General features: G+C 44.3%; 1 protein-coding gene across 2 annotated transcripts; it reads right to left on the bottom strand.

Annotated features, from left to right (window-relative positions):
• Window positions 1–83244: 83244 nt before the first annotated feature.
• COL2A1 (collagen type II alpha 1 chain) lies at window positions 83245–205569 on the bottom strand. 2 transcript variants are annotated; one of them, XM_078686574.1, is made up of 54 exons: window positions 205299–205569; window positions 196854–197063; window positions 195204–195220; window positions 192029–192061; window positions 191481–191513; window positions 191270–191323; window positions 191020–191112; window positions 187785–187862; window positions 187097–187141; window positions 184596–184649; window positions 180559–180612; window positions 180211–180264; window positions 174550–174603; window positions 174381–174434; window positions 170959–171003; window positions 170630–170683; window positions 168709–168753; window positions 168268–168321; window positions 156350–156448; window positions 154801–154845; window positions 154429–154527; window positions 152343–152396; window positions 149062–149169; window positions 148550–148603; window positions 146298–146396; window positions 139236–139289; window positions 138692–138790; window positions 136019–136072; window positions 135336–135389; window positions 134546–134599; window positions 133969–134022; window positions 133224–133268; window positions 132611–132709; window positions 131401–131508; window positions 127943–127996; window positions 127179–127232; window positions 124857–124910; window positions 121432–121485; window positions 120964–121071; window positions 115854–115907; window positions 114426–114479; window positions 113455–113616; window positions 107018–107125; window positions 104405–104512; window positions 103598–103651; window positions 101966–102073; window positions 100259–100312; window positions 99726–99833; window positions 97963–98016; window positions 97450–97557; window positions 92389–92677; window positions 88254–88441; window positions 87848–88090; window positions 83245–84735 (listed from the first exon to the last, which is right to left on the bottom strand). In XM_078686574.1, exons 1-54 carry the CDS (start codon window positions 205390–205392, stop codon window positions 84589–84591), a joined length of 4467 nt encoding a protein of 1488 aa, XP_078542700.1. In that variant the 5' UTR covers window positions 205393–205569; the 3' UTR covers window positions 83245–84588. The 2 variants fall into 2 exon arrangements, with proteins under 2 accessions (XP_078542700.1, XP_078542708.1); XM_078686582.1 differs by lacking the exon at window positions 196854–197063.
• Window positions 205570–288358: the final 82789 nt, after the last annotated feature.

Here is a 288358-nt window from a genome sequence, read left to right on the forward strand (position 1 = left end):
GGGGCCCGGGGAGGCTCTCCCCGGCCTGGCTAAGGTTCGGGAGGTGGGACCGGGCCCGGGGCTTGAGCTCCGTCCGGCCGGCCCTGGGGTGCGCGAGCCCCCCGTCCCGCAAGCCAGCAGAGGGTCTGGGCGCTGGGGACGGGGCTCCACCGGGGCCCCGGGAGGCTCTCCCTGGCCTGGCTAGGGTTCAGAAGGTGGGACCGGGCCCGGGGACCAGGTGTGGCTGGCTTCATCCACTATGCTGTTAGAGCGGAGTTTTCTGCCCACCCCTATGTAGGGCTGGGCGTAGTTTGCGTAGTGCCACTACGCACACTATGCAAAATTTTGGAAAAAACTATTTTGGAAAATGGGGGCGCGTCCTGAGGGTCCGTGCGCCCGGCACAGGGGTCCCTCGTGCCTGGGCAGACTCCCTGATCTCCCCGGCCTGGTTGGAGCCCTGCAGCCCCCGGGGCCCTGCAGCTCCCGAGCCCCGGAGCCCCGGAGGCCTGTAGCCCCGGAGCCCTGCAGTCCCCAGAGCCCTGCAGTCCCCGGAGCCCTGCAGCCCCCGTAGCCCTGCAGTCCCCGAGCCCCGGAGCCCTGCAACCCTGCAGCCCCGGAGCCCTGCAGTCCAGAGCCCCGGAGCCCCCAAGCCCTGCAGGCCCGGAGCCCTGCAAGGGCAGGCTGGAGCCCTCCCGCAGAGGCTCGGGGCAGGCAGATTGGCGTCATTTCGGTCCCGGCCATCTGGTCGCCCCTCTCGCCTCGGCCATCTGGTCGCGACCAATGCTTTCCTATAGGGTGACCAGATGGCCGGGCTTCCCTGGAAGTCCCGATGAGGTGCCGTTCGCCTTCCAGATCCCAGGCAGGGCTCCAGGAGGTCGGGCACGTTTGCGCCCTGGGTCCCCTCTGTCACCTTGAGTGCACAGATTACAAGAAAGGGGGGTAATTTTCCTCCGGATTACTAGGGGCAAGGGTATGCCCGGACACCCTCCCAGGAGGGTGGTTCCCTGCCGGGGACCAGATGGGCTGTGTTCCCGGGTAACACCTCCCAGGCGTCCGGGGCTCCCTCCTCCGGCCCGCGGCGTGGGAAAGTACCCGGGAAGGGCTCCATGGGTCCTTGGCCATGCAACCCCGGAGCCCTGCAGCCCTGCAGCCCCCGAGCCCTGGAGTCCTGGAGCCCTGGAGCCCTGGAACCCTGGAGCCCTGGAGCCTCAGAGCCCTGCAGCCCCCGAGCCCTGGAGCCCTGGAGCCCTGGAGCCCTGGAGCCCTGGAGCCCTGGAGCCTCGGAGCCCTCCCGCAGAGGCTCGGGGCAGGCAGATTGGCGTCATTTCGGTCCCGGCCATCTGGTCGCCGCTCTCCCCTCGGCCATCTGGTCACCCGCAATGCTTTCCTATGGGGCGACCAGATGGCCGGGCTTTCCTGGAAGTCCCGATGAGGTGCCATTCGCCTCCCGGATCCCAGCCAGGGCTCCAGGAGGTCGGGCACGTTCGCGCCTAGGGTCCCCTGAGCCGTGCGGTGCGCACTTGTTCCCAGAAAGAGGGGTAGCCTTCCTCCGGATTACTAGGGACAAGGTACTCTGGGACCCCTCCTGGGCTGGCGGTTCCCTGCCGGGGACCAGATGGGCTGTGTTCCCGGGCAACACCTCCCAGGCGTCCGAGGCTCCCTCCTCCAGCCCGCGGCATGGGAAAGTACCTAGGAAGGGCTCCATGGCTCCTGGGCCCTGCCACCCCGGAGCCCCGCAGCAATCGGAGCCCTGCAGCCCCCGGAGCCCTGCAGCCCCCGAGCCCTGGAGTCCTGGCGCCCTAGAGCCCTGGAGCCCTGGAGCCCTGGAGCCCTGCAGCCCCCGAGCCCTGGAGTCCTGGCGCCCTGGAGCCCTGGAGCCCTCCCGCGGAGGCTCAGGCAGGCAGATTGGCGTCATTTCGGTCCCGGCCATCTGGTCGCCGCTCTCCCCTCGGCCATCTGGTTGCCCGCAATGCTTTCTTATGGGGCGACCAGATGGCCGGGCTTACCTGGAAGTCCCGATGAGGTGCCATTCGCCTCCCGGATCCCAGCCAGGGCTCCAGGAGGTCGGGCACGTTTGCGCCTAGGGTCCCCTGAGCTGTGCGGTGTGCACTTTTTCCCAGAAAGAGGGGTAGCCTTCCTCCGGATTACTAGGGACAAGGTACTCTGGGACCCCTCCCGGGCTGGCGGTTCCTTGCCGGGGACCAGATGGGCTGTGTTCCCGGGCAACACCTCCCAGGCGTCCGAGGCTCCCTCCTCCGGCCCGCGGCGTGGGAAAGTACCCAGGAAGGGCTCCATGGGTCCTGGGCCCTGCAACCCTGGAGCCCCACAGCAATCGGAGCCCTGCAGCCCCCGGAGCCCTGCAGCCCCCGAGCCCTGGAGTCCTGGCGCCCTAGAGCCCTGGAGCCCTGAAGCCCTGGAGCCCTGGAGCCCTGGAGCCCTAGAGCCCTGGAGCCCTGGAGCCTCAGAGCCCTGCAGCCCCGGAGCCCTCCCACGGAGGCTCGGGGCAGGCAGATTGGCGTCATTTCTGTCCCGGCCATCTGGTCGCCCCTCTCCCCTCGGCCATCTGGTCGCCCGCAATGCTTTCCTATGGGGCGACCAGATGGCCGGGCTTTCCTGGAAGTCCCGATGTGGTGCCATTTGCCTTCCGGATCCCAGCGAGGGCTCCAGGAGGTCGGGTACTTTCACGCCTTGGGTCTCCTCTGTCACCTCGCGTGCACAGATCACAAGAAAGGGGGGTAATTTTCCTCCGGATTACTAGGGACAGGGTATGCCCAGACACCCCTCCAAGGCTGGTGGTTCTCTGCCAGGGGGACCAGATGGGCTATGCCTGGGTAACACCTCCCTAGGCCACCCGGGGCTTCCTTCCTCCAGGCCAACGGCATGTCAAATTGCCCAGGACGGGCTCCATGGCTCTTGGGCAGTCGTCCCCCGGGCGTCCTGTGGAAAAGTAAATTTTGCCATGTTATATGTGCCTACGTGTTCCCCATCTTATGCTATATGTGCATGACCGATATGCATGTATTCCCTTCTGATCGATTAAAGACGCAATTACAGTTGTGTCCATCTCTAGTATGCCAGTTTCCAGTCTTCGTGAATACAACGAATATTAGGCCTATGTAAAGCTACGTTGCCACGTTTTACAGTGTGCACGTTAATTCATTGAATTATCCCCGTTTCTAGGCCTCAAAAGGGCCCGGACTCAGATTCAGCTCCTGTTTCCTGAACCCTCTCCGAGGAGCGATACAGCCCACACCTGTATCCCTGACCCTTCACTTACTTTCATGCTACGCAGTGCCCGGCCCGGCCTGGCTCTGCCTCCCAGTCTGCCAAGAGTATGTTATGTTTCTAGTTATCAGTCCAGCCCTCCTTCTCTGCATTCCTAAGCTACTGAATCACATCAATAGTTTCCGTCATGGTCTAGCCTTTATGTCTCCATGTAAGAGAAATACTGTATTAATATTCATAGAATATTCCTCGCACACACACTACATGTAGAATTATGCATGCACCAGTCTTAGTGTCTGTTAGCCTTTACTCTGATAACTCTTGGATTCTATCAACATGTTCTCTAAACACGAGATACTAGATAGGCTTTAGGTACATGTCGCTCTGACACTCCAGACTTTCGTCTCCTCTTCTAGCGCAGAAGTCATAGCCCCCCAGTTCTCCCTAGTAACACGTCATTGCCAGTTTGTGCGCACCACTAGGTTAGAGGTCCCAGCTGCTCAGGTAGCCCCCTCCATGTTTCCGCCCCATTTATGACATATTCTGTTACGTTTGCATCACATGTCTATGTATACGCCCTGTACACACCTCTTGTTACACCCACTTTATGCCTTATCTTTCGCGACTGCTACAAACTCCGCCTACTGCTACGCCTACTGTATTGAATGCCATGTATTTTGTTTAACTATATAAACCAATGTACTGTTATTAAAAGTTATGCGCATCATTCCCAGATCCTGCCCCGGCAGCTGTCGGGCCCTGCCATCCCATCCCCGTACAGGCTGTCCTGTTCCAGTCCTTTATGCTTAATTAAAGCCTGTCAACTCTAGCTACCTCGTATCTTGACTCTTATTTATTGAGCTATCTGTTTATATTGTATCCAGTCAAAAATAGAACCGGTAATTAATTATTTATTTACCACATAATGGCGCCCGAATAGGGACTTGCCCTTTCCCCACGCGCCGGAGAAGCCACGCAGGCCCCCTGATCCTCTGCAGCCGTGACGGAGATATTTCTGCTTCAAGTATCCCTCAGGCCCACGGAGGAGACGGAGGTTGCGGTCCAGCATCCAGACGAGGCGGTGGAGGAACGCGGCGAGTCCCGACCAGAGCCCAAGCCGAGAGTCCAAGGTCCGAGGTATCCGGAGGCCCACCTGTAACTGAAGTCCGAAGTTCGTCCGTCCGTCGTCGTAGCAGTCCAGTCCAGTCCGAGGCCTTCCGTTCTTGCTGCCCGGTGAGTACCGTTGCTGGGGTAGTATCTAGACAGGGTCAATTAATTTGTCTCTGGTCCGTGGGTTTGGGTACACAGATCCAACACGAAGTGTCCACCTAGGTGGATGCGGGTCCTGACGTGTCTCTTTATGAGACCGGTAAGTTTCGTACTGTTTTAGCAGTGCATCTAGTCTGTTCTAGTAAGTTCTGTTCTCGAGAAATTCATGTGTTCTGTTCACAGTATTCCAGGTAGTATTCTGTCCGAACTGTTATTTTAAATGTTATTTCATGTGTTTTCAATGTCGTGGTATGAGTGATTTGTTTTCTTAAAGTTATTATTGTGTTTATCGTGTATTGTACTGTGTCCAGACTCTAGCCTAGTTATGCCTCTGTTCTCAAAGTTACGTCAGTTAAAAACTAGAAAAGGTCTGCTCGAAGAAGCAGTTCCTGTCCCGCCTAGGGACAGTCCAGGTCATTTTATGTATCACAAGCATGGCATAAGTGCCATATTATATCTAGATTTATGGGTCGAGTATACTAAAGATCTAGAAGAGAAATATAGATGGCCTGTATCAGGTACATGGGATGCCGAGTGCATCATGCGAGTAGAAGAAGCATTATGGAAAAAGAAAGCCAGACAGTCCCAGAAAGATGCCATCGAGTTATGGCGCAAAGAATCTCATAAAAGAACAGAAAAAGAAATCAGAAAATCAGAATTAAGTAGGGAATCCTCAGAAAGAGCCCAAGAAAGGGAATTGATCGAAATAGGTGAACGAGTTAAAGCCGAACAGTCAGACAGACAGAGAAATGCCCTCATTAAGGGTATGTATCCTCTTCTTGCCGAGGGCTTGCCAAAAGCAACCCCGGAAGCACCATGTAATTTTCCGCCGCCATTAGTTCCGATTAAGCTACGTCACAAACCGACCGCAGCTGATATTTTTCTCTCGTCCTATTTGGACGACACAGTCCCAGAATATGCGAATCCTGCTCCGCCAGCTCCTGTAAATAATGTAATTCCTGTTCTCCCAGCCACCGGGGCACCTGTTACAGCACCTGTTACGGTACCCCCGGTCCAGCCCATAGTACAAATTCCCGCTACATCGGTCACTCTGCCAGCACGAAGAGTATCAGTCGACGATTCCAGTTTAGGGGCCGCGGGGGGAGGTCCTCCTGGTACCCCGCCGCCACACAAACGTGTAACATTAGTCGAGTTACATGAACGTGCGTTACAGCGTACGCCCAAATATCAGTCCGTCGCAGATATCAGACGAGCTCTTACCGAATGCCGTTATGATCCAGTCCCAGGCGATGATAATATGGTTATATATTCATTGCGTGTAAGACGGGTGACCGAGTATTTGGACACCCTACCGAATATGAAAGAAGATCTAGACAGAATATATCGTTTCATCCGTACAGGAGACGATTCAGAAAGTATTGGCGAAATCATGTCTCTAAGGAAAGCTGAGACTCAGCTCATGCTATTAAAGTTTTTAATCAATTGTTTAATAAGGGAACAAGATTGTCCGACTAAAGATCCGACCGAAATGAAAGTCCTGACAAGGTGGAGTGATAATATAGCCGAGGGTAGACACAGGACCCTTAGTAGTATAGAAAGTATGTACAAGAAAATTCGTAAGGAAATAATAAGGTTACACGAGAAACGCAAAGCAGCACAAGTAAGCGAGAAGGAAAACGACTCTTCTACTGAAGAGGTAGAAGACGAGAATACCGCCAGAATAGCGTATGTAAGTAAATCTAGACTTCTAAACCGACATTCACGCCTAGAACACAAGAAAGTTTTTCCTCCTCCAGCACTAGAACAAGTTTCTCTAGAACAAGTATTTCAAGCTACCGATCACATTCTGAAATCACGAATCGGTTATAGTGAACTTAGTACCATGCATGAACAAGAACTAGCCCGATCAGCAGTCCGATGGACTACTGATTCTACCACTTTTCCAGACGAAATAGTGGCACAAATGTTTCTGAAATTGCCCCCAGCCGAACAGCGACTGGTGGGTATGTATATGATCCAGCACCTCATTACACTGTATGAGGGACAACATTCTGATCCAGGTCCGTTACATGATGTTCTGAACGAGTTACTCCAGTATAGATGGAAAGGTTTAGGTACCGATTTAATTAGTATCATTCTAGAACAGCGCCACAAATATAGAACGTTTCTGAATCCACATTTTGTTCACGTCTCACCCCCAGAAAATAAACCATTTTATATAGATAGACAGCATCCGTTACGAGAAGTACACCCAGTTAGGACACCGGATGGTGAAATGCAACGAGTATTTGTTTACACCCCTATTACAAAGATGGAACTCTTAGAGATGAAAAAGCTAATTCCCTGTCACGACAAAGACCCAGCAGGGTTCCATCGAGAATTAAAAGACATGCTCCGTATGGGAGAATACACGTATCCTGATATTATTAAAATGTTAAAGGTCCTGTTGCCCGCAGGGGTATATGAAAAACTCAAGGAAAAAGAATGGGAGGTGGGAGAGAAAAAGATTGATTGGACAGCTCTAGAAGCTGAAGATAATGCACGTGTACCAGGTACCGGTCTTGGAGATAAATGTAAATAATTGCCCGAGTTATTGATTCAAGTTTTGCCAAGATTACTAGCCACGAAAAAGGAAGACTGGGATGCAATCTCAGCATGTAAACAGAAACTAGACGAAGACACTAGTGATTTCTATTCTAGATTTGAAAAATGTTTTATAATTAACAGTGGTCTGAAGACGAGTAGCGAGTCGTACCCTCATCTTTTTGTTACTAAATTAGTCGAGAATTCAAGTCCACAAGTTAAAAATCGAGTTTTGAAAGTCGAAAGTACCTGGCAAGCTAATACCCCGTCACAAATGCTCCAGATGCTCCAGTATCACCAGAACAGAATCAGGGAAGAACAAGAACACGAAAGGAGACGTATGAAAGACACGAAAATGAAAGTATTAGTTGCACAATCTGTTCCACAAGACAGTCAGAAGAGGGGTCCGAATCAAGCCAGTCATCCAGCAGCTCCCGTTAAAGGGACTTGCAATTATTGTAAACAGCCAGGTCATTTTATAAACGAGTGTGCAGTTCTGAAACACAACATAGCCACTGGTAAGACTAAAGAAAGACCACGTCCGCCTAGACAAGAACAAGTTTCACAGACTTCACCGTCATCACAGAATGCACAACAGACAGTTCCAGCATCGCAGCCCATCGCTGCAACACAGCATGTTACACAGCAGATGTACCAGTATGCCCAGACAGAGTATCCAGAGTATCAACAGTATTCATGAAACAGCCTAGAGAGGGAGGTAGGCTTGCCTCTCATCGAGATACCTGTAGATCAAGAGGGTCCCTATGTACACAGTCAAGTATTAGGGAAAGACAGAAAGTTTTTGATTGATACAGGGGCAAGTAGGACTACTATCAGTCATGACGAGGTTCCAGGGGCTCCGCTCTCAGGCTCTAAAAATGTTTCCCTTGGATTTTCAGGAAAGCCTATTGTAAACGAGATTTCAAAACCAGTTTCTCTAGAAGTTGGTCCATTGTCCCGAACTACTGATTTGTTACTTACGAAGTCATGTCCAGAAAATGTGTTGGGCATTAAAACATTGAAAGAATTAGGAGCAGTTATTTGCTGCTCCCTAGAAGGAATCCGATTGTTTTTAAGAGACTTTAAAGGTCACTATGTATTACGAGATTTTGATCCAAGATTGTCAAATGTACCCCAGCATTTATGGGCGCAAGGTCCAACTGATGTAGGTTGTATGCAAATCACACCCCATCGTGTGACTCTCAAGCAAGGTATAGTCCTGCCACGAATCAGACAGTACAGATTGCCACCTGAGGCTGTAGCAGCCTTATCCAAAATTATTGACGAGCTCATTGCTCAAGGAGTGGTTGTAGAAACTGACTCCAATGTATGTAATTCTCCTATCATTCCAGTCATGAAACGTACTGATCCAAATGCACCTCCAGTATATCGATTAGTGATTGACCTTCGAGAACTTAATAAATGTATCATACCTCAGTATCCAGTAGTCCCAGATATTTCATCCCTATTAACAGCTATTGATTCTGAAGCCATATTTTTTACGGTAATAGACCTCAAGAATGCATTTTTCAGTGTTCCGATTCATCTAGATAGCCAGTACCTTTTCGGTTTTTGTTTAAATGGAAGGAGCTATAAATTCACACGAGCTCCTCAAGGTTTCTCAGAAAGTCCTAGTATTTACAGTCAAGCACTTAAAAGACAACTAGACAATATTCACATGCCAACTGACACTGCCCTGCTCCAGTATGTCGATGATCTACTGATCACAGCCCGTTCTGAGCGTGATTGCGAGCGAGCATCACTTACCGTTCTGTATTTCCTAGCCGAGATGGGGCACAAGGTGTCCCCTTCGAAGCTTCAGTTCTGTGTCCAGCAAGTGATCTACTTAGGCCACTTACTGTCCAAGTGGGGTAGGCAGTTGACACCAGACCGTATCCAGTTGATAGCGAGTCTTCCACAGCCCAAGACACAGAAGGAGGTACGTGCTTTTATTGGCCTCACTTCTTATTGCAGACAATGGATTCCTCAGTATGCATTTCTAGCAAAGCCACTGATACAGTTAACGACACAGGAGGCAGCCGTATCGACTGTCCTCCCTTGGACATCTGAACATACACTTAGTTTTAATGAATTAAAGAAAGCCTTATGCCAAGCACCTGTTCTAGCAACACCGAACTACAGTAAGCCTTTTACACTTTTTGTCACAGAACGTGAAGGTACAGCATTATCTGTTCTCACACAAGATCAAGCAGGACAGTACAAGCCTTGTGCTTATTTTTCTAGCACATTAGATCCAGTAGCCCAGGCTTTGCCTGCGTGCCTCAAGTCAGTTGCAGCCACAGCTCTAGCAATCAGACAAAGTGATTCCATAGTATTAGGACACTCCCTGACAGTACAAGTTCCACACTCCGTGGAAGTTCTTTTGAACCGAACACAGACACAGCACTTGACAATTGCACGTTTAACAGGTTATGAATTGACACTGTTCCAGCCACACATAGAAATCAGACGCTGCAACATTCTAAATCCTGCTACACTGTTACCGTCAGTTACTTCGAATCCTGCCACACATGACTGTGTGGAAGTCATTAACACTATGACTAAGCCAAGACAAGACCTGACAGACATTGCATTACCTAATCCCGACCTGACACTTTATGTGGATGGTTCATGTATGAGAACTAGTACAGGAGAACTAGTAGCCGCGTATGCAGTGACTACTGAAACCGAAGTTATTGAAACACACCGTATTGACACCCTGTCTGCTCAAGCAGCAGAGCTAGTTGCTCTGACCCAAGCCTGCATACGTGCCAAGAACCTGAAAGTAAACATATATACAGATTCACGTTACGCATTCGGAGTTGTACACGACTTCGGAGTGCTCTGGCAGGAGAGAGGTTTCATGACTTCTCATGGAACCAAGATTCAGCATGGTCTCCTCATTCAAGCTCTGTTAGATGCAATACATTTACCGACAGCTATCGCTATCATGAAGTGCAAGGCACATACGAAAGTTACTGACATCATTTCCCAAGGTAATGATCTAGCAGATCGAACAGCCAAGCTTACAGCTCAGACACCAGACATTCCAGTTAACAAGACACAGACATTCATTCCAGAACAGACTACATGTATGACAGTTAAGGACCCTACACAAGATGTCATAGACATACAGTTACATGCTACTCCCGAAGAAATCAAGAAATGGTCCGAACAAGGAGGGGTCCAGACAGATCAGGGATGGGTGACGAAGGGAAAAGCCACATGGTTTCTCCCCGACTCTATGGTTCAAGTCATTATCAATACCGCACATAGTCTAGCACATCTAGGAGAAAAAGCCATGTTAGACAGTATACAGAACCTCTGGTTCAACAAGCACTTACGAGCTGCAGCCAAGCAGAAAGTCCGTACCTGTATGATATGTTGCCAGTTCAATCCAGGTAAAAGTGTCCCGGTGGAACAAGGTGGATTCCAACCCCCTGACCACCCTTTTGAATTCCTCCAGATGGATTATATTCAGATGGAGCGATGTCGAGGTTTCAAGTATGTTCTTGTAGTTGTATGCGCTTTGTCCAGGTGGACAGAAGCATATCCAGTTCCAGATTACACAGCAGCGACCACTGCTAAGCAGTTGGTTCGTGAATTCTTCCCCCGTTATGGACTCCCTAGGGTCGTGTATTCTGATAACGGCCAGCCATTCTCATCTGAGCTCATGAAACATGTTTCCCTTTTGTTAGGGTACCAGTGGAAGTTCCATTGTGTGCGCCATCCAGAAGCAGCCGGTCTCGTAGAGAGACATAATCAGACCCTGAAAATCCGTATTGCTAAGACATGTAAAGAGAAAGGGGTAGACTGGCTAGTTGCCCTGCCAGTTGCTTTATTCTTTATGCGCATGGTCGCACATTCCAGATCAGGTCTGTCCCCTTATGAGGTCGTATTCGGCCGCCCCCCAAACATGTGGGGTACACCTAGACCTCGCAGTATTACAGATGTTTCCAGTAATATGCTGACAGATTACCTAGCTTCCTTGATGTCTGCCCTACACTCTTGTCGTTCACAGGTTGCCGCTGCATTTCCAGATAATACCGAAGTGAAACCGCATGAAATCGTTCCAGGAAGCCTAGTACTGGTCAGGAACTTTGATCGTTCAAGTCCGCTGGAGCCTCGCTGGAAGGAGCCGAGACTAGTCCTTCTGACCACCCGTACGGCCGTGAAGTTGGAAGGCCGCAAGGGTTGGGTCCATCTGTCGCATGTCAAGAAATTTCATGGACTCCGAAACAAGACTTTTAATGACATTTCTACAGACATTTCCATTTCCAAAGACTGCCTGAAACCAGACTCTAATCCTGACATTAAGTCAAATCCAGAACTGAATGTTCCTCTGTTAGAGAAAACTCCGCAGCAGGAATATAAATTGAAACTCCGGTCTAGTAAAATAAGTGAGCCAGTTTAATTGTCTAAGTCCCTCTCGGGTGAAACGGTTAGACAGGTATCTGACATGTATGAGATAGACCCCCATAGTGAGAGAGTTAGTCAAAACTCTATCAGATGTATCGTTTTTCTAAGTTTTCTATTGTTTCTAAGTTTGATGGTTACCTGCACAAGTTATGCATTGCATTTATGTTTTCCAATTTCTCATGTAAATAAGTCTTCTAATGTTACAGTAGAGCACACATTTAGTGATCTGCCTCCTCACGAGTTATCCTATCGTCTTGCTATGCGTAATAACACGTTCATCAGAATGTTACACTATTCACACCAGACCAGCAATGCTACTAATTGTTGGGTGTGTGGTCGACTCCCCCCTTTCCAGACACCGAAGGGAGTTCTGCCACTCTTTCCTTATCCGTTTTCACATAATGGTTCGTGTGGAGCATGGTCCACGTTAACGTCATCTTCAAATGATATGTCCCTTCTGAATAGAACATGTTTTCCAGACAAGCAAGGTCTCCCCCATAGAACAGGGTTAGATCTAGAAAATGAAGTTTATAATTTAGGTAATTATTCTTCGAATTTTATGGTCCTGAATGTTCAGTCTGATACTACTCCAGACTTACCTGCTATTTCAGTACTACCAGTCAAAGGCGAATTATGTGTCAGAAAGAATGGTTCCGCACATGTAGGACATAGTGATTGTACTACTACTGTCGAGTATAGTGACAGTGGGAAATCTATTTTCAAAGCTTCACGTCATTCTTATTTTGTTTGTGGTCAGACCGCATATGTTCGTCTGCCCCTCGATTGGGATGGAACATGTTATATTGCCTTCCTACTGCCACCAGTTTTCCTAGCCCCATCTGATTATCATAGAAACACACATCTAGTACACGTCAGACATAGAAGGGAGATTGAGTCCCCAATTGTCGATCAAACTGAAACTGCTCTAGAACAATATCAAGATTTCAATAAAGGTTTCTTCTTCTTTATAGGACCTGTCCAGAATAGTAAGTTAATACGTAGGTTAACCAGAACCCTCGAAGCAGTAGTGAATGAGACCACTTCTGCTCTAGGTAATTTAACCGAAGAGCAATCTGCTATGAGATTTGTCGTGCTCCAAAATCGTCTCGTTCTTGACGTCATACTGGCCGATAGAGGAGGAGCATGTAGAGTCATCGGATCTAGTTGCTGCATTTTCATTCCTAATAACGCGCCGTCTGTTTATTCAGCTATAACCAGACTTCATAAAATTGCCCATCAGTTACACCAGAATCCAGGCACCTGGACATGGTCCGGTTGGCTCTGGAGTATCATATCTGCCTGGGGATGGAAAGTATTGTCATTTCTAGGTATTGCAGTAATGATCATTTTCAGTTGCTGCCTCTGTATACAATGTGGCCCTGCGATTTGCGGCATTTGTGCTACCTCTTGTATTCCTAGTCCTAAATCCCGTCCCAAGACAATTCGAGACGAGCAAATGATGCTATATGAAGTGATAGATGGTATCATGAATATTGATGTTTCCTGATGGAAACGTAGGGCACAAGGAGGGAATGTGGAAAAGTAAATTTTGCCATGTTATATGTGCCTACGTGTTCCCCATCTTATGCTATATGTGCATGACCGATATGCATGTATTCCCTTCTGATCGATTAAAGACGCAATTACAGTTGTGTCCATCTCTAGTATGCCAGTTTCCAGTCTTCGTGAATACAACGAATATTAGGCCTATGTAAAGCTACGTTGCCACGTTTTACAGTGTGCACGTTAATTCATTGAATTATCCCCGTTTCTAGGCCTCAAAAGGGCCCGGACTCAGATTCAGCTCCTGTTTCCTGAACCCTCTCCGAGGAGCGATACAGCCCCCACCTGTATCCCTGACCCTTCACTTACTTTCATGCTACGCAGTGCCCGGCCCGGCCTGGCTCTGCCTCCCAGTCTGCCAAGAGTATGTTATGTTTCTAGTTATCAGTCCAGCCCTCCTTCTCTGCATTCCTAAGCTACTGAATCACATCAATAGTTTCCGTCATGGTCTAGCCTTTATGTCTCCATGTAAGAGAAATACTGTATTAATATTCATAGAATATTCCTCGCACACACACTACATGTAGAATTATGCATGCACCAGTCTTAGTGTCTGTTAGCCTTTACTCTGATAACTCTTGGATTCTATCAACATGTTCTCTAAACACGAGATACTAGATAGGCTTTAGGTACATGTCGCTCTGACACTCCAGACTTTCGTCTCCTCTTCTAGCGCAGAAGTCATAGCCCCCCAGTTCTCCCTAGTAACACGTCATTGCCAGTTTGTGCGCACCACTAGGTTAGAGGTCCCAGCTGCTCAGGTAGCCCCCTCCATGTTTCCGCCCCATTTATGACATATTCTGTTACGTTTGCATCACATGTCTATGTATACGCCCTGTACACACCTCTTGTTACACCCACTTTATGCCTTATCTTTCGCGACTGCTACAAACTCCGCCTACTGCTACGCCTACTGTATTGAATGCCATGTATTTTGTTTAACTATATAAACCAATGTACTGTTATTAAAAGTTATGCGCATCATTCCCAGATCCTGCCCCGCAGCTGTCGGGCACTGCCATCCCATCCCCGTACAGGCTGTCCTGTTCCAGTCCTTTATGCTTAATTAAAGCCTGTCAACTCTAGCTACCTCGTATCTTGACTCTTATTTATTGAGCTATCTGTTTATATTGTATCCAGTCAAAAATAGAACCGGTAATTAATTATTTATTTACCACAGTCCGGGGCTCCATCCAGGCCGACGGCATGGCACATTGCCCGGGACGTGCTCCATGCGTCCCGGGCATTCGACCCCCGGGCATCCGGGGCTCCATCCAGGCTGACGGCATGGCAGAGTGCCCGGGTCGGGCTCCATGGTTTTCACGGTGGTCCTCCCCTGGGTGTCGGGGCGCTCCAGGCCGACGGCATGGAAAAGTGCCCAGGATGGGCTCCATGCGTCCCGGGCATTCATCCCCCGGGCGTCCGGGGCTCCATCCAGGCTGACGGCATGGCAGAGTGCCCGGGTCGGGCTCCATGGTTTTCACGGTGATCCTCCCCTGGGTGTCGGGGCGCTCCAGGCCGACGGCATGAAAAAGTGTCCAGGACGGGCTCCATGTGTCCCGGGCATTCGTCCCCCGGGCGTCCGGGGCTCCATCCAGGCTGACGGTATGGCAGAATGCACGGGTCGGGCTCTATGGTTTTCACAGTGGTCCTCCCCTGGGTGTCGGGGTGCTCCAGGCCGACGGCATGGAAAAGTGCCCAGGACGGGCTCCATGCGTCCTGGGCATTTGTCCCCCCCCCGGCATCCGGGCCTGAGAGCTCCAGTGGTCCTCACTGTGCCTGAGTCCCAGCCGGGGTCCCCGAGCCCTGCCCGGCGTTGGCAGGCAGAAGCCCTACCACGAAGGCTCGGGTGGGAAGCAGGGAGTCCTTTCTGTCCCAGCCATCTGGTCACCCGCAACGCTTTCCTATAGGGCGACCAGATGGCCGGGCTTTCCTGGAAGTCCCGATGAGGTGCCATTTGCCTCCCGGATCCCAGCAAGGGCTCCAGGAGGTCGGGTACTTTCACGCCTTGGGTCCCCTCAGTCACCTCGCGTGCACAGATCACAAGAAAGGGGGGTAATTTTCCTCCGGATTACTAGGGACAGGGTTCGCCCGGACACCCCTCCAAGGCTGGTGGTTCTCTGCCAGGGGGGCCAGATGGGCTATGCCCGGTAACACCTCCCTAGGCCACCCGGGGCTTCCTTCCTCCAGGCCAACGGCATGTCAAATTGCCCAGGACGGGCTCCATGGCTCTTGGGCAGTCGTCCCCCGGGCGTCCGGGGCTCCATCCAGGCCGACGGCATGGCACAGTGCCCGGGACGTGCTCCATGCGTCCCGGGCATTCGACCCCCGGGCGTCCGGGGCTCCATCCAGGCTGATGGCATGGCAGAGTGCCAAGGTCGGGCTCCATGGTTTTCACGGGGGTCCTCCCCTGGGTGTCGGGGCGCTCCAGGCCGACGGCATGAAAAAGTGTCCAGGACGGGCTCCATGCGTCCCGGGCATTCGTCCCCCGGGCGTCCGGGGCTCCATCCAGGCTGACGGCATGGCAGAGTGCACGGTTCGGGCTTCATGGTTTTCACGGTGGTCCTCCCCTGGGTGTCGGGGCGCTCCAGGCCGACGGCATGGAAAAGTGCCCAGGACGGGCTCCATGCGTCCTGGGCATTCGTCCCCCCCCCCTGGCGTCCGGGCCTGAGAGCTCCAGTGGTCCTCACTGTGCCTGAGTCCCAGCCGGGGTCCCCGAGCCCTGCCCGGCGTGGGCAGGCAGAAGCCCTACCGCGAATGCTCGGGTGGGAAGCAGGGAGTCCTTTCGGTCCCAACCCTGGTCGGCCGCAACGCTTTCCTATGGGGCGACCAGATGGCCGGGCTTTCCTGGAAGTCCCGATGAGGTGCCATTTGCCTCCCGGATCCCAGCGAGGGCTCCAGGAGGTCGGGTACTTTCACGCCTTGGGTCCCCTCTGTCACCTCGCGTGCACAGATCACAAGAAAGGGGGGTAATTTTCCTCCGGATTTGTTAGACCTGAAAGTTAATATAAAAAAATCACATGTCATGGTGATGGGTAAACTCCGTAACAGATTTAAATCTAAATCCTTCTTTTGTAAGGGAGAGGAGGTGTCAAGGGTTGCCGTTTTCTCTTATTTGGGGGTTCTCTTTGACGACAAAGGCTCTTGGGGCACCCAAATAAAGCTCAAAAGTATTTGTATGGCGAGGTCTACCTCAGCACTTATGGGCTTCACGAAACGGTTGGGGCCCCGACCAATGGAGGCCCTGTTGAAAGTCCATAACTCAAAATGCTTGTCCATTGCTATGTATGGTTCCTCACTGTGGGGTTGAGTTTCTCAGGATAAGATTCAATTAGTTGAGAACAGATTTTTGAGATACCGTCTGACTGTGCGCCAGTCTACCCCCACTTTTTCTACACACTGTGAGGTAGGGCTGGATTATGTCACAGATAAATTGAAGATGGCCCCACTGATTTGTTGGGCTAAAAACTAAACCAGGAAATCACCCTGAACCATGCGATTCTTGGCGATATGGTAGCAACGGATAATGCTAAAAGGGTTCCCTGGCTGGAGTATTTGAGAATGATGTTTACACGACTAGGGCGCCCGAGCTTTATTCATCCCCGGGTTGCATTATAAAAGAGGATGTAAATTGGATTAAGACTCACTTTTCGGATATGGCAAGTTTGGAACGTGAGGAGTGTGAACTAAAAAAATCATCAGTAAGAGCCAATCTTGTGTTACTAACATCTCCCTCACTTGAGCCGTATCTGAGGATTGTTTCTGATACGTATCACAGATTTCTATTGATTAGATTCAGATTTAATTTAATCCACTATTCTCTGGGCACCTACCTATCCTGGAGCAAACCAGATTGCTGTAAGCCTTGTACTTGTGATAATTTTTCTAGCCAAGATACAATGCATTTTATTATGTTTTGCGGGTTCTACTCTGATTTAAGGAAAAAATATCTGCTACCTATTTTAGGCCCAGATCCTTTTACTGGGGTGAATGTATGACATTGTTCTACATTCTGTCCATCAACTGTGTTTTTTGCAATTTTCACCCCGAGTGTGCTGGGTATGCTCAGACGTGAGTCCCAGGCTCTCCACACCACTGGAGTCAAGCTATCCAGGCTGATGAAGGCTGATAGCCAGAAACCGGTCCTTGGATGCTTGATTCCGGTCTGGGAAAGACATGGCTTGGTAGTTCAGACTGGACTGTTCCCATGAGGCACAGGGTCAGAGCTGATTTGCATATAGCCAGTGTCTAACCCAGGGTGGTGTGCGTGTGAGTAGAATGTAAAGTGGGAAACCCCTGGGTGGGCGACTCTCCAGAGGTCCACTAGACCCCGCTCCTGTAACCAGGTCTTGCCCTCAGCAGAGAGGGCACCTGTGTCCCCATATCTATGCCCGGACCTGTCCATGGCCGTGTCCATCACTAGGTTAAGGTCCCCCCCGAGCAGCAGAAGGGAGTGAGAAGCTTGAAGTGTCTCTGAGATGGAATTTTTCAGAAAGGGTTCTTGCCCTGTGTTTGGGTTGTATAAAGAGCCGATTGTCAGATGTTGGCCCCCCACCAGGAAGCTATCGGTGAGAAGCCGACCTCTGATTTCCCCTGTTTTGTCCCCCACCCAGCCCTGGAAGCGTCTGGACACTAGGATGGCAACCCTGCTTTTTTTGCCGGGAGAGAGGAGAAAAACTGCTGAGGGAAGGCGCGAGAGCGCATCCTATGCCAGTCTTTTGCGAGCAAGTGGATCTCTTGGAGTAAACAAATCTCGGCCCCTTAGTTCTCCATGTAGGAAATCGCAGCCCTCCGTTTGATGGGGTTATTCAAACCCTTTACATTAAGAGTCAACACCTTCAGAACTGGATTAGACATCCCAAGTCAAGCGGAGTAGAGTCGCAGTGCAGGAATGAGAATGCCATCGTGTGAGATGTGTGTGGAGATGATGAAACCGCTGTTAAAAAAAAAAATCTTGGCCCACTGGTCCCTCTCGCCCCCCCTATTTCCCCAAGCCCCACCCCAACTGAGGGTCCTCCCCTCCCCGGTCCCTCTTCCAAATCCCAACTCCCGCAACCCGTCCCTCCCATCCCGAACACCCAGCCCCCCCTTCCCAACCCCAACCAAGTAACCCCGTGAACGAACCATAGTCCCAGGTCTATTAGCACCTAGTCCAGACCTGCGGAAATCCAACATGGAGGAGTGTGACGACAGCAGCCTCTTCGGCTCCCCCGCCCGTCCCCAAACCTCAGTGTTTCAATGTGGAACTGTAGTGTCTCTGACCACCTCCTGGACAGCCGCCGCTTGTTCCTGGGCCATAGTCTCTGAGTCAGGTTTAAGGTGCACTTTGGGGGGGCAGCATCTCCGCACTCGCTGCAACCCCTCCATCAGTGGCTGTGAGAGTCTTTCCTGCTATCGCCGTGGTGAAGTGTCCCCGGGTAGGTCCTCTCCCGGTAAGTCGATACCCAGCAGGGTGCAGGTGTCACGGAGTCAGCGCATCTGATGTAAGGTTCCCTGCCATTTAAAGATCAGTCGGAATGGATGTCCCCAGGAGTATGGCACCTCTTTATCTCGGAGAAAGGTAGTGACCAGACGGAAAGCCTTCCTTTTCTGAAGGGTAATGGCGGATAGGTCCTGAAATAGGGCCACCGGGTGGCCCTGGAAGTGGAGAGGCTGCCGTCGGCGGGCCTCCCCAGGATCCGCTCTTTTAAGGGGAAGTCAGGGAGATAGGCCAGGATGTCCGGTGGGGGCGCTGGAGCACGTCGCGCCAGGCCCACTCTGTGTGCGCGATCAATGCGGACCTCAAAGTCAGCTGGCTCTCCGAGAATTTCCCTGAAGAGTTCCTGCAGATAGCATGTGACGCTGTTCCCCTCGGCTTTCAAAGGCACTCCCCGAACGCGTATGTTATTTCTCCGGGAGCGGTTTTCGAGGTCTTCCACGTGTGCTTGGAGGTCCACCTGCTGCTCCCGAAGCTGGATGACCTCCTGTCTCATAAGTTCGAGTTCCTCGCTTCGAGTGTGGTCCGCTTCTTCCACGGCAGCCACCCTTTCGCCCAGGCCGTCCACATCGCGACGCAGTTCCCGTTGTTCTCCCGCCAGATCTTGTTTCAAGGCCATGAAGTCGTCGCGCAGGGTGTTGAAGAGCGACTCCAGGAAGTACTTCGTGATGGGGGACCCACCGTCCTCCCGCGTGGGGGTGCAAGCCAGAGCTGTAGGTGAAGGAGGGATTTGGGACTTTTCTTGTGTCTTTTCCCCTTTCGCGGCGCCCTTGGCCAGCATATCATGTATGGTGCGGCCCGCTCTACGCCCCATGTTGGACATGTCTTGTCTGCCACTCCTTGCCAGACAAGGGAGGTCAAGAGTTGTGTTGGGCTAGATGGGTGGGTGGCTGGACGCTCTTCCGGAGTTTAGACAGGCAGGCGGGGTCCGAGCAGCCCCAGCAGGGTGGGTTCCGCCAGAAGAGGTCCCACGTTGTGAGGCAGTTCCCCCCCCGGGCTCGTGGTGCGTGGCGTTACAGGGCGCCGCTCTGCAGGATAGTTGTGGGGCCCCTCCGCTACCAGCGCGCCCCTCCTCACCTAGAATGTAGTGGCGTGGGGTCAGAGCGATCGGGGCCGGTGGGCAAGCGGCGAGGTCAGGCCTGTGTGTCGCCGAGCGTGGGCCACAGGGGGGTAGCCACCCGGCCCACCCCCGGGGTCAGGCCGTCAATTGTCTGGTTCGGCGCTGGGCACCTGCACTCCCCGCGTGCCCCTCCTTACTTGCCGGCCAGGTGTGCAGTAGCCAGGTCAGCGATCAAGGGATTTCTGCTCCATCAAGCTCTGGGTGCCTGCCGCCTTCTCCTCCTGGGTGATCGGATTTGGCTAGGCCCCACACCGGGGCCTCGAGTTACGGGGCAGGGCCGCTCCGCTGTTTCCCACGCCGGCCTCCCAGGGGGCCAGTGCGCCGCTGGATGCGGCGCTCACATGCCTAGGGAGATGCACGCTTCAGTACCCAGTGTGGGGGTACCATCCCGGACCAGGCGCACTGTCAGGCCTCTCCTCCCCATGTGTGGTAGGCCTGGAGCCGGGGCCTTGATTCTCGCGGTCGCCTGTCAAGGCTCCCCAGGGCACTGCCACATCCGCCACACGCCGGATCACTGTCCACAGCAGCGCCACCTATCCACGTTCGGCCCCTGCAGATGCGGACCCCCGGCAGAGCCTTCGGCAATGGGAGAGCTGGCGCCGGTCCCGGTGCCGATGTCACAGGTGCTGCGCCAGGCCGCTGGAGCTCGCGGCCGCCATTACACTCATCCCCCGGGTCGGCGCCTCGGGAAGGTGAACTCGATCCAGGCGACTCTCTGCAGGAGTCGAAAGTCAGCCCAACGGGTGCAGTTGAGGAGATGAGCCCAACGGGGTGAAGTGCTAGCAATTTAGGGGATTTGCCAGCGTTAGGAAGGGCGAATTGGGGTTCAGGGCCGGGGAGCCGAGTGAAACACGTCCTATCTTGCCCACGCCCCCATCAAATGCCTTTTGACAGCTTACTGTCAACTGAAATTTCTTTGGCATTTTCTTGGAAGTTAAGTCATTAAGGGGTGTCACTATGGAACCATACCCCTTGACAAATTTCCTGTAGTACCCAGTCAGGCCCAAGAAAGCTCTGACCTGTGTCTGGGTGGTGGGAGCAGTCCAGTCCTTTATGGTCTGGATCTTGCTCTCCAATGGCTGAACCTGCCCTCCACCTATAAGGTGGCACAGGTATACAACCTTACTCTGCCCTATCTGGCACTTGGTGGCCTTGATAGTTAGGCCTGCTTTTTGCATGGCCTCCAAAACATTCTTCAGGTGGATCAGGTGATCTTCCCAAGTGGAGCTAAAGACAGCAATATCATCTAGATAAGCGGCACAGTAGTCATCCAGACTTGAGAGGACTTGGTTCACCAACCTATGGAATGTGGCAGGTGGATTTTTCAGACCAAAGGGCATTACCACAAATTGATAATGTCCTCCTGGGGTTGAAAATGCTGTATTTTGCATCATCAGCTAGTCTGATCCGCCAGCAGCCAGCTGTCAAGTCAAATGTACTCAAAAACTTGGCAGATGCCAATCTGTCAGTGAGTTAATCTGCCCTTGGTATTGGGTGGGCGGATCACTGACATAATATAGAATGACAAAATATAGACTTACCAAAATATAGTCACCAAAATATAGAATGCCAAAATATCGAATTCCTATCTACAAACAGGTAAGTACAAAAATATCGAATCCAAAATATAGTCTGTAAAAAATATAGTCAGTCAAAATATTGAATTTTTTTAAATGTCTTAAAAGTAATTTAAAATTAATGAAATAATAAATATAATTAACTAAAACATACTTAAAAATACTCAAATAACCTTAAAATTAAGATATAATTAATTTAAGTTATTAATAAAAAATGTACAATATTTTACCGTAGGATAGCATGAGGGTAACATTTAATATTACCACTCCAGTGAGTGCAACAGTAGGGAAAGCGTTGGATAGCGTAGGGGTAAAAAATACTATTCCCACTCCAGTGAGTGCAACAGTAGGGAAAGCGTTGGATAGCGTAGGGGTAAAAAATACTATTCCCACTCCAGAGAGTGCAACAGTAGGGAAAGCGTTGGATAGCGTAGGGGTAAAAATTACTATTCCCACTCCAGAGAGTGCAACAGTAGGGAAAGCGTTGGATAGCGTAAGGGTAAAAATTACTATTCCCACTCCAGAGAGTGCAACAGTAGGGAAAGCGTTGGATAGCGGGAGGGTAAAAAATACTATTCCCACTCCAGTGAGTGCAACAGTAGGAAAAGCGTTGGATAGCGTAGGGGTAAAAAATACTATTCCCACTCCAGAGAGTGCAACAGTAGGGAAAGCGTTGGATAGCGTAGGGGTAAAAATTACTATTCCTACTCCAGTGAGTGCAACAGTAGGGAAAGCGTTGGATAGCATAAGGGTAAGAATTACTATGCCCACTCCAGAGAGTGCAACAGTAGGGAAAGCGTTGGATAGCGGGAGGGTAAAAATTACTATTCCAACTCCAGAGCGTGCAACAGTAGGGAAAGCGTTGGATAGCGTAGGGGTAAAAATTACTATTCCCACTCCAGAGAGTGCAACAGTAGGGAAAGCGTTGGATATTGGAAGGGTAAAAATTACTATTTCCACTCCAGAGAGTACAACAGTAGGGAAAGCATTGGATATCGTAGGGGTAAAAATTACTATTCCCACTCCAGAGAGTGCAACAGTAGGGAAAGCGTTGGATAGCGTAGGGGTAAAAAATACTATTCCCACTCCAGAGAGTGCAACAGTAGGGAAAGCGTTGGATAGCGGGAGTGTGAACATTACTATTCCCACTCCAGATAGTGCAACAGTAGGGAAAGCTTTGGATAGCGTAGGGGTAAAAATTACTATTCCCACTCCAGAGAGTGCAACAGTAGGGAAAGCTTTGGATAGCGTAGGGGTAAAAAATACTATTCCCACTCCAGAGAGTGCAACAGTAGGGAAAGCGTTGGATAGCGGGAGGGTGAAAATTACTATTCCCACTCCAGTGAGTTTAACAGTAGGGAAAGCAATGATTTGATATATTATTAAAAATAAATTAAATATCAAGACCAATAAAACATTAATTGAAATTAATAACCAATTTAATATTATGTAATAATTAATTAGAAATACAACTACATATTAGTTATTAAAAATTAATAACCTATTCATAATTATTTAACAACAAAGTAATTTTCAATAACAAAAACTAATTAATAATGAAAATTAATACCAATTAAAAATAACAGTAAATTAATTATCAATACACAAAAAGTATTTTTAATATGTAATTACTTACAATTACATTACTTCCCACCCTATTCCCCTATAAACCCACATCCCACTACAGAAAATACATTAATACAATTATCATAATTATCAAATATTTAATTAATACAAAATAATTACCAATTAATAAAAATTCATTGCCAATTAATAGAAATTAATTACCAATTAAAAATTAATTAACAATAAATTTAAAATTAATACCAATAAATGAAAAAAATGATTTACTTAATTACAATTAAATTACTTCCCACCCTATTCCCCTATAAACCCACAACCCGCTACAGAAAATAAATTTAGAAAATTAACATAATTAACAATTAATCAATTAATACAAATTTATTGGCAATTAATAACAATTAATTACCAATTAAAAAATAACAGTAAATTCAAAATGAATACCAATAAATAAATAAAAATATTTAATTAATTACAATTAAATTACTTCCCACCCTATTCCCCTATAAACCCACAACCCACTACAGAACTAAAAAGCAAAATTTAATTAAAAATTAATATTAATTGCTAAAAATGAATATTTTATTTATTATAATTAAATTACTTCCCACCCTATTCCCCTATAAATCCACACCCCGCAACAGAATTAAATTACGCAAAAATTAAATAACATAAAATTAATTACTTAAAATACATTAAACATACATTACAAAAATTAATATACACTTTTCACACATATACTAACATACAAAACACTTAAAAAAATTGATATCATTAAAAAATCTATATATTTAATGCCTATATTGTATACTTCGATATTTTGACTTCTATATTTTGAAAATCGGTATTACTTACCTTAAATTCGATATTTTTAACCACTATATTGTGTCCATTCGATATTTTGTCCATTCTATATTTTTACTTCGATATTATGTTCATTCTATATTTTGGAATCGATATTATGACTGTTTACCTGGGTGGGCATCTGTCCTAGTGACAGCATTGAGGCCTCTGTAATCCACGCAAAACCTCATCTCTCTCTTACCATCTTGGGTGTGAGGTTTAGGTACCAGGACTACTGGACTTTCCCAAGGGCTTTCTGAGTGCTCAATGACTCCCAATTGCAACATCTTTTGGACCTCTGTCCTGATACAGTCCCTGACATGATCAGGATGCCTGTAAATCTTACTTTTAACAGGCAGACTGTCTCCAGTGTCCACTTCATGAATGCACCAGGTAGTCTGACTTGGAGTCAGAGAAAACATATGTCTGTAGGACTGTAGAACTTGTCTGCAGTCCTGCTGCTGCTGTTGGTCAGTGAGGCTGCCTGCCAAGGCTACACCATCAACTGAACTATCATCAGGGTTCTGAGAAAGCAGATCTGGGAGAGGGTCACTCTCTTCCTCCTGTCCCTCATCTGTAGCCATGAGCAAGCCCATGTCTGCCCTGTCAACATATGGTTTCAATCTGTTGACATGAAGCACACAGTGGGGGTTCGTGGGAGTTCCAAGGTCAACCAAATAGGTGACTTCTCCCTTCTGCTCAACAATAGTGTGGGGTCCACTCCACTTGTCTTAGATATCTGCTGGGGCCACTGGCTCCAACACCCACACTTTCTGTCCTGGCTGGTAAACAGTCAGCACAGCCTTTTGGTCATGCCAGGCCTTTTGCAATTCCTGACTAGATTCAAGGTTTTTGGATGCCTTTTTCATGTACTCAGTCATCCTGGAGCGGAGACAAGTACAAAGTCCACAATGTCTTGTTTGGGAGGCTTGAGAGGTAACTCCCATCCCTCCTTCACCAGACAAAAGGGTCCTCTTACAGGATGCCCAAACAAAAGTTCAAAAGGGCTGTAGCCAACCCCCTTCTGTGGGACCTCTCTGTAAGCAAACAAAAGGCAGGGCAGCAGGATGTCCCATCTCCGCTTAAGCTTTTCAGGGAGACCCTTAATCATGCCCTTTAAGATCTTGTTGAATCTCTCAATTAGATCATTGCATTGTGGATGATAGGGTGTGGTGAACTTGTAGTTCAGTCCACACTCCTTCCACATAGCAGTCAGATATCCAGACATAATGTTTGCACCTCTGTCTGAGACAACCTCCTTCGGAAAACCCACTCTTGAGAAAACTCCCAGGAGAGCTCTTGCCACAACAGGTGCTGTTGTGATCCTTAGGGGAATAGCTTCTGGGTATCTGGTGGCATGATCCACTACCACCAGAATAAACCTGTGCCCAGAGGCTTTTTGGTATCCATTGGTCCAACAATGTCAATCCCTACTCTTTCGAAGGGAAACCCCACCACAGGTAGTGGTATTAGGGGGGCCTTTGTGGTGCCACCTGATTTGCCACTGGCTTGACAGGTGACACAGGAGTGACAAAACTCCTTGGTATCCTCTGACATATGAGGCCAGTGAAAGTGAGGGACAAGCCTGTCCCAAGTCTTGTTCTGGCCAAGATTTCCTGCAAGGGGAATATCATGGGCTAGTGTTAGAAGGAAGCCCCTGAATGCCAAAGGTATGACCAACCTCCTGGAAGCACCAGGCTTGGGGTCTCTAATCTCTGAATACAGGAGCCCATCATCCCTATAGACTTTGTAGGTCTCACTAGCATTCCCAGCATCCTCAGCAGCAGCTTGCTTTCTGAGGGATTCAAGAAAAGGGCAGTCCAACTGTGCCTGCCTCAGATCTGCCCTGGAGGGTCCCCCTGTCCCAAGAAACTCAACCTGATCAGGCTCAAGCTCTTCTAGGACAGTTTCCTCCTGGGTCTCACAATCAGCTTCCTGAGAAGGCTGATCCTCATTCAGAGGCAAGGGGGAAGGCTCTTCCTCAACCCTACTGCTTCTCCTCCCGGTAGGCAACTGATCCATTGTTCCAGAATGCAGTGCCTGTTCAGTGTTGCTATTTCTGACCTGTGACCTGGTCACAGCAAGGACATGTGCTGATATTCCTAACATTTCTGCATGGGTCCTATACTCCACTTCAGCCCAAGCTGAAGTCACCAGGTCATTTCCAAGCAAACATTCCCCAGGGAGGTCTGAGCTAACCACAACCTTTTTCAGGGCAGTTCCCCTCCCCAAGAGAAATTAACAATTGCCATACTGTGAGTGGTAGTGACATTGCTAGCATTGGTCACCAGGTAATTTTCACCTAGTATTATCTGTCCAGGGTCCACAAAGCCAGGCGTCACCATGGTGACACTAGCACATGTGTCCCTGTAGGCCTGAGCCACTTTATCATAAATTAAAGGAGTCTGTCGGTACTTGCCTAAGTTACTGGGACTCACAGTAGAGGACATAGCCATGTCCACATTACAGACAAGAACAGTTTGAGTTGGTATTCTGACTAGGCCAGAATCCATCTCAGTTCCCAGGGTTAACCCTACTACACCCTTCTGTTGAGAACCACCACTATTAGCTGTACTAGGGGGAACAGTTGCCTTAGGGGCAATGGTGGCTGGAGCTGCCTCCTTCTTGGTGCAATCACTGGTCCAGTGAGTATTTACCTTACATACTTTGCACCATGGTTTCTTAGGACCTTTTTTCTTTTTTGCAGGTTGGGAACCCCCATCATTAGTACCTTTTGGGGGACCTTGAGAAGACGTCTGGTCTTTTGCTTTCTCCCCACCCTTTTGGTCTTGCTTCTTCTGATCACCACCTTGGTTCTGTACCTTCTGCTTCATCCTGGTTCTGACCCATTTGTCTGCCTTCTTTCCCAATTCTTGGGTAGAGGTCAGATCAGAGTCAACCAGGTGCTTATGCAATAACTGGTTCTGACAGTTGTTAAGAATTTGTTCTCTCATAATAAAATTATACAATTCATTGATTGACCTTACTGCCCAGTAACAATCCTTCTCTGAACAGCAACCTGTACTTCTAAGTGGTTACACCAAACCCATCTATCAGAGCACTCTTCAGGACATTGTAGTTGCCAGCATCCAGTTCACTAACTGTCAGGAGCTTATCTTTACCTTTGTCTGCAAAAGAGAGCCACATATTTGCTGCCCACTGCCTCTGGGGTACCTGCTGTACTTTGCAGACCCTCTCTGGAGCAGTTATCCAATTGTGGATGTCATCCCCACTCTTGTAGGGAGGGACAATTTTGTTCAGGTTTTTATGGCCATGAGACCTTTCCCTATCTCTAGGAATTATGCTTCGACCAGTGGGTACTAACCCACTCAACTTATTCTCTCTCTCAAGAGCTAGGGTCTCTTTTGCAAGGGCAAATTCTTGCCTCTTGATCCTAAGCCTGGCTTCTCTCATCCTAGCTTCATGCTCCCTCCTCTGAGGTGAAGGCATTCTCCTCAGGGCTGAGGCATTGGACCCCGCCGATGAATCAGAATGGTCAAATGCACTGGAAAGTGATATGGGTCTTATGTACTCACCCTTAGGCCTACTTGGGGGTTAGGATTGGATCCTTTCATCTCCAGTCCCATGTAGTCCTAGGTCAACCTGGTTCAGTTCCCTGACTTCTACCTGGTTAGCATCCACATCATCATCAGACTCCCCTTGGTTCTCACCAGTGGGATCTTCTGTTGAGGGCTGGCCCCCCTCTGTACTACCTGGGTGATCTGGGTTGGATGCCTTTTCTGCATCATACTCCACTAAAATATCTACCAGGTGGTTAAAGGTTGGACTCTGTCCTTGTCTCAGTCTTCTGACTGAACACAAACTTCTCAGTTCCTGAAAAGTAAATGTGTCATACTTAGAAGGTACCCTAGGAGGGTCTTCTGCCAGGGATCCACTAGGACCTGCTGTAAGGACATTTTCTAGTGAGGTGTGGTGTGTGCACCTACCTACACTAAATATTTTCCTACTAAACCCTCTCTAGGAGTTGTAGTCAGGGTGTGCTAGGCCCTTCCCACCTACAACTGCTAAGTTCAGTAGAACTTCTGTATTATAAGAACTTGATTTATATGTACCTACAGGTACCTTAATGTGATCTTTCAAATGATATCTCAAGATTATATGGTAAAACAACAGCAAGCTCTTATCCCATGTCCACTAGTTCTAGTGGGCACCTTCACCAGTCTAATCAACCCTTATTAATGGTGGTTGTAAAGTCAACCTTATAGAAAGCTATCCTAGTGGTAGCATGGACCAGCAGTCTTAGGCTAAGACTTCAGAGAGCATGTGAAGCAAGCTGTTTTACCAATTATAATCCCTTGAATACCAAATGAAAGGACACCACACAAGGTATATATCAAATATATATGTATTTATTCTGAAAACAACCCCTCTGCACTCTTTATGAGGTCAGAGATCGAAGTACATCATAAGTTACTCAATTAGCATACGATAAGTTGCACAAATACAGTTATGCCCTAGGGGCCTCAAAAACCATATACTAAAGAAGGGGCATAAGAACCACGTGAGAGTTAGTCAGCAGGCTTAAGGCCTGTAGAATCACTGGGACTACACTAAACAACCAAAGTTTAGAAAGTAGGAGGCCCACGGGAGACGCGTACAGTGTCTAAACACAGTCGCGAGTTACCATTGACTTATAATGGGAAACAAAGAAGTTACAAAGTTACTGTTTAAGGACACTTCCGAATGAACTAGGATGAAACCCCTTTAGAGTAGGACACTTCGAGAGTCAAGACCCACGGGAGCACCGGAGTACTCGTGTTACCTCACCCAGGGAAGCCGGGTGCCGAGGTGCCTTTTGGTGTCGGGTTTCGTCGTCGTTCTCTATGGAGATCTGCAAAGAAGTGCTGCAGGCGACCAGAGGAAAAGTGTCGGAGTGGATCCAAGGGTGGATCGGTGATGTGAAGAACCTGAAAGCTGAGGGTACAGAGTCTGGGTCACTAGCCAGTGACCAGGAAGGAACCAGGAAGGAACCGGGCGATGTCGCGTGCTTGAAGGTGAGTTTGTCTCTTCAGCAACGAGGTCCAGTAGGCATCAATGATGACCAGGAGCTGGATACAATCTGTCCCACAATGGATCTAGTTGACTGCGGAGTCGGTATCCATATTGGACCCAACAAGCCATGGTAACGGCAACCCATGCAGGATGTCAAGATTGGCTCTGTTGCAGACCAGCAAGGTCTGTGGCACTTCTCTTTTGAAGGGAAGCTGCAGCAAGCCTGGAACAACCAGGCAAGCAGTTTAGTTGAAAAAGAAAGTCTTCAGGGGGCTCACTAGCCAATAGGCAAGGAACTGGGAAGATACATCGAGCTGAAATGCAAGAGCATGAACAACGAAACAATTGCCAATACTGCTCAATAATTTTCTCAAAGATACAAAACAGCTGAGCAATGCGTTCTCAACTTAATAGACCACTCTTTCAGTCTTGAAGTATATCTCAAAAGTCTCTTTTATTAATTTTAGAGAGTATTTTTGTTTTTCTTTTAAATTTTTAACATCCGACTTCAATATATCGAAAATATCAAAATTGAGGTGAATCTACCTATTTACACTAATTGCGAAGAAAACGGGGGGGAGGAGAAACTCCAATGGTTAAGACAAAATTGTGAATCTATACATGGGGGTGTCAAAAGGAGAGTTCGACCAATGCCAGAATAACGTACAACTCATTCATCAAAATCATACGACGTCATTTTTTCAACATACATACAAATTGAAACACGCAAGTGAGGGTTAGTGTGAGAAAGGGGGACTCAATGGTGAATAAGAGTAATATGAAATGAATTGGAATGACGTGTTTCGAATCCCTTTAATTCATGGGATTCTCTTCAGGACCGTAACAGATTTATCTTAAAAACATGAAAATCAAAGGGACATTCAGTCAGTTGCAGCATCCAAATAACTCTCAACTTAACATTCAGACCAGTACACACTCATGCAGTACCTGTAGGGCTTTCTTGAGTTCATTTGTCTGGTCTGTAATTAAACTGTGGGCATAAAGACGGGTGAAACTCTGTCAGAATAGGAATCTATGATTTTTGTTCTACACAGCGCAGTTATATTAGATCTTACTCACTTTTGTGGGACAAATGTACTGTTTATCCTGTCACTCAATCCAAATTCCAAGCTCTATTAAGTTGAGAACGCATTGCTCAGCTGTTTTGTATCTTTGAGAAAATGATTGAGCAGTATTGGCAATTGTTTCGTTGTTCATGTTTGTGGCGTAGCCTTACTGCGCTTAAGCCAAACCCTTTTTTGTTCAAGATTAATGAGAAATGCAAGAGCAGGCCTCATGCAGCACTTGTGGAGTGTGGAGGGCTGAGCTTCAGAGCAAATGGTGCTCGGGTCTGGGGATTCTCATACCCCAATGCACAACTGCGAGGGTATCTTGGTCGTAGAGCAGTTAGCAAAATGCAGGATGTGCAGGGTATCCGGTCCCACTTCTCTCGTGTCCGCGACGGGTCTCAGCTTTGCTGTGGTTGTGGGTCGCGGTTGGACAAGTCTGAAAGTCCAGTTCCTGTGTCGCTGAGTCTTCGGGTTCCAGCGGGAGCGTCGACAAAGCAGACCGGCAAGTTACTGGTGGTGCCTGTTTGCACAGGGTGGTCACTCCTTGACCACAAGGGAGATGTCTCCCATCTTCTAGTCAGAATAGAATGTCGAAGGCCCAATAATTCTGTATCAAAGTTTCTTTCCAGGATAATCTAAAGTCCTGGGGACACAGCTCCTATACTTATACTAAGCTAAGGGGCTGGATTACCTGCCTAGGTCCCTCCTATGGGTGGACCTGACAAGGGGGTGGTTACAGCCCTTTCCCTTTGTCCAGTTTCACGCCAGAGCTGGGGCTGGAGTGCCCCAGCAACTGGTTTGAAGCGGGCTATGCATGGAGCACCTTGTGTGCCCCAGGCAATGTCTAGGGGGGGGCACGTACAGAGCCCCGGTGCTCCGGTGCTCATGACGATCTGAGATCGTCATGACCACGCCCGTTCCAATGGAACACTCAGCACAGCAGGGGAATCAGCCCAGCATGCGAGCGTTCCAAGTAACGGGCGCGGTCATGACGAGCTCAGCTCGTCATGAGCACCGGAGAACCGTGGCTCATGACGAGCTGACCTCATCATGAGCACCCAAGGAGTTAACCACGAGGATTATAATGCACTTAAGAGGGAAACATCCTTTACAACGCAACTTTTACCACGCAGTGCCTTTACGACGCAACTTTTACAACACAAACCATTACAACGCATTGCACTGGGGGGCGCTCTAGGATAGGGAATACGTTTAATTTACTATCCAACACCTTCCCTAGTGTCCACGGGGACTGGAGTTGGAATAGTAAATTAAACTATTCACTATCCAGCACCCCAAAGCGCTATGCGTTGTAAAGGTTTGCGTTGTAGAAACCGCGTTGTAAAGACATGCGATGTAAAAACATGCGTTGTAATGTCATACATCCCACTTAAGAGTATATGGTATGGCTATATCATATAACAGCTATAAGGAGATGGTTCCGAAAGCGGCAGAGGCGCTCAGCTCATGCTAGGGCACCCTCTCACATAAAACCAAGCACTCTGCCTCCAGGATTGTGGAGGCCTACCATAGGAATGACTTATAGGTGTATATGTGTCTATATGTAAAGGTAGATATAGGCATACTATATCTAAGTAAAGGATGATTACACCACCTTGCCCAAGCTGAGTGATCAGCCTGTGGTGTCAGTTTGGAGGGTCAGCCAGGGGTGGCATAATACATGCTGCAGCCCCTGGTAGGCCTTGGATGCACCTATGCCCTGGGTACCTACGGTACAATATACAGGGGCTCACAAAGGTGACCCAATACCCAATCTAGTATGTACCTAAAGTACATGGAGTCCATTTTTTAGGGAGAGCAGATAGCCTGGGGCCCGGAATAGCAGGAACCCAGGCCAACTAAGTTGAAAACCAGCAAAACACTAGGCAAAAAGTTGGGGTAACCATTTAGTCAGATGTCCATCTTCCTACACAACCCCCCCAAACAAAAGGAGATAAGGCTATCTGTTAGATTTTGGGGGTCTCTGGTTGGCACAGGTAGGTACTTGTGACAAGCAGGGACCCTCTCCTCTAGTCAGGACAAGGGGATTACACTCTCCAAATAACCCCTGCTTACCCTCTAGATAGCTTGGCGCGAGCAGTCAAGGCTTATTTCAGAGGCGTTGTAGGTTAAGCATTTATGACCACAGACAGTAACTTAGTGACAACACCACAAATGGACACCACACTGGTATTATATAAAAAATAGTTAACTTTTATACAAAGGCTTAGCACATGACCAAATAACGACAAAATTAGCCACAATATTATTAGCAATAAAGAGTTCTTGTTAGAAATGCTTAGTTCAGAGTTATGTGCACTTCGCACTCTTTGTCTGGTTCTCACTGTGATGAAAATAACCAAAAAGAGTCTAACCAATGCAGCCGACGCTCCAGTCCAATGCGTACACAAATGCAGTGCGAGTCGTACACAGTATCTTAGTTTGATGTGTCCGGCACGGACGGGGCGATGCAAAAAAAAAGCGTTGTACGCGGCGATGTCTTCTTGTCACGGTACGAGCTACGGCTCGTAGACATCCTCAGTGCGGGTTGTTTGAGCTCAGGGCCACATTGTTTGAGGGGACGGTGCCTGGTGCGGTGCGATCTATTTACGTTGCAGCGTACGAGCCGTACCTTGGGAGCCGGCGCCATTCAGTCTTTATGCCCGGTGCGAGGCGGCAGTACGACGCGGATTTGCGAAGCATACCCAACCTCTAGGCGCGATTGCAGATTTGACGTCAGCGGCAGGGTGCGCGTTGATCAGTGCGGCTCGAAGGGGTGAAGCGAGATGCGGTGCGTGGTCCCCCTGTCACGATACGAGCTTCGTCTCGTTGACTTTGTTGCTACGAGTCGTTGGGTGCGGAGTCACGTTGCTTGAGGCGGACGGCTTGGCACGGGGCTCCACAGAGTACGAGTTGATCCTATGAGGCGCACACAGCACCCTGCCTCGTCGCTACGGGAAAAACAGCGTTTCCAGCAGCTCTGCTCAAGGCGGGTGAAGTCCACTGGTCCTGGGACTTCGTTCAAGGGGCAAGCTCACTTCCAAGCCCTTGGAGATCTTTGGCACAAGTTAAAAATAAAGTCTTTGAGTCTTTCTCCTCTCCTTCAGCAGCAAGGCAACCACTGCAGGCCAATCCCCCAGGTCAGGGACAGTATTCCTCCTTCAGCTTTCCCAGTTCCTTCTTTTCAGGGAGAGGTTTCTTCTTGGCAAATCTAGATCTAATTTCTTGAGAGCGGGGTCCCAATACTCATACCCCTAAATCCTTTGTTCATCTGGGATAGAGGGGCCTTTGCTCAGCCAAAACCAGTTCTTGAGCACTTTGTGGACATGACTCTGACTTTTCATTCAGGTAGCAGGCTAGGGACATCAGCACTCCACAGGAGGTGGGGCCAGCATTGTGGTGGAGAGCCACAGTCCTATTCAGAGCCCAGGTGCACTCCTCCCACCCATCTGGATGTAAATCTCTCTATTCACCACCAGGCTTCCTAGCCCTACCCTCGGGAATTCCCCAGCCCTGTCACTCACAGAAACCAGACAGCAGATACACATCCTAGCAGAGGCGGGCTGAAATGGTTAGGCAAGCAAATACCTACTTTCTAAAAGTGGTATTTGCAAACACAGAATATTAAAATAAACTTTACTAAAAGATGTATTTTATTATTCTGAGTTCAGGCATACTAAACTCGAATTTCTTCCATGTTCCCTGAGTCTGTTAGGATTATGGAATGTAACAATTCTACAGCCCATTCTGGCCTATGAGAACAGGTAGCCTTGCAATAGTGAAAAACGAAAATGACTGTAATTCACTATTAGGACATGCGACACACATCAGGGCTTGTCCTACCTTATACTTACAATGCACCCTGCCCTTGGGCCTACCATAGGGGTGACTAACATGAAGGTAAGGGAAGGTTTAGGGACTGGCAAGTGGGTACACTTGCCCAGTCAGCATGACAGCACCAGACTGCATGCAGGCTCTGCAATGGCAGACCTTAGACACATTTTACAGGGAGGCTTCTGTGGGGGCACAACCAGTGCTGCAAGCCCACCAGCAGCATTTAGATTTACAAGCCTTGGGCATTCCTGGTGCACTGTACTAGGGTCTGACAGTAAACCAAATAAGCCAATCATGGAATCCAATCAATACAGCAATTTACAAAGGGAGCATTTGCACTGTGGCACTGGTTGGCAGTGGCACAGTGCTCTGCTCTGAGCATCTAACACCAGCAAAGACATATGAGGCAACAGCAACAAAAATAGAAGGGAGACCCACGCTAATGGTGCCAGGTCTAACATGTGTCCCCTCCAGCTGAAATGTGGGGAGAACTACCCTACCCCAGGGAGTTCTCATCACTAAGGCGGAAAAATCTGGACAGACCGTCTGAATTGGCGTGGTCTGAACCAGGGCGATGTTCCACCGTGAAATCCATACCCTGTAGGATAATGGGCCACCTCAACAGCTTTGGATTTTCACCCCTCATCTGCATCAGCCATCTGAGGGGCCTGTGGTCTGTCTGAACCCGGAAGTGAGTCCCAAACAGGTATGGTCTCAACTTCTTCAGTGCCCAGACCACAGCAAATGTCTCACGCTCAATGGCACTCCACCTCTGTTCCCGTGGAAGTAACCACCTACTGATGAAGGCTACAGGTTGGTCAAAGACCTCCTGAGTAATCTGTGAGAGAACAGCCCCTACACCATGCTTTGAAGCGTCTGTCTGAACGATGAACTCTTTGGAGAAGTTAGGGGCCAGGAGCACGGGTGCCGTGCACATGGCAGTTTTCAGGGCCTCAAAAGCTTTCTGGCAGGTGTCAGTCCAAATCACTTTCCTGGGCTGCGTCTTGGAAGTCAGCTCTGTCAAGGGTGCAACAATGTTGCCATACCCCTTGACAAACCTCCTGTAGTACCCGGTGAGTCCTAAAAAGCCTCTCACCTCTGTTTTTGTTTTAGGGGGTTCCCAAGCCAGGATGGTTTCAATTTTGGATTGTAGGGCCGCCACCTGGCCGCTCCCAACTTGGTGTCCCAAGTACACCACAGAACCCTGCCCAATCTGGCACTTACTTGCCTTGATCATGAGGCCTGCCTTCCGCAGTGCCAACAACACTTCCCAGAGGTGGCGCAGATTTTCTTCCCATGTGACACTGAACACAACAATGTCATCCAGGTATGCGGCACTGAACTCATCCAGTCCAACCAACACCTGGTTGACCAACCTCTGAAAGGTGGCAGGGGCATTCTTCATCCCAAAGGGAATAAACCGGAACTGGAAATGCCCATCTGGTGTGGAGAATGCTGACCTCTCTTTGGCCCCATCAGTCAAGGCGATCTGCCAGTACCCAGACGTCAAGTCAAACGTGCTGAGGTACTGTGCAGCCCCTAACTGATCAATGAGCTCATCAGCTCTGGGGATGGGGTGTGCGTTGGTCTTCGTGACCGAATTGAGCCCTCGGTAGTCCACACAGAACCGGAGTTCGGGTGTGGCACCCGGCGCTGCAGCCTTCGGGACCAAGACCACTGGGCTGGCCCAAGCACTGCTGGTAGACTCAATCACTCCAAGTGCAAGCATCTTTGAGATCTCTTTGATTCAAGCCCTCACCCTGTCAGTTACCCTGTAAGCCTTGTGCTTCACAGGTAAGCTGTCTCCTGTATCCACATCATGGACGCCCCAATCTGTGATACTAGGAACCAGGGAGAACAGATCAGAAAACTGTCCCAGCAACTGGCGGCAGTCATTCTGTTGCTCAGGGGTCAGGGTGAGAGAGAGGTTCACACCACCCACTGACCCATCTTGCTCTGAGTCTGACAGGAGGTCAGGAAGAGGCTCAGTCTCCTCCTCCATCCCAGCATCTGTTGCCAAGAGCTTGCTCAGTTCAGACCTCTCCAAGTGGGGCTTAAGGCGGTTGACATGAAGGACCCTCAAGGGGTTCCTGGGAGACTGCAGGTCCACCAAATAGGTAACAAAACTCTTGCGCTCCACAACCTCAAAGGGGCCGGTCCACTTATGCTGGAGCGCACAAGGCTCCACTGGGGCCAAGACCCACACCTTCTGACCAGGCTGAAGCTCTACCAGAGTGGCATTCTGGTCGTACCACCGCTTCATCTCCTCCTGGCTGGCTTCCAGATTTGCCTCAGCAAGTGCTATGAAACGCCTAGTCTGGTTCCTGAAGGCCAGCATGTAGCTATATACATTCTGGGGAGGTTTCTTTGGAGATTGCTCCCAGCCTTCTTTGACCAGACTTAGAGGTCCTCTCACTGGGTGGCCATACAGGAGTGCAAAGGGGCTAAACCCTAGGGACTTCTGTGGCACCTCACGGTAAGCAAAGAGTAGGCACAGTAAGAGCACGTCCCACATATGCCTCATGGGTTCCTCAAGACCCATTATCATGCCTTTTAGGGCGGTTGAATCTCTCAACCAACCCATTTCCTTGGGGGTGGTAGGGTGTGGTAAACTTGTAGGTTACATCACACTCTTGCCAAAGGGACTTCATATACTTGGATATGAAATTGGTACCCCGGTTAGACACCACCTCTAGAGGGAATCCCACTCTGGAGAATATTCCCATCAGTGCACGTCCCACCACGGGGGCCGTCACTGTCCTCAGATGGATGGCTTCCGGGTACCGGGTGGCATGGTCCACCAGGACCAGGATTAACCTGTTGCCCATGGCTTTCCTGGCGTCCAGTGGCCCCACAATGTCAATCCCCACTCGCTCAAAGGGGGTACTGACCACAGGGAATGGCAGGAGAGGAGCCATCTGCTTCCTCCCACTCTTTGCACTTGCCTGGCAAGTCCGACAGGTCCTGCAGTGAGTGTCTGAACTCCTACACATTTGTGGCCAGTAAAAGTGGGTGACAAGCCTTTCAAAGGTCTTGTCCTATCCCAAATGCCCTGCCAATGGCACATCATGAGCCAGCCCCAATAGGAAGGCTCTGAAGCTCTGGGGTACCACCAGCGCACGGGCTGACCCAAGCTCAGCAACCTTAGGCTCTGAATACAGGAGGACGTTCTCCCAGTAAATGAAATGTGTTCCAGACTGATCACCATTGGCCTGGTCTGCAGCCTGCTGCCGCAGACCCACGAAAGAAGGACATTCTTTCTGCCCTCTGCAGAATTCCTCCCTGGAGGGGCCTCCTTCCTGCTGCCAATGGGTCAGCTCAGGCAGGTCCCCCAGTTCAGTTATCTGTTCCCCTGTAGGCTCCAGGGCATCCCCCTCAAGGTCTGCTTCCTCCTGGACCGCGGAAATGACAGGGGCCGGTTTCCCGCGCCCCCTGCCTCTTCTCTTTAAGGCCGGTTCCTGGGCCTTCCTCTCAGGCCCCAGGACCTCTTGAGCACCCCTACTGGCTGCCATTGACCGAATGGTCACGCACACCCAGTCTGGCAGACCCACCATCCTCAGGCGAGTACTCTTCGCCACCATTTCCCAAGGTGAGCTCTCAAAATCGTTCCCCAACAAACAGTCAACAGGCATGGTGGTTCTCACAGCTACTTGAAGAGTACCAGAGACCCCCCCACTCAAAGGAAACCAGAGCCATTGGACACTGACTCTCAGTGTTGTCGGCGTTCACAACTCAGCAGAATGCATGTGGGACAACCTGTTCTCGAGACACCAGGTGACACTTGACCGCTGTCACACTGGCTTCTGTATCTCTAACAGCCCCCACCTTTTGGCCATTGATGGTCACCCACTGCCCATATTTCTTAGTGTTATTAAGCAGTTGGTTCTCAGGGAACACCTCGCAGTCTCCAAAGAGACAAGGGACATTTCTGCGGAACCCCACCCACCTTGGACTTCCACCTCCTCCCCAAAGGCTAATGTAGAGTTAATGTAACTATAACATGTTATGAATACATTATACAGTGATTCGTTTGTGACCTGGAATGTCCAGGCAGGGAATGGAATGTATTGTCCCAGAGGTTCTGGAAATAACATTACTGTTGGGCAGCGCTGAAAAAGAGACTGCTGTGCTGAGGAACTCCCTATATCCAGAATAAACAACTTCTAATCTTCAATCTGGAGGTGTGATTTTTACATAGTTGGCGACGAGGATGGGATCCGAACCCACGTGTGCAAAGCACAATGGATTAGCAATCCATTGTATTGTTAGTATTGTTATGAAACAGAATACATTTTTCACAAGAGCACAACAACATGATGAAGATATAGATACATATGTGGGGGCTCCACGTGGGTTGTCTTTAACCTGTAAATTTGAAAACTTGAGTGATTCTCTCATTAGAGATCAGATTGTAAGATGTACTAATGACAAAAGAGTAAGGGAAAAGTTGTTGACAAAATATCTTGACCTTGAGGCGACCATTCAAGTAGTAAAGGGAATGGAAAAGCTTCGAAATGGTTAAAAGAAATTGATACTTCATCGAAAACTGAAACAAAGTCTACGAGTGCCAGCAATGAAGTATCTCCTATTTGCCTTGTGCATAAGTCTCCTTCTAATGATACCATAAAGAAAGACTCTGAGGGAGTGAAGAAAACTTTTAGTAGATGACGGCAAAAGGAAGGATACCAGGGAGAAAAGTGTTTTCGTTGTGGTGCTCCAGGACATATTGCTACAAGTTTTAAATGTGCGGCCAGAGGCGTCATCTGTCGTAATTGTGGGAGAAAAGGACACTTTTCTAAAATGTGCAGGTCAAGATATACTCAAAGTGGTGTTAAGTGTATAAGTGAAGCACCATGCGAAGATGTAACTGAAGTAGTTGTACCTATTGATGGAGAAGAATGTACTTGTATTTGTAAGGTTGAGTTGAAAAAAAAGGGATGGCAGAAGGGGCAAAAATGGAAAGTGATGAAAAACTTGAAAAACCACATTGTATTATCTATCTAACCAATTATGGATCCAATCTTTTAGGTTGGCGCCCCCAAAAAGATCTTGGGATAAAATTAGACCCAAATGCAAAAAATCCTATTATTGTGTCGATACCTGAAAATCGCAATGTGAATTCTGTGGATACATTTGAAGAATGCATTGCTAAATAGTTTCCACGAGTTCTTAATGATGAGTTAGGTTTATTAAAAGGATTTTGTCACAAGATAATTTAAAAAAAGAATGCTGTGCCAATTGTTAACAAAGTATGGAATGTACCCCTTATGATGAGAGAATCTTAGCAAAAAGAATTAGACAAGCTTTTGAGTCAAAGTATAATTGAGCCGATAGAATCATCTGAGTGGTTAGCTCCAATTGTTGTGGCTCCCAAGGAAGGAGGGAAAATTAGATTATGCATTGATTTAAGAGATTTGAACCGAAATATTTGGGGTGACAGACAACCACTCCCCAATATTTCAGAAATGATATCAGCGATGACTGGTGGGAAAGTTTTTTCGGTTGTGGATATGACATCAGCTTATCATCAGATTAATCTTCACAGGGATTTTAGGCATTTGACTTCCTTCGTCACTCCCTTAGGGGCATTTTGTTATTTGAGGATGCCTTTTGGCTTAGCATCTGCTGCTGCAGTCTTTCAGAGGGTAATGACAAAAGTATTTGAAGGTCTGGAAAATGTCTGGTATTTTTAAGATGACATTATGATAGCAGGGAAGGATGAAAATCATCATGATGATCTATTGGACAAAGTGATGAAGCGTTTAGAAGATTATGGGTTGACTGTCAAACGTGAAAAATGCCAATTTAGGAAAGATTCTGTAGCATACCTGGGTCATACCATTTCAAGGGATGGAATAAAACCTCAACAGAGCATTGTTCAAGGTATGAAGGAAGCACCACAACCAGAAAGTAAGGATCAGTTGAAGTCCTTCCTTGGGTTGGCTGAGTATTGTTCGACGTTTGTAAAGAACTTTACTGAAATTGTAGAACTTTTGAGGTTACAAATGAAGAAGGATGTGACATTTGAATGGAATGAGATGTGTGAGAATGCATTTGAGCAAGTTAAAGATTGTATCATGAAAGCTCCTTTTTTGGGACATTTTGAAATTAATTGGAAGACTTATCTGACCACTGATGCGAGTGGTGTAGGATTAGGAGCAGTACTATCTCAAATTGTAGAAGGAAAGGAAAGGATTATTGGATTTGCCTCCAGGAGTATGCAAGGTGCTGAAAAAAGTTACACGACAATTAAGAGAGAAGCCCTTGCATGTTGTTGGGGAATCAGACATTTTAAATATTTTCTTTGGGGTTTGCCGTTCAAGGTTAGGACAGATCACAAACCGCTAACACATTTATTCAAGGGAGGAAGAGGTCTAGAAGGTGGAGTTACTCCTAGAATTTCGAGATGGTTGTTGTCTGTCTTAGAATATGACTTTGATCAGAATATTTAAAAGGACTAAAAAATGTAGTAGCAGATTGTCTATCCTGTCTCCCTACGAGAAATGAGATTACATAAATTAATGATTTTGAAACCAATGAGAATAAAGAAAGCAAAATTCATGAATGTGTAGCATTGAGGAAAGAAATATGAGATGTTGCAATGGAGAGTGATCTGGTCCTAGTGAAGATAAAAGAATACATTAGGAATGGATGGTGAACCTATGTAAGTTGTGATGGGGATATAAAAGAGTACTGGAATATCAAAGAGGAGTTGAGTATAAATGATAACAAAATAATGAGAAGAGATCGTATTGTATCTCCAGTAAGTCTTTGGAGTCAAATCATTGAATTAGCCCATGAAGGACATCCCGGTAGGAGCATGACGAAAAGAAGAATTAGACAAACATATTGGTGGCCAAAATTGGATAGCATGGTTGAAGAAGTGATTAAACATTGTTATGCATGTGCGAACAGTGATAAAGTGAAAACATTAAGAGAACCACCACTTAAGTGTGTTGAGTTACCGGTCAGACCTTGGGAAAAGTTAGCAATGGATTTTTTGGGGCTATAAACAAATTAGGTGGTGCAAATATATTTATCTTTGTTCTTGCAGATTATCATACAAAGTGGTTTGTGTATAAAACAACAAATGCAATTAACACAAAAACTGTAACAGAATTTTTAGAAGAGACTTTTCTAGAAGAAGGTGTTCCAAAAACCATTGTGTCAGACAATGGTGTACAATTTGTATCAAGAGAAATGAAGGAGTTCATGGTAAGATGGGGAGTTACTCATGAAAAAGTAGCTTTATATAGACCACAAGCTAATGGAATGGTAGAGAGAATAAATCGTCTTATAATGGATAACATTTGATTATCATTAGCGAATGGATTGTCTTGGAAGGAGCAGTTAAAGAAATTGGTGTGGGCTCATAGAACTACTCCTCATGTTATTACGGGTGTTTTTCCTTTTGTATCTCTCAAAGGGAGAGAGCCAGGTGGGAAATACAATCCCAATTGGTTGGTTGCTAAAGATCGTTTATGGGTAGATCACCATGCCATTAAAGCAACTGTTTCTGAAAAACAAAAAGATGTTGAAAAGTATTACAATTTGAGGAAAGGAGTGAAAATACCGAATATTAGAGTTGGAGATTGGGTTGTTACAAAAAAAAGTGGTGTGATCATAAAAGAGGACAGTAAGTTATCTGTTCCCTTAAAGGTAATTGAAGTAAAGAGAAATGTGGTGGTGTTAGAGAATGGCACAGCTTGGAGTATCGGAAATGTTTGCAAAGTTTCCAATGTACAATAATACAAATTTATGTATTGATTGTTCTAATGTCATCATTGACTTTTTTCTGTTTTAGTTTATGTTATGATCCTCAAAACTTTTTATTTCTTTAATTTTTCATAAGGGGGAAAACATGTAGAGTTAATGTAACTATAACATGTTATGAATACATTATACAGTGATTAGTTTGTGAACTGGAATGTCCAGGCAGGGAATGGAATGTATTGTCCCAGAGGCTCTGGAAATAACATTACTGTTGGGCAGCGCTGAAGAAGAGACTGTGCTGAGGATCTCCCTATATCGAGAATAAACAACTTCTAATCTTCAATCTGGAGGTGTGATTTTTACAGCTACGCTAGCCATCTGCGGAACGGAGCACAAGTGGGTGCTGGTTTACCAAACAGGCGACACTTGGGATCGGAGGCAAAATGACCAAGGTCACCACACTTGTAACACCTTGGGGGCCTTCATTGAACAGGGGGACCTGTCGGGCCCCGGTTGCTTTCTGGGGTGGGGGAGGCTGAGAACCTTTCCCTTGGTTCCCTTGGGGATTACTTTGGGGCCTTCTTTGGAACTCCCTCTGTTTTCCCTTGTCCCCCCCACTTTTCTGCTGGGTACCCTGCCCACCCATGGAGGAATCTCCCATGTGACCCCGGTGGACCCTGGTACCGACCAAGCGGTCCGCCTCCTCACCAAGCTTCCTAGTTAGTCAGCTTGCTATTAATCAGGTGCTGGCGTAGCTCAGGAAAACAGTTACTGCACAAGTGCTCCCATGCAACTAAATCAAGCAGCCCTTGAAAATCATTAACTTTGCTACCCTTCACACAACCATCCAGTGCTCTGCAGAAAAAAGTTACATACTCAACATACGCACTGTTAGGAATCTTTGTGCAACCCCTGAACCTTTGTCTATACAACTCAGTAGTTAACCCATACCTGGCCATCAAAGCATCCTTCATGTGTGGATAAGATTTATGAACATCTGAGGGCAAATCCAGCAGTGTGTCCCGCCCCTAACTCAGGAACCGTCCCCACAACCCCGCTCCCCAATCTTTCTCAGGGACCCGGTGGGAAGACATGGCTACCTCATAGGCCTTGAACCACTGCTCTATGTCATCATTTAAAATACATTCTTTAACCACCTCCTTTGGTATGTACACCCTTGATTCTACCTGCATTGGCGGTGTGCTGCCACCAGAGGGAGTAAGCTCTAAACTTTTAGCCTTTAGCTCCAATTCACTCAAAGCCATGTCATGCTCCATTTGGATTCTTCTCTCTTCCAGAGCCAGCTTTTTGCTGTCCAGCTCCAGTTGCCCATTCAATTTGAGCTTTGCCATCTCCATTTCATGCACCCTGGTTTCCTTCCTGTCTGCAAACTCTTCTGGCGAAAGGCCTCTGCCAAAGCCATTGATGCCCTCTGCCTGCTCAGTTTCGACCAAATCCTCAGGGTCTTTCCTTGACTCAATCCAGGCCCTCAGCGCCTTGTGTAGATCTGACTTGATCTTGCATCCAGCATGGGGAACTTTGAACTTTTTGCAGAAGCCCTTCAGCTGGGCCTTGGTGTAGCTCTCTAGTCTCACTTCTTCGCATTCTACTTCTTCGCTTTCAGAGACTACAGATGCTGCTCTTTCTATAATGAGTAAACCAGGCATGATTTTCAAAAATGGAGATCTCTAAGCAAAAACAAGAATCAAAAAAGTACGTAGTTGCGTTATGGTCTGCACTCACTAGGTAGTGTTCGCCAATTACTGTACATGAATCACAAATGCAAGTCCAGAATCCTCACCGCTGACCACCAATGTTAGATTTGGGGGTCTCTGGTTGGCACAGGTAGGTACTTGTGACAAGCAGAGACCCTCTCCTCTAGACAGGACAAGGGGATTACACTCTCAAAATAACCCCTGCTCCCCCTCTAGGTAGCTTGGCACGAGCAGTCAAGGCTATTTTCAGAGGCGTTGTAGGTTAAGCATTTATGACCACAGACAGTAACTTAGTGACAACACCACAAATGGACACCACACTGGTATTATATCAAAAATAGTTAACTTTTATATAAATACTTAGCACAAGACCAAATAACGACAAAATGAGCCACAATACTATCAGCAATAAAGAGTTCTTGTTAGAAATGCTTAGTTCAGAGTTCTGTGCGCTTCGCACTCTTTGTCCGGTTCTCACTGTGATGAAAATACCCAAAAAGAGTCTAACCAACGCAGCGGACGCTCCGGTCCGATGCGTACACAAATGCAGTGCGAGTCGTACACAGTACCTTAGTTTGATGAGTCCGGCACGACGGGGCGATGCAAAAGAAAGCGTTGTATGCGGTGATGTCCTCCTGTCACGGTGCGAGCTACGGCTCGTAGACGTCGTCAGTGTGGGTCATTTCAGCTCAGGGCTGCGTTGTTTGAGGGGACGGTGCCTTGTGCGGTGCGATCTATTTACGTTGCGGCGTACGAGCCGTACCTTGGGAGCCGGCGCCTTTCAGTCTTTAAGCGCGGTGCGAGGCGGCAGTATGACGCGGATGTGCAAAGCGTACACAACCTCTAGGCGCGATTGCAGATTTGACGGCAGAGTGCGCGTTGATCAGTGCGGCTCGAAAGTGTGAAGCGAGATGCGCTGCGTGGTCCCCTGTCACGGTGCGAGCTTCGGCTCGTTGACTTCGTTGCTACGAGTCGTTGGGCGTGGAGTCGCGTTGCTTGAGGCGGATTGCTTGGCACGGGGCTCCACAGAGTACGAGTTGATCCTACGACCTTTGGCTACCTTTAGTTGGAGGTTGGGTCCCTTTGGTTGGACCACTGGAGGGACAGGTCAGGTTTGGGACCACTGAGTCCCAGGTTTGCCTGTGTCCAACAGAGTCCATCTAGGGGAGTTTCTTACACAAGGATAAGGGAGATCTCTCGGAGTGTTGAGGAATTTTCACTTGGCTAGGGCTACTAGACTGGGTGCCCCTAATCTGCTGATGGGGGTTCCTCTGGACAGGGGGCCCTTGGGGGTCCACTGACCTCCCTGACCTCTACAGCCCTTGGCTAGCTGAGGCAGGGTAGAGAGGGGCAGGTTACCTGCTCCAGACTGGGTCCCACCTTGGAAGGGTCCACTGACATCAGGGGCTCTGCCAGGCTAGGCCTGACTACCTCTGGGGCAGTTCCTTCACAAGGGGTAGGGTCAGTTCCCAGAGGAAGATGACCCTCACCTAATGTCAGGTGGGAGGGAGACTTTTCTTCCTCCCCAATGCTCTCTGTGTGAGTGGAGTGATCCATAGTTTCAGGCTGCACAACACAAAATTCTGTTTGAGTTTGGGCTGTGACCATCACAGCCCTACCAACCTTTTCAGGAAGGCCTACCATTTTGGAATGGGTTTCTTTTTCTATCTCAGCCCAGGCTGAGATCTCAAGATCAGGGCCAGTAAACAATCTACAGGCAAGTTTGTAGACACTGCCACTCTCTTTGGACCAGTGACACCTCCCCAGCTGAGATTTACTACTGCCATGGCATGATCTTTCTGCACTCCATCAATATTGGTCACCTGGTATGTGAACCCAGGTAAAATCTGTTCTAAGAGGGCTAGTCTCTAAGTCGCCTTAGTGATGCTAGCCCCTGTGTCCCTATATGCCTCAGCTTTCTGACCATTGATGTGGGGCTCCTGTCTGTACTTGCCCAAGGTATTGGGACAAGCTGTGAAGTTGGCAAACCCCATGCCATTCTCACAGACTGGAGAGCTGTAGTAGGGGACCTGGTTAGGCCAGAGTCCACCTGAGTTCCCCAAGTAAACCCAGACAAAGTTTTGGGTCACTCCCATCACCTGGGGGATTACAACTAGTAGTAACAGGAGGTGTTGGAGTATTACTTGGAGGAATATTTTCCTTATTGCTGGCTTTTGGGCAACTGCTGTCAGTTTTCCAGTGGCCAGGTTGTCCACATACATGGCAATAAGGTTTCTTAACATTAGACTAAGGAGTTTGGGACCCACCCCCCTCAGAGGATCTTTGGGGCCCTGTAGTGGATTTGTCATTATATTTATCCCCACCTTTCTCTAGAGGTTTGGTAGAAACTTTCTTCTGGTCACCACCCTGATTTTTAGGCCTCACCCTGGTTCTGACCCATTTGTCTGCCTTCTTTCCCAATTCTTGGGGAGAGGTCAGATCAGAGTCCACCAGGTGCTGATGTAGAAGCTGGTTTTGACAATTATTAAGGATCTGCTCCTTCATAATCAAATTATACAATCCTGTATAGTCTTGTACTTTGCTGCCCAGTAACCAGCCCTTCAGAGCCTTAGTAGCACAATCTACAAAATCAGTCCAGTCCTGAGTCCGTGTCTTCTGGGTGTCTCTGAACAGCGACCTGTACTGCTCTGTGGTTAAGCCAAACCCATCTATCAGAGCACTCTTCAGAACCGTATAGTTGTCAGCATCCTGTTCACTATGTTAGGAGCTTATCTCTGCCTTTATCTGAAAAGGAGAGCCACAAGATTGCTGCCCACTGCTCCTTGGGGACCTTCTGCACCTTGCAGGCCCTTTCCAAAGCAATGTTCCACTTGTGGATGTCATCCCCAACCTGATAGGGAGGGACAATATTGTTCGGGTTTCTATGGTCATTAGACCTTTCCCTATCTCTAGATACTGTGCTGCCACCAGTGGGATCTAGCCCACATAACTTTTTCTCTCTTTCAAGAGCCAGGGTCTCTTTTGCAAGGGCAACTTCTTGCCTCTTGATCCTACACTTGACTTCCTTCATCCTAGCTTTGTGCTCTCTCCTCTGAGGGGAAGTCATCCTCCTCACAGCAGAGGCACTGGACCCTACTGAGGAATCAGAATGATCAGAACTGCTGGAGTGGGATCTGTGCCTTCTGTTTCCTGTGTTAGGCCTACTGAGGTGAGGGGAAGGGGGCCTCCCTTGGCCCTCTCCGCCTCCAGATAGTCCTAGGTTGCCGAGGGGAGCTTCATCAGCTCCATCCTGGTCATCATCCTCATCAGAGACCAATGGATCATCTCCAGTGGTATTTCCCTCTGCTGAAAGATGGACCCCCTCTCTACTACCTTGGTTACCTGGGTCTGATGCATTATCTACATCATGAGTCACTAAGATAACTAGTAGTACCAGGTGGTTAAAGGTTGGACTCTGTCCTTGTCTCAACTTTCTGACTGCACACAGGCTTTTCAATTCATGAAAAGTGAATGAGTCATACTTAGAAGGCAACCTCTAGGTTTCTTCTTGAAGAGGTCCACTAGGGCCTGCTTCCAAGGACATTTTTTAATGAGGTGTGGTGTGTGTGCACCTACCTACACTAATTGGTTTCCTACTAGAACCTCTCTAGGAGTTGTAGTCAGGGTGTGCTAGGCCCTTACCACCTACAACTGCTAAGTTCAGTAGAACGTATGCATTATAAGAACTTGATTTATATGTACCTATAGGTACCTTAATGTGATCTTTCAAATGATATCTCAAGATGATATGGTAAAACAACAGCAAGCTCTTATCCCATCCGCTGCACACCAATGTGAGAAGTTAGCCTGGCATATGATGTCCACTATTCTAGTCTGCACCTTGCACCAGTCTAATCGACCCTTATTGATGGTGGTTGTAAAGTCAACCTTATTGACAAGCTATCCTAGTGGTAGCATGGGCCAGCAGTCTTAGGCTAAGACTTCAGAGAGCATGTGAAGCAAGCTGTTTTACCAATTATAATCCCTTGAATACCAAATGAAAGGACACCACACAAGGTATATATCAAATATATATGTATTTATTCTAAACACAACCCCTCTGCACTCTTTATGAGGTCAGACATCGAAGTACATCACAAGTTACTCAATTAGCATACGATAAGTTGCACAAATACAGTTATGCCCTAGGGGCCACACAAACCATATACTAAAGAAGTGGTATAAGAACCAGAGTTAGTCAGCAGGCATAGGGCCTGTAGAATCGCTTGGAAAACACTAAACAGCCAAAGGTTAGGAAGTAGGAGGCCCATGGGAGACGCGTGCAGTGTCTAAACACAGTGGCGAGTTATCATTGACTTATAATGGGAAACGAAGAAGTTACAAAGTTACTGTTTAAGGACACGTCCGAATGGACTAGGATGAAGCCCCTTTAGACTAGGACACTTCGAGAGTCAAGACCCATGGGAGCACCGGAGTACTCGTGTTACCTCACCCAGGGAAGCCGGGTGCATAGGTGCTTTTTGGTGTCGGGTTTCGTCGTCGTTTTCTATGGAGATCTGCAAAGAAGTGCTGCAGGTGACCAGAGGAAAAGTGTCTGGGTGGATCCAAGGGTGGATCGGTGATGTGAAGAACTTGAAAGCAGAGGGGACAGAGTCTGGGTCACTAGCCAGTGACCAGGAAGGTACCAGGAAGGAACCAGGCGATGTTGCGTGCTTGAAGGTGAAGAAGGTGAGTTTGTCTCTTCAGCCACGAGGACCAGGAGGCATCGACGATGACCGAGAGCTGGATACCAATTGTCCCACAATGGATCTAGCTGACTGCAGAGTCGGTATCCGGATCGGACCCAACAAGCCATGGCAACTGCAACCCATGCAGGATGTCAAGATTGGCTCTGTTGTAGACCAGGTCTGTGTCGCTTCTCCTTTTAAGGGAAGCTGTAGCAAGCATGGAGCAACCAGGCAAGCAGTTTAGTTTAAAAAGAAAGTCTTCAGGGGGCTCACTAGCCAATGGGCAAGGAACGGGGAAGACACATCAAGCTGAAATGCAACATCAGGCTCCACGCGGCACTCGTGGAGTGTGAAGGGCTGAGCTTCGGTGCAAATAGCGCTCGGGTCTGGGGCTTCTTGTACCCTAATGCACAACTGTGAGGGTACCTCGGTAGTCAAGCAGTTAGCAAAATGCAGGATGTTCAGGGTGTCGGGTCCCATGTCTCTCGTGTCGGCCACGGGTCTCAGCTTTGCTGTGGATGTGGGTCGGAGTTGGAGAAGTCTGAGAGTCCAGTTCCTGTATCACTGAGTCTTCGGAAACCGGCGGGAACATCGACAAAGCAGACCGGCAAGTTACTGGTGGTGCCTGTTTGCACAGGGTGGTCACTCCTTGACCACAAGGGAGATGTCTTCCGTCTTCTAGTCAGAATAGAATGTCGAATGTCCAAGAGTTCTGTATCAAAGTTTCTTTCCAGGATAATCTAAAGTCCTGGGGACACAGCTCCAATACTTATACTAAGCTAAGGGTCTGGATTACCTGCCTAGGTCCCTCCTATGGGTGGACCTGAGAAGGGGTGGTTACACCCCTTTCCCTTTATCCAGTTTCACGCCGGAGCTGGGGGTGGAGTGCCCCAGCAACTGGTTTGAACCGGGCTATGCATGGAGCACCTTGTGTGCCCCAGGCAATGTCTAGATGCATTCACTGAATGCAGCCCTCCCTGCCCCAATACACATAATGGGGAGGTGCTGGATACCTATTGTCCAGGCCGCCCTTGCTGGAGTTTCTCCCAGCACCAGGTGGTCAGACTCGTGTCTGTGGCAGCAGCATCCATTTTGTGATGCTGAGGCTCTGTTTAACTTTAACCAGGTAAAGCAGTAACATACATGTCTTTTCCCTCTAGAAGGGTGGAATGCTACCCCCACTGCCAGAATTGGCGGGGGGGGTAGTATTCCAAAGTGTTTGACACCTTACACGACATGTAAAGCCAAACCAAAGTTAGCATTAACCGCAAGGATTATAATGCACGCAAGAGTATATGGTATGGCTATATCATAGAACAGCTACAAGGAGTTGGTTCCGAAAGCTGCAGAGGGGCTCAGCTCATGCTAGGGCACCCTCTCACATAAAACCAAGCACTCTGCCTCCAGGATTGTCGAGGCCTACCATAGGAGTGACTTATAGGTGTATATGTGTCTATTTTTTAAAAAACTTTATTTATTGTTTTTCAATAGAATACATAACACCAGAAACAAAATATATCAAGTTGTGGAAACAAAATTAGTACATACATAAATCTAAATCCAAAAAGAAAAAATTTAACAACCTTTGACTTGCGGAGAAATTTGAAATTAACGTCAGTGGAGAGAATACAAAACATTAAATTAATACTCACAAAAAAATAAAATAGCAAAAAGGAAAAAAGAGGAAAAGTAAAACAGGGGACCGAGATATCAGAAATAAAGATGGCAGCAGATAGTTTAGAGCGAAGACCACTGCTCTAAAGGGGTCCAGATCTTAGAGGCCAGTTGGCGCCTCCTTCTTCCCCTTCACAAATACACCGAAGACTCCAGATTATACCAGGCTAGCATCCTAACTCTCCAATTACAAAAAGTAGGTGCCTCCAAACTTAACCACTGTGAAGATATACTTAACCGTATCATTGCCATAGCAATAAACAAAAATGCTCGAGTATACCTTGTTCTTTTAATAGCTCCTGAATGTTCACAACCCAATATTATTAACTCTGGGAAGATATTAACCGGAATTTTGAGCACCTGATTTATAAAGACCTCAATATCCTTGAGGAAAAACCTCAATTTTGGGCACGAATAAAACATATGAATTGCATCCGCTGCATGGAATCTACACCTAGAGCAGTAATCACCCTTAGCCCCTCCCATCTAGCAATCTTGGCCGGGGTATGATATAGATCGAAAACAGCCATGTAACTTTGCGTGCATAGAGTACCCGAAACTAAAACATAGCTGGCTAGTTCCAAAGGCTGTTTCAAGTCCAGTGTTGGGGTACCAAATTTCGCCGCCCATTTAATATTCTGGAGATCCAAGTCATCAGGAAGATCTGATAAAAGACATTGGTAAACAGCTCCTATTCTGGCCCTCTTTTTAACAAGTTCCACTAGAGCAATCTTGTTGTACAGATTGGGAGTGCTGCGGCAGTGCCTATCCAAAAAGCTCCTAATCTAGATATATTTAAAAAAATCATTGGAATGTAAATGAAACTGATCCCTTAAAAAGGAAAAAGAAGCCAACTGGCCGTCAAGACCCAAATTGCCAACATCTCTTAAACACAGCGACTGCCATTTAAAGGTGATGCTATCCTGAAATATGGATGGTAGCACACCCATGACGTTGAAGGGAATATAAAAATTCATCTTCGGGATGGCTACCCTATGAAGAATTTTCTGCCAGATTGAGAACAGAGCCCAACTACCCTTAAATTTCATTTTTTTAAAGAGCTCAGCTCTAATACACGTGTTAAAACGCCCTTAGCAGCATCACCGAGAGCTATGTCGTATATGGATGGCCTAGTACATAAAGGGACATAAGCCCTATCACCCAACAATGGTGGACCAAAGTATTGTAGCATGGCAGGCCAATAATAGCATAATAGGTTAGGGACGGCCCACCCCTCCCCCGTTCCCTGGGAAGGCAGGTCCATTTTGCGGCTCTCCTTACCCGACGGTAGCCCCACAAGAACCGCTGGCAAATTCTCTCAGCCCTGACCAAGGTTATCTGCGGAATCAAAAGGGGAATTGTCCTAAAAAAGAACTAAAACTTTGGAAGGATTAGCATTTTCAAAACACTACATCGTCCATAGAGTGACAGGTGGAGCTGGTCTAACCTCTCCAACTTGGTATGGAGAGAGTCAATAGCAGGTAGATAATTCAAATCCGGTATTTGAGCAACCACAGGGGAGATTTGAACCCCAAGATAAGTAGCTTCTGTTACAACTGGTACATCAGAGAGGGGCATGCTTTCTGACTGGATGACCTGGGTTTTTGTGATGTTCAACTTATAGCCTGACATGACACCGAATTGAGCAGCCAAAGTCTCTAGGGCCGAAAAAGCGGATCCAACATCATTGGTTAGAACCACAATATCATCAGCATAAGCCAATGCCTTATACTCTACCCCCTGTACCCTGACTGGGAAGATATCCTGGCTCGCTTCAATCATGCTAAGAAAAGGTTCAATATTATTATTATTATTATTATTATTATGCGTTCTTATATAGCGCTCGATTACCCGGAGGCATCTCGGCGCTTGCCTTGGGAACCCGTCCTGGCTTTTTTCCCTGTGAGATACTCGTACTGGGCATCCCCAAGGTGAAAGCCAGGCATCCCGCCGCGGGGGGGCCGTAGTGGAGATTAAGCAAGCTAATGCCCAGAGCTGCAGAGTGTGAACCCGTGATTCGAGTAGGCACCAAAACAAGAATTATCGAGTCCGTGGATATTTGGGCTCAAGACCCTGCCGCGTCGGGAATTGAACCCTGGTCCCGGGTCTGACCTCTGCTTCAGGGTCTGCCTCCTCTAACCAGTGAGCCACACTTCTCCAATATACAGGGCAAAGAGCAGGGGCGAGCAGGGGCAACCTTGCCTGGTACCCCTGCTGATGTTAAAGCACCCTGACTCTTGCCCTGAGATACGAATAGTAGCAACTGGAGAAATATATAATGCCTGTAGAGCCTGAATGAACTCAGAGCCAAACCTTTTCCAGTGCAGCACAGACCACAGGAACCCCTAGGAGACCCTGTCGAACGCCTTCTCGGCGTCCAACAGGATCACACCAAGGGGGGAACCAGTGGCCTGTGCCCAATCCAAGAGTGCAATAACGCGCCCATCATGGTCAGTTGTGTCCCTGCCCGGGATAAACCCATGCTGACGTAATGAAACCAGGGGCACAATAAATCGCGCGAGTCTAATAGAGAGGATCCTAGAATAGATTTTCCTATCGGTGTTGATAAGTGATATTGGCCGATAAGAAGAGGGATTCAACTCAGATTTGCATTTCTTTTTAACCCCTTCGATGCTGATGACGAGCTCAGCTCGTCATCAGCTACGGCGCTCGTACGCTGATGACGAGCTGAGCTCGTCATGTAACGTGGCTTTTTTTAAAACGCAGCGCACAGCGGGAAAACCGCTAGCGCGCATGCGGTTAAATAATACCACCGTAGTCTGTCGCCAGGAATCAGGAATAACACCAGCCTGTGCAGCCCTAAACACTGGTAACATATCCTCGCTTACCAGAGCAGAAAAGGTCTTATAAGTTCTAGAGGAATAAGGTCGGGCCCAGCAGCCTTACCATTGGCCAAAGATGTAATTGCCAGTTCGGCCTCTTCCCAAGTAATGGGGGCAGATAGTACCTCATTCTGTTCTATTGTAATCTTCGTGGTATCTATAGTCTGAAGGAAATCATCCACCATATCCTGACTTTGAGTGACACTAGATTCCTCGGTATATAAAGAAGCAGAACATTTCTTAAGAACATCCATTATACCCTGTGAAGTATCCTGAATACAGCCCTGCTGGTCCGAAACTCGAACAATACGATTTGCCACATTCTTTTGCTGAAGTCTCTTGGCAAGGAACCTATCAGAGTTTTCACCAAATTCATACATTAATGTTCGGAATTGAAAGTATTTAGCCTCCAGATCTTGGCCAAAGAACTCCAGCAGTTTGGATTTTAATATGACAACCACCCTCTGACTTTGAGCAATCTCATGACCGAGGCATATATTAGTTACTAACTCCAGTTCCGCCGTCCGCAGCTCCTCTAACCAATTTTTTGTCTGCGCCTGCATACTCTTCCAGCGATGGGTGGCAAAGCTTTTCGTTTCTCCGCGTAGCGCAGCTTTAAAGGTATCCCAAACTACACAGTCAGATGCTATCCCTCTACTGATATTCATAAACTCTACGATCCATCGTTCCATGTGATCCTGATATGATTGATCTAAAAGGAGTTTCCTCTCGAATGTCCAAGATCTAAGATATTTAATGGAGCGCTCCCAGGGACACTCAACCACTAAGGCATTGTGATATGATAGGATCCTTGGCAAAACTTCAATAGTGGCCATCCCTGCATACTGATCGGAGAGAAAAGCATAATCTAAACAGACCATTTTATTATGTGGGGCAGAGTAGTATGTATACACGTCCTTATCTTGATGATGAGAGTGCCAAACATCTATCAAGCCATGCTCAAAGATTAAGGTTTGCAGGGCCTTAAACACCCGAGATTTCCTTCCCACATAACTTCGGTCATTTACTAAATTGAATTGACTAGACAGATTAATATTAAAATCCCCACAGAAGATCATTGGGTGTGGCCATGCTGCTAATTCAATATTGAGACATCTAAAAACTTCAGGGTCATCTAAGTTAGGTCCATAGATTGAACAGACTGATAGGGGGTGATTATTTATGGCCATTACAGCAATCACCCACCTGCCTGCCTTGTCCTCTTTGACTCTCTTACAACAGCCTGTTCCTTTCTTCACCAGAATGGCCACACCTCTAATCATAGAAGTCTGGCGGGAGCAAGCCACAAGCTCGTATGCAGGAATTCTTAAGGATCCCCGGCTACCCCATGGTATATGAGTCTCCTGAATGCATAGTATGTCCACCTGCATCATTTGAAGAATCTTATAGAACAGTCCACGCTTTTTCCTATCATTTAATCCACAAATGTCCCATGAGCTAAGTCGCAATCTATTCTGCCCCATTCATTAAGAAATTTATGCCCCACTCTCCACAGACAAGAAACACATTTTCAATCATCACGATAATCATCATAATTGTCAAAAACATAACAAAAAAAGTTTTGCTTTTAGTAGCAGCGCACACATTCCCACAACTCGACCTTATAGCCAGTAACAAACAGCTTTGGGGCAAGCTGTCCTGACATCGATAGAGAAGAGCCCGGGTTGCTGCTCAATACTGCCCGCCCGCATATTTTAGGCTTAATAACCTTACGAACAGTGCTAACATCACCAAATTCAACCTCGTCTTTAGATTCTTCACTCAGACGCCAGTCACCAGACTCACTGTCATAGTCCGACCATTCTAACTCTGCCTCATCATCCACCGAGGAGACAGTGTGATCCGATAAAGAATAACACTTATCCGTGGCTTCAGTTCCCTCAGACTCCTTTGAATCAGCCATGACTTCTGTTGAAGGGTCTAGCAGACTATCCTGGATTTTATCATTTGCTTAATGTTGGGGTGGAGTTTGGGAGTTTGATTGAACTACTGTTCCCAGAACGCATTGATCGGGAGTAACAGAACCAACATAGCTCCAATTACTCATTATTAGTGGAAGGGTGTCCCAGGCCCCCCAACTGTAAATTGCCACCAGTCACTGACGCATCTCTCATAGTGACAAGACTTGGCAGGATCGTTAAAGCAGATGTTAATAGATCCGGCGGGGTAGTTAACTCACTGCTGCCCTCGTCGTGACTGAGGGCTAAGACTGGGACTTGTGGTGAACATGAAAGTACTCCCTCACACTCCTTCGCAAGTCGATATTTGATTACTTTCAGTGGAGCAGCCTGCTTCTCTCCCACTCCGCCACCACTGACCTCGGAAGGCACTTTCCCTTTCAGAGACCGCTGACGAAACAGCTCTGGAACAGTCTGCTTTCCTTTTGACATGGCCGCGGGAGCTGGCTTTGACATGCCGACAGATAGCACGACCTCCTCCGCACCCCCGCTGGCAGCCGACAGCTCATTTCCCTCTGAATCACCGATGCACGTAGCACCGCGGGTCTTCACTGCTGCCAGCGCAGTCTTAGAGGCTATCTTCGGGGACATATCGGCAGCAGTAGCAGGGCAGAGTATGAGGTCAATCCGCCCAAGGGAGCAGGAGCCGGAGACGGAGCGCACCCAGACCCAGAGCAGCTTGGCGGTAAGCCTTGCTTGCACCTGATTGAGTCTATGGATCATGGCCATGCACCTATATTGTAATGAGGCATCTGAGGCAGTAGCTGGCAAAAAGTCTAGTCAGCCCGTGTTCAATATTATAGCAATTTGAAAAACCGGACCATCGCGTGGGCAAAAGGAGCGGGGGTCGAGGTAGAGAAACAATAGGGGGGTAATTCACCAGGGGAGTACTAACACCAGCCTATTCAGCCGAATGCGCGGCCGCCATCTTGCCTTCAACCCAGCTCCTATAGTTATACTAAGCTAAGGGGCTGGATTACCTGCCTAGGTCCCTCCTATGGGTAGACCTGAGAAGGGGGTGGTTACACCCCTTTCCCTTTGTCCAGTTTTGTGCCAGAGCTGGGGCTGGAGTGCCCCAGCAACTGGTTTGAAACGGGCTATGCATGGAGCACCTTGTATGCCCCAGGCAATGTCTAGATGCATTCACTGAATGCAGCCCTCCCTGCCCCAATACACATAACCCCTGTCTGGGGAGGTGCTGGCACCTCCCTGGACAGGAAACCTATTGTCCAGGCCGCCCTTGCTGGAGTTTCCCCCAGCACCAGGTAGTCAGACTCGTGTCTGTGGCAGCAGCATACATTTTGTGATGCTGAGGCTCTGTTTAACTTTAACCGGGTAAAGCAGTAACATACATGTCTTTTCCCTCTAGAAGGGTGGAATGCTACCCCCGCTGCCAGAATTGGCGGGGGGGCGTAGTATTCCAAAGTGTTTGACACCTTACACGACATGTTTTGATAAAGCAAACCAAAGTTAGCATTCACCGCGAGGATTATAATGCACTTAAGAGTATATGGTATGGCTATATCATAGAACAGCTATAAGGAGATGGTTCCGAAAGCTGCAGAGGAGCTCAGCTCATGCTAGGGCACCCTCTCACATAAAACCAAGCACTCTGCCTCCAGGATTGTCGAGGCCTACCAAAGGAGTGACTTATAGGTGTATATGTGTCTATATGTAAAGGTAGATATAGGTATACTATATCTAAGTAAGGGGTGATTACACCACCTTACCCAAGCTGAGTGATCAGCCTGTGGTGTCAGTTTGGAGGGCCAGCGGAGGGTGGCATAATACATGCTGCAGCCCCTGGCAGGCCTTGGATGCACCTATGCCCTGGGTACCTATGGTACACCATACAGGGGCTCACAAAGGTGACCCAATACCCAATCTGGTATGTACCTAAAGTACATGGAGTCCATTTTATAGGGAGAGCAGATAGCCTGGGGCCTTCAATAGCAAGATCCCAGGCCAACTAAGTCAAAAAAACACTAGGCAAAAAGTTGGGGTAACCATACAGTCAGATATCCACCTTCCTACAATAGTGTTAAAAGGAAGCCCCTGAATGCCAAATGTATGACCAACCTCTTGGAAGCTCCAGGTCTGGGGACTCTACCCTCTGAATACAGGAGCCCTTCATCCCAATACATGTTATGGGTTCCACTAGCATTCCCTGCAGCCTCAGCAGCTGCTAGCTGTCTGAGGGGTTCAAGAGAAGGGCATTCCAACTGCGCCTGCCTCAGATCTGCCCTGGAAGGTCCCCGTGTCCCAAAAAACTCAACCAGATCAGGTTCAAGCTCTTCTAGGACAGTTCCTTCTTCAGGCTCACAATCATCTTCCTCAGAAGGCTGATCCTCATCCTGAGGCAAGGGGGAAGGCAAAGCCTCAACCCTACTGCTCCTTGTCCTGGTAGGCAACTGGTCCATTATTTTAGAATCCATTGCCTGTTCAGTGTTGCAATTTTTGACCTCTGACCTAGTCACAGCAAGTACATGTGCTGAGATGCCTAACATTTCTGCATGGGTCCTATACTCCACTTCAGCCCAGGCTGAAGTCTCTAGGTCATTGCCAAGCAAACATTCTACAGGGAAGTCTGAGCTAACAACAACCTTCTTTAGGCCAGTTATCCCTCCAAAGGAGAAATTAACAACTGCCATACTGTGTGTGGTAGTGACATTGCTAGCATTGGTCACTAGGTAATTTTCACCTAGTATGATCTGTCCAGGGTCCACAAAGTCAGGTGTCACCATGGTGACACTGACACATGTGTCCCTGTAGGCCTGAGCCGCCACTTTTCCATTAATTAAAGGAGTTTTTCTGTACTTGCCCAAGTTATTGGGACTCATAGTAGAAGACATGGCTATGTCCCCATCACAGATCAAAACAGCTTGAGTTGGTATTCTGACTAGGCCAGAATCCATTTCAGTTCCCAGGGTTAACCCTACTACACCAATCTGTTGAGAACCACCACTTGGAGCTGAACTAGGGGGAACAGTTGCCTTAGGGGCAATGGTGGCTGGAGCTGTCTCCTTCTTGGTGCACTCACTGGTCCAGTGAGAATTTACTTTACAAACGTTGCACCATGGTTTCCTAGGACTTTCTTTCTTTTTGGATTGTTAGGAACCACCACCATTAGAAGCTTTTTGGGGACCTTGAGAAGACTTCTGGCCTTTTGCTTTCTCCCCACCCTTTTGGTCTTGCTTCTTCTGATCACCACCTTGGTTCTGTACCTTCTGCTTCACCCTGGTTCTGACCCATTTGTCCGCCTTCTTACCCAATTCTTGGGGAGAGGTCAGATCAGAGTCAACCAAGTGCTGATGCAATAACTGGTTCTGACAATTATTAAGAATCTGTTCTCATTATAAGGATATACAATCCTGTATAGTCACTTACTTTACTGCCCAATAACCAGCCTTCTAGAGCCTTAGTAGCACAATCTACAAAGTCAGCCAGTGCTTTTTGGGTGTCTCCGACCAGCAACCTGTACTGCTCAGTGGTTAGGCCAAACCCATCTATTAGTGCACTCTTCAGGACATAGTAGTTGTCGGCATCCTCTTCATTAACTGTGAGGAGCTTGTCTCTACCTTTGTCTGCAAAGGAGAGCCACAAAATTGCTGCCCACTGACTTTGGGGTACTTGCTGTACTTTGGAGGCCCTCTCCAAAGCAGTTATCGACTTATGGGCGGCATCCCCAATCTGATATTGAGGGACATTTTTGTTTTCAGGTTTGTATGGTCATGAGACTTCTCCCTACCACTAGGGATTATGCTGCCACCAGTGGGTTCTAGCCCACACAATTTCTTCTCTCTTTCAAGAGCTAGGGTTTCTTTTGCAAGGGCAATTTCTTGCCTCTTGATCCTAAGATTTACTTCTTTCATTCTAGCTTTATGCTCTCTTCTCTGAGGGGAAGTCATTCTCCTTAGAGCTGAGGCATTGGACCCTACTGATGAGTCAGAATGTTCAGATCCACTTGAAAGAGATCTGGGTCTTCTGTTCCCACCATTAGGTCTACTTGGAGGTCTGGAGGGAAGCCTTCCTAGGCCATCTCCTCCTCCAGATAGTCCTGTGTCTCCCAGGTTAGGATCATTCTCCTCATTCCGGTCTGCAGCCTCTTCTTCTTCAGAATCCAGTGGGCCTGGCCCGGTAGGATCCTCTTCTGTAGAAGGTTGGCCCCCCTCCCTGCTACCCTGTGCATATGGGTTTGATGCCTTTTCTAGGTCATCTGCCACTAAAAGATTTACTAGGTGCTGGGTGGTTGGACTCTGTCATTGTCTTAACTTTCTGACCACACATAAGCTTCTCAAATCTTGGAAACTAAAGGTATCATACTTAGTGTTCTGCACATGGCTGACATCTGGCAGAGAGGTACTACCTCCTGCTCTTAAAGACATGGTTAGTGAGGTGTGGTGTGTCCACCTACCTACACTACTTGTTTTCCTACTAGAACCTCTCTAGGAGTTGTAGTCAGGGTGTGCTAAGCCCTTACCACCTACAATTGCTAAGTACAGTAGAACTTATGTATTATAAGACTTGATTCATATGTACCTACAGGTACCTTGATGTGATTTTTCAAATGATATCTCAAGATTATTTAGTAAAACAATGCAAACTCTTATCCCATCCGCTTCACACCAATGTGAGAAGTTAGCCTGGCATATGATGTCCACTAGTTCTAGTGGGCACCTTGCACCAGTCTAATTGACTCTAATTGATGGGGGTTGTAAAGTCAACCTTATAAAAAAAGCTATCCTAGTCGTAGCATGGACCAGCAGTCATCAGGCTGAGGCTTCAGAGAGTGCATTAAGCAAGTTGTTTTATCATTTATAATCCTTTGAATACCAAATGAAAGTACACCACACAAGGTATATATCAAATATATATGTATTTCCCCTATGCACTCTTTATGAGGTCAGAGGTAAAAGTACAATACAAGAATCTTAATTGGCATACGATAAGTTGCACAGTATACGTTTTGCCCTAGGGGCCTCACAAACCATAAACTAAAATAGTGGTATAAGAACCAAGTCTGAGATCGAAAGCAGACCTGGGGCATGGGGAATCGCTGGGGCTACTCTAAACAACCAAAGGTTAGGAAGTAGGAGGCCCACGGGAGACGCGTGCAGTGTCTAAACACAGCCGCAAGTTACCATTGACTTTCTATGGGAAACAAACAAGTTACAAAGTTACAATTAAATGACACTTCTAATAGAAATATGATGGAACCCTTTTAGACTTAGACACTAGAAGGGCCAATACCCTAGAGACTATCAGAGTTCTCGTGTTACCTCACCCACGGAAGCTGGGTGCATAGGTGTCTTTTGGTGTCGGGTTTCGACATCGATTTCAGAGGAAAAGTGTCCGGGTGGATCCAAGGGTGGATCGAAGATCTGAAAAACCTGAGAGCAGAAGGGACAGAGTCTGGGTCATTTGCCAGTGACCAGGAAGGAACCAGGAAGGAACCAGGCAATGTTGGTTGATTTCAGGTGAAAAGGTGAAGCTTGTCTCTTCAGCCACGAGGACCAGGAGGCGTCGACGATGACCAGGAGCAGGATTCCAGCTGTCCCACAAAGGATCTAGTTGACTGCAGTGTCCGTATCCAGATTAGACCCAACAAGCCTTGGCAAACGCAATCCATGCAAGATATCAAGATTGGCTTCGGTGCAGACCAGCAAGGTCTGTGGTGCTTCTCCTTTGTAGGGAAGCTGGAGAAAGCCTGGAGAAATCAGGAAAGCAAGTTATATTTAAAAGGAAGTCTTCAGGAGGCTCACTAGCCAATGGACTAGGAACTGGGAAGACACATTGAGCTGAAATGCAGGAGCGGCCCCACGGGACACTCATGGAGTGTGAAGGCTTGAGCTTCGGTGCAAATGGTGCTCGGGTGTGGGGCTTCTCCTATCCCAATGCACAACTGCGAATTACCTCAGGAGTCAATGCAGTTAGCAAAATGCAGGATGTCCAGGAGTTCAAGTACCACATCTCTTGTGTCCGCAACGGGTCTCAGCTTTGCTGGGATTGTCGAGCAGCATCAAAGAAGTCTGGAAGTCTATGTCCTGTGTTGCAGGGTCTTTGGGATCTGGCAGGAGCCTCAACAATGCAGACTGGCAAAGTTGCTGTTGGTGCCTGTTTGCACAGGGTGGTCACTCCTTGACCACAAGGGAGATGTCTTCCAGTCAAAATGGAATGTCGAAGGTCCTAGATATATGTTTCAGAGTATCGTCCCGGGTAATCTAAAGTCCTAAGGACTGGGATCCTATACTTATACTAAGTTTAGGGGCTGGACTAGGTTTAAGGTCCCTCCTATGAGTGGACTGGAGGAGGAGGTGGTTACACCCCTTCCCCTTTGTCCAGTTTCGCGCCAGAGCTGGGGCAGCATGCCCCAGCAACCAGTTCAAACTGGGAAATGCATGGAGCACCTTGTGTGCCCCAGGCAGTGTCTGGAAAGCATTCACTGAATGCAGCCCACCCTGCCCAAATACACTAAAGTCCTGTCTGGGGAGGTGCTAGCACCTCCCTGGGCAGAAAACCTAGTGTCCAGGCCTCCCATGCCGAAGTTTCATCCAGCAGCAGGAGGGCAGACTCGTGTCTGTGGCAGCAGCATCCAGTTTGTGATGCTACGGCTCTGTTTAACTTTAACCGGGTGTACCAGTAACTACATGTTTTCTCCCTCTGGAAGGGTGGAATGCTACTCCCGCCGCCAGGACTGGCGGGGGGAGGAGGGGGGGTAGTATTCCAAAGTGTTTGACACCTTACACGACATGTTTTGATAAAGCCAAACCAAAGTTAGCATTAACCCAGAGGACTATAATGCACTTTAGAGTATATGGTATGGCTATATCATAGAACAGCTATAAGGAGAAGGTTCCGAAAGCTGCAGAGGTGCTCAGCTCATGCTCGGGCGCCCTCTCACATAAAACCAAGCACTCTGCCTTCAGGATTGTTAAGGCCTGCCATAGGAGTGACTTATAGGTTACTATGTGTCTATATATAAGGTAGATATAGATATACTATATCTAAGTAAGGGGTGATTACACCACCTTACCCAGGCTGTGTGAACAGACCTGTGGTGTCAGTTTGGAAGGCAAACCAGGGGTGGCACAATACATGCCGCAGCCCCTGGTAGGCCTAGGGTGCACCTATGCCCTGGGTACCTAGTGTACACTATACAGGGGCTCACAAGGGTGACCCAGTAACCAATCTGGTATGTACCTTAAGTACATGGTATCAATTTAGAGAGAGAACAGCTAGGCTGTGGGCCTGATTAGCAGGGCCACAGCCAGACTAAAGTCGAAAAACTAGAGAATCACATCAAAAAGTGGGAGTAACCATAACAAGCAGACCCTACTCTCCTACACGCACCTTCTCTGAACAAGTTCTCGGCTTTGGCAAAAGCAGCCGCTTGTTTATAACTGCATCGCCCTTTCACCTTAAGTGTAAGCGCGATGCAAAAATAAAAACGAGGCTGACTTTGTCAAAGGCAAATGATAACAAAAAAGTCCAACCACCAATGATATCTTTATTTCGGGCAAAGACCATAAAAGTGCAGATAAAATACATACAAGGCACGGTAGTTAAAACAATAAATATAAGCAATTAGTATTTAGACATAAAACGTTGATTAAACAGAAAGTTATCAAGAGACAAATCAGATAAGATTATTTTTAAAAAGAAAAAATTGATCTAGATTGTTAACATTAACTTTAAACAAAGCCTTTCCTTCGGCACCACATGCCATGTAAAAAACGGGAATCAGCATAGACAATAGGAGGCCAGGTGTCATACATTAAAACTCTACACGCCTGCGCACATTGCCTGAAGCCCAAGTTTCTACATAGTGGGATCAGCCAATATTTTCTTATTGTGATATACGCTGGGCAGAAGAACATAACATGGGCGACATCTTCTCGGATGTAATTACATGCCGGGCAGGTTCCATTTTCTGTTTTAGCCCATTTCGAGGTAAATGCCCTGATTGGCAGGCAGCCATGCCTCAATTGAGTATATAATTTCCTCGCAAGAGGGGTTGAACTACAACTAGGAATTCCTCCCGCCGAGGTTCAGATTTTACTAAGAGGAACTCAACAGACACCCTGCCCTGGGTTGTTGAACGCTGCAGTGCAAGTACATTTTGCAGCCTCACCAGGGTTAGCAACTGTGCCCTTGGTGTCCTCGGGCAGCTCAATTCCGGGGTCTCCCATAGCTGGGGCAAGCCTACATAGGTGGTGAGGGCCTTGATATGAGATAGCCAAGGAATATTTTTATTTTTATTTGTCCCCAGACCTCCGAAAATTCGGCTCTATAGGATGCCAGTTCCGGTGCTGACCAGAACCTCCTCCAATAGAGCAAGGGACGGCCGGCTACCAATTCCTCTATGGACTTCAGGCCCAAATCCAATCGCAAGGGGTCAAGTGGTGTGCTTTGTGGTAAGCCCACCAGGTTCCTCATAAAGGACTGCTCAACCCTCAGGAGTCTGGATGTATTCTTATGTTCCCAGAGTTCAGCGCCGTACATAGCTGCTGTCCTGGCCTGGAGTCCATAGATCTCAAGGACAGGAGCAACCGGTTTGAAGTCTGATTTTCTATGGAGCTTACTAATACCCCCTGCTATTTGCGAAAGTCTAAGGGCAGATTTAGTGATTTGGTGACCCCAACCAAAATCTTCTGTCAGAGTGAAGCCAAGATAGACAAAAGTTTTGACCCATTCCAGAGGAATACTGTTCATGACAGGGTTTGGGCGGGTGTGCCTCGGGGGATTGAAGATCATAAACTTGGTTTTATCCAAGATAACCTCCAATACCCGCGAGGCACGGAATGTTACAAACCCGTCCAGAACACGCTGGATGCCCGATGATGTTTTGGATAGCAACAGAGTGTCATCCGCAAACATCAGAGCGGGCACCCGACCAGTAGCCAACCAGGGAGCGTTGTTGTCTTTTACACCATTCAGGGCGTCCACAAGGCCATTAATGAAAAGGCTAAACAGCGTGGGGGCCAGAACGCACCCCTGTCGCACACCCCTAGATACAGGAAAACGGGCTGAAAGATCCCCATGTCTCCCACACCTGACCTGAGCATAATTGCCAGCATGCAATCTAGACAGGGTGTTCTGTAGATAAGGCGGGAGACCCAGATCTGCCAGTACTTTCCACAACTTTTCCCTGGGGACAAGATCGAAAGCGGCCCGCAGGTCCACAAAGACAAGGTAGAGGCTGCCACCCTCTACTCTTGCTGTTTTCCAAAATAGGACCTGGAGCCGAAAAATTTGATCCAGGGTTGAAATGCCAGATCTAAATCCGGCCTAGAGAGTAGTCAATATTTCATAATACTCCATCAACCCTTGTATCCTGTCCAATATGATCCTACCCATTACTTTTTGTGTTGTATCTATAAGGCTAATGGGCCTATAGTTTGATGGGGTTAGAGGACAACCCTTCTTGTAAATGGGGACGATCTCAGCTCCCAAACAGGTGTCCGGTGGATCAAACCCCATGAGAACCGCATTAAACAGATAACCAGGTATGGTACCCATATTTTAGGCTGAGATCGAAACAGGTCCCCAGGCAATTTGTCAAGGCCAGGAGCTTTGTTGGGGAGCAGCCTTTCTATGGCAGATTCTACCTCCTTTAGGGTGATAATCTCTGGCATTACAGGGAGCTACACCTCCGGAGCGTCCAGGTGATCCAACCGCGACCCCGCGCCCGAGGCCCCCACCAGTCGATACTCGTGGTGGGGGTCTGGGACGGGGGATGGCGGGAGGGCCACAGCTCCTTACAGGGACAGATTAGTCGTCCCTGCCATTCTATACTATTGGGCAGGTTTGGAGCCTAGGCAAGGAACAGCGTCACGCTCCAAATTTGTATATAGTGCTCCGAAATGTGCTTCCCACACTGAGGGCGCAATATTCGGGGAAACGGCCTCCCCTCCCCCTTTTACACCTGAGCTAACAATGGCCCAGAATGACTGGAGGGGGTGGGGGCCGGTTTTCAAAAAGGGGGGGCCGGTTTTGTGGCTGGGGGCCGATTTTCAGGCCGCCCGTCACAGCCTGTGACGGTCGGACTGAAAATCGGCCCCCAGCAGCGTCACGTCACTCACCTAAGAAGAAGCCACAAGACTCTCTCTCAGTCAGACTTCCAAGTTAGGTAAAGACAGTTCCGATGCAGGCCTGCCTGCCCCGGCCCCCGAATAGTAGCGCCGCCGGCGGCGCCAGCAAGCCTGATTGACCGGTGCATGTGTGCACTGTACTCAATGTACAACCTAACCTAACTTAAACAAACAGAGCGAGGAGGAGGAGGTGCCTGTGCGCAGCGCGCAGAATTCCATTTCCGGCCCCTGCATAATTTTATTTCTACAGTGGCTACTGGCTGGGTAGCGCCGCCGCCTACATCCCCACCCCACCCCCCTGTGTCTGCCATAGTGCCAGTGCCACCCCGTCCCGTGACCCCACCAACAGCAGGCTTCAAGACGGCAAACGCGGTATAAAACCTAACGCTCCAAGACCAGAGGCCCGAAAACCAGCAAGGTAAATGTCCGGTTGGACGTTAAGACTTTCATAATGGCAGAGTCACTATAGGGTGGAAAAGCAGTGTATGAATTACCTGATTGCTGCCAGTGCATAAGGGCTGGAAGAGAACGAGTACTCCACCAGCTTGCTTTTTCATGAGCTGGGAAGTGTTGGGACTGAAGCTCTTCGGTTAGGCTGGGGAGGGGGGCCACGGACTGCAGCAGCAAATGGCAGTTTAAGGATGACCCAAGTGTCTGAATATAATTTGGACAGATATGAGTCACAGGCAGCTCCTCGACCAGAGCTCCGCAGCCGGCAGCAGGGAAACTAATTATTTGAATAATTCCTACGTGAGATAGTCACATCGCAATTTAAAATTGTGATGTGACTTGTTGAAAGAAATTATTTAAATATTTTAGCACCTCTGCTGCCAGCCAACCCGCTTCCAGTGTTTACAGGCTCCCCATGCATGTCAGAGGTTTCTTGGGGTGGAAATCTGCTCCTGTGATCCTTTCGCCAAGATGCCGCCCACGCCAGCAAAAGACCCCAACTTCCATAACTCACAACTTAGCCGCCTGACCGTGCTAGATGGGAAGCAGCTAGACGTGCGTGTCAGAGGGGGCACTGGCTGGGGCCGCAGAGGGAGCACAGTTTGTTTTTGTGGGGAATGTAAAATAATGTATTATACTGTGCCGATCCACGACACCATAACAACGAGTCGGTGTGAATAGATTTAGCGCTGTGCTCCAGTTTTGTTTTTCTGAGCGACACATTAGCCCCAAAGCATGTCAGAGTGCTCTCTATGCGTGGCAATACAGTTTCATGCAGTGATGTCGACACCAACATCAAAATGCAATTTGTCTAATTCCTGATGTGTGGTACTTGTTAGAGTTGTGTGATGATGTACTTGACTATTTATTGTCTGTCGCAAATTAAAGGTGTGCATTAACATTTACAGGAGGTGTGGTGCAGCCGCCACGGCGACAGGACGCTAGGGACCACGGTTCGATCCCCGGCTCCGGTAGGGATCTGCCCCGCACCATGTGACTCTGGGCAATAGCAGTCGCTTAATCTTCCCAACGACCCCCAGCGCCTTGACACCTTCGAGTAATGGTTCGCGCTTTACAAATACTGGACATGGACACATAGCTGCCAAGTTTTCAGGTTGCTTATGTGTGACATTTCCGTGGTTTCAGTGTACCTATGAGAGGCATTCTACAACCAACAATTCTCGCCAGTAGAATGAAATAACAAAGCCCATATAAAGTGCTAAATACAGACATTACCAACCTTTCTGCAATGAGAAGCACTAGCCTGACTATATATGGTCCATTCTAGCCCCATTAACACACGTTGGAATTAGCCTTAACAATCCCAGTCCATTCTAAAACTCCATTAACGCTCATCAGAGTGTTTGAGTTTTAAGTATGCATTGAGAGGAGCTTTACGTGAGTTTCCTTTATTTGTGTGCCAACCAGAGTATTCAAGTACTGGTCAGGCAGGTAAAAAAATCACAGCCATGTTGCAACCCTGTGGTAATACTCGATAGATATGGGGCTAGAATGGTGTGAGCTGGTATTTGAACACACGGGGTGGGGATGACTGTCTTAGATGGGAATGGGGCTTCTAGTGGGGACTGGACAGGACCACACTAATTTGTATAAAAGAATTTTAGTAAGAACAACATTGTATGAGTATAGATAATCCGTTTCACAACTGTTTCTTTGACGAAATATATTTTATGTTTTCTCCTAGTTTTAATTCATTTATTTGTCCTGAAGAATGTGGGATAAAGCTCAAGGTTCCACTGAAACACTGCGTCTACACAATAACTTTTTTTTGTGTTTTTATTGTAAACAGTTGTTTTCTAAGTTATTTTTGGACCACATATTTTTGATAATGTATTTGGTCCAATGCATGATGAACTATATTAACAAATGTCACTAGTATTTTATGTGTATTTTGGGAGAATTCTTGGTTATTTTTTTACTTTGAAGTTCTGTTCTTCTTATGTTGATAAGCATCCACATAGCAAAAATCTGGATTTTAACAAGTCCAGGGGAAAAAACATTTGTATTGGTTTAGCTGAATCCTATCCCTTGTGCCTTTATAAAATGGGGTTCTCTCTAAATTGTTGATAAAGAGTTGTATGTCGGCCATACCCATCACCCCCATTGTGCACTGAGAGGCGACATTTATCCATACCAATGCGAGGCTGTTGGCCTGCACAGAGAAAGGAGTGGATCCTAAACTTTAGGTTTTTTTAAACCATGTGCTGGGTATCATCAGTGTGAAGATTTGGAGTACATATAGGAATCGCAGGAGTATCATCATTTTAATAAGGACTACTCAGCCAAGTATGTTCAGCAGCTGGAGTGCCCTTCGCTGGAGAATTCTTTTCGTTTTTGCCCGGAGGAGAATAAGGTTGAGGCTCCATATAAGGCCTGGTCCCCAAGATGTAGCGAGGCCCAGGTATTGGAAGATAATGCACCTAATAGGAATCGAGGAATGCCATTCAAGATCTTGCTGTTCCCCTGAGTGGGGACCAGCAGGGATTTACTTTTGTTCACTTTGAGGCGAGAGGCCTTCTTGTAGAGTTATAAGAGGGAAAGGCAGTGGGGTCTGGACGCCATTTGTGTATAGCACGATTCTGTCCTCATCCCCACCCTTCCATTGGCAGTCATGATTTTGAGCATCACAGCCTACCAGTCTGGTCAGGGATGATGGCTTGCACCAAAAGGAGTGGGGAGAGCAGGCATCCTTGTCAGGTACCACAACAAATAGGAAAAGAGGCCAACAACACACCATTTATTTGCACCCGTTCAAGGGTTGGAAATAGAGTAGTTTAGCATACCTACCAAAACATGGGCCTAAGGCTATACGTTCGAGAACCCCACTCAAAAAAAGCTGCAGTCTATTCAATGAAACTCCTTCTCAAAGTCAACTAGAAGAAGGGCACACGGGTCTTGACATTTCTGTAGTCCGGCCAGCGCTATATGCACCGCTGAATACAGTAGCAGATTCTAGGGCCAGGCATAAAGCTGCATTGATCCGGGTAGACAAGATCGGGCAGAATCTATTTAAGCCTTTTTGCAAAGATTTTGAGCTCAGTGTTTATTACGGAAATGGAGCGACATGCCGTGCAATGGTGGCGACTTAGGGATGACGGCAATTGTGGCCAAATCCAGGTCCACCAGTAAGGCTCCAGTCACGAACGCTTCTTAATAAAGGGCAAGTAAATGAAGGGAGAGGATATCACGGAATCTATGGTAATTCTCAATTAGGAAGCCACTGGGTCAGGTGTCTTACTGTGTTCATCCAGAGGACTGTGTGCTCTATGTCTTCAACAGCGAGGGGTGCATCTAGGTCAAATCTAGATGCTATGGAGAGTACAGGGAGTGGGATCATTGAGAGCAAGGATTGGTGGTGTTCACAGGATGGCCTTGGGTGATATGCAAAAAGGTTACAGTAGTGGTTGAAAAGGACTGCTACTATTTCGGTGGAGTGACTAGTGGTGTCGCCCGCAAAGTCTCAGATCGCAGGGATAAATCTGAAGGTCAGATGCCTTGTGACCAGTCTGTATAATAGTTTGCCAGTCTTGTCCCTGTTTTCATATACCTTATTTGTTGAGGATCTCTAACACTGCTGGGCCTAGTCATTAGCGATTTGGCGCAGGGAGATTCTTGCAAGTTCTAGCCAGCAGTGAAGGTTTTCTGTTTCGCCCTCTTGACACTGAGGTTTCAGCTGTAATATTTGAATTTTGTGGGTGGTAATGTGGTATAATCTGTCGCTCTCTTGGTGCCAGATGTACCCTTACACAACACCTCTCATGGTGGCTTTACCTGCCACCTATAGTTTATTAGGAGAGGTGACTGTGCCCAGGTTATCTGCTGATTCTCCTCCTGAATGTTCAAATTGGTAGATATTTGGAATACAGGCTCTGTTCACTGTGGCCTTTCCGAATCTTGCCACCACTTTCCCCAATACCCTTGTCAAAAACATTTGATAAGGCACAATCCCACAGCTACTTCGGTCTCAATTTATACTAGCCTATTATTAGTATGATTGCACTTTCCCTGGCTTCAAGAGCAAAGGGAAACTCCCTACTTTTCTGGAGTGCCTGTCAACTATTCCCCTTGTAATTTGACCACCCAATTTGAATATGTGATGAAAATGTGCTGTAAAATTCACCATTTTGGTCTGTCGTTTTCCAAAACCCCCTAGTAATAGTCGGGCTCGCTCGCTGCGCTCGCTCGCTACGCGCCGGACGGGGGCTGGATAGCTACGTGCCAGATGGAGGCTGGTCTGACAAAATTTGCCAGGGCTGCTTTCAGTTCCCAGTCCGGCCCTGCCTCCCACCTCGTTTCCTCCCAATCCTTCTTGCCTCTAATAATTGCCTTTTTATAAAGCAGTCTAGATAGCCTAATTCCTACACTATCTTTGGATTTAATTGCCGTAAGGAGATCCCTTTTTGCTTTCCTGCAGGTGTCATCATACCAGGGGTGTGTCTTAGCCCCACGCCGTGTATTCCCACTTACTGGGCAAAACACATCCCCCAGTGCGAGAGCCAACTGCCTATGGATTTCTACGGCTTGACCGTTGGAGGCCGAATCACCCATCTCGATAATCCGAGGTACAGCAATCTGGTATATTTCGGCAAGCCTGCTAGGGGAGTCCTGAAAGTGGGGCCATTTAACCCTGCGCCTATGGTTGGCTACCATAAGGGGCAAGATCTCAGTATTGGGTTCGGCATCAGGGTTTGTCAGCCCGAAGCTCTCTGGCTTAAGTGTTAAGACAAGGGCATTGTGGTCGCTATCTTGCCTCGGTAAGACCCTAAATTCCATCAATCTATCCTAGTGTTTTGCTTCCATCATTATATAATCAATGATGGAAGTTTGTTCTGCCCTATTAAACGTGGCTGACCCCGGACGGTCAGGGTCTAGCCTCCCATTGCACGCCCGCAGAGACGTTGCAAGGGAAAATGATTTAATTTACAGGACCAACGGGGTCCATGCCCTGACAGAGGGGATCTTAGGGTCAGGGATACGCCAAAACGAGCCTTCATCATCCTGTTTGCCCAACTCGGGGCTGACCAAAGGCTCGAATTGGCAATTGAAATCGCCACCAAGGACTATAGCGATTGAGGGGTCAAGTGCCTGGATAAAAAGATCCAATACATTGATTGTATTTGATTCCTGCCCATTCCTGACTGGCCTTGAATAAATATGTATTATGGCTACTTTGGGCATGTTTTGGGGTGTCAATAGCACACATTGGACATCTGGGGAATTTGTTGGTATTTGGGTTGCCTGGACGCCCAAATGCTTACCTATCCAGATCGATAAACCACCCGATGGTCGACCTCTACCCCTAGTTGTTGCCAGGATATCGAAGGTTGCATAACCTGGGCTAACACTCTCCTCCAATGCCCAGGTTTCCTGCATCAGGCAGGTGTCATGTGATGCCATGAAAGGACCCCACTCAGGCGTGAGTAATTTGTTTTTTAACCCAGCTACATTCCACGAGAGGACATTGGCTTGTGGTTTCCCTATTCCTATGGCTGGGGAGCTATCACTAGCGGTGGTCCCTAACTGAATTATATCTTCCCTCGTTTCCATACGAGGTACAGCCTCCATGGGAGTACAAACTCCCAACTGGTACTCCATTACCCCCTTTTCTCTCCTTCCCTCCCTGATCAGGGGATGAGGTACTGTATCTTCTCCGGGGGTAGTAGTTATATCATTTCCCTCCGATGCAATTGCAAGGGTAGGTGTTCCACTGGCAATGTTTAGTGGAGAATTCTCATTCACAGGGCGCCAATCCACCTGTTCCAACACACTGAACCTGTTTCTTGGAGGTAACAGTGAGAGTGGAGGAATATATGAATGAGTGTCCTCCCAGGTTGTTGCCCCCTGTTGCATTCTATATGGGCGACTACACTACTATGGCTCTCCCATAGTGGACACTTTTACAATGGCCAGACCTCAAGTGAGGGGTGGGATAGAAGTATGACAAATGGAGGGGGAGGATTTGGGTATTTGATCTACTGGGGGATATACTACGGATGTATTCAACAGCGCTGATATCCCTGAAACTTATTACTACGCTGTTTCCTGCAATAGTTTTAGGTCCCCTCCCAATCCATTCTATTCTTCTCACAGAAAGTATTTCCCCTGAAACATTTTGAGGTAGAGGCCTGTTGGCATTGAGCCATTGTATACACTTATTTTTTAGGTCTGTATGGTCTTCACTTTTTCCCTGGCTTAAGGGCGGTACCCCCGTTAGTACTACGACATAGGGTAGAGATTCTGGGGGGAGATCGATGGTCGGCAACTCCACTGAGGTACCTTTAGGTAATGCCTTTCCGTTGGTTGGATTCCGATGGTCAGGAGCCCCCCTCACCATTCTGTTGTTTTCACTTCCTATTTTCCCATCCCTAGGCATGGGTTTTGTTTTACCAGAAATGAGAGTAGGGTTTCTAATTACCTGGGAATTTTCAGCAGGTGTATTACTGCTGGGTGAGGGGCTAACATAATCAGGGACAGACTCAGTGATATTCAAAACTAGTCTTGTACCCTGATTCCCAATAGCATTATTTTTGGGCGAAGCGGTTCTGCCATGGGGAATAGTCTTTGGAATACCACCGACCTCACTAGAGGCAGGCTTCCCCAATGGACTGGTAGACTCTGTTCTCCTTAGACCCATATTATTAAGGGTAGAAACTAATCTATCAATCCTAGATACCAAGGGTTTAATGTATGTGCCAATAGTCTGCTCCATCAGAGCCTGAAAATCGGCAACAAGGTTGGTAACCCAGACTGGTGCACCCACAGTCGATAGGGAAGAGCCAGCAGTAGCTGTTACATGGTCATGTTTGGGCATGGTCCTTTTAATTAGTTTTTTTGGTAATCTAACTTTCTTACTTCTGGTGCGCGGTTTGTTTGCTACAGTGATTGCGGGGGGGAGGGGGGTACTAGGAGCATGACAGCTGACTTCTACATCTATGGGAACCTGAGCACAAGGCAACTCAGCAAAGGACGATGTGAGGAAGGAACTTGAATCGGGGGGGGGGGGGTTCATTGCAATTGCTGAGTAGTCCCCCACTTGCTGTGACGGAGGGGCAGCAGGAGTAGTTGATAATCTTCTCTCTGTGTTTTCTATTGCAGTCACCACTACCCCAATAGTTTTTTGAAGCATCTTGTCAATAGCCGTTAGGGTAGGAAGGGATTGTGTTGTCGCCACCTGCTGCCTAGTCAGGGGGCGAGAAGCAGCAGGCTTTTGGATTTTACCTATATCACTCATTTTTACAAGTAAAGGGGGACTAATCCTTGCCTAGTCAACGCTCCCTCCTAGTACCAGGAAGAGGGATTGGAAACAAGGGTAACCACATATTGATAGTTTCAAATAACAGTACCTTTTAGTATTTGTCCACTCTTCGTGGTTGTCCTTTGGGGATGTTAAGGGAGTGGCCCGTCCCGGCCTCCTCTGGCCCCGGACGGCCTCAGACGGTCCAGCCCTTGTCCCGGGCTTCTCCCGGCACTGCCGGCGCACGTCCCGCGGGACGGGAGGTGTTCCTTGAACTTAAAGTGCCTCCGGGCGCGTTGATGGCGTCACTTGTGCGCCGGACCCTAGGGCAGCTGGGAGATGTAGTCTCCGCTGCTCAGAGTGGGTCTGGCGTGATGTTGATGCAGCCGTTGCCCTCACGGCGTGGAGGACCCAGAGTGGAGTGCCGTTCCCCTCACGGCGGTGGAGGAGCCAGGTAGGCGGTAAGCGAAAGCCATTGCCCTCACGGCTGCTGGAAAAGCAGTAGCAGAGTGCCCCGAGCGCGTTCGGTGCTCCTTGAACTTAAAGGGCCTCCGGGCGCGTTGATGGCGTCACTTGTGCGCCGTACCCCAGGGCAGCTGGGAGATGTAGTCTCCGCTGCTCAGAGTGGGTCCGGCATGATGTCGATGCAGCCGTTGCCCTCACGGCGTGGAGGACCCAGAGTGGAGTGCCGTTCCCCTCACGGCGGTGGAGGAGCCAGGTAGGCGGTAAGCGAAAGCCGTTGCCCTCACGGCTGCTGGAAAAGCAGTAGCAGAGTGCCCCAAGCGCGTTCCGCGCTCCTTGAACTTAAAGCGCCTCCGGGCGCGTTGATGGCGTCACTTGTGCGCCGGACCCCGGGGCAGCTGGGAGATGTAGTCTCCGCTGCTCAGAGTGGGTCCGGCGTGATGTCGATGCAGTCGTTGCCCTCACGGCGTGGAGGACCCAGAGTGGAGTGCCGTTCCCCTCATGGCGGTGCAGGAGCCAGGTAGGTGGTAACCGAAAAGCCGTTGCCCTCACGGCTGCTGGAAAAGCAGTAGCAGAGTGCCCCAAAACAAAAAAGTGATTAGCGGTTAATTAGGAGACACTGTCTCCTGCCACCAGTAATAGATCCAATCCCACTGGGCGTGGATAAAAGGGGACATAGTGGCAACAATGAGGGACTGACATTCCTTCGATGCAATCATTGCACTGCCTTTGGCATAATTTGTGACGCCAAACGACGCGCACAAATCAAAGCTGAAGGCCAAGCTGGGACGCGGCTTCTAAAATCGTATCAATTCCAAGAAACCTCGTATGACGTGAGCAGCTCATGCGCTGCTTATGTCAGACCGAGACCTAACAAGAAGCCTTGTATGACGAGAGCAGCGCATGCGCTGCTTACGTCAAACCGAGACCTAAAAAGAGAGAGATCAGCAGTCAGCACTCACGAGACCTGTCCAGTCATCGCAGTAAAGTCAAGGGTCACCATATAACTGCCATCTGGATAACCGTTTCGAGTCACTGACTTCCTTGTTAGAAACAACTGCATTTCGAGAACATTAACAGATGTTGCGTTTACTTTAATTAGTTTGCCAAACATGCGCTATCCGTGTGGACAACCCCTTTAGCACCTCACAACGGGGTAGTAAGCGCTATACAACTGCTATAATACAAAACATTACCCCTAAACAAGGAATTCTCATAGGAATGCCCACGACTGTAAGTGTCCTGGTGACACCAAGTCATCTGGCAAACCTAATGGTGATGCTGGCCCAGACGTCACCTTTCCAGGCTGCCAGATATCAGCATCCAAGCGCAACTAGCCACCCCAACTCCACCTTAGCAACAAGCATCATCAAACCCATGTGTGCCCAGTCACCAGTGGGTTCTCCGTCCAGACATCACCGTTCAACTCTGCTATACACTGCCAGCTGTTCTACGATAATTACTGGAACAACGACTCCCAACCATCAGCATGTGAATGGGGTCAACATCATCGCCCAACCAGGTACGTAACTCTACCCTGACTGAACCGCATCTGCCCTCGCTCCTCCTCTCACCGCCCCTCGGCCAGTGCCCGTGGGCCAGTACCTGCGCTCCTTGTCCTGCTGATTGGGGTTGTGTTACTTGCAGAGCTGCCTCACGTGGTGCGCAGCCCAGAGAGCACAAGAGAGAACAAGCATTTACAATGCAATGGTTTCGCCTTTGTTAAAGTTAGAGCTATTGGCATTGCTCTTGACATTATTTTTATTTATGTTTTTTTAACATAAATAAATGGCATTGTCATTTACAATGCCACTAGCTTTATCTCTCGCAAATGACACACACAGAGCCCCCCACACACACACCCACACAGAGCCCCCCACACACACAGCCACACAAAGCTCTCCACACACACAGCCACACACAGCCCTCCACACACACAGCCACACAGAGCCCTCCACACACACAGCCACACAGAGCCCTCCACACACACCCACATGGCACAAGCAGGCAACAGGGGCACACGGAGGCACAAGCAGGCAACAGGGGCACACGGAGGCACAAGCAGGCGACAGGGGCACGAAAACTGAGGCACAAGCAGGCGACAGGGGCACGAAAACTGAGGCACAAGCAGGCGACAGGGGCACAAAAACTGAGGCACAAGCAGGCAACAGGGGCACACGGAGGCACAAGCAGGCAACAGGGGCACACGGAGGCACAAGCAGGCAACAGGGTCACGAAAACAAGCACAAGCAGGCAAAAGGGTCACAAGCAGGAATTGTAATTTAGACGGGGCTGAAGTGGAGAACGGTCAGTAGGGAAGTAGTGCGGCTGGTGCAGTGGTACCAAGCCGAAAGGTGAGAGGGGCTGTCTGCACCCCAGTTTGGACAGTTTCCACTACCTAACAGGGATTGGTGGGAGGGGGGCGTACTTCTTGCTTGCTTTAGGGCTGTTACTTCGGGGACGCAGTGCACGCTCCTGCCTGCTGCCGCCGGGACACTACGACAGGCTGGGAGAGGGCAGGCTGGGAGAGGGCAGGCTGGAAGTGGACAGGCTAGGAAAGGGCATTGAGGGGACAGGCTGGGAGAGGGCAGGCTGGAAGTGGACAGGGAGGGGACAGGCTGGGAGAGGGCAGGCCGGGAGTGGGCAGGCCACGAGTGGTCTGGCCGCGAGAGGGCAGGCCGCGAGAGGGCAGGCCGGGAAGCAGAGAGGGTCTTACCTGAGAAGTCTGCCAGCGCGGAGCTCTCCGGGGCGCAGAGCAGCAGCAGGGCCCAGCAGAGCAGGGCGGGCGAGCCCCAAGCCTCTGGTGGTGGTGCTAGTGCTGCTGCTGGACACGACTTTTACGTAGCTGCTGCTTTGTGTTAAGAGTAATTGTAATAATCTTGTAACTTAATTACGTAATTTGTAAACCCATAAATAGTTTACCCTTGACAAACGAGCAGAGTGGGCGATGCAAGTAAAATGTTAAAAGAGTCGGTGGCCGAGCAAACACTGAGAAGGGAGATGGCGGAAGGGAAAAGAAGTTTGTTAGTCACTTCCCGCAATATTAGTTGACCATGGACGGCACAAGAGGCCTCTGGGGACAGGGGGCTGCTGGGGGTCCTCGTTTTGCTGGCGCAGGACGGTGGGGTCAGGCATGGGCTGGTGGGGGGTGCCTGCTGGGCGACCTAAGGGCGGGTGGGGAGGGAGGAATGCGATGAAATGCAAGGCCTTGTGGCCTGAGTTGCGGTGCTGTCTGAGGGCAAGAGGTCTCGTGCCACACTCGGGCAAGGGGGCATCGCGTAGTTGACAATGGAGTGGATCCACTCCCGGACTTGACCCGATGCGGGAGGGGGGGCTTGTAATTAAGGGGTAACAAAGGTTTCGGAAAGTGAAGGGACGAGGCGGTGTCTTGTGGGACAGTGGCGCGCGGCAGGATGGTGCGGGGGCGCCGCGGAGCTCAGCACAACATCAATAGGAGCAAAGGGGAGGGGGCGATGACAAGGAGATCAGGCGCGAAGCAGGGGATAGGCGGGCACATGGCCTGGAAGGACAGGGGAGGGGTGGTCTTTTATGGGGCGGGCAGGTTGGGTTGCGATGGGGATGGACATGCGAGAGATTCATGCGGATGCATTGGGTGCTGTTTATACAAGTTGGTAACAGCATTAGAAGAAGAGAGTGATGTCAACGCGTAACTATGACTCATTCACAATGAGTACGTCCTGAGCAGGCACTGTTACTGTACTTTCAGTGTACCCCCGCTCACCCTCCCGGCACACTGTGCCCCTGATGTATTCAGAAAGAAGCTGGAACTTAAGATACAACAGCCCCCCTCCCACCCGGGCATGTACCCCTCCGTATGACTTGTTCTGTGGGTAGTGCAGCCCTCTTTCTCTCTCCTCACCAGTACTTGACGATGGCGGTGACCTGGAGCGGGTTGGGCTGCTCAGGGTACAGGCGGCGGCACTCCCCGTAGATGGCCTGCAGGCCGGGGGGTACCAGCGGGTTGAAAGGTAACGAAGGGGTCCCAGCAGCGGGGCTGGACCGCAACTCGGCCATGCCTACGCCCAGGTCCTTGTCTATTCTGCGTTACAACTACGTCGCCGCTTATGAACTTCCAGGCGCCTCCTGAACACTTAGAAAAACTTCACTCGCTTCCCAGCCGGGCTGGAGGATCACTGTAGCCGCTTGTTGCTCCTGTGCCGAGCGACCAGTTCTAGCTCTCCGATTGGATAAGAAGTTGCCAATCAAATGCGTCGTTAGGCGGAGCTTCAACACGGCTTCCCAAATCCGTGCCCGGAGGCAGGGGCAGACGTACTTTGCATTTTACTGTGCGACACCGACGTCTAACTACGTCATAGAAATAAAAACAGGACATAAGTAAACACAAAAAAGGGACCTGAAAGAAACCACTAAAATCATCCACAAGCGTTAATAGATAATCTTTTAACTACATGCATGATTGGTTAGCTGTCATTTTCCGGGATGTTAAAATGTGAATATGAATTTCGCTTTCTAGCTAATATTGTTCTAACGAGTACACCTGAATACATCAGTCATGTGCATATTTCGAGTAATATTTTGTAATAAAAAACGCAGCATAGTACACGGTTCTTCTGAAAAACACGTTTATTTAAATTCTGACAACAGACTAACTCGGGGTGATGGTTTTAAGCAGAATAACTACCATTCCGGGGTGGCCTCTGTGTTTTACAGGACGAGCGGGCAGTGGCGTGCCTGATCAGATAAATGTTAAGTGCTAAAGTTCTGCAGATGGCAACGTGAGTCACCGCGTAGCATTCACATTGGCGGGAGGGGGGCGGGAGAGGACACGAACGGCGGGAGAGGGGCGGGAGAGGACACGGACGGCGGGAAGGGGGCGGGAGAGGACATGAACGGCGGGAGAGGACACGGACGGCGGGAGGGGGGCGGGAGAGGACACGGACGGCGGGAGGGGGGCGGGAGAGGACACGAACGGCGGGAGGGGACACGGACGGCGGGAGGGGACACGGACGGCGGGAGGGAGGCGGGAAACGTGCACAGGACAGCGAGGGGGGGCGGGGGCGGGGAGGCACACGGAGGGGGGCGGGAATGGACAGCGCATCTGAAATCACTTTCAGTGAAAGGGGAGGGAACGGGAAAAAACGAAACTCCTCCCAGGGAAAAAATCTCGGGAACGCCCCCGAATCTGGTCCGGCCTTGACGGACAGATCCGGCACCCAATGGCTAGCCTCCATTTATGGAGCTAGCCAATGAGAGCCGGGGGACGTTCCCGAAGTCCTTATTGTAAACAAAGGATTTCACCTGCGCCGAAAAGCTGCGCAGAGCGCAGCCTTCGGCAGGCGAAACCCAAAAAGGCACGAGGGCGGTATGTTAAAGATAAAGCGCAGTGAGGTGCGTTCTGGAAATAAACAGTTTTACATACACGATTGCACATAGCGTCGCGTGCCGCATCTTCCGAGCTTGGGGAGTGGTGAAAAATAAGGTATGCCAGGCATGGCGCGCTGAATGTAAGCATAGCAGTGCTGCCTACAGTAACAATAAAGGAAATAGTACACCTACCATGCAACAACCAAGTAAATGGGCTATTAGCCATGGGAGGAATCAAATGAGGACACAACCGTACTAAGGAGGGACTAACAAGCCTATTAAGGCATCAGAAGCCAGCATTTACTAAGGACAAAGACACAAGCCAATGAAAAATGTGGGAGGGGTAGTGGGTGGGTCTTCTCTTCCTTACTGAACTACCGCAGATCTTTCCTAGAGCAGCGCTTGCACGCTAACTCTAGCCTCGACCTAAAAAGTGAACAGGAAGGCAGGAGCCATAGCTCTGATGCGAGCAGGGAGAAAGGAGTGATAGAGAAAGTAAACCCTCATGCACTACATACAGCTTACTCCTTAGGTGACTGAATGGCACAGAAACATCTGACAGAAAGTGGTGAGAGAATGACAAGCTCCAAACTCAGTCATGGGCTCGCAGCAAATCCTGGATGGAGAAAGAAGGAAAATGGGAAAGAGGAACTGAAACACACGAGCACTTACTGTTGCAGGTTGGCGTTGGTAAAACCTGTCCTGAAGTGGTGTTGGCATCTGGGCTGGTATGATGGTCTGCCTTTGACAATCGATGGTGGAGTGAGCTCTGGAAAAGGAGGGTAAGTATCAGAAAGTTAGGAGCTAGGCAGTTATAAGATACTGTAAAGCCTTTTAAGAATAACATAAACGTCATACCCTGGCACAAAGGAGAGGGAACGATAAGCAGGATGCCTCAGCTGATCCCCGAGACGCCAGAGAGTTAATAGAGATTTCAATGGCAGCAACAAGCAGACAAACAATAATTGGCAAACACAGCATAAAGCAGAGTGGATGGACGGTATGGGTACGGGGAGCCAATACATCAACAAGATGTCGCCGGGCACAGAGCCAAGTTAACAATGCTGTTAATTGCATCCTACTTGTGATGACCCTGGAGTGACTGTCACATTATGAGGTTCTCCCTGTTAACGTGGTTAGCTGGCTAGCTGTTCTCACATGCCACTTCTCATGTCTTTCATAGCCTTCAAACCTGACTCTGTGTGTATGAGGTAATTCTGTAATTCCCTCAGGAAATAATGATGAAATTACAAGCTCTCTTCCTATGGGAGGTACCGCATAATCCCTTCTTGCTCGCATCTGTGCTGAAATTGTGGCAGGATGTGCACAAAAAGCCAATAATCTGAAGTGGTCTGGCCCAAAGTATATGTTAAAGTATTAGAGTCAATAGGCCTGGTGATGAAAGACAGATCAGATTGTAGGTGAGACCTATTATTTGGGATTAGGACCAGCAATCACAGCAATGTGAAGTGTTTAGGGTGTTTTGATCCATGTGTACTTCTGTGTGGTGTGACTTTCTTGATGACAGGTTGATTAACAGACTGAAATGTGGATTGTCATCTCTTGTCTCCTAGAATGGTTTATAGGTGATTTGAAAGCACCTGACTTTTGTTGCATCGCACTGGTTTTAGTGAATGTATCTAATGTATCCAGGGAGTCTCACTAATTTCTTCAGCACCTCCTAGGTGAGTAGTATATAGTACAACAGAGATTTAAAACAGATATAAGTATATATATGTATATATATATATATATATATATATATATATATATATATATATATATATATATATATATATATATATATATATGCGTGTTTGTATATATATATATGTGTGTGTGTGTGTGTGTGTGTATTCTTACTGACACAGGTAAATAAATCACTTAATTTACAATTCATAACTCAGCTAATACAATATGTTTTGGAAAATTAGGATTAGCGCTCAAAAACTGTTCTAAGCGGCATTGCAAAGGGGTTCATAACATAACTGTATAACCCATTTGAGCTTCGACATGTTAAAACAAACATTGGTCAAGCCAAAATGTCTGTCGGAATTTACCAGGTGAAAAGCGAACAATATTTAACATTTTAAGCAGATTTTGGTGTGCTAGCCACTAAACTCTGCGTGCTATTCTTCGCAACTCGTAATAGGTGCTATTGATTGCACCTGAGAAATACCATACTCCAGGATATCGTTATTTATTTAGTGCAATAAAAAGCATCTCGGAATTATGAACAATATGCATTCTCCTGTGTACATGCATTCACACAAACAATATACCCAAGCGCATGTCATTGTTGCACATAATAAACACTACGCATAAATGTCATACTGAATAATGTATAATACATGCACGGTTTTCTCAAATAGATAATAACCATATATTATTATCGGATATCAGAAATAAAACCATCATCATCAAAGAATATAAACATCACAAACTAGAATCAAAGTATACACAAATCATGCGTTGTCCTGAAAGCAAAAAACGGGTACACATAGGCATCGGAAAATACACACTGCACACATAATTTTAATTGATAATAATCTAGACAGGCCATCCTAAACACTGAATAAAAGTGCACGCAAACTTTTCCACAATACAAATAGCATATGTATCTACAAAAAATACAATGATGTAGGCAGAGAATAAAACTACACACAAATGTCATCATAAAATAATATGTTCACGTACATCATATCCACCGACATAAACACTCACTAGATTTATAAAATCTACAGTACGCACGCCTCATCGCCGTCAAATACTTAAAAAAACTACAGACACGACCAGACAAAATAAATAGAACAAAAGTATAAGTAGCATAATTATTTAAGAACATGTTTTTAAATTGCAATTTTTAGTAAAAATCTTTCTTTTCTATTCACCGGAAATAAAAGCTGCACAATTCATTGAATCTTTTTTTTATCGATTTGGTCGGGTTTCCAATTAATGGCCTGCAGATCACACCAGACGTCAGCAATGAGTGTTTGGGTTATAATGAATAAGCCATTTCACCGCTTTCACTGCGAAACAACAGCATAATATTGTGGTCATATATTCTCCAAACTGAGAAAATTAATCACCAAGGAGCAAACAAGCATCACAAAAGAACATACGGCATCAGAGAATAGTAACCACACACATGAATGCAGAATAAAACAACGGACCCACTAAAAAACGACAGGAAGAATACAAACATCGTGCCTGCAGAAGGAAACATTCTCGGTACTAGGCTATAATGAAAAACGACCTCAGCACAGAATATGAATAACACACAAATACATCATAATCTGATCACAATAATTATAATTGATATTTGTGATTTCTATAAATATTTCACAATTGTAGACTTTACTTTAGAATAACCACAATTAAGTCTCACATCACCGCCCATACCACCGAGCATATTGCATAAAGCTTGGCAACAGTTAGATAGCAATCAATCAGTCGGACTTATCAGTTATTTTCGAACCAAATTCAAAGCCAGTTAAAAAATTAGTTGTCATTTATTGTTGTGTGTCAAAATTCTACTATAAGCAAACGTGCTATGTTGTTACCAGTTGCAGGAGTTTGAGACCGTGTCTAGGGCAACCAAGCTACAGTAAGCCATCAGCAGCGATCAAAACGCAATCAATGTGTAATACCTTTCCTCATTTGTATTATTTTACTTGTCAAAGATATTATCCTGCTTTAACTTTTGTATCTGTACTTTTATCTGAAAATTTCCAATAAAAAAAAAAAACGCAATCAATGTACTTACAGCATGCAGAATCCATTCAATTGTGCAGTTGTGACAACCTCAATGAGATTTGAGTACAACGCGTGGTTGGGTTGAACAAAACCGCCCCGGCACGTGGGGTCTGACTGAAAAGTTCTGAGTCCTACAGAAACATGCAAAGGACTGCACATCTCGCAAAGCAATGCTTCTCACCAAAGTAACTTTCAGGGACTCGAATAAGTGTGAAAAGTTTACTGCCTTTTAGTTAGAACAGCTGCTGTGTATCGCAACCTAAAATATATTGTTGTAGGCGTCAAGAGAAAAAAAGCTATGTATTTCCAAAGAAAATTGATAGAGGAAGGTACAGGCAGTGTCCATGCTGTGGCTCAACAGTCCTTCCTGATCGATATACTTTCTAACAGGCATACCAAAGCAGAGTGGAGAAGTGTGGCTCACTGGTTAGACGCGGCAGACCCTGAAGCAGAGGTCTGCCCGGGACCAGGACGCGGCAATGTCCGCGGACTCGATAATTCTCGCTTAGGTGCCTATGCTAACCATGGGTCCCACTCTGCAACTCTGGGCAATAGCTTGCTTAATCTCCACAACGGCCCCAGCAGGTAACAGTGCGCTTTACAAGTAAACATACATTACATTACATACAATTATGAACAGACGGCAGTGGCCTGTTTTAGGGTCAGGTTGTTGTCAAAGCTCTAGGTGCCAAGCAGACAGCAAAGGGGCAGGGCAGGCAACCTCGAGCTTTACAAGGTTACAGTGCTGGTATTAAACTGTTAATATGGATGCTATCACCTTCCTTTTCCAGGTGTCACTGACATATCCAGCTTCACTGCCCAGAGAAGGAGCTTTGCACAGAGGTGGAGCCAATACTTTTTCCTTTGTGTGCTGCTCCGTGCTCGCCTTTCTCAGTGCTTATGCGTACACACACAAGCATAATGATCTCACTCCCACTGACTGCCACTCCAAGCACCCACTGGTTATCCTCTGGATTGACTGACACACGATCTGCTAGGAACTATGAATTACATATATATATTATTCTTTGCCAATTAAACAAAGCTGACAGAAAGGTAAACCTCTATCTATACCATAATTAGCAAGGCAGCCCTCAGGGTTAATAAACACTGGTTCATAAATATATTGTTTACTTAGAACTTTCCCTGGTTAAATATTTGCACTGAGAAAAAAAGAAGAAAATGGCAAATTTGATGGAAGACCATCTTAAAGTGGAACATTCAGTTTTTATTTTTAACATCGTGCTAATTTTAACAAGTTTGGTTATCCACCTTGTTCCTTAATATTACGATTAAAGGTAAAGTAATTGTTCAAATCTAAAGTAGCTTATCTTTCGTTGATGTTTGTGTTTAAAACTGAGACATTTAAAACAGCTGCAACCCACAGAGGATTTACATTATACTTCCTCTAATTAAACTTTGACAGGTTAATTTTGTTTAAGACCATTTTAAAGTGAATCAGCTCTTTTCAAATTAGGCTTGTAAAAATGAAAACCAGCCTGAGCATCCACAGAATCTCACTTTTTAATTCAAGAATTTACTTGAGGATCATGGAACATCCTTCAACTACATATACTCTTCTCCTTCCAATTGGTATACGTTACGTCATTGGTCTGATGAAATACGAATCACTTGTGTTCACTTTTTTAATTAAACATTTTTATTTGTGTTGTTTCGTTTTGTCGTGAAATATCCAAGGTAAAATAAACACCATTCAACAAAGAGTACATCATAAGATGGAAAATAATACAAATAGAAATGTTAAAAAAAAATTGTTTTTATTTTTTATAGAAAAGCTTTTTTCTACCGTTATTGCTGAAAATATAGGGGCTCCAGGAATAGAGAAATGTACAATGTGGTAGACCTATTTCACAGAAGAAAAAATAGTGTTTGAGACGGGCATATTGCCTATTCTACCACACTTAAAATCCGTATTGCAAAATATTTTAGAAAAATCTATTTTACATATACAAAATAGCACATATTTTCTGTTGTGTATCCTTTTGACCCTTCCCCTGAATATGGCCTATTAATTACCCCATTCCCTACCACGTTACAGCCATACCACCCACCCACATCCACACCATCCTCTTTCCACACATTTACAGGATAAGGCAATTTGAAATGAGGACTATTTAAAGGTTTTGGAAAATGGCATTAGAAAATAATGTGGATCAGACAACACCCCTGGCTTTGAAAAACAGTAGAAGAATTTGAATGGCTATAACCCAAAACACACTTTACATAGTGTACATCATCTCTTTGGTTACCGCAATGCTGAATGTATGGGCATCCGCTGCAAAGTACTTGGGATGTTCCAAGATATTGTGCCATAAATCAGCAACCCTTCTGCCCTGCATTATTGAATGAATCATCACAAGCTTCCATATTGTTTTAGACTTCACTAAACCTAGAATCCCAAGACGACCAAGATGATGTCAAGGGAATCCAAAGGACGTTCCTACATACATCCCAGTTTCTGTTTCGGCTACTTACGTTTACTTCAGCTTCAACATATAGTTACTTTTTTTCACTTAGTGTGAGGTAGCTTAAACAGGGAAGTTAAAGGTTTTGTAAAAAACTTCCTTCATCTTGGCTGAGAAAAAAAGTTGATGGCAGATAATTGTAATATCTTAGAAATATCTTTACGAACAAAAATATAAAATGAAAAAAGCAGAGATTAGTTTGTACTTTCCAAATGTTTTTATATCAATTGAAGATTAAAAAATACACATTTGTTTTACAACAATAGCACCATTTTGTTTATTATCATACATAGCACTCCTGCTGACATTTGCTGGGGTAGTGTTAAACCTGCACTTTGTACATTCATTGGGGGAGCCTTCAAACATGCTAGTTAGTTTCCCACCTTCACCAGACCCATTTTCAAGAAGACAATAAATAAATAACATCATTATTTTATTTCGCAGTCTGCCACGTTATGGCATCAGAACACACAAAAGTCCAAAATGTAACCATGTGGATGAATGGGATTTTGGGGTCGGTTCAGCCTTTCAGTGCAGAAGTCCTAAAAGTGATTGGAAAGTACTCTGGTCCTTTGGATTTTTAATTTAACTTTATTAGATTGTTTTAAAAGTTTTTTTTACAAGAAGCAGACTGGGCCAATGTCAACACCAAATTCCTGATCAGCTCCACCAATATCCATAGGTGCAATGTCCACAATAGGCAGGCGAGATGTCTTCTGCGTTCTGTATTCGAGGACTGTCTTGCCCCATTTGCCAGTGTGTTTCTAAAATGTAAAAGCAAAATCATTGAATTATAAACTATGTATTTAGCATTCTTGCTCGTCATTATTTGAAACGGCCTACACAAGCCAAAGTTCTTTTCACGATATTTGTGTAAACAATTATTCTACTGACCCCCTCTGACCTTCCTGACTCCCCTCAGAAAATGTTTAACGTTATAAGTGTTTCATCGGACACCTGTCATATTTTCAACAACATTAATTGCATTTCAAATTATTTCCTAAGTTAGTCAGTCAGTCAAAAACACTTTTATTCGATTATTTAAAATCATAAAAAGACATAGTTACAAACAATTCATATCAAATCTACTGTAATCAATATACTTAAAAAGAGTAAAATCCCATAAATTCATTCGTACAAGGGATCAGATCATAAAATTACAAATAAAAACTGAATTTATAAAAATGCATTCAGACAGAAATGTTCGGAGCACATAAACTCTTGTTCTTCGCACAGCAGCCACTAAAAAACTAGCAACATAAAATATGTCACGGGCACTTGTCAGCATCTGCAAATACATGAGGGCTGGCCTAACCTGCGTAAACCCTGCCTCTCTCAAGATAGGGAACAATTTTTTTTTACGGATATCTAGGTAATGCTCACAAAACATAATAAAATGTAAAGTGTCTTGTGCAGAAAAGTTGTCACACCTACATGGGTTTTAGATTTCTGGTTTACTCCATGAAGGAAAGGAGCCCAGTGTGGATTAGATTAAAACGGAATCTAATCAGAAGATGCCGATGAAAGGGTCTTGTTACTAATTTTAGATAGGGCTCAAGTGTAGGACAGGTAACTAATACATAATTTATTCTTACAAGGGTTTTTTTCAATTCCTGCTCCTCCCTTTCCAATGCTAACATATTTAAAAGATTAATTTTAGTGTAGCCCACGTCCTCTCGCTTAATACAATCCGAGGAAGAAAAAAGTTTAGGGCGCCCTAATCTTGTAAACATTGTTTTAATGTAGGCCAGCCAAGGAATCTTACAGGCTCTATCCAAGGCTAAACAATCCTCTAGGATCAGGTGATTCAACGAGATTTCCTGGTTGAGCCAATTCTTCAGCCAACAAATCAGGGGGGCAATTTCTAATAGATTTGTAACGTACCACAGCCCTACTTCAGTGTGAATCGAGAAAGTCGGCGTAGACTGTGGCACAGATAACAAAGATATTAAAAATTTGTTTTCCACCACCTGAATCCTATCTTGCGACGTGTATCCCCAGATTGCAGAGCCGTATAAAGTAATAGCTAAGCATTTGGATTTATACACTTTTATGATTGCCTCCATTGGTCTAGCCCCCAAACGTTTTACAAAACCAATGAGAGCCGCAGTGGATCTGGCTACCGCAATACTTTTATATTTCTGCTGGGGGCCCCATGTACCTCTTTCGTCAGAGAGAACCCCTAGATATGTAAAAATGGGGACCCTCATGACCTCAGCCCCACAGCAAAAGAAGGATTTCATTTTCTGTTTTCTAGCTTTCTCCCCTACGATCATGACGTGAGACTTGTTTATGTTTAGTTTCAGATCCAGTGACATCATGAAACTACCAAAAGAGTCCAAAAGTTTTTGCAATCCTACCCCAGTACGGGCCAGTAGGACCGCATCATCAAGCGTACAAGAGAACTGGAATTACAGTATCTCCTATACGCGGGACATCCAAAGAAGCCTCACCTAGAGATGTCTCCAATGCATTTATATATAATGTGAAGAGAAGGGGGGCCAAAATGCACCCTTGCCTGACCCCCCTCTCTGAGCTAAAGTGACTGGTGCATCTACCCTCCTATGTGACCCTAACTTTGGCTAAAAGACCACGATGTAGGTCAGCTAAAAAATTAACCAGAGATGAATCAATACCTAAATCCAATAGAATTTGCCACAGCTTTGACCTGTTGACCAGGTCAAAGGCTGTGGAGAGGTCCATAAAACCCATGTAAAGGGACCCCTCCTTGGCGATTGTATATTTGCTTATTAAAAGCTGTAGGTTCAGGCACTGATCAAGAGTACTTCTCTTTGGTCTAAAACCATAGACCACAGACGGCCCACCCTTTGCCTGGGCTTTGCCCGCTGGAGCCCCGCGACGCGGGAGCCCTGTAAGGCATTTAAGCGCCTCTTGGCGCTTTCTGTGCGTGTTTGCGGCGTGCGCGCCGCAGGTGCTGCCGGGAGTTGTGGTCCCGGGTCCCAGGAATGGTGGCAGCAGCGTCGGTAAACCACAGGACTCGGGGCGGTGGCGGCGAGGTTCAAGCAAGTAAGTGCCCCCAATGTTAAGACAGGGCTCCCCCCTATTTCCTAAGTTGTTTTTAAAGGTCTAAACTTTTTAACGGACACAAAGGCAGTAACTCTAGTTCCAAGAAGTGCAGAATACAAGGGACTAAGACGTGCTGGCTTGAATGTAATAGTTTGTGGTTCTCTGAACGTGTATTAACGTTCACTAGCTCTCAAAGAGCACAGGCAAAAATACATCATGCATCTGATGCTCATGGTAGATAAGGGGGTTCATGCTATGTCATATAGAAACCCATTTGTGGGTAGAAAGGTTGGGCCGGTCCTTAAATTAGATCACATCTACCACATACAGTACGTTCATTAGAGGAAACGTTAGAAAATAAAAACAATCTGGCCTTTTAATGTTCTACATGTAATCATTTTCTTAAAGTTAATTTAATGTCTTGGTAACTTGATGTTAATCTTTTCTTTACAGACCTACATTCCTTCATGAATTAGAGAAAACATTTTCAGCAATACTTATATAAGTAATTATGAATAATGACATACAATCTTACAGTAGATCTTGGCCAGGTAGCTCCATAATTGGGTGATCTATAGCAATGATTGCTTTCGTATGTAGCGCTACATACCACACATGCGATACAGTAACTGTTCTATTAAGAAGCATTACTGTTTTACCAAACTTATTAGTACTCTATTTACTGATTTTGGAAAGATGGAAGACTGAGTTGGCCTGCTGGGATATGAGCTCATGACCTTCTGATTATTGTTTTCTTCACCAACAAGCTTGAACTTTTCAAGCTCTCCACCCAGCTCTATAGTTATTATTTTAATTAATATTAAAGCAATTTAATATATTGCGATTTACCTTGCAACCATCTTCTAATGCATGGTATGTGAATCGGCTGTTGCCCTCTGCTCTAATCTCCACATCATTAGAGCCTTGCAGCAGAAGAGCTTTCTTTAAGTTGCCAGAAGCCTCTTCCATGAAAGCAATGCTGTTCTTGCAGTGGTAAGTGATGTTCTGGGATGCATCTGTAGATAACAGGCGCAGGAAGGTCATCTGAATACTGGCAGTGTTGGGTGCTGAGCTGTCATCACCATAGCTGAACTGTAGAATGAAATATGAAGCAACAGTCTTGTATTGACTCCAACTATGCAGATCGTTAAAACATTTAACAAACACACATTTAAAATGACATATTTTAAACCACATGACTTATCGAAAACATTTTACATTATGTGTTGCAGGAAAACTAATGGGAAATACTTACTTGAAAGCCACCGTTAATTGTTTCGCCAAACCAAATGTGTTTCTTGTCCTTGCTTTTGCTTGTCCACCAGTTTTTGCTTGGGATCTTTGATGGGTTAGGATAGACACAAGTCTCACCAGTTTCCATGTTACAGAAAACCTTAATGGCATCCAAAGTGCAACCCTGGTTAGGATCAATCCAATAGTCACCTGTAAAGTAAATTCAAACATTACTGTACCTCATTTTTGAATGTGTATGATTGTGTTTAATTAATATTTTTTCATTCTAATCAAACACGTCTTATAGGTTAGAACTAAACAGAATTGCATTCTAATTACATGTATTCACAGCAAAACTGGATGCTGTATGTTCTTCCAATTTTAGATTCTTCTCAGTATCCTTTAAAGGATGGTACATTATTTTATGGTACATTATTTTATCTATGACAAAGGCCACTGCGGTGGATCCCAAGGACTTACAAAAGGTTGCTATTTTGTTTGGAGAGTGTAGGAAAGTAGCCTTTTTGATATGGTCATCCCCACTTTTTGCTGTTAACTGATGTGATTTCGACAGGAATTGCACTGGGTTCCTGCTAACCAGGTCCCCAGAGCCAGAGCTCTTTCCTAAAAAATTTAAAAACGTTAGCACCATCTGTAAGTCCCTAGTAAATGGTACACCTGGTACTCAGGGCCTGCGGTACTAAAGAACGCCCTTAAGGGCAGCAGCCCAAATTGTGCCACCCTAAGGGACTCCTCATTAAGAACATGGAAGGCTGCAATTTCAGGCTGCGTTTCTTGGAGCAGATAAAAGTGAAAACACAACATGCCACACATCCCTGTGTGCCATATCCCCTAACACTGCATGTAATATTTGGAAGTCACCCCTATAACAGGCCTGACAGCCCTAAGGCAGGGAACAAAATATTACATGTGAGGGCATATCTGCATGAGAATATATGCCCTTGTGCTGGTCAGTCCTGCTACTGTAAGTGCAAGTGACCAGGAAAGCCATGTTAAGACAGCTGCTGGACACTGGTGAAAAACGGTTCTCCAGCTACATGACGGGTTCACTGAAGATAGGGATGTTTGGTATCAAACATCTTGCATTGATAAACCCACACTGATTCCAGTGGGACAAATGTGTCATCAAGGTCCCCAGTTCTCCAGAGCCCAAGCCCATTGTGGTTTAACCCCTTTTGGCCTCATCGCAACAGCTTGCAGCCTCTGCACGCATGCCCCCTCTATCACGACTGCTCCAGGTAAGAAAACCCGACGCCGAAAGTCACCTGTGCATCTGTTGCCCGTGGGCCATTGAGAAGAGGACCAAAGGTGTCCCCATGTCTCTGAGCATCCCAAGGCCTGAGCCCCCCTATTGTTTCAGAACACCTGGCCTTCAAACCAGAACCTGCAGCCTCTTTTTGTGGTGATCTAACTCTATAGAATAACATTGGGCTGCCAATGCTGTTTTGCACCCTGAGCCTGGCCGGCCTCATTCCGCTGGTGGTGTACTGTTGGTGCTGCCTTGGACCTTGCCCACCACTCACCTCAACTCTTTAAGATTAGTCCTGTAAATCGCTGTACTATACCTGTTTGCAATCCTTGTTCTTCCTTCCATAGGATAACATTGCCAAACTCAAAAATTGCAATGTGTCGAGTTTTTGAAATGAAAATAATTTATATTTAAAAGCGTACTTTTCCAAACTATTCCTCTCTGATGCCTAAAAATATATAAAGATACTTGCTATTTTTATAAATTGGTGTGGATCCTCTTCTTCAGTCGTGGGTGTCATTTAATAATCATTGTGTGTATTTACGGGGGTTTTGCACTCCTCTCGGTTAAGGCTAAGACTGCTTGACCACCCTACCCCTAACAAAGCACCTTGGAATTGCTAGACCAAGCCTCTGTCCACTTATAAGGGAATCCTTGACTCTTTACATGGTGTATCAGATATTGATATATCACATAAAGTGCCAGTTTCCTACAGAGAGTTACTAATTTACAGTCAAATGTATAACAGTTTCGGCCCTGGAATTAGTTTTTTAAACCAGCACCACTGCAATTGTTAATATTACTAGTGAATTTATATAGCACACTTTAGAATGACAAGGTGGTCTATGGGAACTAAACATAATAGCTGCATTTCATTTGAACAGCAACATATTTCATTTCAGTCATAGATACTTAGGCCCTCATTTCATGTTTTGAGTAACTACATTCTAGTGATAGGAGCCTGGAAGTTCTAATACTATGGAGTACAGTTTTCTCCAGTGTGGTGCTGCTTTCCCATTCCAAGTTAGTCACATCAGAATTTGAGATAGTATTGATTGCCATTCTTTTTGTCACATTCCAGTTGCAGAACTCATATTATTAAGGTTTGTCCTTGAAAATTGTCAGATTTCACCTGGCAACATTATGCGTTGAAAAAGCGTGAAAGGGTGTCTTATATACAAGCCCCTATCGCCACCACAACATCACTTTTATGGACGTTGTGGTGGTAATAGGGGCTGTGCCTTCTGTACAAGGCAGCGTTAAGCCACTTAACACGGCTTAACGCTGCCTTGCCCATAAGGCACTCTTACACGCTATGGTTAGTATGAAAGGGGCATGTAGTGGGTGTTGTGGTGGGCGTTCCATTGCAACACCCATTGTATTTGACACTGCCCCTTATGTACAAGGGTGGCGTACATAGGAGGCGATACAAAAGGGGATGATGTATCGCTAAGTACATAGGAGGCAGCACCAAAATTCGTCTTAAGTTGGTGAAACGAGGAGAAATGCATTATTTCTCCTAGTTTTTGCTTTTTCCATGTGTGCTGCCTTATTAATATCCCCTAAGTCTGAGCAAAATCACAAATTGCAATGCTGATTTAGATGCATAATCTGAATTGTGCTGGGATTGGAGCCATGAAAAATGAAATAATCTATAGATACCAGTACATGCTGGTAGAGATTCAGCCACTAAGCTCCAATTTCTCTCACAGCTTGCACAATGTGAAGGAGGGGTGTATGACATGCAACGAGGTTACAATACACGTCCAAGCTGCCATAAACGTGGACATTACATTGGCAATGAAGCTACTGCAGAGTAGGGTGAAAATATCAAGCAAAGTGACTCATGCCCTCCATTTGACTTCACAAACGCCCTTAGAAAAGCTGACATTATACATATGCTGAGGGAATGAAAAGGAGACATTCAAAATTGCATCACTTCATACTTATCCAAATCCTCATTAAGTCAAGCAATACATTTTTAACATTGACACCTCTAGGAATCACTATGTGGGCACTTTTGTGACACAGCAAATATGCTAACTATCTCCTTTTGACTTAAAACAATGGATTGGGGTTTCCTTTCTTTGTATGGTATCTACCTGCTAGAGTGGAGATGTGTGCAGTGCAAGGGAAAGATTCTATCTGAATACACTCCATAACATGTTTTATAGTTTTCTGAGAACAGAGCTGGGAGGTGATTCCTAGCTAGATATTAATAAAGATAATATTAATAATATCATAGTAATTACAATATGTTTTAAAAGTGTTTCATATGATATTTCTGTCATTACTTATTCCAATCCTGTTGGCACTGTTTCCAGTTTAATGGAACTCAACTAGCATAGAAGATCAAGTTTATTTTGCTGGTCTTGGGGCTCATGAACTGCAGATCACTGAAGGTGTCAGTGTCAAGAATTACCTTACTGAGCCATCTTGATGGTTCAATGTTATGTTAATGTTATGTTAATCAATTTTTTGAGCGCACAGCTGCCCCAGCGAAGGGGCGTCCCGGCGCTATATCTGACAGGTAACACAACAGACAGAAACAAGAAGAGTAACTGAATTTTAATAAGGCAAGGGGAAAAGATGGGTTTTAACTGCTTTCCTCAAATGATTACTCAAGTCTGATTAAAATATGATTACCAAGAATGTACTGAATGTGTTTGTCCCTAGAGATGGTTAGCTACATGTAACTGGCTATACAAGGGTTTTCATTGACTCAATCACTCACATTATGACCTCATAATCACCTTTGTGTCTGCACTATTTCTTGATAGTTTGGACATCTAGAGCCTATAATACCCACTGAAAGAATTTATATATACAGAAAACTATAACGTTTTCCAGTCCAAACTTCCAAAGGAATCAATCTGAAAGCACATACCGCTCTTCCACTCAGGATGGCAGAGCTTCAGGTCACGGCAAGTACGAGCTGGGTTCTTCCTGCTGCCTTCAGGACTACGAATGCTTTCAATTTGGTTATTTAAAGATTTCAGTGTAGCATCAACCTCAGCATCATGCTGGCGAAGGGTGCTTGAGGCCTGGTCAGCACGCATGTAACGGAGAGGATCAGGCCCTTTCTCTGGTTGAGACAAACCAGCAAAGGCAGACATGTCAATGCCAGGACCAGGAGGACCAGGTGGACCAGGTGGGCCAGGGTTGCCAGGAGGGCCCTATAGGAGCCAAAGTGAAAATAGAGTAAATTTAAATTTGTTTTATTTTTAATCCACTACATTTTGTAAACAATTAATTGCACAAATCATTGACAAGGTACAAGCTTGTTCACTGTATTTTACAGTGGCTACTAATCTTTATAATTGTTAATCTAAAAGTGGGAAGATTTTCCAGTTCAAAGAAGGCTAAATCCTACATGTGGTTTGTGCTAATACTTACCAGTGTAGTTTACAGACTGCACAACTACTAATTATGTTGCATGTTGTTATTAGATTTTACTGTACAGCTCTAAATCAAGGGTCTCCAACAAGTAGCCCAGGTAATACTGGCAGCTCACAAGCATCCTCAAAGTAGCTCTCATAGTTGAAGCCATGACAAGTACCTCATTCGGAGAGTCTGTGCATGTTAGAGAAGGCAGTACTTCTTACCTCAAGACCCTAAGAGTAACATCCAGTCAAACCAATTGAAGTGCCTCATGGGAACCCTTAACCACCCTCTGTGTCTGCATATGGGTCTGACACATGACCGTCTGTCTTCCCACTGAAACTAGTCAAGTCACAAGGCAATTGGTCATGGTGTTCTCACATCATGTGCAAGAACACTGAATGAAATAAGAGTAACATGAGTAGTGTGAGTAGTAACCATTGCTGACCCATCAAAGTGTGGAACTGTGGAGCCATAATGAAAACATTAGCTTGGTGGATGGTCAGCACAAAAGCTAAAGAGACAAGGGTATGGATCCAGAGGTGGGCCGTTTAACCCCTTCGACGCTCATGACGAGCTGGGCTCGTCATGAGGTAGCCTCCTCGCACGCTCATGACGAGCCCAGCTCGTCATGAATAATGGGTTTTTTAAAACATGAGCACAGGAGGGGAATTTCGCTAGCGCTCATGTGGTTAAGAGCCTCATGTGCATTAATCTGTTTGTGTGTATGGATGTGTGCACATTCATTGTGATGTCTATTTGAAATTGTGTTCTTCCATGATAAAGAGTGTTCCTCACTGGAAGTCTAAATAGAAAATGGATATTTCAAAGGCAAAAAAGATTTTTGGAAATAGTTTTGTTGGGGGGGGGGGTTCTTGCACAAAATGGAAAGGAGTATTTGATAGGAAAATATGAGTATTTTCACAAACTGCCATGCTGATGAAGACAAAAGGTTGCAAGTCCAAAAATCATTTAAAGTTGATAGGTGAATCATATGTCAAGCGGAATTTGGCTGACTTATTTCTGTGGTTATGTCATTTGCACCACAGGATTTGTGATGCTTTTGCTGTTACTTCATTAGTCAGGTGGATGCATTTAATATTAATAAGTGTTGTAGTGGCATTTCTGCGGGTGACCTTGCCAGAAATGTTTGGGCAGACAATACTGATAATCCTGCTTAGCATGGTCATAGTGTGATGTTAACATGTTTTCACTATTAACAGTGAAAAAAGTATTTGCTAGTAGCTCAGGAGGACTTTCTTTGAGCAGACATAGCTCTCAGTTTAAAAAAGGTAGAAGATCACTGCTCTAAACCCATCAATATATGCAGGAGGCACGACCAGTAATGAAACACAAAGTTGTAATGATGCTGAAGAGAGTATTGTTAAATATGTAATCCAGAGATATGTGTTGTCACTGAAAATTTGATGCATAAATAGAACAGTCCTTTTTGGAAGCATTGGAGCGTGAAAATGGATAGGACTGGTGGTCCTTGCAAGCATCAAAATGATACCAGAACTAGGGGTAGGCGGAATTTTTAATTCCTCCGGCAGAATTGGAGGAATTTTGTAATTCCACATTAATCTTGTAATGCAGAATCACTAATCAATTCAGCCGCTCGGCTCCCCTGGCAGAATGAATCATTCGGCAGCACTAATTCCTAGTCTGCACTAATTGGAACCATCAGGCAGCTCTCCAAGCGGGACAAGGGTGGTCGGGGCTGTGAGAAGCATGTGCTCCTAATGTCGTTGATGCTTGAGGTGAGGGAATGACTGTTCACAAGGGAAGCTAATAAAGTAACAATGCCCAACACTTCACAGAAACAATATAATGTTTTCATTGTCAGTAAGTGATAAATCCAAGGGTTTCTGCGCACAGCGTCTTCCAGGGGTTTCTAAAAATGACTGACGACCGTCCATACCCTATGTCTGCTGTAAAATATATAGAATGGTCTAACATAATCATGGCACTCTATCCTCCTTCAGGGGAGCAGGGCTGACATCCACCTCCTCTTTTAGTGTAGCTGCAGTTATCAACATATCAGACTGTACTGTGTCACGGATAAGCAGCTCAGCCAATACAATTCTCTCTGTTATATGTTATTGAAGGTCTTATCTGTTTAGCACTCAATTTGCAATAAGTATGACCTCGTAGTGCTTGTGAAATCCTAGTTTTGAAGATTCCATCACAGACTGAATTCTGATTTAATTTATGAAGTTGTATCACTACTGTACTTGTAGTTTTCTTATTGTGTAAAGCAGGTTTGTTTTAATTGTTGATAGCACTATGCTCAGAGGTCCTACACACATGTCTGGGTATTTGTGGTATTGGAGTTGCACATTTCCACAGTGCAGTGAAGTGGTTGCTGTATTTGGGGGCAAGAGGTGAGGACATGGGTCCTCTGACGTCTATCTACTGGCCTATCTTGGCTGTGTAGGACATGTGTTTTGAATTCTGTCTAATAGGGTCTGATGTTAGTTGGTGTAGGGAGTGTTGGAAGGTTCCATGCACGATGGGGCAAACTGGCAAGCATATGGCAAATCTATGCAGCGTTGGATCTCTGTGAGGTGTTCTCCCTGTGTTTAATGATTGCATGTTCTGTTTCTTACTCATACGTACAGTTGTGAGCACACATGCCTGTTGAGCTGTCGAAGTTCTGCAGAAAATGCCAACTATTGCACAGATGGTGTTTGCGCCAGATTGGACCCTCAGAGTCAGGCACAAGTTGCACATGGACCCAGTGTTTTCCACATGTGTTGTTAATTGGAACTTTGCGCTTTGTAAAAAGTTAAACCCTCCCTCTTTATAAAAGAGGCTGGTGCACACTGAACTGTGATCTTTCAACTCAGCATGTCCATGCTGTTGTCTGCATAACAAGAAGGGCTGTGATGGAGCAATCTGTGTGTGGGAGGGAGCGGAGCTAAATTTGAAACTCAATGAATGGCAGCCCTGCACTCCTGTGATTCACCGGTGGTTAAGTGGAACTTGAGATTAGCAGCAGGAACCGAGTGTTAATTAGCTGATATCACATACAGGCTTTAATTTGTTAATGTGTAAATAAGAGAAATCTTACTGTAGGGGTTAAGTACTGAGATAAGTACCTTGTTTGGATTCTAACGAGGCTGTCAATCGTGTCTCTGCCATCGTTGATGACATCCACATTATACCGCCCGCCCAATATATGGGTTCCATGAGGTAATATTTTAAATTTTCAGGCTGCTTGTCTGCTTTTAGCCCGCTGCCATCATTACGGTGAGGGGGCCTGAAAGTTTACAAAGTGGTTGGTGGTAGTGATGAGGGGTGAGCGAGGTGTAAATGTTCCTTAGGGAAATGTGCGCTGGGTGCTTACCCCGTCCATTGTGACTGCTTCGTCCTTAGCGTTTATCGCTTCTCATTTATACTGCACTTCTTCTCCCTTCTGGGGGTGGGCGGAACTCTGGAGAATCTAGCAGAGCTTTTGTGTAACTCCACAGAATCCTTCGGAGTAAAACTCAGCAAGTTCTGCCCACCCCCAATCAGAACACATGCAATAGCAAGTCAATCAGAAATTGCTGGCAGGATAGAAACATGCCATTTTGATGCTAACAAGGATCACCAGTCGTATTAACCGCATGCGCGCTAGCGGTTTTCCCGCTGCGCACTGCGTTTTTTCAAAAGCCGCGTTACATGACGAGCTCAGCTCGTCATCAGCGTACGAGCATCGTAACTCATGACTAGCTGAGCTCGTCATGAGCGCGGAAGGGGTTACGTTTGATCCTGTGTCCACTCTCTCTTGATAACAGTCTTCAATTTGTGTTCAGCACTCTTATGTGTCACTAAATTTGTTGAGTTTGCTTACTGTTTTGGTGCCTCATTTCTGACATGATTCTTTCACATTATCCATAATGAAATAGGAGTTGTAGGAAGAAATAATTCCTAACATATAAGCCATATTTGATCTATGGCATGGCAATAGGTGGAACATTGTCCAATTCAGACATATTGTCAGTTTCTCCTTTATGAGACACAACTGATAAGAGACTGTTACACCACAGTCAAGCAGTTTGTACAATTATAATCTTAAACAACATTTGATATCCAATTAATTCATCCAGGGATCTGTTTTGTTTTTGGTAATGACATACACTTTTTCTGAAAATAACTGTTATTAATGACAAAAGATCTAGAGATAAGTAGTTTTGAAATAATCACTTCTCTTCTAAGACAATTGTGTGATGTGCTCTTAGCTAACCAAGAATGGGAAGATTTGAATAAACACTATAACTTCTGAACTTTGTTCTGAGAGTTAGAGTTGAATGAGGCTGGTTGAGGGAATGTATACCATTTAGATAGAGTAAATATGAATACTTAGTATCTGTGAAGCATACTAAGCTAAAGTTCAATATGCGATGTAAGCATTTCTTTTTGTACTCTGTATAATGTTTCATGTTATCAAAGCTATTTATAGTGCTTATGCTGGCTTTGACTCATGCTGTACCATAAACAGTGATGTGCCTTAAAATCTGAGGACAATTCCCTCTTATGTGTATTTTCACTGTAGTGAAGCTAATATTTGTGATATACTTACAGCAGGGCCAGTTTCACCACCTCGACCTCTGGGACCAGGAGGACCAATAGGACCAGGCAAACCATTAGAGCCATCTTTGCCAGAAGGACCAACCGGGCCAGGAGGACCCTAAAAATAAACGAAGAAAAGAGTTAAGAGCCTGCTTGCAAATTAATTTCACACCATCAGCTATGTTGAAAACAAATGAAATATGAGTGACATACCAACGACTTACAATCCGAAAATTGTCTGCAATGGGAGATGGTCTTACAAAGTAGAAGCAAATCCTATACTGTAAAAATATGAGTCATGTTTGTATCTTAAATGCTAACAAGCTAAACATGGATTCATTCTGTATCACGCTAAGCAAAAAACAACCAAACATTGAGACAAACACTTTCTTTATTGAAAGAAACAGGTTTTTAACCATTCTAAATCTGCATTGTATCATCTACTCCTGGTTAAATGAAATTATGTAGTATTTACCATGAGTCAAGATATTTTCTCTGTTATAGATGCATGGTTAATACTTACTCTGGGACCGCCAGGGCCGGAGGGACCAGTTGCACCTTGATCGCCAGCTGTGCCCTATCGAAGGAAGATAGTCAAAGCATGATGCATGTTTTACCATAGACTAGTTCATTTGTACACACTTTCTGTGACATTGCAGAATTATTATTTAGTAACACAGTATAACACGTGTCAACCCTCATTGATTTATATAACTTTTACCATGACATTCTCTTTTTACAACCAGGAAGCAGGACATATCTACTGCAATTTAGCTAGCCAGTGGCTATCGAAGTGGATGGACGTCTCAGAAACTTTTTCAATTATTTAAACTTATCAATTCCACAAAAGCACAAAAAGAGATTTTATGAGACAATGCAACAGCTAATGGGCAATTTAGGAATATGATGTTTATCAAAGGTTTTTTGGGCATTGGAATGAGAATGCTATCATCCTATATGGAACAGATGAAGATGAACTGGAATGTTGAACTTCATAAGTAACAATTACTTTCTGGTTGAGTTCAGATATACTTTTGTTAACTTGTTGTGGGGCACATCATAGTTTAGGAATTATAAGATTGCCCCACATTCAATGTTAAACTGTTAGCTCCTAAATCTATGAAAATGTTTTGTGCCTGTATCAAATATTTCATATAACAAATGTAATTTAAAATACCTCTTTAATGGGAGAAAGATAATGCATTGCTATACCTCAGCAGCACAAAAAAACTGTAGTCAATAGTATTCAATGTTTTTGTTCATCTTAATTGTTTTAAATACCTTTTTGAGTGTCCTAGTTGCTGGAACTGCTGCAATTGTATAACTTACTCAGAATTATGTACACTATTGTTAAACTCTTATCCATAAAATAAACTATTGGTCCAAGAGTTAATCAAGAATGTGTTCACCCCAAAATTAGATTGTTCCTTCAGAAAATTCGTGATTTTAATTGGAAGCAGTGTAAAACTACTGCTATCGTGACATGTCCTGCAAGGTCCAAAATTAATGGGAAGAAAATAAAATAAGGTTCTAGTACACCCTCTATTTTCCACTGGTGCTCACTCAGCACTTTCCTTTCTGAAAATGCAGTCTACCAATCTGAAAGCCCAAACTGGTCACGGATCATCATAGCACTGACATGTTAAAGACAAACATATCTTTCTAAAATCTCTCTTCTTACGAATGTTGTCAGATCTACCAAGAATGTACTTAAATGTGATTTCAGAACATGGGAAATCTGCGGGTATTTCAATGATCTGTTCTGAATATTGTAGAACTCCTAATCCTCAATTTGTGCTGAGAGCTATGTTAGTTATGAGCAATGAAGTCAAGTTAAGACAGGGGATGAGCAAAATTAAAATGTAGCTGTGTAGGTTTTGCACAGTTAACAGCATTTACAATTTCATGACTTTTTAAAGTTTGTAATTTTTCACACAGCTTAACTGAAAAATATATTTTCCCAAAAAATCTCTAGATAGGAGATTTATCCAATCATTTTCTCAACATTTTTCTCCAGCAAAACCAATTCTTTAACCAATGTGTCACCCGCTATTTACTTTTAAAACTTTGCCATCTTTGAGCAATTAGAAAAGTTGAGGGAGAGTAAAAACACTTTAATGCAGTCGAAGAGAGCCAACTTCATTAATGTCACCTATTGCTATTTTAGGCACTCATTTATATTTTAGTATCTCCTTTTAAAGAGATGATGGTGCCGACATATCAGTAACGTGCTGCATGCAATATGTTTTCATGAGACATCAGATGACCTTTTATACTAATACTTACAGGAGGACCAGGCAGACCCTGAAGACCTGTGAAACCTCTGTGACCTTTTTGTCCTCTCTCACCGGCCTCACCAGCTTCGCCCTTGTCACCACGAGGCCCTTGTGGACCCTAGATCAATATATGAATACATAAATGAAATGGGTAACACATCACATTGCTATTTTTTTTATGCTTTCAATCTCCGTCTTACAGGTACATGTAAGTAAGTTATTGGTAAACAAAACTGAACCTCTGATCTGGATAATATATTCTTAAAAATACATATGTATTTTGCTTTTCTCGCAAACCTCTACCGATCCTGCCTTCTTGTTAATCTGGTCAAAGTACCAACCTTGCTTTAATACATTATACTGCTTTAATAAAGTATACTATATAAAAATTGCCACACAAGTAATTAATTCAACAAGTAGATGTTGCATTTTAGAATAATGCACATTGGTGCTATTCTGTTTATGTTCTGCACCAATATCTATAGGTAACACATAAGATAAATAATATATTACACCTAGATATAGAAAGCAGATGTTACTTACAGGCATACCACGAGCACCAGCAGGGCCAGATGGACCCAACGGACCTTGGGGACCCTAAGGGAAAGGGAAAGAAACCTGTGTTCATCATATTTAGAAAGCAGAATAAACAACTGCAATTAATAATAACTCATTGTGGGAGTTCATAAGGTAAATCATTTCTCATCAAAATAATGTCTCCTGTTCTGTTAAAAAAATGAAAACCATATTAGCTCATTCCTATCATTAAAGTTGTGATAACATCTCGAGATATCTTTCCTTTGTACATTTTGAGTTAGTTTGATTATCCAGACACAAAAACAATGTCTTCTTTATTCTTCAAACGTCCTCTGCTTTACTGCAGTACTGTATAAATTGATTTCTATTCACAACTGAAATAATGGAAACTATTTGTCAGATTCTGTGTTATGTGTGAAATTGCAAACTAGGGTTAATCTCGTAACATAAAAAGATTGATAGTATTATTCTTGCCTTTTCTCAATTACTTTTTTCAGTACCTGGCCAGGAACTACCCACTAACCAGGTGATGGATTTACACTGATCAGCAGGATGCACATTATGGAAGAAAAAATGAGCAGTGCAGGATACCTTCCTGGGAACCTAGCTACCTTCTCTTACGCCCCTGTTTACTGTTCTGAAGATAGAGGACCTTAAGGTGCTTCTCAAATTGTTGTGTATACCCGGTCTAAGAAATAGAAGAGATACACCATTCATGTCTTCCTATTTCTTCAGTATTGTGTTGCTTTAAGCAAGTTCGTCCCTTGAGGAAGTCAGGACATCACAAAGCCTTGGTTTCAAGGTGAGTGCAATCTCAACGTTAGACTTTGTAACACCCTTCCCAGGGACTTCCCTTTCTGAGTACATTTTAAAGGCACAGAGCAGAAGTAAAACATGACATTTTACAAACTTTAGTGAAGGGTTGTGATAGACAGTCCCTGGAAAATGACCCCTGGGCCCATATCACATATAGTGCATCCTGCTGTGGTCTGTACCACAGCACATCTTTAACTGGATGATATGGGCGCAGACCAGTTCAGTGCGCCCTATCACAATGAATGCTCTAATCCCAGTGCAGATGCAAACTTTTGCCTGTCCAGTGGAGGAGTGCATCACTGTGGAGGTAGTACAAAGCCTGCATTTGAAAAGGGGAGCAGACATCCCCTTTCACGTGGGTGCAATGAGTGACTGAACCCACCTGCAAGGGGCTGTCTGGAGGGCCAGTAGGACCCTTGCTCTTCTTCCACAGGGCACACTTGTGGGACACTGACTGTGGCACAAAATCAATGGGCCTGCTGACAACTCATTTGCCTCTGTGTCCTGGTCTGTGTAGAGGGAAAGTTTTTAGTCATTTGCATTGTGTCCTATGGGCTCACCCCTTTCAGATTGTGACAGTGCTAAATATGTGCAGACACAATCTACAATAGAGAAGGCCCCTCACAAGCTTCTTCAGCCCCTTTTGTTATACCAAACTGCTCCAGGTGTTAAAGAACTGGGCGCACATCCCTGTTGCACCCCCAGGGCACTTTTGATAATACTAACCCTGGTCACTTCAATGCCAACACCCTGAATATGTCACATGAGGTTCACAGAGATTGATGTTTTTTTACATAGCCTACAATTCACTCTTTCACCTATATTTATGATATTGTTAAATTACACATGCCTGTAAAGAAGGGGGGTCATTTCGTATTTCACTGAAAAGGTACTTACAGCTTCACCTCTGTCTCCCTGCTTGCCAGTTGGACCAACGGGACCAGGTGATCCGGGGGCACCAGGAGCTCCAGGAGCGCCAACAGGTCCAGTCTCACCACGGTCACCCTGAAATACAATAAATGGATTTTGAGTTGTGTTTTTACATGAAATGGTAGCTGCAAATCCAGAAATGATGATCTGTACATTTTTTACAAACATGTTCAAAGTCCTCTTTTCTGTTATGGGTCAATACGGATCACTGCACTAGTCCACAAAAACATATTCTCTGAGCATATGAATGTAGGTATGTTGTCCATTTTTCGACTAGTGGATGCAACATTTCGGTCTTCGAAATTAAATGTGATCAGGTTCAGTTATGATTTTGTATCTTTGTACATCAAAATTCCAAATAATTTGCCTAAAAGACATATTTTCAGGTCGAAAATAGTGAATGCAAATTGCACTCTGACTTTTTGAGACCTGCCAGTGATTTTGCAAAGTGACCTATTTGCTAATAGTTTGCATCGCAACAATGCCCATGTCACAAAATAACCTGTCTAATAAATATTAATTAAGCAGATTGTTATTTGGGACACCCCTGTGACTTGCATTCAAATTTCCAAACGGGAAACTTTTTAAAATTAAAAATCACCCAGTCTCCTAAATAGACAGGTGATGCTGCAAAAAAATGTTTTCTATTTGGGAAGACATTGACGGGAGGATGCAGGAAACCCGTAGACCACTGTCAACTCCCTCTGATGCCTTTCAAGAGGATTCCCAGGGGGATGTTGTTCCACATGGACAGCTTACCCTTTGTAAACCAATACCACAATAATTCATAAGTCAGTATCCGATCAATGGTTTGCAACCAAAAGTGTGGTCAAAAAAACAATAATAGATGTCAGTGAAAATCACAGTTAGGAGGGCTGTGACGTAGCTAGGTATCTGTGTTTGACGCATGTAAGAGTGGGAGGGGGGCTGGTGTGATGGCCGCAGGGAAGAGTGGGGGTGGGGCGGAGGCCGCCACTCCCAAAACTCGTGCCACCCTGTGTGTTCCCCCCAACCCACTCTTGCTATGCCACTCAAGGAGGGAAGTCTCTTAAATGTCCTTTCCTAATTATAATATGGAATGAGTCAAAGAACTTCCTTTGCAAATCAGAAAGCCATTTTTGGACTCACAAAAAGGGTTTTGTGCATAACCTAAAAAGTATTTTGTGGTCGCAAACTCACAAATTATTTTGTACATCGAAGGAATTATGCTTTGATTGTTGTTTTAGAGACTGATTAAAAATGAAAGAGCATTTAAGAATGATTCCCCTCTCATGCCACTTGAATTTATATGTTTATCACTAGCACTTTTCAGCTCTTGAAAAGCCTTCTAATAGCTTCTTGTTTTAAAATTAGCATCATTTTTTGATGTGAACATAATATAGTACCGGCGGCACATCCTGCTGTCTGGCACTTTATTTATTCTGAAGAACAAATGAATAACAATTTAGATCATTTTATTGTCTGGCGTCTTTACATTATACTTTCTAATTATTAAATGTTGAAACTAATGTCATAATACATCCCAATCTATTTTCATAATATATCCTAAACTTGTAATTACATGTATTACAAAATCGGCAGGCTGAACAAATATCTCACCTTAACGCCAAGAGCCCCATCTCTACCAGGAGGACCATCGGAGCCAGGGTTGCCCTACAAAATAAAATATTGGAGAATCGTGATTTACACCATCCAGCAAAGGGTTGATTGGAATTTTGCATAAGTTGTCTTTGCTACTGTACGGAAACATTTAGCTTTAATGTTCATTCATTCATTCGCTGTTCAGAAATCAAGAGCATTCAGCGTTAAACATCATTGCTTTTATATAATTCAATGGTTTTGCTTTCTAGGTGTGGAGTAAGCATGTCAGCTGTTGCCCATAGTTGTGGCACATGGTGGGGTTGAGTGTTTTTTATATGGAGACATCAAAGAGCTGTCTGCGTCTAAGAACATGCAACAAGGTAATTTTTGTGGCTGATTATGGACGTCATTCAGCATTCCAAAACTAAATGAGCCACACAAACCTTGATGACGATACATACAACACTAGAGAATATGTCTCTTTGTCGGAAGTCGTAAGAGTAGGAATGTATTTCGAAGACAGGCGCTAGTATATATTTCAACTAAGAGATTAGTCCCCCGATTAAAGACATCCCAGAAAATACAACAGTAGCGGTTGTGGAGGCAATATCCTTAATGGCAGCCTAAACCAACATACTTAAAGGATGTCAATTAATTGGGAGGAATACACTGGAAACATCTGTGGACAACACTGGTAGGTATGCGATATTTCAGTCATACCTTCCTTGATGTCTGCAGTTGTAATGTGCCTGTAAAACTGTTACCAAACATTCATCCTGTTTGCCACATTACCAGAAGGTACAAATGACCTCTTAGGTCCCTTACTTCACGTCCAGGTTCTCCAGAAGGGCCAGTCAGACCAGGTGGGCCAACAGGACCAGGGGGGCCACGGTCACCAGCAGATCCAGGGGACCCTTGTTTGCCAGGCTCTCCCTGCAAAGAAATAGAGAATCCCATCATTCAAGATAATAAACATATTTGATGAGCTGTAACGTGTACATAGAAAATACAATTCAATAGCCTTAAAACACCACTTGAACTGGTCATTTATTCTATTTCTCTGCCTTCTTGTAACTTACAGACTCTTGGACCACCCGTTATTTACCATGGGTCAGATTTATTAAGGTTTTGCGTCACCCTTGTGCCACGCAAGGGTGTTCAAGGGTGATTCAAAACCTAAGTGAGATTTATCATGCCACGCAAACCCATGATAAATATATATGGCCTAATGGCTAGGGCGGTCGACCTTGAATCTGGAGAACTGGGTTCGAGTCTCGGCAATGAAGCTGAACATCCTGTGATTCTGGGCAAATCACATAATCTCCCCATGCCTAACAAAAATGAACGTGTCCTCATGTAATGCAACTGGTGCTATGTAAAACGCTCTGATCCCCGATTCGGGTCAAGTTTGCGCTATATAAAACTCTGTAAAATAAAAAATAAAAATATATATATATATATGGCATTATAAATATACAGTAACGCAAGGCATCGCAAATCGCTTCCTTGCCTTACTCTGCGGCAGAGAGGCGTTCTATGGGTGAAGAGTGGTTGTTTCCACGCATCCACCCATGGATTTTGGTGCATTCCTAAATTTCCAATTAGTGGTAAAGCTGGGAATGTGTTAAAATGTTACGCACACCCCCCCCCCCCCCCACAGGTGAGCCATAACGAGGAGAAATATCTTTATTTTTCCTCTTTCTACGTATTCTGCACCAAACACTGAAAGAGGAAAATGCCTCAGGGGATTATTTTTGAGCAGGAAGGTGTTCCTTCCTGCAAAAAAAACAATCCTGCCTATAACGCAGGTACCAGTGCATCATGACGCTAGGGTGCCTGTGTTGGCACTAGGCAGCTAACAGTGTTGGTCATTGCAGGAAATCATGCGATGGGATAAGGAATATAAAACAAATTAATCATTAAAACCACTTAGCTTGCACTCGCCGCAACGCCGACACAGCGATGCGGCAAGCGCAAAGTAAGTGTTTTTCATTATTTATTATATATTCCTTATCCGTTGTATGTCACTTTCACACCCCCACTCCATTGCGCTTACGTGCACAGACCCCCACTGACAGCAAAATGTGTGACAGCACTAGAAAAGGACAGGAATAATTCATATAATGGTAAATATGGTGCGATCAAGTACCTTCCCTTTCACTAACTGCAGCGCAGCAAGGTGACTTGCCGCATTGCGCTGTGTGAAAGAATAATAAATCTGAACCCAAGCTTTTACGTTTTAAATTATTTCCTTTTTTTTGTCACAGCTGTTTCTCAAGGAAAGCTAATCCATACATTTACTCCTCTCGATGTTCCAGATTTGAATTCTATAACATTTTCCTGTTAAGTGTTATTTTCAGATATTATCGAGAGAATTTCACATCAATTTACTAATATTACTTTCTAGCTTTATTTGTACTTTGGGGTTTGTAGAAATCGGTTGGGGTATGTCCCTAACACAAAATAATGTTTGTGCTTCTGTTCTGTACCTTCCAAGCCTGACTTCCCTGCTGCTTCCACCTCCCCACTTGCAATCACCCGACATTAAACCATTTATCAGATGGGTTATTTCAACCTTCGGTTATGTACCCCTTTATGTGGAGTATTTTGTCCCTTTATAAACAGCACACAATCCTAATAAAGCAGATTTTGACAAATAATTTTGGGATGTGCCAAATAGATTTTGTTATTTGGAGTAGGAGGTTGTACTAAGAGACATATAGACGAAGCGCACAGTGAATGAGAGCCGTGGAGAGGGAACTATAATTGATTGAGGCCAGAACCGAACTGATATACACGGCAAAAAGGCTCATAATGCAATGTAAATTAGTGATGAGCGACAACAATTACTTAATCTCTATGGATTCTATACTAAATGTAATATTATCAGTAAACTTGATCATTGGTAAGCATATGAGTCATGTACGATGCCAAATTGTTATATAGATAGTGAAGGTGAAACAAAACACAAGTTTAATCTGCTTCTAAAGGCCCATTTCTTTTCTGCATTTAATATCAGCATTAACAATAAATTAGCGTGGCTGTTGTATTAACATCGTGATAGTGGCACAGCAAAAGAGCAGACTTGAAACTATAAGTGGCAATTTTCTCAGTTTATTTTATTTCATTTCAGGTATAAGGGAGACAGAGTCCTAGAAAGTGATATAACCCATCACTAACATTAACATTATAACATAAAATACGAAATGAGAACGAATATACAATATAAGAAAAAGAAAACTTTTCAAATCAGCTCCTGCCTATGTTCCATCATTAATTGGTGTAGCAGTATCACACCGGCTTATGTGAATATATACATACAACTTTTGGTATTTTCTTCAATGCAGTGAAGGACACATTTTTACCATTTGTCTTCATATATAAAGCTTAAGATGTATTAATTTTAAAAGTGTGATCTAAATAAATACAAGTACTTACAGAAGGCCCTGGGAGACCAGGGAATCCTCTCTCACCACGCTGTCCGGGAAGACCAACAATACCACGCTGACCAGCCAATCCCTGAGGACCTGGAGGACCATCAGGGCCCTAAAATAGCAGGCAAGATAGGTTAAAGTAAAACATGTTTTATTACTGGTATAATTTCATTTCTTTTCTTTGCACATGGAGGCCATCAATAACAAACTACAAGCAGTGAACCCTAGCTCCCTTGTGTGTGCTATATGTGTATGTTTAGGATTTATAGAGCACATGGCTGCTTCAAGATCCTTTCCAGCGCTCAAAGGAGTCCGGCTGCTACAAAAACCAGCAAGCACAACTGACAGAGTTAGAAAAGCCAAGCCTTTAGACGGTTCTGATAAATCTCTTCACTCAAGCTCAAGTGCTGATGGAGTGGTAGGGTGTTCCATAGTATAGGAACCAGAAACCTGAAGATCATCCCCATCACCTAGTTTATTTAATCTTAGGGGCATGAACTAGCCTGAGAGTGGATGATCTTCAAATCTTAGGTGAAAGGTATGGCTCAATCAGATGTCTAAGATAAAAAGGTATAGAATTGGCAAAAGCATCATATGCCAAGAACAAAACCTAAATTTGTTATGCTCGCCCACCGATAACCAGTGATTGTTGCTTGGTGATATACACAAGAACCTGAGCTGCCACTTTTTGAATAGTTTGAAGTCACCGTAACAATGTCATAGTGATGCCCATATACGTAACATTGCCAATAGCCTGGACCTGGAGTGAAAGGAGGAAGAGCCCATAGAATTTTCTTGAACAATCCTAAAAGACCAAAACAACATGCCGGCCCAGTAATTATCTGATGTTCTAAAGTTGTAATCTAACCATACACCCACATTTGTCACTACTATTTTGGGGACTGGAAGTGGTCCCAAAGCACTAAGCTACTATTTGGAACACCAAAGATTGGGCAGGTTCCTATCCACCACCACCTTGGTCTTTCTTCTGTTAAATTTCAGGCAATTGAGGCCCATCCAATATGCCAAAGCCACTACTCAGTTCCTCAGTTGCAAAGAATAGCTATCTATTTAAGGTATAAATGCAATCATAAGCTGAGTATTGTCTGCATACCACTCCAGGAGGAGGCCAAATTCTTTCACAATGTCAGTCAAAGGGCAGACATATATGTTTAAAAGGGTTGAACTTAACAAGGATCATTGGAGACCAATAGAGAGTGGCTGGTTCGTAGATGAGAAGGGCTTTATAGACACTTGAAAAGAGAAAAGCTCTTAAAAGGCCACAGACCACTTTAAAGCTTTATTACGAATTTCACAATCCATTTGTCTTTTAAAGAGAACATTGTAAGATGCCATATCAAAAGTGATACTCAAATCAAACAAAATGAGTGTCACAGAGCCACTTTGGTCGTGGGTTCATCTGAGTTCTTCAAGATAACGAGACAGTTGGTGATTAATATGTTGTTCCAGGTTTTTAACCAAAAGCGGGAGGAGGAAAATATGGGTGCTCACCTGATTAGAGGAATTTAAAAAGGCTCTTTGAGAGATTAAATAAATCCACCAATGTAAAGTAAGTAATGTGAGGGCACCCTGCTAAGTCATGCCGCAGTGCAGGATCCAGCATTGAATCTGATTTAAAAAAACTTAATACAACCATAAACATCTTCCAATGTGTCAAGAGTAAAAGAGCAAGGCGGAGCCCAGGGGACTCAGCTATAGGGGCCCTCATAACCATAGCATGCACAGGAAAAGTTGGGTAACTATCCAAGTTCATTTTGGCAAAACATCCTGCAAATTCATAACATCTCTCCACGGAAGTTGGGGTCATGGTATCCTTGCCATGGAATCTGACAAAGATTTGACAATGGAAAAAAATTCCTTGATGGAGTTGGAAGGACCCTCAATTTTAGAAGCATACAAAGCATAGCAGGCTTTTCTAAAAGGCATGTGATAAGGTTTAATGACATCAATTTATTTTGCTCTGGTGGCGAGATAATTTTCCTTATGCCAGCCAAGTTCATGCAGTTTCCAGCCTTTTTTAAAAACAAAAACAAAAACTGACTATTGAACCAGGGTTCAAGCAGTTTAACATTGGGTTTAGAATAAGTGGTCAGAGGGTTTGACTAGAGTGGAAAAGATCCATCATTTAAACTGCTTTATCCACATTGTCAATGGTTGACTTTAAGGTTGGTTTAGATGCACTTAAAAAGTCACCAAAAGCAGAAGGATCGACTTTTGACCAATTTCTTTTCGCACTCAATAGAGTAGGGTTGAATGATCTAATAGTATAGACATGGGGATCTAATAATGATCTGTCCACACAAGAGGAAAATATGAATGAACTACTAGAGTAGTAAAGTTCTAAAATTCAGGATCTAACATAAGTCCTGCATGATGGGTGGGAGCAATGGACAGGTTTAAGAACTGCATAAATTCTAGGTCGTTGGTTAGATTGGACACTGAGCTGAAGCCATTATTGTAAACATGGAGATTAAGATCTTCAAGGATGTTAAAGTCAGGGAATTTGAGGTAAAAGGTGCAATGGCTTCCAAAGGAGCTTGAGAAAATCTGGATGGCATACCTATAAAGAAGCATCTGTGCAAAAGTTTAAAAGAGAAAATGACACCTTCCCAATCAGGGACCAGAAGGTCAACTACTGTGTATGTAAAGTCTCATTTAATAAGAATTGCAATACCACGTCCCCTTTTAGCCAGGCGATCTGGCCTGAAAATGCAATACCTTTCCGGAAGAGCCTCAGCTACATTTGGAGCAAAGCTATGGAAGCACCAGGTTTCCATTGAGAAAAGAGCACCTGGTCTCTGATCATTACTAAAATGTTGGATATCTAATTTATGTTTAACTAACGAACAGCATTTAAAACTGAACAAATGAAAATATTCTGTAAAAAAGAAGACAGGTCTTCTGTCTTTGGTGAAATCTGAAGCAAAATTAGAGTGCATTCATGCTGCTGGGACATCCAATGAACTAATAGTATGAGTGCAGCTTTCCACATTCTTAGTTCGCCAGGACAGCAGAACTTCAGAATAGCATTGAAGACAGATGTTAGGAAATTGCCCATAGTGTATGGCCCCTTGAGCAATCTAGGCATCATGTTTTACTACTAAAGTTCCATGAGACAAAAAATATGGTCTGCATGACCTACCAATGAGGTCATAGTTTCAGATCTGGTTACATTCACTGGTGACTTGTCTATATCATCATAGATTATTGACTGGTCGTCTGCCACATGTAGGAGAGTAGGGTCTGCTTCCTATGGCCACCCCACTTTTTGCTGTGATTTTCTGGTTTTTCGACTTTAGATTGGCTGTGGTCCTGCTAATCAGGCCCACAGCCTAGCTGTTCTCTCTCTAAATTGATACCATGTACTTTAGGTACATACCAGACTGGTTACTGGGTCACCCTTGTGAGTCCCTGTATAGTGTACCATAGGTACCCAGGGCATAAGTGCACCCACGGCCTACCAGGGGCTGCAGCATGTATTGTGCCACCCCTGGTTGGGCTTCCAAACTGACACCACAGGTCTGTTCACACAGCCTGGGTAAGGTGGTGTAATCACCCCTTACTTAGATATAGTATATCTATATCTAAATATATATAGACACATAGTAGCCTATAAGTCACTCCTATGGCAGGCCTTAAAAATTCTGGAGGCAGAGTGCTTGTTTTTATGTGAGAGGGTGCCCTAGCATGAGCTGAGCCCCTCTGCAGCTTTCGGAACCATCTCCTTATAGCTGTTCTATGATATAACCATACCATATACTCTTAAGTGCATTATAATCCTCGCGGTTAATGCTAACTTTGGTTTGGCTTTATCAAAACATGTTGTGTAAGGTGTCAAACACTTTGGAATACTACGCCCCCGCCCCCCCCGCCAGTCCTGGCAGCGGGGGTAGCATTCCACCCTTCTAGAGGGAGAATAAATGTAGTTCCTGGTTTACCCGGTTAAAGTTAAACAGAGCCTCAGCATCACAAAATGGATGCTGCTGCCACAGACACGAGTCTGACCTCCAGCTGCTGGACGAAACTCTGGTAGGGGAGGCCTGGACAATAGGTTTCCTGTCAGGGGAGGTGCTAGCACCACCCCAGACAGACTTTAGTGTATTGGTGCAGGGAGGGCTGCATTCAGTGAATGCTTTCCAGACACTGCCTGGGGCACACAAGGTGCTCCATGCATAGCCCGGTTCAAACCCTGCTCTGGCATGAAACTGGACAAAGGGAAAGGGGTGTAACCACCCCCTTCCCAGGTCCACCCATAGGAGGGACGTTACAGGTAGTCCAACCCCTAAACTGAGTATAAGTATAGGAGCTGTGTCCCTAGGACTTTAGATTACCCTGGACGAAACTTTGAAACATATGTCCTGGACCTTCGACCTTCCATTTTGACTGGAAGACGGAAGACATCTCCCTTGTTGTCAAGAAGTGACCACCCTGTGCAAACATGCACCAACAGCAACTTTGCCGGTCTACATTGTCGAGGCTACCGCCGAATCCCGAAGACTCTGTGACACAGGGCATTCCAGACATCTCTGACACTGCTCGACGATCCCAGCAAAGCTGAGACCCATGGCGGACACGCGAGACGTGGGACCAGAACTCCTGGACATCCTGTATTTTGCTAACTGCATCGACTCCTGAGGTAACTCGCAGTTGTGCATTGGGGTACAAGAAGCCCCAGACCAGAGCACCATTTGCACCGAAGCTCGAGCCTCCACACTCCACAAGTGTCCCATGGGGCCCACTCCTGCATTTCAGCTCAACACGTCTTCCCAGTTCCTAGTCCATTGGCTAGTAAGCCCCTGGAAGACTTACTTTTGAATTTAACTCACTTTCCTGGTTGCTCCAGGCTTGCTCCAACTTCCCTACAAAGGAGAAGCACCACAGACCTTGCTGGTCTGCACTGAAGCCAATCTCCAAATCTTGCATGGATTGCGTTTGCCAAGGTCTGTTGGGTCCAATCTGGATACCAACACTGCAGTCAACTATATCCTTTGTGGGACAGCTTGAATCCAGCGCCTGGTCATCGTCGACACCTCCTGGTCCTCGTGGCTGAAGAGACAAGTTTCACCTTTTCACCTGAAATCACCCGACATCGCCTGGTTCCTTACTGGTTCCTTCCTGGTCACTGGCTAGTGACCCAGACTCTGTCCCTTCAGCTTTCAGGTTCTTCAGATCTTCGATCCACCCGGACACTTTTTCTCTGGTCTCCTGCAGCATTTGTTTGCAGATCTCCATTGAAATCGACGACGAAACCCGACACCAAAAGATACCTATGCACCCGGCTTCCGTGGGTGAGGTAACACTGGTATTCCTGTAGCGTCGAGGTGCTTGTCCCTCCAAGGGTCCTAGTCTAAAAGGGTTTCCTCATAGCTAACCTAGAAGTGTCCTTAATCTTTAAAATTATAACTTGTTCATTTTCCATAGAAAGTCAATGGTAACTCGCGGCTGTGTTTAGACACTGCACACGTCTCCCGTGGTCCTGCTCCCTAACCTTTGGTTGTTTAGAGTAGCCCCAGCGATTCCCCAGGCCCCAGGACTGCTTTCTGTTCCAGACGTGGTTCTTATACCACTATTTTAGTATATGGTTTATGAGGCCCCTAGGGCAAAACGTATACTGTGCAACTTATTGTATGCTAATTAAGTAACTTGTATTGTACTTTTACCTCTGACCTCATAAAGAGTGCAGAGGGGTTGTGTTTAGAATAAATACATATAGATTTGATATATACCTTGTGTGGTGTACTTTCATTTGGTATTCAAGGGATTATAAATGGTAAAACAACTGGCTTAACATGCTCCCTGAAGTCTTAGCCTGATGACTGTTGGTCCATGCTACTACTAGGATAGCTTTCTATAAGGTTGGCTTTACAATCACCATCAATAAGGGTCGATTAGACTGGTGCAAGGTGCCCACTAGAACTAGTGGACATCATATGCCAGGCTAACATCTCACACCACAGTTGTCAGAGATCATTGTCAGTGGACCATCAATGTGGTTAGTGCTCGGTCATTGATGGCCTGTCACTCGCTAGTTGATCTCTTGTCACTGAAATTAGAAGCCTTTCTAAAACATACTGTCAATCAGTTCAGTGATTAATGATGGACTGTCAGGTCAATATGTTTATTAACCTGAGGTTTAGGCATATTCACCAGAAATTTACTTAGTGTAAGTTTTAGCAACCAATTAAAAATATCAGCATTTTTCAACATATTTCAATAGGCTTATATTTTATCTATAGAGACTTTCTTCTTAATCTAAGTAGTTGTATTGACCTTATAAAGAGATGATTGTTAGGCTAACCCATAGATCCTGTAAACATTAAACTTTATCGCCCACACAGTGGAGGCAGAAACAGGTTCAAGCATTAATGATCTTCACATGTAGTGGTATCAGAAAATGATAGCATCCACATTACTACTTACATTAGGACCATCTTCACCAGGTTCACCCTTCTCACCAGGAGGTCCAGATGCGCCTTGGAGACCAGGGTCACCAGCACGGCCAGGAGGACCACCATCGCCACGAGCACCCTTGGGACCATCTTTACCAGCAGAACCAGGTGGTCCAGGAGCCCCTGGGTTACCCTGAAAGAAAATCACCAAAATTCTCAATATACCTCACAATATAATTCCAAAAACAGGTAATAGATCTGTTCACTTCACTCTGCAAAACAGTTTCTCAAGTCATCAAACAATAATGACTTCATCATCTTGTGCCAAAATTCACAAAATAAGTGCTATGTGGCATACACATGCATATGTTGGCCTCTGCTTGGGGAACAGACCTTATTATCCATTTTGGGTAATGTGCCGTTTTGACAATAAAATATGGTGAGGGTTGCATATATACCTGCCCATCATGAGGCCTATTTGTGTCACCCCTTTTATTTGTTGACACCTCGAGCTACTGTGGTTCATTTTATTTTCCTTCATGTTCAGGGTGATATCAAATAATTGGGGTACAGGATGTGGTCTAGCGCCTAGAGTGGTCGACCTCGGAGCTGGGGAACTGGTTTTTAAATTCCACGCTGAAGCAGATTTTCAATAATCTTCTCAAATAATACCAGAAAACAATTACATTGTCTGCAGCATGCATGTTGAGCTTTAATAGAATTGCTACATTTTATCCTCGTCTCAGTATAAACATTCTTCTTCAGCAGTCACTCCTCTTTTTTCCACTCATCGCACTAGCAATGTCTAAGGGGTAAGTGGTGAGTGATGACACTGACAATTTCAGGGTCACTCTTTTCTTCTATCCAAGTCTGCATGATCTGAGTTGATACCCACGGTATGAAAATCTTTTTATTATTCATAATGCACACAGATTGGTTTTATAATTCAGGGAAGGCCATGACCAACACCATCTTAGTCAGGAAAAGCAGTGAGTAACTTACATTAGGGCCCGGTGGTCCAACTCTGCCAGCAGCACCAGGGAAACCAGTAGCACCCTGTATTAGAAGAGAATTCAAAATGAATTTCATAAAATGAGAAGACAATACTTTTCCTCATATTTCCTGAGCACATTATGGTTAGGATAATATCTTCAAAGAAAATATTTCTAAATATATAATATTGCAATAACAATTTTCACAGCTAGGGTTTATGATCATTGACTATTAATCACAGCTGCTTTCCTCTTCCGCCCTATCAGACTGGGAGGAAGAATGCAGTCTAACGTGTCATGTGCATGAGAAAGACGTATATTGTAAACCATTCATAGCAACAGGCCTTAAATCGGGAAATAAAACATTTCTACATTACAAACTGGAAGATATAGAGACAATTAAACAACCAGCAGGAAAGAAACAGAAGCAAACACCTTATAAAAACCAGAGACCTCCATCTGGCTCATTTATGTTTAACAGCAACATATTTTTTTATGCACCTCTACAGTTCACCTTGTACAATCGTTAGTTGTGATTTAGGCGTCCTTTCTCAAGCACATCTCGGGTTAACTGGAGGAGCTCACTGCCCCTACTATCAATCTAGCAGCACAATGTCTGCTTTGCACATAAGCTATTCTTTTGTGATGAGAACATTGTGGTGTTGCGGGGATATGAGGGGAAACGTGATGGGAGCTATGCAAATGGGCCTACTGGGGAAGCAGGGATCAATTACGACAGGAGACGGTGATTGTGGTATAACTACAGGGACTCACCTCCGTCGCCTGACTGGCGTACATTTGCGCGCCCTTTACTTTTATTACATGCAGGTCACGTGACCATAACGTTCTGGACGTGTCGTGACACGTCACACGTCACGACATCACAAACATGTCCCTCTATCATTCATTGAATTAAATTATCTGCTCTAAATAATGAGTCTGTCAACTTATGCCAAATTCTTTTGAGACATCAGATGTCAGCTACAAATTTAACTTTATCAAAATTCCGTTTATAAATAGTGTAGAAGGATAATTTATTTAATCTACTTTAAGATGATGTTGCTGCATAAACAACATATCTCCACTGTGCAGTTCAGGAACACGTTTTATATATGAAACAGTAGCAACAGCTTTATCCACTTATCATACCTACACATGGCTAAAAAATAAAGGGACAGAGTAATTCCATCATATTTGCACTATTTTTCATAAAGGGGCCAGTGTCACACAAGGCATTATTGTATAAGTGGTAGCAGTTGTCATATATTTAATAGGCAAGTGTGAATAATTGTCTACTGAGCATTAAAGTAATATCATCCTTTGCACTTTGTGGCAGGTCCTCATGAACTTCCTGGTCTAGAACACTGATGGTAGGTACCTGTGGATTGTCTATCTCTGTGTTCCTAATTAAGAGTGTTAATGAACAGGCAATACTTACAGGTGGTCCTTGTGCACCACGAGCTCCTTTGGGACCATTCACGCCAGTTGGACCCTGTGAAAAAGAAGAGGGCACAAAATATATTCAATATGCATGCAGATGATTGTATTCTTATAATATTTTTAACTCAGTGAGCATGTAAATATGGGGATTTGACATCCAGTTTGAGTATGTTTAGTTTAACAGAATAGTGCCACTTTCTCAAAGGTTCACAATGGATATCCTTTCTGAGTGTCAAGTGGACACTGAAGGCAGAGGAGTAGAAGGCCATGCATGTAACATGTGCAGGAAAAGGTTATACTTGAACAGAAGAGAGCGCAACACAGAGAAAGGCTGCTATTGGGAATATATTGCAAGGCTCTACTTATATAGCTAATGTACATACAGTAGAACAGGAGAAATGTTCACATCTAGAATAGCTGGATTAGACATGTCCATTCTCTTAGTGGACTTTAGATTAAATAAGAATTTCCAGGCCTTCATTCAAAGAATTGCAGTAGTCATGATTCCAATCATAAACATGAGTTTTCGACAGAATGAGGATTATAACCTGCTTAGTAACACAGCACTGCTGAATTGTTTTCCCCAAACGCCTGGTGGAACATGTTTGCAGCAAAAAGTGCTCAGAGAAAAAAAGACTTGTAGAAATCAGTGCACATACACTGATTCCCTTTGCAATTCCTAATTCTGAGGAACTTTACCTTGAATACTTGGAAAACGTTGCACTGGGGAAACACCAATACCAATTGTATTGACAATTTTAAGGGGTGGGGTGGACATTACCCAAATGATAATTCTCACATAACCAAACCTAACTAAAATACTGGATAAATTGCAACTTCAAGCATATAAAAGGATGTTCAGGCTGCCACATTATACAAGAGATTGCATTATCAGATTAGAACTTGGATTGAAGGCTCAAAAGTGGTCTAAAATTGGTAACTTTTCAACATATTACTATAACATTATCAAGGCCCCATCTAACACCTTGAAATCAGTTCTTCAACACATCTGAATACAAAAGAAGAGTCCTTGGTCGAATTATTTAAATAAATCAGTGGACACTCTCCAAATAGACATGTCTGTGCTAAAACGATCCTGAAAAGACAGATAAAATTACAGTCAATATTAACTGATTTGGCCAAATTAAGTTCTATGCCGGTATTTGAAGCAGTGGCTACATCTTACGCTACACACCGCCCGCTTTGTCTAAAACCACAGCCATACCTTCATCGTTCGGTTGGAAAGATATGTCTAAAACAAATCATAGCTACAAGGTTGATGTGCCTACAGTTTAAAGATATAACCCATAAATGGCACACCCTTTCCATGATAGTTAAGTGCAGACTTTGTGGTTACAAAAAGGAAAGGTTTAACCACCTTCTGTGTTCTTGCCCTGCACTATTGAACGCCTGCCGCACCCTATTCAAACTACTCTTCTTAACACCCAGTATACAAACCTGCATAGAGTCAATAAATTATGGGCCATATTATCAAGAAAGGGCGATACATTATCGCCGCTTTTATCGGCAGGAAACTGCAGAGAAAGCGGCGATAATGGGCTTGATAATAGGCCCTTGTGATTTTCCATAGAAGCCCAGGTTCTAGTGTTAACCTGGGCTTCTATGGGAATTCACAAGGGTTTATTATCAAGCCCATTATCTCCGCTTTATCAGCAGTTTCCTACCGATAAAAGCGGCGATAATGTATCGCCCTTTCTCGATAATATAGCCCTTCGTTTTTAACATAATGGAGCTGTGTGACCTGCGGTCTGCTAGAAAGAATTGCTTAAAAACACCAACAGACTGACTACAGCTCCTACTAAAAACACCAAATTAGTGAATTGTAATGCTTTAATGGTTGCTTTTTTAATATGTTTTCGGGCAAAGCACTTTTTTTATGGTTTTAGACTTTGCATTACCTGCATATTTAAGTTACCTGCTTAGTAATGACCCGCCCATTGTTAGGTCTCGCCTACTCAGTGCGCATGCGTTGCTTAGGAAGAAGACCTTTAGCTATCAATTCACTTTTCCAGTCACAAACGTGCACGCGTTGCATTGCTTTGAATGGCAACATGTGCACGTTTGGCGATTCCCTTGTGGGAGCGAGCTTTCAAACCATCTGTTAGTAATAAACAGATGGATCCTGCTTGCTCCCGCAAGGGAAACAGGCGCAGGCCCCCTACTCTCTCCCCTCCCCATGCTGCCTCTCATGAAACGTTCTTGTGTTTTTTTACTTTGATTGCGCGTCGTGCGCGCTTGTTTTTTTTTGTTGTCTTGGCCATCTAAGTCCTTTTTCTATGGTCATACATTAGGCACACTCCTAGCTCTGTTTTGAAGAGATGCAGCAATCAGTTTTACGCATGTCCACAGTAAAAGGGTACTTTCAGGGGGCATGCGTGATGTAAACCTACTGCTCCCAGCTCCTGCTAAGTTGTATTTCTGGCTCATACACCCTTCTTAAAGGGACAAACCCGCTGACCGAAGTGCTCTGGTGGTTGACACAGGAGCACTCGGTACGATTGAGCTGCTGCAGGCCACGTGTCACCTAGAACATGAGAGAGAGCCTATAAATGCCTGGCAGGGGCTGGGTGGTGTGCGGAATACCCTGTTCCCTCGCAGGGAGATTGGGCTGCAGAAGACTTGTGAGCAGACAACATTGCTCTACCAATAAGGAGGACTGTGTCATGTAGAAGATAGTGTCCCCCAAAAGAGAGAACTTTGACTCCAAAATATATTTGCTAGGTTAAATCATATCCCCACCAAGGCGACGCTGAATTGCAAGACTCGCAAACCTTCAAGAGGCCGGGCTGCACGAAAGTCTGTTCCACTACACTGTATCAGGATACACAAAGCAGAGGAAGGGTCTCTTCTACTCATCGCGTAACTAGCACCAGCATGGGCATTGTGAGTTGTTTTTTCTACTCAAGTGCCTGCCATGAAGTAATTGGCTCTAGCAGCAGGACTGTACACAAGTAGTCTCTGTACTCCAAGGAGAGTGTCTGAACTTGCAGAAAAATACCTGCTTTACCACGATGGAGTGTGCCCTACATATTATCATTTTACACCAGCAGAGGGGCTGCTTCTAGAAACCTCTTTCATTGGTGTGTGGAGGGAGTAGAGCAATCAGTATTCTGTGCTAAATGACAAATATATTTGTTTTCCATGCGTACTCTTTTTTTTAGGATGGCTTCGAAAGAAGGAACATAGCTGCCAAGTTTTCATACTTGCTATGTTTGTCATTTCTATGGTTTAAGTGTGTGTATGAGTGACGTTCTATTTTCAAATGTTGGAAACACCAATTGACACTTTTCTCGTGAGTAATTTAAAACATTTATTTGGCTGCCTCTGTTTTCTGTTATTGTATGCAGACATATAACATAGCAGTGAACATGATCCTAAACAGGGCATACCTGTTGGGGTTCTAAGCGCTTGTTAGCAATATTAGATGAGCTTGTAATAACAATGAATTTGTTATGGAAATGTTTTAATTTTAAGGGTGTGAATTATGCATTTGTTACGTTTTTAGTAGGGTAGCTGTTTTAGGATTGCTTCACTCGTTTTCCCCTTCAGTCCACCTTGCTCTGCAGTCTCTCACCACTTAGCACTTAATCTTTCCGAAATTCTCCATCTGCATGTTATTCGACAGCTCCTTCCTTTTCATCACTGTCTTTTCACGTACTTCCTTGTGTTGCCCCCTACACCATTCCCTTACACACACACACACACACACACACACACTCTTCTGACCTGTAAACACATTTTATTTTCCTTTAGAGCTGTCAGTATTCCAACAGCTGCATATGTATCCTTCACACACTTTGAGGCACAATGCGTCTTACAGTTAGGTTACAGTGTGACAAACAGTTGGTTTGTGCGCTCTGCAGAGAGGCCAAGGATTGGATGAGCAAGTGGTCTGAACATAATTATAACCAGTGAGAATGTGAGAAACTCTGTCTTCAACCTCAACTCCAGAGTTCACAACTGCGCACCTATAAACACCTTCCAACAACAAGAACTAATCCAGCCATCTAAAAGCAACTATATACTCAGTTTGCACTATACAAGAGTCATACATTGCAAAGCAAACAAGCATTGGCATAGCCAATAGGTCTTGCCTTTGGGACCTTATAAGTATTTAGTTATGCAGCACAATATCCTTACTGCAACAACATTAACTGTTGCATGGCTAAACACTTATAAGGTCCCAAAGGCAAGACCTATTGGCTATGCCAATGCCTGTTATGTTTCTTATAGCTTCCCTTTCAGTACACAATTAGACAACTATTTGCTTTATGGTATTCAGTCTATATGCACTGTTTGCACAGCTAAGTTAATTTGCACAGTAATGAGCTGCCATTTTGCCACTGAGTGTTTATGACTCCCAAACTTTTATGGCATTTACTCAAATTCGGCCTCCACTTGCGATATATCCTTGAGATTGTCTATGTTCATGTTCTAGACTATATGCAATGTTTGCTCAGTTTAGTTAACTTGCACAGTAATAAGCTGGTACGGGAACCAATGGCTCTGTTTATGATTCCCAAATGTTTATGGCATTTATTTAAATTCAGCCTCCACATGCGCTATGCTCATGACAGTAATTTTTTAAAGAATTTTCTTTATGATAAAATTAGATTTTTTTCTTTTTTTAGCTTATTTGCACATATATGGTAATGGTTTTAATTAATTATGCAATAAAGGAATATGACTGACTGACTGCCTAATTGCTACTTAGAATCTGTATTAGGAAATATATTGGTTACTAGGTAGAGTGTGGGGCAGTTATAAGAAATGCTTATTTTCTCTTTGCAATATGCACTCACTTCAGTTACACTAGGATGGTATCATCAGGATTTCTCTTTTCAGACAAGAGGATAGGCATAGTGAAGGATACCACTCACTACTTGAGTTTCAGGTAGATTTCACGACCCTGTGACCTCACTGTTAGAAAATGTTCAAGGGCTTTGTTGTGGAGGCAGAATGGTGATTTTGTAGTGAAACCTCGTCTGTTTTTTTAGGAAGTTGCCCATTTAATATTTTTCATTTGTACCTTTTCGTTGTCAAATACTTAATGGGGTTGAAAGTGACCAGATGTGTATTTTACCAACCTGTGGTCCAGGAGCTCCTGATGGACCCTGGGGACCTGGGGCACCAGCATCTCCTTTCTGACCAGACTCGCCTTGTTCTCCTTTGATTCCAGGTTGGCCATCAGCACCCTGCACAACAAGAAAGAGTGATCGGATCTACAGCAGAAAGGCATCATTTTTCCTATAAGCTAAACAGACAACATAAAACAAGTGCTACACTGGGAAAACCTTCCATTAGAACTGAAAGAACACCCATATTGCTAATACAACCATCCACATCCACTCTGCTGCTTAACTGTACGAAGAGGCGCTTTGACCTTACATACTTAGGACTATCAGAAAAACATAAATAAAAAGCACATCTTGACTGCTAGAGACTGTAACGTAGTACTGCCTGCTCTTTAAAAAGATAACAACAATGGTCTTCAAGCATATAAACAAACTTCGTAAAGTTCAAAATGTATGTGAAGATAATGATTGATTACTCACAGGCGGACCAGCAAAGCCAGCAGGACCAGGTGCACCGGACTCACCGCGATCACCCTACAACAGAAAGTAGTCGGGTTAACAATAATGCCCAACACCAATATGAAATATATTTTATGTAATAAGAATAAGTAGAAGGCATGGACTATTATCTAATAGGCACACCATCAGAAGGTACTAGAAATACATATGGTTGGAAATCAATATATGTTAAGTTCTAAACTTCCAGTCAGCACTACAACAGGAGAAGAAATTGGAGCTTCATTTTGGCAGGTAGTGGTCACCAGCGCTCCTCTTTTGGAAAAAGGAGAAGGGTGATAGGAAGAAAGTGGCAACAAGACAGAGCAAGGATAAAAAAAAGAGCCTGCAAAGATGCGAAAAATATACAAGAGGTGTATGGCAGTGGAAGAAAGGGGCATGGGGTGAAATCAAGACAAGGTAGCCCTGGTATAATGCAACCCAGATATCGAGCAGAACCAGGGAAAGTCTTTTAAGGAATAGTTTGGACGCCTACATGTATTTATTTTTACAAATTAAGTACTGGGCACACATACAGAAGCCTGTAACCTTTTAGAACATAAACACTAAAATATTATGCATTATATGCTATTGGAAACGCAGCTGGAATAATATGTCTATGTTACTTTTTTGAAAGGGCTGACATGCCTATATTTTTCCTTATGTGATGTCGATTTGTTTTGAACAGGCAAAGTGTTGCTCCGCGTTCTGGCATTGTACTGTATATACTACCTACATCACCCAGTGGCCCTGATCCATTTGATTCAATAATGTCCAACCTTTCCCTGTCGACGAATTTGAGCCTGCGACTCAACTGCAGCGGTTCAGGAAGCCTTGAAAGGTCAGAGATTTTTTAATCGACTCAAATCGAATTTCAGTTCCAGGCTGCCTGCAGTTGTGGCGAAGGGGCATATTTCAAAGGGTTTTAATTTGATGGAGTGACACGCTATGCAAGACTTTGCATTTACAGAGTTATGCAAAGAATAGCTGCTTTGGATGTATGACGGCCCATACTGGGTGTAATTTAAATGACTGCAATTTATTAGGCCATTTTGTGTGCTTGCTCGTAAATTATAATTATACAGCTGTTTCCCTAAGGCAGCGTATAGAAGGCTAATGGTACATGTTAATTCCACGTACTATACTCTCCGGGGAAACATAGTCACTACCACTTGAATTAATGGCATTTGCTGCATGAATATATGGTCGGCACAGGGTTTTTATATAATATAGACAGCAGCAGTCCTCTCATTGTTCACTTCTGTCATCCAATGGGCTAAGTTCCAAAGTAACTTCCTCATTGGTGTTCACTCAGGGCTTACATGCATTGATAAAGGCACTTCTGCTAAAATGCGTTTGCCTGCCTCTTGCAACTAAAATTGGATATCTGATCCCGTGAGTGCCTGTGTTCTTCCTTCTGGAGTTGCCGTGAATATTTTGTGAGTCCATCCTCACGTACGGAGCACCCATACTGGAGTTTGGAAGCTTTGATGGACTCCTGGAAACGTATATATATGCTGTCTGAACTGCTACAGTGGAGTTGCAGGTTCAAATTCGTCGACCAGGAAAGATTGGTTATTACTGGATTGAATGGATCAGGGCCATTGGGCAGGCGCAGCCTGTGCAGGTAAGAGCGGTGGGGCATTGGTGGGGTCGACAGATGATGAGGAGGTAAACTTAAATTTTAAAAATGAAAACCTCTTACCTTGCGCTCGCCCGTACCAGGGTTTTGCAAGTTTTAGACACGGCTACATCCCGAACCGCTAAACGGAATTACACCAAACACACCAAGGGTGTATTTATGAGCCCCTTGCATCATCGCCACTACAAATCACAAAGTCATAGTTATGAAGTCACGCAAAGTTCCTTTGTGTGTTTTTGAATGTCCTCTTAGATCTGGAGTAAGGCAAGGCAACTCAAATCACTGCATTGCCTTACTCTGCGTTAAGGAGGCATTCTATGGGCTTTGGGGTGGGTGTTCCTACGCAACACCCATGGATTTTTACGCTTCCCCAGATTTACAGAACCATGTAAACCTGGGGATGCACCAAAACCTTACTCCTCCCTAGGGGAGGCACAAGGAGGAGAAATAACTTTATATCTCTTGGTTTTTCCTCTTTCCATGTGTGCTGCATGCAGCACACATACACATAAAAAGATGAAAACGCCTCTCAGGGTTATTTGTGTGCAGTAAGGTGACCCAACCTGCACATAAAAAAATCCTGCCAACAACAAAGGCAACCGTGCACGATGGTGCAAGGGTGCTAGTGTTGGCGCTAGGTTGCCGAAACGGCACCAGCACTGGGAGAAAGGACAGGAATTCACGGTGTTAGATAAATATAGAGAACTCCTGCCCTTCCACTTTGACGTTGGGCTCTTGCTGCACTGTCCTATGCAATTACCCATAAACGAGGCCCCATATTTGGCAGAAAGCTAGATCTCTGTCCACAGATTATGCTTTTTGTGTGTTGGGGTAAATCTGTTCAGTAGTTTAAGAGTTTTAGTAAATTATAACTCATGCTGTAAAGTTACTTTAGGCTGTGAGTTATAGTTTCTTAGCATAAGTATTTCTATAAGTGAAACTATAACTGATGAATTTGTATGGCTTTGTGTGGGCAAACCATCAATGTAATTATAACGTCCCTGTAGCCTTTTTTTGTAGATAGATAGATAGATAGATAGATAGATAGATAGATAGATAGATAGATAGATAGATAGATAGCTAGATAGATAGATAAATAATCTCTCCAAAACATATGTCTTTTAGACTGGCCACAGCTTTTGGAAAACTAGAGAAAGGAAGACAAACCAGCATGGTAGTATGTAGAAAACGGAATGCAAAAACAACACAAAGTAGAAATGAGTTTTAAGTGACTGGATCATATGAGATACCATGCTGACACTCTCTCTTTTGAGGCACGTAGATAGGTCACACAAATACATCATATATGGCATTGGATTTAGACGCACTATTTAAACAAATCTCCTAGTTTAATTCAGAAGGTAAATCAACTTCCATCTATTAATGTGATTTACTCTCTTTGACCATGCATGATTAAAAATCAATTAAAAATTAGATTGCTAGCTGTAGAAAGGACAGTGGTAGAGAGCAGGAAACTGATGCAACAGCCAGCAATAATCAGGTGATTAAACAGACAGATACATAGACAGGTGGATTGACAAACAACCATGGAGAAGGGGCAGACAGGCTAATAGACCATTTGATCCAAAGGCTCTCGGATTGACAAAACGGGGCAGACAATGTAAAATCCAGCAAGAGTGAGCAGAAAATAATGAAGCAACCCTTTTCCGGATAAAAAGAATACAAATGACCACTTCCGACTGACACACCTGAAGTCTATACAGTGTATTTATTTAAAATGTTTTAAATGCAATGCTGAGGGACTTACAGGAGCGCCACGAGCACCAACAGCTCCAACAGGGCCAGGAGGACCAGATTCACCCTGAAAAAGACAGAAGAAACAAAACATGAGACAGAGCTTCCATCAATTCCAAAGGCACAAATGGTGAATGGAATAATAAATAAATTTAAAAATGCGACGTCTGAAGACTGCAATAATATGATCTTACACAGCAGGCTGTTTCCCTTCTTCAACAGAACTCATCACAAGCTTCTCCTTTATGGTGAGACAGATCAATGCTGCATTCAGACTAAGCCAACAAACGGACACTACTTGATTTACCCACATACTCAAAGTCCTGCAATGTCTAACTCATCGACATAGAGTTACTTTTTGCTTTGTGCATTTGTTCTGATCCTGTGGGTTGTGATGAGGTTCAGACTGGAAACATGAACACTCATAGTTTCCTTCATATCTACTTTGGAGCAGTCATTTGATTTGGCAACATATTAAAAGTTTATGTGCAACATATTAAAAGTAAATGTTTACAGAATATTGATATTATATAAAAATTAACTCTTAATATGTTGCACAACAAGAATATGGTACTCTTGTGGGTTTCTGATAAATGTACACAATCGAAATGGCTGAGAATTAAATCTCTCCAGGAAAATGGATACATGTTTTCCAGTGATCCTCACTCCTGCGTTTGCAGTGTCCATACCAGTCAAATGACATCTGAATATTTACCAACTGGCAAGAGTTGTGTGTTCAATGGATTTGTGGTGAGGATGGGCATCGCTTTCTAGCTGCAGGACACTACTTGAGAGTACATGAAGAGGGACAGAATGTAGGGCATTAGGTAATGTAGATTGTAGGAGATGTTGAAAGATTCTTAATTTTTTGTGGTATCGTACCCGAACATATCATCTGTCAAAAATATTGTGTTATAAATATCTTTTACAAAAAAATCGCCCCATCGGAGATAATAATATGAAACTAACATCGAGTGGGATGATATCTTTGTAAACAATATTTTGGACACAATATTTATGTCAGGTGATATTTTTGCCAATCATATTCTGACATGCAACTTTTTTTGCGGTCACCAACCATTCTTTACCACTATGGCGACTTTTACATCACCATTTGTCTTTTGAATGACATATCCATGTATAGATATTCACTAGCCCATGACGAGAATGCAATATTCCACAATAGAAGTGTCTTTCAAAAGTTAATATGAATGAGGCAGATTTACTCATGTAAGGTTACTGACTATTTGACAGACCTTTAGAAATACCATCTTGTTGCAGTTCCCTTCATGTTACCAATCCATCACTGGGGTTGTTAAAACTGATAGTTAGCAGTATGACAGTAACAACTGGTGTTAGTAAGTACATAGTACAGCAGTCATTCTGCATCACTGCATTAATTTAAGAGAATGCAAGCTCTTACCTACTCACTATAACTGCACCACTTTTTGAAAGCTGGTGCCAAACAGTTAAGGGCAGATTTATTAAGAATTCATGTAACGCAGTGCAGCAAGGCAATGTCACTGCTTTGCATGAATGGAAGATACTAAGATATGGCACTCTTCAGCTCTCCCTCTGCTGATGCACTTGAGGCTGCCTAGCGCCAACACAGGCACCCTTGCAACCTTGGTGCAAAGGTGTATATGTTATGGGCAGGATTGTTTTTGTGCAGTAAGGGGCATCTTCCTGTACAAAAACACTCCTTAGAACCATATTCCTCTTTCTATGTGTGCTGCAAAAACATATTTTTACTTGTTGCGCCTCACTGTAGTGGGAGAGGTGTGGCGCCGCGGCCAGGGCGACTGACGCTGGAATCTGGGGACCACGGTTCGATCCCCGGCTCCGGCGGCAGGTTAGCCCAGCACCATGTGACTCTGGGCAATAGCTCGCTTAATCTTCCCGACGGCCCCCCAGCGCCTAGAGACCCTTACGGGTGATTGTGCGCTTTACAAATGTGGACTTTACTTTACTTTACTTTACTGAGGAAGGCGTAACATTTTGATGCATTCCCAGGTTTGCCAGCTTTAGTAAATCTGGGAAGGTGCCAAAATCCATGGGTGCAATCATGGGAATGCCCATGCTCCACTTATGGAACGCCTTCCCAATGCAAGGTAATGCAAGGCTGTGCTGAGCACTGCATTGCGTTACTTTGTATTTACTAAACCACGGAAAGCCGTGCTGCAAGTCTTTTTAAAAACCAAAAAAGAAAGAAAGAAGGAAATAGCAAAAATAATTTCGCTTCAGGGCTACGTCACAAAAGTGATGCAACTCTGATGCAAAATCATAATAAGTCTTCCCTTTTGTGACAGTATAATTGTACGTATATGGTTCTTACCTTCTCACCATTGGGGCCAGATGGGCCAGGAGGGCCAATTGGTCCAGTCAGACCCTGGGTAACAATAACAAATCATTAGTATACTTCAAAGATGCAATCTTTCAAGTAAGACAAACAGTCATTTTCATGCACATTAATCAAAGAGGTGGAACTTGATAATTAAAAAAACACATTACAGTGTTTGCACATGAAAGGTATTTGCAACTTTGTGAATTAAAATTGCACTGCACCTTTCTGACAGTAGCAAACACGTATGTGGGGGTGGGGGTACATTACTTATGTGAAAGGCTGCCACTTAGAGGTGCCTAGACAAGTGAATACAATTATTCATTTCATAAGGAGATATTTGCATCACTAGTGTGAGGGGAACTTAATGGCCAGGTTATTCACAACATAGGTGGGTGGCAGAGAGAGTTGCCTTTCCCGGGTAGTCAAACCACTAGCACGTGGGTGCAGTAGGGCCTCTACAGAATGTACACAATGAGATTTGCCACATCACTATGTTACAGTAAATGGTACTTTGGATGGTTGTGCACAATATGTGAAGGTGGTCGTCTGTGAGTGCGAGCAGAGAAGTTGTTCACTGGAGCCGTGAAATATTCCCAGTCCCACAGCGTGTATGTGCTAATATTACAGCACATTGCGTCTATTGTAGCTCAGGCTTTGCTACATATTCTCTCAGTACACTAAGATGGCCTTGCAATGTTGTGGGGCAGAAGTTCATGCCACTAGTTGGGACTAAGGTAATCCTCTCCAGTACTTACTCTTGCACCATCTTTGCCAGAAGCACCTTCTGGGCCTTTCTCACCTAGGTCACCCTGTGGAAGAAAATGGAACATCATGTTTTGCTAAATGTTGAGAAATATGTAACTTCTAACAGGTCATTAGATACATGTAGATTAAAAGAGAGAAAGACAAGTAACACATTCAGCAATACAAGAAGGAAAATAAACTAGCTGTGGCTTCTTCTCTTGTATTATCTTACTAACTTACACTGAAGAGCTATGGCTTGTGTTTTCCTTCTTAAATTGGCTTCTATTTATGCCGAGTGTTAGTAGAAAAGTAAACATAATAATGCCCTAAAAGACTGTAAGTTGGCAGTATGGTAAAGAAAAAACACGTTTACATAGATACAAAAAAGCATTGTGATTTTTAGTAAGACGTTTGGAGTCTTGATGTTTTAATGGAAATGTATAACAGAAAACTATGACTGCAATACCATAAGGATCAAAATGATGAGCTAGCAAAGAGCTACACATCATAAAAAATAAATTCCATACGCAGTTAATCATTTTTCAAATTACAAGATGTACCAAATGTTGGGTATAGTAGCAATGAACCAGATGAGTCTTCAATGGTCAATTGATTAAAGTTTGTACTAAAGAGTGATTGTAAACGACTGGATAATGCATACTGATGCCAAGAATGTTCTTTTTTTAATGTTGTGTTTTGTTACAATATGTTACAATACATTACTTTATGTTACAATGTTATGATGTGTTATGCTGTCATGTTATGTTCAGAAAGATGTGTACAGTGTTGTATTACCATTAGTATCATCTTGCAGTGCTGTTGGGTTTGGGTACCTTTGCAACCACGTTGAATGACTCCCATACAACACAACACTACTGCCAAAACCCTGTCTATCATACTTCTCAACATCCTACTACTGGGTCTCCTGGCATTGATGGAATGGATTAATTTTGACTCATTGAGAAGCAGGCCATCTAAAGATCTTGAGTAGACTGGATATTATACTGAAAGACACTTGAAGGGGGCCTTCATGGTATTTTGGCAAAATTAACCAGGTGCCTTCATTTAAAGCATACTCAAGCAGCATTTTGGCCTGAATTCCTCTAGCCGACCATGTTGCTTGATGGGATAAGGGAAGCAAAAATAATTATAGTAGTTTAATTTTGGAATGCATTCGAAAATACTCCTGAAAATGACATTTTTATGTGGCTCTGGGTGACATCGGGGATATATGCGCCACATTGTTTGACTCATAGGGATATAAGATGTCAAACATTTTGTTGAGAGTTTTCTTTTTCATCCCCTTAAAAAGCTCAACTCTGATTTCATTCTATTATTTGGAAAAAGATTTAATGAAACATTTTACATTGTATTTATGTAAATATAATCATTAGTATTTTAATTTGAGTTTCATTGATACATATACCGCAAAACTATTAAATACTTTAAGATATATAAATACTTCTGCAATAATTTGCGTTATACCACTGGCTTGACGATTGATTGATTGATGGAGAATGCACATGGCATGGAATAAAATACTCTCAACCTATAGCATCTTCAGTTGCTTATGCTGAAGATTTTCACTATTACCATCAGAAGTGGTTTCAGTGGCGTAGCTAGCGGGGTGCGGTGGGGGCGGTTCGCCCCAGGTGGCACAATTTTGGGGGCGGCCACGCGGCACTGGTGGCACGTTGAGGCCGCGGCTGCCTTTATAATTTATTTGGGGTCACTGTGTGCCCAAATAAATTATAAAAGGCCGCCGCGGCCGCAACGGGCCACCAGTGCGGCGCGCGGCCCAGTTTGATAGTGCACGCTGCTCGCACCAGAGTCTGACCTGCTGTTTATAACTGCTAGTGCGCCAGCGGCAGTCATAGTGCTTCCAAAATTGCAGCCACAACGTCCCGCCCCCGCATTTGTCCCGCCGCCGAGTTTGTATTTGCTCAGCTCTTGATTGTTGGTCCGCAGGTCCGTCCCAGCCTCCAGGGCCGTCAATCAATCTTGTAGCATGCGAGCGCTACCAATGACGGCCATGGGCAACATTAGATGATTTATTTTTGCCAGCCCTGCCCTCACGATGAGAACGACGTAGAAGTGACGCGTGCTCATTCTGGCCTGGGGCAGTCAGTGCAGTACTGCTCTCTGGGCAATTTCCTTGCACTGGATACTGGTCTGGCTGCTGATTAAGTTCGAACCAACCACACCCATAGAGACCCTGGAGCGAGTCACAAGTGAGGTAAGAGGAGAGTTTTCAGAGGGGCTATTTTGTGAGAGGCAGAGTGGCAGCATGGCTGCCAACACGGCTTTAAGTGGGATGAAAAAACTGGGGGGGTCTCTCAAAGGGCGGTGGCCGATTTAATTAAGGACATGGCTTTAAAACACTTATGAAAAAAATCTGTGTTTAGCATAGTGTGCCGCCTGACTTGTATTTTGCTGTTTCTGTCATTGCATCCAGTCCAGATATGTGATACAACAAGTAACATAATACCTACAACCAGGCCCGGTTCTAGAGGGTGGCCCTGTCGGGCCAGGCCCACCCAAGGATTGCCCTGGCCCACCCTAGGCCATTGTGAACTGGAAAATTAGAGTTTTTCATCCTAATGTCTCTCAGTGGCTTGAAACCCCATTGTGCCCTGCCGCGTTGTTTTATTTAATTATTAACCATTGACATGCTCTAGTTTCAGGCCTGGGGACAGGTGTGAAATCAGCACGGATAGTAGCTGCTATGACGTGCAAATGAACCGCACAGACATCCTGAACACTTTCACTCACTCACACTAAAGAGGCTGCAGGCTTCAATCACAAGGTACCTAGGAGTTGCAAAAAGTGATATGACAGAAACGCTTTGCAAAGGATTTCCTTTCCCCCAAAAAGTTAGTGAAAATGTGTTTATAATTAGCATATAGATTTACTCAGGTGAAAAAAAAATTCTACCTACTCTGAGGCCATTACTAACTTGCAGTATTACATAAAAAATAAATTAATGGAAAAAGTAAAACAAAAATATGTTTTATCTTTCCATTGGCTAAATGAAAAAACATTCTACTCATCATTAATTCACACCACAAATAATGTGTATAATGTTCAGATTTTTAAAGAGGTTGTTTTAGCTCAAATGGTTCAAAAGTTATAAAATTGCATTGACATGTGGAAGGTGTCTCTCGGACCTCTTTCAAGTGCTCGCCTTCCTTCTTTGCCAGCACCCCCGAACCGCCCCCAGGTGCGGCAATCTGAGGGATAGCCCCGGGCGCCACAAGCTCTAGCTACGCCTCTGAGTGGTTTGCTTACAATGCAGCTACTCACAGCCGATGTTGGCCAGATATCGGGGCTGTTCTTCTGTCACTACAAGAATGCAGCATTTGGGCTTCTGTCTGCCACTTGTTCATATGCTCTGTACCCCAATGCAAACGGTAATTTATTGCAATTTGCATCTTGTTATGGTCTTGAAATTTACGAATATCTTACTTACCCTGTCTCCCTTGGGTCCAGGAATACCAGAAGTTCCTCTTTCGCCAGGCATTCCTTGCAGGCCAGGTGGACCCTGTGCGCCATTGGGCCCAGATGGACCAGTTGCACCCTAAAGCAAAGAAATACACTTGGTTAAATCACTGGTTGGGTTAAATGATGCATGAAGGATATACGAGCCTTAGCAAGGAATGAACATAACGATGATCCACAAAAACCATGACCATATGTATGCTACTTTTAAGAAGAAAGCTCTTCATTCAAACAGTACTTCTTCGAAACTCACAGTTCTTCTAAAGTGGTACTCCAGCCACATGAAGCACTTCTTCTAGGACTTAAGAACCTGACAGTGTTTTTTCTGGAGGAAGAGCTCCTTTGAGCAATGCTATGTTCATTGCATTGAAGGAACTTTGTTCCTTCCACTAACAATTTCTCTTCCAAAAAGCACTGACCCCCTGAAGCAGTTTTCCTGCTAAGAGCAGCGTTCCTTTCTCAAGCAGTCCTCTTGCTTCATCTATTGCCCTTTCACAATCAGCGCACCTTCCACGAGAAGCGCTTCTTCTAAGATCAGAGTTCCCCTATCAAGAAGTGCTCTTGCACAAGCAGAGGTCCTTCCAGCGCCAGTAATCTGGTAAGAGTAGAGCGTATATCACAATAAGTGCCATTTCTAAGAGCAGTGCTTCTTCCAAAGGAGACATCCTTTTCAGAGTAGTGTCCTTGTCGCAAGTAGGGCCACTTTTTAGTACAGTGCTCTTTCTACTAGCAGTACCCTTTCTAAAAGTAGTTGTCCTAAAAGCAAAGCTCTTCCTGTTTGTATCACCTCTTCTAAATGGTGCTCTTCGAGAAGTGTTGTTCTTAGCACATTGATCCTTGCACAGACTTTTGTAAGAGCTACGCCACTACCATAAGGAGTTGGCCTTCTGAAAGCAATGCTTTTTCCACAAGAAAAGACTGGGCAAGTAGTCGTACTCCTTCTTAGAGAACTGCACATTCAAAGAACGGTCTTCTTTTTAGATGATTAATTCTTTATGCGCTGGGCTCTTTCTAATTTTCCTCAGTGGCAGCAAGGAGTTGAATGGGTAATATTCTGCTTTAGGTTGTGCCGCTCTAAGCACTCTGTTTTTGATTGCACTGTACACAGTGATATCTGTAAGACTGGGTCTTGTTGTTGTTTGGTACTTTGCAGGACGCTGTTCATTGATATTGAAACGTACCTTGGGACCATCAGTGCCAGGTGTTCCAGGAAGACCACGGGGACCTTGGAGACCCTGAGGACCGGAAGAGCCACGTTCACCTGGGAAACCACGTTCACCCTTTTCAATAAAAGAGATATAGAGTCAATCCAACAGAATAAATAAGACAGTCTCAGACAACTGGAATAATCACAAATCACCTTTGACTTTTCCCTCGAATATGCTCATTTTGTTTCATGCAATCAGTCAATGAGAACTATGAAACTGATATCAAGAATGTTGCAGGAGTTGCTTGCTCCATCCAATGAAATACATAAAAACATGGAAAGAAAACTAGTCCGTGTCATGCACAATGGTGGAAAAATCCTTTTAATGTGTCTAAAAGCACTTTTAAAGAAATGTTGTATGTATGGTTAGGGAAGCATATGTCAAGAATCAGCTACAAAGCAACAGGGCGGTGTACAGTAGTGAGAGAAGGACAATGCATCAGGTAAAGAAAGAAAAGGGGAAGTCATTGAAGCAGGGAGAGTAAAGCTGAGAGAGAGGGGGAATAAAAATGAATAGGTTGATAGCCCATTGGCTGTGGTGATTTAGGATTTAATGTATCTTTGTCAAGAACACTTAATATACTTACTCTTGGACCAACAAGACCTGGGGTTCCAGCCTCACCGGGAACACCCTGTTAAATACAAACAAGATAATTTTACACGCTTAATATACACACCATAAAATAGTGCACACTGTACACACGTTATAAAGTAGTCACATAGAAAGGGCTATAATGTATGTTAGGCACATTTTTTTAAAAACATTGTACAATGGCCACATCCTATCTGTACAAAGTGTATTACTATACAACTGGTACATTATAAATGGAAGCATAATTGGCCCCTGATTATTGTACATACTACCACCAACAGTGGAAGGTGAAGGATACTGTTATGTACATATGCTGGCAGAAGGTGTCATAAGATGTCACCATTCAAGTTGTGAAGTTTTTTTCTATGTAAATAAACAAGATTGACACTGCAAATGCCCTGAATGTCTCGCCTGTGTCAGCAATACTATTAGCGTCCCATACTTTGTGGGAATCGAGACAGCCCATTCACATAGCACTGAGACTTCATCTGTCCTCAAGAAGTGGCATTTGTGAATCTTTAAACTATATTCTAGGTGTTTTGTAGCAATATATGTTGAGCACATTGATAAGAGATTTGTGTATCTTGCTTTACCTATATATTTCGCGCCCCAAGATAGAAGTCTAACAGACTGAATAAACTCTTTGTCCTACCAATGATATTGAACTTCGACCCTATTGGAGGTTCTACTCTCAAACGCATGCGCAGACTTTCAGATCACATGGTGGCGGCATTATTCACCTGGTCACCTGGTTTGCCACCTTCACCTGGAGGACCTGGAGGCCCAGGAAGCCCCTGAAAGCAGAACACATACATTTCAATTAGAGATGAAATTAATATGCAGTAACAGACATTAACATTTCCTGTTCTGTATGGACAATGCAGAGTTCTAGATATGCATAGCATCATGGTGATCAATGGAACATGACTAATAATTCTACACCATTCCTAACATCCACACACTTCTGGTGCATTATAGTTCAATGTATTCATTATTCAGTGGTCACCATCAGAGGGTTTATCATTCATAGCAATCCAGCATACACTGATCTAAGTAAGCATGTATTATTCACTGGATGCAATTTAACAGCAGATGCTATAGTAAATAGTCAATGGTATACAATAATATTAAATAATTAATGGTATACAATAGCAAATGGTGTGTATATGTATATATGTGTGTGTGTTTTGTGTGTGTATTCTGCACATGTTCAGCCATCAATTCAAGTTCTATAATTTAGGGTATGTACAGATCGTTTCTGTCAAATTACAGATCACTCGATGGCCCGCACCCCTTCATTGCTACACTTCTACATACCTGAAAACCATTGGGACCAGGTGGACCTTGTTCTCCTCTTTCACCGGCAGGGCCCTGAAGGAAAAAACAAAAACAATGGTGAGTCCAATGTTAAGACTTCATCAGCAGCAAACACAAGTTCTAAATATAATCCTTAAGACTCAAGAACTAATAATTCACTCCTTCTAGAGTGACCATAAACACATGTGGTGTCAAATAGAAATCTCAAATAGACATCTCACTCACAATGTTTTGGAATAATGAACACAGACTCCTTCTCTAAGTTGAACACATTTCTAGCATGTTTCCGAGGACAGTGGCAACAATAAACCGCCAAGAGCATGGTTAGTCATACCTCTGCTATGGTATCCTGGTGGAGTTCCACATGTGTATAACAGGTCCTTCAAGTAGTTACATTACACAGTATTAGTGTGAGATCAATAAACTATAAGTATTGAAAACTCCTGATGAACATCAAACTCCCCTCTAATCAAATGTTTTACATCCAGTGCCCCAGATCTAAAATATAACAAACCTCTTTTAAACAATAATAGAAATAGTTTTATACACCAAGTCTTAAATTTAGCAGATAAAATATCCTGATAGCTAACAAGGACTGTGTGAGACAATAGCAGAAAAAAGAACTATTGTGTATTAATTATATTTACTTAATAAAAATGATTTAAAGGAAAAAGAAAATGTTATTCAACTCTGCAGAGAAATACAGTGTTTCTTACCGTTATAAACAGTAATAAATACTACAATAGAATTCTCCACACAGAAAAAAGTAATAAAGTCAACTGATACTTACAGCTGGGCCAGATGGACCTTGTGCACCCGTCTCACCATCTTTACCAGACAAACCCTGAAGAAAAGTGCATACACAATTTATTTTAAAATTTGTGGAAACAAAGAGCAAAAATTATGTGTGGCTCCTGAAACTAAGGGCAAAAATGACCAGTAACAGTAATGCTGTCTGTGCAAAACTAGACTTCCCATAGCAAATTCTGATCTAAGTATTTTAAAATATTTGAATGAAATAATTAAGTCACCACTGTGGGCAAAGTGGATTAACTGCCAGGGAAATACCTAAATATAGGTCTTTAGAAATATTCCTGGAATGTCAGTATTACGTGACAATATCGGCCTCCAAAAACTAAATGAACAGTAACATTAAACCACATGTATCCCTAGAAATTATAAAATTAAATGTATGCAATATCATTGTGTAGCACCATGTCTCTCCAGAAATAATTGAAGAGTGGACAAGTGACAACATGTGTCTCTAAACATTACCGAACAGTGACATATAATAGTGTGTATCCTTTAAAATTATTGAACAGTTGCGTATAGTACTATGCATGTTTTATGTCTCATGTAAATTTAAAAAAGATTTGCCTCAGTTTGGGAATATAATATAATTCAAGAGAGGGAAACTTTAAAATGTGTATGACTTGATTTTTGCAGAGGAAGAACAAAGATACATTTCCTTACTCTCAGACCAGGTGCTCCGGGCAGTCCCTTCTCGCCACCTTTACCGGGCTCACCCTTGAAAGAAAATGGCAAGTGCTTAGTAAAATATAGGCAGAAATCTTAACAACATAAAATGTATACACTATCGACCCTTCCTTCATGAAGACAAATAGAGTGTTGTATCAACTCCAGTCTAAAAATTAAATACATCCCACCAGATTGGCAGCTAGAAAACAGAAAAAAGTACTTATGTGGCCCTAAATGTAATGTTGTAATATGAGGACACCTAGCAAGGATCGCTGATTCATTTCGACGCTGAGCCTCAAAGGTAAGATTGTTGCAATTAATGTTTTAATGGCTGTCTTCAAAAGACACACAATTGATGGACGGAATGCAGAACCAATCAAAACATTCAGCCCCAGTCAAGAGATCTGAGTTAAATCCATCATTCTTTTGCTCACCATGCCACTCCAGTTTAGACCTGGCCCTATGCAAATCAGTCTTGACCTTGTGCCTCATGGGAACAGTCCAGCCTGAACTGCCAAGCCAGGTCCTCCCTGGACCGGAAACAAGAATCCTAGGACTGGTTTCGGGGTTTCACCCCTCTTCAGCCAGGATAGCTTGATTCCAGTGGCACAGTGTGGCTGTCATAACACAATACTAATATTAAAAAAAATGAGCACTATGCTTAGTCATCTACAATGGTGAAGCTGCTTATTAAAGTTGCTGGTTGTGTGGCGCTATGGGACAAATGTACTAATCTCATGCTAGAATATTCTCTGTGCCAAGAAAATGTCCGTTGATAAGATACTAATGTAAAAAAGCAATATACTTTGCATCTTTTAACTCTCCATGCTGTACACTGCATCTTCAAGTCATCATATACTAAACAGAACTATTGTAGAAAACACCATGACAGTTAGGGGGAGGGGTACAGAGATATTTACAGGAGTCTTATGTGGACAATGGAAGACCTAGCAGTGTTTAAAACCAAGATTTACCACAATCTGTGGTGTAAGAACTGCATGAAATACTCTTTCTTTCATTCTTACACTTGATATGAAACAATAATAATAATAATAACAATAATATACATGTTGTGCCTATGGTATGTCTTAACGAGGCAACCTCTGACTGCCCCACACCTAGCTGTAATAGTTCTGGGAAATCTATGAGAGCTTGTGAATGTCCACTCTCTTTGTGAGTCACTGCACCCATTAAAAAAGAAAAAAAGCAACTCGATATGTGTGAGCTATGAAAGTGTGAGTGGCTTCTTAGTCTCAGTCATACCTTCTCACCTCTTTATCCAGTAGAACTATGATAAGAAGATGACTGTCCAAGACAAAAGTGGGGTTCACAGGATTCCTAGCAGCGTAAAAATGCATGTTCCATCTCCATTAAACAAAAAGGTGGGACTCTAGGGTGCACGTCAAACCAAACCCGGTACTCCATGGATCATTTGAATTGATTATCCCTTTTTGTCTAATTGTGTTCTTAGTAACACAGATGGATACAATCTTGAATCTCAGGTCACCACAGTGCTAGTCAAGTAGAGTTCAATCATACAATAGTATGGCCGTTTTCAAATCATACCTGTGTTTTCTATTGATACAAGTTCGAGGCAGTAGCCAAAACAATGGCATAGGCTCTCCTGACTATAAGCCTAAACAAGATGCCTGCAGGTTCCTGGCGAGGTACAGGTTGGAGGAAATGTCTCTCTTTGGCTTCTTTAGTATACAGTCTCTAATTACCCACATTTGACAAGTGGTTTGAGATCACATTTCACTTTGAAAGCTTCCTAGGTTTGCCAAATCTAATGTGAGACAGCTACTGATGTGTCCACTTGACTTTCAATATGAAAAGATACACATTTTTTCTTACCATACATAAATTATAAATAATATATAATGATGATCCTTCATTATATCATGTAACTAATGTAAGAGTCTTGAAAGAGCTCAGTGGATGTTTTTTCACAGTTTTGAGATTTTAAGTGCAAGCTAACTTGGAAGTGCCATTTGGGTCCTGGAAAGGGGTACCTCATTACAGTACAAGTTATCTGATATACCTCTCTTTTCCATGCCATGAAGTTCCTGCCCAGTCAAATGTAAATACCTGAAATCATCGTTGATAAAACTTTTTGTGCAGGGCCAATGTCTCCTTTGATCATGTAAAGTATATGTCATTGTAAAAGAATCACTTCATTGACGACAGCTTGGCCTCTTACATGAGCATTCTTTGAAGCAGGCACTGAGAGTTTGCTCACATTTCCCATGGAGAGTCCACTAAACAATAGTGTCTACATGATCAGTGAATTGATAATAAAGATGAACTTGTAGACAGGGGGAATACCTCAGTACCTCATTATTGTGTAGCTGTCTCATGAATCTGTATGTCTGCGGTGGAATTTCCATAATAAAATGTCACCCTCTGATGAATATGCTGATGAGGATAGCCTCAATACCTCATTGCCCTAGAGGTGGCATAGAATATGGATGGATTGAATGTCTCCATAATTACACACAGATACACCTCATGATGTCCTGAATATCTACGTATTCGGACCTAATTTATTTATAATGTTAAAAATTGCTATCTTTTCATATTTTGTTTCTAAAAAGCTGCCTTACCTTTTCAGTCACTGTGAATGACGAACTACATAGCATTAATGGCTGGAAGTAAGCATATACTCACATTGGCACCTTTCGGACCTGGGAACCCCATAACACCAGGCTGTCCACGAGCACCCTGTGGGCCGGGGGGGCCTGGACGACCGTCTTCACCAGCAGCACCCTGGTATAAATGTCAACAAACCCAATGAGTTCTAAATTAGGATCACTGATTTTCCCACCAATGATTAATATATCATACTACATGAGGGAGTGAAAAGCCTATGAAAATACTTTCTACAAGCTGCATTGAGCGCTTGTGAAGCAGACTAAGGATGAGTTGAATGTCTGTGCGTTTGATTGGTTACACACTGGTTAGTGTTGTTTTCTGTAATATCTGTTAAAAAGAGGCAATGTCTAGGAGGTAATTAGTGTTTCTTTAATATCTATGTGCAGTCTTCTGGTATCCTTATTTTAAATAAAACCAAAGAATTGTGAGATAGTTCCATCTATGCATATTTCAACGTTATATTTATAAAACAATATGTTGTTTGAACCAGATCAAATGTTTTTATTTGATGTCTATTGGAGTTGCTACCCTTGTGTACACTGAAAAATTTTCTACTTACAGTGGGGCCAACTTTTCCTTGAGGTCCAGCATCACCAGGGCGACCAGTAAGACCCTAAATCAAAACACAAAAAAGATGATAAACACGGATTGCACATAATGATGAAAACTGCAAGATAGGACAGCTGTCAAACAAATACTCATGTTCTTTTTGTGTTATCCTACCTATACAGGTTTGATCTCTAGACAGAACTACTCAGCTATTTGTCTTTTCAAACTTAGCACTATTGAAATTGGGTTGCAACTAACATATAACAACAAAACATGCAGAAAGCCACTCTATGATGTGTGTCACTGGATCCATCGTAAGGAAAAAATAATAAAGCTGATAATATGGCACATTTACAGATTTCCAAACAGTGCTTAATTTGTCAAAGAATGAATGAAGGTGGCCAAAACTCTGCTCAGAAGCCCATGGCTGGTCCAATTAAATGTTGGCATGCTGAACATCAAGGCTGAGCAGTTTAAAATCCATGCATGCTTTTTAATTCAGTATCAGGCATCACCTGCCCCTTTATGTCACACTCTTGCCAGCTCCTGCTATTCCTACAATTAAACGCCACACTCAGACCTTTTTTTATAAACAGTGTACTAAAGCCCAACCAGCTCTGAGAACTGATCTATTGTTTAACGAGGCTTGTAACACAGCAAGGGATGATCTATTCACAGCAGGGAAGTCAAGACTCCAATCAGATATTAGTGATTATAGGAAGCTCTATAAAATTGCACAAAATAAGGCCAAAAGAGACTGGGAATCTGAAAATTGGTGCATGCTTGCGGAGGCATCAAGACAGAAGAATAGCCCATTGTTTTGGCATCTTCTGTCAAAAGGGTCACCTAGACTAGAAGCAGCAAATGATTTCCACATACTGGCCCATGTGTGGGAAGAGTACTTTGAATACTTATATGCAGGACAGGGTGAGGCCTCTGATCTTGGTCTACAAAATAGATCTTTAAATCTGACATCAACTGAGGAGACTGTCATTACCCTAGAGGAAACGTTAACAGCAATAAAATCACTACAGCAAGGGAAAGCCCCGGGACTAGACAAGCTTCCGGTGACTTGTATAGGGCTGAGCAGAAAATATGGGGACCTCTACCACAAGTGGTTTTGAATGCCATTTAGAGTTGAGGAGAGATACCGGCATCCTGGAGAGGCGCCGAAATCATCCCCATATACAAAAAAGGGGACAAAGGCTCTCCTGGAAATTATAGGCCAATCAGCCTTATAGATGTCTCCCAAAAACTTTTCGGAAACATCATCCTGAAAAGGATCCAAAATTGGATCTGTGACAATAATTTCCTGTCAGATCTACAGGCAGGCTTTAGGGCATCCACCAGCACAACTGATCAAGTCTTCAGATTTCTTATGCTCATATGGAAGGAAGTGACTTGTATTTGTAGATTTAAAAACAGCTTTCGATTCAATCGAGCGCACACCGTACCTACTTGGCCTCCCACCGTACCTACTTAATATTTGGATTTGATTGCATCATAATTCCTTTGCAAAGGTTAGGTGGAATCTGGATGGAAGTCTCTCCAAGGATATAAAGATAAACAAAGGCGTACATCAAGGCTGTGTTTTGGCCCCAACATTGTTCACTCTTTTTATTAATGGGTTAATAGGGGAGCTGTTTAATTGTGGTGGTGATCCCCTAAAATTAGCAGGCAGTGTATTGCCCTGTCTGCCTTTTGCGGATGACACCCTACTCTTAGCCAGGACACCTATAGGGATTCAGAACCTCCTGAACAAATTTGATAAAGTCTGCAAAGACAGGGGATTAGTCATAAATTGTTCAAAGACCAAATATATGACATTTAATCCATATAAATCACACAAAGGTAAATTAATGCTACATAGTCAAGCCCTGGAGCAGGTTAGGGCATTTGATCACATAGGTGTACGTATCAGTGATAAGCTGGCTTGGTCACCACAAATCGAAAAAAGCACCTTGACCCTCTAACATGCCGATTGTGCTATAGTTTGATGGGCTAGAGCTTCCCCGTTACGGCCACTTTCTTCCATTTTAGAACCCCATAGGGCAAAAGGTTTAGGTGCAGCCCTCTATGGGGCAGAGCTATTTGGGCTGGAAAATTTGAAAGACTTGGTCCTTGCCGAAAACAAATTCATTAGGGCAATACTGAATCTCCCTGTAAATACTCCCCTCCTGCCACTTAGACTCGATCTTGGCCTTAGATCTATCTATTCTGAGGGCGCTTCTGTTCTTGGTTAGGATTTGGACCAGTGACACCCAAGTCCCGATGAGGAAGGCCCTGGCAGATCTAACTGCTCTACAAAGACAAACAGGTCGCATTAAATGGCTTAATATGATTAAGGATTGGTTTTTAAAGCTAGGGTCGGGACCCCTAAGGGAGGATCCCGGGTCTATAAGGAATTCAATGGTTCCCCTACTTAAAAATAGGTTCTGGAAGTTCACAGACTGGCAAAGTATAGAAAGTCACACGCATGGCACTTTAACCACTAGTTTTCTACATTTTAAAGAATGGGTTGGTTTTGAACCGTTTATGGATGCCATTGAACCACCCCAGGCAAGCGCCTTATATATCCAATTTAGGTATGGTTCATTACCTCTAAATTCAAGAAGAAGTACTTGAGAAAATGCATCTATACTGCCAGTATGCCCCACCTGTCAAGCTTCCCCTGAGACCCTTGTACCTTTTCTCTTTCTTTGTCCGACCTATGCTGATCATCAGAAAAATTGGATTTTGCCTGTATGTCACTTATTATGCTTCGCACGTCCAAATGATGCATTAAGAATTGTTATGTCTGATACTAACAGATGGCTGGTTTTTGCTATCTCAAGATAATTACTGTTTGGTTGGTGGAAGAGATCAAAACTAACAAAAAATGCTTCTGTGACCAACTCATAATAATGAGTAACAAACGAACTCTATAGAACTGTGCCATGAATTGTTTTCAGTATGACAAAATACTGATTGTTTTTAAAACCTATAATACTGCTATTTATACTATGGGATGTTTTAGAGCAATTTTATTTTTAAATGATGTACTGTACTGTAATTTTATTTGTTACTTATATGATGCGTTTTGATATTTATGATGTAAATGATCATATATTTGATCGAAATAAATATATATATACTTCCCCACGTGCACAGTAGAAATGGAGTTAGGCAACTCTTAGCAGGGATGCTTTGAATGATTCAGGATATTTCTAAAAAGATGATCATTTTTCAAGTTCTTTAAACTTCCTTTCAGTATTAAGCTAACTGTGCTCCAGCTGAAGATTTGGCAGCACAACATGGAAAATGGAAGCCCACTTCTTTCATGGGCTATGTAAACCCCACGACAATTTTAAAGACAACATGTTACTTATTCTACCTGAAGATCAACATTAGCAATTACCCAAAGTCAGAGAACTACAGTAGAAAGAACAGGTTGTACATCTACCAGTTTATTGCCGCAGTCTTTCGAGTTGTGCTATGTTTTTGTGTGTATTGACAATACAAGAATACCCTCTTTCCTTAATCACGGCAAATTGAACTGTCCTGCACTCTACTGTGATGCTAACCACATGCAGATAAAGAGGCACTTAATTTGCAAGAAGCCAGTCTTGCACCACAGTGTACATACAAGTTGAATTCAACAGGAAGTAAATCCAGTAGACAGGAAATGAGCTGCAATCCCTGTGTGAGAATATGGGGTTCTGTTCCAGGACCCCCACACTTTTTTTGCCTGGCTTTTGATGCAACTTTGACTGTAGGGTACTTTCCCTAAAACGTATCCACAATTGGCCCTGTAAGTCCCTTGTAAAAGGTAGATGGGTATCTAGGGCATCGGGACTGAAGAGTGTCCCCTCACCTAGGCTATACAGACTGCCACTGCAACAGGCATGGCCTGGTGCAGACAAAACAACAAAGTTGACATTGCACACTGCATGTGTGCCATGCCAACTAGCACTGGCCAAGATATAGGTAAGTCACCCCTTTAGCAGGCTTACCAGCCCTAAAGTAGGGTGACCTATATAGGTGTTGGCATATCTGCATTAGCAGATATGCCCCTACAGTATTAGTGTTTATTCCTTAATATTGTAAGTGACCGGGAAGCTATAGAGAGTACATGGACTGGGAACTTTATAACTCAAGTTCCCCAGCACCATGATGGCTTCACTAAAACCAGGAGTATTTGGTACCGAACAACTCCTTGTAATAAATCCAAACTGATGCTAGTGTGAGATGTATTAAAACCATGTACTCAGAGTGCCCCTTTGAGGTGGCTCCTGAAAACCCACCAACCCTTGTGTGGTCACTGACTTGCTTTAGGTAGCCTGCCACATACAGACATGTTTCTGGACTCCTGGGTGGAGCTCTCTGGGACCAGAAACAACGCACATCCTAGGTTTACGTGTCACACCTCCTCCCCAAGGATGACCAGTGCATGAAAGGGAAACTTCAAAGGCCTGCCGCCTTTGTAATGCTATGCCCAGCTTATAGTGCTATCAGCAGATGGCAGCCCCCGGTTTACACCCCCAGGCTGGAAAATCTAGAATAGGGGGTGTGCCCACCTCTGCCAACTCCACTCCTAAGGTGGGGGAGGCAAAATGAAGCAGTCCTGCCATGTTGAAGATAGGGAGACCCCTCCAATCAGGCCTAGGTCTGTGCCCCCTCCCACAGGAGGGCGGCATAATTGAGGGTGCCCATTAGCTCTACCAGCTACTCCCCTAAAACGCTCCTAAATTTAGTATTTAGGTGGCTCCCCAGACCTAAAAACTAGATCTGTGATGGCCTAAGAGAAGCAAGAAGATGACGACTGCCTTGGCTCCAGCTCTACCGGCCTGTCTCCAGATTTGAAGCATCTGTGACAACAACACGACCTGTCTTGCAACCAGCGACCTCTGAAAACCCTGGGAGAACTGCTGCCTTCGAAAAAGACACCAATCTCCTGTGGACAGAGGATTTGTCCAGAAGAAATCTACTCCAAGCTGGAACTGCAATTCCTGCCCACACTGCACCCAACGCTCACGGCCTGAGTTGGAATGGATCACCTGTGCAGTGAAGTCTTCCCAGCAATTCTAACCTCAAGTCTAGCGTTGGCTGACCTCTCCTGACCTCTAAGGCAGAGCCTGCTGTGTGAATCCAGAGGCTCCCCCTGACCGCGACCAGTTCGGGTAATAAGATGCAGATGTCGCAAGGGACCTCTGCACCCAAAGCCCCTGGGTCTAGGTAATCCGAACCGACAATGACCCTACAAACCCCTACATCTCAACTTACCTCTGCTGTAACCGGTCTCCCTCTTGAAACCTCTGGTGCAACACCTTCGGCCTGTTTCCTAACATCAGACTCCCCATTGAAGAGAATTGGGAGCCTGATGCTGAATTTGCATCCTACACCCAGCCGCCCCGGAGTGGCTGGTGGTGTAGGTTTGGTGCTGCTTTGTGCCCCCCCTGTGCTTGATCTAACCCCTAAAGCTTGGCTCTTGCAACCAATTTACTTACCTGCAAGCAGTGTGACTTCAAGCAGTCCTAGTCACCATCAAAACGCATTTGGCGAACTCCGATTTTGACATCTGCACCTGGCCGCCCCTGTGCCACTGGTGGTTCAGTTTTGGTACTCACCTGACCATTGCCCCTTACTGACCTTTGGTCCCGAAAAATGGAACTGTAAGCGTGATACTTACCTGTTTACATATTTGTTTTCCCCATAGGGTAACAATGAACTGTTAAAAAATTGCTTTATGTCAACTTTTGAAAGTGAAAAGTATTTTTATTTATAAATTAACTTACCTTATTGCAAATATCTTGTTCTTAATATAAAATACAAACAAAGCTTCTTAATCTAAAATTGGTGTGGATCTCCTTTTAGAGTCGTTTGTCCATTATTGTTCAATGTTGTGCAATAAATGTCTTACAATCCTCTGTGTTAGGCCTTATGCTGCTCATCCACACACTACCACTAACACAGAACATTGGAGTTTTCATTAAGCCCTGTACACTTTTGGGGAACCCCTGAACTCTATGCATGGTATAACCACCTAGTGGCATACAATATAGAGAGCCAGCTTCTTACAACCCTGGCTAGTTGCTATTGCAAAAACATGTATGTGCTAAAAGGGAGGGCTGTGTAGAAAGGTTCTCTATACAAAGAACATCTACATACTTCATTGAACTGCTTTCAAGAAGTGAGGTGCAATAAGCAGGGACGGACGGGGGACCAAAACCGGCCCTGTCAAAGAACTCGGCCTGCCCCGGGGGGAGGAGGTGCAGGGGGTGCGCTAGTGGAAACCTTTGTGTCTCTTTTGTTGCTGTGGACCAGTATTGCAGCTTTGCTACAAAACCAGCCTACAGTAACAAAAATGGCCCCCCAGGGGTTTAAAACCAGCCCCCACCCAGGCGGTCCACCGAGGAAATGCCCAGTGCCCTCTTGGGCAAGTACAGCCCTGGCAATAAGTAAAGAGAGCAAGAGATAAAGTGTGTGAATGTGTGAGAGAGAGAGTGAAGAGAGAGTGAGTGAGGGGGGGGGGGTTTGAGAGCGAGAGAGAGAATGAGAGGGTAGGGTTTGAGTAAACTTACAATAGTGTTCTGTGTTGTTACTGGGATACAATCATATGCTGCTTAGCCATACACACACTGATTTGACAGTTTGCATCTACTAAAGTATGACAGCACTCAACCGATATCCCTCTCACACCCTCTCAGTCTTCACAGTTCATTCAAATCATTGGCAGTATACAAAAGTCCTAGAGTGAGAATTAGGTCTGGAGAGGAAGGAAAAAGGCCCAAAATTGATGACAGATCTGTGTGACAGATGTATAATTGAACTTGGCGATGATGAATAATGCTGGTCCCAACGGTTTCTTATGCGACCTCATCTGCAGTTCATGCTCAAAATTCAGTTGGATCCAGCAACTTAAGTAATGACTTGAATTTTGTTCAATGTAGCATTTCTCTGTCCAGTTCAAGCTACATTCACTCATTCATTACAGTGTATACTCCTGGAACAGCCATCTGTTTAACAATAGTAATTACAGTTGGGAACCTTATGAAGATTGCTAGTTACACAGCAAATTATTTGTGAAACTTACTCTTGCACCGGGAAGTCCAGGTTCTCCGGGGCGGCCTGGGTCACCATTCGCTCCCTTCGGGCCTCCAAGGCCGGCCACACCGCGCTCACCAGGGGCACCCTAATCAACGAAAGAGAAGATGCACAGTTGCAATCTACTGCTCTACTAAACAAGCATTGGTAAATTCAATAGGTTTCGCCTATTTGATTAATAATAATTTCTTTGTAAGTTTTAGCTTGGTGAGCAGTTGTGCAATATAAGCTACTGAAATTCCAAAACATTGTTATGCCAGCCAATATATTGTGCAGTGACTGGTGGTAATATAATGCAGAAAGATTTAGTAAAGAGTGGAGGACAAGGAAAATAAACATGATACACAAGTGGTGTGCCACCCTGCCTATGGCTTGTGGCACCTGGGCACTGCCTGCAACTTTAGCTTCCCCTCTGATGAGTCCACCCAAGAACTTTACATTCAGACTCATACGGAGAGTGCTGTGCCACACTGCCTACAGTCTGTGGCATCTGGACGCTACCTGCAGCATTAGCTTACCCAGTGCTGGGTCCACCCAAGAAGTTTACATACAGAGACACGAAGGGTGTGCTGTACCACCCTGCCTGTGGCATCTGGGTACTGCCTGCAGCATCAGCTTACCCAGTGCCAGGTCCAACCAAGAAGTTTACATTCAGAGCCACTAGGTGAGCACCACCCTGCCTATGGTCCAGTGGCATCTGGGCGCTGCCTGCAGCATTCGCTTACCGACTGTTGGGCCCACCCAAAGACGTTTACTTGTGTGAAGAGTTAACTGTGCCACATGGACGACAACACTGGCAAAGATATAGAATCATACTTGGGTAATGAGGGTGGGTTTGTACTGCTGGCAAGAACCCTTTAACGGAACCTACTAAACTCATGTCAATGCACCACTAAACTCCTCTTTAAGAAACAAGCATTGGCAAAGTTAATAGGTCTAACGTTGGCCCCCAGCCACACTCCTTTGCTAATGCTTGTTTTGTCATGTTTTTTTGCAAAGTTTTATACAGTGACAACCCGAGAAACTACAATCATGGGGGGTCATGTGTGTGCTCTAAGAAGGATTGAAGCTGACTGTTGATGAGTGTTGTCATTGCCTAGAAGCTAGACACATGGTATTTATGCGCTACATGACAGTAGTAATTATAAATTGTATTATATATTAGTCCTTACTTTTATTCAACTGTCCTTGTGTAAAGCACCCTGTCATCCACTGGGCCTTGTCTGCAGTATAACTGTTATATAAATATATCAGGGGATCTATATAGTGCATAAGGCCTGGGTGTCCAAGCACTTAGTGCACAGAGAAGGATGGCAGTGCTTTAAATGGGCGAGTACTCACAGGTACTGAGTAACGGCACTTCATACTTTTATCACTCTGAGTACTGGCACTTCTCTACTACCGAGGAGAGTACAGGTAATCATGAAAGGGTAGGCACATTGGCTGCTAGTGGTGGTAGCCTGTCTCTTTGTAAGCCAAAGAACTTCTGTAGCGCTGAGCCCCCTCTGAACTAGTCAGCATGGGCTCATTTGCATTTCGCCAGTCATTCTTTTTTTTATTTCGCAGAGAAGATATTTGCAAAAACCCAAAGAGAAGTGCTGGTGTTAACGTCATAAGCTAGTTGGAGCCTATGCAAATCTAGTGTCTATTATTCTCAGCGCCCATATAAAACGTAGGGTCTGTTCATAATGAAGAATGGATAAATACTCATCTGGATAGTGAAATGTGAGTAAAATGAGTAAGGATGATGATTTTGTCTTTGTTTTTATGTTTCATTGCCATGGAGACAAGCAGTGTTTACAGTGTTGCTCATGCCTCAGCATACTTTAAGCTAAAGCTTTCATTTGATTTTAGGTGGGAAGGCATCCTAGCGGGGAGACGCACTGTTTTAGTGTATTCAGGCGCTTAATAAATGTTTTTATTATTATTATTATTATTATTTTTGCCAAAAGTCCGGAAATATAATGCGTTCATTAGGCTATCACCCTATGCTCTGCTCTACTTAGACATCAGTTGTTTAAATGTTGTTACAGTGTAATGAAAGACCAAAGAAGAAACCTCAATATTTGAAATATTAAACAGAGCATGACCGTAAAATGCTCTTAATTATCAAAAGGCCTTGTTTTAATCCCACTGCACAGGATAAAGGCCACGTGATGCCTGCCTTGTTTTCAATGTTCATTGTGCTTTTAAAAGTCTGTTTAATCCGCTGACTGCAGTGCAGCTGTATTAGACACTCACCTTGGGTCCTGGAAGACCATCTTGACCTGGGAAACCACGGTTACCGGGAGCTCCCTAAAAAAAGAAAAGATGCAGCCGGCGTTAAAACCAGTTGAAAAACAAAGAGAAACATCCAAGTAAAAAATGTGCTTTCTTCAACTTAACTAAAGAGACACTTAAGGATATACTTTCAGTGTTGTAGATTGTGTTTAATAGAGGTGAAATCGTTCGAGTAGTGTGCCTGATCAAATGGTAGTGGTACCTGATTCTGCCCACATGTTTCTTATTATTTCTACCTAGTAAAAGATTGCGACCTCTGTCCGGCTGGACATGTCATAACGAATATAGTATCCATTGTGTCTATATTGATTGCTGTGTGAATATTTCTTGTTCCTCTCAAGATTCATGACATCTACAACACCCTGTCTCACTTATAAGTTGTCCTGCATTAGTCTGTCTCAATTTCTATGCGTCCACTTACAGTAATGGCGTTCATATGTGAGCATACTGTCACTGGCGTCGCATTTACTTACTCTTTCACCATTGGGTCCAAGTGGCCCAGCTGCGCCAGGTTCACCACGGGCACCTCTCTTGCCTTCCTCGCCAGCAGGTCCTGGGGCACCCTGAGGACCGGAGGGTCCCTAAAAGCGAAAGCAGAGGTCATTGCTACATACCGTACACGAGGCAGGAACATTTCTGACATCATCCTAACGCATGGAACATGCTACAAAAGGTCCCTGATGTTCTAGGAATGCAATGTTACCATGATGGCTCCATGGTTTCAAGCAATATCCATCACATATTGAACAGTGGGGCTGAATGTGGCGATTTTATGACCGCAGATTCACATTTGCTATACAAGGTCTCTGTCTTCGAGCCTTAATCCCATCTAGATGTTTTATGTTTTAAACAAAAAAAATATTATGACTACATTATCTGAATGAATTCTCATTTTTGTTGCACCTTTTTTTTTCCTGCTACAAATTTTTTACGTTGAATTTTGTCATGGTTTTAAGTAACCACAACAATAAAGAATTCATGCATTCATTCATTCATTTATTCATACACAAGGCAGGGACATGGTTTCAAGTAATATCCATCACATATTGAACAGTGGGGCTGAATGTGGCGCCTTTATGACGACAGAATCACATTTGCTATACAAGGTCTCTGTCCAAATTTGCGTTAAACGGCCCAATACACAGACTGCGTCCAGCATCTGAGAAGTATCTTATTCTATTATAGTTGTTCAAACGCTTTTAAAAATGTAATATCAAAATAATAAACGTAAGGCAGCTACTTCCACTGCAATACATGTGATGTAACCAGTCAGTGAGTACCCTTTGACCGGAACCATTGTTACCACCACATTTCCTAGGGCCACGTTAAAGTTGCATATGTTTGCCAATTTCAGTGAGACCGATATTAATGCGCTATTCAGCTTACAACTGGGACAATAACTGTATGTTACAACAGTATTCCCCGATCTCCAGCTGAAGTAGCATGTGCTCATACTGCCACTTAGTGGCGAATGCCTCTTTCTGCATGCTCACTTCGCTAAACTGTCGGTATTTTGCTCATGGATAAGCGTTTCATAACATCAGTGTATTTGATGAAATCTTGAAGGTTTTTGTGTTTTTCTTAACAATGAACGTGTTATTTAGAGTGGGAGATTGGCTACTAAAATAATTCAAATATAGCTTTGTTTGATTAAGGCCGCATTGCAGGTCTTATAGACGCTTGACTCCACTCTGCTTTATTTATGACTCTCAGGAAAACACTTGGAAATCTTTTGTAAAAGCCAACATTTTGATTTAAAAAATGATGGAATCACAGCGGCATCTTCGGGTCCAGGACAATACCTTGACTAAGGGTGGTTGTGAAGTGTATGCTATATCCTCTGTGTTGCTGCACAGGCTGAGCATGGAGGTGGAAACCCACAGCACGAAGGGTCATGTTTATTTTGATGTATGCTTTATACTATATCAGTCCGATGTCAAGCATTGCAGGGTTATGAGAGCACTGATACTCTCCAGGGTGGTCTGCGTGTGAATTTGAGCTCCAGAGTGGACTTTTCATCAGCATTGGCAGCTGAATCAAACCATTATTCGCTTTTAGGAAAAAAGGTCAATAATAATTGCTGTTCCATGAACATACTTTGTATCTTTAGTATCAATAATAACAGCAGACAACCGAATGGGTTGGAATTTAATGCTCATGCCAGCTGGTTACTAAAAGTCTTCTTCGTCGCTGTGTAGTACCCCGTGTAAACTCCTGTGTAATTTGGGGGTTAACAAGGTGAGTGAGCCTGCCACTTGCAGCATTCTTTCAGCTGCTGCTGCTGAAACCCTCATCCGGGTTTCAGTTGTGGCAAGCATGCCACATTTTTGTGGGGCCTGGGACGAAAACGTATGTGGGGGGCACTTTTACGAGGAGCAGCTCGAAATGGAGAAGCTTTGTTCTCTGGGGACGGTACACATCAGTATTTGGAGCCGTATAGTAGTTGAGCAGCTTTAGCTATATGAAGAAGGAACATGTCAGGCCTTCTGCATTACTATCTTAGAAAACATTGGGACCCAAAATGTGCAGGACTTGGAGCAAAGATCCCCACCTGCCTTCGGCGGGGATGGCTGTGACTGTTGATACCACAGCCTTCTGCTCAGGGCAGCTCTTTGTCCTGATAATCGATTATTGCTGCTGGCATTCTGCTCCTGGTGTCATTATACTGCTGGGGATGTATGACATTACAACGCATGCTTTTACCCCGCATGCCTTTACAACGCGTTTTTTACAACGCATGCCTTTACAACGCATAGTGCTTTGGGGCGCTGGAGAGTGAATAGTTTAATTTACTATTCCAACTCCAGTCCCCGTGGATAGTAGGGAAGGTGTTGGATAGTAAATTAAACCTATTCCCTATCCTAGAGCGCCCCCCAGCGCAATGCGTTGTAATGGTTTGCGTTGTAAAAGTTGCGTCGTAAAGGCACTGCGTGGTAAAAGTTGCGTTGTAAATGATGTTTCCCTACTGCTGGTAGTCTGCTCTTTGATTCAGTTGTTGCTGGTGTCCTGGTGTTACTCGGGACATTATTTTTGTGGATGGCTGTTTGGTCCTCGTAGAAACTGTTGACACTGTGAGTCTGCTCCTGATGCCCGAACTTGGGGATGGCAGTTTATTCCTAAATACGGCTATTGCTGTTGTGTATCTGCTCTTGGTATCAGGAATCACTGCTGACAAACTGTTGTCAGTTGTTGGCGCAGGCAGGATGCTCCAGGTGTCAGCTATTGTTGATGAGAGTGTAGTTCTGATGTTACTTCTCCTGCTCGCAGTTTACTCCTGGATTCAGCTACTGCAGTGGCACCTGAGCCTATTTTGACTGAGGCACATTCAGCAGATGTGTGCAGGTGACCTCTCTGATTTGGCAAACGCGTAACAACACATTCCATATTCCTGAATTCACATGTGATTAGAAATGAGCTTCATTTTTACCAACACAAAGTGCCATAAGCAAGTGTTTGAGGGGCCTTTCTTGCTATTCTTGTCTTCCGTGGCAACAATGGAGAGTCTCACTTTTTTGGCGCAATATCCTTCAACGTAATTTTAGGAGGGTGACGGCTAGAGCACTGTTAGCTGCTTTCCAACTTTAACTTTCATGGACAGCAATGAATCATCAGAGTGTATTAAAGTGTGGCATCTCGTGTAATTCACTTGGTTATGCACAGTGAACACTATATGAACCCTATTATGAGAGAATGATAGTCTAACTCAATAAAAATACAGCCCAGCGGTTTATAGCTGTGGTAGACAGGTACTTACAATTTCACCCTTAGGTCCTTGCTCACCCTTGAAACCTGCAACACCTGGGTCACCCTGAAATGAAAATATATGAAAGTAAATGTTTCACGTTGCAGACTTCTTACATTGACAATTGAAATAATGGTAGTATTCTGAGATTGAAATATATTGTGTTCCTAGGAAATTCAGCTCAAAGTTTCATCTGATGACTAAGAGATACTGAAAAGTTTCATCTGATGACTTTAGAGATACTGAAACCCCCCCCCCCCCCCCGCCACCCCCATTCTAAACTCTGCTTTTTCTTTCTCACTTATTGGACCAACTGATCCATATTTGAAGTCGGCGTTGACGATGTTACTGGGCCTGGGGTCTATTACAACGCGTAGAAGGCAGCAGCACGTTGCTTGGTCTCTGTTTCTTTATGATTGTAATTACGATAGTTGCTACTTGTGTCTCCAGGAGGTTCAAGATTCTGCTACTTTAATGTACACAACAGTATTTTTTGGCCCACTGCCACTCCTCCTTTAGTGTGGAACTTAGGTTAATATGTGCCAATAAATATTTTCCAAAATGAAGCTAAATGTATCCATCAACTAAATAACTTTCCTAGCATGCTGCATTGTTGTCCTGCTGAAAGAGGAAAGGGGGAATGATATATTTTTCCTTTTCTATAGAGTTGATTAATATAGCATCTTGCATTGTTGTGATGTTCTTTAATTGGGAAATAAAACGTCTCCTTTGCCTAACATTAAAGCATGCATGTTTGTTATTCTATTGTGTGTACGTGTGGAGATAGGACATGCCGTCTGTATTCATAATGTGTGTTATTGGGGGAATAAGAGCCGTCTTGTGTTGTGATACTGTATTCCGTGATACTGGGGCGAGCAGCAGAAAGTGGCATGTCTTGTGTTGACAAGTTGTATACTAGCTGGAAACTTTGACGCCATTTATTATATTGTCCTGATATGGCTGAGTGGGGGAATATAAAATGTCTTTTGACACATTAATGCGAAATAAGCAACCCCTACGGAATGAGAAATTGGCTCAGCCAATAAAATGTTAAAATTCTAGTACTATCTACGTGTATATACCTGCTTTCTAAGTGCAGTGACACTGCGAAGTAGAAACATAAAGCAGACTGGTACAGTGAACCTCTATGTGGTTGTATGCTATCATAGAATTTGACAGTTCATATTTGTGGCAATGCATGCATGTGGGTCAATATGAAACTACATGTGATGTTCTACTATCATCCAGTAGAGGATTGTGACACGACTGGAATTATTTAAAATATCGTTGATTACCCGGATGTCGTGTTTTAGTTGAGACATATAGGGCCTCATTTATGAGGCCGTGCGTCTCTTTTACGCCGCCGGTGCGTCACTTTTTTGTGACGCATCGGCGGCGTAAGACATGCCTCCTGTTGCGCACTATTTACAAAGTGACGCATCTAAGCAGATGCGTCACTTTGTAAACCCCTGCGCTACATTATACCTGCGTCAGGTATAATGTATACAGAGGGGGCGTTCCCCCGCAAAAGCCTCGTAATAGTGACGCAGTGAAATCTATGAGATTTCACTGCGTCACTTTTAGGATGCTGTTGCGTCAAAATCTTGCGCCTGCCTCACAGCAGGCGTAAGACTGACGCAAGCCCTTTCACATGGGGCTTTTCCCATGTGAAAGGACGCATTGCTGGAGTTGCGTCACTTTTGTGACACACTCCAGCAATGCGTCACTTTTGCGCTTACAGATACGTCAGAAATACTGACGTATCTGTAACTCCTTGCGCCATGATGCGTCATACTGTAAATATGACGCATCATTGGTCTCGCAAGGAGGGCGCAGTGAAAAATGACGCATCGCTGTTTTCACGCAGGGATGCATCACTTTTCATAAATGAGGCCCATAGAGTGACCCTGCTAATCGATTGTGTTTAATGGAGTAGTGGAATGTGATTGAACTATCTGTGAAAACGTTTTTCCTATAACTCTCGAATAGTGAGGTGTCTGAGAGCAGGTGCTGTTAACTATATCATGCTTACACTGGATTTGAAAATGTGATCACTTCCCAACTAAATTATAGAGCAGGCTTGCTGTGTAAATCTTACCGTTTGGCCTTTTGGACCGAGAGGGCCAGTAGCACCCTGAGGGCCAGGTGGACCGCGTGGGCCAGGGAATCCAGGAGCCCCAGCAATACCAGGAGCACCCTATCAGAGTGAAAAGAAGAAGAGGGAGAGTTATTTTTAAGAAAGATGTTTCTGGTCTGAGTCCTCAAGATGATATACCAACCAGTGTTCAGCCATCAACAAAATAGCCCTAGGCTTTGAGGTCACTTCATTCGTTCAGTTTATTTACACATTACAGTTAAAACCAGCCCTACAATGTAATTATGTCAGCCCACTGATTTCCCACTTTATATTGATGTTTAGACATTAAACTAACTGATATAACGAGAAGAAACAGATTTATTTTATACTTACAGCTGAACCTTTTGCTCCAGGGATACCATCCGTACCAGGATTTCCCTAAAACATACACAAATGCGAAAATGAATCATTCTTTCAAGGATGTAAAGGAGTATGTAATAAAAAGAGTGAACAACGCATGCACAGCTGATTTCCCAGCATCATTAATAAGATACAGCAGTGTTTTTCTTGGCACATTTTTCTTCATTATGATTTTGTCGTTGTGTTGAACACTGCAAAAGAATATAGGTAAGTCATGGTTCCAGAGATTTGACTCATAAAATGAGTCACACATGGTTGCTGGACTGAATAATTTCATATGGAGCTGTTCACCTCATTCCGAGTTTCTTTACTGAATTAGAGATATTTGAAAGCAAATAATTAGGGCTAAGTATGTATATTTTTGTAATTCTGAGTCGGTCGGTTTTGTTAATTCCCTAATGAATAACTTGTCTGTTCAAATTCTACATTTAGCAGATGATAGGGTGAAATTAGGTATATTTGAGAGTGGATGGAGACAGCCCCACAAAGCAGTCAATTAAATTTCTCTGAAATCATTATGCAATGTTCTGAGGAAACAGGTGGGCCACTGCGTTCTTATGTAGTCAAATAGCCCCGACTTTCAAATAAAGCAATATGTTGGAAAAAATGTTATTAAAAAAAGAAAGAATCATTTATTAGATGGTTAAAGTTGCAGCTCCACCTTTAAACTCGTTGTCTGCCACTTAACACCCTGCTTTAGAGTTACAAACACAAATCGGGACTGTGTCTCAAAACCTTGTGTATGAGCCCTGGTGCTATGCTGCAGGTACTGGTTAGTACCACTTTTTATACCTGGAGCAGACGGGCATGCAGCAGAGCAAGCCACTCCAGTTCATTTGAATTCTCCTGTGCTGGCTGTGTCCATGCTTTGGGGCAGAAGAAGCCGAAATAAGTTGGATTTTTACTTCCTAACATCTGGTATGATAACCCTGCCACAGTGCTGCAGGTAGAGCAGAGCACAATTTCTCAGCGTCTGGTGTAATAGTCCCCTACTGCAGTTCTGCAGCTATTAAATAGACCTGAATCCACCTTATATTTGTGCTTTTTTACCTAGCTGCATATATTACTTAGGTAGACAATGCCTCACCTTTGTTTGCGACCCCAGTCAAAATACTGCAGTCACTTGAGTATTACAACTTCTGACGTATAAGCCCTGTGCTGCAGTGCTGAAAACAGTAAGCAAATCTGATCTCCCAATTATATGTGAGCCATGGTGCATGTTAAACAATTAGTAAGACTGATTCTATCCATGCAGTTAAAAACAGCTAGGTTGCAGTGCTGCAGATCTGCTGACATTGAATAAGCCCTACACCCTCTGTGTCCTTATGAGAGCTGTGCTGCAGAGCTGCAAACATTATGTAAACCTTCTTGGCGGCTCTAGCGGCTACCACTTGACAAATGCTGAAGATCATACACTAAAGGCTGCATTATGTTAATAGATACCAACATATATTAAAGTCCTTTGCAGACCCATCCAGACGATCAGAAATGTATGTCATATTTGATGACTACAAATACTTACGGAAGCCCCGGAAGGACCGGGAGACCCAGGAGTTCCAGATTCGCCTCTTGAACCTTGGGGACCCTCAGGTCCACGTGCACCAGTTGGGCCAGCCTCACCCTAAATGGAAAATACAAAATACATTTCAAATAAATAATGCAATAGACCTGAACACTATATAATACATACAGTTATAATAAAAACAAAAGATGCATGGAAAGACATAGGTATTCATGGTGTATTTCATTGCATGGGAGTCTCATAATATACATCCTATACATGCCTATGTTTTCAGAATGCATGCTGTTGTTCAACCTTACAAACATAATCAATCAAAGGATTGAAAATGACATCTAACTACACATATGACATGTTAACATAAAAAAACAATATTATAAATAATGTTGCAGCATGAAAGGTAGGAAACTAGATGAAACATCCTTTTCAAGCCGAAGTGGTTGAAATACTATATTCACATAAAGAATCGTCAAAGAAAGAACCTGACCATTTATCCTTGTTATGAAAGGGAGTATTAATCAAGGATGTGTGGGTTTGATACCAACATGAGGCGTTGATCTGTTTAACCATAGTCATATTTAAAAAGTTTGAACATCTTTATAAAAGGAGGTGCATTGCTGATACAATCGAAATACTTTGTCTTTATTGATCTATCATTGCTTTTGGATAGCTCAGTACATGGAGCAGAAAGTGAAGAAAAAATGTAACCATTTAAGATATTTTCACTAGGTTACCACTAATAAATCAAATATTTTGGATCTTACTTTTGATTAAAATGCCTAAACTTTATTTACAAATGTTGATAAAGGGTTTTTAGTTTTAGAAAGAAATACAACTAACTCAAACCCTCAGAAAACTAGATTTATTTGTATCAACTGGAAAATGTTAAATGATGTTAAAGACAGATGTCTGAACTTCTTTTCATTGATAACATAAAAAAGGACTGTGTGCTACGGAGTTCATCAAATTTCATTAGTTATGATAATTAAATCCTGGTGTAAGAGATTTGAAGATTTTGCAGAATTGCACCTATAATTCTCTTTTAATGTGACTTTTTTAAGATTGACTTCAAGGTCCATATGTAATTTTTCTTGTTAATATCATCCAATCTCAAATGCGAGCTCTTTAATTTCTGTAGAAGGAGTTACCCAATCCTGGATGCATGGTTTCGCATGATCTGGGACAGAGTTAAGGTTTCCTATTGATATCTTTTAAAAATAAAGACTTTATTTAGATGATTAGTGTGACATGAGTTAACTTTATAATAGCTTTTTTCTATCTCCCCCAACTCAATGTAGTTTGACATAGTAGATCCACATTAGTCTCTGATCTTTTAGTTGTGCAATAATGTATTCTTTTGTAAAGTGAATCACTACAGTGTATTGTTTGTCACAATTGTGGATTCATCTCAAATACTCTTGCCATCTCTACTTGAGAATGTCTTTCTAGGAGCCACAAAGACATATTAGACAGTTTTTGTAGATAATGAAATCATCACTGAGATAGATTCTTGAATGAATGTTGCTGGTCCTGCAATGATCTAAACCAAGGATGTCAAACAGGTATCAATATATTTAGATAGTATTTCAATGAGGGAGCAAATAAATTATATTAAGGGACAACATTGTGAAAAAAATCTTCCTTTTTTAAATTAGGCACAAAAAGATAACAGGAATCCTGAGAGTGTTGAAGTCCAAATAGTAAGACTTCTAATTGCCAGATGTACCATTAGACATCCATGTTTAGAAGTTTAGGAGGTAATTGACATGATCCGTGTCTACACCTAACTGTAGTACAGCTTCATAATTGTAGCCTGGAAAACAAAAGTTGCAGTAGCTTACCCTGCTTAATCCACTTTGTAGATAATAACTGATAAATCATTTTTCAAACTGATCAGAGAAAATCTATCTTTCTTTATTAGTCAAGTTACAATTGGGTTTGTTTTTCTGAATTCTGTCCAAATGGCACCTCACAGGATCATGAAAAGGATCAACTATATTATCATTAGACAAATGTGACTAAATTTAGATTTTGTTTTTAGGCCAGTATCAAATAATATTGAACCCTCCTAAATTTCAAATATCTTGTACTCCAATCAAACAATGTCTCTCTGAACTATGAATCATTTGAACATTTTAGATCATTACTAGAACTAGTCAATTCAACAGATAGAGGTTTCATAGGAACACTATCAAAGATTAGTTCAGCTTTACCTTTCTAGTAAATCTTAACTTTCTTTAAATATAAACAAATATATTCTATTTTTTACTAAGTGATAATGTGTAGTCGTTGCAAAGGATAAACATTTATGGAGAACTCATCCTGGACACCAACCTCACCTAAAAGAACACATTGCTATGAGAACAAAAACTGCCTGGTACTATCTCTTTCTAGTAAAGAAAGTGAAACTGTTCATCCAAGAAAATAATTAAGAACTGGATTTCAGGGCCATGAAGTCTTACATCTGGATGGTGGCAAAACCCTCCTCCATGGCCTCTAGAATCCGAACTGGCTGTCCTTAGTGGCATCCTATATGACAGACTTCATCACCCCCATCCTGGTGGAAATCTATTAGCTCTCCTTTCTGGCCTGTACCATCTTCAAAACCAGCTGCATCCTTTGCAAAAGGCATCACAACCAGCACCTCTGCACATCTGGCTAACAAGCTCATCTTCCTGATGGCTCTCAGACATCCCCAGTCAGGAGACCCTCAGACCGGCCCAGCCAGGACACCATCACTTGAGGCAATGAGGTGTAAAAACATAAAACAAGGTCATTGACCTTCTCTATCTATACAAAAGGATGTTAAACAGCAACCATGTTCACACCAGGGCCATCTTAAACCTTCTTCAATTTAGGAAAGAGCTGAATATACCACTTGAAAAGAACATTGCTTCACTATGCAGAAACAGTCCAAATATTCTCCCAGAACCCAGCTACCTTTCCAATCACTCATTAACTCATTTGCCTTTGACCCTGTACAGTGCTCTGCTGCCTTGTGGTTAGGTTCGTTAGACACAAAAAAATGCACACAGAGATGTGGTATAACATTTGGAATGCACATAATGCATGTTTTTTTTAATGTTTTTACAATTCCCATGCATTGCAATATGCACATTTTGCATTGTCTTTAAACAATATATTACAAATGATGTATAAGATAATCTCGCTAGATGCTATCACCTCTCCCAATGGTATCTTCAATTCATTTAGGCATATCTTCTCTGTTCCATCATATAATGTGTCAAGCATATAATATTGCTTAGTTTGAGAAAACGCAATCTTGTATAATGGACACAAAGAGCCTTTATCAACATGGGCACCTCCCTGTAGGCATAAATGTGCCTTTTTCTAGCCACAAAACATTACTGTGTGAGTCAGGATACTACAAAGACCTTCCACCACATTTAGTAGCCTGTACGTGAGACAATGTAAGATGTCCTGTTGTTTGTAGTACTTCTCTCTCCTTCACTAAATGTGGATGGAGTTTTACCTTAATGTTGAGAAGGAAAAGACAAAACAAAATGGAGCTTTTTGCCCATCTGTTAGATGGGCAACTACTTGCTACAAAGCAGGAATACTAAGAAATGGATGCTTCTCCCAGATGTGTGCTAAATATGAAAGATGTGCAATAGCAACTCAATTTTCCTTTAATCATAGTAAGTCTAAATCAACATAATGGCATCATTGAGATCTGGCGTGCTCTGCTTTGGACTGCCAATGAATGAACTTCTCTTTTCAAAACATGTATACCTAGGCTTCATTTTTCTCAATCCCCATTTATATTATAAAGCATTGCAAATTAACAACCTTGATTAGACAAGCACCAGAATGTTATCTCTTGAACATGATTTAGACAGATGTTGAATTCTTTGCATTACTCAGGCTTTCAGGCCACCAGAAACCCATTTCAAATATTCTTTCAACTACATTCACACTCTTGTTCTAAAAGTTTTGTCTTTTTCTTATGGAATAGGAAAATACTGTGCTGATCAGATGACATTGTTTCAGAATTGTGTGGAAAAGTTCTTACTCTTTTGGCATAAAAGCCCAAGAAATTAGGATTATTAACCAATGTTGCAGCCATTTCTATAAAAAGACATAATTCAGTGAACTATAACAATAAAAGACAGAATTTACAATTCATTATAGCTTTACGGTGAAAATGTAATCAATAATGGTAATCACAGGGTGGATACAAATGTACCAGTACCTAAGGAGATAATTATGCTTATAAATTACTGTCAAAGTTAGTACCTAGCAATGTACCTCTCTTTATATACTGTGGCAAAGGTTTTTAACAAACCATGCAATAAAGTAAAATGTGTTAAGTGCCAGGGTGGATACAAATGTCTTTAATAATTTGGAATGAGAGAAGAATCTGTATGCTATGGAAATCCTCAACCGCTCTGTCAAACTTTTAGTGTTTGAATTACCAGAGTTCCTCATGAGTCAGATAAACTTGAATTGATATTCAGGCCTTGCTTACAAAGAACAAATGCCCATTTGTAATTGCTTTTACTTCTGTACTAAGGTCTTGGTAGTCATTCTGCTCTTCAGACGAGGCACTGGGAAACCCCAGGCAGTCCCATGGCTTCATTCACGAAGTATTACTTCCAGTCTATTAGGCACGTCCTTCTCACCCCTTCTTGAAGCTTTACTGGTAAGAATCTGAAGCTCGCTCATTGTGCTAGAACATCTGAGCGGAGTGAATAAATACTAGGGAGGTATAGCATATGTTTGTTTAAATCAAGCTACCACAAACAAGAACAGGCACACAAAGCTCTCACTCTCTACTAAATGTAAATACTTTCCCTCAGTTCTGATAATTGTAACAGTGAATTGTACTTTGTAACATAAGTTAACAGTACAAATGCTCGACCAGACACTGCGGGGCAGATTTACAAAGAACTGATGCATCTGCATAGATGTGTCAGTTTCCTTGCGCCAGTGCCAACGTTCTTGCACTACCATGGATGCGCTGTATTTACAATAAAGTGTTCCATGTTGCAAGGATTAACAGATGCGTCAGAAATACTGACGCATCTGTTGGCACAAAAGTGACGCATCGCTGGAGTTGCTCATGAAAGCGACGAAACTCCAGCAATGTGCCACAGCAATAGGTGAATCCCATACAAAAAGCCCTGCATCATTCCTTACGCCTGGTCTGAGCAGGTGTAGTGATTTTGATGCAGTGAAGGTGTGGAGTGACGTGGTGAAATGTTCTAAATTTCACTGCATCAGTTCTTCATGGCTTCTTGCGTGGGAATGCCTAGCTTGCATACATTATACATGGCGCAGGCATAATGTGACGCAAGGCTACAACATGACGCGTCTCTCTAGATGCGTCACGTTGTAAATTGACCGCATTGTTTGTGCAGCAGTTGCGTAAAAAAAAGTGACACAATGGCTGCGCAAGGGGCTTATAAATCTGCCCCTGCATGCTTTAATATTTATTTATCTACACTCCAGATAGGTAGAAGCTGCGAACAATTAGCACATTTTACTGCTGGGGAAGAACGTTATAGATACAAAAGTCATTGCAAAACAGTTGCTTTTGATATGGTTATGTGTTGTTCTGACAGAGTGATAGCATTTTCTCATTCTGCACTACTGATATTTCTAAGCAATGCAGTTAGCCAGCATCATTAACACCAATTATAATTTTGCTCAATTGTCTTTCCTCCGAACAATAGAAAGCTGAGTTGGACTTTGCCGGCATTCAATTGCCTGACATGCATATGTCCATGGTGGGCATTAAGGGACTGACCTACGTTGCTGGTGTAAATTCTGACAAAGTGCCGTATTTTTTTCATATTGATGGAATTTACTGGCACAATGATCATATTGTCTGACACTGCAAACTCAACAAACAGGTATTGCTTGTTCTTGATATACAGTATAAAAATGTACTTAAATTACAAGTGCATATATTGGAAAATATGCTCTCTGTTTCGATCTACGGTGCAGTTGAGTTCCCGTCGCACAGAATTTACACATTTAGGTTAGTGTTTGAACACCGAATCCTTTCAGGAGAATGCACATGGGTGAATTAGTTACCTAATTCAGAATTTAAAAAGATAAATAATGTGTCCATTGCGTACATATCACCCCTCAAAGATTTCAGGGCGCTGTTGCAGAGATTAAGTGAACTATTGCCCAGAGTCACATGATGGTGAGCTGGCTGAGCTTGCACCTGCGCTGGGGATCGACCCGCGGGCCTTGTGCTCCGGACTCAGTCGCTCTGGCGCTGCGACACAATTTTCATATGTCAAAAATAGGTGGGTGTCTGAATTGCATGGAAATAATTGTAGTATTTGATCAATAGTAGTACTGGATGATACTTGAGAGCCCTATGTTGTGTGCTTGTGCATGACATCAGGTCCAGGGGTGGAACCTGAGGTCATGAGAGTTCTGGGTGATACGTGGACTTGAAGGAGAACGCAACGAGTAAGTAGGGGAGCAAAACACTGGGGAAAACTGTTGTGTACCTTTCAGGCATTTACTTATGGAATTAGGTAGATATGTTCAATTAAGAGGTGTGGACTCTAACATGCGACTCTCTGGCTGCCAATTACCTCAATATTCCTACGAGTGGGTGCATGAGTCCCGTGTGTCATGGGAGGGGGTATAGTTTTACAATAGCCATGGGAAAGTAATGGTATGGTTTGGCACAATTATACATTTTCTCAAATAACTAGGCATATTCTGATAAAATTGTGGCATGTTTTTCTCAATAGTGCAATTAACTGCCATAAAGATGATAATTTCTGTCTCCAAGGTGGATTGTTATCGACTGTTATAGAATATTCCGGCACTTTGATGGACATTTCTGGCACAGATATGGGATTTTTTGGCAGACTGGCGAGATCATCTGCCACAGTGATTGATTTTGCTGGCACAGAGACGTGGTGCTCTTTCGGTGTGATAAGAGATTTGTGCCAGAGCAATAGGCTGTTTTGGAAAACTAAAGATGACAACGTAAGGGGGTTTTCTGAGTGAATACAGTTATTTTCTATCACATTATTGTCATTTTGAGGTACAGTGATGGGATGCATTTTTCTGAAACTAGTTAGGAACTTTATGGTAGTATGATAGAATATATGATTTTTCCACGAAGACAAGTTCCACGCATGGCATTACCACGCGAACTTTAGTTCGCATGTGTCTTCACCACGCAGCATTTGACAACGCATGTTTTTACTCCGCAAAATTAACGTTACGAAACATCTCACGTCTCATTTAAATTTACATAACGATGCTGATAGGCTACATGCAGTATGAAGGAAAAGATCGATGTTTTAAACAATTAAAAACAACAGATTCCCTTACATTTTATTTTTATTTTTTTCATAATGCGCTTAAATAATACCTTAATTAATAAAGTTTAGATTCTTATCTGACCCCTGTACGTCTTTCCCCATCAGCCCTTTCTTCCACCGACCACGGAAACAAACGTCAAAACACGTCTATCAAAACTGTGAAAGGACTTCAATTATGACGTACACGTCTCCTTGTTGGTGAGGCTATTTCCTTGTTCGTTTTTTAAGTTTTCTTATTTATTTATTGTTATCCGCTTGTTTTTTTTGGGGGGGGGAGACCCCCCAACCCCCCCTAGCCCCCCCCCCAAATCCCCCTAGCCCCCCCAGCCCCCCCCCCCACCCAAGCCCACGCAGATCGTACAGGCAGAACGACACGAAGGAATACCACTCGCGTGGTAAAGACGGACGTTGAAAGCATACGCGTGGAAAAGACCTTTTCGTGGTGAGTGACGCGTGGTAAACGTTATGCGGGGTAATTCCTTCGTAGTAAATGATGTTTCCCAGTATGATAGTACATTTTTTCGCAGAGGGTTATTTTCTGCCATAGTGACATTTCTTTCATAGTGACTCGATTTAATAGTCAGCAAGAAACAGTTGATAACAGACTGACAGAACTGTGCGTTCTTTTGTCGTAATTTTGAAAGAATCACCCTGGAATTCTTTGAGAATTCCATGAAATTTAAACATGTTCTCCAAGCAAATTCCTATGGAAGCACATTTCCAACTATTCTCCCCGTGGTTAATGAATCAGGCCAGCTAAGAGAAAGTTGTGCTTCTCCTTACTACAGATAGATTAATACAATGGTCTGTGTTCCGGTTGTTTTCATTGGCAGCATTGACAGTTTAATATAATAACGCTCACTACCTTAAAAAAAGGCTTGAATTCGCACTGATTTATAGGACTTTTAAAATAGGTAGGTAATGAAGCCTTATACCACGGAACTGATAGACATAGGTAATCTTCTTTTCCCTTGAGAATGTTTATAGATGTATTCTCGTTTGAAGAAATTCTGTCTTTATGTAATGCCTGACAATCTTTCTACTCAGAATTTTAAGTAAGGCCAACATGAATAGAGCTGTGCCCGCACCAGGGTAAAGGCTTTTCAAAACAAGTCTCCGCAAGTGCCTCTGCCACAAAAATGTGCCTTTCTTTTAACTGCAGTTCAGATTTCAAAGTATTCCTTTCATCTGCTTTCAGACCTCCCTGCTGAAAATGTGTAATTATTTGTGTTCGGACAAGGTCAGAGTTCTGCATTTTTCTGTCTCTTCTCAATAGCCCTTGTATTTTCTATTCCCAGTCAGATTCCAGCTCTTTCTGGTAACCATGGCGATCCGTGAAACTAGACCTCGTGGAGGAAATTAACCTGGGGCCAAAAGCAACATGACTTCCATTCATCCTTGTGCCGTACTGCTGGAAACCCGAGTCGCAGATCTGTAGAGACCCCAGCTTCACAGAATGATCTCTTTGAACCTCCAGACGCCCCCTTCCGCACCAGCCTCTTTCAACCCTCGTCTGCGGGCAAGCAACTTATTCTCCTTAAACTTTGAGAGAACCGAATTCTCTCATTAAACATTCAGTGGCGTTTTGAGGTCAGAAAATAGAGAGCACCTATGCTACCTAAACGTTTAGCGCACCATTCATGGGTACCTTGTATTCAACACATATTGAGAGCACCTCATATTTATCAAATAAAGAAGGACACAAATACTCAAAATACTTACTAAGTTAGGAAGGCAACCAAACCCCAATCATCATTCACAGGGATTTTGTAAGTAACACATATTGAGAGCATCTCACACTCATTACACAACGAAGAGTATTTCATATCCAATAAACATTGATGGGGGCAAGTCCTCAAACACTTAGGGCACCTGAATTCTTTAAACATAGAACATGCCTCGTACTCAATAAATAAAGATTGCATCAAGTACATATTGGACATAGAGAGCTAATGGGCACATATCGGATTTTCAGATGACTTTCCACTTGTATTACATTGAAAGGAACCTAGTAATCATGAAAGATTACTAAAATATACTTTTCAGGTAGATATTGAGGACAGTTGCTGCAGAGTGAAAGCACAGAGTACTCAAAGGCCTTGATTTCACCTGAAGCTCCATAGACATTGCAGGACAGTTCTTACACCTTTACTCTGAGAGCACCTAGTAAATAATACAAACTGGTGGCTTTTTTGTCCTCTACAGACATCAACCTCACCTCATACACATTAAACACTGAGTGGTGTCTAATACGCTTTACAAATTAGGGCATCCAGTTGTCAATAGACGTGTATTTAATTAAAATGAATGGGGGCTTGCATGCAATGGGCACTGAGAGGTATTTCGTACTCAATGCCATTCCCATGAATTAATTTTCAATAAATGCATCGTAGATTTTAACGTATTGCCTGCATTCCTGGCCTTTGTTGCATTAGTAGCACAAGTAGTAGCTTTCCCTGCATTCTCCTCCCCCTTCTGAATCTTGAGAAAGGTGCCTTGAGTTCACTATTGGCAGACCCAATTTTGCCCTTGAACATGTACCTTCTCATTTTTTCTACTCCAACTGAAAACTGTGTCCCAGGTAGTAGCAACCCTTTCTACCCTTTCAACGGTCCCGTTTCATTTCGCAGGGCTTCTTACCCTTCCCAATGCTGTAAATGCCCTTAGTCCTAACGTTTGTCGCAGTGACTGAAAACTTCTATACTGTGCTCACTATCCTCCCCCAAACGGTGTCTTGGAGAGAATGTGTTGGAGAACATGTCAAGCTTAGAGAGCATATTCAGAATGTTTAGGGATGCCTCAGTAGCGAGGATGCTATGCAGGGATTACTGTGCATTGTGTTTTATTTATTTAAATGGTTTCATTATTTATGCATGTATTGCTTTTATGGTTTATGCAAACCGAAATAAAGTAACTATCTACTAGATGACTGTTTATGACCTACCCATGCATTGCTTCTACCTTCGGATGGGCCAACATAAAAGAACATTACCGAGCCAAGGCTCCCTCTGCGGCCTATCCATGCACATCTTCGTAGGATTGGTATAAGGATATCCCAGCTCATAAGGGAGCTTTGCACGCACCCGCTACATCACCAGAGTGCTGCCTGGTAGACAGCAACTGAATCACAGTTCAGAGCTTCTCAGTGCAGCCATATACACAACTATAGTAAGCACATACCAGAGTTCCTGCGTGACTGCTCGCAGCCTAAACATACACCATGCCACAGTTTTGGAGCTGACTGTGTGAAAGACTAATTATATTTAAGACGAAACCAAGGCCAGGAAAAAGCACTGGACACTCAAAAAGGTGAATGAGAAAATGATAATGTGTATGTGTTTAGATTAAGGTAGAGGGGGTTTTCAGGCCATTCGTGCATGATACTAGTGTGTGTCTTCTACGCCAAGGGAGGCAGGACAGCCCTCGTAGTAACTGACTACTTGTGTAATGTTTTTTTAGCTGCTAAGACTTTCATAAAGTTTCTGTCATTTATTCACCCATAACTCGGGCCGTAATCCAACTATATTTGTGGCCACATTGATCCACAGTATGCATGCTAAGCCGCATGTGTTGGTCATAGAACAGAGATAGAAGATACATCAAGTAGGCGAGACTGGACATCAGGTAGTCATTGACTACATGCAGACTCAGTTCAGCTCACCTCGTATGAAACATGAGTATTCTCTTATGCATCCATTGATAGGCAAAGCTGTTTCTTGGTGTGGATAACATGTTCGCTGATGGCTATCTCACTAATACTCTTTGTATCAATGTCAGAAGGATGAAATGCCCCATGGAGGCACTCTTATTCAAACCTTGGGCCACAGAGTTAACCTTGGGCCCCTCCAATGGATAGAAAAGATAATTAAGGCCTAAAGAGGATATGTTTGTGTGCTCCTGCTTAAGGTAAGGCAACTCAGGCATGCCAATAAGAGGACTGAGGGCTGTTTGGGTGGCGATAATTATAAACAATTATTATAGCACCATATTCTCCATCCTGTCAACAGACTTCCTTTATGCTTCCAAATTCTCTTAATGGCTCTCCACCAAAGGCCAGACTACCACAGTACTGCCAAGGTCAATCACATGAAACCATCAACCGAGAGTTCCTTTTTACCTCCCTGATAATACACCACGCAAACGTGTAGTTCCTCACTGCACACAGACACATATGTGGCTTCCTAGAAGTTTGCAGCGAGTACCTACGTGTCCTACATGAGACCAGCAAGTTATCCTTCTGTCTGTCAACCACAAATGCAAACTCTACTTAGAGAAAAGCGAGCTGTACGAAACCTTTATGCTAGTCTCTGTGGAAAGAGCTTTTACAACAATAAGGCGCTTGTATGAAACACTGCTGAGTTTATATTTTCTCCAAGGCCTTCATACTAAAAAGGCTTGCTTCTCTTACAGAAGGGTAGGCTAAAATACTTGATTTGTTCACGTGTTCTCAGCAGCTGAGATGTATGGAAAGGAAGCCCCAAAACTAATTGTGTAGTTGTTTTTTTTACAAAGTTACGAGCCTGGAGTGCTTGACTGAATTACCAGCGTCATGTCTCATGCCAGCAGCGGGTTAGGAGCGAGCAGCGCACTTTCACATACCTTAGAGCCTGGAGCGCCGGGGAAACCAGGGGCACCAGCAGGGCCGACGGGTCCCTGGACAAGGAGAAACAGAGGCGAGTTAGAGACGGGTAATCATAATAGCAATGCTTCAAGAGGCGGCCAGTCGAAGCGAGCGGGAATGCATTCTTCACGCTCACTACACCCGTCTTAAACAGGGACGGGGTCCACAGGCTCCTGTTTATATCACACAGCCCTCACTTGGCTTTCAGATCACAGAAACGTCACATTTAGATTCTTTATTACTGACTGAACTGGACTTTGTTAGTGGTTGCTTTTTATTTGCGTATTGTTAGGTGATTCTTGTAGTTTGTGAAGTTTACAATATACCATACATCCATCAAAATATAAATATATCTTTCTTTCGACAGGCACGATCTGAAAAGTGTTTTCACATAAAAGTCAACCATGGATTATACTTACAGGTGGGCCAGCAGGACCGGGAAGACCATCATTGCCACGAGCTCCCTGCAGAAACAGAAGACGTTTTCAGCGACTTGAGAAATATTGTAAATGCATTGTGTCAGGGACTAAAAACAGAAGTTCCCGCATAAACATCTTATAACTGTTAATACAAGTGGTCGGGGTGTTTGGAATTTGTGAATTCGATTAATGTTTTCTTGCCTTAAGGAGCCACGCGAAGGGGAATGCTCTGCATGCATAAGATTTAACCGAATATGTGTATCTGGAAGGTTTCACAAGGGTTCATATTCTCAAAACACTCTTTCATCAATCTTTTATTTTTAACAGAGAGCAAGATCTAGGCTCGGATAACGTCTGAAATATAGCGTGCTAAGCCTCTATAAACACTTGCCGTTCACACAGGAGCATTAATGGCTTAGACTGTGTTTGCAGAATGAGGGCAATTTTATGGTACAGTAACTAGGTTAACACATGACGGCCAGAAGCCATAGCGAGCAGTCCAGGAATGTTGGACGCAAGCCCAGACACAAAGCATTAGGCATCTTGCTAGGCAAAGCCCTGCCGAGAATGTTACTGTGTGTAGGGGGCGGGTCCAAGGGAGATCCTTTTACAATAACATTCTTAGCCTGCACCGCGTAATTGACAAATCCCTAACCACGAGCTTCTAAGGTGAGTCGTGTTTCTGTATTGATGACTTCAAAAGTACATACATTTCTTTGAGGTTTAGTAGCAAAAAAAGAGAAAAATTAAAGACATTAGGCAAATATATGAATAATGTTTAACTGGAAATTCCAAGAGTCTGTCTTGGTATAAGCACTCAATAGCAAACAAGACAAATTAGGTACCCAAATGGTGTAATAAACAATTCATACTACTGACAGTAAACTGATCGGTGCAAGCACCCAAATGCTAAATGGCTCTTTCACCACGAATGTTAACTCAGATTTATGAAGCCAAGCAAGGCCACTTTGCATGGCATTGAGCAACTTCATAAATCTGGAGCACGGCAGCGCAGCGCAAATAGCTGCGTTGCCTTACTCTGCGCTGGGAAGGTGTTCCATAAGCATTGCATGGTTCATTTTCATGCAACTCTCGTTGTTTTTGATGCATTCCCAGAGTTACCAGAACTGCTTAACCCCTTCCAGGCTGATGACGAGTTCAGCTCGTCATTAGCGTAACCTGCCGTACGCTCATGACGAGTTCAGCTCGTCATGTAACGCGGTATTTTTAAAATTGCGGCACACAGCGGGAAAAGCCGCCGCAGCGATGCGGTTAACCTGGGAATGTGTCAATAAGATATGCATTCCCAGGAGAGGTGTAATAAAGAGAAATATCTTTATTTCTCATAGTTATTGCTTCTTTCTATGTGTGCTGCACATGGGTAATTTGCTGTGCTGCACTGCATGACTTTTTTTTTATAAATAAGCCCATAGGCTCTATTTTTATGGCTATTTTTCTGCGCTGCCCTACACCAAAGTGAAAGGGAAGAAATGCGCTGTATTTATGCAATATGGTGCCTTCCTGTCCTTTCTCCCTGCGCTGGCACTGTTTCGGCATTCTAACGCCACCCTTGCACCATTAAAGGGCACCTTCCTGCACAGAAACAATCTTAAGAGGCGTTTTCCGCTTTCTATGTCTGCTGCTCACACATAAAAATGTTGTGGAACTATGAAAGCAACAGCATCAACACAGAAATGCTTCCCCCTGTATGGTCTTTCACACGTGAAAAACTGAACAGGCCTTCCTGTTAAAGAGTGCATACATGTTAGAAGAGCTTCTCTGGTGGCCAGTCTGGGTGTTGAAGCTGTGGCAGGCTCCCCAGTTTACATAGTTGCACAGTGTTTCTGTGTCTACCTATACACATTGAACAGACTTGTGAGTGTACTGGGGACGATAGTCTGGTTGACAAAGGCATACTCACAGCAGCACCAGAGGGCCCAGGGCGACCTCTCTCACCAGGAAGACCACGGGGACCCTGCAAAAGAAAAAGACACCTATTTCAGCTGGATGCTTTAATGAGATTTTCATTTTAAACCTCATAATTAGTATACATAAAATAAAACAGTAAAATAAATATAATTAATATATTTAAAATCCAAGTCCAGGAGGTCAGAGTTGAGTATAATAATTTTGAAAAGTGTTAATTTCCAATCAATGATAATATAACCATACATTTTCAGCTACCTTCTATTACAAACAAAATACATTTTATTTGTTCTTCAATAGTATCTCAGCAAGTCCATTACTCACCATTGGACCAGGAGCACCATTCTCACCAGGAGCACCGCCTTCACCCTGGGAACAAAAAATACAAAACTAGGTTGGAGCTCTGAATTGTTAGAACAAGGACTGCCATATTGCTTCCTCTTTTAGAAATAAAATCCAATTTTGAAACGCTCCAATCATCCCAGTAAAATGAACATTTCCATTTTTGTGTACGTTTTGTTTGCGAATTAATAAAACATTTCAGTTTGTACATTCAAAAAAAAAAAAAAAAAAAAAAAAGAACAAGGGCTGATCAACTGATCGTTCTATCCGCAGGCCACAGCAACGCTGATTCGCTGATACTTTTGCTGCTGGCACAATGGTATAGTCATAGCATGGCAGTATTATGTTAATATAATAATACGTAATCGGTGCCCATCATCCCCAGTGCTCCTGTAGCTGCAAAGGACGAATAAGGGTGCAACAAGAGGAAATTGCATAACAAATAGGAACAAACATAATATAGGAATACCCGGATAATGGTATGCTGGGAAAGAAAGTCCCCTGCATGGCTCCTGCGAGCACACTACCCGTCATTCTTTCTGGGCAGTTTCTGTATTTTTTGCTTTCACCCCAATATACCCCTGAATACCATGTGAAATCACTGAGGGCCTCTTAGTCAAAATGTAATGAGACATCAAAGTGGTGCTCTGCAGTGGAGGGGCTCCAAAGGTTTGCCGCATTTTAAGAGGATGACTGTCTCTTCTAGCAGGGTTTTGAGGGAGTGGGCGTGGCAGTGAAATCAGTAATAAATGGGCAGACCTATTTATCTAGCTCCTTCAATGAGAGATGCCTAGTGCCCTCCCACTCTGCCCCATTCATTAAAAGGGCTTGCTTAAATGGGATGTTCACCTTCATTTATGGTGGATATTTGTGGGTGCAGTGTGTATGAGTCAGGCATGTTGTGTGCTGAATGTAAGGACTGTGTGTGCATTAGTAAGAATACATGATGGCAATATGGATCATATTGTGTGGGCAGAAATAGTGTAGGGATTTGTGCAAGTATTCTCAGGTCACTGATAATGTGAAAACCTGCCATTTGTGCATTCCTCCTGCCCCCTGCAGATTTGCCTGTTTTATAGATTCTATTTCCTGTAGATGGGGATGTCAGGGCACTTCCCTTTGAAGCTTGTTGCCCATGTCACAACATAATATGTACCCCCCACCCCCACACTTTTTACTGGCTGATCTTCATCCGCAAGAGATGTGGCCTTCTATCTAGGCCCAATAAACATCTTCACCTGTACTGGATGGCACCAGTTCATAAGAGGGTTCTGTTTGAGAGACACTGACATGACCTTATTAGGGGTCATGCAGACTTTGTTTGGAGGCACCGCTGGAATTGGAACAGTGCAAGTGATCCTATATGTCATGTCTGACTATAAGTACTGGACACCTTGACCTGTAAGTCATTCCAGTGACGTTCATCATCTAAAGGTGGAGCTGAACAACAGTGTAGCTAGCAGATCAACTTAAGTTCCAGAGGCAGCTTTTCGATACTGGTTTCCCTCCTGCACTCAAGGTGGGATAAGATTGGACCCTACTCAAGAAGAGTAGCTATGCTTTCTTGACTCTTCAAAGAATACGCTGTGGTGCCCCTTGTTGGTGTGAGTGCATCCTGCAAGAGAATCAGAGGCAAAATTTAATCAAAGAGACCTGTGGGAATTGTTGTGGGACAGCACCATTTTCAAAACATACGGCCTCCTTGCCATGCTGCTTGAGGAGACCATTCAACTCCACCTGTCTGAACAATACAGGGGACCAGGGGAAGAGACATAGCATTCAGGGGCTACTGGGAGCCCACTTTGTATATGACTCAGGCCATGTTGAAGGGAAACTGCTGTGGCTCTACCTTCCGCCTGGAACATCTAAAACTACTTTGCCTCTAGTCATAGAGGCAGCCAGTAAAGGTGTGCTGATTCAAAAAACATTGATCATATGCAACGGTTGTATGTCAGAATATCAATGACAAAAACATTGGCTGACATAAATATCATAGCCTCAACATCGTATACAAAAGAAAATGCCCCACTGACTGCAGACTTTCTATTATTAACTCTAATGGGGTGAAATGTTTGTAACCAATATTTAGGACACTTTTATTTAGTAAGCCTAAATTTAGGCCACAATATTCTAGTACCATCCTTTTGGAAATCTTTTGAACGGTTGTCAAGACATCAACATTTTAACCACTTGTCTCTATCTCAGGTATTGACTTGTATCCAGCTTTGCTGGTCCAGTGATCATCCTGACACCATCATAAGTCCAACTGGAGGATATAAGGCTTTGAAGGAATTGTACATAGAACAGTGGCTTTTAGTGGATGGGCACTTGGAACTACTATTAGAGCATGCGTAACCAGCTGCAGTGCTAGTAGACTCCCTCAGGACAGTGCCTCTAGGTCCCCGACATTGTACCTTTGACCCTTTTGTGACAGGCTAGGCTTACAAGGATTTTGAAGGGTCCCCACCAGCCAAATTGGGAAGGTGTGGGGGCATCGCTTTGGCCCTGAACAGGTTTGCAACACGTGCATCGAACCCTTTTTAAAAACATTGCAGCTTTGAACAACTGTAGCACGAATTTCAGCAAGTTAAAACATGTTGTTTTATATGTGGCAGTGTCACTGATGGACTTACTTGTAGCTGCATGCCTGCATGCTGTGTAAAGAGTGAAGAGCTAGGAGCGTACATAGCGTTTTACAGTTGGAACTTGCTTGCATAGAGTAATGATCTTATTGAAGTAACAGGCTAACAATGTATGAGTTTGTGTTCCTTGCGAAGTCAGTCTGTTCGACGCTGATCTAGAACATCTCAGTAGAATAACATTGGCAGGAGATTCCACTAGAAAAGACTCCATCAAGAAAAGTTCCAGAACTTAGCAGCTACAACAACATTTAGGGTTACATCTCTGGCTTGGAATGAGTATGTATAGTACTCATTGTATGTATTAGAGTAGTTTTCCTTATATTATAAGCACTGTCTGGATATTCAGTTATTAAGTGGTACTGGTGTATTTCACTGCATTTTTCATGTCTATGCCTCATCACTTTCTTGACTAAGACTTAGACAGCTCTGCCCTATTACCAGAGAGAGTCAAAGGCTAAAAGAGAGCCTGCTAAGTCGAGCTGGGAACCAACAGTGTGGCAGGCCAAGGACACCAGTGGTAAAAATACTCTACCATATCTGGAGCCCTATACCTCTAATTGCCCTGTGGCCATCCGAACCAGATCTCAAACTATGGGAACAGGTTCAGCCACCACACTATACAGCATATGGCCCAGGTGCTCTTGGAAAGTGCAGCATGGGAGATGAACTGCAGTCTTGTCGTACTTGGGGTAATTCAATGAAAGCAAAGGTCCCCAGTTGCCTCGTAAATTATAATTATTTAAGAAATGGTGTAAATAATACCTTTGCACCGGCAGCACCAGCTTCTCCTTTGGCACCATCCAGGCCAGGGTAACCCTACCGAGAAATATAATCAAAAGAACCATGGTTAATGTAAACTTCAAGTATGCAGACTAAACTATAACAAATATAACGAAATATGTTGTGTTCGCTTGAAACAGTCTAGACTTACTCTGTGTCCTTTAACTCCTGGAAGACCTGGAGTTCCAGGGAAGCCACGGGCACCCTAAACATTTTGGGAACCAAATAAAAATGATTTAGTTTATTGGAAGCACAAGATACCTTAACAATTCCAGTAATTTCTTAACTACAACAAGAATCACTTCTCAAACATTGCTAGTATCTTGGACGTTTAGGGATGTGCTGTTTGATACAATACATCCTTTTACTTGCTGAGCTCTTCTCCCACACCATGCCTGTTTTGCTGAACTGAAATTATGACTGATGTCCATGTCAACCACTGTGGCTACACTGTTCTGTAAAAAGCACAGCTATCTTTGCTTCTGATTTATTTTGTTATTGGTATCACTCTGATTAGTACTAAGTGAGAATCAGAGTAGTAACCTACTGTTGATAGCTTCTTTACCCTGTTAGAGCCACTATCTAATCAAATAGTCGTCTAGCCCAAACTCATTTGGAAGCGCAGATCTAAACCTTTACCCTATCGCTGAAAAATGTCCAAGATATGTGTGTGAGGTCTTAGTAGGAAAGATGATAGTGGAAGTGTTACTTTCGAACTTCATTTGCACAATTCTAATAAACATTATGGGGCTTATTTCCAATATTTTGACGCACATCAGCACAGCAGGCCTTCCTGCAACCCTGCCGTGCATTAGAATAAAAGGGTAGGAATGTGTCATATCTACAAGGTACATATTCCTGTCCTCCTCTCCTGTGCCGGAGCACAAACAGCATCAGTGTGCCAACGCAAACACCTTTGTGTCATTTGTCAAGGGTGCCTGCACTGGTGGGATGATTGTTTTTGTGCAGGAGGGGACATCTTCCTGCACAAAAACAATCATTAAAGGGATTTTCCTCTTTCTATGCAATCTGCAAAATGCGTCACGGAGGATGACTTAACATGGCTTTGTAAATATGGTAAAGCCCATTGTGCTGTCGGTGCGTCAATAAAAGTGACGCCAAATGGTGGTATTTCGACGCCCACCACCAACAACAAAAACAAGCATTTGCAATGCAATAGGTGTTGCACTTACGAGATTTTGTGCTATTGATATTGTAAATGACAAAGTCTTTTAATTATGTGTTTAAAAAACTTGCAATCATTGAAAGGCATTGTCATGTATAATGCCAATAGGTCAAAGTTTCCAAAATGCAAGACCTATTGCATTGCAAATGCTTGATGTTTACAAGCGCCCCATGCTGCGCTTTCACGTCAATAGAGACAATGCTACTTTCTTTAGATGAGCCGTGTCTAAAGAAAGGTCTGCAGCCTCTATTAAATTGAAAGCGCGCTATGGGGCGATTTTACCCAAAAAAGCATTTGTTTGTCAAGTTGACAAACAATTTGTTTTGTAACAGCGCCCCTTGAAATCACGCATGGTGCGCTGAATGTTGCATGTCGTGCCTGCAGTAGGAAAAACTCAATAAAGACAAGGCAGTACTAAGGAGGGACTAACATGCCTATTGACGAATAAGAAGCCAGCATTTACGAAGGATAATGACACAAGCCAATGACAAATATGGGGGAATGTGGGTGGGGCTTCAAGTCCATACTCCAATACAACATGCCTCGCAGAGCAGCACATGCGCTGCCCAGGCTCTCCCTAAAAAATAAGGAGGGAGAAGTGCCTCACACGTCCTAGGGCAATGTGGGGGTCAGACAACCCTTCCAGCAGATTCTAAAAGCTGTAGAGGTGAAAGGAGAGTAAGAAAAGGGCCATGTGTAAGGGCAAGATACATCAGCCAATCCAAATGCTCGTCTAAAACCGAAAGCTCCAATGAGAACTCTTATTTCTCATTCAGAAATGTTAACACTCACATACAGAAGTGATTCTTACCAGCTTGTTTTTCTTTTATGTCTCCAAACCGACTGAAAAACGTCAACTAAACCAGAAAAATCACCAAATATAGTTGAGAAGTTAGTTGGTTTGTGTATTTAGTTCTGGAGAGTGCTATGTGACTTCTCATCACTGCCTTTTGAATGTCACATTTTTTGTCATATGTAGGCAGGCAACAGGTACCCCTTTATATGGCATGACAGCCAAGTGTTTTTTTTTTAATTACTGTGTTAAGGACGTGTATTTCTCATCCTGGATTGGATGCACACAGTGTTTGCTTAAATATCCCTCACACACCAAAAGGGCCCTAGGTGTCATGCTCCATCATAGGGGTCTTCCCGTCCCGCTGCGGGATGGGGCATGCTACGACCTGCGACTAGGCGGGAGCACTGATCTTACAGTACTAATGGGCTGATTATGATTGCGGTTTTTCCGCATCCTCTGGGCCGGCGGAAGCCACCGCCGGCCCGGAGGATGCGGGAAAACCGCAGCGGAGCCTCCAAAGACCCACCGCCATATTAGGATGGCTGGTGGGTCTTGAATTCCGTCCGCAGCTTTTCTGCCGCGGTCGCAATCCGACCGCGGCTGAAAAGCTCTGACATGGCTGGCGGTGTCTATCAGACACCGCCAGCCATATTAGGATGGTGTAAAAGACATGCTTTTCTGCGGCGGCTTTTCCGCCATGGAAAAGCATACGGACTTTCACTTCGGGGGCCCATTGCGGGCCCCCTGGTTGAAGGGGGGGTGGGGGGTGCACATGGGTGTACCTATGGTACCCCCCTGCATTTGCGTGCACAAAGCAGGGTAAAAGACTGATTCCATCCCAACAAGATTCAGAGTAATGATCTGCATATTACTCAAATATCTCTACAAAGCTGCTCAACCCACTAGGCTATTTAATATCTGGTGAGATTTCCCTCCTTTGCCAGGAGTTTAGCCACCACCATCTGGTTCCTATAGACTAGCTTTGTGTGCAGTTGCAGGAATGTCTCTGGGCACAATGTTCAGTATGACCCTACACCCTGACCTCATATAAAATAGTTTAGAACGCTCACCTAAAAGTACTTCATCTTTTCTGCACATACTTTGCTCTTCAGTTGTGTGCCTCAAATTGGGCTCACATAACCAAACGTGTATGTACAACTTGGTGGTTCATCACTATACACTGGTAAACTCTGCTAGAGCCTGTTTAATATACCTTACAAATGAGCAGTGATTGGGAGTGAGAGGGAAGCAACATCATAACCTACAACCCCTGTAGATTCAGGGTTTCCCATAACAGAGTGGGGGTGCTGACCCACCCGTCCCAAAGCCTCTGTACATTTGTGAGTTTGTTTTTCTGGGATACACTTATAATGTGATACAACAGACACTTGCAGTGTGAAACAAGAGGCACATGCCTGAAGGGCAGTCAGGAGCCCCCACCCAGGCATAGCCCAAAAGCACGAACCCCACTGCCACTCTACTGTGCAGGGACCAGTGGTGTGAGAAAGCAGTTCATGCTTGTGCGTCTCCCAAAACAGCTCTAACAGTGAAGTGAATAACAACCCTGTGAAACTGCTGAGTAAGTTAAGATTTGTCTGTGGAGTCTTATCTGTAGATCAGGGTTTTAGTCCATCTCAGCTTTTCATCCTTCTGAGCAGTAGATTAAACTGAGCAGTTGTAAAGCTGGATGTTCATAGAGATAAACAAAGTGGCCGGTGCTGCTTTGGAACTTATCATGGGAATGCATTTGAATTGTGTGTTCCAAAGGAGTGTCAGTCATCTTGTATGTTGATCGTCTCGAATCTTAAGATAGAGCATAGAAGTACTGTAAGGGCTAGAGCGCCTTACCTGGAAGCTGGGTAACAGGGTTCGAGTCTCGGTAATAGGCTCAACATCCTGTGATTCTGGGCAAATCACTATCACTTAATCCTTCTATGCCTAGAATGTGTCCTGCTGTAATAGAACTAGTGCTTGTGTATCACGCTATGTAAAATTTCATCCAAAAAACAGCGCTGTGCAGGGGAAACCTATATAATAGAACTAGTGTTCGTGCATCGCGCTTTGTAAAATTGCACAAAAAACTAGTACTGTGTTGAAGAAACCTAATCGAGGAATTTCCATCAAAACAGATGAAAACAAGTACTTGGGCCATGGGACACTGATGAGAGAAACACACGAGGACCAACAGTAAATAGTATGCTACAACGACTAGGCACTTTGAATATCTTGAGGAAATTTCTCCCCCTTCTGCTTGTGAGTGCCAAGGAAACTGTGGTCCGTGCTCTGATCTTGTCCCGTTTGGACTATGCCAACGCTCTTTTGGTTGGCAGTCCAGGCTATCTTGCAAAGAAATTGCAAGTAGTCCAAAATTCGGCATCCAGACTGCTATTGGGTTTGTCATCTAGACATAGTGTTTGCACCCACCCGCTTAACTTGCACTGGCACCCAGTTGAATCTCGGCTAAAATTCAAAATGCTGTTCATCGCGCATCGGGCCCTCTATAGCTCAGGCCCTATTTATCTTCAGAAGAGATTTGCTTTTTATAAACCTACGAGACAGTTGCGCTCGTCCGATCAGTTACTGATACAGACCCCCAGGTTCAATCGCCAAAGGCTCGGTGGGAGCTCCTTTGTTCGAAAAGCCGGTCCGGCCTGGAACATGTTGCCCTTGGCACTCCGGGGCACCCAGGATCCATTGCTTTTCAAGAAAAAATTCTAAACGTTGCCCTTTTAGCTTCTGATCTGTGTGCAGCTTACTTTCTGGAGCAAGCTCCAGGACACTCTTGAGTAGCCGTGCACTGTACAAATTAAATATAACATGACATAACTAGAAATGGAGGAAAAGTAAGCAGCAAGCACACAAACAAATAAAAATAAGTGTGGGATGTAAGCCCCCTTTAAGTTTATTAAATTCAATAGATTTCACAAGCTCATAGCAAGAGCTGTGCAGGAGAAACCTATAAAGAACTTATTTCACACAAGGAGCAACCTGGACAAAATGGATTACTTTGTTTTTAGAATGTCTGCATGAGATAATGATTTGAACGGACAAAGAGTGTGAGGAGTGATTGCCATTTTCAAATGCAAAATAGTCCTTCATGCATTGCAAATGAGGCACTCCCAAGAAGGTGGAATGATACACAAAACAGCTAATGACATGATTGCGAGAGACACACACTCCTAACACGTCAATGTGTATATTATTTACAAAAGTCTAGCAGACCTAGAATATAAACTATTTTGAGACTTAAAATTGTAATGTTCTTTTCTAGATAATAAATTAAGCTGTGTCTGTAATTCAGTTTGGAGAGAATCCTGGAACGTGCATATTGAGCAGAGCCTCACAGTGTTATCATTGCTCCTCCCTCCCCTGGGGATTCACATGAGTCAATCAATGCAGTGGTTTTAGTGCCTCTGAAATTTAAATAGTCTGTAATCAGCACTCATGGATCTTAACGATTTGTTCCCAGTACATGCCACCCCTACACTTAACCATTGCCATCTGAGGCAGAGTTCTTCATCAGAGAAGTGGTATGAAGATAAATTAAAAAAAATCCATACACTATTTTACTGAGGGGAAAGTCGGGGCAATGATGTGATTTCATAATGGGGTTTTACACAAATATTTTTCTAGAAAAGAAATTTTAATGTTATTCTCTTTTTATCTTATCTGACAGTGAAGAAATGGAAAAAAATATTATGTCTCTATCCATACTGGGCACTGCATAGAGGTATATTTTGCATAAATGCCAGTGCAGTCAGTCATTGACTCACTTGCCCCTGTTTTCACTGCAGTCATTGCCTGTTTTTGATCTTATGCTTGAGCCATACCTGAGGACCGGGAGGACCACGTTCACCATTTTTGCCTGGTTTGCCTGCTTCACCCTGATTGAAGAAAAAACAATATAAATGGTTATAATGTCACTTCCAATATCAGCTATACTTATAAACTAGAGTTGCTGATTCTATCACATAATAAATATAGTCTTAATGTTATAATTGCTAGATTGCCTTATATGGCAATTTTAAAATCCATGATAAAGAGATTTGATTTTATATTAAAAATCTAATCAATCTTTTTACAGAAACTGATTTAGGATTGAGTACCTTTGTTCACCTTTTACATTTGGCATCAATCCTGAGTATTAAAACGTTTACATAAATAGAACTATTACTTACATCATCACCAGGTTTGCCGGCGGGACCGGGAGGACCACGGGGACCCATTGGGCCCTAAAATAGAAAAGAACTGATTATCAACGTTATTCCCAGTTATTTGGGGTATTATTAAAGCAGGAAGTCAAATACTATTTTTATTCTTTTTTTTAGATTAAGAAATGCAGAAAAATATAACTGTTAAGCTATTGGGTGAAATATCTTTCCTTTGGGCGGTCTTTATTCCATCTACTCTTTCTCCAACGACCGATTCCCCATGTGAGGTGTTGTTGCCCAATCTAAGCTTGGTAAGAGAACATCCCTGACTTTTACTGCCAGAGGAAACCACAAAATGTATGTGAACTCTAAAGTGAATGAGACAATACAGCTGACTGCTTACATATAAACTCCCACAGAAAACAATAAAGTTGATTTCCCGAGAAGTACAACAAGGTCGTGTTCCAGAAGTTGATAGTCTGGCCAAACACCATTAGAAAGTACTCAGATATTTACCTGCTGTTTGTATTTTGCCCATCCTGTCTTTCATACATAGGATTGTTGTATTATCTTATATAATCTATTTGCATGATATTTTGCAAACTTTGATTTCAAAACCATGATGTTCTTCAAGTGTACAAACTAAAGTAAAATTAATTTTATAAAATATTTCTGTCACCACAAAATCCATGTCAAGCTCAGAAGGATGGATGTATATGTTGTACTTGTAAACTATTTGCATTGTAAAAGGTATGCTATTAATAGGATGGTGTGAACAACATTTTATCCAAATGTGAATATTTGATGCATTCATTTACTATAGCAAAATCATCCCTTTTAAGATGAGGCCAAGAAAAATTTATTGACGTTACAGAAGCCAGATTTTACAGCAGAGTTTCAAAGGTTCTGCATCAAAATGGAAAAAATGTCCTAATTGAAGGAAACATAACTTTGGTACGAATGCTTGACGAGGCATTTAATGAAGAAGCACTGAACATCATCACAGTACATTCGTCCATCGAATGAAACAGCTCATATCACCAATTTTGGGTTGTCAAGGGTAGCAGGTGCTATTCTTGGCATGCACTTGGCACTCCAAGCACCTGCCTTGTTACCCTTGATACCAGGGATAATGCAGTGCTTAATTTGCAAAACAATGAGTGCTGGTGATGAAGCTCTGCTCAGAAGCCTTCGGACTGTGCTATTACACGTCACCATGCCGAATACCAAGGCTGCGTAGTCTGGAATCCACCTCATGCTAGACACTACCTGTCCATTTGTTTCACCCTTGCAGTTCTTGCTTACTCCTCCTTTCCCCTTAGTTTTTCCTTCTATTGCTCTGGGGGAAATCCAGAAGAGGAAAAATAAGTGTTTGTCCCCCAAAAAAGTGTGCTCCACCAGCAGCCTCTGGCTCAAACTAAGCCCTGAGTAATGCCGGAAGTGGCAGGAGCTGTACATAATCAGGACTCAAACAACCCACTTTCATTTTCCTCGTTATAAATCATTGACTTTAATTTTCCTCCTTATTCTTGCTAGTGGTGGGACAAGTTGTCAACAATTCAATGTCAATGGGGGTCGAAGTGTGCATAATGTCCCCTCGCTACCTCTGGAATTCTGGAGAATTGATGTCTATGTTATTAGGGATTTTAAAAAGTAAAGGCTCAGGCCTACAGTTCGCCACAATGGGGTGAAACAAACATGATTCCTAAAGCACGATCCTCTGGGTTGAGGGGGTTTCCCCACTTGCACTTATTTGAAGTAGTTCAAAATGACACTTTGTTAATAAAGTTGTTTTTCAATTGAATTTATTGAATTGTTTCATTAGTATTCATGACTGATATTCATAATTCCTTCATTATGATAAATTTGTCACACTTTGTTCAATATCGATGTTTATAACGGCCCAATCATTTCCGGCTGTGGTCCTTCATTAGGGGTGTGGTTCCTTTAATCAGTTGGTGAGTTACATCCAATTTGACCTCAAGATGATGGTCAAACTTTCCAATTTACACCGATAGCAGAGTGTCAAAGAGTTTGGCGTTCTCTGAAGGGCCAATCCCACACTCGATTCCTCCCAAGTACTAAGACCTCCTCCAACCCCCATTATAAATGCAGGAATACAAATGCCAGTTTGCAAAACAAAACAGCACTAAACAAGCAGAGGCAGTCAAACTTGGGATCAATTTACCTTAATGCCGAATGTTGCTTCTTTGAAACAAATGGCAAAGTGTACATTAGTGTTACTGTAGCGTTACGCAAACCTAGCCAGTGTGCATTGTGAAGCAATGTATACACCAGGTGATGGATCAGAGTCTCTGCATCGCTGTGTATTTTTGAACTTTTGATCTCCTGATTGCCTCCTGACACTATACTCTTATTTGTTTGTGACACTATTATGCTACTCTCCTACTACCGACCACTATATGATACACTTTTGTTTGTTGAATCACCCTCACGTTGCCCCCACCCCTTGTTCGCTCTATCCTTAGAATTTGGTATAAGCCATCCCTACATCCAAAGTTTACCTGAACTCTGTGGTAGCGTGATCAATGTTTTTGCGCCGTCTTATACTACTTATTACCTGGATGTATATTGGTATGTTCTCTGTACACTACTGTTTTCCTATTATGTTTAGTGACTATTATACTGTTCCCATTAGTTCTGTTCAGTCCTGTTGCCCCTACCCCTGTCTCTGTGAAGCGCTCTGATATCTGTAAAGATCTTGTTCGCGCTATATAAAACTTTGAATAAATAAATAAAATAAATAAAATATCCTACAACAGATAGTAGGTCAGCGAAAGGAGTGCAACAAATGGAGTGAAGGTGGCAGGCAGCAGTGCCAGAAGTGAGCAGCACACAGTGCAAGCTCCTGTAAAAATCTTTGGGCCTTTGCACTTATTTTTTCTTCATATTAAGCAATGACTATGGTATTAACAATATGGTGCTTTAAGCTGCAAATGCTAAAGACTGGTAGTGCCCTTGAGGTGTAAGAAATGTTAGTCTGGAGTCTATTTTAATAAAAAAAACGGTATTACCGGGACAATATCATGTCCTACAGGGACAATATCAGGACACAATCTGCCCCAAATCACTATAGTGTTTAGGGATAAATTGTATTTTATGTTTTGCTTTTTGTTTTCTTGAACGCACCAAAACAACTTATTTATATGTATTTGCCTTATTTTAGATATTTTTTGTAATGTATATTAGCTGTTCAGACTGTACTAACAGTTCGTGCAAAACAAATGATTCTTATTAATGTTTATAACTTGGTATAGTAAATGTAAAACCCTGTTGCTGAATTAGCACAGAGAGTAAAACTTGGGCTACATTTGCATTGCATTTACAGCGGTATTTTTTTTAGCAGTCTGTACAATGTTGTAGTATTGTATTGGCCTTTGCTGTTAGGGATTGTTTCCTACTTCCTTTAGAAGTAGAGCAGCCTGTCTATTTTGAGATAGGTAGGAGAGTCAGTACTTTGCTGTGCCTCGGTGAGGCTTGCTCGTTATTTCGTGTTATTTTGTTGTCTTCGAATCATTGGAAGCCCAGCATCCCCACTGCTAATAAACACAGCCATGTTGATAGAGCTGGAGTCTTTGGGGACCAGGCCTGTGTGTACAGCTGGTGGACTGGCGTGTACTTAAATTATGTGATTTAGCATCCTCTGAACAAGGGCCTTTTTCAACGAGAGCTGAAGTCTGTTCTTCAGAGGGAACAGATGGCACTGAAGTGAGAATTTTGGAAAGGGAACTCACCAACAAAGGAACTTTCTGCCCCTAGATTAGAACAAATGATACTGTGCCGATATGGTTGGTACAGCAGATATTACAACAATCTGTGTGTAGATAATTTTTAAGGGAAGACTATGCCTTCGCGGTGTGGCCCCATATAAATATTACTGTGGAATATTTGTGAATGGTGTGCAATTTTAAATAATTGATATCACGTATTTAAGTTTCTATTGTACATCTGGATTTTCAAGTGAGAATGTGATGCAAGGACCTGGAACACTTAGATTAGCAGTCTCGAGAAAAGAGCATTAATAGTATGGAAGTAATACTCACAGCAGCACCGGGTTCACCAGGTTCGCCGGGGTTGCCTTGGAAACCTTGAGGACCCTAAAATAAAACAGAGAAGTAGATCTTTGTGACCTTTGTCTCAAAGGCAAAAGTTGAAGATAGAGCCATGCACAGTGGTGAAGGTGTCAGCGGCGACAGTGATGTTCCCTGACGCAAAGGCTTCACGATTACCGTTATCGGTCCCTCAAAGTGCTTGAAGGCTTCCTCCTAGCACAAATATAACAACCTAGGAATCTAAAAGGCCAGAGGCGAAGTTAAGCCTTAAATTAAGTTATTTGCCAAGTTAGTGAACATTTCAGCCATTCAACTGAATTAATAATACGAGACCCTTCCAATTTCTTGTATATGCGTTATGCCATACAATACAGGCAAAACAATGTTATAATGAGGCATAATAACCACTTTTAGTGACAGAGTCCGATTCACAAAGGTATTTGTGCAATTAAATTTAAGTTATGCACAAAAATGAATGGATTTGCAAGGGCGAAATCTCATTCTTGATTGCCCAAGCAGGATTTTGGGATATTGCTCTAGCAATGCTCACCCGGAAATCCTACTGTTGTGGTAAGATTTCCAGGTTAACAAATTTGGTTGTGTGGGCACATTTATTGGTTTTCCAAGAATAATTCAACCAATAAGATTCCACCTCATAGATTCCGGAAAGTGAAAACATACAAGCGCTCCTTCTCAGGAATGGCACCCAGGATCTGGAATGCGCTCCCTCCTGAAACCAGGCTTATCTCCTCCACTGCACTCTTCAAGAAAGAGGTGAAAACCATCCTTCTGGCCAAGATCTCCTGAACCTTATAGGTGTTGGATCAGAGACTCTGCATTGCTTTGTATCACTGCTCACCTTGTCCTTTGGCACTATACTTCTACTTGATGGGGGCACTACTACGCTACTCTCTTACTACCGACCAAGATATGATACACGTTGGTTTACTGATCCACTCTCCCGATGCCCCCACTCATTATTCTCTCTATACTAAAACATTGGTATAAGCCATCCACACACCCAAGATGTACCTGAACACCTCTGTAGTGGGATCAATGACTTGTGCTGTCTTATATTACTTCTTTACCTGATTGTATATTGATTTGTTTTATGTATGTTATTACTATCCCTGTTATTACCATGTTATTGACTATTATACTGTTCCCATTTTCTCTGTTGACTCCTACTGCCCCTACCCTGTCTTTGTGAAGCGCTCTGATATCTGTAAGGATCCTGTTCGCGCTATTTAAAACTTTGAATAAATAAATAAATAAATAATAACAATTGGTGAATACCCATATACCCATAAACATGCAAATTTGTAGGTGTCAAACAACATTTTGCAAGTAATTATCTGTATCAAATCATTTGCCAATGTATTTCCGCCAGGAGCAAACTTATTTTATGGTATTATCAAGGATGGGAAGAGGAAGGCGCACACCCAGAATTGCTGGTTTTATGGGAAAAATATTTACTGAAGGAAAATGGTTCTCCTCACTCATGGAGAAACAAAAAATATAGTTAAAAAAAGCATGTGCACCTCAGATTTTCATTTTGGCATGTGAAAATGTACACACGATACATTTCAGTGCTTTGAAATAGGTTTGAATATGAATGCTTCAAGGAGAATACTACTATTGCAGAGTATATGAATTGCATTTCACCTCATGAAAGAGGGTGGCCTCAGCCTGCCTGGACCAGGTGGCAACACACACATGGTGCTCCTATGAAACCATTCGGTCTACGCTGGCAGACCCACCTTTGGGGGGAGGCAACATTTCACAATTCACAGTCAGGATTCCTTTGCGAGAAAGTATGTATCAATCTCTTTTATTCTCTCATTTTGTCATGCATAATGAGGGAAAGTGTCTGATTCCTGGGCCATACGCTTCAAGAGTTCCAGCTGAGGATGCTGTCCTCTGTTTACTTTGCTTATGCTCTGGAAACGAAGGGAAAGCCCCACACACCGACCGAGGCCAAGAAGTGTTTTTTTTCTGTCTGCTCTGCGCAGCCATGGTGTGGCGACGTAAGGCATTGCTAAACCAATATTAGCAGCAGAGGAGATTCAGATAACGAAGCTGTGGTCGACAGTGAACACCAGTCTATGTTACACCTAAAAGAAAGGCAACGACATTGCAACCATACACGTGTTCCCTGTTATTTAAAGAGAACGTTTACTTTGAAGAAACTTCGAAACGTTAGCTACCTCGTTGAACACTGTTCTGGAAGCTAACCTCCATTCATGCAAGAATGGAAGGCTTTCTACTTTGACTTCCAATTCCTCTGCCTTATGCAACTATTTATTCTACTTTGTGAAAGAGAAATGTGTATAGTGCAGTGCTCAAAGTGCACATAAGTACCGCTTTGGAGCGCTAAAGAAGTACCTTCCAAACTTTTTGAGGATTCTTGAGTTGATCTGTTTTGATTTAGTTCATTTGCCTGTCGAGTACACTCTAGCAAACATTGAATATTGCTGTAAAATTATACTCACGGGTGATCCTGAGGGGCCGGGAGGTCCTCTTGGTCCCATAGGGCCCTAAAATGATAAAGAAAGGCAGGATCAGTGAAGCAGTGTCTGTACCCTAACATTCTCTGTTCGCTGAATCCTATAGAGAAAGAAGAAAAGGAAACATCTGCATGCTGTGTGTAACTGAATCTATGGCCTCAAGCCTAGCTTAAAATACCACAAAAAAGCATGCTTATTTAAACAAGCTTCCCGTAGCTGCTTGTGGGAGGCCGCTGTGTGAACCAAAATGGAGTTTCATTCACCTCATGCCAAAAAGAGCTGTATTGTGGATATTTGCTTCTCTTAACTGTTTAGAATTGAGAAGAACAGAAACTGCTGTCTAAATTACAGAGTGCCAAGTATGTTGAAGAGTCGCAGCAAACAGCCTTTAATTGCAGGCATGTGGCATTTTTACTACTGTGTTATAACATTTGAAGTATTTGACATCTGCACTTGGAAATTGGCAAGAGCCCAGGCGGGAGCAATTATCTCCGCTCTCCCTCGGGTCCACTGTTATGTTACGTAACCACTCTCAGACACAACGGGAAGCTGTGCATGCTGGGCCGCTCCAATGACCTCTGCACCATGAATGGCTGCTTCAGCTTTAACAGCAGCTACACAGAGGCTCTGATTCTGGTAGGGGCTGATTACAAATGACAGAAGGTCTTCTCACCATTGGCCCTTGCATCACGCCCATCTGAGCACCACCAGCCTTCTCGTCGAATCCTCCTGTCATCTGAGCAGCAAAGTTCTAAAAAAAAAAAGTAAAGCACTTGTCACAAAATAGAAGATACGTGCCATGGGAACAATTCTTTTTTAAGGCTGAAGCTCTTCCTGGCATTTAAAGAGTCGTAATAATGTTCTTTATTGTGACATCATTCAGATATAAGGCGGTGAACACAATGTATGGTGGTGAGCACATGCTGTTATTTGTCTACACAAAGGGCCTCATTTGTGGGGATTTGAAGTAGGGCAGCGCTGCAAGTCACCTGGCAGCGCTGCCCTACATCACAATCAAAGGGAAGGAATGCACCGTATGTATCTAGTATGGTGCATTCCTGTCCTTTTCCCCCAGTGCTGGTGCCTTATCAACAGGGATGTACGACGGTACAACGCGTGGTATTACCACGCGTACCATTACAACGCGTTTTTTACAACACAAGTCGTTACCACGACTTGCTCCGTAGGGGTGCTGGACTTAGAATAGTTAAATTTACTATTCCAACACCAGCCTACGTACAGTAGGGAAGGTGTTGGAATAGTAAATCTACTATTCCTTGTCCTTGAGCGCCCTCCAGCGCAAGTCGTGGTTACGACTTGCGCTGTAAAAGACGCGTCATAACAGTACTGCGGGGTAACATCAGCATTGTAAAGGATGTTCCCCATCAACGGCTTAGAGCCAACGCAAGCACCCTTGAAACATGATGCCAGGGTGCTTATGTTATCGGCAGGATTGCTTTTGTGCAGGAAGGGGCACCTTCCAGCCCAAAAACAATTCTGGGAGAATTTTTCCTCTTTCTAAGTGTCCTGCAGAATGCTACATACATGAAAAGAGGAAAAAAACAAGGAGTAATAAAGTTATTTCTCCTTGTTGCACCTCCCCATGGCACGGGTAAGGTTTTGGCGCATGCCCAAGTTGACATGGTTTTGTAAATCTGGGAAAGCGTAAAAATCCATAGGTGTTGCGTAGGAACACACACCTCAGTGCCCCTGGAATACCTCCTAGGCGCAGAGTGAGGCAATGCAGAGTTTACCACTGCCTTGCCTTACTCCTTATCTATGAGGCCATTCAAAGTTACGGAAAGATAGCTTTAGTTGAACTCCTAAATATGATTTTGGGATTTGTGCCACCATAGCGACACAAAAAGTAAAGCCACAGAGGACACAAGGGGCTCATAAATATGCCCCTTAGAGTGTTGCTCCCCTCTTGACAACAAAGCAAGTGGAAGTAAAATCAAAATCCAACAAGTTTCTTTTTAAGGCAATTATCATTATACAAATCAATTTTCAGCAAAGGACTGTGCACTACATTCCATAAAGACATGAGTGTTCAGAATTATTTTATTTTTTAAGAACTCAAATCCATAAGGATTGCTGTTGAAGAAAGATAATTTCAACATTTGGTTCTGCGTTGAGGAACACCGTCTCAGTGGAGAACAAAAGTGCTGTATACTTAGACCATTCTAGAAAGAATCTCAGACAGTACCAGTGACACGAGCCCACCTTCAGTTCTCACTTTTTCAAAGATCCTCGTCCATTTCATCTTTGAGTTTCCCAAATATGTGACATAGGTGACAGAGCTATGCAAAGGTTAGGAACTACGCTGCATGCTCCTTAAACACTATTTTACACTTTTGGGAACTTAGGGCCAGGTGCACTAAGATATGATTCACAAAAAGTGGGTATTTTGCGAACCAATCTATGTACTAATAGGTAGTTCACAAAATACTGAATCACAGTGGGTTACAAATCTTCCTACCTCATGAATATTAATGTTTCAGGGCACAAATTGCGACCCACTATACTTAGCTGTCATCACAGAGATCATAATCTGCTGGGATCACCAGAATACCATATCTGTGATCATGTTTAAATAAAGCAATCATCTTTTATTTTAAATTCAGCCCGTTTTCCCTAAAGTCAAATGGGATGTGTTAAAAAAACTAAAACAAAAAAAGTTTTTCAAATTAGGCATTGTCTTCCATGTACCATTGCCTATTCCCCCACAAAAATGTTGACCATTCAAAAAAGGGAATGGGGCCCTTGGGGACCGCTTCCCATTTGTGAATGGGTAACTACTATTATTCAGTGGTATGCAAAATATTCATGTTTTGAGACCATAGTTTGGTCGCAAAACTTTAATGCATACCATTATGAATCACTATTTAGAAGGGGCTTCCTAAGCACACCCTTCCGGAATAGCAATTTCAAAGGGTTTCCGAATCCCATTTAGCTCTAATGGGCTTAGTATATTAGAAGAACACATTATCTTGTTGCATTCACTGAGATTTACCAATTCGCAGTGTTTGCAGCCAGAAAATGTGTTCAAACATCTGGCGAATACAGTCCAGCCACACAAACTAAAAAGTGTGAAAGTAAGATGTGCAATAATTTTTTCATGTGTGATGCAGCAACATTTATATAGATTGTCATGGATATTTTTGAAATATGAAGAATCTCAGTAAATGACTGAATTTTAAAAGATTGGTACATACATTTTGGAGTAGGGCCAGGAAAGGCATACTTAATAAAATTTGTTTTTTAACTCTACGTTTAAATTTTAAGCTCTTTTTCATGCTTGCCTGTTCTAGGTTGTTATCTTTTCTGCAAAGCAGTGTTTGAATGCATTCTTATATGTATTAAGGTTTAAGTTGTCAGCATCATTGTCAAACAGACATGTTGCTTACAATACGTTTAGGATTGGCTTTGTGCCCATCCCCTTCGACCACTGGCGCTTTTCTGCTTATTGCATCTTGGCTGATTCCAGTGGAATATTGTCTCTCACCTGATGATATTGGCTGTTGTGATCTTTATAGTTCAGTCACCAAAGCAATCCTTGCCTTGAACTACACTAGTGACTCATTTTCAGTTATAGGATGTTCTGTTCGCTGCTGCTGTGTCTCTCCCAAGGGTCTTGCTCGTTATTTCTTCTACTGTCAGACTTTCTCTTTCCTCCCTCTCACCCTGCCACTTTCCCCTGTGAGCACCTCGCTACACCCACCCACCTTGCCTCTCAGTTGTTTCTTTTTAAAAATATTGACCACTGATTGCTTGTTCTATTTGCATGCATATGCCATAAGGGCATGCCCTATATAGTTTAAAAACAACAGCAGTGAGATTTTGGGTTCAATTCTATCACTGAAGGAGCAGTTTAAAAAACACGACGAAAAACAGTACACAGCACATACTCCGCCAAGTCCGGGTGGGCCAGGTGGTCCAGGAGACCCTGGGTTTCCGGGCGTACCAGGTTCGCCATCTCTTCCACGTGGTCCAAGTGCACCCTGCGTACAACGGACAAGAGAGAAACAATGTATATGTACTGTAAAAACACTGCATGTGAATGTAAGTCAAAGCAAAGGGTTACAAGAAGACCAATTTTCAGGTTAGTTAGATTCATATGCAATTCAGATGTCTGTTTTAAGACTGAAAAGTACTCACTTTTTCACCCTTTTCACCTCTTTCACCTCTTGTACCTTGTTCACCAGATGGTCCCTTAAACAGAGAAACGGCAATAGTTAACTTGCTGTCTAGTAGGATGGCCATGCTATTTACCACTGGCTACTGTTTTGGGCATACAGTCTTTATCAAAGTCATCTTCTTTTCTTAATCGATATGCTAAAAAGGATAACATCTTAAGTTGGGTACTTACCTGTGGGCCTGGGGGTCCTCTTGGTCCTACACCCTATATCAAAATAAATACAAAATGAAAAATTGCAGATTAATGTTGTGCAGAGAAAAGTAATTTCATTTAAAAATTGAACAGTACATTTTTAAAATGACCTTAATGCTAGCAGCTAGACTAAAAGCTTTTTAGCAATTCAGACTAAGTCTTGTAGCATATTTATTGAACATATTTACTGCACGAATCAGCCATTGTTGTATAATAGGTGTATGTACTTAATACATCGTTAAACACGGAGGGCTGCTTTACTGTCCACGCTTTCATCCTGCATTGTAGTCAATTATTCTATACTTACTTCAGTAACTGCCCAATTTGACAACGTTCATTTACGCCAACTGGCTGAATCTCATAAACTGATTTGCTAACGCCAGACTCTAGCTGATTCTGTCGGTTCTTGGCCAATCATAAGTAAAAGGTAACCAGCATACGGCCCAACGAGTTACCCTTTTCACCATAGTAAAGATCAGACATACATTAATGAAATCCTGCATCCATAAAAAAGAAGCCAAACTTACCTCCTTAATATCACCGGGTTCACCTTTTTGTCCCTACAAGGTAAAAGTTAAAGTAAAAAAGGTTTTGTTAATTTGGTTTACGGAGCATCATGATAATAAGATACTAAAATGATAGTGTTGTATCATGAAGGGATTTCGATGATGGGCCAGTTATTTTAACTGGAGGTTATGTTTGCTGGCAGGAGACGACCCTTTCTCACCTACATCTTAACAATGACAATCAGACCAGAGTTGAGAGCACCTTTGTCCATCATATACAATCTCGGTGTACATTCTGCACCCCTGGCTCTGTCCTTTTTTACCCCTCTCACTTTCACCATGTCTACCCTCTTTTTTTCTCATTTGTCTCCCTTATTTTTGGAACAGATTAAATGTCAGTAATTGTTGTTATGTTTTAAAATAATAGTTTATTAGCATTAAACCGTATGTACCTAGTACAGATGTGCCCCACCTCCAAAAGTACACCATTTTTCTGTGCTTCTCCAAGGCAAAGCATAATAGGCATGCCTGCCAAAGACACATAGCACCTTTAGACTTCAGTGTATGAAAATTACATTGCACATTAGGCAGCCTATTTCCTCATCTATTCCAGAAACTAGATACCTACTTGATCTGCGGCTTTATCTTTTTAGTCTTGTTTTACATGTGTCAAATTTCGCACTCAACATTTGAATTTCAGCTACTTCCACTTCCTAAACAGATACCAGTTCCAGAGAGAGAATCCCACTCAGAACACTAATAACACATTTGCTTCTCCCAGGTAAGTTGTCTTATGGTTTCTGTCTCAGGTACTGGCCAGGTTGGTACACTTCAGATATAAAGGGAGACGGATGGCCAGGCCTGTCACTCACCTACATGGGACGTGTTGTCTTTTCTAGTCAATGAACAGGTCTGAAATGTTTCTGCTCCAAGAGATATAAGTAGCATCTAGGACAACAGCCCTCGTGACTGGCAGCCCTCATCTGCCTTTGCCTCTTCCTTAACTCCTGACCAGGAGTGCCAAATGTTTTCCCTTAACCTTGCTTTTACCTTTCTGTCTGACTTCAAGTACAGGCAGTCCTTTAAAGAGTTCACCTTTAACTTATTTCCTGATGTGCATTTCTGTAAGTACTGCACTTAAATTACCTTGTTTTTACCCTCTCTGACCTGCCTTTACCATTACATGTCTTTCTCATCTGCAGTTCAGGCAGTCCTTTCCTGACCTCACTGTTGTCCTAAATGATATGGAGTAGAGGCTGCCCTTCCTTGCCCTCACTTTTTCCTTCCCAACTCATCTGGAGCACATTCTCTTCAGGAATATATGCAGCCCTCTCCTGACCTCTGCTTCACCTTCCTCCCCGATCTTACAGATTGTCCTCCCCTATCTTCACCGTTTAAATGAAATCAAATCAAATCAGGAATATTTATAGAGCGCACATATCACCCAAAGGTCTCATGGCGCTGATGGACAAGTCTGACTTTCCGGCTGGAGAAAAGATCTGATGGTTTAATGATCAAACAGCCATGTTTTTAACTCCTTACGGAAGCAGTTATGATCAGTTGCCGTGCGTAGGTGGGGGGCCAGTTCCTTCCATGGGGTAGGCGCCAAAAAGGAAAATGATTTTCCACCATTTTTTGGGGTACGGACTCTGAGAGGGGTAAGGAGAGATGTATTACTGGACCTTAATGGCCTGAGAGGCTGGTACAAGCTAAGTCTCTTTGCCAAGTAGCCGGGCCACCTATTGTACATAATCTTGTGTGCTAGGCAGAGAGTTTTAAACCTGGTTCTCTTCCTTACAGGAAGCCAGTGAAGGAGTTTTAAGCTGGGTGCTGAGGGTGATCTAGACGGGAGATTCAGCACTAACCTGGCCGCTGTATTTTGCAGAACCTGTAGCCTGGACAACAGGTCTTCATTTATTGGTGTTCACTTCCTCCTTGACCTGGAGCGCAGGCCGCCCTTTCCTCTGTTCAACTTGAATGTTCTTCCCTGACATGGAGGGCTGGTGTTTCTCCACTGACTTCATCATTGTACTCTTCAACGTGGAGTAGTGATAGCCCTCTCCTACATTTACCTCTAACTTCATATTTGACCTTCAGCACATGCAGTCATCTAATGATCTCGCCTTTATGCTTTCTGAACTACAGTACATCTTTAGGTCTGGCCTTTGAAAGAGAGTTAGTTGTCTCACCACTTATGTTTTTTTCAAACAAAATAAAACGTGTATTATACATACATATATGGGCATTTGCTTAGTGGTCTTCATCCCTTGTTATTTTAAATGTTCAATCATACAATACTTTGCCCATCATAACATACAGGGTGGGGCAATGTTTCAGCCCACTTCTGGTACTGGCTGTCCTCTGTGTTAGTGACAGCATTTTACTTGTGCACCGTGTGGTCATACACAGAGAACATCGTGAAATTCAGTGCCAGGGCTCGAGGATCAACGTTTACTTATATTTCATGTTTTTAACAATGTTTTTTTTGTGCGAGCCAGGGCTGGCTTTAGTGCTGGAGGAGACAGGTGCGACAATCATTTTTGACGCCCCCCCACCTCCATGACCTCCCCCTCTGGTTCTCTTACTACCACCGGGCCAACGTGCCCCTTATCTCTCCAATCAGAGGTTTTTGCTATACACAGCACACCCCATGAGGTCAGCGCCACCCCTCCACAGGTCAGCGCCCAGTGCGGCCGCTCAGGTCGGACTGCCCTATAGTAACCCTTGTGTCCTGCACCTGATTTTTTAGCATGATTGCTCCTATACGAGTGGCCATTTTGTAATGCTTGAATATATTATGTTATACTTTAGAACACAAAAAAATCTAAATTGCACACCAGCTACCACTTTTTGAATGTTTTTTGCTCTACAACCAAATATTTAGGCCAGGCGTATTGGCATTACCAGTGCTTACTATATCTTCTGCCAGTAGTCCCATTAGTGTCCATATTAGTAGGGATTCGGCGGAGAACAGCACATTTCAGCACAGTAGCTAACTATACCCTTTACTGAAAGACTTGCAGCTTTTGGGTTCCCTCCTCATGTTCTCCTACCTGCCAAAGCTCAAGGCAACCCCTCCCCTTTTCTTCCTGTATCTTGTAAGTCTAGTGAGCACAGTAACTACTTGCCCAACAGTCCTATCAGCATTTCTCTAAGGAAGTATTGCAAATGGGAATTGACTTTTAAAAGAAATTACCTTGGGTCCTGCTTGCCCTGTTGAAGAAGAGAAGAGATGGTCAGAAGCTGTCCATAAGCCTATATACACTCAACATATTCTGACACTTTGACTCGTCCACAGGCATACACACCACCCCAGGACACACCCCAGGAGAGTCAAATGACGGCTAGTCAAGGGCGGGTTGTAAAGTTCCCCACCAAACTACAGTGGCGGGTCTGGCAGGGTGGAGAAGACATTGAATCTGCATGTGGCATATGGCGTAGGCTGTGAGAGGAGTCAGACATCCATGCAGGAGTGAAATCAGAGCACTGAGCACAAAGGGTCATATAGAAAGCTATTGTGTAAAAGATGTTCAGCTCAGCCACAACATACGTATTAATTTAGCAGGCGAAATTATAAATTATGCAGTTGGAAAAGCTTTGTTAGACACCATCTGTTTCAGAACAAGATGGTGGAAGGAAGCATAACAGTGCATTGCATTAAAAACAACATTTGTCACCGTCATAAATACAGAATGCAGATAAGAAAACTGTTAATAGCCTTAAATTAACTCTTCACTTACGTGGGTTCTTATAGTATGTAAACATACCTTAAGTGAGGCATGCAATAGCTAGTATCCTGCATCCCCAGTAAGTGAAGAGTTAAAAAGGCCACAGGCTGCTTCACGGCAGTTCTGTCTCTTAGATAAAGGTCCACACAGCTGCACCCCCTAAATACTTGCTTTGTGTAAATAACATCACAGCTGCACGTGCCTGTGTGGAAGTGCACTCGTCAGTGTGCAACTGCATAGAGCCTTTTGCACTGGTGGAATCAGACTGGGTGGAAGTATAGTGGTAGCACTAATCTTAGTTATTCTATACAGAGGGAAAGGGGTGACTCGCCTGCGGCCTTTCATGTACAGTTCCCTAACTATTCTTAAAACTGGGCTCCGTCTGCATGGTTTCTTTGGAGGAGGGCTGAGGCAGTGCCGGTGATGTGAGTGAGTGATGGGGCGTGATGGGTGAAGCGAGGTGGTCTTTGCAGGTGGTCCATGTGCCTTACTAAAAACACTCTGCGGGCGGGGAGAGGTACCAGGGGATCTGCAGTGACAGTGTAGACGAGATAACGGCCCTATTAAGTTGCAGCAGTCGGCGTGGGTGGTCATCTAAGCAGCACTGGTGTGTAAATAAAATGTATTGAACAGGCCCCACAAGCAGGGAAGTCCATTGTGAGGTGTACTTTCAGGCTCTGGGAATGCAAGTCTGGGAGACTCTCTTCAGCAGTAGAAGGCTTTCCCTGGGGAGCAGTGCACTATGGGAAACTGGACGACTGATTCCCCACTAGAGCACACAATTTGAAATGCCAACTGGGCCTGACAAGAGTCAGCAACATGCCAGGCTTGACATGTGACTGAATCCCCGGCCCTGCATTGATCTCTCAGAGATAGTCGTCCGGTTACATACGCCCCTCTATGTTTGGACCGATGTGCTCCAAGCTTCATGACTAGTGCACCTACAGCAAGGTGCCCACGTGGACGTTTGTGAAAGAGACAGAAAAGAGTGAAGCAGTGCGGCCTCCCACTCTCAGCAGCACCCCGTGAATGTGCAATCTCTGGGAAACACCCGGCACATCCTGACATTGGCACATTCTGGTAATTTATTTATGGAACAGAAATAAATAAATTACGACCACTGGTGGTGGAGGACGGCTCGGTGGGGCAGATGGGGCAGCACTCTCCGAAGGGGATCTCCGCATTAGGGCAGTCTTTGGCCTCCTCGCAGATGATGTCGTCGCAGAGAATGGTGCCCGTGTCACACACACAGATCTGGCAGGGCTCAGGCTTCCACACATCCTTATCACTATAACGCTGCCCATCTTGAACGCAACTCACAGCGTCCACTGGGGAGAGGCCAGACAGATTAAGAATGAAAGAAAAAAGATGTCATGTCTTAGCACCCATCCTACATATCCTAGAGCAGCGGAGCGTTCTGTGCAAGCATGCAGACACATAAGCAACACAAATAGGTTGACTCTATGACTAGATGTAACCAATGAGAGACCCTTCTCGCATCCTGAGCTTTCGTGTAATAGCATGATGCAAAACGAGAGGTGTGGTTTGGCTGACATCAAGCTATGCATTACATATATATTATGAGTTCGTAAAAGTAGAGACTTGGACTGTCAATCAGCTGAGCTAAAGACATCGCTGCGCTTGAACACCTGCACACAAAATATGCCTTTTATGTTGACGTCCTACTATAAGATAACCACACTCTCAGACATGCTCTGAGACAAACGGACCTCTCGTGAAACCTTGACTTTCCGAGGCTAGTTGGTGCCACTGTGAGTGTTGGGGCTGAGGCAGTCAGGTGTCAGAGCCTTATATGTGACTGTTTCTGTTCTACCTCCTTTTAGTGTAGTGGTTAGGTTATCGTGCAATTTCTAGATTTCCCAAAGGGGCAGTGTGTCTCCTGATTTCTAATTTTCCATACTCCATACCGTAACTATTGAGCTCAATCTTATATACCTACTTCGAATGAATGGTAAAGGAATGAGTAGACTTAATACTGTACTCGTAGTCCATACACATACTGAGCACATCCTAGCACTTTATGTGCCGGACATTACTTACATCCCCGGCTCTGTGCTGCGAATGTAAGAAAATGATAGATTGAAAATTCCTAAACATTTGAGAGAATAATAAGTCAAACAAATAGAAAAAAAAAGGCATTTTGCCCCCGCATATTAATTTAAAGCATGCCATGCATTTCATATAACACAACACACGTCAGGGCCTACTGGGCAACAAAAAGTGACCCAGGCACAAATGTGCAAACAAGCACCACTCACTTCTTCTCCTCGCACAGTCACTGTCCATCCATCCATGATATCTCTCTCCTCTTCCTCTCTGAACGCTTTCCCTTTAACTTGCTCATTCCATCCTCTCTTTCTCGCTCACTTTACCCCTTCCCATGCCTGCTGCAGTTAACCTCTGGAGCTGGGTAAAGCGACAAAGGCACCAGCAGCGGCCTTGACATTTCAAACCCGGCCACCAAGAGCTCCAACGGGAAACATCCTTTACAATGCAACTTTTACCACGCAGTGCTTTTACATCACAACTTTTACAACGCAAACCCTTACAACGCATTGCACTGGGGGGCGCTCTAGGATAGGGAATAGATTTAATTTACTATCCAACACCTTCCCTAGTGTCCACGGGGACTGGAGTTGGAATAGTAAATTAAACTATTCACTATCCAGCACCCCAAAGCACTATGCGTTGTAATGGTATGCGTTGCAAAAACCGCGATGTAAAAGCATGCGTGGTAAAAGCATGCGTTGTAATGTCATACATCCGCTCCAACCCACTTGGGCAATGCTTGTTGGAATAACCTGTCGGGCCCTGCATATCGCCATTGGGCCGCTTCAGAGGCTTCATGGCAATCGAGTGATTTAGTTGGAATCAATGCCAGAAACCCGGTAGAAGAGACCAGACCAGAAGGACGCAGTTTTAAATGAAGGGGAAGGCAGGTAACAAAGTGTGAATCTAGGAGTTCCTAGGGTATCCGAAAGTTTGGGCTTAAGAGAAGTTAAAGGAAAGTAAAAGCCCGTCCCTGAGATGGTACAGTGCTGATTAAGAGAAGGTACAGATGTGTAAACAGTGTCTTTAAAAAGGTAGATTTTATTGTGTTTTCTAAATTTGCATTAGTTCAGATTGCCTCATAAGCCCAACTCAAGGGCATGCCGGGTGTGAGGGGCCAGAGTTTTATGGGAGTGCCCTCCGTGTTATGGTGGTCTGGACTATGAAGTTGAAGTTAGATTTATATTGCGCAGACTTTGCCCAAAGGCATCAAGGCTGAGAACAGGCACTTACATCCACAAGCATCATTTACCAGAAATGCTCACAAGGAGTAGTGTGTGTGCAGTCATGCTGCCAGGCAGCATGACCCAATCAGGGTCGTTTGTCGTAGTCAATATGCACACATGTGGATACTGCATGCACATTCTAGAGGTGGTAGGGCATGGACAGGCAACCAGCTTCAGCATCTGGAACTAATTAGTTTATGGCCATGTTTCCTATGGTGTTCTGGAACTTGATGCAAGCCTGATAAAGTCTTGAGTGGTTGGGGGTTGCCTAATTTACATGAGCATATGCAAAGTAAGCAAACGCTGCAGTAAATACATTCTTATTAGGAAAAACATTTTTTATGACATAATGCTTGCATTTCTTTCTACTTCGTGGGATGTGTTAGATAAATGGACGTGTAGATACATTTTGGGATCAAGATTACAATTTCAGTGCTCTCTAGTTAACTTGTTTTCAGAACGCTGTGATATGTGCATTCTGGGGACAGTTGCACGGTGCACAGTTGACGATGGTCTGTGCCTCATGCTGTCCCCTTTTGATAGAGCCTACAACTATGTTCCGTGCCCCTCCTACCAAATCGTGGAGCTCTGACTTCCACTTCTGTCCAACAAGGGGAGTAGTTCTAAAGCTCTCTAACCATCTGCTGCCCTTGCAAATGGCAAGCCCATTTACTGCTTCTATGGCCCGAGCCTACTTTACTGTCTTGGACTGTTGTCCATACAGACAGAGTTTGGAGTTTTAGAACTTGCTACTGCCCCTTAAGGCAGATCCTGCAGGTGTATGCCTCACCGCTGTCCCTGGAAGAAGAATCTAAAGCTCTATAGCTCTCTGCTGCCCTCCCAGCTGAATCACGAGTCATGTTTCCCTCCAGTGACTGACAAGGTCTACATCTTTTTGACCGGCTAATCCACCATAGGTAGATCAAATCAGTTAAAGTCTGAGGTTCTCTGTTCCACCACTATACTGATACATAAACTCCAAGGTTCTGAGGCCTCTCACTCTCCTCCATGCTCGTTCTTGGGTTCAGCATCCCTGGCTGGTCTTCCTGGGGCTGAGTTTGTGTGTCCAATTACTGTTTTTTTCCCTGCAGGTTTATATAATAGGAACCGGCCCACGGCCGTTAGAACGTTTTACAAGAGAAGTCAAAGTCCCTTACAAGTCTTGTTACTAAAGGCGGACAAAACGATGTGCTGAAAATCAAGATATTTTGAGCCGAAGCCAGTATTCGAATCTGGTTTCCTAGCTTCAGAGTGCCCAGCTCCAGCCGTTATGCCACATCTCCTTCCTTGCACTCGCACTAGGAAGTGCTCTGTCCCACTGTTGTTCTTGCATTCCCGGTATGGTGCCCTGTGCCCTAGAGTGTTCCTGCGGGAACACAGTGAAACTGTATGTCCTCCTAGGTTCCCTCCTGGGCTCTGCCCTGCAGAGAGACCTTGCACCTTCTGCCCATAGTGGGTTCTGGAGGTACAAGGACACCCTTCAAGTCTGCGCCCCGCTGCTGCTCCTGGGACCTTATCCTGCAGCTCTGGTTCTTACGGGTGCTGCTGCAGGAAGACGGGGCAGGTCTGTGAGCAACTGCGGCTGCTGCAGGGAGTTGATGCCTATGCTTCCCAATGGGGGGCTTGTGGGCACATCTGCAAGGGGGTCGTGCACGTCTGTACTCCGGTGCTGCCCCCTAAGGGGGCTCATGAATGTCTCGCTGGTGCCCCTTGAGGGCCACCCTTTTCCACTGCGGGGCTTCCAGGTGTGCTCTGCAGCGAGCTTGTGAATGTATGTGCCCCACTGTTACTCTTGCCGCCCCTAAAGGGAACGCCTGGTAAAGGCCAGGCGTGGGTAGCCCAGCGGACCCTTCCACTCATGAATGGGCCTTTTCTCAAGGACACAGAGGACCCAATTCAGAGCTCCCGGTCAGGGGCCGGCTTGAACAAACACGGATGGCATGTCAGCCCCATCTGGAACACATCGCCGCCAATCTTCCCAGTGCAAATAGACGTCCACAGTGGTGAATGGCTGCCTTTCATAGGAGGCCACAACACCCTCCCTTCATATGCTGCACAGAGGGGGAGCCATGGTGGGCTTTAAAGTTAATCGACATGAGAGCAGGGAATTATAGATTCTGTGCGCCACTTACAATACAAAAAGGCGCTCTGTGAGCCATAACCCATCACATGGAATTCACTCACTTTACCAGTATTTCATCAATTACAATTCAAAGTGTCATTTTTAAGCTCTGGTGTCATGTTTAGGTCATTTCACTGTTTTGGGTGCTTTGCATTTCTTTAACCTCTAGCAATATCTTACTTCACAAATGACTTCCGTTGGTTCATTGAAGAGCTGCATGCAAACTCACACGCCTTCGCCATCCACTACTTCCTCGATCTTAACGGTGTACTCTTTAAATGCTGAGTGTCTGCTGATCTCAACGTTAGCATTCCCTGCACACCCCCTTCTTTCATGAAAGCCACCATTTAACACATTTACCCTCTGAGTTATACCAGTCAACATACTTTAACGATCCTGGGAAGTTTACACTTCACGGGACTGGAATCCACACAGCATAAGATAATTAAAGAGAGCAAAACAGTTTCCAATATTTGATTTACAACCTTTTGGAAAGTGGAGACTGAAAAGGAATGTGCCCAGTACAAGGATCTGCCCAAACAGGCCGAATACATCTTTCTACCACCCAAATCCTCCGGAAGAAATACCTTAGTTAAAAAAAAAAGTCGAAGCACATTTTTTGTCAGAAGGTTGCCCTACTCTAAAGCATATTAGGAACACCCTTCAATATATGTGGAAGAAACACAGGCTAGTTCTGTTCGTTGTTCCTTGAAGAATAACAGCAAAAGTGATGCAGATTGGGGCTATTGACATTCACTGAAAAAGAGAGACATGGAGGGTGGCAACTGTCCACTCCTGGAGAGCCTAAAATATGTTTCTTTTGCTTGGGCCTATTTTTAGAGTGCCACTTTAAAGCACACTGGGGGCTCGAGCATTCCTGCAATCCTTAGGTGGTTTCTCTGGAGGTTCCCTTGTTTTGGCTCACAACCTGTTGCCCATCAATCTGCTATAGTAAGTAGCTTGCCACCTGGCCCTATATTTCTTTCCCTACTCCCTGCACGTCTTCCTCAGTGCCCTGGACTCTCACATAGCTCCAAACTCCTGAATCGTCCCCTTCACGGCATCAATTGCCAGTTCCTGCTTCTTTCTCTGGGCCCCAACATGCCTCCATACTCTTGCTCAGCCACCACTTCCCTTTGCCTCTGTGGTACCCCGGTTCAGCAGCCTACAGGCATCAGACTACAGGGCACACCATCCCTCCTAGCCTGAGCTACACCAGCTTGTGTCTTCCTCGGTGCCCCACTCGCCAAAGTCCCTTCCATCACCAGTGCCCCATCACCTACAATCCCAGCTCCACAGAACTCAGACTACAGCCCATGCCTTCGCCAGTGCCACAGTCCCTTGGGCTTTACCTTCGCAAATGCCTTTCCACCATGGCCCATGCTATTACTGGGGCCAACGTTCCTCCAGTTCTACTGCATTCCATCTCCACAGTCTGGTGACCTCACACTACAGCGCCTGCCTTCCACAATGCCCCAATGCATAAGAGCTCGTTTCTCTAGTCCCCCAGCCCCCAGAACCATGACATGTCCAGGGTTGTGGATTCACCACCCCCAGCCTCGCCAATGCCCATGGTCCACACTTCACAGCCCTTGCTCTCTCCATTGCTACAGTATGTCGCTCCACACCTTCTTCAGTACCTCTTTCTCTACACCCTGCAGTTTCCACCACCCCAGGTGTTAGCCTCTCCGGTAACTCAGTCCCACCTCTTCAGTAACGTCACGTCTGAATCTGCAGTAACCAGGCCGGTAACGTCTCATGTTTCAAGTTTATTTAATAGATTCATCAGTAGCCCTAATTAATGGACTTAAAATGATTTCTAGATTCCCACCTTCACTGTTTGTCTTCTCCAGTCCCTTAGCTTCTCTGCTTGTGTCTTCTTTATTTGCCTGATTTTCCCGATGGAATACCTTCTCTACAGCGCCTGCCCCAGCATGCAGCTACTACCTTCTAGACCAGTGTGCCCATGGAGTCCCATTGCTCCGCCTCCACAGTTTCTACCTTCCCTGAAACCTTGGCACTAACTTAATGCCCAGCTACAAGATGCCTACGTTCTCCAGAGCCTTTACACCCCAGCCTCTACCTTCTCCACAACTTGACATACCGATCACCACCTTCTTCACAGTGGCATCATGCAAAATGATGCCCCCTACCCCCTGACAAATGTGATGAGGGTCCCCTAAACTGGCCCATCTCACAGATCTCCTCGGTTTTAGATTGAGTATCTGCCACCTGATGGGCCCGGGACCCCAGCACTGTTGGAGCTGCAGGGGCATGCATTACACGGCTTCTCCAGTGCTGTAGCGGCCAGTCCCTCCCTTCTCTGGTAGTCCAAGCCCTACATCTCCAATGCTTCGGGAGTTCCACACCCCCTACCTCTTCCAATGACCCAGCCCATACATTCTCAATGCCTCCCATCTTACCCAGGGACCAAGCCCTCACATTCTCCGGTGCCACCTGCTCTCCTTCCCCAGACCCTCGGCTTCTGTGACCCTACCTTCTCTGTGCTCTAGCTCCACAAGTCCTACCTTCCCAGAGCATCCCCTAACTCCTGCTTCACTGGTGTGGCTTTCGGCCCCCCACTTCCAGCATCTGCCCTCTCCAGACAGTGAGTGTCTGTGTTGTGTCTACAAGCGAGACCTGTGCTTCCTCCTGGCCCCAGACCGCACATGAATGCTCTTTGATTCTGAAAGCAGCTGTAAATAGTCTGGGAATGTGCGGGCCCCAGCACCTCTGGTCTGTGCCTTTGAAGCCCCTTCACTTCATTTAGCAGCAGCTGCCCATGGAACATATTAAAATCTATCATGGGCTTAGTGTCTCACAATAATAACAGCCCAGAGGGTCAGACATTACACTTAAAACACATATTCAGTGTGAACCGAGCTGCGCCTGCGCACTAGGGGAGTGCTGCTGGCTGTCCACCTGTAGAATACAGACATCACATTTAAAACGTTGACTGAAACCGAAGTGGTCGTTGAATCTTGAAATACACTAAAAACAGGTGACCCTGGCATACAGGACACTAGGGATGAGCTCTATCTTGTTGACGTTTTGCTCAGATCGCTCTAAGATTGCAGATTTTCGTAACCGTTCTAGGCACAAGCTGAGCGACCAATAACAGGCTTTGTGCAAGAGCAGCCAATGAATTGGAATCTGCAGCCTTCATTCTTCATATGCAACGTACCTTACACCAAGTGCATCTGCCCCTCGCTATATGCACACTTCATCGTCCCCACATTAGGTATAAGTTCCCTTTCATAAAAGGGGCGCCTCCCACAGGTATTAGCTATTCTCATATCATGTACACTTCTCCCTCACTTTAGGACACCCCTCCACCCATAACACCTGCACACCACATCTTACATTAGGAACGATTCAGTCCTCCACATGTATACTTCCCCCCACATATATGGTACCCATCCACACGATATGTTACACAGACGGCTTCTTAAAATGTTGCTCTTGCCCCCGAACTTGTCTACTTTGGTCTCCACGAAGCCCGCTTCTGCCTTAGGTGTCTAACACCTTCCTTTATGCACTCGTAATAATAATAAGAATATGTTTGATCAATGCGGCCCTTTCTACCAAACGTGTGCAGTGTATAAGGTTAGTCTGTAGCAGGTGTTGTCAATTCGCCCTTCATAGTGCGACATGTTCCAGCCTCGCTTGTAAGGAAGGCCGGATGTGCCCTAAGCGGGGAGCGAACTGGCGAACCGCGGATCACAACAGGTGTCAGAGGGCAGCATTAACTCACTGGCTCATCTAGTCTTCAAGCCTTTACCACATGCCCACAACACATTTACCGCCTCCAGGTTTTATATTTTCTTCGCTTATTTACCACGTTTAACACGGTGCAAGTAACCCCAGAAATGTTACATCAAACACCCACCTTTGCTACTTTCCTACACTCGTCCCTTTCCCCTCATATATTCTACACTCTAACCATTGTTTGCTTCAGTGCTATCGACTCGCCCGCTAGTGTCACACTAGCCTGCACATTTCAACATGTATTGACACTTTTCACATTTGGCAGCAACATTTACCCCCATTCTCCAAAGCCCACTGCCCTCAGGCTCCTACGTCTTGCGAGATATCCCAAGGACACCTGCCCCCACGGAGGAGAAACGCGCAGCGAGGCTACTTACGGATATCTTCATCTTGACACTTGACAATGGCTAATAAAATGAACTGGGTGAGTGCGAATAGCACCAGAGTCCGTGAGTGCGCAAAGCTGAACATGTCTAAATATTAGACATGCAGGACCTTTGCGAGGAAAAGGAGGGAGGAGGATCGGATATTCCCCAGCAGCTATCGAGCCTTCATGCAGCCGACCCCTCGGGAAAAGAAGGAGAATCCAGTGCCGGCCCCAGCAGGAACTTCACCCCGACTGCTCTGGACCAAGGCACCGCAGTTATATGTCCCCTCCGCCCTCAGGGCGCCGGCGTATATCAGGGCCTTGTGGCCCGGCCCTGCCCCCCAGCGGAGGTGCAACCTGAGCCCACCAGCCCTCTCACCGGCTCTTCAAAGCTCCTTTCCCATTCCTCTCCGAGACGCAGAGCCCTCCCATCACCTCACGCCCGTGCCCCTTCCATCGTCAAATCCAGAGACCTCCCCCTGAAAGCCCTGGCCCCATCCCTCTCCAAAATCCAGAACTCCCCCTCCCCCAGTCCTTACTCTCTCCCGAGTGTCAGAGCTCAAACCCCACTTCTCCTCCTGCGTCTAGTCCCTGTCTGTCGGGTCGGGGTCCCACCAGAGCCGCCAGACGCCCTTTACCCAGCCAGCTAGGTCCCTTCTCCTCACCCCCTCGTCTTCGTCCTCCTTGCTCCAGTCCTTGATTCCGAGGCGACTCCACCTCACGAGTGAGGACTGGGACGAGGAGGACTACGGCGGGGTAATGAAGACTACCTGTCAGTCATTGGGTTACTGCCCATCCCAGAAGCCTGGAAAAGTTCGTACTGCGGGCAGAGTTTGCTCGACTTTTTCCCCCGTGAAGGGGTGTTTTTAAAAACCCGTTGACGATCACAGATTGAGCAGAGACCGAAGAGTCCGAGAGGTGTAGAAAAGCGGCGACGGTGTCACTGTGGCCGCCCCTCCTAGAGGCAGACACGGCGGCCACCATTTTCCTGGACAGACAGATTTCTGGGGATCACGGGTGACAGTGGATTTAGTCGCTGGAATGCATCGGAGCAAGGACTGAGACGAGCAGGTTTCCCAGGCTCCCAAGGTGTGTGTGAGAGGTCCCCATACATAGATGGGCACATTAAGAAAAGAACTGCTCATCAGTTAGCTACAGGTCTAGGAGTAATTGTACACAGAGGGCTTCACCAGTAAGGGCTTTGAGAGGAGGGTAGCGGAGGAGCTGAACCACAAGTACACCCGTGAGAGCTCAAGCACGAGGTGAGTTCAGACGCTTTGCTCTTGAGATGCTCGAGTGCAGTGAATCCTGAGAAAGCCTCCTCTCTCGCTGGAGAAGCAGAACAGCTCTGCTCCGGGCACACTATATCGAACCTCCCCAGCGGTAGACTGGCATGAGGTGGGCACAGGGGACGTTTTACTCGAGGCACAAGAATATAGTATATTTGGAATGGGTGCAATAGAACCACTTGCTCGTACACATCAAATATTCTTATTTTTTTGGGGCATTGGGCTGAATCCCCATCCTCTCCTCCCCGTGGGGCTATGGGCCCTGAAGGGTCGCCCTCCCTCTACTTCATTGGCTACGGGGCCTGTGTGAGAGACGACTGTTCTAGAACCAGCAGCGAGAGCTCCTAGCGAGTGAGGTGAGTACTACAGCAACTCTGCTCTAGAAAGACGAGTTAGAGCTCATTGTATCTGAGATGAGCACAGAGACGATTTGCTCTAGTCGGCGACAGCCTAGGTCAGCTATATAAACAACAGTTAGAGCACACTATTTGCGAATAAGACAGGCAAGGCTTGCACTAAAAACACGCTGTATCTGAGGTGGAGCTCAGGAAGGAATCATCCACCCACGAGAGCTCACTTTTTTTTTTATATAGCGCGAACTAGACCGGATCCGAATCAGAGCGCTTTACATGGCACCAGTTACGTTACATGAGGACACACATTCATTTTAGGCACGGGGAGATTAAGTGATTTGCCCAGAATCACAGAAGATTTTTTGGCGTCGTTACCGAGACTCGAACCCAGATCCCCTAGCCGTTAGGCCAACTCCTCTCACTGTATCTGAGTGGAGCTCAGGAAGGCTCTGCTATAGAACCATCCACCCACGCGAGCTCACTGTGGTGATGCGAGAACAGTAAAGCTCTGCTCTCTGCAGGCGACGTTCGACGAGGAGAAGACGAGGAGAAGCCGTGATCTACGCACACTCGGGAGAATCCATTTGATCGGAAGTTTATACACGCAGACTACCCTAGAAACAAATGAGCGCTCACTGGATATGTTGCGCTCAATGAGCAGCAGACTCGCTGATCTAGAACCATTGCGATTTTATTGTCATTTTGCATTGGAAGGTGGCACGTTAGACCATCTGCTCTAGAAACTGCAGGGACAGCCCGCTGTGCCAATTGAGTACACTAGCGGTTCTGTTGTAGCAAGGGCGAACGTACTTTGTGTTTGGGTATTGCGGCAAACTTTTCTTAAGATCCGCCACCAGTGTGAGCCCACGATCCCTGGAGCACACACACTCGAAGCGGTGCTCTAGAAACACCAGTGAAGCTGCATAGAAGAAGAGCAGCTTTCAGAACAGCTCCGCATTGTAGAGAGCAGTGTTCTGAGGACGTGTGTTTCCTGGATTTTCTCCCCGATCTGTACAGCTGCCGCGCGACTGCCTGGATCGACCCCCTGCTCCAACATAGGTGGCTCACCACCGCATCTCACTCCTGTTTTTTCAGCCGTGCTCGTTCTGAACACACGGTTTTGCTGGTGCACCTAGATAGAGCAGTTCGTTTGTTTTATTGTCCGCCCTTTGATGATCCCTTCCATGTGTGCCTCCTGCCTTTATGCTGTACTTTATAGCGGCCATCATGGCATTCCTGCAGCCATGATGGGCAGGCGCGGAGATGCCTTCAGAGGTTGTTATGGAGCCCGAATCACTAATAGAATATGTTGAAAGGGAGAGCTGCAGGACACCGAGGCAGCTCGGCTGCAGCGTCCGGGGACCGTTCCGCCTCTTCACCTTGTTGGGGTTTGGACAGGCTGGGAGCTCATGAGCCAATGTGCTTGAGAGCCACAGCTTCGTTTCTCCTCTTTGGGCTCCACGTGCTGCAAAGGAGGCTCAGAAACAAAGGCCAGCTTTTCCCCAGAACATAAGAGCAGCTCTCACCCTGTATTTTGCCCTAAATATAACGCGTCTCCGGGCACAGTGTAAGCCTTGTTTCCCAAGTCCACTTTTCTCTGCACACTGACGGCGCTGATTCCTGCTGGAAGGCAGGATTCTGGATCCGGAAGCAAGCGAGTTTTCTTATGTTTTGTTTAACCGAAATAATCACGTTTAAACTCTGATGTGTGCTTTGTCCTTAGGCGGAGCTGTTTGAATGTGGAAACAGGCTGGTGTTTGAACAACAGCTATTTGTTAACGTTCTGGAATTTCTATTTATCGCTTCCCCTCTGTTTGCTCTGATGCGCCCACATGGTTAACAGCCTTTATTCATCCATTTTCTCCCAGAGTAGCTATAGTTACACAAAGACACCCTCCACTGCTCTCGTAAATATTTCCTAATGCGATGTCGCCGTCCATGCTGGGATGTGACGTCATAACATTATTATTTTTTAACTGTGGGCCCCATTTATATTTGAGGCAGGGCAGTGCTGCACAACAGTTTGCTGAGCTGATCTGTACATAAAGAAAAAGTCAGGAATGTACTGTATGAGGTAAGGCACATTCCTGTCCTCTTCACTGGCGCACCAATGACTGCCTTGCACTAATGCAGGCTCTCTTGCACCATTGTGCAAGGATGTCCACCTTGTAGGAATTATTGCTTTTGTGCAGGAAGGGACACCTACCTTCCTTGACAAAAACAATCAATGGAGGTGTTTTCCTCCTTCTATTAGCACACACAGAAAGAGGAAAAAAACAAGGAGAAATTAAGGCCCAGATTCTTAAAGGTTTCACGGAACGTAGCGCAGCAGTCAAAAATGGTGCACTGGGTTCTGTGACAGGGAGAGAGCAGGAGAGTGCCATATTCACAGAGATATGGTTCTCTCCTCCCCTCTCCCTAGTGCCAGCGCTGATTTCAGCAGCTGTGCTCCAGGCATAAACCATAACGCCTTAGTCCTAGGGTGCGTGCCTGAGCCTACCATAGGGTACTCTGCCTGTACAAACGTGTTTTACAGGCAGGGTACTATTCCCGTACAAAATACTATGGCTAGACACACCTGAATGCTTTTCCTACTTTGTATGCTGCCCAATGCAGCACAAAAGCAAAGTCGGAAAATAAAGAAGAAATGAAAACATTTGTCCTTTTAACGCCTGCTTTCAAGCAGCGTTAATTTTTGGCGCTAACCCATGTGTACTCATGTTAGTAGATAGGGTTCAGCATTGTTAGAAATGGGATCTTTGGTTGGCTAAGGCTTGCGCCAAAGCCAGGCAGAGACCACCACTCTAGTCAGGGCTGGGGAGTTACGCGCCAAAGATAACGCATGCTCACCCCTTTGGTAGTTTGGCAAGAGCAGTCACGCCTGTCCCGGAGGCAATGTGTAAGGCGTTTGCGCAACACACACACACAGCAGCAACACACTAGACATACCACAAAAGGAACTCCACACAAGGTTATATATAAAAATAGCCTTTGTATTACCATAGACACATTAGATCATAATCACACAATTTACACTGTGCCAACTGTCACTGGGCAGTATCTACAGGGGATTATATATACCTGACAGGGACAATTGGGCCACTGTCAGAACCAGCACTTAGTAGAAATAGTAGATGTAGCACATATAATAACTGTAGCACAAAATAATAAATGTAGAGCACAACCAGTAACTACTGGTAGCAGTTAGACACACCCTATGCAATAATAATCACATTAGGATTCGGCCTAAAACACAGTATGCAATTACTGTAGGCATAAATCACGCAGGGAAACATAAATTCACTAGCATAAATCATAATATGTAAGACAACCTCCTAATCCTAAAGCACTTTTAGAGGTATAAAACACGGTGCATAAATACATTCCGCATACATCACATTAGGCATCATGTAATTGCCATTATAATCACAAATCACCAATTACCTTGAGCAAGAAACACATTTGGTACTGACCCCAGGCCAACTGGCCTTCCATGGGGCTCAAATGCCCTTTGTCCTACAATAGTCAGGACGCACTGTCTAGGCCGCGAAACCAAAGGTGCGCAAGAGTTTAGTCCTAAACGTGGCAGCTGCCCACTACTTGCTGGGCAGCTGGGGATGGATGGGGGCGAAGGAGTGCGTCTCAATCCTACCTTCAATCTTGCCCCCCCAAAGAACTGTGCGCCTAAACGGTGCAGCTGCCCACTACTTGCTGGGCAGCTGGAAATCTTTGAAGGAGGTCCGGGCTCCTAGTGCCCTCAAAACTAATATGGCCTCGTAGGAGCGGCCCACTGACTGACGGGGCCGCTCTGACTCTGGACCCCACACTGGGATCTTTCAATTTAAAATAATCCTCCACATGTTGGAGGGGCCCGCAATGACGGGCCCGCTCAGTACAGAGGCAGTGTCACTCTGCCTGGTCTAGCAGCAATGCAGCACACAGGGAGCCCCCCAGTCTGTCTTGACTTACAGGGCTGCTCCTCCAGTGGGGTCCTCTCCTTGGTCCGGGCTGCACTCGTCTCTGGTGGAGCCTCCGAGGCCTCAGGCACTTTGGCGGCATGCGGGGCTCCTATCTCTAACACCGGAGCCTCGCCTCCACCTTCAGCCACTCTCCGCTCCTCTCTGTGCACCACGGGGCTCTTCCTCGTTCTCGGGGGCCCCGGGTGCAGACGCCGCCTCTGTCTTCAGAGGCGGGCAAGCCTCCTTCAGTCTACCGGAGCACGGGGTGGGCTCCCGTCGGCTTCCGGTTTTGCTTCCCTTAACTTCCGGTTCTCCGTGGGCAGAGCGGCGGCCCTCAGTGTTTTACTTTTGGTGGCTGCAGGTTGTAATACGGGGTAGACTCCCGTTCTTCAGCATGAAGTCCCTGGTGCGGTGGGCACCCGCTAGGGGTATCTAAAAACGGCAGATCTGCGGGGTGGGCAGCCGCACCGCATATAAGCACAATTGTGGGGGAATCTCCACGCCGGGGATCCCCCCCACCCAAAATGATCGCAGCCTCGTGCTGCCGCCGCAATCAGAAGTGCTGCTCCTCAGGACAGTAAAGCGATCTTCAGGCATCAAAAAATAAAGCACTTCTCAGGGAACTAAAGCGCTTCTTTAGGTCACAAAGATATAGCGCTTCTCAGGCGCTTAAAGGCAAAGTCCAGAGAAAGTCTTTCAGAAGGCAGTGGGGGGGACAAAGGCTGGGGCCAGCTCACAGGGCCCTCCAGCAGGGAGGCGGTCCCCAGTGCTGGTGCCTCCTGTTGCCCAGCAGCAGCAGCAGGCCCCCCTCAAGTTAGAAAGAGGGAGAGAGAAAATTTTCCATGGGGTCACAGCCCCTTCTTATACAAAGATTTCCTTTGTCTACAACTGTAGGGCCAGGGGACAACCAGATACAACTGGTTCAGGAGTACTTTGTTTTGCTCGGCTCCCGTCTCTATTCACAGGACATGCCAGGGATATCAGATGCACCACAGGAGGTGGAGCTAGCATTGTCTGGTTGGTCTGGTGGCTCAGTGGACTAATGTGTCCATTGCAGGGGCCTGTGTTCGACCTCATGGTCACAGGTTCAAATCCCAGTGGGTTCACTCAGCCTTTCATCCATCTGAGGTTGATAAAATGAGTACCATTGAGTTGGGTAACAATAAACATCTGTTATTCAGCGCCAAGAGACCTCTGGGTGAACATGCGCTTTACAAATGCACATGTTATGTTATGTTTATGTTTATGTTTATGTTTATGTTATGTTATGTTATGTGGTGTTATGCTATGTTGTTGAGGGAAGGCATGACCCTATTCAGATCCCAGGTGCAATTCCTCCCTCCCATCTACATGCAGATCCCCCTATTCACCACTGGGTAGACCCATCCTGGCTCCTGGAGCCAAGCACACCAGCCAGCCCCTGTCAATCACAAGCCAGACATGCATTCCACATCAGGCAGGCAGACACACAGCACACAGAAGTGCCAACTTCAAAAAATGGCACTTCTCCACCAGTCACACTAAATTTGCGCCCACCATTGTGCAGCATTTATTCTCACGAGCTCGCACATACCAAACTCGCCCCTGTACTCCTCTCACACCAGGAATTTCCATGGACACATATATCCCCCATGCATTCCTACGGGAGGGCAGGCCAATCTCACCACATGCACTCAGAGTGCGCACGCACTTTACACTGCGACACAGTGCTAAAGTGCGCAGAAACCATAAACTACTAGTATCAATTCACATTAAAAGGCAAAAAGTTTAGGGGTGAACCTGCCATCAAAAGAATGGTTGGTTGCATGGGAACACTCATATAACACCCACGTAACGTCCCTTTGATGCAAAGTAATGCAAAGTAGCGTTTTGCGCTGCTTTGCATTACTTTCCCATATAAACCAACACTATTACCAATTAGTGTTGGTTTGTTAATCTCCAAAAAGGTTTAGCGTTGGGTTAGGGTTAAAGAAGTAATGCTAACCCTTTGTGAATCAGGGCCAAAATTATTTCTCCTCGTTATGCCACCCTTGGGAGGTGCATGGTTTTGACGCATTCCCAGATTTCAGTGGATGTGTGTTGTCAATCTGGGATTGTTTCAGACACCATGGGTTTTGAGTAGGAATAACCACTGCAACGCTCATGGCATGCCTTCCTGATGCAGTGTGAGGCAACTCAGCGACTTACACTGTGTTGCCTTACACCATATCTATGAGGCAATGAAAAGCCTTGTAGGGTGGGTTTTCGTGGCCTCATATATTTGGCTCTGCGCTGCCGTAACTTTAAAAAAGTGATGTTACAGCTATGCACGGGGGTTGTACATAAGTCTCTGTGTATTTAAAAATGTATTTGAAAACTGAGATATGATTGAAAGCCCGATTAAAACTATTGCACATAGAAGCATCCTCTGACCAGAACAGTTAGGTTGAATTGCTGTACCAAGCTCGGCAGTGCATTCACTGTTGCCATTAGTGCAGCAGTGGGTGCTTTAGAATGTTGCCCACAGACCTCCTTAATACTCTCTGCCACAATACAACCTCATATTAGAATCGTCCATGTTAGACAATCGCAGGTGTTGGTGGACGTCTTTGAAATGTTGAGTATTTTGGGCAAGACACGTTGTGTATCTTCTGCTCAATCCCCCAGTTATATCCAGGTCACACCAACCTCTGATATATGTTTCCTCCAAATGACATTCACACATAATGACAAGAGCTTATCTAAAGGTTCTCACACTGAGTGCTTGAATTTAATACCCACTACTTGCTGCATGTACTGAGTCCCATTCTAGGCATTCCACAATGTGTACGACATGGAGCTCGTAATGTCTGCTTCAGTGGTGCTGGGGCAATTTTCTGAGTTGGGGTGCTGGCCATCAACTTCACCTTAATAGTGGTATAGGGTCTATGCAATATCCAGCTATCACCTTATTGAGTGGAAGTATGTAATGGGACAAATAGATCCTATGGCAGAGTGGTTGGGTGGTGCAGGATCCAGTGGTGTATTTTAGATGGCACTTTCAGAATATATATATATATATATGTATATGTATATATAAATAAATATATATATATATATATTCACAGAAAAAACCATAGGTTATAGACCATATATAGTTAGGAATTAGCATTTACAAAACCTTGAAAATTCACTGAAAAAACCATAGGTTATAGACCATATATAGTTAGGAATTAGCATTTAGAAAACCTTATTTCACTCACACAAAACCATTGAAATTCCATATATAGTTAGTTGCACTAACTATATATCGCGCACCCGCAATCCACTGCTGATGATGTCACATATTACATCATTCATGACATGGTCAGTGACATCACTGATGACATCACTGATGACATCTCAAATGACATCACTGATGATATCTCTTTTGACATCAATGGTCACATCAATGATGATATCATTAATGTGACAATACAATGCATCTCCTCAACTTTAATATAACCTCTGTTACACCCAGTGTTAAATACAGAGTATAATTTTTGAAACCATTGACACACCAATACTAGTTACTACATACGCATTCACTGATTCCTACGTCTACACACACATTCACTCATTCACCCATACAATCATTCATACATACAATCACTCATCTTTACAACACTATCATATGCACTCATACACCTATACAGACACTCACACTCTGCCACTCATCCATGGAGTTACTCACACACCTAGTCAGTCCTGTAAAGAATCAATCACACTTCCATTTTCTAATCTACACAGTTAAACATAGAGTACCTTACATTTTCAAACATATACTAACACATACTTACTCTCTTATAGAATCACTGATACAAGTACACATTGATCTGCACAGAGTCACACACCTCCCAGCCAGCCATACACACACTCAGTCTCCCATACAAATACTTGTGCAACCAATCAATAACCCATATAGCTACTTATATAGCTACTGATCAACACATGCAGCAGCTTGCACAACAACAGACATACTGATGCACACTTTCAGACAGTTTAGTCACTAACCCGTGCATTTAGTAAGACGCATTTAATCACTCACTCATACAGTCAATCACGCACCTACTAAAACCTTCATTCAGACACTTATACATCCACTCATTCTTCAATATGTAAAACATATTTAAACTTTACAGAAACACATAATCACTGGATGTTGTCATCAGTGATGTCATCAGTGATGTCACTGACCATGTCATGAATGATGTAATATGTGACATCATCAGCAGTGGATTGCGGGTGCGCGATATATAGTTAGTGCAACTAACTATATATGGAATTTCAATGGTTTTGTGTGAGTGAAATAAGGTTTTCTAAATGCTAATTCCTAACTATATGGTCTATAACCTATGGTTTTTTCAGTGAATTTTCAAGGTTTTGTAAATGCTAATTCCTAACTATATATGGTCTATAACCTATGGTTTTTTCTGTGAATTTCATTGTTTTTTTAACAGCTAATATCTGTAGCTGTAAAATGTATTCTTCTTTAAATCCAAAAATATATTTTATATGTTTATGAATAATTTTTTTTTAAAATATTTTTTTTTCTTCGTTCCCGCTTCGCGAATCGGGAAGCTTCCCGTTAGCTGACCTTGATGCCGCGAAATAGACCGCGAGCCGGTAAACGTTTCTTTACCGCAAGTGCCGCGTTAGAAAACAACATCGTGACGCCTCCCGTCCGCATGATGTTCCACGTTGTCGCGTGATACGTCATATGACGTGCTACGTTAGCGAACTGGTACGCGAAGCGAGTGCCAAAGCGCAGGTTTCTGGAAGCAAACCGGGAGGCCCTGCAAAGCGCTTAACGTAAACACAGCAAGTCATGTGACTTGGTAATAACACTTTTCATTGGTTCATTTCACTTTTGGTTTCCTAATGATGTAAGACTAGGTCATATAATCTAAAATGAACACTTTTGATTGGTTGAGAACTCTTGTTTTTCCCAAATGATGAAAATCCCTCCTTCTTTCCTCACTCTGACTTTCATCATTGTGAGAGAAAGACCCTTTGTGATCACTGAGCAATGGCTTCTTTAGTAGCTTCAGCTGGTGCTTCCCCACCACCTCCACCACATCCAAGGAAGAGTGGACCACCTGCTCAAGTTGTAATTCAACAAGAAGAAGAAGAAGAGGAACAGGAGGACGAGCACGAAGAGAGGCAGTTTTTGCCTGAGCAGCCCAAGACGTCTCACCGGAAAGAAAACTTCATTTGGCAATTTTTTAAAATTCCCAAAGGTCAGAAAAAAGTAAATGCAAGATACGTAACTTGCCTTATATGTCAAGATAGACTGTCCAGAGGGACCGACAAAAAATACAGTTTCGGAAACTACACAATGCATCGCCATATGACTAGGTGGCATCCTAACAACTACAGTGCTGCACAGTTTCGGAACGACCTAGATAATCTCCCTATTATGGCCAGAAGATCTGTTGTACCGGAAGTAACGGGACCAGAGGGCAGGGAGATGGTGCCAAATATACAAATGAGATTTGGTGAAGTAAAACACACCTGCGTATTTTGCGATGGATTCATTTCCTACGGAGAAAGAAGCATCACTCTGATCAACAGAGCTATTGACTATCATATGCAAGTTTGTCCGAAACGCCCAAAATAATAAATACTTCTTTTTTTTGTTTTGTTGCTCCTGTTGAGCCCTTTACAATGAATCGTTTTCATTGCCCCCTCCAAGAAAAACCCAAAAAAATATAAAACTGTTCCGAAAAATTCAAAAACATTAAAAAAATGTTCAGAAAAATAAAAAAAAAAGTTCTTTTCAGAACTACCTCCCCGTTATTAAAAAATTGGTACAATATTTGGAACTGTGCCAACCTCTATTTCTCTTAGTTCGCTTCCTAGTTCGCTCGCTGGTACGCGAACTGGAAGCGAACCAAAAACAGTAAGTATAAGGGAAGGAAACACACACTTATGTTAAAAGAAAGACAGCTATAGGGGAGTAAACTAGAGATACTATTACCCATAATCCACTACTGATGATGTCACATATTACATCATTCATGACATGCTCAGTGACATCATCAGCAGAGGATTGCGGGTTTTTTGGCAACATGCCTTATCCACGGTTTAATAACGCTGCCTTTTGCTTTATATAAGTTTTCAAATTGTATGAAATATATACCAATAGGTCTTTATGAACCTTTAGGTAGTGCTTTTGTTCATGAGGTCTGGTCGCTTCCATACACATACAGATGTTTCAAAGATGATCAAGAAGTTTATCTGAATGGAGAGGAATGCACTGAGACGCCAGATCATTCACTAATGTGTAGGCACATACAGTTACACGATTCATGCAACAAACACCGACCAAATATGGCTTGCGTGTTGCAAGGCACGCCAGTTCCTGCTATCATCCCCACGTTCAAGTTGTTGGAAAATGGTAGTTATTTGATGCTCAATAATGAAGATTGTTCTGAGTTAATTAAAAGTATTCCTTTTATCGTAACAGTAAGTGAACGGGTTATTTGCTGCAGAAATGTTCTATTTCCTCCCACACATGAACATAGGGAGTTTTCAATCTGGCCACAAATACCAACCTTGGGACACGTTTCAACGGCATGACAAGAATAAGAGCTCTTTTGTCTCAGAGAGAGGTGGCCTTGAGTTCGGCCCGTGAAACTTTCGTACTTCACATAGCGAACACCCGTACACAGGTTTGCCTTTCAATTTCAGCAACATGTTTCCGACTATCTTTAACGCATCCTCCACAAAATCCCTGGCACACTTTTTTAAAGTTGTTACCAGTGGTCTCGTGACTTCATTTGAGAAAATCTTTGGAGTCATCCCTGCTCCCTTTCATTCCATTTTCTCCACTCTGGTTCGTGGATTGCATTTTTACTTGCATTACCAGCGGACGCTCTTGTGCTTTTTTACATTTTTAAATATGGATGTCCCTCCTATGCAACCTCCGACCCTGCAGCTGCTGACACTGTTCCGCAATCGCATGCTAGAATATTATGGCACAATGCCGTTGGCGATATTAAGCACGGCATATGGATTATCTTTTCGGTTCTCCTACTTCACCTGTGTCCAGCCTGTATTTCACTGCCTGACCTGTGATTTCGATTGGGCCATTGATTTGTGTCTCTGCGGACCGGTTTCTCCTGACGTCGACTTTAATCAGCTGATGACTCCTATCATTACTCACGAGTTGATTTGTCCTGGCGAAAGGATTATGGCTGTGGCATTGATGCATGGACTACTTGGTCCCTGGAATTTACTGGCGGCAGCACAGTCTTTCTTGGAACACAGCTTTCTTGAAAACCCACCGAGCTGTCCTCTGATGGTGATAGAGGATCCGGTGCTGGGAGAGCACGTATGTTCTTTTCCGCTTTTAAATTGGATGGCTGAACTGTTTTCGGATGAAGACGGTGACTTCCTGTTGGAGGCTGTTGCAGCTTATTTTGCATACACAGTTATGTCATAGACCTTTTTCATGTTTCATATGCTGAGTACTAGCATTTCATTGACAATTCATTGACTTAATTGTCAAGTTTTTATTATTTACCTTGCCTATTGGCTTAAGACTCGATAAAGTACTTGGCTGTTTTATTTTTCTTTAGCATTGAATTTTCCTAGTTTTTAATGCTTTACCTTGCGGACCGTCCACATATAAACTTGCAATCTGCTCTCATGAGATGGCACTTCTATTATCTTATTCAGTTCGTTTCCGGATCATGAGGAGGTGTCATCTAGGTCCTGGATATCTTTACACCGTGTTAAGTTAGCATGGGCTCATTACCGGTTTAAACGCCATTTTTCCTTTTTTGCAACTTCTGCACACGACATTTAGTTGTTGCTTTAGCTTTCCACCTAGTAGTTCATCGTGGTTTACATGAGAATAATATGTTATTGGTCTACTATCTGCTTTACTTGTTAAACTATATCTGTACAGCGAGTGCTAAAGTTTCAAGAACAACACGATACAGAATTGTTATGAGGTCTGATCTCCACGACTTCATACTCATAACATAAGTGCAACTTCTGCCAATTCTGGGCATGAGGCGGGTTTTATATTGCTTTGCCGAACACACATACACAACAGTTGATGCGGTTCACATGAAGAGAGAGCTGGTGTATGCTGATGTGATTCCTTCAAATCTAAGACACTAAAGTATGGGCACGCCCTAAACCAACACAAAGAGACCTTCTTAGCAAATAATATAATATGTGTATTAGGGAGGGTGAGATATAAGCAGCCGCGGGCCGTGGAGGGAGTTACGGTGAGGCAGGGAGGCGGGGAGGGGGAGAAGCAGGGTGGAGCCCTCTCTACCTTGCCCCTCCCCCTCCCCGCCTCCCTGCCCCACCGTAACTCCCTCCACGGCCTGCGGCTGCTTATAAGTGTTGCTAACTCTTATTCATTTACAGCATGTTAACATACTGTCACCATTCGCTTTTTATGTACTAGTAACTATGCTGGTAATTTTGCTACTGATAATATGTGTACTTGTATTCTCCACCCTGCTTCTCCCCCTCCCCGCCTCCCTGCCTCACCGTAACTCCCTCCACGGCCCGCGGCTGCTTATAAGTGTTGCTAACTCTTATTCATTTACAGCATGTTAACATACTATCACCATTCACTTTTTATGTACTAGTAACTATGCTGGTAATTTTGCTACTGATAATATGTGTACTTTTATTATCTAAGGTACTACGCCTGAGAAGACGGCATTAGTAAATAAACATTTCAAATACACATGTGTTCTTCTTAACTCCATGTTCTGGTTTCTAAGAAATATATAACGACCGACTGTTCATGAGTTCCACGTATCCTGAGGTACTATAAGTTCATATTATGGATTGTCTAAACATTGAGAGTTTGTTATATCCAATGTGACACTGTACCTAGCTTGCTAAATAGTTTTTGATTACTAACGTGAGTTTTGGGACACCCTAATTCGCCGAGGTTCCAATCCTCTGTCCACAGTTCTGTGTGAGAACAGAAACCCTGCGACAGGGGCACCCCCGACCCTTGCTGGACCTTCATCACACTTGCGATACAACTCCAGCAATGCGCCACCTTTACGGCACAGATACATCACGCATCTGTGCTGTTTTTGCCCCGTGATGCGCCGCATTGTAAATGCAGCACACCATAGGTGACGGAACAGCGGCACAGAATGACTAACACATCCCTGGTGATGCGCCAGTCATCATAAATCTATCCCTATGCTTCTTATCTTGTTAGAGATGAACCGCCATATGTATCATCAAAGTTATTTGCATTTCCTAAATAGCGAACTTTAAGGAATAAATAGCGATTCTTTACCATTCCTAGTTTGCGATGAGCTATTTGCTAATTAGCCGAATGTAGCCCAATGAAGCCCAATGTAGCCCAATGTAGCCCAAAGATGGCCGCCAGACACACAAAAAAACAAATGTAGCCCAAATATCAGCCAGATGTAGCCCAACTATAGCCCAGTGACAGAATGACCAATCAGCTTCGCAAACCTCCGTTACGCGAAGCGGAGCGCTGTTACAGATATATATCTTTTTTTGAACGTTAATTTCTCAAAATCCACTGGAGCACATATATTGAGACCTAGCAAAGGCACATCGGGCTACCAGTCCCTAATATTTTGCCAAGTTTCGTGCAAATCCATTCAGCCGTTCAATTATTATTTTTATTATTTTTTTTTGCCCCGCGGGGCCCTTTTAAAACCTCCACATCAAACCTAGGGGGTCAGCGAGGATCTACTATGCCCCCTTATAGTTATTTCCCCCTTTGTTTTGACCTCCTCTTGTCTCTCGATCCTACCGAGAGACAAGATGGCGGCCGCTACGGACTGTTTGGAATGTTGACAGACGCCGGAGAACCAATCAGCTTCGCTTCACAAAGCTCCGTTGCGCGAAAAGTCCGCGAACCAGAGCGCTAACCGGTCCGCTGTTACAGATATATATCTTTTTTTAAACGTTAATTTCTCAAAATCCACTGGAGCACATATATTGAGACCTACAAAAGGCACATCGGGCTACCAGTCCCTACAATTTTGCCAAGTTTCGTGCAAATCCATTCAGCCGTTCGGGCTAAAAGTGAGGCCAACCGCCCTATGGAAAACTCAATGTTAAAAACACGTTTTGGGACCCCCCTTTTTTCTCGGCCCCCACTGGACGAACCCCCCCCAAATTTTCAAGGGCTGCTCAGAAACAAAATGTGCCATTTTCCTGAAAATTTCAGCCAATTCCGTCCACAAACGCCAAAGTTATTAGACATAGAATTTTCAAAAAACCCATAGAGAAAAAATCCTAACTATATATACCTACTGGCGACCGCCAGTAGGTAATATATATATATATATATATATATATATATATATATATCAATCAATCAAAAGAACTCCTCCCACCTGTGAAGAAGCAGAGGCCACAGCGGGGAAACCGGAGAAAACACTTTAATGAAGCTGATTTCGGGCATAATGCATTTCGGCCTGACAGTCCCATTCGTTGTTGGGCGCCACACCCTCCAATGGAGTGAAATCACAATGCCTGCTGTTCGTTGGAACTACAGGCTCCATAATGCATCAGCCAAGTAAGTGCTGCTAGTGGTGTGTCCAAGTGGAAATGCGTTTGTGTGGCAGCGTGTTGCGAGGAGCAAAAGTCAATATCCAGTGAAAAAAGTGTTCAGCGTGCACCCTCCAGCCCCCAGACGTTCCAGCCTCCTAGTACCGATGTCAAACGGGCAGGGACAGAAAAGACAGTGCTGTGTCACGTCCACCGTTGTTAGACCTGGCATCATTGGCATGAGTCTCTCCTCCATTTTTTTTCTGTTTGCCTCCTCTGTTTACGATGTTTTTGCTGGTATATGCTTTGGGCACTGTGCCACTGCTGATCAGTGCCACAGTGCAAGTGCTCCCTATGTGAAATTGCTGTATTGATTGACTTCCATGTTTGGCTTATTTGGTTTACTATCAGTCCCTAGTAGAGTGCACCAGGAGTGCCAGGGCTTGTAAATACAAATGCTGCTAGTGGGCTTGCAGCACATGTTGTGCCACCCACAAGAGCGGCCTAGTAAAAGTATGTCTGAAGGTCTACCATTGCTAGACCACGTGCAGTCTGACTGTCACGAGGACTGCGCAAGTACACCTACTTGCCAGTCCCTAAACCTTCCCTTAACTTCATGTTAGTCACCCCTATGGTAGGCCCACGGGCAGGGTGCATTGTAAGCATAAGGTAGGACAAGCCTGACAAGGTTGGCATGTCCTAATAGTGAATTACAGCATAGTCGTTTTTCACTATTGTAAGGTAACCTGCTCTCCATCAGTTAGAATAGGCTGCCAGGATTATTAATGCTATAATCCTAGCGGGCTCGGGGAGCATGGTGCAATGTCGAGTTTGGTATCCCTGAACTCAGGGTTTAATAACGCATCCGTTTGTGTGGATGGATTTTGGACTCTGTGTTTGAAAATAGCACTTTTAGAAAGTAGCTATTTTCTTGTCTAACTGTCTACTGGTCTCTGCTGGTTCTGGTGTGCGTGTGACAGGAGCTGGGTGGCTCCCGAGAGTCTGAATGAGTCAGTGTGGGATGAGTGGAGCATTTGCATTGAGAGTAGGGGAAGAGTAGCTCCTGATAGCCTGCCCTGCCTGTTACAATGTTGGCTCCGCCCCCCTGCCAGGCGACTGATGACTCTGTGCTTGCCTGGGACTTTCCTGGCCCACCTCCTGCCGGGCAGCTGATGGCCCTGCCCCTGCCAGTGACAATGCTGGCTCCGCTCCTGCTGAGCGGCTGAGGACTCTGCCCTGCCCAGTGAATAGGCCAGGTGCTTCGGCCTGGCAACACCCACAACAAACCCGAGATGGGGGGAAATTCCCCTGCATGGACAAAGGGATCAAAGCCAAAAAGGGGTATAAGAGAAGGACCCTTGAACCAAGAATTTAGATCACTTCTGACAAGGAAACCTGAACCAAGGACAAGAAGCCTGCTGATCTAAGGACTGCCTACCCCTTCTGCCAGAGTGCTGTTTGTTGGGGGAATCCTGCATTGCTTCTTTATTTTTGCCAAGGAACCAGGAGAGAGGAACTGTGTGTGTACTCTCACTCTTTACTAAGAAAATCTCCAAGGGCTGGAAGAGTGCCAGTCTCCTGTTGAAAAAAACAACAAGTGATGGACTGAATGTGGATCAATGTCACACACTCCCCCAGTCAAAAGATCTGGGCCCAAATCCATCGTTTTTTTGCACTCCACACCACCCTGGGTCAGATAATGGCTTTATGCAAATCAGCTCTGACCCTGTTGCCCCATGGGAACAGTCCAGTCCGAACTACAACAGCCATATCTTTCCCAGACCGGAATCAAGCATCCGAGGACCGGACCGGTTTCGAGGTAACACCTCTCTTCAGCCCGGCTAGCTTGACTCCAAGTGGTGTGGAGTGCCTGGGACCCACGTCTGGGCATCCCCAGCGCACTTAGGGCGGCAATTGCAAAAAACAACAAGTGATGGACTGAATGTGGATCAATGTCACACACTCCCCCAGTCAAAAGATCTGGGCCCAAATCCATCGTTTTTTTGCACTCCACACCACCCTGGGTCAGATAATGGCTTTATGCAAATCAGCTCTGACCCTGTTGCCCCATGGGAACAGTCCAGTCCGAACTACAACAGCCATATCTTTCCCAGACCGGAATCAAGCATCCGAGGACCGGACCGGTTTCGAGGTAACACCTCTCTTCAGCCCGGCTAGCTTGACTCCAAGTGGTGTGGAGTGCCTGGGACCCACGTCTGGGCATCCCCAGCGCACTTAGGGCGGCAATTGCAAAAAACAACAAGTGATGGACTGAATGTGGATCAATGTCACACACTCCCCCAGTCAAAAGATCTGGGCCCAAATCCATCGTTTTTTTGCACTCCACACCACCCTGGGTCAGATAATGGCTTTATGCAAATCAGCTCTGACCCTGTTGCCCCATGGGAACAGTCCAGTCCGAACTACAACAGCCATATCTTTCCCAGACCGGAATCAAGCATCCGAGGACCGGACCGGTTTCGAGGTAACACCTCTCTTCAGCCCGGCTAGCTTGACTCCAAGTGGTGTGGAGTGCCTGGGACCCACGTCTGGGCATCCCCAGCGCACTTAGGGCGGCAATTGCAAAAAACAACAAGTGATGGACTGAATGTGGATCAATGTCACACACTCCCCCAGTCAAAAGATCTGGGCCCAAATCCATCGTTTTTTTGCACTCCACACCACCCTGGGTCAGATAATGGCTTTATGCAAATCAGCTCTGACCCTGTTGCCCCATGGGAACAGTCCAGTCCGAACTACAACAGCCATATCTTTCCCAGACCGGAATCAAGCATCCGAGGACCGGACCGGTTTCGAGGTAACACCTCTCTTCAGCCCGGCTAGCTTGACTCCAAGTGGTGTGGAGTGCCTGGGACCCACGTCTGGGCATCCCCAGCGCACTTAGGGCGGCAATTGCAAAAAACAACAAGTGATGGACTGAATGTGGATCAATGTCACACACTCCCCCAGTCAAAAGATCTGGGCCCAAATCCATCCTGTTGAAGTCACAGGGCTAAAGGACTTCATCTGCTTAAAGTGCTATTTGCTGGAATTTGTGAATCCAGCACCTCTGAAAGAATCCAGCAATCTCGACGCCGACGGATCCAGCTCGACATCGTGAGTAACGGCTCCAGTGTCCCGCTTCCTCGACGCCGGCCGCCGGGCCCGATCGACGCCAGCAGCAACGCCAGTGAGTAGTGAGTTCGGCTCCAGCTCCAAGTGACCTCGTGTCTGCACCGCCGCTGATCGCATCGACTTCGAGTCCTCTCGACGCCGTGAGCGCTGCTCACTCTTGCAACATCGACATCGACGACGTCGTATCCTGCTTCATCCCGTGAGCGCTGCTCCCGCCTGACTTCGGTCGACGCCGCTGCAGATCGCCCCGACTCCGAGGCCCGATCGACGCCGAAGACGCGACGCCGGACATCTCAACGCCGCTGATCATCGAGTGCTTCACTTTTCCAAGGTACTGTGTTGTTGGGGTCTGTGCGACTCCGGGCTCGACGTAGCGCTCCTCGCGGTCGACGCCGAACCTTTGGATTAACTTTGCCTCGACGTCGTGTGACTCCCGTGTGGGTTACATTGTTGCCAAGAACTGTGTTTTAGAGAAGAAGAGTTGCTTTTCATACTAAAGACTTTTGTGCTAAGAAGAAACCGTGCTTGAACTATTATTTTTCCTTCCAACAGTATTTATTAAGATTGTGGTATATTTTTATCGTTATTTGGTCTTGTGCTAAGCCTTATAGTCAAGTCAAGTCAATAAGTCTTTATTTCGAATAAAAAAATTCATAAAAGACACAGATAAAAAACATTTCCAGTAAACAACATTGTACAAAAAAAAAACCCATTACATTAAAATTGGTGTGTAACATTAAGATTAAAAAAACGGTTTACAGATTCTTTCCTCGGATGAGCCACATCCAACCCAAAAATTTTGCTACACAAATCACAGATTTAGCAGTGCGTAGGTCTCTTAATTTGAGAAGGGCTGTATGGCTACCCCCACAATTTAAAGATTTACAAATTGGTCTCAACCATTTAAGTCTGGGCTGTCGATATACAGGACATGCAAAAAACACATGGCCCAGACTTTCTGTGTGATCAGGACAAAAGGGGCATTTATCGCTAGAATTCAATGCCCACTTAGCAGTAAATGACTTGATCGGTAAGGTTCCCACTCGGAACTGATGATATAGCTTACGATCAAGCGTCTTACAGATCAGGTCCCAGTATGGTTCCAGAAAAGGGGATAATTTATGCATGAGAAACTGACCAGTTAAGTTGTTGGCAGCTGAGAGGGAGACCAGAGCGGATTTTTTAGCGGCCCAGAAAAGCTCCTTGAATTCAGCTTTTGATGGGAAGTTTGAGCTTTCGGGGTCTAGCCATAGCTCTGGGAGGCCCATCAGATATAGTATACGCTTTACCTCTCTAAACCAAGGGATTTTCTGGGCACCCCACAATGCTCTGACTTCACCAAGTTCTTTAGTAAATAAGCTAAGTTCTTCGGTCGTCCAAAGGCGACGCCAAAGAGCGACGAGGCGATACTGGGCCATCTCTCCCAGCGGTTTACATCCTAAATCTAAAAGCAGGGGGGTAATGGGGGAAGATTGGGGGAGACCCACTAACATCCTAAGAAACTTGTTCTGAGCATTGGTAAGGGCAGACAGACCTATGTACCCCCAAATGTCCGCACCATACAGTGTAGCTGCATTCACTTTCGCATCGTATATTTTTAAAACAGGTTTAATACGTTTAGTTAGTGATTTTTTCTGTTCCTTTATCAGGCATCCAGAAAGGCGAATAAACCTAAGGGCCATCACCTCCAGCTGGGGTTTCCAAGAGAGTTGATGGTCTAAGGTTACGCCCAAATAGGACATCACTTTGACTTGTTCTATCGGGACGCCCTCTAGAGAGAATGAGCTGGTGATGGGCTTGTTTTTGTTAAAAATCATAAATTTAGTTTTATCTGTATTAATTTGGAGGTCATTTTGTGTGCAAAACTCAGAAAATCGGTTTAAGGCCGCCTGCAGGCCACTACGGGTCCTTGAAAGGAGCAGGGTGTCGTCAGCGAATATTAGCAGAGGATATTTTGTGTTTCCCAGGGTGGGTGCATCGGTGTGGATTCCGTTGAAAAAAGCAACCACCCGGTTGATAAACAGCAGAAACAATGTAGGGGCTAGCACGCAGCCCTGCCGGACTCCTCGTTCTACAGGGAAGCTAGCGGTCACCTGACCCTGGTTGCCCCATCTTACACGCGCGAAGTTTTCCTCATGAAGGCGTTTCACCAGGTCTAAAAGGTCTGGGGGAAAATCCATGTTTTTTAGGGCATCCCAAAGTTTAGCCCTGGGAACCATATCAAAAGCCGACCGAAGGTCGACAAAGGCCGCATATATGACCCCCCCGCCCAAAAAGACCACCTTCCAATATAGCATGGTTAGCCGAAACACCTGGTCTAGTGTACTGGTGCCTGACCTAAACCCTGCCTGCAGGGGGGAGAGTATGTTGTTTTGCTAAGCCTTATATAAAAATACTTATTTTTATAATACTACTGTGTCGTGTCCATTTGTAGTGTATTCACTTTATTACTGTATGTGGTCATAAATGCTTAACGCACTGCCGCTGAGATAAGCCTGTCTGCTTTGCCAAGCTACCAAGGGGGTGAGCAGGGGTTATCTAAGTGTGTGTTCTCCTTGCCCTGACTAGAAAAGGTGTGCCCCTATTTGTCAGAAGTGTATACCTCTGCCAACTAGAGACAGCCGCTTCTAACATTGGTGGGTCAGCGGTGGGATTTTGAACTTTGCATTTATGACCCATGTGCAGTGATTAGTGTGCGCTACATAGTGAAAGCAGACCATAGCGCAGCCACAATCTGTTTTGGTTGGATATTCTATTTTTGTTCTCCAATTTCCTGAAGCTTGATTTTTGAAACTGCCAGTTTTGACCATGAGTGACGCCGGAGTCACTGCCCCTGTTGTTGTTGTTGTGGAGGAATTTGATAGGAGCAAGATGAAGGATTACAAGCTACAGGAGCTGAAATCCTTTTGCAAACAATTTAAAGTTCCTACAACAGGCCTCAAAGTTAAGGAAGATTATTTTAAAGCATTGCAGGCCTGGTTAGAGGCCAGAGATCCCTCTGATCCGGTGGTGGTACCGACAGAGGAAGGGGAGGAGGAAGTGCCCGTGACTGGGCCTGTATCCCCTCCTGGCAGCAGTGTTTCCTCCAAAGGTCTTTCCCCTGAAGAAAGAGAAGAAAGGGCGAAGGAGCGAGCCTACAACATGGAAATGGCAAAACTTAAGATAAATGGGCAGTTGGAATTAGAGAATGCAAGAGGCAGGAGAGAAGCTGATTTGGAGATCAAAAGATTAGAGTTTGAAAGAGAGAAGTTAGCTGTTGAGCGTGATACCAAGTTGAGGGAGTTGGAGCTCCAAGCTAAAAAGTTAGAATTGAATCCCTCTGGTGGCAGCATCCCATCTGTGCCTGCAGAAAGTAGGTTTTATTTTCCCAAAGATGTGATCAAAGATTTTCAGAAGAATGAGGATATTGGTCAGTGGTTTAAAGCATATGAGTTAGCATTGTTGGCCCACCGGGTCCCTGAGAAGGATTGGGGAGCGGGGTTGTGGGGTCGCTTTGTGAATGAGGGAAGAGATACCCTGTTAGACATGCCTGTTGAGGATAGGATGTCTTATGCTCATATGAAAGATGCTTTAATGTTAAGGTATGGCCTAACCCCAGAAAAGTACAGACAGGCCTTTAGAGAATGTAAGAAGTTGCCTGGTACCACATGGGTGGAGTATGTGTCATATTTTTGCAGAGCCATGGATGGTTGGGTAAAGGGCAGCAAAGTGGAAAGTTATGATGCTCTTTATGATTTGTTTGCTTGGGAGCACTTGTCTAATAACTGTTTTCCAGAGCTGCGCCAGCACCTTATTGATAGCAAGATATCTAACCCTAGAAAACTTGCTGAAGAGGCGGACCGCTGGGTCAGTACCAGGGTCCACAAGGGTCCAGTGGGAGACTCAGCCAAAGGTGGGCAGGGTCCCCAGCAGAAGAGTGGGGGGGACAAGGGTAAACAGAAGCAGTTCCAGAAAGGGCCCCAAAGTAATCCCCAAGGGAACCAAGGGAAGGGTTCCCAGCCTCCCCCAGATAAGAAATCAGAGGCCCGACAGGTAAACCTGTTCGTAGGGGCCCCATGACTTGCTTCGCTTGTAAGCAGGTGGGACACCGTTTTTATGATCCTCAGTGTCCCTTGAAGAACTCTAGTGCACCACCCGGTGCACCACCACGTGCCGCCCCCGTCAGTTGGCGAGTGTAGCTCTGGGAGGGGAGGAGATGGTTGCCCATGGTGGGGAGGGTCCCGCAGAGATGTCCCTGGTCTCTCTAGGAGACATGGAATTGGTCCCCCCCACCCACTCTGCCTAGTAACACTAAGAAATATAGGCAGTGGGTGACCATTAATGGCCATAGAGTGGAAGCTCTCAGAGACACCGGAGCGAGTGTGACAGCTGTCAAGTGTCACTTGGTGTCCAGAGAGCAGGTTGTTCCCCACGCATTCTACCCTGTGATAGCTGCTGACAACTCCCAGAGAGAGTGTGAGGTAGCTCAAGTTTCCTTTGAATGGGGGGGAGTTTCAGGTACTCTTCAAGTTGCTGTAAGGCCCGCCATGCCTGTTGATTGTCTCCTGGGCAACGATTTGGAAGACTCCCCTTGGGCTAAGGTGGAGAGGGAGACACATTTGAAAATGTTGGGTGTGCCAGAGTGGGTGTGTGCAACCACTCGATCCATGACAGCAAGTAAGGGTGTTGATGGGGTTCTGGAGCCTGAAAGTATGGCCCCGGACCCAGCTGTGAAGAGAAGAGGCAGGGGGCGCGGGAAACCGTCCCCCGTAGTTCCCGTGGTCCAGGAGGAGGCAGACCTTGAGGGGTATGCCCTGGAACCCACAGGTGAACAAGTTGCTGAACTGGGAGACCTGCCCGAGCTGACCCACTGGCAGCAGGATGGTGGTCCCTCCAGGGAAGAATTCTGTGCAGAACAGAAAGTGTGCCCTTCTCTTGTGGGTATGAGGCAGCAGGCCTCAGCCCAAACCTCAGGTGATCAGTCAGGGTCACATTTTGTTTACTGGGAGAACGACCTCCTGTATAGCGAGCCTAAGGCTGCTGAGCCTGGGTCAGCCCGTGTGCTGGTGGTACCCCAGCGCTTCAGAGCCTTCCTACTGGGTTTGGCTCATGACGTTCCGTTAGCTGGACATCTGGGGCAGGACAAGACCTATGACAGGCTTGTCACCCATTTTTATTGGCCTCAGATGAGAAGGGATGTAGACATCCAGTGCAAGACCTGTCAGACTTGCCAGGCAAGTGGGAAAAGCGGGCGGAAGCAGAAGGCTCCCCTCCAACCTTTTCCCGTGGTCAGTACCCCCTTTGACCGGGTGGGGATTGACATTGTTGGGCCACTGGACCCCAAGACAGCCCTGGGCAACAGGTTCATCCTGGTCTTGGTGGACCATGCCACACGGTACCCGGAAGCCATCCCTCTCAGAACAGTGACTGCCCCCGTGGTGGGACGGGCACTGATGGGTGTTTTCTCCCGAATGGGGTTCCCCAGAGAGGTGGTGTCAGACCGGGGCACCAACTTCATTTCCAACTATATGAAGTCTCTGTGGAAGGAGTGTGGGGTAACTTATAAGTTCACCACTCCTTACCACCCTCAAGGTAATGGGTTGGTTGAAAGATTCAACCGTACCCTTAAAGGCATGATTATGGGTCTTGAAGAACCAATGAGGCGTAAATGGGACGTCCTCTTGCCATGCCTGTTGTTTGCTTACCGTGAGGTGCCACAGAAGTCTCTAGGGTTCAGCCCCTTTGAGCTTTTGTATGGTCACCCGGTAAGAGGACCTTTGAGTCTGGTCAAAGAAGGCTGGGAGCAATCTCCCAGGAAACCTCCCCAGGATGTATACAGTTACATGCTGGCCTTTAGGAACCAGACTAGGCGCTTCAGAGATCTTGCTCAGGCAAATCTGGAGGCCAGCCAGGAGGAGATGAAGCGGTGGTACGACCAGAAGGCCACTCTGGTAGAGCTTCAGCCTGGACAGAAAGTTTGGGTCATGTCCCCTGTGGAACCTTGTGCGCTCAAGGACAGGTGGACTGGACCATTTGAGGTTGTGGAGAAAAAGAGCGATGTCACCTACATGGTGGACTTAAAGTCTCCCAGGAACCCCTTGCGGGTCCTGCATGTCAACCGTTTGAAGCCCCACTTAGAAAGGTCCGAAGTGGGCATGCTCCTAGCTACAGATGCTGGAATGGAGGAGGAGAGTGAGCCTCTTCCCGACCTCCTGTATGCAAAAGAGCAAGATGGGTCAGTGGATGGTGTTGTCCTCTCTGACACACTGACCCCTGAACAGCAGCAGGATTGTCGCCAATTGTTGGGACAATTCCCTGATCTGTTTTCCTTGATTCCTGGTGTCACTCAGTGGTGTGTCCATGATGTGGACACCGGGGACAGTACTCCTGTCAAGCACAAGGCTTACAGAGTGACTGACAAGGTCAGAGCATACATCAAGGAGGAGGTCTCCAAGATGTTTGCCTTAGGGGTGGTTGAGTCCTCTAGCAGTCCTTGGGCCAGCCCAGTGGTCTTGGTCCCAAAGGCTGCAGCGCCTGGTGCCTCACCGGAACTTCGGTTCTGTGTAGATTACCGAGGACTCAATTCAGTCACCAAGACTGACGCGCACCCCATCCCCAGAGCTGATGAGCTCATAGATCGGTTAGGGGCTGCCCGGTACCTTAGTACGTTTGATCTAACGTCTGGGTACTGGCAGATCGCCTTGACTGATGGGGCAAAAGAGAGGTCAGCATTCTCCACACCAGATGGGCACTACCAATTCCGGGTTATGCCCTTTGGGATGAAGAATGCCCCTGCCACCTTCCAGAGGTTGGTCAACCAGGTCTTGGCTGGACTGGAGGATTTCAGTGCCGCCTACCTGGACGACATCGCAGTGTTCAGCGCCAGCTGGGAGGAACACTTGCGCCACCTCCAGGAAGTGTTGTTGGCCCTGCGCAGAGCAGGCCTCACAATCAAAGCCAGTAAGTGCCAGATTGGGCAGGGTTCAGTGGTGTACTTGGGGCACCAAGTAGGGAGCGGCAAGGTGGCCCCCCTGCAACCCAAGATTGATACCATCCTGGCATGGGCACCGCCCAAAACCCAGACTCAGGTGAGAGCCTTCTTGGGTCTCACGGGTTACTACAGGAGGTTTGTCAAGGATTATGGTAACATTGTGCACCCCTTGACTTCGCTGACTTCCAGGAAGCAGCCACGACTTGTGAACTGGACTGACGCCTGTCAGACGGCCTTTGACACCCTGAAAACTGCAATGTGCACAGCACCCATACTCCAGGCACCCGACTTTTCTAAAGAATTTGTTGTCCAGACAGACGCTTCAGAGCATGGCGTGGGGGCTGTTCTAGCTCAGGTGAATGAAGAGGGCCGAGACTTACCTGTAGCCTTCATCAGCAGGAGGTTACTTCCCAGGGAACAGAGGTGGAGTGCGATAGAGAGAGAAGCATTTGCTGTGGTCTGGGCGCTGAAGAAGCTAAGACCCTACCTGTTTGGGACTCACTTCCGGGTTCAGACAGACCACAGGCCCCTCAGATGGTTGATGCAGATGAGGGGTGAGAATCCAAAGCTGTTGAGGTGGTCCATTTCCCTACAGGGGATGGACTTCACGGTGGAACACCGCCCTGGCACAGATCACGCCAATGCTGATGGTCTGTCCAGATTTTTCCGCCTTAGTGATGAGGACTCCCTAGGGTAAGGGTAGTTCTCCCCACATTTCAGCTGGAGGGGACACGTGTTAGACCTGGCATCATTGGCATGAGTCTCTCCTCCATTTTTTTTCTGTTTGCCTCCTCTGTTTACGATGTTTTTGCTGGTATATGCTTTGGGCACTGTGCCACTGCTGATCAGTGCCACAGTGCAAGTGCTCCCTATGTGAAATTGCTGTATTGATTGACTTCCATGTTTGGCTTATTTGGTTTACTATCAGTCCCTAGTAAAGTGCACCAGGAGTGCCAGGGCTTGTAAATACAAATGCTGCTAGTGGGCTTGCAGCACATGTTGTGCCACCCACAAGAGCGGCCTAGTAAAAGTATGTCTGAAGGTCTACCATTGCTAGACCACGTGCAGTCTGACTGTCACGAGGACTGCGCAAGTACACCTACTTGCCAGTCCCTAAACCTTCCCTTAACTTCATGTTAGTCACCCCTATGGTAGGCCCACGGGCAGGGTGCATTGTAAGCATAAGGTAGGACAAGCCTGACAAGGTTGGCATGTCCTAATAGTGAATTACAGCATAGTCGTTTTTCACTATTGTAAGGTAACCTGCTCTCCATCAGTTAGAATAGGCTGCCAGGATTATTAATGCTATAATCCTAGCGATGTCGAGTTTGGTATCCCTGAACTCAGGGTTTAATAACGCATCCGTTTGTGTGGATGGTTTTTGGACTCTGTGTTTGAAAATAGCACTTTTAGAAAGTAGCTATTTTCTTGTCTAACTGTCTACTGGTCTCTGCTGGTTCTGGTGTGCGTGTGACAGGAGCTGGGTGGCTCCCGAGAGTCTGAATGAGTCAGTGTGGGATGAGTGGAGCATTTGCATTGAGAGTAGGGGAAGAGTAGCTCCTGATAGCCTGCCCTGCCTGTTACAATGTTGGCTCCGCCCCCCTGCCAGGCGACTGATGACTCTGTGCTTGCCTGGGACTTTCCTGGCCCACCTCCTGCCGGGCAGCTGATGGCCCTGCCCCTGCCAGTGACAATGCTGGCTCCGCTCCTGCTGAGCGGCTGAGGACTCTGCCCTGCCCAGTGAATAGGCCAGGTGCTTCGGCCTGGCAACACCCACAACAAACCCGAGATGGGGGGAAATTCCCCTGCATGGACAAAGGGATCAAAGCCAAAAAGGGGTATAAGAGAAGGACCCTTGAACCAAGAATTTAGATCACTTCTGACAAGGAAACCTGAACCAAGGACAAGAAGCCTGCTGATCTAAGGACTGCCTACCCCTTCTGCCAGAGTGCTGTTTGTTGGGGGAATCCTGCATTGCTTCTTTATTTTTGCCAAGGAACCAGGAGAGAGGAACTGTGTGTGTACTCTCACTCTTTACTAAGAAAATCTCCAAGGGCTGGAAGAGTGCCAGTCTCCTGTTGAAGTCACAGGGCTAAAGGACTTCATCTGCTTAAAGTGCTATTTGCTGGAATTTGTGAATCCAGCACCTCTGAAAGAATCCAGCAATCTCGACGCCGACGGATCCAGCTCGACATCGTGAGTAACGGCTCCAGTGTCCCGCTTCCTCGCCGCCGGCCGCCGGGCCCGATCGACGCCAGCAGCAACGCCAGTGAGTAGTGAGTTCGGCTCCAGCTCCAAGTGACCTCGTGTCTGCACCGCCGCTGATCGCATCGACTTCGAGTCCTCTCGACGCCGTGAGCGCTGCTCACTCTTGCAACATCGACATCGACGACGTCGTATCCTGCTTCATCCCGTGAGCGCTGCTCCCGCCTGACTTCGGTCGACGCCGCTGCAGATCGCCCCGACTCCGAGGCCCGATCGACGCCGAAGACGCGACGCCGGACATCTCGACGCCGCTGATCATCGAGTGCTTCACTTTTCCAAGGTACTGTGTTGTTGGGGTCTGTGCGACTCCGGGCTCGACGTAGCGCTCCTCGCGGTCGACGCCGAACCTTTGGATTAACTTTGCCTCGACGTCGTGTGACTCCCGTGTGGGTTACATTGTTGCCAAGAACTGTGTTTTAGAGAAGAAGAGTTGCTTTTCATACTAAAGACTTTTGTGCTAAGAAGAAACCGTGCTTGAACTATTATTTTTCCTTCCAACAGTATTTATTAAGATTGTGGTATATTTTTATCGTTATTTGGTCTTGTGCTAAGCCTTATATAAAAATACTTATTTTTATAATACTACTGTGTCGTGTCCATTTGTAGTGTATTCACTTTATTACTGTATGTGGTCATAAATGCTTAACGCACTGCCTCTGAGATAAGCCTGTCTGCTTTGCCAAGCTACCAAGGGGGTGAGCAGGGGTTATCTAAGTGTGTGATCTCCTTGCCCTGACTAGAAAAGGTGTGCCCCTATTTGTCAGAAGTGTATACCTCTGCCAACTAGAGACAGCTGCTTCTAACAACCGTGAAGTCACGGTCCGCTGCTGCAGCAGCCCAGGGATTCACCGGTGTTCAGGGGCGGGCTCCGGGCTGTAGCAATACCTTGCTCAAAAAATAGACTGCCGAAACAGGATCCAGATAAGTCCAAGCCTTTTGATAGAACGGGGCCTCTGAAGCGCATTATCTGGAAATGCGCAAAATATCAAAAGAACTCCTCCCACCTGTGAAGAAGCAGAGGCCACAGCGGGGGAACCGAAGAAAACACTTTAATGAAGCTGATTTCGGGCATAATGCATTTCAGCCTGACATAGGCCTTCCTCAGATGCCATAAGAAATGTTCTGGCGACTTTGCTGCTCGTAAAAGTAGTACCTGCCACAGTCCCATTTGATGTTGGGCGTCACACCCTCCAATGGAGTGAAATCACAATGCCTGCTGTTCGTTGGAACTACAGGCTCCATAATGCATCAGCCAAGTAAGTGCTGCTAGTGGTGTGTCCAAGTGGAAATGTGTTTGTGTGGCAGCGTGTTGCGAGGAGCAAAAGACAATATCCAGTGAAAAAAGTGTTCGGCATGCTCCCTCCGGCCCCCAGACGTTCCAGCCTCCTAGTACCGATGTCAAACGGGCAGGGACAGAAAAGACAGTGCTGTTTCACGTCCACCGTGAAGTCACGGTCCGCTGCTGCAGCAGCCCAGGGATTCACTGGTGTTCAGGGGCGGGCTCCGGGCTGTAGCAATACCTTGCTCAAAAAATAGACTGCCGAAACAGGATCCATATATATATATACAAAAAAGAAGGAGAGAACTCCGGGTAGTTCTCAAGTTTAGGTGGAAAGCCGCTCCTGTTAGAGCACACTCAACACCAGCGACACTCTAGATCTGCTCACCCCAAATGTCTGTTTTTCTATCAAAGTCTTTAAGCATAGGATTAGCATAGTGCCATCCACGCCGAGATAGAAAAGGACAAAGTCTTTTGCCATTTCTACAGCAAAGTCTTTAGCATAGGACTAGCACAGTGCTGTCCTTGCCGAGCTGCAAAATGACAAAAGCCAATTATCACTCCAGGCACAGTATTACAGCTTTGAATTGGTAAAATACCAACTCAAGCCAACCTGAAATGAGTAAAAGCAACCCCTGACACAGTGTTTCGCTCTAATTAGAGCTCTTCAGAGAGGTATAGCTTTGTCCAGACACAAGGGAGCCCCCAGTATAAGTCAAAACAAAACCCTTTCAGGCATAGAGTGACGCATAAATTATGCAAAAAAGAAGGAGAGAACTCTGGGTAGTTCTCAAGTTTAGGTGGAAAGCAGCTCCTGTTAGAGCACTCTCAACACCAGTGACACTCTAGATCTGCTCACCTCAAATGTCTGTTTTTCCATCAAAGTCTTTAAGCATAGGATTAGCACAGTGCCACCCCGTCTTAAAGGTCCCTATGGAAAATTGCAGGGGGAAAACAAGTTTTGGGACCCCCCTTTTTTCTCGGGCCCGCTTCACAAATCACCCCCAAACTTTCAGGGAAGGACCGGAGTAGAGCAGGCCATCTTCTCAGAGAATTTCGTGAAGATTTGTCGACCGATGCCAAAGTTATTCCAAATAGAATGTTGCGGATTTCCTATGGAAACTAGGTCCTAACTATAACTACCTACTGACGACCGCCAGTAGGTAATATAAATATATATATATAAAAGCCTTTCAGGCATAGAGTGACGCATAATTTATACAAAAAAGACCGAACTGCTGAAGGGAATTACACTAAATTTGGCAAAAAGGTAGAGTTTGGTTTGCAGATGACGGTTTTAGGTCTCGCGTGGTGTTGGGTGCGCACATGCCCAATCGTGCTCACGAGATTTAATGACTCTGAGTAGCGAGGGTTAACCTCGCCCCTCTTCTCCATTGGCTGGCCTCCTAAATGGCGGCCAGCCATTGGAGAAGAGGTCTTAGTGACGTCATTCTCTTGCTCTAAGCCCCGTCTTTTTCAGATTGGGGGTGTGTTTTTTAGTTTTGTTCTACCCTCTTCTCCATTGGCTGGAACAGTCAAAAACACGCCCCCCCAGTCTGAAAAGGACGGGGCTTACAGACAGTGTGAGCCGTCTTCCCTGCCGTCCCTGCCCTTCCACTGGCTGAGCCCGGCCCGGGGGAGGGGACGGGGGATGCTCCCTCTTATCCCTGTTGTGGCTTTTGCATCTTCAAGGACCAGGAAGAGGGTCAGGTCGAGGTTTACTCGTGGTCGAATGAGAGAACACGCAGAAAGTCCATAATATTAAACAAACTGAGCTTTTGCCATGCATTTATTTAAAGCACAGCCTCAGAATTCTAAACGGTGCGTCAAAAATAAGAGAAGTTTAAATAGCCAGTTTACACAAAGGCTGTAAGATGCGGTCTAGTGTCTTTCCATCTTTCCCGAATCGTTGCCGAGATGAAGCCGTTTCAAGAACTTGCCTGGTTATTTGTTTCTGCGGCATGCTGGCGGGCCGTGCCTCCCTCTACAGGCATGACCCTCTCGGGGAGACTGCGCCAGCAGCCCCCTCCTAGACGTCACCACAAGACATGAGGAGTGAGCGAGCAGCCGTAGGAAGGTAAACACCTGGCTGCCTCCCAACACGTGTAAACACGCCACACGAAAGGCTCCGCAGCCGCAAACCACATACTCCCTCAGAGATCCGGAGGGGCAGGTCGCAGCCAGGGGCTCCTTGGTGACACTGAGTGCACCTAGCAAGAGGGCTTCTTAGACCTGCACTTTTAGGAAACATGTTTATCCAATTGTGCAGCATGAACCTACCCAAACGGTGAGTAATCGCTACCAAGTAACAAAAGTGCTTCGTACAATGACAAAGATAGGATGGATGCGTGCGAGCTGTTGGACGCGGTAAAACAGGTTCCTCGAAAAGCATGGGGTACTTTTAAATTCTTGATCGGGCAGCCTGTGGATTCCTACTTCTACATGAATAGTGCCCTCACAGCGATAATAAGGAATAAGATAATCCAGTGCTTTAAAATAGAAATATGCAACTCAGGCAAGGCTCGATGCGGGCTCTTGCCACGCTCGACCACTGTCCCATGGAGAATGGTGAGCCAAAACAGAGCAGAATTTCTTAACCTTGAACATGGTGTGGAATAGCTGCCAGCTGCAAAATTCACCAAGAGACTTAAGCACGCAGTTTGAGTCACGCTTGTCACCCCAAAAACCTGCTAAAATGCCATAGGTTAAGAAGGGGCACTTATGAAATATTTCAAAACTTTCATTCAAGGTGAGTTAAACAAGCCTCTGAGACCCTCCCCTTAAGACAACACTGATATACTCTGGTATAACAGGGACTTTTTCAGCACAATTTCTGTTTATAATTGGCTTAAAAGCCAATGGTATTGGAGACAGTTTAAAAAAATGGTCATGCAGATTCACGATTCATCGTGTTGCAAAATGCACAAATCATGTTTAGGTTTCGCTTACCTGACAGCCATTGGCTTGCCCAAAATGTGGCTAACCCACCCCTTAAGTTTGCCCCTCCTCCACCACCCCCTCACCTCCTCTCACACCCCCTCACCCTCCTCACCCTCACCCCCCCTCACCCTCACACCCCTCACACACCCTCACCCTCACACACCCTCACCCACCCTCACACACCCTCACATACCCTCACCCTCATACACCCTCACCCTCACACACACTCACCCTCACACTCCCTCACAACCCTCACACCACCTCACCCTCACAACCCTCTCACCCTCACACACCCTCACTCACACCCTCATCCTCACACCCCCTCAACCTCACACACCCTCACTCACCCTCACACACCCTCACTCACTCTCACACACCCTCACTCACCCTCTCACCCCCTCACTCATCCTCTGACCCCCTCACCCTCACACCCGGCGCTCTGTGTGTGTGTGTGCCAGTGTGTGTGTGTGTGTGTGGCGCTGTGTGTGTATGGCGCTGTGTGTGTGTGTGTGTGTGTGTGTATGTGTGGCGCTGTGTGTGTGTCGCTCTGTGTGTGTGTGGTGCTCTGTGTGTGGCTCTGTGTGGTGTGTGTGTGTGTGTGTGGCTCTGTGCATGTGTGTGTGTGTTTGGCTCTGTGTGTGTGTGTGGCTCTCTGTGTGTGTGTGTGGCTCTGTGTTTGTGTGTGTAGCATTGTGTGCGTGTGTGTGGCATTGTGTGTGTGTGTGTGGCTCTGTGTGTGTGTGTGGCTCTGTGTGTGTGGCTCTGTGTGTGGCTGTGTGTGTGGCTTTGTGTGTGTGTGGCTCTGTGTGGGTGTGGGGGTGCAAATGCAATAGGTCTCGCATTTGCAAGAGATTAAGCTATTGGCATTGTAAATGACAATACTATTTACTTATCTGTTTTCAAAACCAACACATAAATAACAATTTTGTCATTTACATTGCCAATAGCTCTAACTTTTGTAAAGGCGAGACCGTTGCATTGTAAATGCTTGTTGTTAAATGATGTAAATCTGTGCAGTAGTTCCTGAGAAAATAAAAACTAAAATCATAGATATATCTATAGACGAAGTAACGTCCGAGGATTGTACACATACCCTTACGTGCACAAGCTAAATGCTATTTTGCTGTCAACTGTCTGTCAACACTCCAAACCAGGAAGTGTTGGCAGCCATCTTGTGTCTCGGTAGAACCGAGGCACAAGAAAACTGAAAAACAAGTGCGTAAAAGACGCAAAGAGGGCAGGGTAGAAATACTGACCCCCTAGGCCTGCTCAGGGGGTCCTACAAGGACCCCAAGGCCCCCCAAAAATAAAAAAAAAAAATTAAAAATCACGGGATGCGCAAAAGATACGCGTATCGTGTGAAAATAAAAAAGAAAACCTGAAGCCCGCTTTAGTGCTATTTAGCCCCTAGGGGGGCCAAGTCCCGGGGGCAATGTAGTTTATTATAATGGGGAGCCCCCGGGACACTGTAGGAACCGGCTCTGAGCGTGGCGGTCTCCAGGGCTCTCGAGGGCACCAGGTGTTAATGCCACGCTGCCCCCCTCACACAATACAGATATCTCCGGGGGGTGGTTGTTCCCGGGGGTTTGAGGGGCATAATTGAGGCCCACACACTTTTAATTTTGTAGGAGGGGCCTTGGACGCGATAGTGGCGCAAGGGGGTTGTAAATCTGATACACAGTGTTTTGTTTTACTTTGCTGTCCTTTCTGTCTTGTAGAGGATCCAGGGTAAATTTAATGTTTTTTGTACAGCTAGTACCTTTCAACTCTACCCCCAAACAGCGTTCTGTCTGTTACCATAGTAACAGTTCATGGAACACTTACGTGAGCACAGAGGTTAGAAGTTCACCACACTATGTTGCTAATGGCATTGTACTTTTGAAACTTTTGAATTGGAACCGTTAGCTGTAGCTATAGAGTTTGGTACAGATCTGGTAAAGAGTTAGTTTCAGAATTATACTTCAAATTATAAATATCATTTCTATTGAGGACCGATACCCCCCCCAAAAAAAAACAGACGTATATATTTTTTTAAAATTGACTTTTATTAAAACAACAATAAATAACTGGAAACGTAAGTTAAAGATAACTATACAATAAAGAACTAGTAACATAACTTTAATAAAACAATATAATAAACAAAATGTGATGTGGAGTCCAATACACATACGGTAGGTAATCTGCAAAATAAAAAATTAGTGTTTAAAATCAGATCGATGTGACTAAATGAGGTCAAACATTAGAAGTCAAGGTAACACTTGACGATATTTTTTACGTGTGCAGTGTGCCTGGTACATTTCACTTGTGTTATAGGCCCGCGTTCAAGCGGTGTCTGTATGGAAGTGCCTTCTGCGTCAGGTTAACATTACAGATCAACAGGTCTTTAAAATGATTAAGAGATAATAGAGAATTAGGTGAGAGATTAAGTCATTATGCAGGACAATATTCTTTAGGGCTTATTTACAAGACTCTTGCAACAGTTTTGTGTTACTTTTCTCATGTTGAAAGTGACGCAAACGTGGCGCAATGGGTTTGTAAATAAGCTCTTATTTCTAATGCATGTAATCGGAGGGATTGTATATGTAGGCCCCTCTGCAAACACTGTGACCAGCAGAATTCACTACTTAAATTCAGCTTTGGTTCTACACGGCAGAGTGGACAGAAGCGTCCATTATTTTAAAAGAGAAAGAGAAACGATGTGAGAGAGAGTGAGAAAGAGAAAGAGAGAAAAACCTAAATTAAAACGTGGGAGAGAGAAAGTTATAGATGGAGCAGTTAATACTGGAGAAAATACTCATAGCTCACCTTTTGCCTCCGTTGTGTGTCCACGGATTTGCTGCTTCATAGTGCACCCTCCAGTTTAGTGATCTGAAAGATAGTATAAAGAGTTAGTAATAGCATAGTCCATACAACTGCACACGTATATTTCTGCTTTATTTTTTTGTACACTCAGGATACTATTATTATAACAAGATCCACTGTAAGGCGATGTCTGTGAGCTGTTTTTCTTCCAAAGTAGTATATCACATGCACTCCCACTGCATTGCGGTGAGTTCTCAATATTGCGTACCTAGACTTTTGCACCCCATTGACTGGCAGAGTCTGGAGATGAGTGTTTTTCTTGAGAAGTCAGAGGCAGATTTATAAGCTCCTTGCACCACCAGGTTGAGGCAGCGTTTCAGAGAGCAGACGAATATCGGTAGAGCAGAGCATCCGTATTATACGGAAACTTGGACCCTAATTATACACAGGGCCAGTGCAGAACATTACGCCATATCTAGAGGCTACTTTCAGTAAGAAAAGGATGTTACCGAGCTTATATGCCTATAAGACATAACAAAGATATGCCGCTAGTCTCAGGCTGACTTTTAACGTGAAGATTGAACAATTGTTTTTAACAGCTATAGCTGTCTGGTTCTCTGAAGTGCCCAATCTGGGGGGTCTTCTATCAAAATTATAAGATTGGAAAATATATATATCCTTCCCCTACCAAAACAGAAGGGACAAGCAATATCACATAAGACTCTCCATAGTGAGGGCTTTAACCACCATATATCAAAAGGTCACTGCATGAAAACTGTCTACATATGAAAGAGTACACAATAATACAAGTCTTGAAAAAGATGGAGTAATAAATTCAAACCTTCGAAATGTGTCGACGCTTCAACTTCAGTCACTCAATACTGGTGAAAAGAGGCCTAAGTTTAGAAAGCTCATTCCCAGTATTACAATGATATGCTATGACGGAAGTGTACATTGTTAAGACTAAGCTTTTATATCTAACTGTTAAACATTATACTTAGGTAGTTTTCATGCGCTGGGATTGTGTAAAATGTTTTTTTAAATATGTATATCCTTCCTAATGTCAACAATTAAGTGGTATATGTTTTATTAAATGTATGAATTCATGTGCTTTTTTTTATTATAATACTTTGTATACAAACAAATAATAAATATATATGAAGATGATTTTTTAACTATTTTGTTGGTTTTCCCCTTACATATGGTTTTCATGGTGGGAAGTATGAGTATGCAAGAGATTTGAATGGTGGAGGTGTGAAATTAGTCCAAATAGGATTTACCTCAAGGGATTCTTTCTTTTTTCATTGGCTCTAAAAAGAGCCCTTGTGTTTATTGGGAAATTTTAGTACCTACAAGTAAGTACCGATGCAGAGTCTAAAGTTCAAGAGGAAGACTCTGTTCCCTTCATCTGTAAAATGTACCCCATCTCTTCTATAGATGCCATGCATATTGAAATGCAGATTGTTGTGGTAAATGGACCCCTTTTTATAGTCTCGGAGAAAAGCAGAAACAGATTTATTCACATGTTTTCTAGCTTTCTCAATCTGTGGACAATATTGGTTGGACCAGTTCCATTTGTGCCTTTGGCATATATTAGAATAGACAAAGGCAGTTTGGGGGAAAAGTGCCATCAATTCTCCAAAGGTATCCTTCATAAGCATTTCCAGACCTACCCCAATCAAAGTGCCTAGGTCATTGCCACCACAGTGCACAATTAAGAGGTTAGGGTGTTGGAGATGTAAAAAGGATTTAACCAATGGCATCAATTGCTGCCATTTTAACCCTCTCTGTCCAATCCATTTAATGTCTACATTTGGTAAACCTAGGTCTTTGTGAATTCTTTTCTGTTCTGCGTACCTTTGGCTCCAGAAAATATAGCTGTGTCCCACAATCCATACTCTAAGCATATTGAAGAGAGGTCTGGATGCACTCAGATGGTCTCTGAAAATGAAATGGCAGTTTGAAAACTAAGATTTTTCTAAAATGGTGGATAAGATGCAGTTTTGAAAAAAATAAGACATGATTGGTTGTTTGAGAACATTCTACAATGTAAATTAGGGTGCATGTTTCTGTTTTTTAAAAACATGTTTCCTATTGGTAAACAAAAACTGATTGAAAGGTACATTACATAAGATAAGCTGATATGTTGAAAAGTCAAGCATACTTGCTGTTTTGATCAGTAACATTGTGTGATGAACTTGTGGCCTGTGTGCGCAGTTAAGTGTTTCTATGGTAACAGGCAGAAGGCAGAATGGGGTAGGGTTGAAAGTTATGTCAGTTGGATAGGGTTCAAAAGTTCAACCAATAGAAATGTGTGTTTGATTTTTACATGTATATGTGAGTACAATGAGAGGGAAAGTGTGCCATTTTCTGTTTTTGCTAAGAACAGTGAAGTACAGAGATTCTGTATAAGAATATCTGCTGTGTGACTGACATTTTTCTTAATCTACAAATCAATTTGAAAGGTGAGTTGTTAACTTTTAAGGGGATGTATGTGGTGCATTTTGTTTTTAATAAGAGTAATGTGTTTATCCGTCTAAATTGCAAGGAGTAGTTTAGTTGTGTAGAATCACATTCTGAGTTTGTCTGCATTTGGATAACCATTGTGATAAAAGCATTTGGTAATTTAATGTGTTTGGTGAGTCAGCTTTGTACAGTAAAGTGCAGTACTAAAAAATGTAGAACGTGTGCAGTTACTTTTCCAGTTCAAGGGTCGTTCAGCACCCTGCATCTTCTGGCTGGGCTATGTACACATGTGCGTTGCTGGGCATAGTGTTTCTAACTTACATGGGTCATTCAGCACCCTGCATCTTCTGGCCGAATCTGGTTTAAATGCTTTGGTTTGTTTTCGTTGACCTAAGGTTTTTGTTAGGGGTATAGGATTACATTTCCTAAGTAATTTGGGCTATGCACCCATGTGCTTTGCTGGGCATAGTGTTTCTAACTTTATCCACTATGCCACCGATGGCAATTGATGTTGTTACAGATCCGTGGTGTAGTGGCCCGGTTGGCGGCAGTTGAAGCAGAGCCTAGCTGCTTCTTTTAGTCTTCCCAGCAGTGTCTAAATATCTTTCTTTGGAGCCCCATTACAACACGTGACAGCAAGTGCTTGACAGTGACAGATGATGTTGGATACAGAAGTTTATAGATGACATATGCAGCGAGGATGAATGATGGATGGATGGATGTGTGAAAAGGTGGATGAATGAAGGATGGATGGTTGGATGGAAGGGTGGATGGGTGAAGGATGGATGTATGGATTTATGGATGGAAGGATGAAAGGGTAGATGGATGAAGGATGTATGCAAGGATGGAAGGATGAAAGGGTGTGAGGTTCCGTGACGATTTTACTCGTGTTTGTAACATTGTCGTAAATACATAATTTTGGTATCAGCGAACCGCAAATGATCCATTTAGTATATCCTGGTGTTTTCGCTATGCTACGAGCAAGAGCACTCCAGTTACAAACACATTTCTGTTCTACCCGTGGCATCCATTTTAGAACACGGAAGCCATTTTGTATTCCTTGCCCTCACATAGTCAATGGACACGCAATGCCTTCTTTTATATAAGGACACGTAGGCTTTAACCGGCGATTCACCTTGCTAGTGACACGTGCACCTTAGGCCAGCAACGCTGTAGCAGCATGACTCGACAAGAACTGCCTCCCCAGCCTGAGGCCAGTCCTGCTATACTGGTTCTTGTGTTCGTTGGCCTGATCATGATTAGGCGGCCGAAGCTGGTAACCGTGCCCATTTACGACCCACAAACATTTCTTATCCTGTCTTTCTATCTTCTGCACCTGGCTCTGCTTCTTTCCTTCTGGGCCTTTATTAGGGGGAGGTAACGAAATTTACGATGAGGCGGTCCGGGTCTTGAATGAAGAATTGACATGGGATTATGATGGACTAGTGGGAACCCCTCATTTGTAATGTTTTGACATCAGATACTGTTGACGATCCCTGTGCAACGCCAAATATTTATTGTTTAAGACACGAATGTTTAGAACTGTGGTAACATGTAAAGAATTTGCCTGAAGCCCAATATTTAGTATATAAGGAGCAACCCTCTTTGTACAAATCGAACAGGCTCCTAGATACTGCCCATGTGTAGTTTCTGTGACTTCTGTGTCCCTGCAGTAATAAACCTTTGGTCTTTGACGCCACCATCGAGAAGCCCGTGTTTCTGTTTGTTTGTGCACCGAGACAGGTGGAACTCCGGGGTCTTCGGGTGTTATCCCTGACACCTCTGGACGGAACCAAAAAGTCCAGAACTCCAATTGGCGCCCAACGTGGGGCGACGTCATTCGGTACCGGTCCAAAAGCCTGAAGAGTTCGAGGAGCTTCGTGTGAAGATTTCAGAGGGAGGCGCCCCACTTCATCGATCCCGGCATATCGCAAAAGTGGCCCCGACGTTCTCTTCCACGAGGGTTCCCGTTCAGACGGCTGCAGTGGTCCGTTGCCTTGACCGTCGCCCTGTCTTGGACCCGAGGTGCAGTCCTCAGTACGGCGAAACGTGACGGGTTTCTCCTTGGTGACGTCTTCAGTGCCTCAGTTAAGTATTCAGTGGTTGCTAGTTGTTTATTTTGTAAGGGTTGCTCCTATTTGGATAATCCTTTTAGTTCTCAGTTCAGTTCAGTTCTGTAAGGTTATCACTAGGTTATTCTGGTTACGATAATCATTCTGTTCAGTTCAGGTATCGATACATTTGTCAGTTCTGGTAGGCCTAAGTTCTTGGTTCGAGTGCGCATCTTTTCTGTTTGTGTCTTGTTTGTTTTGTGTTCCGGATTATAAAATGGTAAGTCGGAAAAATTGTATGTTGTCTTGTTTTAGTTGCAACAGTGATTCCCGGTTGGAGGACTCGTGTTTGGTTCCTCCGATTGGAACTCCCCTTTATGATCTATATTGCAAATTTGGTGTGGGCCCTATCTCTTATAACGAGGTATGGATCCGCTACACAGAGAAAGATGGTGTCCTTAGTTGGCCACTACATGGTAGTTTTGAACCTGAAGTTCTTGATAATCTAGAAAGAAGGTTGTTTAAGAAGAAAGCCCGGCCGGCAATGTTTGATTCTTTCCGTTATTGGCGAAAAGAATCTAAACAGAGAGAAATTAAAAAGTTGAAGAAAGAACAGAAAGAGCAAGAGTTGACTTTAGAACAGTCTGCTAGGCAGCTGCAACTCAACGAGTCTGAGAAAGCGATGGAGGTGGCCAATAGAGAGCGTAATTTAGCGATAGACAAGTGCTATCCTGCTTTGCCATCGAGTACGGCTAAGATAGTAGAGGACCCTGAAAAGGATCCCCTGTTGTCTTACTTGTTACGATCACCCCCACCGTATGCACAGGGTGCTACGGCTCCACCTATACCGAATGTTCAATTACCGGTTGCTGGACAACCTGGTGTCCCTGTTCCCGCTCCCCTGAATCAAGTTCCTGTACCTCCTGTGGTCAATATTAATGTTCCTTCGACAACCCCTCGTCTAGGGTTGCCGACTTCTTTACCTATGCCTGTGTCGCTTACACCTGCTACTTCACAAGCTATTTTTCCTGCTACTGCTACTGTTCCTGATCTATCTGTTCCAACTGCTACTCTATTCACTGCTTCTGTTAATATTATGACTCCGCTTTCTGTTCGTCGAAGAATCACTGATTCTGTCTCTAATATTCTATCTCCCTTCTATAAAACTCTGATTAAGACTCCTACCTCTGACTCTGTGCAGAGACGTAGTCAGCTTCCCAGTACTGAAGAAAAAGGAATATTAGATTCCACTGCTCTTAGATGGGTTTCGAAAGTTGGAAGATATAACGTACAAAATGTATTAGATACATTTATGCAATGGAACGAACCGACACAACGATATGTGTTCGATGAAATGTGTTTCCTTCTACGTGAGGAATTGGAAGAGGATGACCCTGAATCAAATCTAGGAGAATTAATTAATGTTCAGAAAGAGTTTGCTGCAGGTATGATAGTTGGACAAAATATAAAAGAAGCGATGGAACTGATTTTAAGTTATAGGAATGACCCATCCCTTCGTTCACCGAGAGAATTAGAGAAACGTAGTACGAAACGAAATCGTCAATATCCAATGAGAGAGGTTCCACCAATTTGGCGTGAAGCTGTGCAAGCTAAAGCAAACCTTGGTATTGCAGCCGCTCCGGCCCAATTCCAGAGAGTCTGGATACATATTCCATGGAAGCGAGCTGAAGTATTAGCAGTGAAACAGGCTTTGCCAGATCCGCGTAAAAATCCTGCAGGGTACTACAAAGAGTTGGCTCAAACAGTTGACGCTTGTGTATTGAATCTTGCTGACATAGATCTGCTATTTGGTAATGTAGTACCGCAACCAATTTGGGCTAAAATTCGTAAAGAGAATCATCCAGTTGCCCTAGGTGGTGACTGGGCAGCTATAATTGCAGCGGATGGTCAACAAATAGGTGGTTCCAAACCTGAACCTTTAATTGCTAATTTGCCTGGTAGAATAATCGATTTAATGAAAACCTTGATGCCAGCATTACGCGTTAACTGGGACAAATTGTCCGCGTGCAAACAAAAGAAAGACGAAAGCGTCTCCGACTTTTTCACAAGATTCGAGGAGACTTTCGTGGATCATAGTGGTCAGGATATGAGCACAGAAGGAGGCCAGAGATTATTTGTTGATAAATTTGTGCACAATCTGTTGCCAGAACTTAGTGGTAAATTAAAGAATTCTGAAAGTGCGTGGGCTGTCTCTACGACTGCGCAAATACTTGCGACTGCCCAGTACTATGAAAATAGGGATCAAGAAGAGAAGGAAAAATCAGATAAAAAGACGAAAGATTTAAAAACTAAAGTACTTTTACAGCAAGCTTATCCGCCTCGCATGAATCAGACGAATATGCAGCAAGGGTCATATCAAAGAACGGATTATAATTTTCAAAGGCCACAATACCAATGGAATCAATGTGCTTATTGCAAAAAGGAAGGTCATTACAAAAGTGAATGTCCAGTTCGAACGCAAAATAATGCTGCGGCAGCTCAGAGAGGTCGTGGTAGTTCTATGCAAAACTCTAGAGGTCGAGGACGAGGTGCTATGCCTCCGCAGACGAGTGATCGCCCCTCTAATTATTTCGATCAGCGAAATGGACAATCTGCCCAACAGAATAGGTCTCCACAGTATCATGTCGAAGACTATTATGAAGCTAGTGAGGAAGTTCAGCAAAGTGAGTACTAGGACAGCCATGGACAAAGAGAGGGAGTAGTATCAGTTCCAGTAGATCAGAGTGGGCCTTATGTCGCAGTAGCAACATCAGGTATAGTCGAACCGTTTCTGTTGGATACTGGTGCAGCAAAAAGTTCTATCATACATGCGAAACTCCCTGGCGCACCTTTGTCTGGCTCAACAAACGTTTCAGTAGGTTTTTCGGGCGCCCCTGTTCACAACCCTGTTTCTGGTCCTTTGTCTATTTCTGTTGGACCACGTCAATTGAAAGCACCCCTGATTTTGACGACAGGTTGTAACGAAAATCTGCTTGGTTTAGACTTGTTAAAACGCCTGTACGCGACATTGTACTGTTCTCCAGCAGGAGTACAGCTTACGTTGGGTAAAAGAATAATCTCTCCGATGTACTTGTCGATGGATGCGCTCCCACCAGAGCTGCGTTCACTCCCTGATACTCTTTGGGCGACTGGTCCTAATGATGTAGGTCTATTGGAAATTCCACCCTATGTAGTAACTTTGAAAGCAAATGTCAAACTTCCACGAATTCCACAATACAGAATCTCTAGTAAAGGTGAGCGTGCGCTCCTACTGATAGTGCATGATCTGATCAAGAAAGATGTTGTAGAAGAGACTAGAGGAAATGTCTGTAATAGTCCTGTACTGCCTATTTTGAAACGAACTGACCCTACAAAGCCTCCAGTATATAGGTTCGTAATTGATCTCAGAGAGGTTAATAAAATTGTGATCCCACAGTTTCCTGTGGTTCCAGACATTACTGCATTGTTAACGTTGATTCCTGCTACAGCAGCATGGTTTTCAGTTGTCGACTTGAAAAATGCCTTTTTCAGCATTCCGATAGCCGAGGAAAGCAGAGATATCTTCGGTTTCTCTCTAGGAGGACGAAGTTTTAGATTTAAACGCGCTCCACAAGGTTATTGTGAAAGCCCATCCATTTACAGTCAAGCATTAAAAAGCCAGTTAGATTCCTTCGTACTTCCTAGTGGTTCTGCTTTAGTACAGTATGTCGATGATCTTCTAGTGGCTGCCGATGACAAGGAAACTTGCAAAACAGCTACGATTTCTTTATTGCATCACTTGTCAGATTTGAATCACAAGGTGTCACCTTCAAAAATGCAATACTGCTGCCAAGAAGTGACCTACCTAGGTCATCTCTTGTCAAAGGAGGGAAGGAAGTTGACCCCAGAGAGAATAAAAGCAATTACACAGATGAACGTTCCTAGCACGCAGAGAGAAGTACGTGCTTTTTTGGGTATTACCTCATATTGTAGGCAATGGATCCCAAATTTTTCTCTTCTAGCAAAACCATTGGTAGCCTTGACTGGGAAAGGTGTTCCGAGTCCGGTACCATGGTCTGCTGAATGTCAGCAGAGTTTTTCTGAGTTACGAAATGCACTGTGTTCAGCACCTGTATTGGGTACACCCGACTACAGTAAGCCATTCATGCTCTATGTCCACGAGAGAGAAGGTTGTGCATTGAGTGTTTTGACGCAGAAATTTGGTGATAAACAACGCCCTTGTGCGTATTTTTCATCAACATTAGATCCAGTAGCTAGAGCATTGCCTAGTTGCTTGAGAGCTACAGCCGCAGCTGCAGCTTCCATTCGACAATCTGCTGGTTTAGTAATGAACAACATGCTAGTAGTCATGGTTCCTCATGCTGTGGATACACTCATGAACCGAACCAAGACGCAACACCTTACCAGTGCTAGATTATCAGGTTATGAACTGACACTGTTAGCTAGTCATATTCAGATCAAAAGATGCAATGTATTGAATCCAGCAACATTGTTGCCGACTAGCGAAGAGTCGAGTGATTCCGAACCACACGACTGTTGTTTCAGAACTGAGGAAGAAACAAAAGGACGAATCGATCTAAAAGACACTCCGTTGTCAGAACCAGATGGCACGTTGTATGTTGATGGGTCTTGCTTCAAATTGGAGAATGGTGATGTGACTGCTGCTTATGCAGTAACAACTTTGAGTACGATTGTGGAGACTGCAAGAGTGAGTCAGAATTCTGCCCAGGCTGCAGAATTGATCGCGCTAACAAGAGCGTGCGTTTTAGCTAAGGGAAAGAGAGTGAATGTGTTCACAGATAGTCAGTACGCGTTCGGCGTGGCCCATAGTTTTGGCCGTTTGTGGAAAGAAAGAGGTTTCATTACGTCCCATGGGACTAAGATTCAACATGGTCAGCTAGTTAATGACTTGTTGGAATCTCTAACCTTGCCGACTGAAGTTGCGATTGTGAAATGCAGTGCTCATAAAGCAATCACGGATGATGTTGGTCGTGGGAATGCTTTTGCTGATGAGATCGCAAAACAGACAGCTAGAAATATGATGAGTAGAATGTATGTTGCAACGTCTGCAAGATGGATTTCTGAGTCTGGAATGTGTGAGAACACAGTGGAAAGCGTGAAGGAAATTCAGAAAGAGGCGACTGAGGAGGAAAAACTTGCATGGAGAGAGAGCACGGGTAAATTGGACTCGAGTGGGTGTTGGATTGACTTGTCGGAACAACAGCGTTGGATGTTGCCTGATGCGTATGTGCTTGCAGTAGTAACGATGGCACATGGAACAGCGCACATCAGTTCAAAAGGGATTTGTAAGATGTTGGCCCCGGTCTGGAAGAATGACGGGATTAGTAAGTGTGCAGAGAGAGTGGTGAGAAATTGTATGGTATGCTTGATGCATAATCCTGGCAAGGGAATCCCCACACCTGCAGGTCACTTCGCTCCTCCTTCCTGCCCCTTTGAGGTGATCCAGCTAGACTTCATTCACATGGATCGTTGCAATAATCTGAAATACGTCCTAGTGGTAGTTTGTGCTTTCTCCAGATGGATCGAAGCATACCCACTGAAGGACAATACTGCCTTATCCACTGCCAAAATTCTTCTTAAAGAATACTTCCCCAGATACGGAATGCCACGGATTGTATGGTCAGACAACGGAAGTGAGTTCGTAGGGAAAGTTATGCAGAGTGTGTGTGCCGGCCTAGGGATTAGACAGAAATTTCATAGTGCGAATCATCCCCAGTCCGCGGGTTTAGTCGAGGGTTACAATGGCACCCTTAAACTGAAACTCGCTAAGATACAAGCATCCACGGGTTTGTCCTGGCCAGACGCATTGCCTCTGGCTTTGCTATCAACAAGAGCAACTGTACATTCTAGAGTAGGGCTTAGTCCTTACGAAATAATTTTTGGCCGTCCTGCAAATGTTTGGGGGGTACCTAGACCGAAAGAATTTAAGCAGCTGGAATACCCAATGTTAATTGATTACCTTTTCGACTTGACTGCTAAATTGAGTCTTATTCACCAACAGGTTTTCGATGCATTGCCAAAGCCACCGGAGAGTCCAGGCCATCAGCTGAAACCGGGTGATCAGGTGGTCATCAGAAATTTTGCAAGAACAAAAAATCTTCAGCCCAGATTCATTGGCCCATTCCAAGTCCTGCTAGCAACGAGAACTGCTATTCGTGTGGCCGGAAGGAGAAATTGGATCCATACGACACATGCTAAACGTGTGCCTCTGCCACTTCCTTACGACAACTGGGTAAAGAAAGGAATCGGTGCCTCTGAAACGGAACAAGTCCCCAGGTTCATACCTTTCAGCGATGCAGAACTGATCACGGATTCACCAAATTCTGACTCTCCTCCTGAAACTGCTCTTTTGAACCCTGAACATTTGTCATCCACACCCAATGAACATTTGCCCTCTGCACCAAAAGAACATTTGCCATCTGCGAACGTGAACATTGCAACGTTAGCCGAAAATACATTGTTTCCAGATCAGACAGCTCCTGCAAAACTGAGATACAACTTACGTTCTCGCAATATGGACAAATAAAGCAGGAAACTGCCTATTTTCAGATTTGAATTTGCTATACATTGCCTCCAGCCAGGAAGTTTGCTAATACTTTGTATTGTTTCTTTTTGTTTTAAAATTGCCTTGCCGTCTGGGTAGCCATAGGGTCGTGGCTGTGTGCCTAGTTGAATCTGCGGGGGTCCGACACAAGGTCGATCTTTCTGTTAGTTCTGGGAACTCCCAGGGCTAATAGAGGCATTTTCATCTACGTACACATCATCAGTGGTCGCGAACGGTCGTAGAAGATGGAGCTTCCTGAGCTACAACGAGAAAATGTAATTTATGTTCGCAGAAATAGACTGTACAGAATACTACACAGCAAATGCTTTCTAATGCAATGTGCAGTTACATTTTTAATTGTTTTAATAACGTTGGTGGGTGGAATCGTCTTTGGTGTACATTTGATTTTTATGCCAGTAACTACAGTACCTTCCCTTGATCCTACTACTTCTACGGTTTCTTCTATGCATTCTTTTCACTCATTTCCTGATCACGAACAAGCTCGACGCTCAGAATTTATTAACAATACATTTGTACAGCTCTTGCATCAACACCAACTGATAGTTAATACTACAGACTGCTGGGTGTGTGGCCTGATACCTCACACTATGGATAAAGGCATTCCCTATCTAGTCTTGCCTTTCAGCTATAATGGATCATTTCAGGCCTTTCAGACCATTTTTTCATATGCCCTTGAGACCTATCCTCCGCGTCCACCACGGTCCACTAAATACAACTCAGCCAACAAAGCTTTAGTCCAGGGAATTATTGATATGATTAAAGACGTTAATAATACTCCATCTTATCCTAGAGACGAATTACTGGTGTATTTGAGTTGGAACTCTACAGAGTATCGCCTTAGTTTGGGAGAAAGCAAGCGTAAAAGCTCCACTTCAGTTTGGGTCGTGCCTCACCGAGGTCAGGTCTGTTTGCAAGGAAATGGGAGAAATCCGAGAGCTCAGCTAGGGAGGAGTGAGTGCGTTGAGACTTACGTATTTCCGTCTAACTCCTCCCCTGCCTTTCTGACTGCTAGGGGTACCTACTTCATCTGTCAGGACAGAGCATATACATGGCTGCCTGCTGACTTTTCAGGTTCATGTTATATTGCTCGATTGTTACCCCCGACATACACTGCTTCTTCAGATTATCACAAAACCAGAGTAGCAAGAGGTGTCTTCAGCAAGGAAGATACCGCTGGTCAAGAAGCTGGAGACTTTTTCAAAGGTTTCCTTCCGTTTTGGGGGCCTATGGCCAATAGTAGAAACCTTCGTCAACTAACACGGGTAGTTGAATCTACAATTACAGAAACTGCTGGTGCCCTTAGTAACTTAACAGCTGAACTTCAGGCGGATCGTCTCATGACGTTGCAGAACCGTATGGTTCTAGACGTAATACTTGCAGATCGAGGTGGGGTATGCAGAATGATCCAATCGAGCTGCTGTGTCTTTATTCCAAATAATGCTCCAACAGTCTATGAAGCAATCTCTAAGCTACATAAGATTTCCGACTCTATACACGTAGATAAGGGAAACTGGTCCTTCATGGAGTGGTTTTGGACTCTGGTATCAGCGTGGGGATGGAAGGTTCTGATGGTCATTGGTGTCATCCTAGTATTTCTGTTCTCGTGCTGTCTTATTATCCAATGTGGTCCCGCTCTGTGTAGCCTCTGTGCTGCAACCTGTTTCAGAAAACCACCTGCATTAGGAGAAAAGGCACGAGACAGGATGATGATACAACAACATGTCACTAACCTAATGAGCATAGAATTAGACTCTGACTCTGATATAGACTGAGTAATTGCCTATGTAAGGGCAAAAGGAGGGTCTGAGGTTCCGTGACGATTTTACTCGTGTTTGTAACATTGTCGTAAATACATAATTTTGGTATCAGCGAACCGCAAATGATCCATTTAGTATATCCTGGTGTTTTCGCTATGCTACGAGCAAGAGCACTCCAGTTACAAACACATTTCTGTTCTACCCGTGGCATCCATTTTAGAACACGGAAGCCATTTTGTATTCCTTGCCCTCACATAGTCAATGGACACGCAATGCCTTCTTTTATATAAGGACACGTAGGCTTTAACCGGCGATTCACCTTGCTAGTGACACGTGCACCTTAGGCCAGCAACGCTGTAGCAGCATGACTCGACAAGAACTGCCTCCCCAGCCTGAGGCCAGTCCTGCTATACTGGTTCTTGTGTTCGTTGGCCTGATCATGATTAGGCGGCCGAAGCTGGTAACCGTGCCCATTTACGACCCACAAACATTTCTTATCCTGTCTTTCTATCTTCTGCACCTGGCTCTGCTTCTTTCCTTCTGGGCCTTTATTAGGGGGAGGTAACGAAATTTACGATGAGGCGGTCCGGGTCTTGAATGAAGAATTGACATGGGATTATGATGGACTAGTGGGAACCCCTCATTTGTAATGTTTTGACATCAGATACTGTTGACGATCCCTGTGCAACGCCAAATATTTATTGTTTAAGACACGAATGTTTAGAACTGTGGTAACATGTAAAGAATTTGCCTGAAGCCCAATATTTAGTATATAAGGAGCAACCCTCTTTGTACAAATCGAACAGGCTCCTAGATACTGCCCATGTGTAGTTTCTGTGACTTCTGTGTCCCTGCAGTAATAAACCTTTGGTCTTTGACGCCACCATCGAGAAGCCCGTGTTTCTGTTTGTTTGTGCACCGAGACAGGTGGAACTCCGGGGTCTTCGGGTGTTATCCCTGACACCTCTGGACGGAACCAAAAAGTCCAGAACTCCAGGTGGATGGATGAAGGATGGCCGTATGGATGGAAGGATGAAAGGGTGGATGGATGAAGGATGGATTGATGGATGTGTGAAAGGGTGAGTGGATGAATAATAGATGGATGGATGAAAGGGTGGATGGATGAAGAATGTATGTATAGATAGAAGGATGAAAGGGTGGATGGATGAAGGATGGATGGAAGGATGCAAGGGTGGATGGGTGAAGGATGTATGTATAGATGAGGCATTGGATTGATGTAGGGATAACGTATTGGCTATCTTAATGCAAATTCAAATATTTGCACTGTGCGGGATAATTCCCTCTTTATCAGTTTATAGGAAAAATTAAGTATTCATATAATCATATACAGTGCGATCTTTTTGCTTTTGAGTGCCTTTCCTCAAGACGCTGTTTCTGAGTTGGGAAATATTATCTGTTGGAATCAAATAATTGACTGCAAGAAGTGCAACTGATATTACATAGAGATGCCGCGTGACAGTGACAGATTGCCGCACACATTTCATCTCTAGCGATTGCGCTGAGGAAGAGTTTAGTCTAGGACACTTTGCTGAAAGAGGCAGAAAATATCCATAAACTGTCACATGGAAATTATGGTAGCAAACGTATTTGCACCCTTTCCTTCTGTAGAGGTTTGTGTGTATATAATGACTACACAGAACCAATAAGTGTTTAAGTAATGGATTTATTTTGGTGAGCGCAGGGAGCTCGACCGATTCCTCACAGTGCGAGCAGCGATCTCAACATGGCCGCCTGCACGTTCCCAGCATGCTTTACGTCGCGGTCTGAAGAACTAGAGCGCAACACCACACCTTCCTCACAAATCTATTCCATTCGCCAAACTGAAAAAATTACTTAACCTTTGCTCTCCTTCGCTTGCTGTAAAAGCCTTTCACGAATTGCGCTCGCATTATGGACATTAAATTAATTTTTGTTCGCATTATGGACATTAAATTAATTTATGTTTATGCTGCTGTAGCCTATACCAGTGTCCCAACCTAACCTGCACAAGATCAAACTTACATCGATGCTAGCATGAGAGGTGCGTGCACAAGATGTTTCATTCAGGCACTCTTCTTGCAGAACTGTAGTCATTCAGTCAGTACCCAAGTACTCATGCACCGAAGTAGGCCTTAGGGCATGGACTGCTTCAAACCCCTACTCAGTATGCATGCAGTCTTGTATCTATCGGCACACTTGTCTTTTACACCTTCAATTCCCCAGTCTGTATCCTTACACTTCCAGTAAACACTCTGTCATTGCTCTTGCACTGTTGTAGTGACCCATTTAGCAGTATGTACTGAGTATTTAGTGCAATAAACTCAAACACCTATAGATTCACTCAGACAGTCTCCTTACAGTACTGTAATCATTCACTCAGTACCAAAGTACTCATGTAGTGAAGTAGGCCTCAGGACAAGGACTGCTTCAAACCTGTATGCTGTATGCATGCATTCTTCTATCCACGTGCACACTTGTCTTTCATAGCTTGAATTCCCCAGTTAGTATCCAGGATGTTGCAGCAAATACTCTGTGTCTCCCCTTGTACTGCTCTAGTGATGCATTCAGCACCAGGTACTAATCCATTCACTGCTCCAAAATCCAACCATTTATAAATTCATTCAGGTACTCTTCTTGCAGATGTAGTTCTTGAAACTCCTATGCAGTATGTATGCACTCCTGTTATCAGTTACACACTTGTTTTTTTATACTTAGTTATTGTAGATTGTATTTGTTTAGTGATAGAATAGTATATTTTATAGATTTATTTTAATAACATTATATGTATTTATTATAACAGATTCTATTTATCAACACTAAAAGAAATTCATCATGGCTAGAAAAAGTGAAAAGAGGAAACAACGTAATAAAGTGTATTATTTCAAGAGAAGTCATCCACAAGATTTACCTGAACAACAGTCTGTGGTGAAAAAGAAAAAAAACTCCTGGTAAGAAAACTAAGGATTTTCTAAAAAAGCTTTCAAACACTAGGAATAGTGTGGAGAATGTGAAAAATAAAAAACGTGTCTGCAACAAAAAAGAAAAACAAGAGAAAACACGTAAATGATGGGAAATTGTGTTCTAAAGAAACACTGTATAGTAAAAGGAGGAAGAACCAATTTCAGGAAATTAGAAAAAGAATGTTTTACAATAGAGTTGTCTTAAAACTTATTAAAGGATATGAAGAAATGTAAAAGAAAATCAGCATTTTATAAGAAGAAACATATTGAAAGTATTGTTGAGAAGGCTTTTGAATTAAAAAAGAAATTATTTATTTTAATAATCAATAGAATTCGATCACTAGATAAACCAATCCATTTAATGAAGGCCAAAAGTAAGTGGAGAAGACTAATTAACAGGACTACATTTTCTGATTTTTTGGGGGTGAATGGAAACACAGTTCAAATTCTGAGCCTTTTTTTAATGAAGAGAGTTATTTTCAGAGTAATGATTTGTTGCATGCAATTGACACCAGTGGTCGAGCTTATGAGGTTAGAAATGGTTGTCCTATTGAGAAAAAGAAAATTGTTCCCAGAAATGCAGAAGAGGTGTTAGCTGATGAAGTTTTAGGGAGACGTCCTAAAGCTCCATTGTACACTTGGAATTGCAGTAGTATTTGTAGTGTACGACAGGAATCTATTGATTTTTTACGCAATTTCTTACGTAACTATACTAAGAAAAGTGTTAAACTAAAGATTAAGATGTTGCAAGGACTAGACCCTTGCAGAGTGAGAGAAAATACTGGTTTGCAAGGCCATTCTCTGGCTTGTCTTTCTTAAAAAGTATGTCGAAGTGTTTATTTACCATTTCAGGATGTTAGCAGTACATCATACTCAAATGAGGAAATTAGTCAGGATTGTATTATGCAAAAAGTCCAGCAGTATTGTTAAAAAAGTTGAACAGTGTTCTTTTGCGTGGATCAGTATCAGATGTAATGAAAGTTTGTGAAGAAATTGAGTTTAGTTACTTTGGTGCTGAAGAAGACATTGCAGACACTGATAAATTAACAGAAGGAAATGTGGAAGAGGATGTACAACATTCTAGTACAAAAAAATTTGAGCAAGAAATTACAAAGTTTAAGGTGATTTTCCAGTTGAAAGGCCAAATTATTCTTATATCTGTTGTAGACGAACTCATTTTAAAAATCAGACTAGGACTGTTGATCTGTATTTAAAAAGTGAAAAAGAAAATAATAATGAGTGGAAGGAATTTGAAACCTATTTGTTGGTAGAGAATTGTTTTGATTTGGCTTCTGATCAACATATTTGTAAATATTGTTATAACAAATTAGACGAGAACAAAATGCCTGCTAGAGCTGTGCATAATAATTTTGAGATGGTAAATATTCCTTCTGAACTGATGGATTTAAATACCTATGAATCTATTCTTATTCAATGTGTGCATCCATTTCAGGCTATTGTTCGTATGGAGCCTAAGACAGGGAAAATGCCTCCTTCAGATTTATAGAGAGGATTAAAGGGAAAAGTTGTATATTTGCCTCTAGATTTAAAGAAAAGTATTGAAACAATTGGTGTAGAAAATGTAGAAGATGAGCATCTAATTGTTTTAGTAAATGGGATTCCTACTAAGAGTAAGAAAATCTGGCAAGAATTAGTGGATGTTAGGGAAGTGAAAAAGGCAACGTTGTACCTGGTAAAAAAAATCAGTACTATATAAATGTGTATGTGGGAGAAGAAGTTATAACTTTAGAAGAAGATACTGACTCGTCAACTGGACAAATTGAAAAAGTGGATATGTCCAGAACTGAAGAAATCTATGAACATTACAGTGTTCATCCACTTCATTCCAAAGAAGTGATAGGAAATACTATTGAGTTATTCCAAATGAAAGAAGCAAAGGGAAGTCCCATGAGTGTATGGGAAGAAAGCTTGGAAGCTCATTGTTTCCCTCAGTTGTTTCCAACAGGAAAAGGAGGACGATATGATGAACGGCCTGTGCAGGTTCCTGCATCTGAACACCGGACATCAAGATTGTATGCAGAAGATCCAAGATTTCAACAATGTATTCCGTATTTGTTTCATCTTTTGTTTTAGACTGACTTGTCTGGACTTTCTTATGCAGTCAACCATATATTGAAAACAGGTGTACATCTGCAAAATGTTTTAGCAAAGGAATTTATGGATAAAGTACGCCAGAAAGATAATGTTTTGGAATCTTAGCTGATTAATCTCATGGCATGTCAGCATGGTACTAATGAGTACTGGTACCGTGGTCATGGAGAACTTAAATGTATGCTAATGAACTTAGGAACTCCTTCATGGTACCTTACTCTAAGCTGTGCTGAATATGCTTGGGATGATTTACTTCAATTTCTTCGAGAGGCTAATCCAAATATAGTAAATATTGAATACAAGATACCTGGAGAATTGTGCTCTTTGGATCCAGTTAATGTATGCAGGTATTTCAATCATAGATTTGAAGCTATGATGTCTTTTATCACCAATAAAAAAAATCCTCCTCTTGGAGAGGTTGTGGATTTCTTTTGGAGAAAGGAGTATAAAGCAAGAGGTGCTCCTCACATACTTATGCTAATATGGATCAAAGATACCCCCAAATTAGGAACAGATTCGGATGATACTGTTTTGTCTTTTATTGAAGAATATGCTACGTGTGCTATACCCAAAAGCACAGAAGAAAAGGACTTAAGACAACAAGTCTTACGATTCCAAACCCATCTTTGTGGGAAATACTGTTGTCGAAAGTACAAGTCAAAGGAAAAGTTCTACACCAAATGTCGTTTTGCATTTGCACGTCCTGTAATATCCAAAGGAAGAGTAAACAGTTTTATGTCATATTTGCAGCATACTATCACAGGAAAGTCTCCAAAAATACCTACAACTTAAGAAGAAATGAAGAGTCAAAATACATAAATGACTACAACCCAGTTATTTTGTCCATGTGGAATGCTAACATGGATATTCAGTACATTGCGGACAATTCCATTGCTGTTGCTCGATATGTAACATCCTACATAACAAAATCAGAAAAGACGGAATTGAAGGAAATGTGGGAAGAGATTTCCCACGAGAAGAGTCTAAGTAAGAAATTATACAGTTACAGTTTGAAGATGTTATCTCATCGAGAAATCAGAGCGTATGAATGCTCAGAACGCTTATTATCTGCAAGTCTATACTCCAAATCTAGAAGAATCATTTGGGTGAGTCTAGGTCTTACTGCAACACGAAATCGAGTACTTAAATCTGTACAAGAAATTGAATATTTAGCTGAAAAAGAGCCAGAAAGTCCAGATATTGTGAAAACAAATATGTTGGATACATATTATCCAAATAGAAGTCATCATCTTGAGAACATTTGTCTTTATGAAGTGCTGCAAAACTATACATTTAAACGGAATATTACAGAAAACATCAATAATGAAATATATGCTGTGATTGGTTCTGAAGGATGTTTGGTGAAACAAAGAAAAGGACATTTGATTAATCACCGAAAACTGTGTTACGATACTTCTGACAAAAGGGAATTTGACTTTTTAGCTATTTTGCAACTCTTTAAGCCGTGGCATTCAGAATTGGAATTACTTGAAGATTTTCAGAGCTACGAAGAATCGTTCAACGCAACTAAAGATACTATAGAATGTCCTGTTTTTGCTAATTATGTAAAAATGTTGAACGACGAAATTGAGCAAGAAGCTACAATTGCAGCTGAGATTGCTAGCGACAGTTCTCAAGACAGTCAAACTTCTACTCCGTTGAGTCAGGATCCACTAGGAGAACCAATTGTTCAAAATGAAGCAGCAACTCCCATGGATGAGGTGGAAACAGGAATGTATCAAGCTCAAGAAGATGTAACAAACTTAGGAAAGTTGGAAGAACAACTAAATGTTGAGCAAAAACAAATATATGACCAAGTGAGAGAACAGATTGACCATGGATTACTTCATGAAAAGAAAAAGTGCTCATGCACGTCATTTCAACCTATCTGAATGTACATGAGTGGACAAGCTGGAACAGGAAAAAGTTTTTTAATTAAAGTAATTACAAGTTATCTACAGAAAACAACTGAGTCGCATTTGTCTTGTGTTGTCACTGCTCCAACTGGGTTGGCAGCACACAATATTAAAGGAATTACTTTACATCGTTTACTAATGCTACCAGTAGAGCATGAAAACAAATTGGAATACCACAAGCTATCTGGAGAAGCTTGCTGTGAAGTTTCAAGAGTCTTGAAGAAAATGAAACTTCTCATTATTGATGAGGTAAGCATGGTATCAAACTTAATGCTTGCCTTTGTGCATTTAAAATTGTAACAAATTCTTAAAACAGAGTACGATGTGTTATTTGGAGGAAAACACGTCATAGTTTTTGGAGATCTACTGCAACTTTCTCCTGTAAAAGGACAACCAGTGTTTAAAACACTGACACATGAAGATACTAGAAAGTCTTTGCGGAGTATTGGAAATGTTCATATTTGGTCATGTTTTGAGTATAAGGAACTTATTACAAATATGCGACAGGCAAATGATGCTGATTATGGAACTATTCTTCAAGATATAAGAATTTTAAAAGTGACGGAACATGGAAAACAAGCGTTACAGAGAAGATTACTTTCCAATTTGTTTCCAAATGAAAATATTGTTCCTGAGAAAATATATATGAGAATAGCAGAAAACAAATCTGTAATCTGCTTAATGCCAACACTGCGTGAATGTTCTATTTTCAATGAAGACATTTTAAAGTTGAAAAATGAAGAAATTATAAAATTGGAAGCTATTGATAAAATAGAACACGAAGGAATCACTATTATTTTGACAGAAAAGTCGAAGAGGAAATTGGATACTTTAGAGAAATCGATATCTAAAACTGCTGGTTTAGAAAAGAATCTATATGCATGTATAAACTGTCGGGTAATTTTATGACGTAATTTGAATGTGGAAAAAGGTTTAGTAAATGGAGCAATGGGTAAAGTTGTTGATTTCGTTAATTATCTAAATAGAGATGGTATTGAATTTTTGAAAATCAAATTTGATCAAATTGAAGAAGTACAACAATTTACTCGTTGTTCAGCTTGGTTTTTGCTTGTAAAAGATTTGTATGTTCGCAGAAAACAGTTTCCTGTTTCTTTGGCGTATGCGGTGACCATTCATAAATCTCAAGGTTAAAGTGTAGATAGTGCTTTGGTGAATATTGGAAGTACCGTGTTTAATGAGGGTATGCCATATGTTGCTTTGTCTCGAGTCAGAACTTTATCTGGATTATACTTGATTGATTTTGATGAGACAAAGATTAGTGCAGATGCAAATTGTGTGAAAGAGTATAAAAGGTTAGGAAGAGAATATGCTCCCTATTTAGGTCAATATCCTGTATTTAAAAAGTGTGTGGTAGGTCGAAAAAGAAGATATGAGAATATCTGTAGTGAAGGTGTAGAGAAAGAAAAAAACACAATGAAGTTGTGATTGCAAGCAAAAAGAAAAAGGACACTGTTGAAGATATTGTTGGTTATCAGTTTGAAAATAATTCGGATGTCAGGTATGCTAATGTGGTTGTTAATGTTGTTTTTTTGCAACAGCAAATTGTTGCGAATCGAGAAAAAATATTTTGTTTGTTGTTGTATTCTGTTCATGAGAAATGTAGTAGTGATAAAAGTAAAATATAAAGTGTTTCTGATATTTGAAATGTATTGGACATGTGTTCTGGTTGTACTCAATTTTCGCAGAATATTCAGCAAGATTGTAAGGAATTTCTAATGTATATGCTTGCTGTATTGGAAGATGAAGGTATAGATATTGAAAATCTTTTTGTCCTTTCTTATAAATGGCAACATGACTGTGAAAATTGTTTGTTTACATGTAGCACTAACATAGAGACTGAAAGATTTATATATTTGAGTTTACCTTTCTGTTTAGTTCATTTTAGCTGTTCATTTGCTGGACTCGGAGCCTCACAGTACTCTCTTTTTAATTGTATTGCTCTCTTGTCAGTTGCGTTACTGGTTGCTAACAGCGCGGAGATACTCCTTCGGGAGTCTATTCATAGCGCTATAAAAACACGCAAATAAATAAATACCAGACTGTGAATCAGTGTCTTTTAACAACCTAGTTAGAGGAGCAACTCAAAACATGGAGTGTAGGCAATGTAAATCAGAAATGTCATCAAGATTAATTATACAAAGATATGGACAGTATGTAATTTTAATGATGCAACGTTGTACAGCTGCTGGGAGAAAATTGGAAAGTTTTATTAAAAATGCTGTAGCTACTCAAGTATCAATATCAGGAAGAACTTTTGTAGCTGTAGCAATTATTTTTCATGATGGTCCTTCTACAACATCTGGACATTACACAGCTTATTTAAAATGTGATAAAGGTTGGATACATTGCAATGATAGTCAATTGGTTTTTAAACAACTTTTGCCTAAAGAATTATCAAACTCTTACCTAATATTCTTAAAGCCAAAGTTTTAGGAACAAAATTTGGCCTTTCAGGATTACTGCTGTTAAGGTAGGCTGGTCCGGTGTTGTGGAGTGCTTTGTGAGCGTGGGTGAGGAGCTTGAAGGTGATCCTCTTATCGACGAGGAGCCAGTGTAGGTCTCTCAGGTGGGGGTTAATGTGGCTGCGGCGGGGGACATTGACGATCAGTTGGGCAGAGGCGTTTTGGATTTGTTGTAGTCGTCATAAATGTTTGGCTGGGATTTCTGCTTAGAGTGCGTTACCGTAGTCCAGTCTGCTGCTGACGAGGGTCTGTGTCACCGTTCTTCTTCTTTCTATCGGGATCCACTTATAGATCCTGCGGAGCATGCAAAGGGTGTTGTAGCAGGAGGAGACGGCTTTGGCTTGCTTTGACATGGAGAGGGAGGAGTCGAGGATGAATCCTAGGTTGTGTGCAGGGTCGGAGGGTGTTGGTGCTGTTCCCAGTTTAGTCGGCCACCAGGAGTCGTCCCAGGCTGAGGGGGTAGGTCCGAGGATGAGTACCTCCGTCTTGTCCGAGTTCAGCTTCAGACGGTTGCCCATCATACAGTCTGCGACGGCCTTCATTCCCTTGTGGAGTTTGGTTTCGGTGGTGTGTGGGTTCTTGGTGAGGGAGAGGCTGAGCTGGGCATCGCCGGTGTAGGAGATGATGTTGAGGTTGTGATGGCAGGCCACTTGTGCGAGAGGGGCTATGTAGATGTTGAACAGCATCGGGCTGAGGGATGAGCCCTGGGGGACGCTGCAGATGATGTCGGTGTTTTCAGATCAGAAGGGTGAGAGGCGGACGCTTAGGATTACTATTGGACAACTTCCAAACAAAGGACTTTACGCCTTGAGGAAAAGTATCTAAAACAATTAAGGACTTTTTGTTGTATATTTTGTCAGCATATTTTTCTAAACTATATTATTTACAGTGTATGAAAATTAATAATAATGTTTTCTTATTTTATCATTGTTTGAGTTGTTTCATATTTACGTAAGAAATTGCTCTTAGAAAAAAAACATTTAACATATGTTTTATTTCTATTTTTTAGCTTGTTATTGAGAATGTTGAATGGTTTTTTTAAGATAATCTTATTGATTGTTTTTTTATTTTTGCCCGCTGTTATGTGATGAGTACAATTGAAATCACTGTTTATATTTAAATTCAATATATTCTGAGAACAGCAAAAAAGGCTAATTAAATGTTTTACAAATTATTCTGTGTTGTAAAATATATATTGTAACTGTATTTTGTTCTTGTCTTCCAAAGATGCTAATTTTATAATATATTGTTTTTTTATTATTTATTATTTTTAAGGTAAGTATAAGTAACTATAAAAAATGGTCAATGTGCTGTGCTTCTACACAGCTGAAGAAACAAGAGATGGACGGAGTACATATCTGTGCAAAGAAGGTTTGTATCTTTTAAAGATATATCAGAAAGTTAATACGCATTCTGAGTGTCCCTGGGGACCCACTATCTTAGAAAATATATTCAAAAAGTGCCGTAAAATGTCATAGTGTATAAAATGGGACATGTCTTGAGAACAGCTCTCTGCAACGCACCTGTATGATATTGAATAGAAAGACATGCCTGGCTAGTAGAGACCAGGGACTTTCAGGATTAAAAGAGACCAAATTGCTCAACATAAATACATCACAGAGTGTGTTTTCAAATACTCTTTCATATTTAGAACAACAGGAGAAGTTACAGTGTGTAGCTTTTCTTCTCTATGTACATATGTCCTCATCATACACAATACTTTGTGTTGAAGGGGCGTTCTATAGCTGTTGCTGTGAGTATTTTCGACTTATATAAGCAATGACTACTTTTTAATTATGTTAAAAAGTGAGTACTGGATAGGTCTTTAAGGATTGATGTGTGTGAAAACACATGAAGTATTCAGAAACTAGCGTGGGAATGGTACCTAAATACACACAGGTTCACAGTGTTATTCTAGACAAGCAACAGTATCCCTTGCATTTTACTAAAACACATTTACTAGTTTGGAAGGGGTAAGGTGAAATGAGATATTCTACATTTTATAGTACTGCATTTTAGTATAAGAGCCTGAGTCATTTTCCATAGTCATAAGCAGTGACTGGTTTTGAATTTTACGAAAACTTAAGAACAGGATATATTTATAAGCAATTATATTTATATAACCTTATGAAGTACTAAAACTCTACTGTTGGAATGTTATTGGACAATGGTATTTACATATTTTTTTTTGGGCAAACATAGTTGATAAACCTACTTTATGAAGTAAGAAAACTGTTAAAATGAAGTGTTTATGTTTTTGTGCGAGGACCTAGAATGTAACAGATTTGTTATGGATAAAGAGGAGAATATTACCAAAGAAACATTGAAAATGAGCACCAGTTTAATTGAAGTACAAAATATACCTATAACAGGCAGCAAGACTGAATTAGAGGACATCAGTACTGCAGATATCACCTGTGATTTTGAAAAATGAAAGCAATGATGCTGATTTTTTGGAACCACTGGATCTCGTAGAGTTACTGGAAGCTATAAACTCTGAAATGGCAAACCAGCAGTATGATCTCGAAGAAGTACCAGATGAACTCCTTTTAGAAGCTGTGTTAAAATATGAGATGTCTGAAGAATAACTTTATTGCTTAATAATAGTAAAGCATTAAGCACTATGTACTAATCCGTTCACTGTACTAAAACTCAAGCACTCATAGATTCACTCAGACACTCTCTTTACAGTATTCTATTGATTCAGTCAGTAGCCAATACTTATGCAGCGAAGTAGGCCTTAGGGAATGAACTGCTTCAAACCCCTATACACTATGCATGCAGTCTTCTATCCACCTGCACACTTGTCTTTCATATCTTCAATTCCCCACTCTGTATTTTTACACTTCCATGAAACACTCTGTCAATGCTGTTGCACTATTGTAGTGACCCATTCAGCAGTATGAGTTTATCCATTCACTGCGTTAAAACTCAAGCACTTATAAATTCAGTCAGGCACTGTCCTTGCAGAACTGTAATCTTTCAGTCAGTACTCAAGTACTCATTCACTATAGTAGGCCTTAGGACATGGACTGCTTCAAACGTCTATATACTATGCATGCAGTATTGTATCTACCTCCTCACTTGTCTTTTATACCTCCAATTCCCCATTCTGTATCCTTACACTTTCACCAAGCACTCTGTCACTGCTGTTGCACTGTTGTAGTAATCAATTCAAGAGTATGTACTAATCCATTTCTTGTGCGATAACAGAAGCACTTATAAATTCAGTTAGGCACTCTTCTTGCACAACTGTAATCATTCAATCAGTACCTAAGTACTAATGCAGCAAAGTAGGCCTTAGGACATGGACTGCTTGAAACCCTTATACAGTATTCACGCAGTCTTCTATCAAGGTGCACAATTGTCTTTCATATCTTGAATTCCTCAATCTGTATCCTTACAATTCCACCAAACACTCTGTCACTGCTGTTACACTATTGTAGTGACCCTTTCAGCAGTATGTGCTTATCCATTTACTGTGCTAAAACTCAAGCACTTATAAATTCAGTCAGGCACTCTCCTTGCAGAACTGTAAGCATTCAATCAGTACCCAAGTACTCATGCAGCAAAGTAGGCCTTTATGGCATGGACTGCTTCAACTCCCTATGCACTATGCATGCAGTCTTTTATCTACCTGCACACTTGTCTTTTATAACTTCAATTCCCCAGTCTGTATCCTCACACTTCCACCAAACACTCTGTCACTGATGTTGCAGTATTATAGTGACCCATTCAGCAGTGTGTGCTAATTCATTCACTGCATTAAAACACTAACACTTAAAAAGTAACCCAGTCACTTTCACCAGAAGTGCAGAGGGAAGCATAGACTTGTAACATATTTATGTACATATGTTACATTTATGTGCTTCAGAAGTATTACAGTATACTGTAAGTAAACACCTTATAGAGTTATGCTGTAGCACGTCCTTATAGTTCTGCACTTTCACATTCAACATAGACTACTAATGTATTCTTTCATTCATTTATGCATTACACATTAATTCAAAAAACCTTTACACACTATCATACTAATATAGCTAATTTGATTTTTTTTAAAGAAAAAAGGGAATTGCGCAAACAAAGCAGTCTGCAACTGGAACTAATAAACAAAAGAAAATTAACGGCGGGATCAACGGTGCTCTTGTTTGCGCCTGCAAATCAAATCAATGGACTGTTCGCCATAACATAATGTCTCTTTACAAAATTTGCAAAGAATGATAAGGTCTCCAAAATCGGGACGGATGTTCGGATGCCGACTCGATGGTACTGTGGAAGTGCAGGCTACAGCTGGTGGAGGGTGTTCCCGCAGCCTGTCGCATGCAGCTCTTGCATAATTGCGGGGATGAACAGTCTTCACATATCTCACCATGCTGGTGGTTCCAAATGAATATTTTTTATTCGGATCACCTCTAGAAAGCATGGCCCCACACACACCTTACAGGTGACCTTGTCAGCATTCACTTTCTTGTCTCCTTCTGGAAAGGATTTTTTTTCTCCAGATTAATGCCTTCTTCGAGGCTGGGTCTTCCTGCACAAATTCTTCTTCTGAAGAGTGTTCAAATAAACTTTCTTTCTGCTGTGCAGCCATATTAAAGATGTTTTGGAAAACACAGGTATTTCTTAAAACAGATGGTTCTACAGTGAAGGTCAAAGAAGAATGATTAAAATGAGTGGGGTCCTTCAACAGTTAGTATAGGAAGTATTATGAACCAATCAAATCTCTTGTTTTGAAGTCACATAGGGTGCGCTTACGATGCGAGTATGTACGACGTACCCTGCGATTTGCGTAATTGCTTTTAAAAGTAATATACGCTTATTAAAACTAAATTAATACTATTTTATGATAACCTCAGATAATGTCTTGCCTTAAAATTTACATTAAATACATAAATATATATTTTTAAGCATTTAAAAAAAATCGCGGGGTATGTGTAGCGCACACTGTAGAAACACACAGAACGTCACCCGGAAGCGCCGATGCGACGCATAACGTCAAAACGTATTCGTAACGTATGCGCAGGTACGCATACAGTATGATTACAGGTATGATGGATGATGCAAGGACAGTACGCGTACCATACGTTTACCACAAAAAAAGCCAACAAATATATAGAAATTAATTTTAATATGTTGAAAAAAACAAAATAATAAAAAAATCTTTTTTACATTTTGTTTTTTATTATTTTACATAAAAAATATGTAATGTAATTTAAAAAATAAAATTGCAAAAAATTATTATTATAAAAAAAGTACTACATTAGTATCAAAAAAATAAATATAACAATTAATACATATAAACATTGGCATTTATAAAACCTATGAAATTCACAAAAAAAATATAGGTTTTAGGCACGTTATAGTTAGGAATTAGCATTTAAAAAACCTTGCAAATTCACTGAAAAAAACATAGGTTTCATACACGTTATAGTTAGGAATTAGCATTTAAAAAACCTTAGAAATTCACAGAAAAAACCATAGGTTTCACACACTCATACAAAACCATTGAAATTCCCCTGTTATAGTTAGTTTAGCTAACTATAACTTGCGCGCCCGCAATCCACTGCTGATGACGTCACATATTACATCACTCATGACATGGTCAGTGACATCACTCATGACATCACTCATGACATCTCAAATGACATCAATACCTTGATCTAAGGCAAACTTTAAGGTTTCCAGAGCATGGAGCAGCACTGATTCTGTTGAGTGGCCTGGTCTTAAAAAACCTGATTGTTTGGGATGTAGAACATTTCCTTCCTGCAGGAAGTCGTTCAATTGCGTGTTTGCCAACTTCTCCACTATTTTACTCATCCAGGGTAACAATGATATAGGTCTAAGATTGGATAGAGTGGTAGGGTCTGCAATTTTCTTTTTTTACAGGGGTTTTACTGCTGCAATCTTCCAATTATCTGATAGACAAGCGGATTTGAATGAAGAGTTAATCAGATGGTTGACAGTGGGATTTATGATGTCTACGAGTGCCTGTAGTACTCTTGGAGGACAGGCGTCGAACGGAGAACCTGATTTGCAGGATAGAATGTCTTGCCTGGACTGTTCCATACTGATTCCTTGAAAACAAGAGAAAACTCCTGTAGTCCCTGGGGATGAGAGTGTATTGGTCGTAAACTAATGTGCAGACTCTTTATATGTGGGACTCTTCCTGGGGCATGCAGTTGCTGCTAAATTGTCCACAAGGAATGTCATCCATTCATTTAATCTTTCGTTATCTACTGAGGGGTTACCCATAAAGATGGGTATACTTGCTTTTGCCATGGGTAGTAGTTCCGTATTGTTGAGCATACAGTTCCATTTTCGTCTACCCAGGAGACCTGCCTGTCCCTGTATTGGCGAGTACCTTGCTAATTTTCGTTTGTTTCCCTATGATTACACTGAAAACAATAGCGGCTATGTATTATTGAGCACTACATGCTGCCATGTGATTCCAACATATTGCTGACTGTATACCAAGCTATAGATTATTTTGGTTTGGACTTTAACACTAAGAGTGCGGTTCTATGTTCTTTATGACACTTTGGAGAGTTCGCTCAAAATGTATTTTGTAACATAATAGCTTACTTATTCTTCATAGTGTTTTAAATTTCACATAGTGCCATCAGAAAACGATATACTGAATTTTTATTTACTATTTTAATAATCTTTCTGTCCGGTCCTACAATGTTTGTATAAATCACACGGTAAGACCTGAACATGATATAATAAGCTCAGACTCAGTACTGTGTTAATAATTTTGTATTTTTTTGTGCTGGCTGAATCTGGACAGCTTCTTTAATAAAATATTTTAGGCTGTCCCAGAAATAGCTCAAGTAACATCGCTCATAATGTGTTTCTTTCAACAGATGACTATCTTGGCACTATATTTATTTGTGTTGCAGACCTCGTTTTACTAAAGAGAAACAAATTGACAATTTATATACATAATTTCAAGGTATGTCATTTATAACAGACCTGTTAATAAAACTGATTTGAAACTCACCATGAAAATGCATTTTTTAAATATATCAGTTAGCGAATTGCACTCATTGTTGCAGGACTTATTCTTAAGAGAACCCGTGAATAGGATGATATGTCGTCTCTATTCTCATTTTCCTCCCATGAGAATTATACAGTCATATAAGGTTTGGACAGTATCTATGCTCTTTCATTGTGCTTGTATCAATTGGCTATGATTATGTCATTATGTATATATGTTTTCTTTTAGCCCTGAAGAAGTCTCGCATGAGAAGAAACGCGTTGGCTAAATAAATTGTGTGACCATTGGATTTTAACAACTGAACCTATCTATTAATAAAGAACAAGTTTTGCAACCACAAGAAAAATGTTGGACTTGCTTTTCCTACCAATCATTATGGACATTTCATGATTCATTGAATTTGAATGAAATTTATAATTGATGTGTGCTAATTCCAATCTTTTTCAGTTAATGTATTTGGGTTTTACCCAATAGGGAGTGGAGAGGCGGGCACTTCCTGGTTTTCTAACACCATCGCCATATACCTAACCACTATTAGTAATAGGTGCAGGACTCTTGCCTCAACCCTCTTTGTGTTCTGTTCTTCATATATTCACATATATTGGTAAACATGATGTGGTAGAGTAATTCTATTTATCAATACCACAAACTCTGTACATATGTTATTTGTTGTACAAAGAACACACCCAAAACAGCCACTGGAATGGTAACACTTTTTTGAGCGAGGGAAAGCAAGATTCTAATCGTATTTACTGGTTGATTGTTTTAAAGAAAAACCTGGATAACCGGGTGTCTCAACATGAGTACACCCTGTGCTATGAGGCGGTTCACCAGCAATGATTGGACCATGGAAACGTCAAATGAGTCAGGTGGTCTCATACAGACTTGTTAGATGTGTGCGTTGCACAATTGGATATTAACCCCTTGGGTGCTTATGACTGAACACGCCGTCATGAGTCACAGGCGGCGTGTGCTCATGATGGCGTGGTTCCGTCATGCCGTTGCCGCTCCACCCACGCGGTACTACTTCCCCGTTTGTGCGGGAGAATTAATGAGCGGGGGGGTCATGACAGATCCATGCCGTCATGAGCACATGCACATGAATGCCTATTATGCCAGACAAAGTCTGCTTAATATATCGCTTAGAATATTGGAACAAGGGCAAGCAAAATATATTGTTTCAGACACAGGTTCCAACTAAGCAGAGTTTTATGGCCTACATGATTGTCCCCAACTAGGGCCGGTAAATTGCTGCATTTCAGCAGGGCACCATGATTCCAGATATTGCATTTTGCAAAAACATGATAGTCCGGTGTGTTAGTTCACATGTTCTCAGTAGTAAATGGCCCTTTTTGCAGGGTTACCCCAAAAATGTTTGCTTCTTCCTCCTATATTTTCCTGACCTATTTTTATTGGTTTTAGGACTCTGTGCACTTTGCCACTGCTATTCAGTGCTAAAGTGCATATGCTCTCTCTGTAAATTGTTTTATGGATTGGTGTTTCCATGATTAGCATGTTTGAATCACTGCTAATTCCCTTGTAAAGTGCACTGAGAGTGCCAGGGCCTGTAAATCAAATGCTACTATTGGGCCTGCAGCACTGATTATACCACCTGAAGAAGTAGCCCTGTAAATGTAGCTCAGGCCTGCCACTGCAGTGTCTGTGTGCAGTTTGTAACTGCCTTGTTGACATGGCAAGTGCAACCACTTGCCAGGCCCTAAACTTCCCTTTTCTTACATATAAGTTACCCCATACGTAGGCCCAAGGTACCCCTGTGGGCAGGGTGCTGTGTATGTTGAAAGGTAGGACATGTAAATTTGTGTGTGACATGTCCTGGTGGTGAATTACAGTGTATTTCGTTTTTCACCACTGCAAGGCTCTCTGTCACATAGGAAAGAATGGGAGTTTTACTTATAACATCTTATTAGCATAACTTCTTTTTGTGACAAGATAGGGACCTGGAGTTTAGTATGCCTGGACTCAGAATGTAGAAATGCATCTTTTAGTAAGGATGATTTTTATGTTCGGTGTTTAGGATGGTAATAGGCGTTTTGGGCCTCTACTTTAACATTGCTGTCTTACTTCGGGTCATCATTATGTTTTACCTCAGCTCAAATATGGTACTGATGCAAGAACTATACCTGTCCATGTTGGCTAATGATGAATTTCTCTATGTTTCCTTTGTTTTTAAAAATGTACTGACTATGTTAAATCGTGGTTACAAAATGCGACTTATCTTGACAATAATAGGCGTTTTGGGTATCCACATTAAAATAGTTTCTTCACTTCAAGCTTGTTGTCATGCTTTTACTTCAGCTCCAACATGGTGCTGATGTAAGGACCATACCTGCCCAAAATGGCTAATGATAAATTTCTCTTATTTTGCGACCTTCTTAAAAAATTCTTTGAATATGGCAAACCGAGGTTAACACTTGTGCTTTATTGTAATGACAATAGGCGTTTCTGGGGCTTCATATTGATCCAGTTTTTTCACTACAGCTTGCTATCATGTGTTTACTTCAGCACCAAAATGGTGCTGATTCTAAGACTTTTTCTGTTCCAAAATGGCATCTAATGCCAAATTATGACACACTGTCTGTCTTCAAAAACGTTGGAGCAATTTTATTTGCTAAAGAGTTAAACATGTGTTTTACTAAGATGACAATAGTCTTTTATTTGGGGGGGGGGGGGTTACATTGATCCTGTTATTCACTACAGCTTGTTATTATGTGTCTACTAGAGAACCAAAATGGCGCTGATGTTAGCACTTTTCCCATTCTAAGATGGCACCTGATGCCAAATTATGATACACTGTTGGATTTAAAAATGTTGGAGTGATTTTACTTGCTTAAGAGTCACATAGTTGATGTTTCTTCCTCTTCAAAGTCTATTTTTAAAGTAGTCCTCGACCTTTACTTGTAGTTGTAGTTCCCTAAGATGGATTTTTTGGTTCATCCTGACACTCCAAAATGGCACGATTTGCGACATTAGTTTCTCCTTACATGTATGAAATACAGAAACTCAACCATTAGACACAGGTGTGTTTAGGCCTGAGCCAGTATATATATTAGTTTGGTAGTGACTGTAGGAGAGTAGGATCTGCTTACTATGGTTAACCCCCACTGTAGCCACCCCTCTTTCCAAACCCTCCCATAGGTGGGTCCCCAGAGTATGTCCAACCCCTTTCTTAGGTATAAGTAAGGAACCCCTGGCAACAGGACTTTACATTACACCTGGACGAAACTCTGAAACTGAATCCTGGAACTTCAACGCTCTACTAAAGACTAGAGTATGGAAGAATCTCCCTTGGGGTCAAGGAGTGACTCCCCTGCTTGGCAGGCACCAACAAAGTATATGCCAGTCTGCAACTCCAAAGCTCCTGCCAGACTCCGAAGGATTTGCAGCCCAGGAAGAGGATTTCCCGACTCCTCAGAGGCCGACCCGAGTCTCCAGCAAAGCTGAGACTCGCAGCCCTTACTAGTGATGTGGAACTGGAACTCCTGGACACCGTGCACATTTGCTAGTGCATTGACTTTTCAACGTCTCTTGAAGTCGTGCTTTGGTTTACTTATAGCCCAATCCCGGAGTACCATCTGTACCAAAGATTGTGGGCCTACAGTTCCCGAGTGTTCCGTGAATCCGCTTCTTGCATTTCTGCTTGAGGCTCCTTCGTGATCCCTGGTCCCTCAACTGGTGGGTCCCTATGAAGGCAACTCTGATTTTCCTTGGGCTTCCCTGGTTTCTCCAGAAGTGGCCTGACTCCCCACTACTTGGTGAGTCCCTCAGACCTTGCTGGTCTGCACCGAGCATTTCTATGATTCCTGCATGGGTTGCTGTTGCCAAGGCTTGTTGGGTCCAATCCGGGCACCGACACCGCAGCACTCGACATCCTTCATGGGATAGCTTGATTCCAAATCCTGGTCATCATCAACACCTCCTGGTCCTCGTGGCTGAAGAGTCAAGCTTCCCCTTCTTCACCTGAAATCACCCGACATCGGTGGGCATTCGACTATCGTGCCCCTGGTCACTTGCAAGTAACCCAGACTCTGTCCCCTTTGCTTTCAGGTTCTTCTCATATTTGATCCAGGCTTGGATCACACCGGACACTTTCCTCTACGACGGTAGCAGAACTTTTCAGCAGATCGCCATTGGAAACGACAACGATTCCCGTCACCAAAAGACACCTATGCACTCAGCTTCCCTAGGTGAGGTAACTCGAGTACTTCAGTGCTCCCGTGGATGTTGACTCTAGAACCCCTTAAGCCTAAAGGAGTTTGCTCAAAGTCCTCTCCTAAGTGTCCTTGAACTTTAAATTTCCAAACGCGACTTTCCCCATAGAAGCGAATGGCGTCCCGCGGCTGTGTTCTCACACTGCATGCGTACTCAGTGGGTCTCCTGTGTCACTACCTTGGGTGGCTTCTTGTGGCCCCAGTGCTTCTACAGGCCTTTGAGCCTTTCATCTAGTCAAGTCGTGGTTCTTATACCAATTTTTTTAATATATGGTTTGGTACGCCACTAGGGCTCAACGTATATTGTGCTAATTTACTGTGTGCTATTAAGTTTTCCTTATGTACTTTTGCCTCTAGCCTCATAAAGAGACTAGTGGGATGTGTTTAGAATATATACATATATTTTATATATATACCTGGTGTGGTTCACCTTTCATTTGGTCATTCACGACATTATAGACTGGTAAAACAAGCTGCCTTACATTCCTCCAAAACTTAGTCTTGAGGCTGCTCTCCACAGCTACCAGTAGGATAGCTTTCTATAAAGGTTGTCTTTGACCTACCATCAATATAAGGGTTGTTTGGACTGGTGCAAGGTGCCCACTAGAATAGTGTACAGCATATGCCAGGTCAACTTCTCACACTGACTTTTTCGTTCTTTCCTTTTTGTACCGGACGTCACGACCACACATTTGGGAGATACATATCCCGTAAGTAATGGCCTCTTTATTCAACTGTTATGTGGCGCTAACAGTCCATTCAATGGTTAACGATATTTCGCCTTGTTTAACCCAATGTTATGGTTTTATAATAACAACAGTTTTAGTGGCGATTTAATGTCATTTGGAACGCGTTATCACATTGATTTTGCAGTACCCCCCTGTTTCATGAATAAATATGCCTCATATGCGCAACTAGCCTGTTTTGGGTTGATGCGGCACGAAAAGTTATCATAAACACATTTCTTTATCACAATCATACACCTGTTTTAAAATGGCACTTGAATATAGTTAGAGCATGAACACAATGTGTCTACTCTAAAACATTGTTTAAGCTGTATGTACCAATATGGACATGCTATGATTCAACTGTTTCCTGAATACATATTTGGTACATCCGTTACTAGTTTCCCTGACATTACTATGCTATGATATCTTATTGGCAACATACTCCTCCATAATAATTGTGCGCCTGTTCTAAAATGGCGCTTGTACATTTACTTGGGGCATGTACATCCCTAATTAATTTTAACATATAGCAGATATTGCATATACATATTTTGGATATGTTATTATAACTGTGTGCCCAATTCAAAATGGCAACTAAACATGGGGTTTGAGCACAAACACAAATTTTATATTTTAAAACACTGTTTAAGTTGGTTGTACACATTACAGATTTATCACGGTGTACCAATTGTTTCTTGAAAAAATATTCTCTATATACTTAACCAACCTTATCGGTCTTATCATATTACTATAACAACGTACTCTTCCATTATAAATTTGTGTGCCCGTGACAAATTAGTGTATGTCAAAATATATATGGAGTAGGAATATATCGTACTCAAATACAATGTTTCTATCTTAAAATATTGTCTAAGATTGTTGTACAATGCTCTTTATAATTACAACTGTATGCATGTTCCAAAATGGGGTCTGTTTAAAGTATCGAAGCAGTAACAGTGCGTCTTCATTTTAAAAACGTATTCAAAGCTGTATATATATTTAAATACAACACAAATAATACAATGTTTGTAAAACTTTTGGATTGCTATACGTGTTTTCAACAATGTAATTGCTTGCTCTGCAAGCTAGCGTACAGATTAAAGCCATTATCTTTCTTGGTGAGGTTCCCAATTATGGATACCATTTTTCCATACTTTTCTATAAGGTCAAGGACACAAGAGAATATACATCACAGTTTTGGTGATATACTGTCACTAAGGGACACCTTGTCTAATTACACATCCCTTGTCTCAAGCAGTTACATTATTATTTCAAGTCACACTTAAGTGAGTCTTTTTTTTTAACATCTTTACAGATTTACTCTTCATGCTATTTTTCACCACATTAAAGCCTGACATTGAGAACTTGTGGAACAGGTGCCTGATATGCTAAGGTACGCTGGATAAATTTGGTGCCGTTCATTGCATTATTCCAGTATTCCTCTTTATAGCCACTATACGATATTGACTGGTGCAGGTGTCTGGTGCCTTGACCTTTTTCTGTGTTTCTGTGCTTGAAGTAGAGCTTGCCTCCTGTTGGAATTCTCAGGGAGATAAAAAAACTTCAGAGAACTCGCTGGAATCAAGGAACCTGCAAAGATGAAGAGCGGGAAGAGCTGCCTGGAAGAGTGCTGCCTCTTTGCTGGGTTGTTACTTTGTTGGGTTGACCTGCAGTTTCTGCTTCTGCCTTGATCAGTGAAAGGACTGAACTGAACTTTCTTTTACTTGTGCTGAGTATCTCCAAGGACTTGAAGTAGAGCTTGCCTCCTGTTCTGAAGTTGAGGGACAGCAAAGACTTCACCGACCTCTGGGTGCTGCTTCTGGAACCGCTGGTGTGGCGCCGCGGCCAGGGCGACTGACACTGGAATCTGGGGACCACGGTTCGATCCCCGGCTCCGGCGGCAGGTTAGCCCAGCACCATGTGACTCTGGGCAATAGCTCGCTTAATCTTCCCGACGGCCCCCAGCGCCTAGAGACCCTTACGGGTGATTGTGCGCTTTACAAATGTGGACTTTACTTTACTGTTTCAGTTGCCACAGAGAAGGGAAACGCAACCAATTCCGTAACCGACTTTGCCACTGGCTCTGTGTCGTAGTGGCACTGCAGAAGGCACAGTTCGTATCTCGCACCCCAGCCGTGACCTCGGTCACAGGTCTGCACTTTCCCCGGCAGCTCCACTCGCTGCGTCGCTGCCGCTGAGCCCCCACTGCCTTGATGTTCGAGTCTGCTCTTTGCCCGTCTGCCGCGGTATTATATCTGGACTGGTGACCTCTGATTGTACTGCCTTTTATCTTTCCCCATTTTGTGCTGGTTTCCCATTTTCTGCTTATTCTTCTGCACCGCACTCATTTTTCTATGCCCGCCTGCCGCACCGCGGTATTGTATCTGTGATTGTACTGCCTTTTATCTTTTCCCATTTTGCGCATTGGTTCCCATTTGGTGCATTGTTCCATTTTTGTGCTTGTTCTTCTGCTCCTCACTCGTTCTTCAGAGACTCTGTCCATCACCACCCCTTGTTGTTAATATTTTTGTCCACCCTAAGCGTGGAAGGGTATACTCAGATGTGAGTCCCTTGCTCATTGCACCATCAGGATTCAAGCAAGCCGGGCCGAAGATGGCTGAAATGCCAGAAACCGGTCCCCGGAAGATTGTTTCCTTCCCAGTGTAAGAATTGGCTTTTGAAGTCTGGTCTGCCCTGTTCCCATGATGCACTGGGCCAGGGACAGACTAATTTGCATACAGCCAGGTTCTGAAACTGGGATGGTGCAATGAGCTAAAAAACGGTGTTGGATCTAGCCCTGATCTCTTGACTGGGTGAGAGTATTCTGCTTAATTCAGAGACTCTGTCCATCACCACCCCTTGTTGTTAATATTTTTGTCCACCCTAAGCGTGGAAGGGTATACTCAGATGTGAGTCCCTTGCTCATTGCACCATCAGGATTCAAGCAAGCCGGGCCGAAGACGGCTGAATTGCCAGAAACCGGTCCCCGGAAGCTTGTTTCCTTCCCAGTGTAAGAATTGGCTTTTGTAGTCTGGTCTGCCCTGTTCCCATGATGCACTGGGCCAGGGACAGACTAATTTGCATACAGCCAGGTTCTAAAACTGGGATGGTGCAATGAGCTAAAAAACGGTGTTGGATCTAGCCCTGATCTCTTGACTGGGTGAGAGTATTCTGCTTAATTCAGAGACTCTGTCCATCACCACCCCTTGTTGTTAATATTTTTGTCCACCCTAAGCGTGGAAGGGTATACACAGATGTGAGTCCCTTGCTCATTGCACCATCAGGATTCAAGCAAGCCGGGCCGAAGACGGCTGAAATGCCAGAAACCGGTCCCCGGAAGCTTGTTTCCTTCCCAGTGTAAGAATTGGCTTTTGTAGTCTGGTCTGCCCTGTTCCCATGATGCACTGGGCCAGGGACAGACTAATTTGCATACAGCCAGGTTCTGAAACTGGGATGGTGCAATGAGCTAAAAAACGGTGTTGGATCTAGCCCTGATCTCTTGACTGGGTGAGAGTATTCTGCTTAATTCAGAGACTCTGTCCATCACCACCCCTTGTTGTTAATACCTCACTCGTTTTGAGCTTCACTGTACCCCTTCCCCTCTCCCCCCTCTCTGTTCCCTTCTCCCTAACTCCCGCCACCGCTGACTCGCGGTCCCTTCTCCCTGCCCTTGCCTGTTTCCTGCCTCCCAGCTGAGTGTCCCTCCCCTCCCCTCCCCTACATAATGCAGACCACTGCGGGGGAGCGCATGTAGAGCTTGACCTCGGTCACAGGACTGCACTCTCCCTGGCAGCTCCACTTGCTCCGTCGCCGCCACTGAGCCCCCCTGCCTGGGTGTTCAAGGCTTCTCTTTGCCCGCCTGCCGCACCGCGGTATTGTATCTGGACTGGTGACCTCTGATTGTACTGCCTTTTATTTTTCCCCATTTTGTGCTTGTTTCCCATTTTCTGCATGTTCTTTTGCTCCTCACTCGTTTTTCTTTGCCCGCCTGCCGCACCGCGGTATTGTATCTGTAATTGTACTGTCTTTTATCTTTTCCCATTTTCTGCATTGGTTCCCATTTTGTGCATTGTTCCCTTTTAAGATCTCGCCTAGGCAGGGCACATAAGTTACTCTAGGGCAGGGGTACTCATAGTACGGCCCGCGGGCCGTCAGCGGCACGGCAAGCCTTCCCTGGCGGCCCGCGGACCTTGCAGACATGTACCCGTGTTTTAATTTATTTTTTTACAGAGTGTCAGCAAACACCCCTGCGGCAGCGAGACTCAAAGACTCTGCTGCTCTGTGCTGTGGGGGCCGGGCGATTCCCGCCATAGTCGGAGTAGGGCTGCAGGGGCCTAAGAGGTGAACAAAGCCTCATTAACATGCGAATGGTCTTTTAAAGACCTGTGAATGGCTCGGGTGCGGCTGTGTGTGTGTGTCCAGAAGCTGTCTCAGCCCGGGCACACACAGGCAGGGTGAGATGACAGAGGGAGGTAGAGAGACAGGGAGGGAGAGGGAGAGAGAGGGAGTGTGAGGGAAGGAGAGTGAGGGAAGGAGAGTGAGGGAAGGAGAGTGAGGGAGAGGGAGGGAAGGAGAGTGAGAGAGGGAGAGTGAGGGAGAAAGAGTGAGGGAGAGTGAGGGAAGGAGAGTGAGGGAGGGACAGTGAGGGAGGGAGAGTGAAGGAGGGAGAGTGGGAGGGAGAATGACGAAGGGAGAGAGAGGGAGAGAGGGAGAGTGAGGGAGAGTGAGGGAAGGAGAGTGAGGTAGGGTGAGGGAGAGTGAGGGAAGGAGAGTGAGGGAGAGTGAGGGAGAGTGAGGTAGGGTGAAGGAGAGTGAGGGAAGGAGAGTGAGGGAAGGAGAGTGAGGGAAGGAGAGTGAGGGAGAGTGAGAGAGGGTGAGGGAGGGAGAGTGAGAGTGAGGGAGGGAGAGTGAGGGAGAGAGAATGAGGGAGTGAGAGAGAGGGAGAGTGTAGGAAGGTGGCTACCTGACTATGGTTACCCCAGATTTCTTGCCTTGTGTTTAGCTGGTTTTCGACTTAGTTGGCCTGGTTACCTGCTAATCAGGGCCCCAGGCCATCTGCTCTCTCTGTAAAATGGATTCCATGTACCCTAGGTGCATAACTAGATTGGCTTGGGTCACCTTATCCGCCGCTGTACAGAGCACTATAGGTGCCCAGGGCATAGGTGCATCCAAGGCCTACCAGGGGCTGCAGCATATCTTTTGCCACCCCTGGCTGGCTATCTAAAATTGACACAACTGGCTGATCACTCAGCTGGGGCAAGGTGGTGTAATCACCCCTTGCTTAGATATAGTATGCCTATATCTAAACCTATCTGGACACATATAAACCTGTGAACCACTCCTATGGAAGGCCTCATCAATCCTGGAGGCAGAGTGCGTGGTTTAATGTGAGATGGAGCTCTAGCATGAGCAAAGCCTGTCTGCAGCTGTCGGGAACAACTCCCTAAGCTGTTCCGGGATAATGCCATACCATATACTCTTAAGTGCATTATAATCCTCGCGGTTATATAGCAACTTTGGTTTGGCTTTATCAAAACATGTTGTGTAAGGTGTCATACGATTTGGAATACTATCCCCTCGCCAGTCCTGGTGACGGGGATAGCATTCCACCCCTCTAGAGGGAGAAGACATGTTACTTGGCTGTAATGCGGTTGATTTTAAAAAGAGCCTCAGATCCACAAAATGGATGCTTCTGCCACAGACACGGGTCTGACCCCCTGCAGCTGACCGAAACTCAGCCAAGGGGGCCTGGACAAAGGGTTTCCTGTCACAGGGAGGTGTCACACCACCCCAGACAGGAGATAGTGGATTGTAGCAGGGAGGTTTGAAAGAAACCAGACACTGCTTGGGGCGCACAAGGCTGCCCCTTGCATAATCCGGCCAAACCGGTTCTGGGGCACCCCAGCCCCTGTCCCAGCGCGGCCTGGATCAAAGGAAAGGGGTGTATCCACCCCTTTCCTGGGTCCCACCCATAGGAGGGGACCTAGCAGGTAATCCAGCCCCCTAGATTGGTATAAGAATGGGAGCAGTGCCAATGCACTTCAGATTATCCTGATGAAACATAAGAAATGAAACTCTGGACCCTTCGACATCCTACTCAACGTAGAAGACTGAAGAATCTCCCTTGTGGTCAAGGAGTGACCACCCTGTGCAAACAGGCACCATCCAGCCCTCTACGTCTACTTTGTTGCAGTTCCCGCTGGAACTCGAGCGACAGAGGTCGACAAGATTAAGCTTGCCTGCCTTCCTACAGCCCGATCCACAGTCCCTGCAGAGCTGAGACCCGTGGAGGTGACCGGAAGCGTGGGGCATGCCATCTTGAAAAGACCACGAGACGCTGACCGTGCAGCCCACGAGTGACCCTCGAAGCTGTACACCGGGGTTTCAGAAGCCCCAACCCTGAGCCACTCTTGCACCGAAGTTCACCCCTCTACACTTGACGAGTGCTGCGTGGGGCCCTTCTGCTTCTTTTAGCTCAATGCGTTGGCCCGGTCACTTGCCAGCCAGCTTTGGGCCCCTGTGCTGATGAAACTTGAAATACGACTTCTGATTCTGGTTGCTCCAGATTTGCACCCACTCCCCTGAAAAGGAGCCCCCACTCTGACCCTCCTGGTCCGAGTGAGAAGCAATCTTCTAGTTCCGTGTGGATTGCTTTTGCCAAGTGTTGTTTGCTCCAATCTTGAAGCCGACAGCGCCGACGGCGAGAGCCTACGTGGCACAGATCGTGACCCGCTCCTGGACGTCGCAGATGCCCCAGAGCCCACGTGACAGCAGAGAGAAGCTCCATGACAACCACCTGATTGCACCCGACATTGCCTGGTTCCGTCCTGGTTCCACCCTGGTCACTGCTGAGTGACCCAGACTCTGTCCCCTCTGCTTTCAGGTACTTTTCAACTTGGGTCCACCCTTGGATCCCACCGGACACTTCTCCTTCACATCGCCTGCAGCCTCTTCAGCTACAAGCACCAAGAACCTGCGTGACGAAACCCGACGCCAATTCGACCCTATGCACCCGCTTCCTGTGGGTGAGGTAACATTGCAACGCCGGTGTTCCCACACTGGTACACACCTCTAGGGCCTGTGTCTAAAGTTTTGTCCTTCTAGGTTCAGCAGAAGTGTCCTTAAACTCTATTTGTGTAACTTTTACGCACCATTGACTAACATTGGTACATGCGTGCGCTTTCAGCGCTGCACTCGAATCCCGCGGGCTTTTCCCGACTTCAGCATTGCTTGTCCCGACTGCTCCCAGTGATTCCCTAGGCCCTAGGCCTAACCACTGATCGAATGGTATCTCTTATACCATTTTTTTAGTATATGGTTTGAGAGGCCCCCGCCCTCATCCATAATTGTGCAACTTTGTATGTTATACTGTGCTTTTGATTTAACGCTTGTGCCCCTTTGTTCATAAAGAATACTGGGAATTATTTTAAGTAATAAATACATATATTTTTATAATATATACTTGTGTGGTGTCCTTTCATTTGATATTACAGGACTGTGATTGGTAAAACAGCTCGCTTAACACGACCTCTTGAGTTAAGCCTTTAAGGCTGCTTAGTCTATGCTACCATTAAGATAGCTTGTCTACAAGGTTGACTTACAACCAGACACCATAAGGGGTTATTTGGACTGATACAAGGTGGTTCCAGAATTGGAAACATCATATATCAGGCCAACTTCTCACATTGGTGCGCAGCGGTGCGGATTTGAGCTTGCTGTTGTTTTACCATTGCAATCTTTTTTTATCAAATTGAAAGATCACATCAAGTACCTTAGGTACATATAAATCAAAAGCTTAGCATATTTAAGTTCTACTGAACTTAGTAGTTGTAGATTAAAGGGATTATCACACCCTGATTACAACTCACTAGCAAGGTACAGTAGGGAAACACTTAGTGTAGGTAGGTGCATCACTTACACCACACTAGAGTCATGTCTGGCACAGGTGAAGATTCCAGCTCTCTACCTGTGACAGTTGACCTTACCAAGGCAACTTCCAGCTATGACAAACTTAGCCATAAAGACTTGTGTGCCTTGCGCATTGCAAGGGGGCTAAAAAGGGGCAGAAGTCCCACCAGTCCTACCCTAATAGCCATTCTGGAAAAGGATGACTTAGATAAGGCGAGTGCAGCTCCCTTAGACTTAGGAGATGGAGTACAACCCCCTGAGAATGAGACCACTCCAGTGGAAGAAGAAGAGGAGGTAGAGGAGGAAGAGGACTCAGATGTAGAGGATCTTGAAGATCAGGATCAGAGGGGTAACCAGGTTATAGTTGCCAGGCTTAGCCAGGCCAACTTAGACCTACTTGGGAATGGAGGGGGCCAGCACCTCCCCAGATCCCAAAACATCATTCTCCCAGGCAACAGAAGGGTGAGATCTCCAGCAGGGGACTCTCATATTTCTAGTGCCTCAAGAGAATCTCAGAGAGGAATGACTCCCTCTCAGAGGAACGAGCATGAAGCAAGGATGAGGGCTGTCAAACTCCAGATAGAGAGGGAGGAGGTAGCCCTGGCTCAAGCCAGACTTGCTTTAGCAAGAGAACAGAAAATGTGTGGCTTAGATGCCACTGGTGGCAGCAATATTCCTAGAGAGAAACCCAGGTCCTATGATAGTAGAAACCTGACAAAGATTGTGCCACCCTACAAGGAAGGGGATGACATCCACAAGTGGATAACTGCTCTTGAGAGAGCCTGCATGGTACAGCAGGTTCCTGGGGAACAGTGGGCTGCAATCTTATGGCACTCCTTTTCTGAGAAAGGGAGAGATAAGCTCCTCACTGTCAGACATGAGGATGCAAACAATTACAAAGTCCTGAAGAGTGTTCTGATAGATGGGTTTGGCTTAACCACTGAACAATACAGGTTAAGGTTCAGAGACACCCAGAAGACACAGACTCAGGACTGGACTGATTTTGTAGATTGTGCTACTAAGGCTCCGGAGGGTTGGCTACATGGCAGCAAAGTACATGACTTCACAGGATTGTATAATTTGATTATGAGGGAGCAGATCCTAAGTAATTGTCAGAACCAGCTCTTACACCAGCACCTGGTGGACTCAGATTTGACCTCTCCCCAAGAATTGGGAAAGAGGGCAGATAAATGGGTCAGAACCAGGATTAGACCTAAGAATCAGGACAGTAACCAGAAGAAGGAGTCTACCAAGCCTCAAGATAAGGGTGGGGATAAAAGTAAAGAAAAGACTTCCCCAGGGCCCTAAAACTCCAAGAATGGGGGTGGGTCCCAAGACACTTCCTCAACTGAGAAAAAGCCTTATTGTCATGTCTGTAAACAGGTTGGGCATTACAAAACAGACAACTGTTGTCCCAAGAATGACAATAAAGAGAATATACCTCCAAAGCCAGCTCCAACACCTCCTGTTACTGTCAGCAGTAATCCCCCAGGAAGTGGGAGCACACCCAGGAATCTGGGTGGGTTTACTTTTGGAGCACAGGTGGACCCTGGCCTATTCAGGTCCCCATCACCAAATAATCTTGTTTATGAGACTGGCATGGGGTTTGCCAACTTCTCTGATTGCCCAAATACCTTGAGCAAATATAGACAAGAACCCATCATCAATGGTTTGAAAGTTGAAGCTTTTAGAGACACACGGGCTAGCATCACCATGGTGGCTGACTGTATAGTCCCCTCTAAGCAACTTTTACCTGGTGCCACATACCAGGTGACAAACATTGATGGCATCCAAACAAATCATCCCATGGCAGTAGTAAGTCTCAGCTGGGGAGGTGTCACTGGCCCAAAGAGAGTGGCAGTGTCACCAAACTTGCCTGTAGACAGCCTACTGGGTAATGATTTAGAAATCTCAGCCTGGGCTGAGGTTGAACAGGAAACCCATTCTAGAATGGTAAATTCCAATGGAAAGGTTAGTGGGGCTGTAATGGCTACAGCCCCAATTCAAGATGTCCTTCCTGAAAAGGTTGGTAGGGCTGTGCAAGACTCAGCCCCATCTTTAGCAGAAGCTCTTCCTGAACAGAATAGCAAAGCTGTTATGATAACAGCAGAAACCCAAACTGAGTCCCCTCCTGAAAAGGTTGGTGGGGGTGTGATGGCCACAGCCCAAACTCAGACTGATATGTGTGTTGTGAAGCCTGAAAAGATGGATAACTCCACACAAACTGAGAGCACAGAGGAGGACGAGAAATCTCCCCCTCACCAGACTTTAGGAAAGGATCAGCCTCCTCAGGGAACTGATCTTACCCCTGATGAAGGAACTGCCCCAGAGGTGGTTGGGCCTAGCCTGACAGAGCCTCTTATGTCAGTGGACCCTTCTCAGGTGGGACCCAGTCTGGAGCAGATAACCTGCCCCTCTCTACCTTGCCTTAGCCAGCCCAGGGCTGCAGAGGACAAGAAGGACAGTGAGAGCCAGAGGGCCCCATGTCAAATAAAGCACCCCATCAACAGATTAGGGGCACCAAAACTAGTAGCCCTAGTGAGGTGAAAACTTTAAAAACTCCTGAGGGAGCCCCCTTAAAAACAGTTAGGGACCTCCCACAGATGGATTCTGTTGGGCACAGCCAAACCTGGGACCCAAAGGGCCCAAACCTGAACTGTCCCTCCAGCAAACCAAACAGAGGGACCCAGCCTCCAGCTTTAGGTAGCCAGAGGCTGACCCTGAGAGCACAGTGCAACTCGGTTGAAGAAAGAAAGGCACACATGGTGGAAGATAATTGGAGGAAACTGAGCCCTAAATTAGTGGAGCCTCACTTCAATACTCCATATCCAAACCAGCCTTTGACTTTGCATAAACACACCCAAGGTAGTGATTCCCTATGGTGAAGACCCTCTAATACCCCAAGGGTGAGGGACTGCTTAGTGGACCATGAGACAGGGGGTACCCATGCTAGTGCAGGTACTTCCTTATATGGCCACTCAGGCAATATAGGCTTACCTGGCCATGGATAGCCTTATCTCCTTTCGTTTGGGGGGGGTTATGTAGGAAGGTGGCTACCTGACTATGGTTACCCCAGATTTCTTGCCTTGTGTTTAGCTGGTTTTCGACTTAGTTGGCCTGGTTCCCTGTTAATCAGGGCCCCAAGCCATCTGCTCTCTCTGTAAAATGGATTCCATGTACCCTAGGTGCATAACTAGATTGGCTTGGGTCACCTTATCAGCCGCTGTACAGAGCACTATGGGTGCCCAGGGCATAGGTGCATCCAAGGCCTACCAGGGGCTGCAGCATATCTTTTGCCACCCCTGGCTGGCTATCTAAAATTGACACAACTGGCTGATCACTCAGCTGGGGCAAGGTGGTGTAATCACCCCTTGCTTAGATATAGTATGCCTATATCTAAACCTATCTGGACACATATAAACCTGTCAGCCACTCCTATGGAAGGCCTCATCAATCCTGGAGGCAGAGTGCGTGGTTTAATGTGAGATGGAGCTCTAGCATGAGCAAAGCCTGTCTGCAGCTGTCGGAACAACTCCCTAAGCTGTTCCGGGATAATGCCATACCATATACTCTTAAGTGCATTATAATCCTCGCGGTTATATAGCAACTTTGGTTTGGCTTTATCAAAGCATGTCGTGTAAGGTGTCATACGATTTGGAATACTATCCCCTCGCCAGTCCTGGCGACGGGGATAGCATTCCACCCCTCTAGAGGGAGAAGACATGTTACTTGGCTGTAATGCGGTTTATTTTAAAAAGAGCCTCAGATCCACAAAATGGATGCTTCTGCCACAGACACGGGTCTGACCCCTTGCAGCTGACCGAAACTCAGCCAAGAGGGCCTGGACAAAGGGTTTCCTGTCACAGGGAGGTGTCACACCACCCCAGACAGGAGATAGTGGATTGTAGCAGGGAGGTTTGAAAGACACCAGACACTGCTTGGGGCGCACAAGGCTGCCCCTTGCATAATCCGGCCAAACCGGTTCTGGGGCACCCCAGCCCCTGTCCCAGCGTGGCCTGGATCAAAGGAAAGGGGTGTATCCACCCCCTTCCTGGGTCCCACCCATAGGAGGGGACCTAGCAGGTAATCCAGCCCCCTAGATTGGTATAAGAATGGGAGCAGTGCCAATGCACTTCAGATTATCCTGATGAAACATAAGAAATGAAACTCTGGACCCTTCGACATCCTACTCAACGTAGAAGACTGAAGAATCTCCCTTGTGGTCAAGGAGTGACCTCCCTGTGCAAACAGGTACCATCCAGCCCTCAACATCTACTTTGTTGCAGTTCCTGCCGGAACTCGAGCGACAGAGATCGACGAGATCAAGCTTGCCTGCCTTCCTACAGCCGGATCCAAAGTCCCTGCAGAGCTGAGACCTGTGGAGGCGACCGGAAGCGTGGGGCACGCCATCTTGAAACGACCACGAGACGCTGACCGCGCAGCCCACGAGTGACCCTCGAAGCTGTACACCGGGGTTTGAGAAGCACCAACCCTGAGCCACTCTTGCACCGAAGTTCACCCCTCTACACTCGATGAGTGCTGCGTGGGGCCCTTCTGCTTCTTTTGGCTCAATGCGTTGGCCCGGTCACTTGCCAGCCGGCTTGTGGCCCCTGTGCCGACGAAACTTGAAATACGACTTGTGATTCTGGTTGCTCCAGATTTGCGCCCACTCCCCTGAAAAGGAGCCCCCACTCTGACCCTCCTGGTCCGAGTGAGAACCAATCTTCCAGTTCCGCGTGGATTGCTTTTGCCAAGTGTTGTTTGCTCCAATCTTGAAACCGACAGCGCCGACGGTGAGAGCCTACGTAGGACAGATCGTGACCTGCTCCTGGACGTCGCAGATGCCCCAGAGCCCACGTGACAGCGGAGAGAAGCTCCACAACAACCACCTGATTGCGCCCGACATTGCCTGGTTCCGTCCTGGTTCCACCCTGGTCACTGCTGAGTGACCCAGACTCTGTCCCCTCTGCTTTCAACTTGGGTCCACCCTTGGATCCCACCAGACACTTCTCCTTCACATCGCCTGCAGCCTCTTCAGCTACAAGCACCAAGAACCTGCGTGACGAAACCCGACGCCACTTCGACCCTATGCACCCGCTTCCTGTGGTTGAGGTAACATTGCAACGCCGGTGTTCCCACACTGGTACACACCTCTAGGGCCTGTGTCTAAAGGTTTGTCCTTCTAGGTTCCGCAGAAGTGTCCTTAAACTCTATTTGTGTAACTTTTACGCACCATTGACTAACATTGGTGCATGCGTGCGCTTTCAGTGCTGCACCCGAATCCCGCGGGCTTTTCCCGACTTCAGCATTGCTTGTCCCGACTGCTCCCAGTGATTCCCTAGGCCCTAGGCCTAACCACTGATCGAA

Source organism: Lissotriton helveticus, chromosome 1_1, assembly GCF_964261635.1.
Source record: "Lissotriton helveticus chromosome 1_1, aLisHel1.1, whole genome shotgun sequence".
NCBI lineage: Eukaryota > Metazoa > Chordata > Amphibia > Caudata > Salamandridae > Lissotriton > Lissotriton helveticus.

What these genes read in the sequence shown, in the direction of transcription:
- COL2A1 (XM_078686574.1), bottom strand. Translation starts at nt 205,392, where the DNA reads ATGTTCAGCTTTGCGCACTCACGGACTCTGGTGCTATTCGCACTCACC. An exon ending in GAGGACCCCCAGGCCCACAG is followed by an intron (nt 191,324 to 191,480) that starts GTAAGTACCCAA and finishes TCTCTGTTTAAG; the next exon opens with GGACCATCTGGTGAACAAGG. An exon ending in TTGGTGCTCGTGGCGCTCCT is followed by an intron (nt 121,486 to 124,856) that starts GTAAGTCCCTCA and finishes TTTCTGTTGTAG; the next exon opens with GGTGATCGCGGTGAGTCCGG.